We start from the raw sequence: 288,358 nt of genomic DNA, 5'->3' as shown, positions 1-288,358 counted from the left end.
AAGTCAAGTGCGTTAGCGATATACCAAAACATTTCCCATAGCGATTACACGTAAACGAAAATGGAATTCTAAAATCCCACTTTGCAAGTAAAATATGAGCATGATCCCGGCATCTGATCGAAAAATGAAGTACACATTGGAGATAGCTCATTGTCTCAGCTACAACATATCCGAAGCTCACGAAAAACAAAGTTAAAAAAAGGAGATGTTGCTCGCGAAAGACGGAAATGTAGAATGCAGTTTTGAGAAATAGTCATGTCCCATAGACAATACACGCAAAATGTGAAAAATTGACATGCCTCCTTTAATCGCAAAAATACGCCATGATACCTTTGTCAAACTGGACAATTATGTACACTACATTTGTAGAAAATTGTCTCAGCTAGAACATATCAAAATTTGGAAGAAAAAAAAATCAATATTTACAGAGATACAATCAATTTTCCAAAAATATGCATCCGTCATAATATGCAAATTTAAATTTCGAGTTTGGAGGCCATTATGATGACATTATGAGTTAATTGAGAGTCAAATGAGACATGAAATCATATTTCCATTTCATAATCTATCCACATATGAAAGAATATTGGGAGTTTCTATCTATTCTGAAGAGTTACAATGAATTTTGTATAGGCATTTTTTGGCCCATGTATTGTGGATAAAGATCACGCAAATCCGCGCGTGCTGTCAACTTTGACGGACGCTCATTGCGTTATTAAAAGGTGAACAAATTATCAAAATGCTTGGAAAAATGTACAAAATACGATGACGGAGAAAATACGGCGATTCTATGTTGCAAAATGCTGGTACGCGCAAAAAACGCGCGCGCATGCGCGTGAGCGCGATTTTTGGTCAAATGCTCTATATGGCCTGAAACGTAAGCAAAAAAAATTTGGGATGATTTGGAGCATTTTAATTTTTTTAGCGCGCGTTAACGCGCGCACCTACGCGTACGTGCATTTTTACGCGCATATATTGACCTCAAATTGACCGGACGGATATTGACCTTGATCATGACAAATATGAATGAGAAATGGCTTTCCGTTATGAAGATATGATCATAAGTTGATTTTAACAAAATGGCGTCTAGATGACGTCACGATAATTTTGAGTCTTTGAAAAGTCACGCAGTTCTAAGTTAGACTAAGATCTATCATCATTGAAAGTTTCATGACAATGGCTTTATTCAGTCTTGAGATATCCTGCGAACAAAATCGAGGAAGAATAATAATAAATAAATAAATAAATAAATAAATAATAAAAATCTTGACGAAATCAAAAGGTGATACGTCTACGTACGTATCACCTAAATATAATCATATCTTCATACTAAGGCACCTTTCTTTATCATATTTTAACACAGTAAACTGCAAATGGCTTTGTGGTGACACATCACGTTGAGTTCATTCATACATAGTTTATGGAAAGCTTTATCCATAATCCACAGTTTAACTTATAATTCATATCATATCTGTTCTCCCTACAGATTCATCCATTCATTGAGCTATCAAAGAAAGATCTGATCTAGTATTCCTGAGTGTTAACGAGTTGACTCTCTTGAGCTTTGGGTTACGCAGGGTATCCTCATCAGGGCTATTGGTAAGTGTTTGTAAGCTACTTTTTCTTTAATGTGCTCCTTGATGTAATGATGATGATTATGATGACAAGACTGGTAGTGAAATACATAATGGTTTGTCTGTATACCATAATAAGGTACTGGTGTATGTCAGACACTAGTATACTACACTCATCCATTCCGTGTCACTTTTTGTAAACAAAAAGTTCCAAGAATAGATGTAAGCTGCTGAAATCATCAAATTGGATTGGTTATGAGAAGTTCTTATATTTTCAGAGCAAGTAATAGGAAACGTAGCCATATAGATACACAGGTTATGACAGGTGAGGTAGGGATGAACAAAGGAGTGTTATTAAGGAGAGAGAGAGAGAGAGAGAGAGAGAGAGAGAGAGAGAGAGAGAGAGAGAGAGAGAGGAGAGAGAGAGAAGGGGCGATAGAGAAGGGGGAAAATATTCATATAAATTGAATAAACTGTATCCTCATTTGTTCGTCTGTTTTAAAATATTTGTAGCTTAGTGTGTTTAATAAAGTGAGTGATAAAAAAGAGAGAAACTTGAGGGGAAAGGTGGATGGAAGCAAAGATGTGAAAAGAAAGGAGAAAAAAGGATCATGATTCAGGATGCTACATATATAGGCCAATCTATAGGCTGACACCAATAAAGAATTCCAGATAATCATCTCCTAGGTCTATCTATTTCTCTTTCTCCTACTCCATCCGTAGTCTGTTTTCTTTCCTCCTAATGGGTGGTCATTCATAACAATGTGTCACCTACATATTATGACCAAGCTCTCCTAGTATCTCCTCTGGGTATGGCACACACATTATAACTGTCCAGATAATGAGCCTGTTATGATACCATTGACTGTTAATCATCAGTGTTTTCAATCATACACTGGTCAACCACTGGATAAGGAGATAAGAAGTGATATAGGAGATTAAGTATAGGCAATGTGTTGTCAATCTGTCAATTCTCATACTCATATTGTGTCAGAGTATTAAATGCAGTCTTATTTAGAACACATACAACAGTCAGCTGCTTGGTAAGTTGTGTAGGTAAATCTGTAATGATAAAAGAAATAGGGAACAAAAATGGATGTGGTTTTCATGTTCTTATTTTTACAAGTTGATTTTGAAATCAAGTTCTTTTTAAGCCATATCATCTGTTCAGGGCCAAAACGGCGTTAACTCTGTGTCAGAGCATATGAGTTAATGCCCCTCTTTCTCTAAACAGAAGATCTTGTTATTACTAAATAAACCATTGTAATTGTGTAATGAGTAATACATTAAGAAAAACAATGTGCCCCATACCAGTAGGGTTGCCGTATTAAAAAATTGTGACCCTTACGATGCCACCAAATTTCTGAACATGGGTTACAGTTCATATTTTACTACATCACAAGTGTCCCTTTTTAAAATTCACTTTATAAAAATAGTATATCATGATATCAACATTACACATTTCATGAATTTATTTTAGATTATAGGAAGAAACTAATGTAGGATGACAACCTTTTCTTGGGTCAAAAAGTATTATATCCTTAACTTCTTTGGTAATAAAAGGACAAGTCAAGAAATTCAGGGTCAGGTGTAATTGAATATTTTCAATATTTTAAAGCAAATTTGAAAGAACTGCAAAGTGCATTCGACCTAATTTCATAATCTTAGAGTTCAATGATTCCATTTTTTTTTTTTGGGGGGGGGGGGGTGGGAGGAACACACCCAGAATATCAAATTCTTCCAAAATGGCAACAGGTTTTGGTCATGAGATTTCAGCAGCAGTCTATTTATCAGTAATTATCTCCTCTTTTCTCATTTAGCCCCATATTCTGTCCAGTTCAATTGTGACAAATTGGCTCTGATGGTCCAAATTTCATCAGGAGCCTAATTAGTCCCATGGGGACCACTCCCGATTAATAATGGTCAGTATTCGGAACAAATGCTGCCTCGCTATTGGCTAATTGTCCTTGGTGTCCAATCACACGTGGCGTAGATACGTGATTACTGTTAAATAGCCAGTTGTTAATGGACTGCGCAGGCGCAGAATGGTCAGTTGCCCATGATGTAATGATGGGAAAAGAATGAAATTGTTGTTGAATGACCGGTCAAATGCGAAAGGACAATTAAACAATTTGCGCTAATTGAATCCAGATCATTTTTAGCTAATAGGCAAAGGGGTGTCGCAGTAGGCTAAATTCTTTGATGTTGCTAAAGAAGTGTCAATAACTGGAAATATATATTTTGTAGAGAGTTAGCAATTCAAGTGAGAAATATACCAAAATTCCTGGAAGAGATGGATACTATTCAATTAGAGCATGAGTAATATGATGTGCAGAAGAGCATAGGATTGATCATACAATGGAACTTAATGTATCTGGTGAGGGGAAAGATTGGGGTGAGGCACAGGAGAGGGTTCAGGTTTAAAGGGACTAATTACCCAAAAGAGGTAGATTTTATGTAGTTAGAAGGCATATTAGATCGATCGAAAAATCTTAAAGGGATATTGAAATGAATTTAAGATAAAATAGCAATGTAGGGATAAAACATTCTTTTCAATCAAGGCCTGATAATTGTTAGTTTGTAGCTGTTACCAAAAAAAAATGCAGCTTTTTAAATTTATCACTGTTGAAAGAATAGTTTTTTTTTTAATTCCAAATTCCTTTCTTTTAAATTGAGTCTGTAAAATGTTGTATGACTGGTATGTATTGATATAATCAGGATATTAGTTGTGAATTTTTTTCCGGCTCATCTTGCTGTAATATTGCAAAGAGAAAGGGAAATGTTGAGAAGAACCAAAAATGCTTGTAGGGAGAAGTTAAAGATAAACTCCAGTTCTTTAAAAAAAAAGAAAATTAATTCTCACAGAATCAAACGAAACTTACACTGAATGTTCAAGATTACAAATAAATGACATGTGCTAAACAATTTTGGAAGAAAATGTATACTGGCTGAGTAATGAGCATAGAAAGACAAGGAAATCAAGGTAGTACTAGCCCCGACACCATGTGTGTTGTCCCATATATAGCTTTTTGTGTACAGTGCTTGTTACTTTACCAAGACTCGGTCAAATTTATTATGATTTTGATGACTCCAGAACCTTGCAGTGCACACCAATACTTACATGCTACATGATCAACTGTTTCTGAACCTTTCCACACCTTTTCTTTCACAATGCAATCGCATTACCAGTACTAAAGTTTATCTTTTAGGTAATGGGAGGAGAAAAAAAACAAGACACAGGAATGAGAAAGAGGTGTAGGATAACCCTGGAAATAAAACACATTTATCACTCCTGAAATCCAGAGTACTGCTGCAATCTGTTAATCAGTGCATTTACCCACAGTGTGTATGCAGGATGCGGCGTTGCGTAAAGTTCAATTCCATTCCCCCTGCACTATGTTTGCTGTGGCGTAAATTAGCTTTGACTTTGCTAATGCCTTTAATCTCTCCCTTGGAATTGCTAACAGTCGCAGCTAAATGGGATGCAGGCAATAAGGAACTCACCTCCAGGGGATACTAGAAGGGGCAGATCCAGGACTTTTTTTTTCATAACAGGGGGAGGGGCACATTATTCCTGAAATTTCTGACGAGCAATAAGGAAAAGAAAGAAAAGAAATTGGTCATCGGATTTACTTTGTTTAGAATCATTTTACTAAAAAAATCTCTGTCAAGGAGAAGGAAAGACATCTCAAAACGGAAAAAAGAACAGAATCTTGGAGTTGCCATTGGTTTTAGGGGAAGCGCAGGGGCATAGTTCAGATGTGTGGCTACAAGTTACTAGAATAGTGAAATGAAAAGGATGGGATGGAGCAGAGGGGAGAGGAGGAAGGGGGAGGAGGAGGGGAGGAGGAGGGGGAGGAGGAGGGGGAGGAGGTGGCGAGGAGGGGTGGTAATGTTTTCAGTTTCTCTCCCTTGTCCATAGCTTCCCTGACAATACAGGTATTATGACGAAGGAACATGGTTTCCCCTCTAGGGGTACGTAGGGATTTATACCCCCATCTCACTAGAAGATGATTCCGCTGCGACCCTCCAATAACCTTTCCCACTGTATCTGGAGCCTTTCTGAAGCATCAATAGGATCCCCACCATCTGCCTGGTAGCCACAAAATTTTGAATATGTTCAAAACTTCTGTAGCAAGAGCACAGAGGTACCAAAACGCATTGAGCCAAAAGTGTATTTCAAGCACAATGAAAGCAGCTGTGATCGGCCATGTTTTCAATCATGTTCCTGAAACAATATTACCACCCTGACGCTACCATTTCTATAGTTCGTGCTGTGCTGCCGCTGATTTGGCAGTGATTGTGCAACAACCATCCCGTTGCTGTAAAAGGCTGCATCGATCACACATTCAATAGACTACAAGAAGACAACATGGTGTTTCTCACACATCACCATGCCTTCTAAGAGGAAGAAGACCAAAAGGGGTAAAGCTGCCCAAGCTGCCCCCGTTGAGGCTGAAGTTTGCACAAATTGCATTAGTCGCTATGATCACCTTTCTAGTGAGATGGTGGTATAAGTTACTACAGCAGTGAAATGAAGAGCATGGGGATACGATGGTGAAGGATTGAAGGGGGGGGGGGGTGATGCCTCCAATATCTTGAGGGTTCATACTAAATGAAGAGCATTTGGATACGATAGGGAAGGATTGAGGGGGGTGTAATCATGTAATGCCTCCAATATCTTCAGGATTCATATTCCTATTAGAGTGTGGAGGATAGGGTCTTTACTAGAAGAAGATAGAGAAGGGGCGAGTTGGGGTCAGCTTGGCGAAGTTGATGTAATGCCTCATATTCTGCCTGGTGCATAGATCATCTAACAATCGGTGATAAGTTAATGGCAGATAATAAGGTAAGAACCCTGGTTTCCCTGGTGGATTTATAGAACTGGAGCTGTGACTTGAAGGACATCTGGGGAGGGTATGGGAAAGGGGTAAGCCCTCAAATCTTTCCCTGACATGTGGAAATCTCTGCTTAATGAGAGGGTTCATGTAGGTAACAAGCTGAAGGACCCATAAAGAGGATGTAAAGAGAACTGCCACTTGGTCTACTGAAAGCCCAAAAGATTCAATGACCTTTAGCTCTCACTAGATATGTGTTTCTTTCAAACTCATAGTAACCCCCTATCTGTACACCCTATTATATTACTCATCACTATGTGCTAGTTATGTTTATGTCCTGTCGCAAATGATTCTCATGAGAAATGAAGCTTATCAACACTCAAGTTTTTGTTATTGGATCGGAGCTGACATTCTGTGTGAAAAAGGTCAGCCACGTTTGTTCTTGGCAATGCCGTTTATACATGTAGCGAAGGAGAAAGAAGTCAACGTATTTCAATGAGCTCTCATATTTCATTGAAAGTGGCCACCTCCTAGACTGCCATTAGCAATATTATTGTGAAAGGCACTACATAGCCACTTGCCTGATTGGCCTTGGGCAAGTGGTTTAGTCATTCGGCCAAGAGTTATTTCTCAATAAAGAAAATACTTTAAAGAGCAGGTCGAGTTCTGGGAAGAGATGAAAAATAATTTGTGCGCGTTATCATTGTTGAAAGTGTGAAAGAACATCAGATAAAAAATGTTCCTCGAAAAGCATGGCTCTTCGAAATGCCTTAATATTCTAAATATGGCATGTAACATCATGAAAATCAGGACAGATTTTTATGCCACATGTTTGTGTAGTCCCATACACTTATTTCTGTGTTCCAAGCTTGTAACTTTACCAAGACTGGGCCAAATTTCTTATCATTTTCATGATTCCAGGACATGGCAGTACACACCAATACTTATATGCTAGATGATCAACCTTTTCTGATCGATTCCACTCATTTTCAATACTTATATGCTAGATGATCAACCTTTTCTGATCGATTCCACTCATTTTCAATACTTATATGCTAGATGATCAACCTTTTCTGATCGATTCCACTCATTTTCTTTCACAATGCAATTGCATGACCAGAACTCAATCAATTTTATCTTTTTTCCTGCTGTTTTGTACAGTGCCAGTGCAATGTGCATGGAGTAATTTGTCAGCCGTGTATTTACCTTTGGCTTTCTTCTTCTTTTTGTTACTTTTCATTTTGATTCTTGACATGAATGTGCAAATATATCTACAGGACTATCCTCTTTTCAGATAATACATTAAAAAGTACAATTGATGAAAGCATGACATTAACAATACGATAACCCTTTTCACAAAATCATTTTACTGATTTTATTATTGCAGATGATATGAATACTTGTATAACTGTTAGAAACTGTAAGAATTGCAATAGCTGTGGATCTTAGGATCTATACCTCCCTTCCAAGACCCAAGGTAAACTATGTAAATTGTAAAATGTTGCTTTATTAACTCAAGCCTTCCTACTTCTAAGACCGCTCCTTAACCAATTGTGTCAGTGTGCCTCCATCATTGCTCAAAAGGTGACCTCTAGAAATGTAGGGTTTTGGGAAGTATCACCAAAACGGCTAGCCACCAGTACATCTTTAGTAGATGTGAAAGAAGTAAATTAAAAGGTGATTTTCTTTCTTTCTTTCCTACTTGCGATACCTAATTGCCACCTAGCCACAATAATCCCCATACAAATACTTAGCTCTTTAATATACAACTGCCGGAGGGAGAGGGTTCAAATCCCGACACGGCACTAATATCCTTTGGCAAGATATTAACCTGCACTTCTACTCCCCATCCAGGTGTTCAATGGGTACCCGGTAGGATGCGACCGTCATTGTTTGTCAAACAGTTTTTGAGCGTCAAGTAATGCCTGGCTGGAATGCTCCCCAGGGAGTGGAAATGGTGCACACAGTGTGTGCGTGCAAGCACTGAATCCAATGACCGAGGTAATAGTATATCTGTAAAGCGCTTAGAGACATTTGTATTAAGCGCTATATAAGCGGAATATTATTATTAATTGCCAGAAGGGTACTTGCACTATGAGGTATATGTAGTTGTTTATGGGCCCCTCTCAGAGGCAAACGTCTGTGGAGGGGGGGGGGGGGGGGGGGGGGAGTAAAAACCTATTTTGATTAAATCATTTGTCAAATTATATTATTGTGATTGTTAATTAAGTGAGACAAGTTTATTTTTTCATTTGAAAATTTAGCTTCTAATGTCAAGTTTGTTTGAGTGATATTTGAGCCATCAAAAGAATAGCTACTGATTATCATACAGATATTTGTTAGGTTTAGAAGGTGCATTTTATCCCTCAAAATCAGTTGAATCTGCATCTGCAAAACTAGAATGAATGACAAGAACATAATTTCAATTTTAGGCAACAAGATTTCTGTGAAATAATCAGCTGAAGAGGCTATTTGGCAAATTTTGTTACTTTTGTTTGTTTGTATGAATATTAGCTGGTACTTTTAAATGTCATGTTGTTTTTTCTTTTGTTGTACTAACAGCGGCAGTCGTGTTTGTGCCTTTGCAAACTCTGTAGTGAGTATTACAGCCCAAGGTATTTTCATGCATTAGTTAATCACAGGCTAAAGATAACAAATCTGATCTGTTTGTTGTATTTGTTTATAAAGCCTTTTCATCAGTAAAAGTCTTTAAAATGCCCTCCATATTGCCTTCATGCCAACTTTCCTAAAGATTTTATATTATATCTCTTTTGTGTTTTTTTAAGAACTCAAGCTCAAAATATAACTTTTACAGAGGTTATTCTTGTGATAACATTTTAAGAAAGAATATTTTTGTCCTTACGTTCACAGATAAGCCTTCATTATTTAAATCTCGCTAATATGAGCGGATATCATCTATGGACAGCCAGAAGTCAGTATCTCATATCACATTGTAGAGAATTAACAATAATCTGCCTCTTAGCTGTTCATATATTATTGTAATATTCCCTATATAAGGGTTGCTTTTATTAACCAAATAGAAAGTGATTTATGCAAGTCAAGTTCAAATCAAGTTCAAGTGTTAATTGAAAGAGAATCTAGCGCATTAACCCCGACTTCTGCAGTGTACGACCTCGGCGAAGGTGATTGATTCCGTGAACATTCCCGGAAACTCCTCCATCTCCGGCCAAACAATGAATTGATATGCATTGATATGTATGTAGGTCACAAAGTGAAGAGCCCTCTCTCTCACCTTGCCTCATTTTCTCCCCTGAATGCAAATACATGGAATGGCTGGAGGGGGTATTGGCATTAAAACAATGCATTGGCATCCATAATGACTACTTGTGCGGTTTAGTCGTCCAAGATTCCACTTTCTAGGTTATTTACATGTCTAGAGTGAATGCAAAGGAGATGTATTTGTGGTCTTGTTTAGATGGGCCGTATTTCGCCTTGATTGATCTTAATTAATTCTTTGAAAACAAGATCTCAAAGCGTAAGTCGTATAAAGTTTCTATTACCAGTAGATCGCAAGGGTCTACATGCGTCAGTCCCCAAAAGCGCACTTCACCAGGAAGTAAAGGATCTCTACATTGGTACTGGAGTGGTTAATGTTCCATTACGATGAGGTCGCTTTCCCGGCGCGCAGCCCTGACACGCATGCTATTCAACCCCTTCAAACGGCACTCCAAGTTCATTAATCTCTGGCTGGCGCTTTTAATATATTTTGCGCGATCCACGATCGCTCATCAAACCTCCTGACACGGCATAATTATAGTGTCAGAAAAACACTCCAAGTCTTTTTCTTTTTCACTTTGCAGCCTTCCTGCCTGCTTTCTCGGCTGGTGAGACATGTTAGAACAGAAAGCCAACGTCTCCCGTTACTCTAGGCTACCCATTGGTTGAAGTACTTCCAGTGTTAGTGGCTAAAAGGGCATGTTTCCATGGCCAGTATGGCTGATGTTGCGCAATGCATCTCAAGTTTGGACAACCCCATTTGTATGCCTTCTCATGATATGTACTTGCCTGAACCTGTCATCATGCAGGCTATGGCTTTGAAACCACTGGATATTATTTCCTTGTGGCATAACACACATCATGCATAGAGTTCATTCCACACTTTCTTAGGCTTTGTACTTGGCAGTGTAACACACATCACACAGTTCACCAGGTGTTTTTTAAAGGAACGAACTCTCAATGTGAACTTGCCCTGAACATTAGCCAATATTGCTCTAGCCACTCTCCCTCACAGCGGCTGATTCAGCCCGTGTTGTGCCATCGGCAAGTTCATTTCCACCTTCCCGTAGGTCGAGTCAACGTGTCGGCATATCACACAGAACCTTGTCCTAACCTTCCCCATGATTCTCCTCTCTCTCTCTCTCGCCTGTCTCCCCCACCTCCCCCACTCTGCAATCTCTTAATAAATGAGACCCCATCAACATTATGATTTGCATGCTGATTTGAAACCAATTCATTACTCCAGCTCTCATGCCTTTTCAATTTCCTACATTAGTTTTGTCCTTATCAAGGATATAGCGTCAATTTGTCCTGATTTCATGCTCCATATACATCTTTACCATAGTTTGATACAAGGGAATACCACTCTCATCTTTTAAGTTAATTGGAAAACTGACCCAAATCTATTCGTGTATCATGAAACAAGGTTTTTGCCTTTGTGGATTTTTATTCATGCTTTACAATAGTATGTAATATATCTCATGAAGGGGTAATATTTGAAAGCAAGGTTGATAGATGAGTAATCATATATTGAACATCTCAGACATTCTTTTAAATGTTTTTGTTTGAGGGTGAAACAAATCATTTATTCTGAGCTCAAATATTGTAGCCATTGAAGTAACTCAGAGAGGTTGTTAATCAGTAAATAGAAATGGTTGAACAATGGTGATTTCTTATACAAAATAATTTGTCATGCTCTAAAGTAGATACAATGTAATAGTAGTAGTAGTAGACTTTATTGGATAACTTGTTGAGATGTTGAGATGATTAGCTCATATACTACAATTTGATACTGTCAAACCTGTTTATTAAGAAATTTCAATAGAGACCAAAATTGTTTGCCTTTATAGGCATGTGGTCTTTATGTTCAGGTTTAAGGATTCAATGAGAAACATTGCTCACGGAAGGACAAGATGTGGTCTTTATGTTCAGGTTTCAGGATTCAATGAGAAACATTGCTCACGGAAGGAAAAGATGTGGTCTGTATAGAGAGCTGGGCCCTGTCTTACAAAGACTTACAATTGATCCAAATCAATCGCAAGTCCTCTAATCAATCGCAAGTTTGCAATCTCCTATCTCTTATGTACATAGTTGCGATTGATATCAATTGCAAGTAAGTTGCAATTAATATCAACTCTTTGTAAGATGGGTCCTGGTCTTTCTATACAGGTAGACACCAGAGCAGGGCCCTGGTGCATAAAACTTACCACCGATAGTAACCTTGCTATCAATATGAACTACCGGTACCATGACAACATTACTCAACAGTCAATCAAATCAAGGTTTCTATGGAAGTTACTATTAATGGCAAAGTTACTATCAATGCTAGGTTCTATGCAATGTCGCCCAGACTCCATTATCCTTTTTTGAGCATATGGTATGATATTCCATACAATTTTTTGTTTGTCTTTGTTCCATAAAATGTGTTGCACCTCTATGATGACACATCTAGTAACTGTTGTTGATAGGAATCAGAAATCACTTTTCGAAGGAAAACCTAACTTGACACTGAATATCCTTTGGAAGACAAAAGTCTAAACTCCCTTGTATAAAGATTAAATTGCCTGGAAATTTGTGGAAAAGTAAATCAGAATTTGGTTTCAGAAATCCTTCCCTGGAGAGCATTTATACATAAGTCTAGTGGGTTCCAACTTTTTGAGTCCACTGGATGTTGGGACTGTTTCCATAATTTCAAAATGGAATTTATAACAACTTTTTTGCTTAGCAGGAAATCCAGGAATGCAACCCTAAATGTATTGTCACTATGATTATATACTTGAAGAAGTATTGAAGGGTTGTACACCACATAAGATGCATGATTATCGTATTTAATCTCTTGTTCAGACTATCATAATTCATCACATTTCTATACAATTAGAAGCTATATGATAAGAAATTACTTTTTTCCTATTCTAAATGTTTTACACAGAACTGTTGCATAGCAAGATGCATGTTTGAGCATCGTGTTGAATGAAAAGTTAATAAAAGAATCAGGGTCCCTGCTCTAATCTACTCTAATCGTTTTGAATATGAAAGTCTTGTAACCGGGCAGGCTTATCGCGAGCATGCATTGATGTTTGGCCATCCGCAATATCAACTGATCTCTTCAAACCTTTTCTTTATATGAGTTTTGTATAAATGTCCTCTAGTCTAAACAGACTCATAGTTTATGCAGCAGTGTGAACAATGCTCATGCTATCACGTATCGTTACCACAACTTATCCTCAGATGGAGGGGTAGATTTGCGATCTATATCTGACATAATTCAGTGATATATTGCTCAAGAAAGGAAAACCGGAGTCAACTTGTAGACGCTAGAGAACCGTACAAATCTCCCATGATATATGATGGCGATGTTTCCGCATTTCTCCCTCTTCCTCATGGATTCATTCCATTTTAGCCCAAACCAGTGATTTATTCTGCCAAGATAGCTGTATTGAGCTGATCTGTCATGCCTTTTGATAAAGCAACTCGGGAGAATGGGAGCCGTGCCTTTGCCTGTTTGTTCGATGCCTTCCCCGAGTCTAGTCGGACTTGACGGTTTTTTAACTCGAGTCATTTATCAAATAATATTTCAGAGCTTGGGGCCAGACATTTGGAGAGAGGAAATTGGATTTCCCTCCAAATATATGACCATTAAGAAACCTTACATGTAGAGTAAATATACAAGAAGGGAATTTCTGAAACTGTTCAAATGGACATAATTCTGCTGAAATCTATTTTGTAATTCGAAGTGAATGTTTAAAACATGATCTCCATTCACAAGCTCTAGCTTTCTCTCATGCCAGCAGACAATATTGATTTATTTTACTTCAGGCATAGATTTTGACTTAATTTGCTTTAAAATTATCAAAGTAAAAAAGTAAATACATTAAACAATATCATAAGTTTATGTTTATTCTTAGGAGGATTTACACATTCATTCTGTCCTTCTGTATGTGCATATGTCTGTGTGACAGTGCACTGAACTTTCAATTACTTTTGCAAGTTTGAGGTACAATTACAAAAATGGATACAATAGGAGGAGCATCCCTTGAAGACATAGGTCAAGGTCAAACTGGATTAAATATGTTCAAAGTCAAATGTTATAGGTAATCTAACTCAACATGAAAACAATATTTTTGTATTTAATACATGTGGGTGTCATCCTAGCATTTCTCAAATTCATTAATATCAATTATTAAACAAACATTTTGAATGTTGACTATTGTACCGAGGAATTGATGTAAAATCAAAGCATTCAATTATATAAACTCCAACAATGATAAGTTTGGGTACTCTATGCTTCCTAGTGAAAGTGAAGATTGAATCCACTATAAATCGTAGCCTATAGCATGACTTTTCAAATGTAACTTTACAGTCAAACCTTTACAAATTTCAATGACCACCTGCCTGTGAAGAACCTGTTTTTGTTTCCCTTGAAAAATGTGAAAAAACATGAAAAAATGGTTTCTCATGAAAACATGTACTATAGGAACCTGTACATAAGTCAGCCTGCCTTTATTTTATTCTTGAAATGTTAACTAGTGCAGCTGAATCATTATATTTCATTTTCTTGAAGATTGCTGTCCTGTACATTAAGTATTTGTTATAGAAGGATAGAGAGCCTGAGGTTTCATCTAATGTTACTGAATATATGCAATATTTAAGGTCATAAAGTTTTGATCAAATTTTTCAATAAAAAGGAGTGAGAATTTTTTCAACAAAAAAGAGATGTCTGGGTATAAAATATAAAAGAAAAAGATAGTTTGCAATATGTCGGTTACAATTTCAAAATGTGGTAGAATTTCCATAAATTTTTATCATACGATTCTTGAAAGGTTCTGCATCTGGCTTCATGGTGGGTTCTCCCATCAAAGGCAGTACGCATCGGTTCCGTTCCACCTGCCCAGGTTTCAATACATTTCTCTGATATTAGTTACATGCTGTGTCAGAAAATGTTAAAACTACTGGCACGTGCTCAACATGAAAGGTAATCCCGGGGATGAGGCGGGGAGAAATATTGTCGTACTTTAGCGACGTGATGTTGTTTGCGGCACGGGTCGGATGTCACCGAGTTTCGGGTTCCTTACGTAATTCATCCTTCTTGCTTCTTCTAGGGAAGTGTTTTTCAGAGGATTAGAGATTTAATATTGGTGTGCGAAATGTGGGCGGACTTCCCGTGTGCTGAGATGGATTAAATTTTGGGGCCGTGAACCTAATATGCTGGTATTTTCAGAAAGAAGGAAGTAGTGTGGTGGTGGCGAGTGTTAAAAGGCAAAACAAAAAAAGTTTCTATATTGATTTTAAAGCATGGCATTTTTTTTCTTTCTGTTTTTCATTTTTGTTTGGTCTTGAAATTTTTGGTATCCACATTGACACAAGATGATAGATAGAGTAACTCTTTGCAATTTTTTTATATGAAGCAAAATATTCAACAATTTATACAAAATAAAAACAGGAAAGTTTCAACACAAATTGGTTCATTATTGTGAAAGAGAAATTGCCCTTTTACTTCTTTATTCTCCATCCAGTTTGCGAAATCAAGCAACCAGAAATGGGAGGTATGATTTATAGCTCTGTTTTTTTCGGAGCAGTATTTCACAAGATATTTGTTCTGGTGATCTTGCTAATTTCAGTGCCACTTTGGATTTATTTTGCCATTTCATTTTTCATCCTACCATTTAACTCTCCCAAGGTTGCTGTAATTTAAAGGCCCGTTAATCAAGTTCGTCCTTGTTTTCACGAAGTGACGGTAGTGAGGAAAATCGTAACGCAAAGTGAATGCAATTTTTTTTCACTACCGTCACTTCGTGAAAACAGCGACGAGTTGATGCAGAGTTTGAAGAAAAAAAAAGAATATCAGAGGAAAGATACTGAACAATTTTAGTGATGTGAATTTTATTGGGTCTTTACAGAGTATTTTAGTAGATATAATGAATATAATTGATATGTTTTGTTCACACAAAAGAAAAAGAAAGTCAATCAATTTAAAGCATAATATGAATTAAAATTACCTTTTATGAAGATTACTCTAATTACCAACTTAGAACACCAGAAATTGCTTCTGCTCTGACATGGGCAAGATGCAGAGCATAATTAAATATATAAATTCAACTTCCATTGATTGCTTTTTTGTGATTTGGAAATAGCTGGGTCACCAGCATGAACTAATGCTAAGACTTTCTAGAATCTGTATGTGTAGTATTCAGTATTTCAACTGCTGTTCTATGAAATGCACAAAGAACTAGAACTCTGTGAAACCTTCAACCATTTTCTCTTCTCCTCCATCCTCTATCTTTCTCCAAACTTGATCAACTTGCATCTAATTGAAAAGTGATTCCTGAAGTACCTGCGCTGGTTGGCATCCAGCAAGACCCCCAGACCACTTGATGGTCCTTGCTGTCCGTAGCTACACAATTAGCGTCCTCCAGTGGCCTTACACATGGGAGATGCACTCCTTCATCATTCAAAGCACTCTGGTGGCAGACATACAATATCCCATTCAATTAGTGCTCAATCACCGTCTCACTTTCCAAGATTCACAGGTCCCATTCAGTCCACTCTTTTTTTTCTTTTTGAAGGGTGTTTTACATTTTGACTTTGTCCAATCTTTTTTTTCAAGATTGCAATTGTGTATTCCTATAATTAAAGGTACAGTTCAATATTTTTTTTGAAATTTTGACTCGATCTTCATTTGTGCATAAGTGTGTTTATCTTATGAGGGCAAAATTAGGTAGTTTCATGTTTTTAAGAAAGTTTTACTCTTTTCTCTGATTTCTTTAAATCTTTGATAAAATGGCAACAAAATGATAATTTCTACATTTGCTGAACAATTACTGTACAGACAGGTTTTGAAGAGCTTTTATTTTAAAATCACCAAAACCTATGTCTTAACCTATGATAGATCTCAATTACTGTTTTATTAAGAAATATGTGAATTGTGTGATCTAATAAAGATATGGACGTAGAACAAGATAATGAACCTTACACCATTATGATGTGAATCAACTGCATTGATTTTGTGATCACTTTTAAATCATTTTATCAGAAAGCTTAGGATTCTATCATCCATTGATAGTATTGAGTTCATTCATAACCATGTCTACCTTCTTAATGTGCCTTTAAAGGTAAAGACCAGTTATGGTCATGCGATTGCATTGTGAAAGAAACGTTGTGGAATCGATCAGAAAAGGTTGATCATCTAGCATCTAGCATCTGCAAGGTTCTGGAATCATCAAAATGATAAGAAATTTGGCCCAGTCTTCGTAAAGTTACAAGCACTATACACAGAAAGATGTATATGGGACTACCCTATATCTCTCACAGACCATGAGAGAAACAAATTTACCAAATATATGAATTAGTAGGCAGTTTCCCGGCAAATTTTTTATCATCATGTATTAGTCAAAACATATTCTTTCACATGATTGGTAATGAGAGCTTCAATTTCATTTTTTGAAATTGGGGCATTTCCAATACTGGTCTTTACCTTTAACTTTCTGTTCATCATTTATTTTCTCTTTTTCTATCTCTTTTCCATCAATTAATCTTTACTTTATCTTTCCCTATCACTTCATCGCTCTTTCTCTGTTCCTTTTCTCTTTTTTTTTGTTTTCTCTATCTTTTGATCTCTCTCTTTTTCCTGTTTTTTAAAAATCTATTACATGTTCTTTTTATTTCTCCAGCACTGTTTCTCTTTCTTTCTCTGCCCTTTTTCTCTTTCACTGCTGTTTTCTTATTTCATGATTCTCTCTTTTCCTTTTTTACCTGTCTCATGCCAAACTACCTTGTACTACGATGTCATACCGTAGCCACTCTGGGCTTCTCTACCACGCATGCACTCTCGCTACACTCATTCCATCTTGTAACAGAAGGAATAAGTATCCCCTCTGCCCTCTTTTCTGTACACCTATAGCACGATGCAATGAAACTAATTTCAAGTTCATTTCCTGCTTGTAAAGAGTTGAATCAAGTGCTTTACAGCTCTGTAACATGAACTTTTCTTTTTCTATTTTCTACTTAACATCCTCATTTCCGTTTCTACCTCAAGAATGGCAATGCCCTGTCTGAGAAACGGCGGGGAATCGAGGGTTACCATCACCAGCTGTGGCTTCTCTCTCTCTCTCTCTCTCTCTCCCTTCCCCTCTCCCTCTCTTTCTCACCCACCCTCTATCTCTCTCCCTCTCTCTCCCTCCCTCCCTCCCTCCCTCTCTCCCTCCCTCTCTCCCTCCCTCCCTCTCTCCCTCTGTCTCCCTCCCTCCCTCTCTCCCTCCCTCTCTCCCTCTCTCCCTCCCTCCCTCCCTCTCTCCCTCCCTCTCTCCCATCTCCTCTCTTTATGTATGTTTTTTTCAACCCTTCTTCCCAATCCTGATTATTTTTTTTCTCATCTCATCCCAAAGTTTTCTCTCTTTTTACGTATTCATATGATTTATATTAAAGTGATGTTTGTTGGTAGAATACAACATTTGGAGAAACAGATTAACATATTTCTTGACTGTTACAGAATTTTTCTTTTATAGAGGATTTTAGGAAACGCTTGATACATTTCTTTCCATATCTTTTTCAAGATGAACATTATCATTCTTATGATGGGATGAGAATACTTACTCATTGACAGGCCTCTCAACCTCCTCCCCCTTCATAAAAAGGCATTGTAAAAATGAGACTTAATCTTGTATGAAGCCATACAGGAATGATGACGGTGATATACTCTCCTTATTACAATCTGCATCACGGCAGCATGGAGATGAAATTCCTCTATTGACGTGGTTCGGTGACCATTCTCAATTCACATTATTTAATCATTCTTCATTTGACATGCTTCAGATAAAAATCAGCTATGTTGTCATAGCGACCAAGGTTATGTCATTAAACATGACATATAGCTACCCTAGATAATGGAAGAAGCAATGCTCCATGTCCAATGTGATGTATTCTATTTTAAAGATACTATGTCCCTTTTGCAGCCAACCTCAAATGCTGTAGAACTTTGCAGGAATTATGAATATGTCATGTATGTCCTATCTGTGAAATTTAAATGTTAGCAGTTTCCTCATATTCAAATTATGCAAGGAAACCCATTTACTTGCTAGACTTCACTGTCAGACACTATTGAGTGAGTGACTGACTTTTTTTCTTCTTTGGTAATAACATACATGAAAAGAGTTGTAAAGGGTACATGAGCATTTGTCTACATCGATAACCCTCTTCTTGTGATGGCCAAGATTAAACCGATTGAATCTTTGTGCAGCATAAAATGTATGACCATTCGGTACAATTGTCTGAAAATCAAGACTATTACTTTTGGGCTCTATAGCCCTAAAGTCGATTTGACAACTAATAATCGTTATTTTCCCACTTGAAGACATTTTCAAGCCCCACCTTTTTTAGGGAAGTTCTAAATTAGTATTATCTTTCAAATGCAGTTGGAATTTAACTTTTAATTTTTTTGGCCTGCAAATGGGACATAGTACCTTTAACATTTGTGACCCTCTCACTTTGAACGATGCTGAAGTTCCTTAAAGTATACGTCAGACATCTTGAAGTGTTTGTTTATTTATGCCACCTCAAAAAAAAAATGAGAGGAGCATTTTGTAACATTTTGATCAAATTTAAGCAATATTCATAATGTTGTGAAATGAGGGTTTTCTTCTAATCATTGTAATTAGAAATTGTTTTCACTCTTATAGAATTTTCTTCTCTCTCTCTCTCTCTCTCTCTCTCTCTCTCTTCTCCCCCTTGTCTCCTCTCTCTCTCCCTCTATCTCTCTATCTCCCTCTGTCTCATCTCTCTCTCTCTCTCTCTCTCTTCTCCCCCTTGTCTTCTCTCTCTCTCTCTCTCTCTCTCTCTCTCTCTCTCTCTCTCTGATGGTGATTACAAATAAGATATTGATATGTGATTAGTATTGCATCAAGACATTGTAATGAAAGATCAAATGCAATCTGTAACTGAAGCATGTAGATTACTGCTATAGATATAAGTCAAGGTATAATGATACATACATGATATGGTCTATTGAAAGACAGAATGGTGTTAACTCTTCATAAAAGTATACAAGTTAACATCCTTCTGGGTCTATAAAAAGGATATTATCGTGCTTTGCTGTAATAAGCTGGATTGAAGTCACCTTTAACAAAGCAGGTTAGAATATTGACATCCGGATTTACTTCAAGTTGGCAACCAGTCCTACTGTTGGGTCTATACATGTACTTCATAATAACTGCTTCAATCATTATCCCCACTGCTGTTTCTGCCGCAGTTACTATCCATATTTGCTGCTTCCAGTGTAACTTGCAATAAGTGTTATATTTTACTTTTCCTTGTATTTCTTCTTCTGAGAGTCATAAGGACATTGCGTCAACATCACATGCATTATATAATGCCCTTCTACTTCTAAGCTGACCATTTCATCCTAATAACTTTGCACATTTTAGATTAAATTGAATTTGCCCTTTGTCTTTTATTTTTTTACATAATTTGTGTTTTAATTTACTGGGAGAAACCAATGTTATTCAATCAAATTTAGTTAGCAAATACCATGGTCTCATTAACCTAACATGTTTTCTTCTCCTGCAATTGACATGCAATCTCATGCCAGTAGACACCAGTGCAGTGTTGAGGCTCTAATTAGCGACCCTAGCATCTCCAGTCAAGTGTTCAAAACACTGTACTTAGACCCTTATCCCCTAAAGAGAGGAACTGTAATTCCTCCAATAGCTATCTAGTTATGTCCTTAACCGAATTCCTTCCAAACATGAAGATCTTGAAACCTTATAAGTCAAGGAGATCATGATGATGCAGATGATGATGATGATGGTGATGATGATGATGATGATGATGATGATGATGATGATGATGATATAGTTAGCATCACCTGTGCCTGGATGCATGTGCCCTCTTCAGCCCCCTCCTCTTCCAGTCAAGTCCAAGTCAACAGCTAATTTCTCCCTTTTCCCTGGGGCATTCCTCTTATAACTCCCTGGGACTCGTCATTGGTCTTTTTTCAAGAACTTTGCAATCCGAAGAAGAAAGTATCTGCTGAGAGCCAGAAGGGTGTTAACTCCTTTGTTTGAACACAGAATGAATGCCTTTCTGTCTCTCAACAGTCCAAGGGTTTAGTTTCTCTGAGTAGAGAGCGAGCCTGGAGGTCTATTTCCATTAGCAGAATTCAAACTTCTTGCATGGTGCCCTCTTGTACTTCTCAAGTACATATAGCTCTAAGGATTAGTGTTTTAATCAGCCATCCAGTCGGCTGAAGGTAGCCGCTATTTTGTGTTGTTTTCTGTATTTGAGATGAATGATTCAGTAGGGACTTTTTTTTTCTTTGTGTTTTTGGAATAGGTAAGCAGTAAATGGCATAGAGATTTCAGGTGGAGTACTCTTAATCCCTGGTGTGCCACAAAGTTTATATGTTAAACTTTAAAGAATAATACTTTGTGTTTCATTTCAATTCATTTGCCATGATCAGATTGAGCTTAAGTTGAAATCTCCAGGGATTCACAATTCACAATTTCATGATGAATTATTGTTCATCTAAACATACAATATATCACTTACATTCTAAGGTAGGATAATGCTGCCCATAACAAGACAAGGGTTAAGGAATAAAGCTACTTTTGAACATCGGGAGAGCTGTTTTTTCCCCTCTTTTCCTTTCTATACAGAACACGGAATATTCTTCAATTATTCAATGTTTTACTAAAATATTTACCTGTTGACTACTGAATTCTCTACAACCCAGTTCCAGCAGGCAGTAGATAAAGATCTTAGTTTGTTACATTACAAAAGTTTAAAGACTTCAAAAATATGGGCTGTCATAACAAAAATAAGCTGGTGATATTCTGCAAATATTCAGTGTCTAACAAAATAAGTTCAATCTTTATTGCAAAGAGTGGTCAGTATGAAAGGCCTGCCAAATCAAAAATTGTGCATTTAATAAAGGTACACCAGCAATATGAATACATGAATAAATGCATGAAGTTTTTTATTTGAAAGTCGGGCAGGTCAGAATAAAGCAGTATGAATGGGATGACCAGATCATATTTTATTCATATCACAGCTTGTAGTTTCATATCTTAATTTGATTGAGAATCAATGTTTTATACCTTACTTTACAAAACATGGTGAGTACCTAGACCACGGGCTTGACCATTGATTTACTATGGGTCAAAAGGATCAACATTGCATTAACAAAAACTGTCTCAATGCAGGCTAAAACAAAGTACATATTTTGTTTTTTACCATTATTTTCAGAAAACAGAACATGTCATTTTGTTCATCTTTGGTTGCCCATTGTAAATAGCTGATGTAGAATTTGGTGCCGCTTTTTAAAGCAGCTTCATGAATTCAGGCCTTATTTCTTTTGTTGTGTGTGTTCAAGTATGTAAAGTATTGATCAAACTCGTCTTGTGTGGTAATAACGAAAGTAAAAATAAAAGTTTATCAGGGATGCTGAAAAAGATCTGGATTGTGGAAATTAATTCAATTTAAAATCCATTTCAGCTAAGCATAAGAATTATTGATTGTATATATAAACCCAGTTCTTGTCACTGAGCTGACACATGACCATGTAGTTGATTTTATATGTGCCTCCTGAGTAATTTCATGAATTATTTGCTGGTAAGATATTCAAATTACACGTAGTTTATGGAAATCGAGGGCACATGCAATTCATCATCTATTTTTCTCTCTCTCCCTCTCTCTCTCTTTCTCTCTGACTTTCTCTCAAGTCTAACCGAGTTGTTCTGTCTCACTTTATCTCTTTGTATAATCCATCTGTTTATCGTTCTTTATTCCTCTATTTCATGTCTGGCGTTGTATTTCTTTCTTCTTTTCTCACCCTGTCACTCCATCTTCTGTGTCTCTCCGTCTGTTTCTGGTTCTGTTTCCCTATCTCACTCTCTCTCTATTTCTCTCTCTCTCTCTCTCTCTCTCTCTCTCTCTCTCTCTCTCTCTCTCTCTCTCTCTCTCTCTCTCTCTCTCTCTCTCTCTCTCTCTCTTTATATATATATATATATATATATATATATATTGGATAAGGCAGACTAATGTCTTTTGTTTTTGTCCATCTGTCTCTCCCATGCTATCATTATTTTATCTTCTGTCTTCTTTTCTCTCTAGCTGTTATTTGTTATGGGAAGATATAACCATGAATTTGACATTTGGGAAGATGTTCTCACTTGTATTTTCATTCTGTCAGACAAAATAATGAAGTAATGGAAATGATATACACTTGTTTATCTTATTAATGTATTTCTATCTCGCTTCCTGGAAATAATAAGCATGCCCCATGGTTCTGAAAAGATTACCTTTTTCAATTCAGGCTTAATAAAATTAAGAATTTAATAATGACTGTATTGTTCTTTTTTGTACTGTCTGTCATTATCCCTCTCCACCCCCCCCCCTCTCTCTCTCTCTCTCTCTCTCTCTCTCTCTCTCTCTCTCTCTCACCCCTCTCTCTCTCTCACCCTCTCTCTCTCTTTCTCTCTCTCTGTGTCATATTCATTGTCAAGAAGAAAATGTATTTTGATAACAAGTATTGATGTTATCACCATTGTTGCAAATATTGTTATTGCACTCCAATCTGCTTTGCTTATTCTATAAACAAGTCATGATAGTGAATTATTGATTAACTCATTTCTGCGCAGAGTATATGATACAATCTCCCCACTGGATATGAGTGTCCAAACTACTGCACTGCAAAAACCAGGGTGTTAAATATTCAACACCAGCATGGAATAGAAAAATATCAACACCCTTGGTGTTCATTTCATGTCCGATTGGCGAAAAATAACACCAACGGTGTGAAAATATTCAATTACAGGCTGATGGTGTCATATTTGGTGTTATAAAATCGCACATGCGCATAAGCTAGAGAATTCGACGAAAATCATTGGACGAAAGTTGTCATATGATCCGATATGCGCCTCTGCAGCTGCGCGCGCACAGCTAGACGAGAGCATGTGGCTAGAGAATTTCACTGGCACTGACTTGAAGTCTTGATTCTGGAGTAGTAATTCTTCAAATTAGGCCTAGATTCTAGATGTGAAGTGATCGAAGTGCATATGCAACCATGCCATTAAGCGTCAGGGTCTGTTCAGCGGATCGAAGTATTAGAAAATACCTGCCTATAGATCCAGAAGACACAGTAGGATTCTTTGAACTCAGTAAGTGTACATGGTTCTTGTTTGTTATAAACTTTTATAGATCTAGCCTATAGTATTACGTGTTCGTCAGCTGGCGCTAGCCGCGCCTGTCGTTGGGTAGCCCAGGCCTAGAGGTCTAGGCCTACTATGCCTTGGCTGTCCGGCCGGGTTGGGTATCCGGTCAGCATGATGCCATTTAATATTTTATGGATTTCTGAAAAATTATCATTGATAAATACTCCAAAGGGCAAACATTCATGATAGATCTAGGTCTATATATTGTTATTTAATACATATTTGTTTCAAAATGTAAAGGAAAAATCAGTAGATCTAGACCTAGTCTAGGGCCTAATCCTGGGTTTTTGCAAAAATATCAGGTCTAGGCTAGATCTAGATCTAGATCTAGAAGTCTAGACTAGATCTAGATTTCTAGGCCTAACAGTTAGATCTAGAGTTCTAACGTTAGATCTGCATTGACATTAGGCCTAGATATCTAGATCTAGATCTAATGTTAGATCTAGACTCTAGACTAGATCTACCCCATTCATGTAGACCTCTAATAAAAAAAATGCAAAAATAATAAACATGGAAATTCAATCTCTAGATCTAGATCTAGATCTAGACTATTTGTAGCGCACACAACAGTCCAAACTCCACCCCCGGTTGAGCTTGATGTCCCATTTAACAGTTTTAGGGTGTATTATAAAATGGCTCTAGATCTAGCCTAGTATTTTAAGCATCGTGATTGGTCAATACGCGTCACATGGCATTGACAAATTTTTGATGCAAGCACGATTTTGCAGAAATGAGTGCAGAAAAAGCGCAGTAAAAAGTTATATTGCACGGTGCGTACGCGTGACCATGGGGATCCAGTGCGCGCGCGTACGCGTAGTACTAGTACGCTCCCTCGAGTGCATTGTAGGCTATAGGCTACGCGTAGCTAATATTGTACGCTCCAAGATCCACCATGATCCCCAGCGCAGCGTACGCGTTAGCTCTAGCTAGAGCGGGGTATTATTAGAAAGCAAATTTTTGTTTTACTTTTGCCTTGGATTTAGACCCGTTTTGACTTTTGGATTTTATAATGAAGCCAGGAATTTCAGCTGTCTGATGTAGACTCGTCTCTAGACACCCTATGCATTTTATTTTTAATCAAACAATGAATCCTGTAGACTTTTTGGTAAGCCTGCAAGGTCTTAGACCCTCATTTTATTTCTAGAACCAACATAACTCTAGATCTAGATCGAACTCTCGTATACTTAAGATCTAAACTTTTGTTTGTTGCTGTTTGTGTCGCTATTTTATAAAACAAATAACGCACTTGACCCTGTTGTGCGAAACGTAAATGCAGTGTTCGCTCGGTTTCTTCAGATGGTTCGCACTGTCAACTCGCCGCAAGCGGCTTGTTGCACAGAGCGGCACCAATATAAAGAAACCTCGCGCGTACTGCATTCACCGCTATTGCACTCTGGGACGTGCGTTATTTGTATACTATAGCACAGTTGGGCTTGTAGCAGCAGTTTTTGCAGCATTCGTTTATTATGACTGAGCCATCAATCTGTAAGAAACTGAAAAGTGCACTGTGATATTTATTCTCATTTATTTAATCTCTCCTACAGTCAGAAGAAAATTCCACATAAGGGATGGGGAAGATCTCGTACTTGTGGATGAACAAGAAGGGTTTGGTATAGACGATGACGTACTAGGAGATGTGGTGACCAGCAATCCCACAGTCAGCCTCATGGTGCTAAAAGAAGATGAAGAATGGTCTGGTAAGTTTTGGATAAAGTGCATTATAATACAAAATTGCAAATCCCTGCTAAATGTGATATCATCAGTAGCGGATTCAGGATTTTAAAATAGAGTTAGAGGGGTGCAAAGAGCATATTAAAAATAAAGAGGGGGCGCAGATCACAATTTAACCTTAGTAATGTGTATGTTCACGAGGTAATTCTCAAAATATAGAGGGGGCACATGCCGGGTGCGCCCCCTGCTGGATCCGCCACTGATCATTGTATGTGCATGCATGTTAAAATGAGTCAGCGTTCGTCTGGTAGCAGGTACAGTGTAGGCTTGTATGCTGTATAGAGTCTAGGGAATTAACATTTTGCTTTTCATAAGCAATAAATGAATGTGCAGTTCAAATTACAGGCACAGGTCTCAAAACTTGGTGGAGGAAAAAAAAACCTACCCTTTTTTGATGACGTAACCTTGCCACAAGAGCCGTGATTTGTGGGCGGTCAATGATCTAAATTCGAAGTCTAAAGATTATAAAAATTACAGATTCTTACAAATTGAATTTTTTAACAATGCAAACTTGCATTTAAAAAAAAAATGTCTTTAATTTAAATTGTGACCCCACCGAACAAATTTGAGGAGGGGACTGTGAAACGGGCGCCATACTTGTGTGTTTCTGTGCGTGTCTGTGTATGATCTTTGACCTTTTGCTTCAAAATCCTACAAAAGGCCACTCCTATGCCATTTCTCATCTGATTTTGATTCTGTTTGCTTTGTGTGATAGCACGAGGTGAGGGCTATTGGACCCATAGAAACCAATAAGTTTAATGGTTTCAATAGGGAAAGGGAAATAAAGGACCCATAGAAACCAGCAGAAAGGTTATATTGCTCCAATAGAAATCCAACACATACTTCTGTTGGTCCATTAGAAATCCATCAGAAAATTTTTGCTGATCCAATAATAGGAATCCAACAATTTCTTTCTGTTAGTCTTATACTTATAGAAAACCATCATGAAAGAATTCTGTTGGATTATATTGGACAGACCTATTGGTTTCATTGGGAACAGTCCAATGGAAAAGTAATTGAACATTTCTAAATGCTAGTATTATAATTCACTTAGACATGAATGAATGCATCAATTAACAAATTGTCCATTAAAAAATGCTCAAGTATTATAAAATTAACAAATGTGTCAGACCAATATAACTTAGCTGGTTTCTGATGGTTTTAGACTAATAGAAATTTATATGCAGTTGGACCTCCCTTATCCAGTCTCCTTTATCCAGATCACTTGAGAATTTGCCTATTTTACTCAAATAATTAGCGGAACCAACAAAGATTTCAAGCATACTCGTAATATCGCAAACTATTTGGGTTACTTATATACATTATTCCCAACATTGTTATTACACATTCAATTCAATTTTTCATGATCAGAAACATGCATTCATTCAAACTCGGCAACTGCATGTTTTGAATATAGGATTCCCTTATGCATGTTAGTGCTGATCCCAAGTGTGGGGATAAAGGAGGCCCAACTGTATTCAATTCTACCAAAGTTTAAGATGCCAGTATTCATTGTTTTTTAACAGTGCTCATGGCTTTATATCTTTTTTTCTTTATTAAAGGTTCAGATGTACATAGCATCACAAGTGCAGACACTATCAAGGTGGATACCAGCTCCTCTTCCCTGAGTAGCTCAGAATCTGATTCAAGTTTTTGCTCCAGTAGAAAGAGGCCACGATTAAATGCCCTCAGTGAATCAGGTGCAATCACTGACAACTCTTGTGAGGTAAGGTTAAGAAAAAATTGTTTGCTTCATTTCAATCTCAGCTATCATAATCAACATAATATAAGGGACTCATCACCTATACGGATTTCATATTATTTAAAATTGAAAATGATATTGGGAGAAAAAAAATACATCTAGTGTAGTTAGAACTAACATTGTAAATTAATATTTCCTGTAGTAAGGTTTTTGTAATGGTATAGGTTAACATTAGGCAACTAATTTGATTTCTTTTTTGGTACATCTAAGCTGACGACTCCTGTAAGATATTGGCCATCTTTTTTGCTTCGTCATCTGTCATAAGTTTTCCATAAACTTTTACAGTTTCATTTTCTTCCAATGGGTGGTATGATTTCAAACAAATGATATTATGTCTAGAGGTTTAAATTGAATTGCCAAATTTTATGAAATGTTTTAGAAATGGGAAAGAGAAATGAGGTAAATAATCATCGAATAATACATCTCATGATCTGGTTCCATATAGACCTCTGAGGGTATCAAGGAAAAGGACTAATATCAAAATTAAAAAGTTGAAGATGAGATGCATCGATTGTTACATAACCTTTATTGTAGTGTTCATGATGATCCCAAACATAGAATAGTTTCCTGCTGTATTGTTTGTGGATATGAAAGTAATGAACACTGTTCAGGGCACTTTAGACGGTCTCCCCATGGCATTGGGCTTGCATGTCTATATTAAGTAGAAGGAACTCGCATTACAATAAACACAAATTTACCTGTAGCCTCATGTGTCCCCTCGTGTGTGTGTATGTGCGTGTGTGCATATGTGTGTTTGGGGTGTTTGTGGGAGTGTGTATTTAACAATATTTAAACTATTTCAAGCTCTATAAATAAATATATTATTATTTAGAATTTATGATTATTGGCCATATATCAATTTTAATATCATAATGTACCTATATAAATTCATAGTCATTCATAAAATTTCGTGCCCTTAGAAAGGTCAGTATGAATTAAAGTGCCTGAAAGTGCATTATAAACTCAATATGTTTATTTATGACTTAATGGGATGATTTACCTGTTTGCAGTTTGTACAAGAAATTTTGCGGCACAGAGGTGATGCCATTCTCCGAGAGTATGAATTGACTGGAGCACTTCAAGATAAAACTAGACGGCAGATGATTAACCTTTTGGTAGCCCACATGCAAGAACACTATGGGTAAGTGCCAGCAAATTTTCTTTTATGATTGTGTAAATGCACATAATAATTATCAGGTACTACCAATTATGTGAAAAGAAACTGAGGTAACATGGTCAACTTTAAAGGAATTTGTTGTCTCTTCAAAATCATTTTTCAAAATATTCATTTTTTATGCCTCCGCCACCGTCAGGTGGTGCCGGAGGCATTATGTTTTCGGGGTTGTCCGTCCGTCCTTCCGTCCGTGCGTCCGTGTGTCCGTCCGTGCGTCCGTCCGTCGGAAACTTGTTACCACGATAACTTCAGAACTACTGGACGGATTTTTACCAAACTTGACACAAGTATTTATATACATGTGAGGATGAACCATAGAGATATATACTTAATAAGGCTAGAGTGCGGACTCGTCATACGCGCCCGTTCAAAGCTCTGTGCGCGCATGGAGCGCGGTCCGCCATTACTAAGGAGGGCACAACTTCGAGAAATACCCGGATGTTCCCTTCGAAACTGTGCTACTGATAAGCAATGTGAAGCTTCATTTTTCGAGTTGATTTATCGGTTTTCGAGTATGAAACGTTATAATTGTGGTATTTTGCATAATGCATGAACCCTACTCATGCCTCAGTCATGGTATCTGGTGTAGGTCAAGATTAATTACGGGTGTTATGGTGAGGTAAAAGGGACACAAAAAGCTATTTATATTTCAGTATATCTTCAATTTTTCTTCCTCTTTGTCAATATAAAACTGCGATATTATGACATCAAATATTACTTGGCTTTCAACCAATCAGAATCAAGCATTTGGGACTTGTATTTGATATTTATGTCATGATATTAACCAAAGTTTTATGCTACAGGGCCAATGCTGGGGGTCAATGTCTTTCTAATTCAGTTATTATGAGAGCCAGGGTTTATTGATTTAAAACGCTTTAAAGGTTATATATTCATTTTATGTTTATGGCTATTATAAACAGATTGATACTTATAGATTTGGGATAGAGATGGGTATAGCTAGACACATAAATAGATGGATAGATAGATATAACATAGAAGGATAGGTAGATAATGGAAATGCAGATATAGGACGATACTGAAGATAGGAAGAGGGGAAAGGAAAGAATTATACACATTTATTTAAAAAAAATTATGTTATTTACTCATCCAATCATTCATCCATCCATCCAAACATTCTTTTTCTTCTTCTCTCACTCATTTTATATCAAATTCACACCTTATGTCTTTCACCTAATCTCTATAAAATTTCTATATGTCTGAAAGAATAATTCAATTTTTTACAGTTCACTATAAATACATATGAATATTCTTTAAAAACAGCTGATCATTGATGTAATAATTATTTATTCACATCACCTTTTTTCTCCATAAATAATATTCTCCTTGATACAGTGTATTTCTTATTTTCTTCATCAACCAGTTTTAGAGAATAAACTTATAATTCAATTTGAAGGAAAAAAATGAATAAATGAACCTTTTATTACCACACGGCACACGTGTGTTGATATTCTACAGCATAGGCATTTAAGTTTTGACATTTTATTATACTGCAATAATACAACACAATTGAAAGGACAGACATTGCAAAAACAACACCTCAGATTTTAGCCCCAAATTTACTCTCACGGATCATAGGCAACACAACCACGACAAATTGATTCGCCACCAAAGACAAGCATTACACATCCCAAAACCGCCACAATAACTCCCAAAACATAAATGTCAGGAGGCCAATGTCTATGTGTCAAGATGTCAGCGATAACGAACACTTTATTAACTAGTCTTGGCTCCAAGCGCACGCAGGCGCGTTACATTTACTAATAATACAAAGACATTTCATCGAGTAATAAATGCAAACCAGAAAAAGTAATTGAGCATATAAGTCACCTGTATTGCTATGAAGAACTATAATTGAAGAGACTTACATCTCAGGATACTGCACTACACTATTCAGTGAAACCTCATAGTAACATGGTCTTTTGACATCATTATTCATCAGGTATAATAATAAATTTGAAACTGATTACCCTCAAATGTACACAGTAGATACAACAAGCCAAAGAGTGCACAATCTTATGGGTTTACATCTAGTGACATTATTCCATATAATTGTTCTGTTATCAAATCTCTTCAAAAGCAGTTTTCCATTTTGGAACAAAATTCAAACCTATGTACAAAACGATCTATGGGTGTGTATATGGTGTGCAACTGTGCATTACACAAGCTTTTCAATTGCAACACATCTGTGAATTCTTCTCGTTTATTGAAAATGGGCTCACTTGATGTGAATTTCTTGCTTTTCATCTTTAATGATGTAAATCACTTGGTTGAGAGCAATCCAGACAATGTTATAAAAAAGGTCTACATGTTTATCTCAGGTTATCCATACTGTACCTGCAGAATCAAAGCACATGTAGAGTGCAAATAATTTGCAAAAATTATAGCAACTGAATCAGATACAGCAGGTACAATTATGAAGCTTATAGAGTAAATATTCAAATACAGTGTACCTCACAACAACTCAAAATTCAAGTACATTTTGTTTAACCCCTAATTTAATCAACTCTTCTAAGTTCCACTTTAGTTTGCCTTCGTGTAAAGTTAACAAACAGAAAATTATGGTTAGGTTGTGCAACTGTCACAATGTGTCCCAAGAATTTTATTTCATTACACAGAACAAAAGTCTCAGATTGTTCTGTTTTTTTAAAAGATTATTGAAAGCTCTCTCCAGTTTTAAACGGCTTCACAGTCAATCATCCAGTGGATAAGCTATGCAGACAAGAGGCAAAATATAAAAGACTGATCTGTCTTTGTAGTTTGTACGAATGAAGTTCTATGTTTTGGTTTTTTTTCCTGAAAATGCGTTCTCTCCAAAGTTGTGTTGAAGTAGGTCAAGCTGATCCTGGCTAATGAGCTTGCTTTCGTGGACTTCCTGCAAGAGAGTCCTGGTTTTTCCATCTCTCCTGTTTACCTTGTTTCACCACTTGAAGCTGTTTCTTGGCATCCTGCACTTGCTGTCTGGTTATATTCAGTTTCTAATCAAAATCAACTCAGACAGAAAAAGAATAGTCATGTTCTTTTGTAATGTCATAGGGTTTCTTTGGAGGCACGGTAACACTTTCGGATGTTGTACATGGTTTTGCTGGGAGTCTTGAGCCATGGGTCTGTTTATAGGGAGGATGTCCAGGAAAGACAGTAGGCACAGCTCTAGGAATGAGATGTGGTGTGTAACATCCTTTCCTCTCTTGAGTGTATTCCTGCATTACAATAAAAGCAAATGGAAACAATAATGAGTTTTTTCTCATAACATGACAATTGTTCTACTATTCATGCTATTTCATGTGATTTTTAAGACTGAAACTGAAAGCAGCTTCCAGCCAAATAAATAAAATAATAATAATGTCAGCAAGTCATAAGCAAATTTATTAGAAATAGTGTAGTGTGCGGTGGGATTTTTAGGCTTGCCTAGCCTAGTTGGATAACTCCTGTGATGTGAAATATGGCAGGCTAGCCTGGCTTAGACCAAAAGCTTCAGTCTCTCTATATCGTCGGTTGTTCTACTGAGACTGCGTCTGGCTCCACTAGACCTCTGATTATATTATGGGGAATGTCAACAAATGTCAGTTTTATTAAAGAAATGACCCATATCAGACGGTTATTTCTGTCTAACCTGGCTTTGCTGTTCAGGCTTTAGAAATTAGAGACTAGAGTTTAGATCTAGAGTCTAGAGTCTAGATTTATCATCTAGCTCTAGTCTAGTCTAGTTAAAATATAAAGAAGCTGACATTTGATTTTTAATTTATCTTGAAATTAGATAAGATCAAATTAATTATATCATTTTATTCTAGACTTTTCTTTAATAGAATCAAGCTCATGGAGTTATATTTCCGAGTTGGACTCTCTGACTCTTGGAGTTGCGAGCGACTCCAGCGCAGCAGAATTTTCCCATCACCATCCCCAGAACCTTAACCCATGCCTGCCCCAGCCCGGCGGGCGTGGACTGGCGCGCTCCGCTGCTGCAGGAGCTGCCGTGGCTTGTCATGAGACAACCCGGGTACAGACTACAGTCACTGCATTATCTGCATAAACTACATTTTTAGCTCTAAAATCTCCTTATTAATCAACATAACATTAAGAAGAACTTACTTGTGAAATATTATGCAGTTCCCTTTCTTTCTTCGGTTCGAACATCCAAATGCAACGCACGAACCTGGCTTCATCAATTTTTCCACGTATGTTGTGCACAGTATCTAGTTGGGTCGTCCGTTTTTCTGCCCTCCTTAGTAATGGCGGCCACCGCTCCAGCTCGGAGCAGCAATTTGAGCGAGTACGCCCTCTAGTGTTTAGTAGTATATATCTCTATGGGATGAACTGATTAGATTTGGGGTTTAGGGGGTCAAAGGGCAAAGGTCACAGGGCCAAACAAAAATTGTAAAAAATTACCCGAAAAAAGCTCGATATTGCTATAACTTCAGACAAATTGAACTAATTTCTTTCAAACCTAGCTCAATTATGTATTAGCATGGGAGGAAGAAGATTTTGGGTTCACGGGGTCAAAGTTCATAGTGCCCAAAATTTGTAAAATCACCCAAAATGTTTCGGATTTCCAATGGCATGGAACAAGCAATAATATCTTTCTGATCGCATGATGGCAGAGGCTTAAATTTTGACCGTGCGTGGTCGAAGATTCATCTAGTTTTAAATGTGATTTGCACATGATGGTTATCAGGTATTACCAGTCTTGTGAGTGACATTTTTGGGTCATTACGTTAAAATAGATTAATGCCGTAGATGTTAGCGGCCTCATCGTCATGAGGCCTCACTTTATAAATGTATTATGAACTAACCATGTGATATTTTGAGATTTTAAAGTAATAAAAAAATACTAAACTATAGCAAATTATATGATGCAGACGAGACCACTAGGGGTATGCTACTTGTTATCAACATACTAAGTTCTGTTTTAATAGAGCCAGTCATGAGTCCATATGACTGTAATTCTCATACAGGAGATGTGCTTTCTTATTTCACAGCAAACATCCAAAAGCAGCTATGAAAACCAAATATGCCATGGGGATAGTGAATCTGTTTCCAAGACTCAAGGATCCGTTTACTAGCACAGGTCATGTAAGTATTATAATCTGGGCCCATATTCAAATAAATACTTTGACTAAGTAAGTTTTTTTACTAAGTATTTTGGCTAAGGTATTTACTTATTTTGTATTCAATTCAGTTCTTAGCATTTTACTTTAGTAAGTCAAAATTTAAGTAAAATACTTATTGAGAGGCATTGTGACATCACGATTTTGTGACCAAATGATGCGCAATCAACACATTGCACCAAAAATGCGCTACTTCATAATTCTCCGCAGCTGAGAGTGACTGCGCACATACATGTAAGCCTTCATCTACCAGTTAAATTTGTAAATGCTTTGGCTTAAGTCTCCTCTAGAGGTGTCTTAAATTTAAAGTAAAATACTTAGCCAAATTTATGAATTGAATACCAAAATCTGCAAAGTATTTTATCCGAGCAAAAATCTAAGAAAAAATATTTATTTTTCTGACTGAAGTATTTAATTGAATATGGGCCCTGCATGGTCCTCTCTGATAAGAAGGTATTGCATTCCATTAATCAAAAGAAAACTTATGATACTCTGATAAGATAAAAATACCCTCAAAATCTCTCTAAATTATATTCTGAGAAGAATTTTTTTTTTTAAATATTATCTTGTGTAGGTCACACTCCACCATCTTTGGCACAATATCCAATAAGAAATGTATGATACCATTCTACTCTCCTTCACAACCACTCAAAACTCTTTTTTTCTTGAAGTGGGGCAGAGTGATGGCTGCTTCCTTGTATCAAAGTCAAGATGCTTGCATTATATGACACTAATGCTACTTTGCTAAAATTTCTTTGAAAACTACAATTTCTCATCACATCATTTTGTGCATCATTTCAAGGTTAATATTATCAACAAAAAGCTTATACATACATTTTCAACCACGCGGTCAAAGATTCATCTCGTTCTTTCACTTTAGGAAGCTTATTTTGATGCAAGAAGTAACACGGGATTCCTGGCTGCTAGAATAAAAAATGTTAACCGCACAACAGAGGAGAAGACATCCAACCCATTACCCAAGCCATCAAGCAGAGATGGTGGTCCTGGGAAGGTCCGAGAAGGTGACCAAGAATCTGCTCCAGGCTGCACCTATGATGAAGACCTCAACTGGTTACGACACTGTCCAACATTAGAACGTGATTCTACCCTGGTTGTTGAAAAGATGAAATCCACTTTTCCTGTTAGACAGCATATGGTCAGGGACGGACGCTCCGCATCGGATATTTTGGAACAGTTTCCTTTTGAAACTGTTCCAGGTTTGGTAAGTGTTACAAAAAAATTTACTCCTAATTCTTGATTTAGCCTCTCAGGCCTAAGGCAACAAAATTATGTGTATGGGAATTAAAGCATCAGAATTATTACTTGGCACTGAGGCATCAAATTCATATTTCTCTGTTTTATTATATATGTTTGAGATTTTGAAAATATCAGTCCGAAGATTCTGCCAGTTTTATCCTTCAATCTGTATCTGTATTTACCGCATGTGACTGTCTGTTGGTGAACAATCACCATTACTGGTTGTCATGTACCTTTGGACAGTGAGCATCAACATGAGTGATATCTAGCAAATCTAATCTATTTCAAAGGTCCAGCAAGTTTCATTCATGTATGGATTTTGTGTAGAGAGACCTTCAAAAGTACTTCTTAGTGGTTGCTATTCAGATAAATATTTGAAGAATCCCCTTTTCCTGGATCTGGGGTGTGTATATATGGGGGTCTGAGCTTTGACGGTACCTTATTATATTGCTGATTTAGTCTAACTGGGGTATCTGTACTGTAAAATTATGCATAGTTTATTTTTTCTCTCTTTTCCCCGTTTTCCTTTTACATGTATTCTTGCAGATTGAGGTAGATTTTCGGAAACTTTTTCCTGAAAATCACTCGCGTTTCCTGACCAAATGGCCCGAGTTGAAGCCCAAGGTTGTTACACTTGCAAGACAACTTCTGAAGCAGAAAGGAAACTTGACAGTGATGGAGCTTCTGTCATCTTATGACAGTTCTGATCAAAATAAAGAAGGTATTTTTGCACATTCCCTTGAATGCACCCTCCGATGTCATAAAGGGTGGAATTCTTGATGGTGGTTTATTTGAGACCATGGATAAACCATTGATAGGTTAGTTTAAATTTGAGCATATATGTGCTTCACACAAGCATGTTCATTGGACAAGTTTTAGAATACATGCAAATCTAATCCAATCCATGGTTTTGAACCAAGTTTAGACCTTGGTCTTAAACCACCATTGAGAATTCCACCAAAGAGCTTGCAGTCTCATTAAAAATGTATATTAAGGGACAAGTATGCTGAAATCACAAAAAATGACCCATCCCAATTAAAACAATTCCCCCCCCCCCCCCTTTTTTTTGTCAACTCCTCCAACAAATTATATTTATCTGGAAGGCTGGGATACAGTAGGGTTATTGGGCATCTCAAATAATGTGGACTCTTGTTGCAATGAGAATTACAAAAAATTACATTACATGCCCACTTGGCAAAGTTATTTGTAGTTGGAACATGCTCTCCATAATTCTTTTATTATATTAATTATATAATTATGAAGAAGAAATTTATATAATTATGAAGAAAAAAGTTTGTTGCATGGCCCATTGTGGAATCTTTATAAGGATTATCACATTGCCAATCATTACTTTTGAAATAGAATGAGCTTCTGTTTTGAAACAAAGCATCATGTTTATATGTTCACTTTGTTATTTTTCTTCCTCAGATATGATATGCATGGCTTATTATCTTATAATATGAACTTGAATCGACCCCACAGGACCCTGCATTTACATATTAGCAGCTTGCTTGTGTTTACTCTGTCTTTATTTGAAGATAAATGCTTTAGAATTCAGAAAATCATGATATTTTTGTTTTTCTTCATTAGTTAACTTTGAAAAATATGGTGGCCCATAGGGGACATATTTGATAAATTGTTAATTGCAACATTTGATTCCAGTATTGATGCAATTTTTGTGATTTAATCATGAAAAGGATGTCAAATTGGGTAGAAGCATGTTAAATTCAGTAGAACAAGAAAAAAATTGTAAAAAAAAAAACATGAACTTATGCTACTAAAGAGTTTGTTATATATGTGTCAACAGAGAACAATCTAGGTTAGGTGCTTTGCCATGAATGTTGCCTTCTCCCATGCATAAATATCCCGTTTATTATTTTCCTATTGATTTCTTTTTTCCCATCCCCCTTTGTATAAATTCTCATAAGAAAGAAGAAGAAGGCGTTGCTATAAGTGTCAGTAAAATTTCTCCAAGGGTGCCAAGCTGGCATCAATTGGATTTTTGGTTTAGTACCCCTAAACTGCATTAACAGCCACTTGCATGCTTTGGCTATAATATTGATAAGTCCTCGACTATATACTTATTTCTTATAATAGTTTCTTGTTACAGGCTATTTTGATTCAAATTTTAGCAGGTCAGTTTGTAATTATTTTGGTACATTTAACTTCTATTTTTCACCTTGATCAACATGTAAGCCTGTTTAATAATAACCATTTTCATTTTGTAATGCACAGGATGGAATTCCAGCACATCTGCTATCCTCCTCCTCTTGTGCCTATTGCCTCCTGCAAGCCAAGGGAAGTCCAAAGCTGCGTCAGCAAAAGTGTCCATTTCTTCAGCTCTCTCGAGGGTTATTCAATTTCAGAAGGTATTTAGCTTTTCATTACGAAAGAGAACTGTAAATATTAAGTACCGGTAATACCCTGTCACATAAAACACATTCTTGCTGCATTAAAAAAAAAGTTTCAGAAAGCATCGTGATGTGTGTTCAAAGAGAACAATTATATTGGTTTATGATCTCTTACATGAAGAGGCTTAGACTGATTTGGACAGAGAAGGTGCTCGAGAAATTTAGGCCTATTCAAAAACTTCACCCGCCTTGAAATTGGTCGGAGTAAAATAAACTAGAACAGTAGACATCAAGATTTGCAAACAAATACTAGGAACATGTTGTGTATGAAAACATAGTAACAACTTGTGTGATATATCAGGCATGTTGCCTTTGATTTTCACAGCCCTACATGGAGAATCAATAAATGAAAAGGAATATTTCATGCCACAAATTTGCTGCAAGTTAATAATAGTGCAGAAATTGCAGTATCTTTATTTTTCGTACTCCTTTTGTGGAAGTTGAAATGTCTTGACCACATTAGAAAGACCCTTTTTAATCATATACATAAAACAAGCTTTGAAAGTACTTGCATTTTTACCCCTCTACAGGGTAAGAAAAATTGTATTTCATTACAAAAAATATCATCTGATATTTTGATGTTATATCATTTGATGGACCAATTCCAATTCTTTTCTTTGATGTAAATTTGATTTGGTTTTATGTCCTACATTATTGTCCAATAACCCTTTTGTAAAAACACAATTTCCCCCAGTACTACATGTAAGGCTGTCTTTTAAAAATGTTGATCGAAATATGTTGTTCATTGAAATGCGTTGAGTATTGAAATGCGTTGAGTGCTAGTTACATTCTATACAAATAATTTGTTTTCAACACAGACAGGAGGGAGTATTCAAGCATTCCTCGACAACACAAAAGAGACCAAGAGTCAACCGTTCCTTCTGGCAATTGGCAATTCCAAGGCCCGAATCACCAACTACATGATCATTGTGGATCACAAGGCCATTCCATGTTCGGCACGCACGGTCGAAGCAGCAGTAGATTTACTCTTCAAGACCCACTTTGTCTTTGGCCTGCAGTACTGCTTGTCTCTGCGGCAGTTCTGGACTTTTGTCCAGACTGCCATTTTTGAAATCGATATCGGAGTGTCCCGGGAAACACCAAGAGTACGTGAAATTAGATCGAAATTGTTAGCACCATGATTTGCTTCAAATGCCACAAACAGTTTGCAATACCCAAATTGGTTCAACATTTGAGATTGAAACATGGAGTTATTGAAGATGGTAAAGAAGTATTGACCTGTGGGCAGGGAGCTTGTGCGAGAACATTTCATACTTTTCGAGGATTTCGGGGACATTTTCAGACTCACCTTAAAACCGATTTTCCAGATAATAAAGAGCAGTCTAATGAAAATGATAAAGTGAGTGACTTTCCTGAAGAAAGTCTTGAAAGTCTTCAAGAATACAATATTAATAATGATGAGATTGTTGAAGATCAGGATGTATATGAAGATGACATTTTATCTGTAGATACCTTGAACAGGCAGTGTGTAAATGTAATTTCAAAATTTTCAGCAAATAGTGCAAACTCTGGAAAAGTTGTAAATGATGTAGTAGAAACAACCAGTGCGATTGTAGGTGATGTAGTAAAAAGTGCATCGGCAGCCGTTACAGCTGCTTTCTTAAAACATAAGCTGCCTATAGAATCCGAGGCTTATAAGGAGATTCAAACACATTTTGCTATGCTTGAAAAGCCCTTTGAAAATTTGAATTCAGAATATAAGCGGACAAAGTATTGTGAATCAATTGGACTTGTTGAACCACAAGAAATCAAGTTAGGCATCCGATATGATAGTCGTCTCAATAAAAGAACTAAGCAGTATGAACAGATTGCTATTGAAGATACATTTGTTTACGTTCCCATTTTAGATTCTTTGAAGCAGCTTTTAAGCAATAAAGATATATTGCATTTTGCTACTCATGACCATAAGAGCACAGATGGTGTAATGAGAGATTATTGTGATGGTTCACAATTTGAGAAAACCCCTCTTTTCCATGAAGATGAGAATGCCCTCCAAATTCACTGTTTTTATGATGATTTCGAGACTGTGAACCCCATTGGTTCAAAAACAAAAATTCACAAGATAGGTGCTTTATATTTCATTTTGAAAAATCTGCCACCAAAGTATAATTCCAATCTTTCCAATATCAATCTTATAGCTCTATGGTATGCTGAAGATGCCAAGAAATATGGATTTAATGCTATTCTCAAGCACATTGTAAAAGACATTAATATCCTGTCAACAGTTGGCATTGCTCTCCCTAATGGAATTGTGAAGAAGGGGACCATTACTCAAATAAGTGCTGATAATCTTGGTGCTAATTCCCTACTGGGATTTGTAGAGAGCTTTTCTGCTCATTATTACTGTCGATTATGTGTTACAAGTAAGGAAGAGGCACAGAACAAATTCAAAGAGGTTTCAATGGATATGCGCACCAGGCAGACTTATGAGCAACATTTAGAAGAAGCTGAAGCTCAAACTACCCAGTCACATGTGTTTGGAGTGAAACAAAAGACTGTATTGAATGATTGTATTTACTTTCATGTCTTGGCAAACTTTTCACTAGATATAATGCATGATCTTTTGGAAGGCATAGTTCAGTATGAGCTGAAACTTGTTCTAGAGTATTTCATATATGAAAGGCAACCGCCCCTCTTGTCCCAAGATGAACTGAATCAGAGAGTCGCCAGCCATTGCTTAAACCGTACAGATAACAAGAACAAACCATCCTTTATTAAACTTAGGTCAGCTAGGAATGATGTTGGACAGAAGGCTATGCAAGCATGGTGCTTGATTCGAAATCTGCCATTCATAATTGCTCAAGACATTGAAGAAGGAAATGTCTACTGGGAATTGCTACTTAGATTACTAGATTGTATGGACATTATTTTTGCTCCTCAATTGACAGCAGGCTTGATAGCCCAATTGTCTATTCTTACTGAAGAACATCACACACATTTCCAGAAAACCTTTCCTGACAGAAGGTTGTTGCCAAAACACCACTTTATGGTGCATTATCCAACGTGTTTGAGAGAAGTTGGGCCACTCATACATGTATGGTGTATGAGGTACGAAGCGAAACATCACTATTTTGGCCGTGTTGCAGAATCTGTGCGTAATTACAAAAACATTTGTAAATCACTTGCCAAAAAACATCAGACAGCACTAACGTTCCATCTTCAGTCAAACCATCCTTTGGAATATCTGGAGGTTGGGCCAGGTAGTTCACTACTTTTGTCAGATTTAGATGAAAATATTGGACAGATTGTGCAAGAGCAAATCCAAGTAGAGGATCTTTCTACTGAATTATTTGATGCCAACTGGGTTAAAGTACATGGAACACATTATCAGTTGTCACTTCTGGTCTGCCATGATGTTAGCGAGCTTCCTCTGTTTGGTCAAATAGAGCATATCATTGTACACAATAGCACTGTATTTTTTGTACTTGTCCAATTAGATACAGTGTATTACAATTCACACTATCATGCCTATGCAGTAGAATTTAGTTTTCCACGTTGTCATGTAGTGAAGAATCAAAAGGAACTTGTTGACTACAAACCACTAGATTTGATGACAACTTTGTCGAAGACAGACTCGAGGAAGTATGTAGCACCAAGGCATGTACTTTTTAAGTAATTTAAAGCTTTCAAGCTAATGTCTGGTTTTGCTTAGTGGTATCAATTGGTTTTAAAAATAATTTTGATCAATAATATTTTGGACTCTTAATTGTTAACATCTTTAAATTGGTTAATTCGAAACCAAATTGAAGTCAAATAGCTGTTGTATATTTTCTTTTTTTTTCTTACAAGAAAAACAATTCTATGATGTTTGTGCATGAAAGCCAGTGAACTAGAAGTGCATGGACTGATTTTTGTTGTTGTTGTTTATATCCTGTTGGAAAAACGAGCAGCGAATTAGTTGATATAGAAATGCATAATTTTACTTTTTGATTTTTTCTCCCAGGAGTAAAATGGGAAATACATGTTTGTAAACAGAAAGCTGTAAAAGAATGTTCACCTATATTAGAATGAATGTGGAATTTATAGTGTTTTTTTAATGTTTTTGAAACATTTGTTTAACCCTTTACAAGCAGTGAAGGAGATAAAAATCCCCTGAAATAATTAAATCATCCTGAATCTCAATGGTTGCAGGCCTGTGGTAAAAAAAAATCTTGTTAAACAAAACTGCTGGATAAGATTTGTTAGTTTTGCTATTGTTCTTGAAGGCTGCTTCCTAGCATAAGACATTAAAAAGCCTTACTATAATTAGTCTGCGAGCACAGACCATTGGCTTCGGTTTTGCAATTTGCATAGTGCACGATGTAAAATGGAATATGTTTGTAAACAGAAAGCTGTAAAAGAATGTTCACCTATATTAGAATGAATGTAGAATTTATAGTGTTTTTTCAATGTTTTTGAAACATTTGTTTAACCCTTTACAAGCAGTGAAGCTAGGAGATAAAAATCCCCTGAAATAATTAAATCATCCTGAATCTCAATGGTTGCAGGCCTGTGGTAAAAAAATCTTGTTCAACAAAACTGCTGGATGAGATTTGTTAGTGTTGCTATTGTTCTAGCATAAGAAATTAAAGTCATACTATAATTAGTCTGCGGGCACAGACCATTGGCTTCGGTTTTGCAATTTGCATAGTGCACGATGTAGAGTCTGCATTTAGAGACTACATATACACATACAGTTATGCTCCCTTTAAGGGATCATGATATGAGTGAAAGTAGTCTCTGACTGCAGACTCTGAAATATGCACTACGAAACTTGCGAAAAACCGAAGCCGAGAGTCTGCCTGCAGATTATACTAGCAGTTTCCAAGGTTTTTTTTTTGGGGGGGGGGGCACTCTGTATATTTCATATGAAAAAGATTCTGTGATATTTTCCTTCAGCATGCATGTACTAGGATTCAAGGTGAAATGTGTCAAAATTCTTATTAGCTACATAATTCACTCTGATGTAGAAGCATAATGTTTGTTGTTTTTTTTGTTTTGTCTTCATTTATACATGCATTTTGCATCCTGTTTAGTTTCTATTTATTAGAAACGACTTTGATTTTTCATTCCTTGAAAGGAATTATGACATTGTTTAAAGTTTTTATATTGGAAAATTTTTAGTTACTTGTTTCATCCTTTTTTTTTTTTACTTATAAGGGTGGATTCATAATAACAGATTTTGAATGATTTTTAGTTACTTGTTTCATCCTTTTTTTTTTACTTATAAGGGTGGATTCATAATAACAGATTTTGAATGATTTAAAAAAGTGTGTTTTGTTGTATTCAGACAAATGAGTCACAGATTTTGAATACATGACAAAAGGATTTAATGTTGAACCATACAAGATAAAAACGCTAAGCATCATTGATTTCAACATGAATGAAAACAAGTTGTTTAATTTATTGATTAAACAAGCACCATGTGTTTTTGTTTACGAAAAAAAATTGTTTCTTTTCACTTCTTGTGTGTATTTGAATATTTTCTGTGCATGTGTTAAGATGGAGTGAGCTGGAATGAATTGTTGGTGTTGAAAGAATGGTGTGTTGAGTTTTTTAAACACTGAGACTAGCATTGAATTGCAATACCAAGAGTAGAAAAGTAGTAGACCTTTAGTGTTATATAACACCAAAAATAGGATTTATTGCAACACCGAAGAATGGTGCTGGATTTTATATTAACACCATAAATAGAATTGGATTGCAACACCAAGAGCAGAATTATACTATTTAATTCTAGAATTGGTGTAAAATAACACCAACAATAGAATTGAAGTGCAACACCAAGAGTAGAATTAAAATTATTTCATTCCAGGCGGTGGTGTTAAATAACACCAGAAATCAGATTCATTGTTACACCAGAAAATGGTGTAGGATTTTATATTAACACCAAAAATAGAATTGAATTGCAACACCAAGAGTAGAATTGAATCATTCAAATCCAGACCTTGGTGTTAAATAACACCAACTGGTGTTTTCCGATATAGATACCGGAATGGTGTTAATATTAACACCTATGGTGTTGAATTTAACACCACTGTTTTTGCAGTGTGATGACTAGATTTGTTATCTTTTATTTATTTAATGTAAATGTGTTAGTTTAACATTTTGGTGCTGTGAAGCAAATCCATGTAAACTGTTTTGAGACAAGCTAACCAAGAAAAGCATATAAATATATTTGTCCCAGATATTATCTATGCAGTCAATCCTCTTCTTTTCTTGGGGTGGGGGGGGGGGGGGTGTAATTCTGTTTGTTTACAACCTTGTTGAAATCATCAGTCATCAAAAAGCAGGATATTGTTTTACCATTATGAATAAATCAACTGGATATTCAACCCTTGGGAAATCTGACATGGCCATTTTAAAAACAATCTAAATGCATTTCTATTTTTGATGATTATCTGTTCGTTGCCATGACAATCGTATACTTGACATGATTGATTTTTATCAAACTTTGTTTTGTTTTATTATTTAACCTATTGACTACCGAATTCTCTAATTCCCATATGCTTGATACAGAAGCCATCAGGCTCCAGGGTTAAATGGGTTAATGATGCAGTCAATGAATTGATCCCTGGCCCTGTTCATATCTTGCAAATATACCACAAATATTGCTGATGTGCATCCGTTAGTGATTTTCTCTGTCCACCCTTCATATTAGGGTAATATCGCGGTGTGCGTCCAATCATATAGGCATCCGCAATCAGCTCGATTGGCAAGTCCAGCCTTGCATTGTGGTTTCCCCTCTGGGTATTCCGTAAATGTTACAGTTATTTTTTAGATACCGTTCACATCTGCCAGCTATCTGTAAATATTACTGTATTTTTTACTAAGTCCTGAAACAGAAAACAGAAATGGAACAGGAAGCAAAATACCGCACTATTTGTTGGGCCCCGTGCATTTCTGCCACTATTGGTATAGAATATTTGCAAATTTCTGGATACATATCAGATATGAATGGGGTTAATGATATAAAAATATAAAAAATCATTTGCTCATGCACATGCATTTTTCACCCCCATGAAACTAGTGATTGTATTCCTAATGTGCCCTGCAGTACAAGATGACAAATAGATTTCTTGTCTTATTGCCTGGCACAATTTTTCAAAATGAAAATTGAAACTCTCGAAATATGTATAATTTATGACGATGAATAGGAGGGCAAATGTGTTTTCAGGCTATCTGTTGAGAGTTTGCTTTTCCTGATGAAGTAAAGCAGTGAACAAATATGTGCATTAGAAATGAGAATGGATTTGCCAGTTGGATGGAAATCTTTTCATTTTACATTATAGAATTTTGAGTTGACTCTAACTAAAACATGTGTACTTGTATATATCCTAGCACTGGGATTAGTTACACATCTTTAATAGTGCAAATTTCAAATGAAAATGTTCCAGTTCATTAAATTTATTTCCATATTCTACAAAAAGCATGGCACGAAAGTTTAACATCCACAATGAAAAAGGTGCTCAAAATTTTGCAACAACCGTGTATATTTCAATACAAAGAAATTTGCAGCAAATAAATGAACATGCATAACAATAGAATACATGAAATACAATCTTTTCAAATGTTTTCTTTCTTTTAATGTTAATGAGATATAAGAGTGTTCAATTCATGGTAAAAACTCTTTTATACTCAAAATATTATTGTGATAATTGACTGTTGTCAAGTTATCCTCGCTCGATGTTATCATTTCTTGTGCCCATGAGCTGAGGGCAAATTGGCAACTCCTAATCTAGTTATAGTACAATCCCATCTTAAAGCAAGACAAAGAAGCAGGCACCATCCTTCCACTGAGAGCCAGAAGAGCGTTAACTGTGAATAGAAGGATATGAGTGAATGCCCTTCTTGCGCTCAACAGACTTTCTGCTGACGTCGTGCTCTTACCAGGGCAGTGTCTCCTCCCTTTAGGCATCCTTTTCTTCTCTTCGGTAGAAAGTATTGTGTCAAGGATGCTAGAGTCATACTTTTCATAAAAAAGCGTACTGTTTTGTCTGTTCGGAGCCAGAAGGGCATTAACTCTGTATTAAAAGGTAATGATCACATATTGCTACCTTTTAAGGGTATTGTATATCCCTTTTTATTTTTAAGCAAAATATGGGATTATAATTTCTGGAATTTTAAGCTTTCTATTGCATCAGTGAAAGAGAGACAAAAGGAGTAGTTATCTGACATATTCTACATACAATGTAGAGCTTTCAGCAGACAAAATTGTATATTATCTTTTTAGTTTGTGTATTACAATAATTCCATATTCATCTTGTTTTCCTTGTTCAAAAAGTCTACAACTCCTAGAACTATTCATGTGCAAGGTTTGTTTGTCATTCACAGTCAATAGCCAATTTCCATACTTCATATATGTCTATTGCATCCTGCTTTTAAAAGCTGCTTGTAATGAGCAATATTCTGTTTTGAGAAGAGACAACGCTTCTTTTTCATCAAAGCATTTCATCTAGTAATAAGAGAGGACTCTGAGATATTTATAGATCTTTTCACTAATGTTGTAATTGCTGTGGTAAAAGGAAACTTGAATGAAACTTGAATGTCAAGAGTGATTAAAAACTAGCAGCTTTATTCTATCAAACTAAACTGTCACATATTTTCCTCTGGAAAGACATAAAAAAAGTTTGCCAATCCATCAGCTAGTAGTTAAAATTTGAAATGTGGTCATTTCAGTAAAGACACAAGGCATATAAAATGATGGACATAAAAATCTTTAAATTTCCAAAATTCTAAAGACTACTCTTTGCTTTTCCAGCATATCCTGAATGCTTTATAGAGCCAAAAAGGCATTATATCATAGTACTTTATTTACTCTCAGTTGAAAATAAAGGACAATAAACTTCTTAATCAAAATATCTCTTTTCCTTCCAAGTTTTTAATACAAAGATACCCCCCTCCCACAAACACAGAAAGACATGAAGACAAAATCAAAATATGCACCACTTCTGCAGTACACATGAGATAAGAGACAATGCCACACTAGAGGTCTCTGCATTTTAACAAATATCTCATTCTGATTTCAAAACCCCCAAATAAACAGATATATCCTGAAGATAATTTTTTTATGAGGACTCACGAGTCTTGACGTCACACATGCATAATAAAAGTCGGTTGGTTAGTTTATCTTGACCCCCAAAGGAGGAATTTAATTTCATCAGGAATGGGAAAATGTTGACTGTGAAAATTTATCAGGTATTACTCTAGAGGGCTGGGCAGTGGATACAGAGAGCGCTGTTCACATGAGGCTGATGATACATTAAGTTATTAGGGTAGAAGTGATGGAGAATACATGATTCAGTACATTTTTAGGAAGGCTAGCTATAGCTTCTTGCATGATCAAAGTTGATGTAGTAATGGAATGATATAATTAACACTTTCCCGTACGAAGATGCTCTTTTTAGATTTTATTTAAAATATATAAGTGCCATTTTCTGACAGTGTTTTACGACAGTTCTTATTTCTTCTTCTTCAGTTTACTGAGATTTTTTAAAGCTTTCCCAAGCTAAAGTGTCCTTGCTCCAATGTATTTTTTCATTCCATTCTTCCAAATCTATTACACCTGTTGAATACTATTTAAGCTTGGAGGAGGGGGGGGGGCAGGTCTGTGGAAATGCACAATCTAAAAAAAATTGAACTGGTTGTGTAATATTCATTCGATCCTACTTTGAAAGCATATGAAATATGATAACATCATTCTTCATTGATGCATTGAAGTCCCAGGAAATGGACATTATTTTGTCCACACTCTCATTTAGGCACTTTCACAATGATTCTTCCTTTTCTCTGTGGGTTTCTACTAACATGTTCACTTCAAACAAGTGAAGGACCGTGCTAGTAGCCATCTTCAATTACACACCAATGTACAATGCAGAACAAACAAGGTGAATTTCCAAACAAGATCCCACATTAACATCTTGCATTCCTGTTTTTATCTGATAATGATGTCTCAAGTGGCTGTAGAATAAGAAGTTAAAACATAAATGATTTTGTCTTTTGAGTGCCATAATGATGTTCATTATAAGTGAAGAAAGATTTGACCCCCTTCTCCCTACAACCAGACAGTTTATTTAGAACATGGTTGAATGGTTAAAGGCTCATGTATATATAATTACTGAGAAGCTACAAGTTAGGTTAAATAACACAGTTTATTGTTTGAAAGCATAACAAAAGTTGCAATTTTGTTTAGTGCACCATGGATGTTGGATACTCAAATCCAACATAACAAGAACCTAGTAAAATCTGTATTGACAAGGATCTTTAGACCGCCTAAGTTTAGAACAATTTTTATTTTTAATAAATTTAATCAATCTCCTGAAGATATGAACTCATTTTCAAAATTGAATGTATTTTCATTAAAATGAAATACATAAACGAGAGATAGATAGATTGTTTGATTTATTGAATGATTTTAGCTCTCACGACACAATAAGTGAGAGCTAAATCATTCAATAAATCAATCAATCTATCTATCTCTTGTTTATGTAAAATAGTGAAAATACAATCAAAGCAGATTAACATGTATTCATACAGCAACATGTTGAAAATACGGAGTAATCAATATCATCAGCAATGTGTAAACAGTTTTACTTTTCAGCTTATATAAAATGTATGTTCATTAGATTAGCAGAGGTATGCAAACATGTGTTGATTTATTTGATTGCTAGAATATGCCACTTTCTAAAGGGCTTATTTAAAAGGGCATTTAAATACAGGTATTTTGCTACAAACAAAGGGGTTAAATTTCCATAATTTTACCTTTTTTCAAGAGAACAACTCAAATGTTATTACACTTAAAAATATGTCATATTCCAATACTTTTATATTTTACTTTAGAAAAGAAAAACTGTATTGCAATACAATGAGGTAATATTCTTTTTTTATAGTGCAATTGTAATTTTTATGATTCATGTAATAGCAATATTTTTTTCCAAAGGGCTTTGGAATCGTGCCTTAGTTACTGTGCATGTCAAATACTTATTGAGTTAGAAAGAGATGGAACTGTTACTTTGATGTAAGCACATTCAACATATGAAATCAAGACAGTCTCTATAGAATTAGCTATCGTTCAAAGCTGTTAGTTTAATTTGTCCATACCATTCATGCCACATTGAAGCAACTCATTTATTGTTAGTCTGTCTGAAACCCAATATTGCGCCAAAACCTGCTCCTTATCTGAACGGCCCCTGTAGAACAACATACGAGGAGGAGTGTGTTGGTTTTGCTAATGCAATAAAGTGAAAAACAAGAACTTGTTCTGAACTTGAGGTGTAGTCTTTCCCCTTCTTCATGTAAACTGAACTCGCCTTTGCCCTGCAGGAGTTGCAATGGCAAACGATATTTAAGAGTCGGACGGGATGTTTTGTTCAGTTTTAAAGTACGGTACTTGCATTGATGTGTGCAAGCTTCTCCAATTGCCTTTGAATGTGAAGCACGTATCAAAGTGTTGTATGCAGTCGTGAACCTGAACTGTTTCGGCTCTTATACGTACCAGCTTTTCAAGATTTAATTGAAATTAAAATGACAGATTTGACTCATGAGAATTGAATTCATTTGATGCAGCATTATTTACGTTTTTGTTATAGTTTTGCCCAAATACTTGATTTCTCAAACCATGATTTCACAGGATAAGAGTAATTCTTGTTCCTTTAGATATGTTTAGGTGGGTTATTTCTCACTTACTATCTTTTGCTTTAGAATGTTGATACTGCTTTAAATCCTTTCCATACAGTTAACAACAGATCTGTTTAGATAAGGAAGAATTTTGTTTTCTCCAATAAAGTTAAAATAGGATCAGGATTGGCATAACAGTGCACTGTATGTATACAGATTGATATTAAAAATGTGAAGTTTGGAACTAATTAAAAACCTATGTCATAGAATCAAATTTGGGTTACACATGAAATAGTTTTTCCAAATTTCAGTGGTACACTAAGTAATGAAGTTGTGCAGGAAAAATGATCAAGAAATTAATTGGATAATTTTTTTTGCACAGCTGATTTTTCTTTCCTTTCCAAAGAGAAAGACATATCGCAACACAATCTCCCTCTAATTTCTGAAACAACAAAAACAAATTTTCAATACTAATTTTGATTATCTAGATTATGTACTATACATGTACACTGTAGTAGAGCAGATAATTGCATTGCAAGTTTACTAATGATTGATAAAGTCTAGAGTGTGTTATGGATCACATGTGTGCTTCTAGAAAATGAGAATCCTTACTTAGGTTAAATAATAATGTCATACGTGGATATCTAAAAAGTGATGAGGAAAAGGCTTCCATCTTGCTCAAGAAGATGTACCCATTTTCTTTGCTAATTCTTCCACGAGCGATGCAATTAACCACCCTTCAAAAAACTACAAAATGCAAATGGTTCTTGGAATCATTTCATGGTTGGAAAAATGCATTTTCATAAATGAGATATCAATTCTAAATTGCTTTTACCCGAAGCGACCAATTTATAGATTTATTGAATACGACTTTGGGAGCGAACACGTTTTGATTGAAAAGCAGCTCGATGGAGCCTGGTATTAATGGCTAATGACCCAATTATTGAGGAAATTTACTCGCTGAGATAATTAGTCTGCGTCTGCCGTTGCAGTACGGAGATGTAATGAATTACAGATAGTGATCAAAGCGAAGTGATTAGAGATTAGTATGTTGCTGCAAGGATACGAGTAGGGGGCAGTGTCCAGCGAGAATGAGAAGAAGGAGATGTCTCGCTAGATTGCTCTGTTCTAGTCTACTTTTACCTCATTTCTGCCTTAGGTTTACTTCATTTGCTCATGGAAAATTCATTACTCCATGAACAAGTTTTGTTGATGAAAGAGGTAAGTAGGAGATTGAGTGTGACGTATGGTGGTATTGAAGGAGAAAAGAGAAACTGCTTTTGTTCTAAGCCATGATGTATACATGCTTGTAACTTTGGAACGACAGGCATGGCTGTGGTTGTCTTCTTGAAGAAGTTGTTTGCTTGTTTTCAAAAGTGAATGGGAATTAGTACACAGATGTATAATGATGCATGAAAGCCCTGTAAAGAAATACAGGTGAATGCTCTAAGAAAAATGCATTGAATAACACTTTTAAAAGTTTTATATGTATACACTTCTTGTGTAACTACAAATTTACAGTACTTCTGTTATAATTTTATTAACGTGCCCTTTTCATTTTCAAAGAAATGTTTAGTTGATGCTCCTATGGGTATGAGTGCATCCACTGCATTGTATATGGAGTTAAACAAACTGGTAAGGAAGGCTCACTGGTTAGATCAGTGGTCTCAGGACTACCAGGTCTTGGGTTCCAACCCAAGTCAGTCCACCTGTGACCTTTTTTTTTCTTGGTCCTTCGTTTCTTAATCTTCAAAGGCATACTTCCTTAAACCTTATTGTCCCATCAATACCGCAAATTCCTCTCAATATTAATGTGTTTTAAGCAAATATTCTGTTGTATGGTCTTTCTTGGTTCATGTTACTGCTTATAATTTGAATTTGCAGGAACAAGGACATGATTTCCTTTGTCTCATCACATGGCTACAGTTATTTTTTCAGTTTTTCAGCATCTATGTCACTGACAGTGTTAATAGTTAAGAATCTGCATGTTCTTGCCTCCCGAGTGAAATAAATCAAATTCATTTTTAATTCCTACAAGGCCCTTCCCATCCCCAACCCTCTTAGTTAGAGCTACTTATCACCTTGCTATGCCCTTCATGTGGGATCAATTAAAGAACAGACGATGATGATTGTTACAATAGCTTGATTAATACTCTACATGTCCTGTCTAATGGGGCATGATGCACAGACTTCCGGGCAAAAGGATCGGCCCCGCCCGCCCGACATTCATCCGTCCTGTTGGTCGGTGCCACGATAGAATCATCAATCATTGTACCGCGCAGCTAGATGTGTGATGCGTAAGGGGTGACTGCCCTGCATGTTAAGCTTGCCCCGCAGGTTTATCTGAACTTCAACGTTTCACTGCTGACTTTTGAATTCTCCTCGTTGTCATGATTGATGGAGTGTCTTCATGATGTGCAAGGCTGTATGATTTTGTTTTCCAATTCAAGGTAGATCCAAGGATGTGTGACTTGAGGGTATGTGTGTTACATTTTGTCCAATGTTTGTTTTTCTTTCAATCTTTCTCATAATAGTTTGAAGAGTCAGGGTACCATCTGCTCAGATTGCAGAGTATTTTTGGACTCTTGCCCTTTTGGCTTTCAAAAGATGACATTTCCTCATTTTGTAATTTTTATTTCTTAGCTTAGAATGTCATAATTCCAAGATTGCCACCTATCAAACTGATTTAATTTACCTTTTGGAGGAAGATGGAATTAGACCATCTCTAAATTCATTGACAACAATTGTTGTTGACAGAGCTGTAGCTGTTGGGTTTACTTTCCAAGGCCCTTTAAAGAAGAAATATTATGAATACAATATTGTAAAGTGTAACTAATTATAAACATATGGTATGATCAAAATGATAATATGCTGTCGTGTTTATCTGTATTTATCTGACCTTCCCGCATTTATTTGACCTTCTTTTATATCCAAGCATCTATTGCCTGTCATATAGATAAAAACGACCTTGGTTTGTGTCACAGTAGCGAAGATAGATTTACTATGGACTGTTCAGATTGTAGGATATTTATATGAAGCGCATGCACCAAAAAAAATCATTGTGTTGTGAATGGGGCATACACGCACTCGATAACAACATTATGTAAAGAAACGTTTTGAAAAGTTTTAAGGAGGTCAGTTGACCTGACAGCAGGCCAGTCATATCAGTGTTCCCTCACGATAAGCTCCGCCCAGCTACCGTAAATCTCCGTGTATAAGGCGCATACAGGTCAAAGGTCATACAGAAATAGATTTGTTTTCTTTCGGCCAAATAACATGTCACATTTGATGTCATTGGTTATACCTTCAACGTGATTTATAAGAAAAAAATATAATTACTTTGGGGGGGGGGGTTGATCAAAATGAAGTAGCTGTATGGGATTACATAGAGCATATTCCTGTTAGAGATAGAAGAGAAACAAATTATGGGGATGTCGATGAGGATATTTTTCTTCTGAAAAGCATTAAGATATTGAACATGTTAATAAAAACCCACAGCTGAAAACATTATTCGTCCTCTTCTTATATTGCGTAAAATATCTAGACGCAATATTTTTACCCGAAAGTAGCTTTTTGAATTATTATTTTTTTACCTAGAACGGTTGGCAAAATCTGGATAACATTCTATATCATTTCCATCTACATCTACAGCTACTCTATACCAGAACTAAAGTGGAGCAGGAACACTATCATGTGGAGATTGGCGATAGAATCCTATGAACAGGGCAATAATAATTACAATATAAAGCACTAGAAACGTAGTATTAAGCTATACAAATGTGATTAGTATTACTGATATCTATGCTTTCTTATGCTCGAGGAACATGCAAGGGCTTTTTAATACTACCCTGTGGATTAATGTCAATTCTGTACATTACATTGTGTGCAAAACAAGAGCATTTTATACTTCCAATGAGAGCATTTTATACTATGGCTTCACCAAAAGCTAGGGTCACAAAGGTTTGTACGAACGATGCGTTCGTACACGAATCTCCCTGTTTTTCCATTGTCTTCCTGAATTCCCATTGTCTGGAAATCATTTGTATAGCGTTCGTAGCAGTTCGTAATGGCATTTGTGACAGAGGCTTTACACAAGCATGTCTGCAGCGCAAGGATATACAGGGTGTATCATAATAAAGGATATTGAAGTTTAATGACGATTTATATGGAAACTACTGATTTCATAATCAAGCACTTATGTCTGTTGTAAAGGACAGAATGTCCTCTTTTTAATGACACCCCAATCATACTTCTACTGTCACAGTTGACTGAATAACAAAGCATTGCTGTCCACCATGTGAAAGGTGCACTGTGACAAGTTAGCATTCAAAGATTAGTGCTTGTGTCAGCCCAGACATATTGAAATGCTGAACAATGAGTGGATTATGTGTCTAAGAAGGAAATGTTATCAAACTTGGCACAGTGCACCTTTCACATGGTGGACAGCAATGCTTTGTTATTCAGTCAACTGTGACAGTAGAAGTATGATTGGGGTGTCATTAAAAAGAGGACATTCTGTCCTTTACAACAGACATAAGTGCTTGATTATGAAATCAGTAGTTTTCATATAAATCGTCATTAAACTTCAATATCCTTTATTATGATACACCCTGTATACCGGTATCAACCAAATTTTATTTTTTATTCCATGTTCCCACTTTCATTATAGTTAAAACACCTGTCATGATAGAGGATGGTGATACTTGCCTGTTAAAGTAATTAAGATGAAAAGGTTGTTTCATAAATTCAATGAAATGTAACAGAAGGAAATACTTCCCAACTATAAATTGGATCTATTTTGACATTTGATCTGAGAAACCAATTCTATTGACAAATCTGACAAATGGTAGCAATCCAAAGTCATGTCCTTTTCCATTCATCTCAATACTTGTTCTACTTATATGATTCAGACAGGTAGATTGCCGGATTTGATCCCTTCTTCAGCCTGAATGGTAGAAATGTTTGCCGGAAGTCTTCATTCACTTCCCTTAAGGCGTGTCTTCATCATCTCGAGATTGCCAAATAGCCTGCTATTTCTGATTTGGGAAATAATCCCGAAGTAACAAATCGCGTCTTCACTATCTCGAGATTCAACCGCGAAACTTGAAACTCGACCTTGAGAAATTAGCTTGAGATATTTTGCTCAGCGTTAGCGCGTATTGCAAATCTTCGGTCTAGTGAAGACGCACAGGACAAATAGCTGGATATTTTGCCAAATAGTGGGATATTTTGAAAACTATCCCAAGATATCTTGGGATCACAATCTCGACCAAATATCCTTCTAATTGCTACTTCGGTCTGATGAAGACGCAAATTAGCTGGATAGTTTGCGATCGGGATAGTTCAAATAGCTGGATATTTGGCAATCTCGAGATAGTGAAGACAGGCCTTTAGAGTCAGAAGGAGGATAACCAGCCCTGTAAAGATGATTTCATCAAGTGCTCAACTGCTCATAGAGGTGCTGAATTTTTGTTTAAATAAAATGTGCATTTTAAACTGGTTTGAGCCCCAATCATTTTCAGACCGATTTATCATTATGGGATCAGAGTAGAGTATCACATTTCATTTCTGTTTCCTTTTTAGTATCTAGTCAATCTAGTCATGAAGTCTACAATGTTTAGTCTAGTCTCGTAAAACAATAAATCTTTCACTGGAATTATCTAATGTGTCAACTGAATGGCTCTGTATCATGAATAATGTTCAAGAGCCCCCAAGTATAATTTTGAGTGCCTGACAGAACAGCACTAACATTAAGTTTACATTTTTACCCCCCAAATATTTTCTTAATTTGGATAATGAAAGTAGGGGCAGATTTATTTGGGACCCCCCAACCATTTGAAACCCAAGTGACACAGCAACTGAAATTTGCCCCCCTCCCCCTCCTTTCAAGTGATAACCTCTTATTGTGCCCCTCCCCCTTTCAAAGCCTGGATTTGCCCCAGAATGAAAGGATATAGTGAATTGCCTTATAAGTTGTAAGTTTGTAACCTAGCTACTACTAAAACAGATTAGGCAAATTTACAGACTGATATATATATATATATATATATATATATATATAAAAGTGCTCGTAATAAACTTGTAAAGTACAGCTACGTCTCACGTTCCTAGACCATTTTCTTCACGCCTATATATGGTAGAAGTGTATTTCAAGGGTGAAATCTCGATGAGTTGAAGTTGAACTTGTTATCTTTTTGACATGAAGAAAATAACATAGTTTAAGTTTTATACAGCTCAAATTATGGACATTTCAGGAGAAAAAAAACATTCAGACAATTTGTCATCATTCTAATAGCTGTTTTAATGGCTGTTTTAATGTTTGCCTCGTACACCCGTCATTATGAAATATTTTGGTATTCATTTCAATCAGTGCACTTGTAAGTAAGCTTCACTTTCCTGTAAACAACATTGCAGGTCAACGAGCTTTTTTCTTCTCACAAACAACTCCTGCTGGGATTTCAATGTGCAGTTCCCACTTTGGGGAATGCACTGCCGCATATCACTTACCATGCCGTTCTATGTTGAGAGACGCCGATTACACTCTCTTTCACCCAAATTTCATAACAACAATGAATTTCATATCACACATCCCATTCCTAATGATTCCAGATGCATCAATTGTCATCTCGGGGCTTTCGTAGTGATGCGGCTGGCCCGACCAGTTCCAAAATGAACTGCGCTATTGATTTTTGATTCTTCACAAATATGCCTTCTTTTTTTGGTTTTTCCGGCACCAATTTAAAAGCAGCTGCTGAACAAATTGAAAATGTAGGGTTTGAGCATGCCCGGAGTGAGTTCTCATACAAAAGCTAGCACAAAGCTGGAGTTCTATGACTTGATGTTCATGCAAGACATTGGGATTTGGCAGTTAGGAGAGTTGTGAGCTTGACTTGAATGTGTTATTGATGATGGGACATGGTTAGTGACGGACAAAACATGAGATAGTCAGCACTGCTTTGGGGTTAAAGTATAGTCTGTTTTTTGTTACAAATATTTCATGCTGAATGTTGCAAAATACTTTCTCTATGTTATGATAACCTCTCTCTCTCTCTCTTCTTCTTCTTTTTCTTCTTCTTATTCTTCTTCTTCTTTTTTCTCCTTCCAATAACCTACTATGTTCAATGAAAAAAATCATGTTAAAAATCTTTTTTTTCTTCTTAATATTTGACCTGTAATGGATTAGAGAATATATGCATAAAATGGAAACATACTAATTGTATTTCCTGCCAATATAGTTTGAATTTCAAACTTGTACATGGCTAAAGTAAAAAAAAACACTATTCTCTCAAATCGTCAATAAATTCAGAATGCTGGTTTTCATAATATACTTAATTATCACACATGCGCCAAAACTTATAACAAATATTTAAGCTAAAACATTTGAAGCATTATGTAATATTCTTTTATTTCATAATGCATGTAATGTGGATGTAATGTGGATCCGATGTTAGCTTTTCAAGAACCTTTTCTATGTCTTTCAAGTTCATTTTGAGTTGAAGGCTGAATGAGATATTGCAAACTTCAATCTCCTCTTCTAGCTGGAAGGGTTAATCATTTTGGATAAAGTCATCCTCCTACATCATTTTGACATGGGCGATGTAATAACGACCTCAACATTTCTTCTACAGCAACAAAAAAATTGTTGAAATGTATTACTTTTATCCCCCCCCCCCAAAAAAAAAGACTAAAATGAATATAAGCTCTCATCCCCCTTTCAACTCGATGCTCTGGCTACGTGTCTGGTTGTCATAACAACCGAATCTGGAGAGATGTTTATTTCTAGTGAGGCAGTTGCACAGTTGTGTCATTGGTGCTCTGTGGAGCAGGACGTGCTCTCTCTGTGCTCTGCGTCGTCTGCGTCTCCCACTCTCCATCTCTCTCTCTCTCTCTCCCCACTCCATAACGCTCTCTGAGTGTCCAGGCTCCCTCCGTTCAATCTGCAGTTTGGACTTCACCCTGCACAGATGTAATAAGATCATTGTCGGGAATGCGAGGGAACTCTACACCGGAGGCCGATTTGTGATTATAACTCCGCCGCCGAAGACAACGGATCGTAATCCTCGTGGTACAGCCTACTCGTGCCCTCGGGGCAAGTCTCTTTTATTTGTCTCCTTCTTTTCATATTTTTTTTATTTGGTGAAATTACAGAAGGAGAGGAGTATCAGAAACATTGGAGGTTCATACCCTACATTTCTTCAAACTCCTGCCTGCCAAAGTGGAAGTGTACGTTTTTGACGTCTTCATAGACTGTCTTACCAATTTCGGTGAGTAGAGACTTATTTTTTGTAATCGTTCTGTCTCAGTTTACTCCTTAAGGCCTATTGTATCAAGCGGTTTTGTTTCAGGATATGTTATATGATGTGTTTATCTGTAAAAAAAAAACAGTGTATCTTTAATATGTACAGTTTATGAAGACTTTGGCTGAAATTCCTCAGTGGAGAGAGAATTTGGAAATGCAATCCATCCATTTTTCAGCTTGATTTGTTTTCTTTTGTGTCTTCCTTACGATGCACCTCATTTGCTTTGGAATGTAATAACAAGGAATTGTAGAAGGTTCAATATGAAGATGAGAGTTTATTCAATGTGTGTTTATTTTTTACTCTTGATTAATATTTGGCTTTGCTTATAAGATCATTAGATATTTTGAGATATATGGGCTTCCTTTTTGTGAGTTAGCAAATCAACTATCCTATCAAATCAATATTGGACAAATGAACGGAGAGCAAAAAGTTGGAGAGAATCTGATCTTACCTAAAAGTGAAATATGTTATCAAAGTTTTACATACTATAGAAGTGCAATTTATAATCCAAATGCTGTTACAGTCTGAATATCAGATTTTTAGGGGGGAAATAACCATATTGATGAAAAAGCTGTTGTTTAGACATAAATAATTCATTAGGTATTCGAATATCAGCTACTAGCTATTCTTTTTTGTATTTTTTTTAATTCATTTTTTTATTCACATGACATTTAAAAAAAAAAGATTTATAAGCAATTCAATTTATGCATGGATTTTCAGTCTCCTGCATATGCTCTGAATCTGTAAGTGAAGCTCCTATGATTGTGAGCTTACAGGGATCGATCAAAACATACTGGCTCATCATTTTATTCAATTTAAGAACTTTTACAATAGCTGCATTTAACAAATATCATCAATTTTTCTCACATTCCGGTATTTTATCGGAAGTTGCATAGCAACAACGGGTAAACATAACCAAAAGACCTACCTCTGGAGTGTGGTTTTTTTAAACACCGGCAGAAATTTCACTGATTTTTGCTCACTTTCTAAACATCAGTGAAATATTCTGGTTTTCGGTCACTTGACTCCCCTTGCTTCTCTGCAATCGCATGCAGAGCAGTGACAGGTCATTCACATGTACTACTCGACCCCAAAAAACAGAATGAGCAAACACACACCAACGTTGTTTATGGGTTTTTCTAATCGTCTAACTGGAAGGTTTTTTAAAAGGTGTTTTTATAAAATGATATTTGGGCTGTGTAAATGGGCCTTATCAGGTCATCTACAAGAATGGAGATTATTGTAGTGATAAGGGTATGTTGTGTGGAATTCATCTTTTGATTTTAGAAATTTTCTAAAAATGTCCATGTAATTGAAATCTAGTAAGCTATGATTTGACATGAAATACAGAAGAAAGAAATAGAAAACAGAAACTAATCTTTAAATGACAACCTTTAAATTGCTGAGTACACATTTCAAGAAAAAAGAATACCTTGTGGCAGTTGAAGTGTCTTGAAGGTTATGTAATAAACATCTAGAAATTTGACAGGTGTTTTCTTTATTCCGCACACAGCTGGTCTAACACTCACTTTTCTGACATATATTATGATTTTTCTTTTGTACTTGGTCTTTTATGTAAATAATAGGTATGCTACATGTATGTATCACTACAAATTTTCAAAATAACAACTCTGCTTTTGGTCAGTCAAGAATCAAAATCATTTCCAAATATCATAGATTTCACACCTAAAGCATTTTGTGAAATCGGACACTGAAAAAGAATAGATTGTAAGTATGATGAATCAATTTTGTATTTATTTGCCTTAAGTCATGTTTAATGAAAACCCAATAACGTTTACAGCAGTATAAAAATGATGTAGATTGCCAGCATCGTAATAAAGTCATTGACCAGATCAGTTGGGTATATATGCTGTAGCGGTATCTAAGTTGATTTTGTTAATGTTTTGTATTGTCTCAGTAGAGATGGTTTTGATCACAGTTTGACTGATGATAAGTGATAAAAAACAGAAAAGACATGGGTGATCGGATTGCATCTGGATGGAAACCCCCTAAAGAGTTATGTGCACAAATCCACCCTAGGGCCATTTCACTGTCTTATTGTATTGCCTACAGGAAGTATGTCATAATCTCACATTTTAATAGACGATGCATGAGGCTCTCAAAATTACCCTAGAGTGGATTTCTTGAACGTCTTCGCGATCATATGTCTGTTAAAAGAACAATATATTATATAGATTGTCCTCGAGGCAGTCTCATTTTGAAAATAAAAATAATAGTTGAAAAATATGGAGCATTATGAGGATATACAAGGCCCTGAATGATACAGAGAACTTTCTTCGGTTGGGGATAATCATAAAATGTAGTTTTTAAAGCTTCTACCCACCTTGAATTTTGTGGGAGAGCTTTCGTCCACTCCTGTGGACTTTCTCAAGCTAATTGATCAGTCACACGTTTTCTTTGCCCTGAATACTATATCTCTGATTAACCTAGCTTAAAATGAACTATCATGATAAGGCGCTCAAGTACAAAAAGAATTTGGTACTATCTTGGTTTTGACTGGCAAATGAAGAATAATGTTTTATAGAAGTACATTCGTGCTGTGGCATTGAATTGAAAATTGTGCCTTGGTGTTATTAGGGGATTTTTTAACTGGAATACAACACCTTTACAATGACCAATCACATAAGAGACGCTGTGAATTAAAAGTAATTTTTACACATGCTTTTATTCGACAGCAAGCTTTGTGCATTATCCTGGCAAGCGGAAGCCGGACTTGACCTCAAATTACCTTGTTGTGTTATAGACAATAGACTCCTTAAAGGGAAACTTTAAGAATGTCCACTCTGGTATCAACTTCATTTTAATAACAGCTAGAAAATGAGAGAAACAGATCTCATAAAGAACAAAATAGATATGAACTTGAAGGTGTAATCAATCAAAGACAGATTAGCAACTCTTTTAATCTCTCTTGTAAGCACTATCCTTTTTTCTTATAGAATTACATCAAATATTACTCTTTATATTTATTGATGGAGGAATTAATTTGTTTCATAGAGGGATATTTAGAAACATGTCCAAGAATAAATCTCTGGCAAAGGTATGATTAAAATGAAAATTGAGAAAAATCGACATTAATGCTTTTTTTATACAAAATAAATGGTGGGCTATTCGCGAGGGAAATCAAAGTGTTCCCAATATGTATTTGATCTATCATCACTTCTAGATTTTAAATGAATTTAATTCAAATGAATAATAAAGTTTTCTTTAGTACCTGAATGACCCACCTAATAGAGAGAATTTTCTGTCCAGAATGATTCAAGTTTCAGGTATTGCACGTGACAGGAAGTTCTCAAGTAAATAGAGCTCCTTACTTGACGGGAAGAAAGGCTATATGTTGGAAGAAGGAAAAACAAAGATTTTCTTTTGGACCCACTCGTGTTACGAGAACACAATCTGATTGGAGGGCAGGTGGACGTGTAGAATAATCCTGGGCCGGTTGACGAGCCTGCTCATCTATCCCGTTCCACGAATGTTCAAGGGCATCGCTCGCTTCATCCAACCCTCGCCAGAAAACAATTGGAGGGGTAGATAGATTAATAAGGATGGCAGCATCGATTCTCTATTCACCTGAGATGGGCTGATCCGTGCTGTCGTATCGATGCGTGAAGAAATGTCACTCCTGGTGAAGAGGGTAGTGGTTTGAATGTACCGTATGCACATTGCACACCTCGGAGGGAACATGAGATATAAAGTATCGGCAGTTGTGACTTTGTACCAGTCAGAATGTTTAGACAGTTTACAGCTTTTGAGCCCACAAAAGTAGACATTCAAAATTTTATCTCTTTAATTTACCTTACCTTACCTTACTTTTCCTCTTCCACCATAATATTAATGTTATAACTTGCCTATTCTTGGGACCATCAACCTGCTAAGCATTAATAGGCTTTTAATGGTGGCCCCTTTTAATTTTTTATTTTATATGAACTCATATTATGTACATTGTATTTTACCTTTACCTTTACTTTGTATTTTGTATTTTGAAATTTGCTTGATTTTTAGTTTTTTTAATGAAATATGAGTAAAGACTGAATAATTAATTATTAAGCTGCAGCAACTTTATACAGAGTTTGAAAGCAAACAGTTAATATTTTGGTAGTCATTAATTAGGAAGTATTTCTTATTGCACTTTTACACATTTATTATGTGATAATATAGAAAAAGTAACCTGTGGCATTGACAGAAATCCACCTTTAAAAAAATAAGCAGATATCAGAATAACTTAAGACGACCTACCTCAAAATGTATTTGAAACTCTGCCTGTGATATCTTTCTGATAATATAGTAGGACATGGCTTAAAACTTATTGAATTATATGTTCCTTGTCACTGTTATGTATCCTAGATGTATTGTATTTAAGATGGGGAAAGTAGAAGAGGAATTCGAAATAAACTGCTCCCCCGCAGCTGTTTAAAACTGTCATAACAGATGGACTTCACTATCAGATAAGGATTGTAATTGCTGTAAGCTACATCTACCTTTTATCAGTGGCGGTTTCAGGATTTGTTTGCGAAGAAAAAGGGGCACAATATTCTGAAATTCTCAAAACAATCAAAGAAAAAGGGTCATCAGATTTTGTGGATGTCTATTGGACTCAAAATTCTCTAATGACCCCACCCCAAAAAAAAGAAAAATCAAAAGTGGGGTGTCACTTTGGTTTTAAAAAAAGGGGGGCACAGGTTAGGTGTGCTCCACCTCCCCCCCCCCCCCCCCACCCCCATCCACCTTTACCTCACATGGGATGCCTTCAACATATATTTTATTGAATTTGTTCAGTCAAAAGATCTTTGATTCTAGCCATAATAAAAAAAATGTTGATAAAATCTATATAATTGTTTATATATTGTCTGTTTGGAGATAGAAGGGCATTAACTCATATACTGTAATACAGAGTTATCATCCTCGTAGCTCCAAGAGATGATATGAGCAGTTGAGTCAGGATAGGGGTATCTCCAGGAAATAGATGGATGTGATATAGATAACCTCTGAATGTAACATGTATGAAGAATAGAGAGAATGAAATGATGTATTACTATTGGTGCCTGTGCTGACTTGTAGGAAGCAATAACTTTTCATTGCGATGCTTTTCTGAGAATGAATGAGGCACAAAGTACCTGGAGAATGCAAATATACAATAACATTCTGTGTTGACTGTGTCAACTCATATCATTTTACTTATAGTTAAGAACCTTTTGGCTCTTAACAGAGACAGATGATATCATTTGCTAACAGCCAAAAGAGCATTCAGTTTTGTCTATTCAGACAGAGTTAATGCCCTTCTGGCGCTCTGCTGAGAGTCAGAGAGCTGTAACTCATGCCATTGCACATGATATTGACCTTTATTGATTTACACATAGTTTATCGCCCTTCTTGCTCTCTGTAGAGGGTCAGAGAGCATTAACTCGTCGCTGTTTTCACGAAGTGACGGTAGTGAGAAAAAAATTGCAAAAAATGCAAAATGCAAATGCAAAAATTGCATTCACTTTGCGTTACGATTTTCCTCACTACCGTCACTTCGTGAAAACAAGGACGAACTGATGTAGTTTAACACAGGGTTAACACCCTTCTGGCTCTCAGCAGGCAATATATGAAAGCCTTTATGACCAAACACATTTTCTTTCATCCTTCACCCTAGTTCATACCAAGGGCAATAGTCGTGTGTGCCTTTGAGAATGCAGGCAATATCTCTCTTTGTTACCATGTTTCAATATCATCATATCGTTTGCTGGTTTTATGGGGATCCATTCATGCAGGGAAGGGCAGTGGTAGTCTCAATGTTTGTCTAACACGTGAAATGCCAAGTGTGTAAATGTGTGTAGTATGGTCAATGAGAAACTAAACAGGTTACTTCATTTATGGCATTTGAGGGGTTAAAGAGGGGAATAAGAGCAGTGTTGATGTTACACAAAGCTTGATGTGTTTTGATCAGTAAACCCTGCTTAGAAACTAGGTTTGGACTGAAGATCTGAAAAATCAATATTTTATTTACTTTTTTGACAAAGACTACCCTGTTTTTCTTTGCTCATAGAAACAAGTACAATTCAATGGATTTTAACATTTCTACCCCGGAATATGTTTCAAACCCAATGAAACTAAGAATTCAAGATTAAATAAAATGGCTTATTAGAGATCACTCAATAGTGTAAGTCTTTGTGAAATCAAATAAGCATACATTTCAATTTGAAGAAGTGATGTTGCTTCTTTGGGGGAAATGTTTTTAAAAACTAATCGCTTGGAAATGTTTGGGTTAGAACAGTGCGCTGTGATCGTATGCGGGATGGGAAGGACCGTGCTCTTCAGAAGTCTTTGTCTTCCATTTTTTCAAAGGGTGGTGCACTGGTCTGCTTTAACATAAGAATCTATAGAGATTGTTTCTATGTAAGTCCCGTGCCATATCTCCTACTATTATCTCTGCCTGATATTGGCCAGACCAAACCGTTTCCTGATAAGCATCTCATTGTCAAGGTCATTCAATTTTCCCCTGAGGGAGCCGAAAGAATAATCAATTTTAGGCAGGATAATTGAATTGATCGTTAATAAAGATTAGCGAGGGTGTCAAAGCCGTTCACCCAATCCATGAGTTACATTGATCTTGGTTAGATGTGAAGGTACTATGTAAGACACAGTTTAGGATGTACACTGCCTGTATTTCACAAAAAGAGACAAAATTGCTGTTTTCTACAGTATGTATTAGTATTTCATCGATGCTGCTTTATTAAAAAAAAAGATATATCCTTTTGAATTTCAACTTGATTTCAAATATTTCAAATTTGTCATTATGGCCACCCAAGGAAACAAAGAAAGTGGCCACTGTAGACAGGTGGTCTTTCTAGACAGGTTCTAGAACACACATTTATTTCTTGAGGGAGATGAAATATGTAGCCACGACATACATGTTGCGTTCATAGAGCGGTGGCTATAACAGTTTGACTGTTTATTACACACACAGTTCAAGGTATGCTAAACTTGTCCTTGCTTTTTTGTATGATGTGTGTGTAGATCGAAATTCTGCTTATGATTTGGCAAATAATATCTTGAGTAAACTTCTCATTAAATCGTCTTTGATTTTGGTACAAAAGGTAATACTTTTATTTCTGGTAATGGTAAGAAAATGTAATTTTTATAAAACAGAAAACAAATTACAATAATGTTACAAATTCCCTTACAAATTTTATCAGCCATTGAAATTTGATTCAAAATGTATTATAGCTGAAGAATAGACAAATTAATATGAGAAAGTCATAGTTGCTTTGTCAAAACATGTCCTACATGTTTATAACATGATTTGTAGATTAAGTGTGAGCGATTTTTAGCAGTATCTTGTAAATTAGTCATATTTGAAAAGTCCCACCACTCATTTACTGCTTGATAAACAAATAATGATTACTAATCATTTCTCTATATATATAACTATACAATATACTAAACACAACATAACCTTTAAAGTATCCTCTCTGGAAGAAAAAAAAAATTATATATATATATATATATGAAAATATTAAGGCTGCTTAGTAACAATAATTCCTGCCTACAGCATGTAAAGGATTTATTATTCATAAGAGACTCTAAGTCTCCTAGATACGAGTGAATTCAAAGCTTCGATGATCATAGTCTGAGATATAGAAGGCACTGTACGTAGGCGCTCTAGCCTTTCAATTTTACAAGACCTCCAAGAGAGATATAGACAAAAGACAATGGTCTTGAATAGAATTGTAATTTGTCAGGGTTTTGATGGCGACTGGTTGTATCAGTTTTGGACATGTCTACACGATAGGTGGAATACATGCATGTATTTACATGCATTTACATGAAAAGTCTATGAAGTGTCATAAAATGAGTCTCATAAACTTTTCTTGATTGCAATTATGAAACAAATTTACTCTCTGTATTCACTAAGATGATGTAAAAAATGACTTGCTCAATATCTTGAGTTAAACCCAAAATGGTAGATGGAAAAGGATGTATACAGTGAGAAAAGTATTGAGTTGCAGAAAGTGATCTAGCTTAGGAAAGCTCTGAACAACCTTTACAACTAAATGAACAGCAAGTGAATACCTGGAACAGACTAAAACAGCAAATTTATGTTGTATTGTTAGACTAGGTTAGGGATTAAATTAAACAGCATCCTTTATTTTTAGATAAGGTGTAGTTTAACTCAAGATTGTTTGAAAGATTCTTGACATCCACTTTTCCTTGTTGTAAGAAAGTTTGTATGTCATCATTTTACTCATTCATAAGCCAGAGTTATATAATTTCATTTAATGCAATTTTAAAGTGCCTTGTAGAGCTCTAGACCCATTTTTGTTTGAGAAGCAAGCGTTGTTAGTTCACACAATGGACTTACATATTGACTGGTTGCAGAAAGGTCAAACTGACTTTTAATCAAATTATAATCAGGTCACTGGTCACCAAATATAATTTCATACAAAATTCATATTTCTAAGCAGAAAAAAAGGCGTATTTTTTATGAATTTTGCATGCTTCATTGTGATTGAAAGGTAGTAAAGAAGAAAAAACACCTGCAGATATTTTTGCGAAAGCCAGGGTCGCAGACATTTTAGCAAGCTGTTGTTTTGGCAATCATTCACAAAAGGTACTTACAATGCATCTCTGCACATTGTTCTGCATTTCCATGTGTTACAAGTTCACAAACCTACAACAATTTCATAGAATTTGGAATATCCTCCTGGAAATATAACCACATATATATTCTATATTTCTTATTCTCTAGGATTGTTAAATCCATAAGCAGTTCATTCTGTAAGAAGATCCGTCACTTTGAGTGGGAATAATTAAAAGTAAGTCTAAAATACATGAACATCATTGGTTTATCAGCAAATAGAATATCATTCAAGATGAGTAGATGAAAAATATCTTTTTAATGAATCAGGCAAAGTTTTATTGCAAACATATTGAAATGATTAGATACCGGTAGTCGATTTTTTAGCAGAAGAATATTAGTTTACAAGAAAATCTTACGGAGTATGCTTCTTTCATTATCAGTGATGAAAATGTAGAATAATGCAGAAAATGCTCTAAAGATTCACCCAATTTAATTTGATTTATATATTGAATTGTAATATCACAGTAATATCATGGGTACGATTGTGCGACTGCAAGTTACATTTTATAGTAATTTTCTCTTAAGCAATCATCATTTCACTTCGCTTGGCTTTGTTCAAAATATGTGCTTGGATCAGTGTGCAATAAATTCTCTATTAAATTTGCCTACCATTTCTTTATAGGGGGTAAAGGAATTAATTGACACATACTATTCTGTTCTTCTTTTCACGCTTCGAAAAAGCCTTTTTACCTGGCCGAACATGGGAAGCACTCACTCGTTATTAATTGGATTAGAAATGAATAGTTTTGTGTGGATCGTTGGTGAAGGGGGAAAGGGGGGTCTGATTACGACAAGCTGTATATGTGGACTCTCGAGTTGCTTTTTATTGCATGCCGGCAATAAGGCTCTTACAGGCGTGTATTTTGATGGCAGTAAAGTCCTTATAGCGTGCAACAGATGTTATTTGTATGCTGAATGGAGGATAGAGTTTCAGAGGGAATTAAAGGCTGCACTATTTCTCTTTCATGTTTTAAGGCATTTCTTTGAATCACTTGCTTCATGAGAGTAATTCAATTAGTACTTTATTTTCCAAGGTGAGCATGGTTACATGGAGAAGAAAATAATTCAGAGAAATGAATTACCAAATGCAGATCTCACATATTTTTAGAAATGTAAACTTGTAGTAGCAAAGTGGGGATTCTTTTAAGGAAATCTATGCACCTACTTACCTCCTAAACTTGAGACGAAAGTACATGTACTTGGAAACTGGAAATCTGTTTAATCTGAAATTTTGAATTTAATCACATCATTTTACTTCAAGGAATTTTGTAAATTGCATAAATTCAATGTTGTACATCAGTTATTTTGTGGCATGAAACTGTTATAAATCTAGACCCCTTACAACATTTTTGATTTTTTTTTTTTTTTTTTTACTTCTACTGTTTTACAGTTTTGCCTATTAATACAGTCAAACCTGCTTTAGTGACCACCTGTATAGAAAAATCACCTGTCTACAAAGACCACACTTTTTGGTACCCTTGAAAATGGTTTCGAAACATGTACTGAAGCAACCTGTACATAAAGTTCACCTGCCTATAAAGACCACGTTTCTTGTCACCCTTGAGGAGTCATTATAGACAGGTTTCACTGTAGAAGGGAATCCCTTGCAGAATATAGTTAATACTTGTACAAGAGTCTTATCTTTCATGACATTAGAGGTACTGCAACCTTTATAAAGGATAAAAACTGCATGCACCTCCAAAGTACATTGATAATCTACCAGAGGTGGCCAGTACTGAAAACTAAAGAAAAGGAAAAAGTTGCAAGCTTCAACAAAAAATTGGAAAGAAACAAAATGTGGGTGAAGTTTATATCACATATTACATATTACTCAACAGTACAATTAACCCCACTTTCCTGAAGAGAGAAAAGGGACCCAGCACTGATGCCCTCTTTTTTAAATTGAAATATGGTTCGTTGACCCTAAATTTCCTATTCCAACCCAATAATAAAATTCTCATGATTCAACTGATTGTGTTTTTGTTTCCCAAATTCTAGCCGCCATATTTTCCTTTTCAATAAATGCCTTTGAAAGTGGTTATTGCTTTTCTAACTCATCCAAATTTATGAGTTATATATTTCTATCCGTTTGCAACTCATGAATTTGCAGTATTTTTCCACCCATGGGTAAAGGCCTTTGGCAGTGCAATGTTAATTTGAAAGATGTGAGAAGTGAGACCTTTGTATCGTTATTTAGTCGTCTGAGAGGTAGGGTTGATAATAAGTGTTTTTTCTTCTCTTCCAACCCTTTCCATGATTTTGAGATTTTTAACTAATATTTAAAAAAAGCTTGTTTGTCTTTTCAGATTTATCAATCAAATAAATTTGTTAAGTCACATATTGTGAAAGATTATTTGTATTAGAATAACAGGGGGAAAAGCAATGTCAATCAAAATTTCCATCATAAAATTTGATTTGTCATTTAGATGTCTGCAAATTTGATAGCACCTTAAGGATAAACAAATCATAAAAATAATATTTTTCCTATCTAAACAATTGTAGTTTGTAGATTTCATGATTGATTTTGTTTGTTTTGTTTTGTTTTGTTTTTGTTTCATGAAAGCTCCTTGGCCAATTTTGCATTATTAATTACATCACATGCTATAGAGCTCTAGTCTGCTTCCAGATTGAGTGAATCTCAAAATTTTGTTCCAGTATTATGACTTGTACTCAGCTATAAGGTAACATGCCAGACTGTAGCACCATTCTCAATGTGGTATTTTATCTGTGGCAAGAGCTTTATAGTAAATTGCACAACGGATCAGATAAAATTAAGACATGTCAAATGTGATATTTCATCTGTATTAACAAGGGTGCGAATTTCACAGCAGACTTTAAAATGTTGATATTCTCATCTGTGGCAACAAGAAGTACCAATGTCTGTGTTTATACAATGCCTACTAAGATTCTTGCAACCTCATTGGTCGATTCTTGATCACATGACATGCGCTTAAAGTACCATTGAACAGCATCATTCTCCAGCCATGCAATTTCGTTTGATCCTTTCGCACCATTGCACTCTGACGTCACTAACGATGTACAAAGTACATTGTGAGCTAAGTGACGTCAGAGTGCAATGGTGCGAAAGGATCAAACGAAATTGCACTCCGCGTCAAAATAAACATAAATCTTTGTACGCGCGGCGCATGGTATGCGCATGGTTTGCTGCCTGCTTAATAGTGCACCCTCACTATCGGCAATTTCATGAATTAAAAACAAACAAAAATTCGCTGAGATTTAGGCCCAGAAAAACTGTTTTAAGCCCATTAACGTCCGAGGTGTTGTATAAAACAAATAGTGAATGGCCTTTATTCGTGCAATTGAACAAGATTTCGCATTCGGTGAAAGATGAGACGCTCTATTCAACTCGGCTGCGCCTTGTTGAATGTAGCGTCTCTTATCTTTCACCTCGTGCAAAATCTTGTACCATTGCACTCATGGCCATTCACTATTTGTCTAACATGTATGTTTGGAGCCAGAAGGGCATTAACTCACATAATTTACCACAAGGTTAACGCCCTTCTGGCTCTTAACAGAACATATAATAAGAGTCCTGTATGTATTACTTAACTCTTTTCAAAGTGAAGCTACCTTTTGCATTAATGTGGAGGAGATAGATATGAGACTGATGATAACGTTATTTCAACAGATCTGACAGGCTATTTTTTTCCTTTGTATGTTATTTTTTAAATATACTTCAAGAGAAATCCCATATCCATCAACTGAAGTAATCTTTGAATTGAAATTTGCAAGTGGCATTTCAATTTCCTATTAATGCATTTTTTTTCCTGTTCAACATATGCACCAAACCTGTATTTTGATTGTGGAAAGATTTATTTTGCCATTTCAGGGAGGATTATGGTAAAAAATGATGACAAGTTGATATTGGTCTGTACTTTACCTGCAAATCAGTATTATCAGAAAAGGATAGCTCTTTTCACATGATGTAGGATGAAAAGATTTTGTGTGGTTTTGAAATGAGTCACATTTCCATAAACATTTTATTTTCATAACATTCTTCTTTTCCCCACAACACCTCCTTTCTGCTTATACATTCATAAAGTATACACATTCTATGGAAATGAATGCAATCTATCTTATGCTTTGGAAATGTTGCCTAATTGTTATTTTTCATCATTTCGTAAGTACAGTGGGGTACTTTGTTCTCTTAAAATATTATTGTGGTCAATATAATAATAATAATAATAATAATAATAATAATAGTACATTTATAAAGCGCAGGAACTATCCAACATTAGGGATATATTCTACTGCGCTACAATATAGTAGTAAACAAATATAATCAATTTAATTCCTTGTGATTTGGAGCCGGGCAGATGACTTTCTACATTTTTAGAGGACCAAACATTTTAGTAATTGTACTATTAAGAGATATGGCAGACGCCCAAATGATGGGTATTATTCTTCAAATAGCCCCCCCCCCCCTTATTCTGTCCTTAGAAGTCAAAGTAGAGCCATTCACATCGGTCTGATAAACCTGAAGGAACCATTTATATTGGAAATCATACACTATGATGGGATTGAAGTATAAAGCCTATAGAGTAACGTATATTTTTTTTAAATCATTTTTTATGACATTGCACTATTTATGACCCCCAAATTGTGAAGATTGATACTTTGAGGAATTGAAAAGAAAATGAGCCTTCATTGCTTCATGTTTCATGTCGCAATCACAGCGAAGTACTTCCAACTGTTTATCTCAAATTTTTGAGGGTTTATTCGGTCATGAAATGCAGATTTGTTTGTTACTAAAACGCAAGAATGCTGCCCAATAATGACAAAGAGCATTAAACCATCAAATTCAGAAACACTAATGTAGCATGAAGAAAAAAATGGATACGGCCGGTGAACTTTGATATTCTTGTATATGGCTAGTCAGGTTTGTGTAGTGCTTCAAACATGGAAGCCGCTGTAATAGGAAGCTTGTATTAGCAAGAAAGATGCACGGAGGAAAATCCATTTTGTTTGAGATTCAAATCCTGTTAAAGGCCACACTATTTGTCATCACATCAATTTATGCATTTCTGTCCTAGACTTTGTTTGACTCAATCCATGCGATTTATTGTATTTTCATCCACTCATCTACAATGTTCAAATCTTGTTGGCTGTCCCAACGCAAAAGGCTGTAAATGCAGTGTTTTGTAAGTGGCAGCAACAGCCTTTTGGCAGGCAGGAAAAACTCTATGGTTTCATGAAAGTAGCTTCTCACAAGATGACTTTGTCAATATTTTCCAGTTTTCCGGTATCTTGCGTTTTTATTTCCCACCCCCTCCCCCTTGTCCGTTTTGTCAAAATATGACTTTCTTAAAATATTGTATTGTTTCAGATTCTCTCATTTTTCTCTGTCGCTCATATGTCTTTGCTCATGTTTCTCTTCTCTTCTTTCTCTTCTTTCTCTTCTCTTCTTTCCTCCCTCTTTCAATTATTCCTCCCTGCATCTGATATGCGGATATTCTTTTACTGTTTGATTTTCACCTATTTCTCTTTCTCTCTTTTACTCTGTCTAAAAACTTTCTCTCTCTCTCTCTCTCTCTCTCTCTCTCTCTCTCTCTTTCCCTCTCTCTTTCTCTCTGCTTCTATCCTTCTCCTTATTTCTGTCATTCTCCATCTTGTTTTCTCTCTTATTCCTGTACCCATCTCCTGCAGATTATGATGTTGATCCATAAAAAGCTTTGAGTAATCCCCATAAAGGATACAGTATAATATTTTCCATTAATATAATTAATATTGCTTACTGATGGAGGTTGCCATATCCTCAGATTTAGAAGCAATCCATGAAAGTAATATTTAAATCAGAACAAATTTTATTACAAGTTACTCAGAAAAGGGAGGTTCGAGACTCAAGAATATTGATATTGATATTGATAAAAGATACTAGTAAAAATACTAGGGGGGATCGCAGGCCAGTCCTGATTTCAAGCCAGAAAATCTGACATCACAGACCGCAAAACCCTTGCATAGAAGACCTCTTGAGCAATTTATCAGAAAAGAATTCAATTTGAGGGAAATGGGATCGTGTCATGTATGCAGTCATGAGGCTAGACCATGTTCTAGTTGTGTGTTAATGAATATTGATGATGGCTCGGTCAGTACAGAGCGGGTCAGGGATGATCTTTTGTACTTTCAGGAGAAAGACACAGAGCCTAAGAGGAGGTTCAGGTGATTGCAATGTGAGCCCCAATCTGGCAAAGAATGACAGAAATGTATTTAACATGAAAAATGATAACAATTGCAGGGATGGGGATTTTTCTCCAAAGCTCTGTCAAAACTCCAAATAAACCTGACTTCCAATATCATAGGTTTAGACATTCATATTTGTATGAAAAGATATACAACATAATAATCGAGTACCTTTTTAATTTTCACTTATTCATTGTTATCATTATATTATTTACAGAGAGCCGTAGGAGCAGTATACAGTGTTAAAGGACTTACCTTCATGCCCTTCTGTCTCTAGAAGCAGACAGTGTTATCTGATCTTTTGTATATATTTTACAGGAGTAATTTTATTACCAAATTCATAGAAAGTTTAAATTTCTCTGAATAATATGATTAGATATAATGGATATTCATAAATAGTACAACTTTCACACAAATTGTGATTCAGTCACAACATGTGTGACGTTCAGAAACATATATCCCCAATCCTCTAAAAGCAGAGATGCCATTTTTCTGATTTTTCTGGGATTATCTTCATAATCTTCTAAATAAAAATGGTTCCAAAAAAACAGAGAAAACTCTCTCTCTCTCTCTCTCTCTCTCTCTCTCTCTCTCTCTCTCTCTCTCTCTCTCTCTCTCTCTCTTTCTCTCTCTTTCTCTCTCTCTCCCTCCCTCTCTCCCTCCCTCTCTCCCTCCCTCCCTTTCTCTCTCTTTCTCTCACTTTCTCTACGTGTTTGGAAGGGTATGTGAAGGAGATTGAGGAGGAAATCAAAACCGAGAGGAAGATGTTGATGGCTTGAGGTGAAAGTCATGGACACATACATACTCTCAGGAAGTGATCAGGATAAACAACGATCCCATACATTGCTATCCTTGTATGTTGATCAGAAAGCAGTTCATGCAGAACATTGGTGGGCTCTTGTGCTTACAGCATGTGTAAGGCAGGTATCTGCACATGTATCCATGTGTAAATATATGAATCGATAGTTCTTAAAAAGCATATTTACATGCATTGAAACTGTTGTTTTTTGTGTAATCTGGAAACACAAAACCCTTGTGGCTTCAGGGGGCCTTTACCCCTGGACCCCACCATGGGCCCTACAGCAGGCCCCTTGACCCCGGCTGCTGTAGGCTATACTCGCTCCACTTTAACATTCGAAACATTTTTATGACTCTCGGTAGCATCTCTGTATAAGGTAATTCAATAAGTTATTGTATTACCAACGGCTATTAGAGGTAACCATATCTCTCATTAATATGACATTGACATTTATTATCATATATAATTTTCACCAAGTTCTTGATTTGATTAAAATATATTTATATATATCCTCATGAAATTGGAGTGTGCTATTGAGGTAATAGAACTAATTTTTAAAGGTTTGTGTTTAGTCTCGTAAGCATCATACCAAATTGTTTGTCAAACTATTGATATTTTGTAGAATCTACTTTAATTCTTTTCGTCACACCGCTACATCCCTGGGCCTCATTAAAAATGCAGAATCCAATTTAATTTCACCAGGATATATATATAGGGCTCTGTCTTTGATGAAATGGAGATGTTGTCATTAGGATCCCCTGAGGGAGGGGGGGGGGTGGTGAGGTTGAAGCAGAGACCAGGAACGTAAGTAGCAAAAGTGCAGACAGAGAGTACAAATACCTTAGACCCATTTGTAATGTATCATTGGCTACCTTAATGATACTTGGTAATGGGCCAATTGATTACTGAATAAAGCGCACGCAGCACCAGCACCATTTGAATGCATGTGAGACTGTAGGGTGACAAGCCATGACGTCGAGGCTTTAGTCGAGACATCACGCCAGAACTTTGCTTGATTGAAATTGGTCGGGAGACGTGACTCCGGCATACCTTTTGCTTGCTGTTTTTAATTGAGAGGAGGGGGTGATAGCGAGAGACCCCTCTTTCCATACCAAATAAGGGCTGTGATGTAACCATGATGTAACAAAGGGAAGGTAGGATAGGAGGATTAAGTGAGGGGTTCTTATGCACATACACAATTATCATTACAAGGAGTTGACATTTGACGTACATCTCAAATCTACTGACCCTTGCTCTTAGGGTATAACTGCATCATATGTTCCCCTCTTTGAGCTGTATACCTGAAGATTTATTTTGCAGCATGATATATTGGCACGCATTGTCAGTGCTTTAAGGAGATGTATCTGTCAAATTACTTAGGGACTGATGTTTATGGTACAAATTAAATTAGTGGTCAAAGATCAAGAAAACACGCGGACAGGTATAAGATTAATAGTAATTCATTTTTATATCCGGCTGTGTCTGGCTGTGTCCTTTTTCTCATTGTATGTCTGTTTTATCTTTATCTTCTGTTTACTCCTCTTTCTCTCATTCCCTCTCTCTTTCTCTCTTCTCTCTCTCTCTCACACACACACACACTCTCTCTCTCTCTCTCTCTCTCTCTCTCTCTCTCCCTCTCACTCTCTGCTTGTCACTTTTTCCCTCCCTTTCTCTTCAACTGTTTATGTACCTCTCTGTCTGTCTCTGTCTATCTCTCTCTCTCTCTCTGTCTATCTCTCTCTCTCTCTCTCTCTCTCCCTCTCTATTTCTTTTTCTTTTTCTTTCTATTCCTTCCTCCCTCCCTTCTTTCCCTCCATTATTTATGTTGTCTCTCCTTGTCAGTCTTCTCTTCCCTTTAGCTAATAGTTAAAGAGTAACACATTGAAAGCACAAGTTTCTGTATGCCAATGTATAAAATATTACCTGTTTTAAAAGTCACCCCTGCAGTTGTCAGTTTGGGTATCGTTTCACCGTTAACGACGTAGACGAAATGAGCTGTCAGTAGCAAATGTGATTTAAGGTAGCAAATTTCAAAATTTATCGTAATAAATATTTGTAATTATCTTGCTTTGGATCCGAGACCTTCTGTTTCTCACTGATTTATTTCAATTCCAAATCAATGCAGCAATTATCAACGCCTTATCTTTTCCTACTCCTCCTTTTCATCTTTCTTTTTCTCTTCTTCTTCATCCTCCTCCTCCTCAAAATCAACCCCCCCCCCCTTCTTTCTCTGCGTTAAATCGGTGCATATGTCTCTTCGTGTGTGGGTTTTTTTGGGGGAGGGGGTCTCTATCAACTTTTCTTGGATATTATTTTCATTTACCAAGCGGTATAATCAGGTTTTTTGTTGTTGGTGCATATTTGAGGAATGTTTTCACTAAACACTTGATTCTAAAAGTTTAAACCAAATTAATGAAAAAGAAATTCAACTACTCATCATACCAGCACATCACAATGTGACTTAACCCCCTCAAGAACTATTGTATTGTAGCCCTGACGACACCGTGGATACAACATTCTTTTTCTTGACCTGTAGCCAAAACCAAGTGACATTAATGGATCAAGAAGAAGATAATTCTGACGGAACTGCAATAAATATTTATCAGGGTATAAGTCCGCAGAGAGCAAACTGTCAAGCCGTGTTCCAATTAGGCCTTCCCTCATGCAGGACCAGAATGCTAATGAGAAGAAATTCTGCATTTTAATGAATATGTGTAGTACAGCCTTCACCTAAGTGCTTCTGAAAGATTTTAATATATTATAAATTGTAATAAGGAATAATTATTTTTCTACTGAAATTGCACATCCATCTATTTAGAGTACTAGATAAGAAGTTCATATTGATATTATCAATAATTTTAAAAAATAGTGATGGTAGATTAGAGCAAAGTCTTTTCCTTTATATCTGGGGATCGTACAACTGTCACTACAGGGTTGTTAGCAGTGATTGTTACACGGTTGATAATAGATTGGTAAATAGTCTTCATCTGAAAATCGTGAATATTATCAGAATTTATAAATTTGAATTAATACAGACACATTTTTATTCCAACTTTCTTTTATATAAAGTTTTTATGACTTTACTTGCTTTTCATTATATGAAGATAAAACTTGTTTTTTGCATTAAGTAGTTCAAATCACTCTTGCCTTTTATTTGGTATACTGTTAGAAACAGAGTACTGTATATTCCAAATTAAAGTACACACGTACATGAAGATAATGGGGTCTGATGTTGAAGCGAAACTTTTGCCTTCTAGTTACGATGACTGAGCTCCGTAAAAGGTTAAATTCTTAGATTTCTTTGTCAAAGCGACCCCGCGAAGACCCTTGTGCAGAGTATGAACATTCCCTTGGGTGAATTACGTAAGTAAGGCTGAAGAGTTACGAGCAAATTATGAATCCCAGCATTGCTATTTCAGGGATGGCGCACCGTGGAGGCTAATTACAGGTATGTTACTGTTAGCAGCAGCCCAGCCCCGTAGGGAAATCGGTCCAATGTTTTATTGAGTTTTCTGCCTCACCGATAAACTTATTAGTGAACAGAGTTAATCACATAGGTTAAATATTAACAGTTAAGATAGAAATGACCTGCCTTATGTAACAAATTTAGTTAATGGATTATTTTAATCTCATCAGTGTCCTTTTATCTGTTACTAGCGATGTACCCAAAACAGTGCAATTCCAGGGCTGTTTAGACATTAAAGGGCCAAATTCAATGAAATGGGGGGAGGGCAGGAGAATGAATCGCTATGAATTTGCCCTTGTGCATTCAAGTCTTGTTTATGCATAAAACATACAGTATACATCAGTTTTAGCAGTTGATTCTTTCTTTTTTCAAATTAAAAAAAGTTGATTTGTGTGCCATCCACAAGCAGGTGAATTTCATAAGGCATAATTTTTATTACATGACTACTATTACAACAACAAAAATTGTGGCAGTTCGCCATGTCCTATAGAAATAAACTTGAATTTGGATGCATTTTTTAAATAGTTTTAGTAGAAAATATAGATTAACAACGTAGTTGAAATGAATATGGTATCCAAATTTATGGATTTGTGTACCAAATGTAAAAACAGGACGTGATCTGTTGTGTGGATTTGGATCATATAAAAGATGGTGGAAAGATTTTTAATCTCACAAAACACTTTATATCAGTTTTCACTATTTCTATGTATTGAAAGAGTATTCATGAATCAACACATTTTGGAAGAAGTAAGTTTACGAGGAAAAAATGAATCATATATGCGTGACTGCTGGCAAGAAGGCAGAATGTACGTTGTATCGTCACATATTAATTATGTAAACATGCCTAGGGTTAAGTACTTAATTAGAATGCTGCTCTGTATGCTGCCAGAACACACAGGGCGCTAATTGGACCTTGTATGTTAGGGCAAATGTGATTCCAAAAACATGGGGTATTTTTCTTGCCCTTGTTTAATAAGTGCTTCGCCTTGAAGGGGTGTGGAGTAGGGAGCAGTAGGGGGGAGAAGAAAAGGAGGGGTAGGGAAAGGAAGAGAGAGGGGGAAGGAGGGACGGAGTGAGGGAAAACATGAAACACTCATACCTCATATCGTCGCTGGTTTCACGAAGTGACGGTAGTGAAAAAAATTGCATTCACTTTGCGTGATGATTTTCCTCACTACCGTCACTTCGTGAAAACAAGGACGATATGTTACTTTTTGCGAGTGAATATGAGAACAGTATCGTTTGTGTTACCAGTAAATACATTTAGTATAATGCATCCAATGAGAGCAAAAGAGTGTGATATATATATTTGAACTCCTGTCCCACATGTTACAGTATATACAGTTGATGGATATTATTTTCCAATCCTTTACAAGAAAAGCAGTGTAAACAAACAGGCAGCATAATTCATGTGCACTTTAATAAATATGAAATAGTAAACAATTTCTGAAATATTTCTGGATGAGTTTAGCCTCCTGACCTTTAGCCCCAAAAAGCTCTCTATTTTGCATTCCGTGTAAAGTCATTAATGAAACTGTACACATATCGCTAGCGGTGGAGAGTAGAGTCATAAGCCTGAAATGTGACAAATTGCACTTCGAGAATTCCAGCGACTCTGGGTCAATCTGACCACACCGTGTTAGAGTGTGAAATTGTATTAATGCGGCCCAGGAGTCTTTTTATACTGTTTAATGGCTAGCAGCGATTGATAATGAGGTCGATAGCAACGTTGTATGACCCACCTGTTTCTCTTATCTATTTTTTGTTTGGGGGGGGGGTGGGGTGTAAGAAGTAGAAATGATAAGATATCTGATTAAAATCATGATTATATTTCCTCATATTATTTTCCTTGTATAATTTTAGTCTTTTGATTGTTTTTTCTAGCTGTTTATCTCTATATTTTTCCCACGCTTTCTATTTCTTTCAATTTGTCCTCTCGCACTTTATCTCTTAGAATTAGTCCTTTCCTTCCTCTCATCTCTCTCTCTCCTCTTTTTCTCCTCTTCTCTCTCTCTCTCTCGCTCTCTCTCTCTCTCTCTCTCTCTCTCTTTCAGACTCCTCTTTTACCCTTCTCAAGCTTCTTATAAAATGTAAAAAACCTAGCTACCCATCTATCCATCTATGTGCATCTGTTTGATCATCTGATCAATCTCTGAAGTTTATAAATTAGCTACCCTTCTCTGGTGTCTCCATATTCCTTAGAAAACAATTAATTGCTTAAAATTCTTGTCAAATTTCATAGGTTCTCTGTTTGGATTAGTCCCTGTATATTGTCTCTAAATATGTACCATACACAGACTTATTCTAGTTAGATCTTTTCTTGTATTCACATTTTGCAAATTCTAATGAGTCCATTGGGACTAATTATATATTGGTCATACCATTTGATAGTTGATGTGTAATAAGTATGATTCTATTCATGATGTTTCAAAAAATAAAACTGAGGGATCATTAGGAGAGATTTAACCTTTAATGATCAACATCATACATGCAATAAATAAAGGAGAGAGAGAGAGAGAGAGAGAGAGAGAGAGAGAGAGAGAGAGAGAGAGAGAGAGAGAGAGATGGGAGAAACTACTAAGCCTGCAGTATATGATGTAATAAGTGTTTTCATAAAGCGATCGTTGGATGTATACTTGGCTGTAATGTATGTATGATCACAGACACAATTTCGAGCTCATTAAGGAAGGATGCTGCATTGCACATTCTTTTGTGAGCTGCTTATGATATGTAATGAGAAGATATTAAATATAGAGATGAGTAGGAGTGGGGTTGAATAGTGTGTAGTCACATAGGATCAGCTCTTGCATGGAAATTTCATACGTTTAATCAGACAATTAATAATCTTTTGTATTCTTTGATAGCTGATAAAAGATCATATAATGGTGCACACAAATTAATATTATCAGACAATTAATTATATTTTGTATTCTTTGATAGGTAATAAAAGATGATATAATGGTGTACAAAATTTCATATTATCAGCTTTATTTTAGAAGAGTCTTACATGATATTGAAGAGCCCTTATAATGCACAATATGGATACATCATCATAGAAATTTACATTATACAATCTTTATGATGCATAATGAAAATAAATCATACACAATTTATCAAGGATTTCTTGTTTATAAATATGCTCAGTCTACGTAATAGGCAAAAGTATACTCAAGAAATATTAGAGACATGTTTGAAAGGTCATTAAGGCTTGTCAGGACATTGAAGTATATCTGTTAGTGTGGAGTATTGTTAAATTAACTTTGAGAGATGTATTATTGAAGAAATTATAATTATAGCTACCAGTAGTTGTTGATGAGGTGTTGAGTTGTTGGAGCACGTGCCTCGCTGGGTGTCCAGCAGAAATGCATCAAGTGACGAGTGACACTAATTGCTTCTTTTTGTGTGTGTGTGTGTGTGTGTGTGTGTGTTGGTTTTTGCTGTTAGCGTTAAAGTTTTAAAGTGTTCGTAGGCTTAAAATTTAAAACCCATCATGGTCTTTATAGAGCGAGAATGGCATTTTTCATATTCTTTAACGCAGAGGTAATGCCCTTTAGGTAAAAAAAAGTAAATGTCAGTTATTACTGACGAACTCAAACAATTTAGGAACTCACCAGATAATACTTTACTTCCTGCCACTAGCCATGGAGAGAAACTCAATATTTGCTCAAGCAAAATTTTCTGCAGGGATTATAAAGCTTATAAAATATGATTGGGTTAGGGATCTGGGCGCAACTCAGGTCGGTATTAGTGTCAGGTTTAGGGTTAGGTGTAGTGTAAGGTGTAATGTTTTGTCCACAGTTGACTGTTAGGACTTTGGTAGGTGTATGATACACTGATCCCAGAGCCATTGCCACTAGACCGTGTGACAGGTGTTATGCATGATTTATTGCAGATACAATGGAGAGGTTATTAAGGTCGTTTATGACATTAATTACTCTCCGTTGACGTATCATGTGATTATTGTTAATAGATATGAGAAAGGAGATATATATTGCTGACTAAGAACTGCTGAATTGACTCGATTAAGCTTGCCGCAGAGAACCTTACTATATGCATGAGGCCAAGGTTATCCAATAACAGAATATTTTTACAGTTTATTATAACAGTGAAATTGTGTCAGTTGAGAGCTTAAAGGACAACGACTCTTATCATTTAAACAGAGATAATATCTTTCTGGATCTCAAGTGACAGTTAAAGAATGACCTTTTTTTGTATGGTAGGTTGTCTTTAGTAGATGTGAATATATCAGGACAAATTAGAGGTACAATTTAACATTTGGACATAATCATGAAAGTACTAAAAATGTCTTCAGTTCATTTTGCAACAAGGTATTAAAAAAAGCAATATAGAAGTGACTGATGATAAGTAAGAGGGAAAAAGAATAATAGGGATTCTGCTTAATGTATAATACAAATAACTCTAAAACTAGGCTTATCTAAAACTGTAGATATCAAAACTTGAGGTATTTTGATAGAATTCCTTTCCTCATGTGTGATTTACAAATATCTCATTTAGAAACTATATATCTCTACGAGAATTTCCTACTCAATCTTTCTGCCCAAATAAATTTGGACTGACTTTGAGTCATCATTGTGAATGTCAAATCTTGCCTTTAAGATTGTAAAGGAGGAATAGGATACATAAATTGTGCTCTCTGTTACAGTTTCAGAAGCCACATTTTAATCAATAATTCACCCTAAGAAAAAGGCTGTCAAGGAATTCCTGCACAAAAACCGGAAAATTATAGCCATAGTGCCAGTGAAAATAATTTCAAAGCGGATGCTTAGAAACCGAGCAATGATTGAAAAGGGTGCAAAAAGAATGCATGAGACAGACAGAGAGAGCGAGAGGAGAATGAGGAGGAAGATGAGAAGAGGGAGAAGGGGAACGGGGTAGGATGACATGGAGATTGAATGGGGAACAAGGAGGAAGACAAAAAGAGCGAGTAGAGGAATGAGGAGGAAGACAAATAGATTGAAAGGAGACTGAGAAAGACAAAGAGCGAAAAGGCAAAGAGGGGGAAGAGAGAGAGAGAGAGTAAAAGGGGAATGAGGAGAAAGATGAAGAGAAAGATGAGAAGAGCGAGAGGGGGAACGGGGTAGGATGACAGGGAGATCAAATGGGGAACGAGGAGGAAGACCAAAAAAAACGTGAGTAGAGGAATGAGGAGGAAGACAAATAGATTGAAAGGAGACTGAGAAAGACAAAGAGCGAAAAGGCAAAGAGGGGGAAGAGAGAGAGAGAGAGTAAAAGGGGAATGAGGAGAAAGATGGGGAGAGAGAGAAAGGGGAATGAGGAGAAAGATGAAGAGAAAGAATGGGAGAGAGAGAGAGAGAGAGAGAGAAAGGGGAAAAAGGACAAAAACTTAGAGAACAAAAGGGACGAAGAAGACATAGAAGAGCAAATGGGGATGAGGAAAAAGGTCAGGGAGATAACAAGAAAAAGGAAGAGAGTAAAAGGGAACGAGGAAGAAAAAGGAGAGAGCGAAAGGAAAGCAAGGAGAAAGACGATAAGAGCGAAAAGGAAATGAGAGGTGGGTCAGGATGAGAATGATGGTTTGTAACGGAAGGGGGATGTGCATGGGTTCATGTTTATTATTGAAGTCACTGTATCAGGAACCTTTATGATTGCAATGAGGATTTCATTTCACTCTCCTGCTCTCATCTTATCCTCATGTCATATAGTCTTGTTTCAGACTTGGATGGGTTTTAATTGTGGAGATAGTTTTCAATATTATTTTTCTGCTTGCATTTAATGATGCATGAACAAAGAAATGTAATTGTTAAACTTGCCCTCTTGATTTACCAACATTACAGGAGACTTCTGCAAATAATTTCCATATTGCCCTTCCACTAAATGAGATGCAGTCTAGTAATGAGGTATGATGATATAATAGATAAAATGCTATCTAGTCTTTTTTAAAGTCTAGTCATTGGTAATAGACCTCTCAGTTTTATTGCATCCAGACATTGCCACAGACCCTGAACTAAAGAAAGTCTCTTTTCTCTAACTTACATCAGCTCTTTCAGCATTTTAAATACTTACGAAATCATGAAGCGGATGTTTCTTATAAACTGTTATAAAATGCCTGTTAAGTTATACCTTTTTTTTTAACAACGATTGATAAGAGGATATGAGTAATACAAAGTATTAAAGTTATTTTTTATCCTCTCAGAATTTCATTTCATTTTTAATCCTGACCGACTTTTGTTTTAATTTTCTGAGAAAACCGTACTTTTTGCTCACTGGCATGAAAATTATAATTTGCTTTCTTCCATGAAACTTGAGTCTAATATCCTCGAAGCAAATCATTTTCATTGGAAATGTTTCATAGTATTCTTAAAGTGATGATATGTGCATGATAATTTTCTAGTTGTAGGTAAGTACGAGATGAGCATGAATAGCATAAATATGAAGCTTAAAAGCAATGTCACATACTATCATGCCTCCATGGTACATGTATAATCACAGATATTGCATCACTGGGATATGGTGTCTCTAAATTGATAAGAGACCTGGGAAAAAGGAAATTGCTTTGCTGACCTAAGATAGATAATTTCATTAATGATTCAAGGACAGTTATTCCAAAATTATAAATTATAAAAAAGGGTTTTAGAGTGTAGGTAATCTAATTGGTGAGATTACAAGATGTGACCGTGCATCGTTCTTTCTTTCCTACCATACCTACCATGCAAAACAGTTCCTCTCAAAAAGTGATAATGCACAGGTAAGATGCATGTAACCATTTCTATGGCACGTACAAAGTTAAGATGCGATAAGTTCACATGCACATAGTTCAATAGGGCAAGGTCATAGATGCATGAGAAGGGTTATTATACCGTGTGACTGCTTACTTATGTGATGTCATTAAATACGGCAAATGGCTCTCAATTGAGACTCGGAGCATTTTCTTGGGTATGTTGCTAATTCCTTGACTCTATATTTATATTGCAGACTCATTTTATAAAAATCTAATTTTTAATGTTTTGAAGATTGTGCATTAGTAATGCAATAATAATAATAATATACTGTGTTGGTATAGAGCATATCACGTTATGATATAACAACTCTTTGGGCTTCCAAAGGACTTTGGATATTATTACCCAGGTTTAGCTCCAGCAACTGATTATCAACGATGATCACTTATGTTTGTGAATTGTGATAACATACTTTTATGAAACTGTATTTTCTCTTCTTTTAACTACCATTTCATCTTTATCTCACAATGTATTATAATTGTGCACACTCTCATTTGCCATGAGCCTGAGAAGTACATTAACTTTCATGTTATTTACACAAAGTTAATAACAGCTTTCTCAATGGATGTACTCCGCATCTGCATGCTATGACAACGGCGTTAAACATTCCTGTGTGCTTCTAAAGGCCATCTTAATCCAACCCAGAAAACATCCTGCATCTCTTTACGAGCGCTTTCACCTGGTATCATTTCTAGAAGAAACTCGATGAAAGAGCCGCTGACCCATATCGGGGGGGGGGGGGGGGGGGGGGGGGCAGCAAACACCAATCCCATGGCAATAACCAAAAAAATTTGAAGACGAGAATAAATGTCGTTGCTGGCTGCCCTTTATTTTCCACTAATGCATACTCCAGAGAAATAGGTTTTCATAACATACGTTTCTTTGAGACTGCGCAATACAAAGAAATGGGTCTTTTCCTAACGTACCCTCCTTGAAAGTGATGAATGAAAAATTGTGAATTCTTAAGGATAAGGAGCAGTCATGATTGTATGAATGGGGGATGCAAGGTCTTTCAATTCAGAGAGTACTAGTATAGTAGTACTAATATTTGATAGCAGGAATATATGAGATATGAGTATACGATAGCAGTTGAAGCCTTGAAGGAGTGGGGCATGATAATATGTTGGGCATTTTTAGCGATGAGACGAGCATAAAAGGGTTGTTTTGGCTGTGGCGTGCCTCATTATTCTAAGAAAAGCATTTACATTCTGCTTTTAAATGTATGTGACATTTGATCTGTGACCATAACATTACAGTCTGCTACGTGATAAGAAATGTCTAGTGGCATGACAGACAGAAATGATACCTTGTAGCATTTTCAATATTCTATGCAGTTTATCTGTTTATCCATTTTCACCATTGTTCATCCCCCTTCTCAATATTTCTCTCTCTCTCTCTCTCTCTCTCTCCCTTTCCTTATTTTTTCCTCTCTTTATCTCTTTTCCTTCTCTTCTTTTTTCTCTCTTTCTCTCTTCCTCTCTCTATCTCCTCTCTTTTCACTGTTATGAAGAAAAAAATGGATTACATTGATTTTGTATGTAATGTTTGTTTTCAAATCTATAGAGATCTGTCACAAAGGTGAAACCATAATCAAAGGGTTAATTGAGATCTAGATTTTTAAGAAATGTTGTATTTGCTTGAGGTATATAAAGATCAGGTAAAAGCGAGTGAGGTGTAATCGAGCTAAGAAAGAAAATAATGTGCAATTGAGATTTAAAATCAAAAATAGCTTTCTGCAACAGCTTTATTTTATATTAATGCCATGAAGAAGAATTATTAAAAATAAGTACTCCAACTTCCCATTTATGTTCCTAGATAATGTAATTGTTGTAATCCAATTTTGAAATAAATTTGCGTGTTTGAGATGTACATAAGTCTACATATGTGAAAACCAATAATGCAATCACACTGATGAATTGATGAGGGTAATTATGAGGAGAGAGATAGTAGGAGGTAATGGATTTGACCTGACAAAACCATCAGCATTAATATACTTTTTGTATATATGTGACCAGGGAGTGAAGAATATTTTTGGGCCTGGTGTTTTTGAATGAATGACTTTTTGCTATTGAGAAGCATAGGGAAATGTGGCGTTGTGTTAAGATGTGCCCAAAATGCCAAAGGTAGAAATATAATAAGGCAGAACAAAAATATTGTCAGCTGAGAGATAGAAAGTGTTAAGTTGTATACTGAGTAAATCAATAATCAATAGTAAATCAATAATGATAAATAAAAAAATATAAAAAAAAAAAAAATCGATTTTTAGCAACTGTCCACCAAAAAGGTGTATTCTAATCTCAATTGCATTAACTCCATCACAAAGATCACTTGAAGTGAGTTTACATGGAGTTAATAGCTTTCTCAGCAGATTATTCAAGTATTCAAGTATTCAATTTTATTTCACATCTCTTTAAAAAAAACACATTAAAAGATATACAAACAAATCATTATTTAAAACAATATAAATACATACAAAAAACATTCATTTACATTGTACTGATGAAATAAGGATGAAGGGTGGAGGATGTGGGGGATCAACAAAGGCCATTGGCCTGTCAAGGTTGATCCCCTATATTTCCACCCTTCAAGAGAAATACATTATACAAAACATAAAAAATAAAAACAATCAAACAAACAGATAATATAACATAGCATAATCACATAAAAAACACAACATAATTATTTACATAAATCACATAAAAGGCAATTAGATCAAATAAAACTACTCACAATTAAGAAGATAACATTTATATTTTTTCCTGAATGTAAAAACAGTGGATATTTCTTTTAATACGTTTGGCAACTCATTCATTATATTAGGATAGGGGTAGTATATCATCTGTTTAGAGCCAGAATGCTGTTAACTATATTTGTTAAAGAATATATTAGTTAATGCCATTTGAGCTCCAAACAGATAACATATACCTACCATGATTTGGTGAAATAGTACGGCAAATGGTCATACAGATACATCATAAGACATTTGTAGAAGCACCAAGTTTACCCGTTTTGCTTTTTAGGCATGTCATATTTATGTCTACATTTCACATTAGCTAATGTGTTCACCCGAGAGAAAAAGCTCATCTTTTCCTAGGTCATGTTCAAATGAGAAGAATTCCTTCCCTGGAAACCTGTCAAGTCTGATTGAATAGCTGTCAATAAGCGAGAATGAGCGATCACTCCATGTAAGAGTGTGATGAAACAGAGCAGGCTTTGCCTGTAAGCTGCGGGAGCTGGGAAAGACAGTTGAATGTTGAACCATGTAGTTGAAACAAATCAATTAACTCGGATATAAAGTGAGGCAGAACTGACGATAAATGTAAAAGATAGCGAAGAAGGGGTAGAAGAAGTAAAAACTAAAGAAAAAAGGAGGAAGGCAGGGCATGAGGGAGAACGGAAGAAGAGATGGAGGTGAAGGAAAGGGAAGTGAATGAGAGTGTATAATTAATAGAAGTAGCAGAAGAAGTAGACATAGACGTATAGGGTAGAGGTAGTAGGAGGAAGAGGAGAACGAGATGACAAATGACAAAGAAGGAGTAGAAGAAGAAGGAGGAGGAGGAGGAGGGAGGGGGAGAGGAGGAGGAGGAGGAGGAGGAGGAGGAGGATATAAGAATTAAACAATTTTATGGCTCAAAATAAGAAGAACGATATGATGGAAAGCAAGGAGATGAAAAAGAAAGAGAGAAAATGTTTAAAAAAATGAAGGATTAAATATGAGGATAGGTGTAATTAATTGGAAAATGAAAACCTGAGAATGATAATGCTTCTCCTTTCCACAGTTCACTTGTGCTGTATTGACGATTCACATGAACACAAACTTAACAAAATAATGGTTCCACCGTTTTCTGACCACTATATGACTTCCTCACTGCTATTCCCCAGTCTTTCTTCAATCACCTAGTGTAAATATCTCTGACCCATATCTCTAATAAACCGCAAATATTATCACCCTGCACAGAGATATCGGAGGATACGCTAAGTATGCGTAATACGGGCCGATTCGTACAATCATACGGTGCCCCCACGAGACAAGCAGACAGAATGAGGGTTGCGTGGTATGATATGCACGGATCAATACCACAAGGGAAATATAGGTTGCTAACTGAATCCGAAACTGTGTCAACCCCCCAGCTATAAAACACTTGCGTTGCTGAGTATGTTTTCGTAGTGAGAATGAGGCTGTCGGTCTTTCTTGAATGAATTAGAAGGAGATCAAAATAAGAGCTATTCGCAGAAGATGGTGTTTCACTGGTTATTGAACATTTCTTGGGGATGGATTTAACACTGATATGTCACCATCCTGGATTTTGCCAATGGTGTTTTTTCTGTCAAGTATCAACCAGTGACATGTTTTAGGATTTCCAAAGTAGGGCATTGCAGAAAATCACCAAAGTTAGGACAGATTATGCTATCCGAGAGTGCATCATTTATCCAGCTTGCTCAAATAGGCAAAACAATGGAGGTAGTTTTAAATCTCAGATCACTTCATTGAGTGGCTCCCTCACTTGACTTTCAGCCGACTTTTTTTTTTTACAAATTTCAACCCTTTTATATTGAAGAATAAAATGGACTTCATTGCTTTCTACCCCCTTTGATCATTTTCTCTGAAATAGGTGTATTCCAGGAGGTCCTTTCTTTTGAAGTTTTAGGTCATCTGTGCAAACCCAGAAGGAAGTTTATTCTGTGTATAAGTATATGAGTTAATGCCCTTGTGGATTCAAACAGACAACCTCTTCTCATAAAGAAGTGACATTATGCCTGTTACTTTTCTGCAATGAAAAAGGGTTCAGATATATGCTCCAGTGTCAATTGCTCCAGGCTTTTGTTGTTGTCATGGATACAGGATTAGGATTACAGTTGGGTGTTATATTAGGCTTGAGGTAAGGGTTAGCATTATGTACAAATGTGTAGTGTTTGGTTCAGGGACTTAGTTTAGTTATTTGGCCAGTGCAAGTTATTGCCCATGAAGCGATTGGCTATAGAAAATGTGTCATGCAGACAAAAAAGCGGTATAATAGAACTTCAGGTTTCCTCTAGAGATAGAGATATCCAGTTAACAACTAAATCATCATGAGTATATGAAAAATTGATTTGTCCTGATGTATATTTCTTGAGAATGTGACGTGTTAAAGTTTACATCTATAAATATTCAGCAAAGGCCCTAATTTAACCAGTCCACCTTTCATTCTTGAGTTAAGAAACTCACAACAAACATCAAACTGAAAAGGGGTACAAATAACTTAGTTCTTAACTGTAAATATCCAGTGGATACATACATAGAGCTAGTTACCACATCATCTTTTGCTCTCATATCCGCTCATGCCAGCTGTGTTTGCCTAATAAAAAAGGAGCGTGAGGATAAAAAGGACATAAAGTTTTTTAAACACTGATTACAGAAAGAAGCGTTATGTACATTGCCCTTTGGTGACAAGAAGATGTAAGTTACTCATTGAACAAATGGCACCTTGCTTGATGATGAAGAGACAGCAAAACAACAACAAACATGTGCATTTTTGTATTCTTTTTATTTGTTATAGTCATGCCCTTTACAACAAGTTCACGACAGACTCTACTGGTCCACGAGTTTCATCCTCTGCTATGCTATGACCCCCCCCCCCCCCTTTTTTTTGTTGGGGGGGGGGGTGGAGTAAAATTTAGAAATATATGAGACGTAATTGCTTCCCTTTGGTTTATTTAGGGTAACAAACAGGAGGCATGTTAGTACTCAGGCGGGTTAAGGACTTTTTAAAATCCATTAATCTTCATAATATGGGCAATTTGTCTGCACTTGTGGTTTTATTGTCTGCCTGCAAGAGACAAAGTGTTAACTTAATATTTGCCCCCATACTTAGCAGAGACACTTATGATAAACCTACACTCCTGAGTTTGTACTGATGGAGTGCAATAAAGAAGAGATGGTCAAGCCTGCTTTAGTGACCACCTGTCTATAAAGACCACTTCTTTTTGGTGTGAAATAGGGCATCCATTATATGTAAAGCACCTGTTATGTATCGAGTCAGGCAAGCTTTATTGTTGGGGTTACATTATCTGTACATCTTTTAAGCATGCTGCAGTGGTGACCTGTAAAGAAAGACCACCTCTCTGGAATGACCACATCTTTGTATCATAGTACTGAAGTAAAACTCTGAGTAAAGTTGCCATTCTTTAAATTTCAAGAGCATTACTTACATACAAGTTGTTACCTTACCTGATAATCAATTTCAATGATTTAGAAGTGACTCCAAAGTGTTATCACCAGCAAAAGTAGTATTGAAAGCATAAAGCAAAATGATATTGATTAATTAATGATAAATAAATTAGAAAATCACACCAGAAAATTAATTGCATTATTTTGCACACAGATGTTAAATTATCTGTCTGACTTAATATAGTAGGTTACTATCTACCTTAGATCTTGAAATGAAGTGTATAGGCTTTGGGATCTTGTCTTATTCTTTCAAGCTCTCAATATTATTGAGTCAAGGTCAGTTGATCTACTCTAGATTTTGTTTGTATGCACCCACATACTACCAGGGTGTTCTATTTTCTTCTCTCATCGTTAGACTCATTTTCTTGGAGAGCAATGAGACATAAAAATCTTGCACTGAGGTCTGATATGATTCTAAACATGTTGTTACATTAAAAAATTTGTGTTTCTGTGAGGGGGGGGGTGTATTTTTGTACATATGGCTTCAATTTACAACTCATTACTCTATTAAGGCTCCTTAATGCAGAGCTGAGAGATGATTGATATCTTATTGGTAATTTTCAGCAACATTTGCTTCTGGCTTTATTTCATCAAGACAAATTATTTGATTAAGACTCTATTTAGGTGTAGAGTTAGGTTAATGGTTCAGAGTAGTGTTTGGTCTAGGGTTGGAGTTAAGAATTTGATTAGTTTAAAAAATCGGCTAGGATGCAACTCTCCATGGACTTTGTGACTACGAAACCTATAATCATCAAGAATGAAATATCATGCTTTAGTCTCTCACATGCAGTCATAGTTCTTTTTTCTTTTAATCATCCTGAGTTAAACAACATATATTTACTTCTCACACTCTCTAACATGTGCATTAAAACCCATATCAAGCTGGCATCCCGCCAACAGGGGGCTAAAGCTTTTGATGGATGCAGTTCTATTTTTCTTACATCCCTCCTAATTACAATGGAAGAGAGAAACTCATCAATGCTCTGTCTCTCTCCTGCTCTGCTGTGTTGCTCCTCCTCTCTTCATGTTGATGTTGCCTGGGAGCTATCATTTGGATAAATTGTATTCTTTGTGTCCCCATTAACGAGTGATTAAAGATGTGATCGTCTCGTAAGACTGGAGACTGATGATGTCTGGGGTGTCTCTTAATGTATCCTTGCTTTCCTTTTAAAGCTTAAAGCCCATTTACAATTTCAGTATGAACCCCCCCCCTTTCTTTATAAATATATATATATATATATATATATATATTTTCACCAGATTCCTTTTATTTTAGTTGATAAAGGGTGAGATCATAGGGATTTTAATACAGTGAAGTCTATTTTCTCTTCTCAAGTGGAATTTGAAAGAAACAAGTATTGGACCATTATTTATAAATCCTGCCTGGGGCATAACTCCAACTTACAACTGACCCATGTATGGAAGCCTGTATGGAGAGCTGTATGTCTACAATTTTTGTTATGACTCTATATGCCTGTCTTCATCAGACCGAAGTTACAAAATAACCCACTTTTTTCAGCGTATAGGAAATGCTTTGTGAGGAGCCAAGAGCGGGGTCAGATCTTTGTGATTGGCTTAGTAGCCTTAGTTTGATATTATTTTCAGAGAAGTACACTGAAATTTATTGGAAGTCACGGACAGAACATAAAGAATTATTGCTCAGATATCTATTTATACAAGGAGGATTATATGAGGCTATGGTTAGGTTATGATATTGACTCTGGAGTCTGGAGCATGTGGCGTAGAACCCTTAAAATTTAAAGTCCAATATTTTTGTCTTGGAAAAATTCTGAAATAAAAGTGTCTTCTTATAGTGTGTATTAATGTTGTGTCAGGAAAGCAGTAACTTGATATATAATGTTTTTACCCTTCAAGTTAGAGAATAATAAATTATAATACCTTTTCCCTGGTTTATTAGGCAAAATTAATCCAAATGATCATGGACAGCAAGGAAACCAAGAAAAGCAAGTGCAAGAGAAATATCGAAACTGAAATTGTACTGTTGTTTTTTAGAATTACAACTGTTTTTGCCTTCATGCATTTTGAAAGGCACTTACAAGATAAAGGGGAAAAGAGAAACTGATTTTCTCCTTTAAATTTATGGAAATCAATAAACACATATTGTCTGATTGTTCCATTTTTTTCTCCTTCAAACACCTTTTGGATTCATGTGAGCACCATTCATTTGTTTTCATTTTAAGTTGTTCGAACAAATCAAATATCATCTGTTGAGAGCCAGATGGGTTTTAACTCATGAAGTTTAACACAGAGCTAATGCCCTTCTGGCTCTCAACAGAATGAAGTGTGTCAAGTATGCATTGGTTGTAGGGATTCTTGATGTCATATCCTGTTGTTCCATTCCATGAAAACCTACAATTTTGCTTGATGTAAGAAATATCTGCTATTCTTGGGGTTGTTTTCAATTTTCGGACTCGTTTTATAATTTTACCATTCTTAGCTCATTGCAAGTGTACAATACTTCAAGGTGGAGTCAGTTATGTAGCTACAGTGGGACATGGTGGGGTATATAATGCCCTCCCCAATCAAAGTGCCAAAAGTAAAGGGAAAACAACAAGGAAAGAGAGAGAGAAAGGAAGAAGGGAAGGTCGATGTGAACCCCCTCCCACACCTTCCCCCCACTCTATGTCGTTTTTTTTTCTTCTATTTAATTTAACCTAATATTTCCCTTGCATCCCCCATTTTGTGATATTTTACAAGTATTCCTCCTCTTCCAAACCCCCCCCCCCCCTGTACTATTTTGTCTGCCGTGGATTACAATTATTTTCTTGCGTATTGCTCTTTCTCTGTTTCCATCTCTGATTCTTCATTCATTAGTGAAACAGCCTTTAGCTCTTCTTGATCCCTAGGTTTGATTTTGTGAGATCTGTAGTCATACTAACTTGTAGAGGATAGTCAGAGTGAGCTAGTGAAACTCACAAACACAAATCCAGAGCTGTGACAAAATTGGTAGACTTTTGGTATCAGCTTCTTGTGCCAGATTCTCACCGGGTGTGGAACTGTAAATCTTTTTCTTTTTCTCTTTATTTTCTCTCTCTTCGTCTCCTTATTTCTCTTGCTTGCTTTCTCCCTCTCACTTTCTCTCATCTCTCTCCTCCTTTTCTCCTCTTTTCACCTATAAACACTTCTTTGTTTTTACCAGCTTCTTGCATACACAACCCTTCTCTCAGGGAATCTTTTTGTGTGCCATCTATCAAGGTTCCCTGCCTCCTGTTTTACCCTCTGACAACCGTACACTTCAAGGCTTGTCTGAAATCTGCTATCTTCATTGAAACATTAATCCTCCCAGCTCCCAGTTAGTAAACTATTCCCTCTTGATTTTCCATGCAACTTTTTGACAATGTGTCACTCCAAGCCGCATTGCTTCCACACTCTCTCTAATGACTGGCTTTCCACTGTTTATTCTCCCCCTCAGATATAAAACTCATCTCTGCCTCATCCCGAGCCCATCCAGAGGGAAGAAAGTACAAAGAGCTTGTGTTTCCCACCCATGGCAGAGATTACAACCTACATCTCAATCTCGTAAACTGATGGCATTCCAGGCCGCTCGGTGATCATACTACGACGGACGATGAGGAGAGAGAGGAGCGTATAACACCTCTGCTTGGCAGCGAGTGGTGGCGTGCTGTAACCTGACTCTTCACGCCGCAGAAACAAGATAAAATCCTCATCAGCAGCAGTTGTCTCGTGTCATCGGCTCTTCCCTCCCTCGCAGATTGTGCCTCCACTATTCCTGCTCCGCAGGTGATGGTGGGGAAGCGAGACGTGTGCCTGCTGCCATTTAGAAATCATAGACCCCTGTAAGTGTGGGTTAATTTATTGGATGTAGCAGTAGGATACAGAGAAAGGATTGAAACATTCATGTGATGTGACAAGAACATGGTGTTGGTCATCTAGATACACGATCTGTGATCAGCTGCTGAGTCGTGTGGCATACACTATAGCTTCTGACTTTCACTGCATGTTTATGGGAGGCTCGAGGAGGAAATATCCAGCATTCTCTAAATGTTGTGTCTTTGGATGTGCCAGATTTGATGACAGATTGAGACAGCGCGAAACCAAACAACATTGAATCATTCCACACCTCAACGTGAGAATGAGAGAACGGGGGTGAAAGTAAAACAAGAAACTCTGCAAACAAAGCCTGTTTTCTCTCCATCCCTCGCTGGTCTGAGAATCTCCGCGAGACGTTCAGCAAAGCGTTCCATTCTCCTCTCTCGTTCAGATGCAAGCGATGAAACGCTCTGTCAACGCTGGCTGCTGAGTTGTGTGCACTGGACTGACCACCGCGCCAAAATTCAGCATGGAATTACCACAATCTCCAGTCCGGCCATTTCTTTAGAGATCAGAGTTTGCTGATAATACGATTGACCAACGGCAAACATGGAGGCGATGGAAATGATGGAGATGATGATGATGGTAGGATCGGGAAGAAAGAGGTGGAAAAGATGGAAGAGATCTTGGTTTGTTCTTCGAGTCGTAGCCATCTGTTTGATGTTGCTTGTGGGTGATGTCGTAGCGACCATTGTCAACACACCTGAGCCTATAGAAGGTAGGCACTTCTCATTATTACTTTCTTCAATAAGCCGTTTTTTTTATTCTGTCATGTTTTCTTCTTATTGTATACTAAGCCCTAGAAAACCCTGGAGTAATTCAAAAGTGTATTTTGTAAAAAAATCAAATCATATTCAACAGGTAACGGAATGGTTCTTTTTTTCAGGAATGTTTTTCACAGACTCTACTGTTTTTTAATTTCTTCTTATATATTTGTCTTTGTGTCTTCCTCAAGTTTTGCATACAATAAGTGGGCAGAGAGATATCACATTTATTTCCTAGATTACGCACATCATCAAACTCTACTAAAGATACTGCACATTTGAAGCATAAATATTTTCCTCTTCTTTCATTGATTTCTGTCTGATACATGCTTATTTTATAACAGCTTTCAACATTCAGTTTATCTCAAACCATTTTTTTTCTGATTTGAGAAGAAATGTATAAATTATTTTGTTTGAAATTGAAAAGACTGTTATCCTTATGTTGACAGAAAAGTGATGTCATATGAAACATGCTCCCTATAAATAATTCCATGGCCAAATGGGGAGGGGGACTGGCCCTATTCTCCAACTTTGCTTCTTTTGTTTATGTATTGTCAAATGAGCAATTTGTAGAAGTATAAATCTGCAATTCATAGATACTCGACTTTTAACATGCACATAGAACACAAACATATCTAGCTCCCCTTTAGCCTAGATTCGCATTTGTCCATCAATAAAGACAGCAATATTTGCGATGAATTTGAAGGGAATGTTGAGTGGGCGTTTGAGAAAAAACAACTTTTGATATTGAGAGATGGAGAATCAGACTTTAAAATGTGCTTAGTTCTTGTGTGGCTTTCTCCTTAATATTTAGATACCGGTACTTGTGGCATTAGTGGTGTATGCATACCAAATGTGAACAGAAAAAGAGCTGTGGTACTTCACATTTTTGTTTACGTTTCTGATTTCATGGTTTTGCATTTCTGTTGATTGTATCAGATTATTCTTCTTGGTTTTAATGTGTTTTCTTAGAAAATAGCAGTTTTTGTTTAGAAAGTATGCAAAGTGTATCATTTTAAGAGAAAAGGGCATCTTTTTCTGTAAATCTGTTTAAAGCATCTGAGACAGCAAAAGGGTTAAATTAGCAAAGAAGACAGCATGCATTGTACATTATATTTAAACTCTTATAGATCTTCTTTCTGTAAATCCCTCGAGGAAAAGATAATCCTTCATGTTATTAAATTGGTCTAACATATGACTGACATTATACATGATATATCTGCCTAAGGTTGTGACTTGCAACCAGAGATTAACTGTCTTTACTTTTCGACATAATAGTAGCATGTAATCACCCTGGTGTGTTTCTTTGTCATTTCAAGTTAGATATTCTCATGGGTTTCCCCCAAGGGTGATGGATCAGGTGATTGATTTTCTGATGCATCAGCGCAATGTAGAATTTATCCTAACATAGAACTAGAACACGAGGCAATTGAGAACCGAAAACAAGTATAAGCAAAGATGTCTTGGGCAATGTTACCCCATATGTGTTTTTAGTCAGGGTATTGCATCGATTGCAAATGGATTAAAGACCATTCATTCATTCTTGTAAGGTCCGTCTTACTCATTCCGGAACAGAAATTTAATTTGCCTGAATGGCTAGGCTCTGTATACTCCTCAAAATGGCAAATGCAGTATTTTTTTTAACCCTTTGCAGACATTGGAGGAAGTATTATTTGTACATGAAACTGTATGGAAACGAAGCTTATAATGAATCAAAATAATAAGCATTTATATCATTAAATGAATTTACTCTTTTGACCATGTGCTGCCAATTTGATACCTATTTCTCTCCAACTAATTGTATGATATAACATTGTATACTGAAATTATAAATATTTTTGATTGACTTCTAAAAGAAATGGATAGCAGTTCAGCTTGCCTTTAATGTTGAAAAGACGCCCCATGCAGGCCCCAGAGATATGGTTATGTCACCATGCGTAGTGATTTTTTCTTCTTTTTAATTCATTTAAATCTGAAAAATATAACAATTATTTTTAATCGCTAGTTTTAGCATAATCAGCATTGTTTTTTATTGCCAACCATCACAATCCATGACCAAGTCGCAATCCCCTGACTAAAATATTAATTTCAGATACGCTTAGACTAAGTAATCTCATATTTCAAACATTCATAGCTTTGGTCTGATTTATTTTAAACTTTCGCCTTTCTGTTTCTCTAATTTTTCTGCCTTCATACAAGTGACCTTACTACAAGGGTTGGATTGCCCTTTAACAGTCACTACCTGAACACGATCAAACAATGAGCTCATAAATCATGGCTGCGCGTTGCAGAACAAAAATGCGGGTTAAAACGAGAAGAATCGATTTAGACAAACAAGGTTACTTCGCTCGTGCTTCCTCTTTAAAATATAAAGTAAATTTATCTTGTCTCTCCATTCTTGTATGTCTTCCTGTGTCTCCTTGGATCACTCGGGGCGAGAAGAAGAAGCATGTATCTCCACTTGTTCATGCAAAGAGTATTATTTGTAACAGGCTTCATCAACTTTTTACCTACTGTTTGATTATTTTCGTTTCTGAAATATAAAGTTCAATGAATGAACACCCCAAGTTCACGACATATAATATTTTGCTTACGAACGTCATGATATGAGGGTTATCCATTTCATTGATTCAAATCACTGATATAAATCAAAGGTAGTTTTGGCATTTTTATCAGTACTTGGAAGTTGAAAGTAGTTGTTTATGAATTCTATTGTAAAAAAATACCCTTGAATGTTTATGAAAGGTAATCCATATTTAGTTAGGGGAATAAGGAATGTTCATTTTCAATGAAAATGACAAGGATTCTGTATAGTGCATTACAAGCAACTCTGAAATTATAGACATCACCATAATGAAAGTGATTTGTGAAGGGAACTTCATGAAGGTATTACCACCGATCTATTACATTGCATTTTATCATGGTTGGGGCCGATAAATCATTTTTCAAAACTTAAAGGGATCCGGTAACTTTGTCTCAGATTCTGAAACAAAATCCTGGATTTAGCTCATGCTGCAATGATAATTATAACCCTTTAGGTCAGTCAGGAACCCAATGACTTTTACAGGCCGATCGTCTGTCTGATTATCAAGATAATTATGTTTGGAATTACAAATTTTGAGAACCGTTTGCAAAAACGGTTTTCATAACACTACAGTCTATTGGGGAAAACGAGTATGGTAAAACCAGTCACTAAAAGATTTTTACTTTTTTGAGGCACTTCTTGATCATTTTGAAGCGCATTTTTTTAGGGCTTCAATATTACACCATATCACAGACACTGATAACACGTAGGGCCGTGCATCTCAGATTTAATATTGATAAAGGATGCCTTTAAATGGTACCGTGTAGGTTTCTCAGACAAAAAAAAAATCATCAGGGATTTCAATAAATTAAACAGTGACTTTCTTTTTTAAAGATATATAGTTAACCAAGAAAAAATGAATTGAATTGAACTGAATAGAATTCTATTTGTACCTGATGAAATGGAGATCAAGTTATAGATCATAAACAGCCTTTATAGGGACAAATGACCTTTCTAAAGAGACACCCTGCTTTACTTGGGTGAGGCATTTATTTCAGCTGCAGTGCTAAGCAAACAAATATGACATGATCACAGACATTTTTACAAATTTCCCTGTAGGCAATTTCTTTATTATAGGATTATCTATAGAATTATGGACAATTCTCAGAGGCCAATGTAGGCTCGATGTAAACACATTTCAATAAAAGAGAGGCTTGGTGACCAAAGTCAACCATTTGCAGTTTTTGTGAGGGGGGGGGGGGGTGGGGGTGATTAAAATGTGACCAAGACTAATGTAACATATATAGCTTTAAACAGCTTGTCCTGTTTGACCTAAATGTATTTCAAAATGATTGATATATTGATCTTCTAAGTTTATTTGGAAAATACATTAGATAGGCTATTGGTATTGTGATACCTGATATCTTAGAAGAAAAAAAAGATTGGTGCTGTTTTGATAAAAAGTATGATAAGCATAAATAAGTAAGGGAACCTGCAACATCCAAAACATTTTCCATATAACTTTAGGAGACTGATTTAGAAACTATATATTGTTAGTTATGGTTATGGTATATAGTAATATATATTGGTATAGTTATAGTTATGATTGTTATGATTATGGTTATGGAAAGGGTTATACTTATACTTATAGTTATACTTATATCTATACATGAGTCATGGTTATGATTATAATTATAGCTATCATTATCTTTATTGTACACGTACATGATGAAAGCAGCCTTTAACCCTGTCTGAAAACTATGTGAACTGAATATTGATGGCACACCCAACGGCAATAAAGCGTGTACATTGTTGTCAACTGGTGATCTTAGAGATCTAAGACTTCATAAATGTATTTTTATATGATTTAGAACATTTTTATATGATTTAGAACATTTTTATATGATTTAGAACATTTTATATGATTTAGAACATCATTATTTTGTCTTACCATCCTTAGTAACCCACTGTAAATAAGGATACAGCTCTATAAATAATAATAAAAGTCATACATATATACATAGCACCTTTTCCATTAGATTTAAAGCACTTGAGATGTCAACCTTTGAATAACAACTTAGTGAATTGTCAAGGACAGCCATTTCACAGGAGGAAACAAAACTTTAATGTTGGTCGAGTGTGATTTCAGGTATTTTGCGGGATAAACTTCAGAAATATAAATAAAAATCAGGAATACTTCATGCATGCAAAAGTTTCTGGTTTTCAAATAGTATGCTTATTAGATTTTGCATGAATGACTCCTCTGATGGTGATAATGTAAGATGAGATGGGGGGCATGTATCTACTTTAAACAATATTTCTCTCTTTAAAATATGTTATATTGTTATATGGTATATGATAAGTGTCTCTGCTATTATGGGGGCGAATGTTAAAGTCTGTGTTAAGATATATGAGTTAATATCCTTCTGGCTCCAAACAGACAATTCAAAAGTGAACCATTATTCACCTGTTTTAAATAACAGAAATCTTTTTCATTTTTCTAGAATAAGTTTATAGAATGCCTGCTTTTAAAAGCTTCTTTTTTATATTCCCTCAATCAGTTATCATATGCAGGTTTTGCTCTAATTGTCTTAAAAATGCACTTATTTTTGAGAAATTTGTGAAATGGAATAGTAGCATTTCCTCTGAATAAGGAGATAAGCCCTTATGGAACTCAAAATACAAATCAAGAAATCATAACTGAATGTCAGAGATTTCTGTTGATGGAGTTCCACTGATTTTTCAAACAAAAGACCAGTTATACAAAACATTGGCTGAAGGTTACCTTTAATGCAATTGCAAGAAAATCTTCCTGCTATTCTCAGCGAAAAGAAAATGAAACGCTTTAATGTGATATCGAGCTCGTCCAATGTATGTATCATATAGCTCTTTTGATGAATAGAAGATTTTATTTTTGTGCCGGGCTGGGGGTTGCACTGATAAAAGATTAAAAAACGTGACTTCATACTAAATTTACAGATGAACATCCGAGGTAAAAGGGTCTCATTTCAAATGGATGATTTTTGTAAAGAAAATCGATACAATTTTGTCCTTGATGTTGTTCTCATGTTCAGTCTGAAGCGTTGTTGCAAATAAGGAACAATAACATTTGCTACGAGTCAAAATAGGTTATTTTTAACGAGAAGTTTGATTGTTATATATATTATTTGTTTAACAACTTACTTTTGCAAACAAATAGCTGATAGATGTTCAGTTTTGTAATCATGTTTAAAACGTATTGTGTGTATGAATTGCCTGATTTTGTCTTGTCTTGTACGCTGTCAGGATTATAAGTAAACTTATGGAGAAAAAACGAAATCAGGAATTATCGATGTTTTGTCATAACATAGTCACATTTATAATTAATAAATGAAACAAATTTGGAAAGCTTAGATCCTCCTCTTTCATTTGATGCAACTCATATGATGCATATTTCAAGCATAAGTGATTAAAATCAATTTTAACAGAGGAAACCCAAAAGTCATTTGGCTGACAGTATCTGAATTTCAAAAAGAAAATCACATTTCTAGAAAGTTGAGTTTCTGCCTTTTCATATGACACCTCAATCAGGAAAAATGAGCAAGGAATGAAAAAGTAGTGCTTGCATTTCCATAATTTTGGGTTATTTGGTTTCCTCTTTTCAAATTCATTTTAATCACTCATCCGTGAAATATGCATTATATGAGTTGTATCAAGTGAAAGAGGAGGATCTAAGCTTTCCAAATATGTTTCATTTATCAATTATTATTGTGATTAAGTTATGATAAAACATCAATAATTCTCGGTTTTGTTTTTTGTATTGTATACTTTTTTCAAGGGTGTGAGTCTGTTCTCTCTCTCTCTCTCTCTCTCTCTCTCTCTCTCTCTCTCTCTCTCTCTCTCTTCCCTCTCTCTTCTCTTTCTCTCCTCTCTCCACTCTCTCTCCTCTCTCTCTCTTTCTCTCCCCCTGGGGTACCTTTAGCCTGTCTGTATCTTTATCCCAGTTCTTTCTCCATCATTTCATAGATTAACCTATCTTCCTTCCTAGCACTCTCTTTCCTATTATGTTCTGAGGGATAATGGTCCTGATGCAACTTTCTCCATCAACTTCTTTGACGGGAAAGCACCCAGAAAGGTCTTTTAGAGTAGATGCAATCTCCGGTTTCCCTCCTTGCCATTCTCCTCACAGCTCTTTTTGAAAAACAATTTCCACAGGAAATTGGGAACTAGGACAGGGAACGATCATCATAGTTTACTTTGCATGTCATGTTTCTTGAAATATGACATTACTCTAAAAATGTATTGATCTGATTTTTTTTAAATTCATTTTATCAACTGTACATGTGTCCTAGGAGGTCACTCCTTGAAGTTGAGAAGTGATTTGAATAGTGATGGTGATGAATATTTCAGGGTTTTTGCTTCCCAGTGGTACATTGTGTACCATTCTCAAACATTTGCTGTCAAAGATGGCATGATATCAAAATCCCAGTTGCACAATAAATTTGCCTTTTTAAAAAGTTTTCCTATTGTGATGCCAAAGCTTTCACATGCAAGAAGCCAGAAAAAGTTTCATGCAACAAAATCAGTGAATCACAACAAACTATTTTTTTCAATATATGCTTTGAGTGTTTTGGCTATGTTAAATTTCCACAATTTGCAATAGGACAGTATCATTTCAGGAAAGTTTCTTGCTTCAAAACAGTTTCAGGAAAGTTTTAAAGTAGCCCTTTCTCCATCTCACTCTGCATGTCAGTGTGGGTTTCAACCACAAAGTCAGGGTGACCTGTGCCTCTGGCCTCTCCTACACATTTCTTTTCTTAAGAGTTTGATCAAGAAGCTCCTTGGCTTGACAGATTACTCACTTCATGCCAGAACTCTGCCCAACTCTGGTCTCCCTCCCGGAGAATGTTTTCTGATGTGGGTGTTTTGTCCATGTGCCCTCAAACTGTCAACATTCAAAGGAAAGAGAATGTCTTGTGATATATTGATTCTGAGTCTTGCAAACAGTTTTGAGCACCAGTGCTCTCAGGTTTGCAAGTGTGGCCACCGCTGCCACCGAGGACTTGTATTTCCCGATCGGCAGCGGTAAACTTTCTCTCTTTTCGTCGGGATCGATCGCGGAGACGGTGTGCATCGTCTGCCGAGGTGTGAGCCGAGGTAAATCAGAATTGCGCCCGTCGATTTCGCTTCTATTGATTTTGTACCGAATGTCCCATTATGGAAGCCAACCCGGTTCGACAAGCCAGTGTCGGGTTCGGACAAGGCCATTACCCGGTCAAGTATATTACCCTCGTCGGCACGTGGTGTGCATTTTGATGAGACGTTGGGCGTCCTACCCTAGATTGAGCTCGGCAGTCGGCATGCATAGCGGATGTACCATTTTGGGATCATGTATCAAATTTGGAGTTTGATGTCTAACTTTTTATCACTTTGTACTTCAATCATCCTGTACATGGTGGGTCTACTGAACCAGGGTGAATTGATCATGTGTCAAAGTTTGGTTTGGATCTTCAACTTTTAATCACTTTTTTCGACAATCTTTCAGAGATTCCTTTATTCTGCTTTAGACAGGATTATATTCTTTATTATTATTTTCTTCTCACCTTGTCATCTTCTGATTAGGTACTATTTGACTAGCTTTAGGCTTTGACAGAAAATCTATCTGAGCTGTTCCTGACAGCAGTATAATCAAGAAAACAACTGCATAGATAAGGGGTTAATGCCCTTCTGGCGCTAAAGAGACAACTTTCTTTTCTTTTAAAGAAGGAGATCAGTGGCTGATTTTACATAGTATACTGAAAAGGCTTCCGATATGATAAAAATCATCACTCAGCTTATAAGGGGATGGGGTGGGTTTTTTTCTTCTTCAAAATGCTTATGCTCCAATTGTCCATTATATTCCTATATGTTAAGATTCATAATACATAAATTGCTATGCTGTCAGCTTTGTTGATCTGAGCATTAAATGATGTTCATCATTTTGATAGTTGTAGGCATCAGTCATTACATTATATTATTAGTATAAGACCAAGTTACAGTTTGGTCAAAACATCTCAATTTTACCTCTGCAGCTGCTCAGCAGCTATACCGAAAAAACAAAACAAAATTCAGTCCAACATACGAATACACCAGGACAATAACTTTTGGTTTTATCCCTTCAAATTGTGAAATAAAAATCTATTTCTTTTTCTATTTACCCCCAAATGATGATTTAGTTTTGGGAGGAAGCTAATGGGCTCTCTTGTTGGCTACATATCTAAAAATCATGAGCAAAATGTAATATTTATTTTAAAATGCATTTTTGTTTTTTTTACAGTGAAATTATTATTATTATTGTTATTATTTATTTGGCAATTTCATACAAGTCATGAATGCAATATGTATTCATAAAGCGAAAGATAAACAGTATAAACATTAGGCCTATTATTAAGGTTCATTTATCTTAAAACTCCAGTGGACCAATGATTGGTACCCCTGTGAGAGAGAACAATGTAACTAGGTAAAATTGGGATGCAATTTTCCTATCATTATTTTTAGTCTCACCTACAATGTGTCTTTGAATGTGATGGCAACGTTGATCTTTTAGGCCATGTTCTGATGAAGAAAATGTGAATGTGGATGCAATCAGTCACACATATAGAGTGGAAAACATTGATATTGATTTCCCCAGAGTGCAATACCCAATACCTTTAGTTGCAAGCAATTTCAAGATGTTGCCTCCCATCAACTTCCTTATGCTGTTTATCCCTTTGTCTGTCTTGTATTTATTTCCATAGTGTTGAAAACTGGAGTTCAAAATTTAAAGTTGTTTGTTCAAAATTTTGAATTAGGAGAAAAGGTGTATGTGTGGAATAAGGAGCAAAGCTATACAGGGCGTATCATAATAAAGGATATTGAAGTTTAATGACGATTTATATGAAAACTACTGATTTCATAATCAAGCATTTTATGTCTGTTGTAAAGGACAGAATGTCCTCTTGTTAATGACACCCCGATCATACTACACCTGTCACAGTTGACTGAATAACAAAGCATTGCTGTCCACCATGTGAAAGGTGCACTGTGACAAGTTAGCATTCACAGATAAATTCTAAAGATTAGTGCTTGTGTCAGCCCAGACATATTGAAATGCTGAACAATGAGTGGATTATGTGTCTAAGAAGGAAATGTTATCAAACTTGGCACAGTGCACCTTTCACATGGTGGACAGCAATGCTTTGTTATTCAGTCAACTGTGACAGTAGTAGTATGATCGGGGTGTCATTAACAAGAGGACATTCTGTCCTTTACAACAGACATAAAATGCTTGATTATGAAATCAGTAGTTTTCATATAAATCGTCATTAAACTTCAATATCCTTTATTATGATACGCCCTGTATAACTGACTTAAAAGTTGATGAATGATATATGAAGAAAAAAGTTTGCATGAATTTGGTCTTAGAGAATCAAAGTACCAACATGTTAGGAGTGATAATCCTAGAAGGAATATAACATTTTAGAATATGTAATTAAATATTATTGGGAAAGTTATATAGTTTATGTATCTTGAAAATGTCATGGGGAAAATGCATATATGAAATCCTGCTTGGAAATAACATTTCTAAATGTATATCCAATATAAAGAGTCACTACATCTCGGTGTTAATTAAGAGAGATGGAGAGATAGAGAGAGAATGGAGGAGAGAGTGAGAAAGAGAGAGAGAGGGGGTTTGGAGAATAAAATATTTAGCATTTCGGAATAGGTGGTTAGCCAGAGAGACGGAGAGAGAAACAGAGACGGGGAGGGCAAAGGGCAGAGTATAAAGCAAGTAAAGTGATGACATGAAAACTGAGGTTTTATAATTAATTTCAATAAAGTGACATAGGAGGCATGCAGGAAAGAGGGAAATGAAATAGAAAGATACAAATAGATCAAGAGAAAAGGATGAGAACTGAAGAGCAAGAGAGAGGGTGAGAGAAAGAGGAGGGCAGAGAAAAGAGTAATGGTTTGATGAGAGCGGTGAATGTCCATCATTCAATTAAATGTGTCCTGTAAGAATAGGAGCAAGAATCCACACCATCCTGCCTCTAGAGAGTCAAAGGCCATCAAATTGAAATTGTTTGTTCACTGACTTTTCTCCCCATTGTGAGCGACCCATATATACTGAAAGGGCATTCTCACTAGTGTCAAACTACAAGAACTTGTCATGACTACGATCAATTTCACGTAATTCATTTCAGTTCAATTTGTCCATTACTTTTAAATTCAATTTCATTCACTTCAATTCACTTTGATTTGATTCTAGTCTAATTGAAGTTAAGTCAACGTGATTGAATTCAATCTAAGTTATGCTGACATATTTAAGAGAGAACGCTAAAAGAAATATCATGTTGGAACTTAAAGTTTATCAGCAGTTTGTGGCATATGTTTATTTTAACTGAGTCTGTTAGTTGGATGCTGATGTTTAACTTTATATGGATATATTCTAATCCCCCCCCCCCCATGTATGATGTATAAAAGATTGAAATGCTCTCTATTTGAGTTGCAAATGAAAATGAAAATTTCATTGCACTTCATCTGTTTATCACCTGAATGGTGTTCACTCTGTGTTAAAGTATGTTTTAAAACATCCCTCTTGCGCAAAAAACAGACACATTTCTGTGTTCTTTGGGACAATGTTTCTACTCTATTCTTGAGCCATACATTAGTGTAAATACATTTTGAGTGAAGTTCCCCATTTCATTTTAGGAGATTGTCCTCCATGTTAGATGCTGACTATAGGAGAACCTTTATATGGGTCTATCCAATCTCTTGGTCTATCACCCTTTTCTGATGCTGCTACTGGTTTTGCATAGAAGTGCATCAGTAATTGTGTTGTACACATGGACTAATAACATAAAGCCGAAGTTTTCACAGTGTAATTTGATGCTCTTTTAGAATTTGCCCAGCCAACGGAATGAGGGAATTGTTATAATTTGATTTTTGTTGGCTCCCTGATGTAATTAGACTATTTTGAGGAAATAATTATTGATAGAGGAAAAGAGAGATAAGGATACAAAAATATAGAGTGAGGTTGAGAAAGAGAGTCAGAGATAAAGAGAGAATAAGAGACGGGGAGGGGGGGGGGGAGAGAGAGGTGGGAAATGCATGGATCAAATGAGGAGGGGTTGCAGAGGACAGAGAAAGTTGAACAAGTTTTAAAAACGCTCTTTAAATGAAATATGAATAAGAAAGATGAAAGAGAGGGCAGGACAGGGCAATTTTGATGAAAGCATAAATAAGAAATGATAAAAGGGAAAGTGCCGGTGAACTGCTAAGACAAAATATGAATAAGAAATGATGGGGGAAAGAGAGGGAGAGAGAGGAAGAGAGAGAGAGGGGCATGAGAAGGAGAAAGAGAGAGAGAGAGAATGAGGAAAGCTAGAGAGAAACCCCCTTGATAACATTACTTATGTAATCAAGAGAGGGGGATTTGTGAAGAACAATGGATGAGTGCAATGGATAAGATCTAAATCTTAAAATAGGTATTAGAAAGGAAAAACACTTCTGACAGGGAAAGATTATCTATGAGAAGGATTTAGAATGATAAGTGGGAAATATTGACACTTATGAAACTATTGATTTGAAATGAAAGACAAGATTAATAGATCAAAAGGATTCTAGAGAAATATAGGATAATATGAGACATGGATAGAAAAAACTGTACTTTAAAAAGATATATTTATAAAAACTGATTGAGGAAAGAGAAAAAGAATTTTGGAGAAGATTTTATGGAAGAATCAAACTAATCTTAAAGAAAATATATGTGGTATGAAGTGGTACAAAATCACAATGGAAATAATTCATACCGTCTTATATAAATGAGAGGGAAGCCAAGTGACAACAAATGTTTAAAAGAAAATTTGTGAGAGGATCAATTGAACTGCCAAATTTGGTCCAAGTACATTTTCATTTAACAATAAGTTTTGATTCTTCACTGCTGTCTGCTAAGAAATAAGAACGTGGAAACAACTGCTGTTTCTGTTTAGTAAAAAATAGTTAACTGATAGGTTAATAAGTTTCAATTTTCATTAGATGCAGGTTTATCCCCAAACATGGGAGAAAATGCAAAAATGTCCAGAATACCTTCGTGAAAAGGTGACAATTATCAGAAATTGAGCATGTGAGAGTAGCTATCTCAGTTAGATGTTGACATAGGTGACTGTACAGTTGTCATTACACACTGAGTGCATGCAACTTGAGTGATGAGTGGATAATAGTGGGTGAAAGTGGCCTGTGTCATGCTTTTACGGGAAGAGCTTAAGTTCATATTGTTTGCATAATAGATCAAATATTCATTGACTACTTGAAGGGCAGACATATCAGTAGATGAACTGTCTGGATGACTTGTCAATGTATTCATAATTTGATTGATTTGTAAACGGCTTTTATCATAAGCATGTTTAGCAAAATAAAAAGCAGTGAACTTTAATGTTTTTGTGTATTTTAATACAATACACACGAAAAACTGTAATCTCACTTCACACTGTAAGATGATAATCTTTAACCTCATCCGCTGCATAAAACATGAATCACAATCATGATATTACCACTCCAGAGTCCAAGGTCACTTAAAACCACTCTCACATTGCACTACAGAACGTCAAAGGAAACTGCAGATGACACATTTTAATGCTAGCACATTGAAAATCCAGCCTGGTCTTAAGAATGAAATAATAATAATAATAACATTGGATTCTTATATAGCGCTCGTATCGACCCTGCAAGGTCCTCAAGGCGCTCAAACATTACCCGGCTATGCTAGGCTGCGGATTTCGACGCTCACAGCATTTCAAGGAATTCCTTCCTACTGGTACCTATTTAACACCTGGGTGGAGAGTGGCAAATGTAGATCAACATAATCTCACAATATTTCCATATCAATGTGGCTCTCTCCTTAATACTTTCATGACCTTGATTAGCACTTGGGACTGGGGGGGGGGGGGACATCAGGGGAGTTACCTCCAAATTGATTGACGAAGTTTCAGACGTGACTTTGCTTTCCTGCCGACGGAAGGCGACCACGTTCGTGTCATTTGAGTTGTTGCATTCCAAGATTGTCTGTTGGGAAATAAAAAGTGTCATCTCAAGTTTCCTCTGACATTCTGTAGTACAATGTCAGAGTGGTTTTTGCATGACCTTGGGAGAGTCAATATTGGGATCGATGTTTTATTCAGCAGATGAGGTTAGGGATGATCATTTTTACATTGGCAAGTGAGATTACAGTTTGTGGTGTGCCTCAAAATGTTTTAGGAAACAAATGTGAGAGGATCAAGCAAATGCTCATCATTAAGTGAGAAATTATCTGATCCTTTTGATAATTTTGATGATGCATGTATGAAGTAATGAACACAACCATGGCCATTAATATCTGCAAGTACATTTCACATGGTGTTTGCTATTCCTATCCTAGCTCTATTCATATCACACAGGATTGATATTGCATCACAACCAGGTATGCTGTAGCTTTGTTATCATTTGATTTAAAATTGAAACTGGCAATCTTCCTTGGTCCCCTGTATTTGTCCCTATCGATATCCATGTTTCTTTCTCTCTTTGTCCAACCCTCTCTCTCTATTCTTTATCTTTTTCTCTTTTTTTATTTATTTTCTTTGTTCCTTAAATTTATGTAGTAATATCTTCTTTTTTTCTCATTCACTTGTAAAACCTTTCAACTTGAAGCTTTACTTGTATGATTTGAATCTTTTATGACTCTTTGTATATTCTCTTCAATTTCTCTACACTTCATCTTTGATCATTTATTTTATTGTACAGTGCATATTTGTTTGTGATATTGAACCATTCTTTCATCTTCTCTCTTTCAGATTTCTCAGCGAAACTCATCAACGGCCATGTTGCTAATGCTGGTCTCCTGGTCATCTTCTATCAAGGTTCCTGGGGTACAGTCTGCAACAACACCTGGACGATCACCGAAGCTCACATCGTCTGCAGGCAAATGGGCTACCCAGGTGCAGCACTGGCTTCACATTCAGAACTTGTGACTCCGCTGGACAAGGATACCTATCCAATCCTTTATGAGAACTTTAATTGTAGAGACAATAGCACCCACCTCTCCAACTGCCAATTTGAAGAGTACTCCATTGAACGTGGTTGTCAGAGCGTGCAGTTACTGTGTCAGCTTCCGCAGCCGACAGGTAAGAAAGAAAAATGCAGTATGTATGTTGAGAGTTGAGAAGGGTATTAAAGCTTATCTGCCGTAGTTTACAGGAGGGATTAGACCGCTCTGCAAGGTCACTGGACATGTGGTTATCTCATCAACTCAGCTCTCAGTTAACATAAGAAAAAGAGGATCATGGGGGACCAATGGTCACCGATTAGGCATTGTTTGTTATATAGAGGGCGCAAGTAGCTACCAGTAGTGCAGTGGGCTTTTAAATCATATACTTTCATACAAAGTTAGTACCTCTCTAGCTCTAGCTCTAAACAAGCAATTTTGTTACTGGAGGTGCCTTTCTTACTACCCATATCGTAAGTACAAATTACTGTGTAGAATTTTTCTAAATTAAACTGGACAATCAGCCGATGCAGTGAGCTAAAGAGTATAAAAAGCTAAAATGCATCTTGCTGATGAAAAATATTTTGATGTAATTAATTATGCTTCAGCGATGAAATGAGTATAGATATTGAAAATACGCCTGGCTCGTATGGATGCCTAAACAACCAAAGAGTGTACAAATATTTGAGATAAAAACTCATCGTTCTTCCCACTTGATAAGATAATCTCATGATGCATTCATGCATGAGGAAATTTGTCTTGGGCAATATCCTCTAATGCCTCGTTGATGTCACATTTTCAGAGCCTGTGATGCGTGGCATATCTCGATGCAAGCATTTCCAGAAATGGGGCTATGCAAGAAATTATACTTGGCTAAACCTGAGAGCGCTAGAAATAGGGGCATCTTGAAAGCGAGTCAGTCAGTCATGCAAGACATGAGGTACACGCATGGTATAAAAATCTACCAAAAGCTGCAAGTGAAGGGGGTGGGGTCAATATTCTTTGTGAAAAACAGAAGTTTGGCCATTGGTTGCTTTCTCTCCTTGAAGTGGATAGGAGGAAAAAATCCTAAAAGAAAAATTAGATGGTTCATCAGTTTTCCTTCTCTTTCTGATAGAGTATAGAGGTGGCAAAACACTTTTAAAAAATTAGAACTTGAAAAATAGATAGGCCATTGGATGCCTTTCTTGGACACCTTTCTCCCTGAAAGTGGAGGGGGGGCAACACGCTAATGGCTGGATGAATATCACACTGTAAAGCAAATCACTTTGATCAGTTATTTGAAAATTGAAAAGTACGGTAAAAGAATCAGGTATTGATACAGGAATGCTTTGCTCAAGGGAATTGTTATTTTATACTTACATTTTAATCCAAGTATCTGATTACTTTTAGTTAATATTCTAGAAAGCAATTAGGGAGTGATTCTGAAATTGATACTCATTCAGAAATTAATATGTGCTTCATCATGATTACTTGTACAAGTGAGAACAGCCCTGTAACAACACAATACTACTCCCTAGGAGCATCATTTTTGTGCGACCCAGATAAGGGAGACCAAAATAGATCTTGGTTTTTTGTGGGTTGAATGACCGAGAGGCAGCCCATGGAGAATGCATGAAAAATTAACAGGCATCTTTTATTTACGCTCCATGGCACAAGCCCCATACCCTCACTGTTCAGGCCCTGTTCAGACTGAGGTAATTTTAACAAAACTTGCATAAAGAAGGAGTGTTCACACTGGTTAACAACATCATATAAAGAAACGTTGTATGAGGTAGCCTAGGGAAATATAATGGCCCAAAAAGACGCCTCTAGAATACAAAATACATAATACATGTAGTTTGTGTTGTTTGTTATTTAAAAGGTTGTTTTTTTACATACAGGTTAAGCTATTAAACATTAAGCCTCATCGAGATGGTACATGTATGTACCAGCTCCATATCTTGACAATTTTGTGCTACCTTTTTGTGATAAAATGATGATCTCAATAGTTATGCTTTTTTGCATTCCAGACGCCTCTTGTTCCAAGTAAATTTCGCTATTGTGCCTGAAGAAACTAGTTTTGGAGAGGCTAATCATCAATGCCAACTCTTGATAAGGCCTGCCCAGTTTGACGTTTTTTGTGACATACGACGACGTTTAGACTAGAACAGGTTCCTGATTCTTTATCGAGATTCAATTTGAAACAATGCTCAACAATGCTCAAACATTCGTTTTGCAAAACCATGTTTCATTATACATTCAGGCTAGAATATATCGTCGCCCAATTGGGAGAAGGGCATTAGCGCACAAATGACTCAAAAAAACTACTTTTTGAATTATTCGCATTTAAAGATTTGTTTTATATTTAAAGTGCTTTCTGTCCTGAAAATGGGTTTAAAACTTAAAAGACTAATAGAAATGTTATAGTAGAACACGGCCACAATTTTTTTCTCGGAAATAAGTCAGTTTTATAAAAGTTTGAGGCGATTTGGTACTGACACCCCTCTGCTTAGCACTTCATTTTTGACCTAAAATTCATGCTAGACAACGGTTTAGTTATGTGAGTGATTAATTTAGGATGTCTGAACAGGAGGGGATTTGATGGAGTTGTGGCTTCATGATGAGGGGGTGAAGCTGAGTGCAGTGATGAGCACTGATGATTTACCCAAAGATCACTCAAGAATGGTCCTTATTTGTAGCTGGAGGTGTTTCTAAAGCGGTTTCAGTTGCTTGTGGTTTACATCTCTTTTCCATCTCGACTTGTCTCAAGAATATTGAAATTGAAACCAAACTGCTCACAGGTAACTCCTTGAATGCAGAGTTAACACTGAGTTTACTTATCTATGTGCTTACTCACTTTTACATCAGTGCCTTGACTAGTCTACATGCTAGTTGCATTTACATGTTTTAATGCAGTTTCAATGTATAAACTTGTGATATCCTTCGAATGACATAATATTCAAAACTAACTGGTTCAAGAATGATATTAAGTTGGGTCATTTTAGAAGAGAGATAATGCCTTCTTGGCAGTTCATCCTTTGCATGTGTAACTCATTTCTGGGAATCTTGCTTCCATCATTCACATCTTTCCCCCTATTAAAGTTTCTGTGGTAATGAGAAGCGATATGTAAGATATCTGCGGGGTTATTGTGTGGTCAGAATGTCCCCACGATTGGCTCACATGAGTTAACTTTGAATGACTGACGTTGTTGCGGTTTTCATTCCACAAAGGTATTTCACAATTAAAGGCACCCATGCTGCAGTGTTCATTCTGAATATTGTTGTAAGGGCAGTAACGCCTAAAGGCCATGCATGTGACCATGCAATAATCCATGGGCTGTCATCCATGTCGGACATCTCAGAATCAGTATCTATCGCAAAACGGATCAGAAAAGCTTGAATAAAGCGTAATAATCCCCATTAGCCTGCAGAGACAGCCGGCCGGGCAGTCACTGTTGACATTACACTTGTTGCCCAGCCAAGCTGTAACCAACATTGCAATCATGTGACGGAAAGCCGCTAGCTAGACGTCCGGCAGGGTCCAGAGGGTCCGTTGGTCATTACGATTCGAAGACGAGAAGGTATAACCTCCCAGTTATTTGCAGAACCCAGTAATCAGAGGGAATCCTACAAGAATTCATTTCCATCTTGGAGTTTGTAGCACAGAAAGAAAGGTGTCTGCACTTTGATGGCTCGTTGCATTACTTCAAAATTAAGGGTGAAAAGGGCAGGGGGCTAAAGTGTCGTGAGATCTTGTGGATAACAGCTCTGCAAACCATCCCTTGACTTTTTCAACCTTCTCTTCCATGATGAAACTCTTGAAAAGCTTTTCTCTAGTATGCCGGTTGTTTCCTTTTTAATAAAGCTGGAGAGGAGTTTGAAGAGTTTTAGCAATCAAACTCAAAAGTGTAATGCTGTCATTGGATGAGTTCTTCTTTTTTTGGGGGGGGGGGATGTAGTGTACTCTGAGATAAGATCATCAAGATTGAGATGGAATAGAATACCTAAATGCTGGTATAACTTTTTCGTGACCAAACGCAATGAGGTAGAGAATGAAGTCAACTTGCAAAGTGATCAGGAGTTCTTTGGCAACAGTTAAGATTGGCTATAGAAAGTGACTTCCCTCATCAAGATGATGATCTCTTTTTACACAATTCAGAATACACATTTTTGTTAAACTGTTATATATCTAGGTTTCAATGAGGAATGATTGAATTGTGAGGGTTGTTTAGGCTCTCATGGAGACGGAGCAGGAACATATTCTCAGTTGCTATATGTTTAGACACCCTGCATAGAAGTTTTTCGATAAAACAGTTGATAGTAACATACATGTGCTGAAGTTAAAGCTTTGCTCTAGGGGTGTGAATCCTCATCATGACAGCAATCACCATGGTAATGATATATTATGCTGGCATTCAGCGGAAATTGGTCACACTTCAAGATGAGCATCAGAAAACAATTGAGAAAAGGGGAGATGGAAAGAGAAAAAGGGAGACAGAGAGAGAAAAGCGGAGAGGATAAGAGAAAGGGTGTCTGGTGAGAAATGCTGTCGAGACAGAAATGATGGATGAGAAAGAAAGGGGGATCTGTAATAATGAGAAAAGGAGGGTGGAAAGAAGATAATTAGACCATTGGACAAGAAGACAAGAGGGAAACACAGGTATATTGAAAGAGAAGGAGAAATACATGAAACTAAAAGATAAATCAAAGTGAGGAGATGTGAAGAGGACTCCAATTTAGAAGGAGAGAAGCAGAGGGGAAGAAGAGAGAAAGGGGGAAGATGATAGAGAGGGAGAGAAAGAGTGAGGTGCAGAGAGAGAGGGGGAGAGAGATGCAGAGAGAGAGAGGGGGAGAGAGATACAGAGAAAGAGAGAGAGAGATACAGAGAGAGGCAGAGAGAGGCAGAGAGATTCAAATGAGATAGAAGAGATCAAAACAGCAAATGAAAGACATGAGAATAGATTTCAATTCACATTAAAGAGAACAACTGAGAAAGGAGAGAGAGAACACAGGGTGAAAAAAATAGGTCTATTAAAGAAAGCCTACAATGAAATGAAAAGACTAAAATGTAATTTTAGATTAAAGAGAAAAACAGAGGAATGAACGGTACACTTTTTTTTAAACCTGTGCAATTAAAGTGATTGGAAAATACAAAAAAATGATATGAAGGAAATTAGAGAGAATGCATTTGAAGTAGGGTAAAGATACATGTGATAATAGAAAACAAGAGACTTGAAAAGAGTGATGTAAGAATGGGAGAGAGGAGAAGAAAATAGAAATGTGAAGAGAAGAAATAAAGGAAAAGGGTGGTAAGCAATGCAAATGTGAAAAGAAACATTTTTAAAGGTGGATCATGAGAGATTGAGACTGATACAGACAGACAGATAGATAGAGAAAAGGGAGGAGAGAGTGAGGGGGAGGAGAGAGAGAGAGAGAGAGGGAAAGGGTGGGAGAGAGAGGGGTGGGAGGGAGAGATAGAGAACAAGAGAGAGAGAGAGAACGAGCAAACGAGTAATGTGTGAGGTAATCGTGTTAATTTTGACCTCACTGTCTGTTAGTTAGGAGACAAAGTTAGAAATGTCAAGCATTCATCTTCATCAACACTTCCCGCAGGATCTATATGATGTATCACTCTCACATTCAACGACAACTCTGTGCCCTAATGTGTGTGTGCCATCGCATGCTTCAGAGACCGATCTTTGATGAGAGAAAATACATGAAAGTCATTAAAATGCACAAATGCCACCTTGTGAATATCACGTAAATTGTACCATGGGGGATCGGAGCAGGAGGCACATTCAGTATCTTGTCAATTGTATCTGGGACACACCGTCCTTGCGGTATCTTAACTTTGATTGATACACTACTTAACCATTTCATATTGATTTGGGGCACTTCAAGACATTCATTCTACAAGTAGTTGGAAATCCTTGTAATTCTTATTACGTGTGAAAAGTAAAGCGTGAGTGAAATAATGTGTAAGTATTTGTGTAAATCTTAGTGTATATTGGTAATAAAATTTGTTATGTCTTTAGATTCACAATGATTTCTCTTCACAAGGAATTCCATACAATTCTAAATATACATTCCATTTGCAAGATATATATATATAACTTTGCTCATTCAATTTGTTATGGAATATAAGATCCTAGTTTGTATGCATTTTAAGTAGCGTTGAAATACATCGCATGTATTGTGACATATCAGGGAACCACAATTTCATTAGCTATTTGGGCTGTCTTGTGGTCTTCCATTGCCATTTAGTTTTGTTATACCCTGTGAATACGTTTTATATTTTGTTTCACAAATGGTCAAAAATACATTTCATTTATTCATTTGTTAAAATCAAGCAAGGTTTATGCTATAATGTAAAAGATCAAGTCACAGACAGAACGTGTTTCATTGAGGGAAAAGGCATGTACAAAGGAAATTGATAAAAACCATTTGAATACTAGCATGTAATCCATTTAATTTCCTGTTTCTGATCTCAATAGAACATTCACTATGGAGGTGTCAATTTTTGTGCCATATGACTGATATGAAATGGTCTGTGATAGCCTCGAAAGTATTAATTGAATTTGGTTGGAAAGTGTGGATGTGAAAATCTATTCTCTGATAACACCATCAAAAATATTCAATGTTGCATTCAGTTAAGTGTGCTGTCCTGAAATTGCACCAATAAGCCCTAAACCAACAGTAAACAAAGATCTTATTTGCTTAGAAAATTATTATTAAGCGCTTAACATATATTACATATGATCATTATTATTAATATTATCATTATTATTATTGTTATTATCATTATTATTATCTAATGAAGATGTAGATGTAATTGTTATGTTCTCCTTCTTCTGTTGTTAGTCTTCAAAGGGCTATGCAGCCTATGATGAACGGAGTGTTATCCCCTGAACCTAAGCCTGCATCAAGAACAGACGGGAGGAGTGCGCTTAGAAGGAGAGGAGCAGAGGGGAAGAAGAGAAAAAGGGGAAAGAGGATAGAGAGGGAGAGAAAGAGTGAGATGCAGAGAGAAAGAGAGAGATGCGGCGACAATTGCTTTTTGCATTTTTGGTCTGCTCAGCGCAGTACTCGAACCCACGCACGTGCGTATTAAAGTCATGAGAATGAGACAACGATCCGATTGCTTCACATCACCCCCTCAAATGTTTGTAACTGTAGTTTGTTTGTTTGTTTATTATTTCCTTTTTTAATAGAATTCTGGATCTGCCACTGAGCTTTATTGGATGATGGATTACATGTCAGTATTAATGATAATAATAACTTTCAAATTATTTGGCGCCTAAGAATTAACACCTAATTATCTATGCACTTTGCATTAAAAGAGAACGTTTTACAATCTACATTAACATATATACAAGAGGACAAATAACACCACTGATGAAGCGATGTCTGCAAGCTCTTGCAGTAAGATACAGTTTTCTCCATGTTCAGGCCTAGGAAAATGCGATAACCCTAGTTCTACAAAGCTTAAGAGGTTTTCAGTGTAAGAATCAGAAGCTTTGTGATATTACCTTTGAAACTTATGAAGTAGCAATGTCCTAACTGTAAACACTGCCCACATGGCTATCCTGCGGACATAGCTGACACAGAAACAGGTATTAAACTGAACTGGATGATGGATAACATGACAGTATTGGGTCATCAACCGATCATGACAATGTCTCCAAGCAAATGTACTAGGATACAGTTTATCCCCTGTTCATACTTTAAAAACTACATGACTTTTTGGTCAATAACTCGGTTGCTATGGACGCTTATCCACTTCACCGGACATAACATTGTTTAGAAAAATGTTTGGACACCTTTGTATATCAAAATAAAGGTTCAGGTATTATGTTAACAAAACTGAAGTAAATGGTCATGATTGACTGACCCTGTGAATGTTGTATTCTGTATAACAAGAAATTGTTATTATTTCCGCAAGTTGTCCAGATTTTCGAAAGTTTCATACATTGAAATAATAATATGGGAGTGTGATGTCTGATTTTATATAGATCAGAAGTTTTCTTTTACACCTATTAATTTAGAGGTACCATACTAAGAAGTAGGTCAGTGTTAAGGGAGAAAGTCATAAATTGCGCTAAGATACAAAGTAACACCGTATTACCTTGAATTATTGTGGATATTGAAGTACATGACTTGTGCAAGTAATAAAGTAGTTTGTTTGTTTTTGTTAATTGTTTATCAATTTCATGTTGTAATACTGAACATAGGCAAAGATATAATAGAAATTACCTGTTTAAACTATTTGATAGGCGAGTTAATGGTATATTGTTGAGTTGAGTTGAGTTTGAAGTTTATTATCCAAAACAAAAAGTACATCAATATAACAATCAAATGTGAATGATCAATTAACATTGAAATGATAAATGGGACCAGAAAATAGCATTTAATGCTAATCGTGTCTAGTACCACTAACACACAAAAAGTATCACAGCAATAAATGAGAATGTAATGAATAAATATGAATAACTATTGAATACATACTTAAGCTACAAACTATTCTACATCTAGGGTAAATGTGTTCTGTGCTTATATACAAAGCTTTGGTATTTTACACTAAATAAAAGATGAAGAATTATATAACATAATATTTACAAAAAGGAAAGGAGAAGATAAAGATCGAGAAGTGAAATGGTTTCTGGCGACCACTAGCCGACAAAAATCGGCTGAGAATTCATGTTTACATTAGGTGTTTGATTACTTGAGCAATGTGGGTAGAGTGAGGTGCCGAAGTGGACATTACCATTCAAGGCCAAGGTGATGTTGGGTCGAGTGGACAGGAGAGAGAGCCTTGGTCAAGTGAAATGAAGATGACATTCTACTAGAGTACATGCTATTATCATTGTTTGGGAAAGTTCCAGTGAAGCTGATGTTTGTTTGGTTGGAGGTTTTCGTTTCCTCGGTTTGGATCTTGTTGGTTACACAATTTCTAATAAACCCCACACAAACCTATGTTACATCGGGAGTGCTCTTTCTTCTGTCAGTGTGACGCGTACTACCCCCCCCCCCCCCCCCCCCCCTTGGTGTTACTAGCCCTTTAAACAGCTGTCATCAACAATTTGCAAAAGTTTGATTTCATTTGACTTCACAAGTGTAAGAACTTTGCCCACCATCAAAACTAGGTTTTAATACAGAAGGAGTAAATATGCACAAATTATTATGATATGCATGCCACATTTACACAACAACATTTTTGTAATACACTCATTGAATGGGTTTCTACTCAAAAATAGTTTCTTGATATACCGTTTTTCTCTCGTGTGAAAAGGCCCATTGTTGCATGTAGGAACCTGGCATCTATGTCTCTCGCAACTCAAAAACAGCCAGAAATTGGTCAGATTGTGTTTACATTCATGCTCTGCGGATAGGAATATGAGAGCTCTAATAGAATAAAAAGCAAGAAAAATGCTAGAATCAGGGTTATTGAGGGCATTTTTACACCTTTTGTAAGTTTGATAGTGTGGATTACTACAATGATTTCCCAAGACAGACATGGCAGTGATATTGATGGTTACTGATTAGTGATACATTAGTTTTGCATGCATGCTGCTGAGAGCTATCTTCCAGCAAGGCCAACATTGTGACTCCATGTAGCTGCTAACCTGCCTTTGCCAAAGAGTTACACAGAATGGTAATTGACTCTGAATTGAACTGAAGGTAAAAAATTCCCCAAACATAGGTTTAAGGCTATAGTAATAGATTGTTCACATTGAAAAGTATAATTGAAGAAAGAATCTGCTTTTCCTGATGTGTTTGATAGTTATTATGAAAGTACTTAAATTGTAAACAAATCTCTTGTCTCAAACTGCTAAAAGGCACATTGGAGAGTTCATGATTGCATTTCTAGTGTTCATCTGCACTGCTTCCAAATTCAAAAACAGGTTTGCCACTAGTGTGAGCTTGAAGGGTCAAAAGTAGGCCGACTGTCTATTCATACATTGCACCTAGGACTACCAAATTGCTTTAGGAAACTGCTCTTTGAAGTTCATAGAAAAGTGGAAAGTCGCATACCTTCTGGAGAAAATGAATAATGTAATTCTTGCAGATAGATCTCCAAAGGTCTATTTAGGATTGAGGGGAAAAAAATCAATTGGATGGATATGAGTTTCTAGGAAATTTGCCTCACAATACCACATCCAATGCCTGATGTTGTTTTGTGATATGGAAGAGTTCTGTAGTTCTGCAGTGTGCTACCCTTGACTACATTAGAATATAATTTTAATTTTGATTTTAATTTGAAAGTGGTATTTATGGACAATATGGAACTCATGCTTTTCAGACTTTGTGATATGTATCTAGTGGTGCTGCAATATCCAACAATGGTTGTTCTGGGCTTTTTTCTGTCAAAGATTATAGGGTTAGTGTTAGGGTTGCTTCATGGGTTTACGGTTACTGTTAGGTATAATGTTTAGTCTGCTTGAAGCTAGGAATTCAGCTGTAGGACAGTGACCAAAAATGTATACATAGGAAGGGGGAATGTTAAAAACTAGCACATAATATTAAAGGAAGATTTATGTGTCTGAACAATTGTATGGCCATGAATTTATGTTACTGCTTGTAATTTCATGTCATTGCATCAAACTAGAATGGATTCATGCTTGTCTGAGCCTCATAAGGAGATCAAATGGAGATTAATGTTTCATGTGTGTAAGTCTACAAGTAAATAGAAATATGGGGTTGATGACCTCCCAACATCATTCCATCAAGTTCATTATCTTGGAATCCTCCAGCAAGCTTGATTTCTAAAATGGCCGCCTGGTCGTTGTCCCATTGCCAAATGGCATGACATTACCAGTGCCAGTTTCTGCTGTCGTTTAGTTTGAGACATGGGGAGAGCTGACTTTTGTTTTTCATCACTAGGGCATTTTTAAAGGTACTCATGAGAAACGCCAATAAAATACAGTTTATTTAAGGAATACCTGGGGTAATGTGATAACCATTGATTGATCCAAAGGCTTAGGGGGCATGTAATCCATACTCCCTCCTCAAAAATAAGTAAATATTTACAATAATTCAACATACTTGCAGTTAAGTGCCCTCCTGCTGTTTGTATTATTGAATAATCCTTTTCTTTTTCTTACTATTTTTGCCTTTTTTTAAAACATGGCTCCTGAATATTGAATACTTTTTAGTCTCTGAAAATATGGTATGGATATACCTTCATGCCCCCCCCCCCCTTCCCCTAAAAAATTGGGTCTGTGGGTACAAGGCACTATTCGAGAAGAAGGCAAACAGAGGCTCATATAAATCTGTAGAATGCCTTAGATCATCCCAATTACAAGAAGGCAATCAAAATTACCAAATACTTTATCTTTTATGTGCGATTTTGATGTGTTGTGTATTCCTGAAGATCGAATGCAAAAATGATAGATTTCAGGAGAAATCAAAGTCGGCAGCTTATTTCCTGGTCATTTTGCAACTTTTATGATCTCATCAATTGTGTCATTATGAAAGAGAAAAAGGGGCTGAATAACTCATATACTGCGGTTGTACCTGGGCCGACAGCAAAAATGAACTCTGAAGTAAAAAAAATTGTATTTTCTTCTATTTTTGTTTAATGGAATGTCCAAATTAGGAGTGATGTATTCAGTTTGGTTCAACTACTTAAGCTTAAGATTAAGATACCCTGAAGTACATGTAGATTGAGAGAAATCCTCTTGTACTTTATTTCTTACTGTCAAGATCAGTGATGTTTTTTTTTGTGGTGGTAGTTAATGTCAGAGAGCATGACAAGATGTATCAATCAAAGAATTAGATTGCCTTCTTGAACCCTAGTACACCATGTGTCAGTAAAATAAAATGAATCAACTGTGTATGCAATTGTTCATCACCTTTATGATGTAATGCCCCCCCCCCTTTTGTCTTCAAGTTTATATGTATTGATTACATAAGTTTATGATTATCATTATTTGAGGGATCCAAAATCTACAAGCCCTGCCTATCATATGAAGTGGATCCCTCCATTTCTACACTTTTTACTTTCAAAAAGAAGAAGCATAACCTACAGTAGAAATGTACATTCTCTTTTGTAATTCAATTAATCAATTTGCAAAATGCATTGCATTAATGTCTGTTGATTTTTTTTTATTGATCATTTCTTGTCATAATTGTTTATATTGATTCTCCTGTTGAAAATGGAAACAAAATGAATCTGAAACTGAAGCTTTGTGGCCAATTTGAGGAGCATGCAGGCAAAGTTTGAGATCTATTGACAATACTTTGAATAGAATGATTGAATCCTACCTTAGCAACCACTTGTATGACCCATTTCCCTAGAAATACCACTTTTTTCTGTTTGTTTGTTTCTCTTGATCATTCTCCTTCATCGAAACACAAACAACCGTACTCTGCACCTAGAGACCACCTTCTTGTAAAGAATGCTTTCAAGATGTTTATAAAGTCTTTATATACAGGTTTCATAATGTATAATCATTTTTTTGTAAACTCAGTAATTTTATGATAAAACTAAATTCACCTATTGCTCTGTTCAATTATTAAGATATAGAATCATTTTCTTGGGACAGTCTGTACAAGACAGTTACTGTGTGGCCTTAGGGTTAGTTGGGCGGCCATGCTGCTGCCGATGTTCACCCAGATACTCATGATGAAGATGAGTACTCGTATTTTAGACATCTTTCATCAATTCTCATTAAATATGGGAGGAAATGGACACGTTCCATCTGACAGGACATTCATAATGGAGAAAAGGGACGAGGGTTGTCGTTTGGTGTCAGAGGCACTGATGATCAAATGCGCCAGCCTCCAATGGCCATACCAACCACATTGAATTGAAATGATTTGTACAATACTAGTCTAAATTGAATTTCAAGTTTATATTTGATATCATGCAAGACAGTGTCTTGGAGTTCATGACCTGTCTTTTCCAGGAAAGAGGAAAGGTTAACAAGTCTAAATGAAAACAAGAAAGAGGGAATTGAAAAAACTCTACATGATTCTAATCACATGCCAGAAACAAGGAGGTGGTTGTAAAGATACTGAATTGAATGAAAATAAGTGGATAGCTTGTAGTTACAATATTCAATATATACCCACTTAAATCTTTGTTGATCTAAGTGAAAAAAGCATGTACCATATATAGGATACAAACTTTTGATAATAAAGAATGAAAGTATGAAAAGGGAAGTAGGAAAGAGAACATGATTGACATGTAAGCAAGTGTTGTCGTTGTGATAATCTAATATTCTATTACATAAAATAATGTCTATTGAATGGGGGATATGTTGCATATTGTATAATTAAGCAACAGTTTGTGTGTTCCATTAATTACGACAATACATAATTCATTGAATCATCTATTGTTTTTGCATTGATTAGAGGCAGTCACTGCAGAAGTGGATCAAACTACAGAGTTGTCTCATGAATTCTGTCATTCCCTTAGGAACCACCTAGTTACTCTATGCATTGGGTTAATATCTCTGTTTGGTTCTCGTTACAGACCCTCCTCTTTACTCATTACGGCTGCTCGGGGGTGAGAGACCAAGCGAGGGCAGACTTGAGGTCTTCGTCCATGGCATCTGGGGCACGGTTTGTGAGGATCGCTTCTCCAAGACGGCCGCCTACGTGGCCTGCCGCCAGCTGGGCTACCCCTTCGCGCTGACCTTCGTGCCCTCATCGTCGTTTGGCTCGGGATCAGGTCCAATAGTTCTTGATGATGTTCGTTGCACTGGGGATGAGAGGAGGTTGTGGGATTGCTACCACCGCAGTGCCTGGACCCATAACTGCAATAAGAAGACAGAGGTCATTGGTGTCCGCTGCAGCCAAGAGCCCTCCATGCGAGCGGGTGAGTAGCTGGAGGAAGGGGTCGGGGGTCAAAGGAAACTACTGTATCATCTTTTGAGAGACAGAAGGGTGTCATGATATCAGTTAGTGCTCTTTTGGATCCCAACAGTAACTATGCTGGGTTTTAAGGTTCACAGCTCTTGAGTAGTATTCATTTCATTCAGGTTGTCCTATTTTTTATTTTAATGTAGGAAATCTTAAAACATTCCTTGTCCAAGAAGGATGTACTCTTTGGAGACTGAGACTAAATATTGGTCTCTATCGTGGAAAATTTAATTCTTTGAATTTTAAAGCAGTATCATGCAATGTATGGGTTTCACTATTTCTAATCAAATTCTTGGAAGTTTTGCACCAGCATAAAAACGTTATATTTCAGTGACACAACTTGTATCTCATCTTACATCTTATTTTGTGCTAGGTCAAGGCGTGAGATTGGTACCGACCAAAGTAGGTCTAGTGGAAATATTCTACGAGGGCATCTGGTGGAACATTTGTGCTGATCTGCAGTGGGACAAACGAGATGCCCTGGTGGCCTGTAGGCAACGTGGCTTCCAGTCTGGGTTGCCACGACGACAGCCGTTCTGCCCGTGGAGCAAGATGAACTGTCATTCCAAATTTGGTGAATTCAAGTGCAAAGGAACTGAGACCTCACTGGAAGAGTGTGATTTCTCAACGGAAGATTTCAATAGTCCATGGACGTGCCAGTATGGATTTGCGGCTGCAGAATGCTCTAACGATGAACCGGACGAGGATTGGTTTGCTGATCGTAGCAATTTAACAGACATACATTTGGCAAACTCAACACTCATACCAATTATTAAGAAGAAAAAATTTGCAGGTAGGTTAAATATTTTTGGATATGAATTGGAAATCTGTGTTCGGCTTAACTTTAAATTTCCCCTCCATGCATCAGCACAATAGATTAGAGTACGGGAAGGAATAGGGTCAGGGTTTGGGTTACTTGTGTGGTGGGATATTCGTCAGTTGATCATTATGCTCCATTCTGATGGTTCCAACAGGGTCCCAAATACTGTTGGTTTTTTTTGTCAGCTTTTTTGTCTTAAAGGGATCGTTTAACAATATTAAATCTGAGATGCACGGCCCTACGTGTTATCAGTGTCTGTGATATGGTGTTATATTGAAGCCCTAAAAAAATTGCGCTTCAAAATGATCAAGAAGTATCTCAAAAAAGTTAAAACCTTTGAGTGACCGGTTCTCCCAATAGACTGTAGTGTTATGAAAATCGTTTGGCAAACGCAAAATTTAATTTTGATTTTCAATCATAAATATCTTGATAATCAGATCGGCTTGTAAAAGTCATGGGGTTCCTGACTGACCTAAAGGTTTATAATTATCATTGCAGCATGAGCTAAATCAAAGATTTGTTTAAAGGATCTATTAAGACAAAGTTACCGGATCCCTTTAAGATCAAAGTGAAAATTGGCTTTTGTAATTTCAATGATAAAATGATATGACTATCCTCACAATGAATATATCTTAACCCATGGAATATGATATGATTAAGTGTAACATGTAGTGTTATATACGGCTGCTGGGCAAGAGAGCAAAAAATATTGTCCTACCTGTAGCTAACAATGGATATGCGAAAGTGAGACAGTGAACCGTGCCCCTTAAAGCTTTTGTTGTTGTTGGGTTGTCCTATCTGAAAAGATTATTTCCGCCAGTCAATATTTGTATATTTATACCATAGTCCCCAATCACTAATATACCATTCTTCCCAATCCAGTGCAGTATATACGGCATCTCGGGCACTAATTTATTTATTTATTTTAGTTTTCTTTAAACAGGGTACCTCCTTCAATAACAAATATTGCTCCTCCAAGGGGCCCTGTCTGTTCAATTAAAAAGACATAAAAAACATTGCATAAAACATAAAAATATAAAAATATAAGAATTCAAAATATACAATTGTCAACTGGTTAACAGACAAAGATCCAAAGACCCAATGATTAAAGCTCGTTGGAAGTGTGTAGATACATTACTAAAGATGTGAAATTCCCTATATAAGAAAGGAATGTTACCATTACCTGTTGTTTAATTGTATTTGCCTATAATGAAGCTTGATTGTTTTCTGTGATGATGATGTTAACATATATGTTTGATCTTGATACCATTCATACAGAGGCTGATGTAAGGTTAGCAGGGTCGGAGGACGATCATCAAGGTCGGGTTGAGATCTACCATGATAACGACTGGTATACTATCTGTGACGATCTGTGGGATATTAAAGATGCTAGGGTAAGTTGGTTCACCCTTCTAAACCTAGGACATCCCAGTATCAAGACAAATTACTAATGAGACCAACACCCAAAGATAGTAACAGAGGTATAATGACAAGGACCCTCAAAAAAATTGTCTGAAGGCAATGCGAGACCAACATTTCGGTCGATCAGTTTTATGGGCTACGTACGGGTCTTATGAACCCGCATTCATTTTCAGAAGGCCTGCAGGAATGATATTGTTGGTGTGCCAGGCCTGTATCAATCCGGCTTCTTGACTCTTGCAGGCAATCGGTCTTGTATGCCAATGTTGGTTTGTTGGTCTAGTTGGCTGTAACCTTCTACCGGTAAACCAATATTCTGGTAATTTTCATCGAAGCATCCATTGAGCATTGTATTTGATAACTTTGTCATCATCTTAATTTTTGTAATCTTCTTCTCCTTCTCCTTTTCTTTCTCCTTCCCATTTTCCTTTTTCTCTTCCTCTTCCTCTTTCTCTCTCTCTTTCTCCTTCTTCTTCTTCTTTTTTTTTTACTCCCTCTCATTCTCCTTCTTCTCTTCCTCTTTCTCCTTATTCTCCTTCTTCTTTTCCTTCCTCTTCTTTTTCTGCTCCATCTTCTTCTTCTTCTTCTTCTTCTCCTTTTCTTACTCCTTCTAATTCTCCGTCTCTTCCTCCTTCTTCTTCGTCTTCTCCTTCTTCTTCTTCTTCTTCTTCGTCTTCTTCTTCTTCTTCTTCTTCGTCTTCTCCTTCTTCTTCTTCTTCTTCTTCTCCATCTTCTTCTCCACCTCCTTCTCCTCTTCCTCCTTCTCCTCCTCCTCTTCCTCTGTTGCCCTATCACATTTTCAGGTGGTATGTCGTCAGCTAGGATTTCCCGATGCCCTGCGAGCCCTGACCCAAGCAACCACCTTCGGCCCTGGTCTGGTCAACATCCTCCTTGACAACGTGGACTGCAAGGGAGATGAGGCCAACCTCCTGGAGTGTGATCACAATGAACTCCACATCCATGACTGCATCCATAACGAGGATGCAGCAGTCATCTGCAAGTCTGAGGGTACCGGTCTCATCACAGCCGCATCTGGATCCGCAAGTCGTAAGTTGGTTGCTCACCCATTCCCGCACATGGTAATGTCATTATCTCACTTTTCCGACACCCAAAGACTCTCGATAGACGAGGGGGTATTTCTTGATTGGCCAACGGGTTCGCTGTGTGCAGGCCTAATACCTGTACACACTAAGGATTTTTATTATCCACCAAGTCTGGTGTCAGCGAATTATGGCCTTCTGCACATGGAAACTGACGAGTGACTCAATTTAAATGTTGAAATGTTAAGATGTTAAAAGACCAAGAAATACCATGATAATTGGTCATCCTTTCACAATGTTTACTAATATGTAAATGCATATTTACCAGTTTGAAGAAAATAAGGTACTTTTGGTAAATGATTACCTGTTGGTCCTTGATGTTCGTTTATCATAATCCGATAGACATACTTTTCATTCTTGATTATTTCAATTGTGTCTTTGATCATCAGTAGTACCCTTTGACTGTAAGTGTCAAACTGAATTGTTATTATAAAAGTCTCATTTGCAGACATTCATTTTGTACAGTTTCATGTAAATATTACTATTCTATTACATTTCTTTTCATATTTTACCACATTATGCAGATCTGCCACCTGGTGCAATCATCGCAATATCCATGATCTCAGCATTTTCTTTCATCATCATTGGTGGCGCCCTACTCCACTATGCCTGTAAATCCTGCGACCGCCGCATCGAGGAAACCTCTTCCCCTCGAGCGCGTCCCACCCCGATGGTCGTCATGATGGTGCACTCAGCCTCGCGCTCTGGCCGATCCAGCAACGGCTTCCCGCACAACACCCGGCGTTACGACGCCCTCCCTTTTACCATCTGCTCCAGGACTTCTATAGGGAGCAGCACCACAAGTCCGGTCTCGAGCCCTGTCTCGCAGAATGGAACTATTTGTGAAGAGCTTGAGGCTCTGAGCGGGGGACCGCCCTCTTACGAAATTGTCTTGCGACACCCAGATGCCTTTGCCCAGATGCTCCAAAGCGCGGAAAATATAGTGCCCCCGCCCCCCTCATATAACAGGTGCATCTCGCAACAATGACGTAAGGTACTCATCTGGTCAATCATTATCATCGTTCTCGCTTTAGTCACCTTGCCTTGGATACCACTTGTAGGCGGATGATGACAAGCTTTTTTCATTCCTTTTTCTTATGTATCTTTATAGATTGACATATTTTGATCCAGTTGTTATATTTGTGCTGCAAGGAGATGGAGAACTGTATCTTCTTTTTTTTTAAAGCTGGTATGGTAAATGAAAATTTAAGCTGAAACTCATTCTATCACCATCCAAACCTCATCCCAGTAATGAATGATATGTCAAAATGCATAGTTTCATATGGGTGAGGGTTTTAAGGAGAACACTAATGAAGCATCTATTGCACTTTGTCAAACAGCTGCAAAGGTTGAAAAAGTTGTCTTCGTAAGGAATCACTCAGACATAGAATGCCAATGCCAATGTTAGACAAGAGTCAATAAAAACCAGACAGCTTTTACAACCTTTGGTTGCTGCAGTTCTTGTTGGCTGTTAGGTGCTGCAAGTTTGCTTTCACCTGAAGACTTGTGCACTGCTTACGATGTAAGACTTCTTGACTAGTTCAGACATTAATTACATGACCACAGGACCTGGAGCTTGACCTCCAGTTTGGGGACTGCACAATCAAAGATCTGCAGCATTTTTTAATTTAACTGGAGTGAGATTTTTGTAAATCAAATTGTTAAAATACAAACATGAAATAAATAGAATAAATAAAACAATATTTTATGGCAATTTAGCTATTTACTAAGGTTTCACAAACACTGCCATGATTTGAAATTTGTATAGCTTTAATGTACAAGACAAGGATCTTGGATGTTAGAATATACTGGTAATTATGCATCAAAGCTCTTAATGCTCTCACTAATCTACCTTGACATGAAATGATAAACTACGGTATCATAAGTATTATTTGTACTTAAGACTATTTCTATTTTGTATGTACTTTCTACATTTCTCCCTATTGAATCTACTTTTATCATGGAATTTGTCTTTAGTAAGGAATTTTTTTCTTTCACTTTTTATCTCCTATTTTTATTGACCAGATGAGTGGAAAGAGAATATACTACTATACAAAATTATTAACATTTTCAAAACTGTTTTATAGAAATGTGATGATGTATTCTCATACATTTGCAATTATCATGTGTACAAACTTTTTACAGTCTACAGACAGAATAAGACAATGTATATACTCTTTATGCAAGACTTCTTGTTTGTCACTATAATGATGTTTAGTTCTGTGTTGAAGTAAAGTTAGTAGATATTAATTGGTTAAAGGCACAGAGTAACGTTTGCATAAAATGATGAAATTGATGATTAACAAGTTTTATTTTAAGCAATGCTTAATTTATCACCAAACTCAAGAAGAAAAGCATAAGTAGAAAATCTGAATTCAGGAGTATTATGATATGGGTTTCACAACAACAGCAACTGTCTTAATGCATTAAGGATCACTGATATTGATGTTCGATCACAAAAAGTTCAGTATTTTCATAAGTATTTTCACTGTGTTTCTCTTTATTTCAAGCTTCTAAGATAAAATTCAAAATATCGCCTAATACCTCAGGCTGATGTTACTCTGTACCTGTAAATTTATATTCATTTAGCAACATTTGGTATTCATGTTTTCACTGTGGACAAAAAAATACTGATTACATATGCATTTTTTTAATATGTTAGACTTCTGCACATTTTTGGCAGTGTAGTCAAACTTGACCTGGTATTGAGATATGTGTACCATTATGTGTGCTAGTCTTAATTTTAGACCTAATTGACTTGAGATAGACCTGGACTCTTTTCTTGGACTAACAAGTTTTCACCAAAGCCTTTAATCTTTCCTAAAAGTTTGCCATTGATATTCTTATCTGTTGATACTAGTAAACTTTTGCAAGATAAAAGGCATCATATTATGTTGTTATTTATTCAGTTTTTTGAATAAATTAAGCCAGCTCACAGCAGATAGATTAAAAAGATAATTGTTCCTATGATTTAAACTCCTTTAAAACTTTGCATACCACCCTTGCATTTTAATTCCACAAGAAGCACCAGCATTGAAGAAATCAACTACGAAGCCCTCTATTGTTTGAAAGCTTTAAAGCTGCAGGCTGGCGAAAATCATCCAATGACGATGGAAACGCCATTAATCTCAACAACAACAAAAAGCTGCCAAATATTGCTTCAGTGTAAATATAAAACTCAATTGACTCTTATGGTTTTGAAGTTTTAAATTGATGCAACATAAATGTGTTTGTTTTTTGGTTTTTCAAGTGTCCAGCATAAAATAACCTGGTACATGAGTTTAAGTTGCTAATTTTGTTCATCATACAAATGAGGAGAAAGCTTAGGAGGACAAGTATGCTACAACACTGACCAAGACGTACGTCCAACTTTAACATTTTCACAAGAAAATGAGATGAAAGTAATAAGAGAATTTGTCTGCTGAGAGCAGGAAGGGTTTTAACTCTAAAGAAAATTTTGAGTTAGCATTCTTCTTGCTCACAGGAGGCAAGGTTTGGTGCTATGTGAATATTTTTCTATGTATGTTGATCCCAATGTTGTCATTGTTCAGAGCTTATCCTTTGTGAACTGTTATTTAGATTATAACAAAGATGACAGACATATATTGTTTAAATATAACCCATACTTTTGTCGTTACTTTTATACTATTTACTTGCAGTTTTCAAGATCAGTGAGAAAGATTAATTTTGTAATACCAAACTTGCTTGTGAGAAACTGGCATGTATCATAATATTTAACAGACAGATTCTTGGAAATATTGACATTTTATATCCACCTAATTACTACCGTTTTGTTGTTAAAGATTTGATCCTAAATAAAGGGATACATTCAGCTTGGAACCCTTGTGTGTTTATAGATCTAATATTGAAGTAGCAAAAACATTTTTAGTCCAAGTTCTTCATATTCCATTGATTTGTGTGTTCTTTCACAACAGATTCAAGTAGAAGTTAATTGAAAATAGTGTGTGTGGACTTCTATGAAGCAAAAACACATCCATCAGTCATCAGTGAAGACTAAGAATGATTTATTAAAATGAAGAAAAACACAATTTTACACAGGATTAACTGACAACTTCCTAATAATTTGTTTTAATATTTTACTTTAAATTTCTTTCAAGTTATTCAATGATGATTAATAATGTTTGTGTTTTTTATTTAATGCACTTTACATGCAAGTATAAGCATTTGTATAATGCTAGAATGCAGAAGATGAGTTTCTTTGATACCATTTGATATTAATGACATATGGGTGATTATCTAAAAATTGATTATTTCTTTTTTTATTCAAATTGCCTAATTTTGTTCCAGGTTCACTGTTCTGTAATTGTTTCTGTGCATTAACTTATTTGTGGTGTAAAATTTTGTGCTATAGTACATATTTGTTTATAAATTGTTTTTAGGAACATGGAAAAGATTGCTCTCAAAATAGTCAAAGATTTGCACATATCATCTAATCGGAGCCCGAATGGTATTAATTCTGTTTAAAATGAAATGAGATGATGCCCTTCTGGTTCAAATAGATGATATTATGTGTTATAACAAAAGTATAAGTGCACATTATTCAACATTTTATTGTTATTTATATTCAGTGACCAAATGTCTTAGATACCACATTGGTTTAATCAATGAATTAGGATGTGGATTATAATTTTATGGACTAGAAATCTATATCAAGAGTACAAATTACAGATATATCTTTTCAAAAGTTGTTATATCATGCCATGAATTTACTGATACTCTACAACTCTGTGCATCTAAATGCTATAAACTTCGTTAAGAATCTGTGGCATGAGCAGAATTAAAATTTCAATTTTTAAGATATGTATCTCTGTGAAATTGAAAACACATAAATGATGTTAAGTCAACATCCAATGGTCAAATTGATTTTTCCTTTCATAAAGACATCCTCAGGACAAAATAAAGGGAATTATTTTTTAAGGAACGGGTCTAAAAGGTTGGCTTTTATTCCCTTTCCTCTGTGTGTTTTTGCTGCATCCCTTTTACATATAGTCCCTATGGGAGGAAGGAGACGTAATATTCATGGTCAGAATATGTTGTGGTTCCCATTTTAAATCAATTAATATCTATCGAATCTATTGAAAGTAACTCATTGCATCTGAACAGTGTTGCCAATTTGCTCATTGCTCAACAAGATATCCAATATTGTCTACTACAAAAATAGATTATTAATCATCAAAGCATTCACAATTATCAATACTTACCCCTAAAGCAAGCCCAACCTAAATTCAAAATGTGATATTGTATACAGAAAATGTTTGAAAACATGTGAGCAAGATAGAAATCACTTTGTTCTGGCACATACTATAAACTTGTACTTATATTTCTGAAATACTGAAGTTCTTGTACTAGTTTTGTGACCTTGATTGTTGTACATACCATGTGACACATCCACTCATCTCTTTTTTGCTGTACCACCGTGTTATCTTTATGAATAAATGCAATATGGAATCATTGTTCTTCTTTGTGAATGTCTAATTTATGGTGTGCTTCATTCTTAGAAAATTGGAATAGATTGATACAGGGTGTCCGAAAAATGCCAACCAAATTTTGAATGACAATATCTTAAAAAGAACTTGATCATCCTCAAAAATAGTATCTCCTAAACTTTGTCTCACAAAAAGCAAGCATAACTTTAGTAGCTGTACCTTAATTTACACAAACTTTAGGATATAATACTATATATGATATGACCTATGAAATTTAATTGAGGATAATCAAGAACTTTTAAAGATATTGCCAATCAAAATCTCAGAGCATGTCAGACACCTGTGTACTTCATATTTTGTTATAACGATATTATGACCCGACAGAATGGTGACATTGGAAGAAAGGAATTATACAACTTACACAGCATCATTCTTGTTTTCTGAAAAATGTATGGTAATCTTTTTTTTTTTTGGGGGGGGGGGGGGCTCGGGAATAATTGTCTTGGACTAGTGCCTCCCCTTTGAGGAAAGATATTAATCTGCATTTGCCATTCTCCACCCAGGTGAAATAAATGGGAACCCGGTAGGCAGATATTTCTTGAATATAAAAATACATATTTATTATTAAAGTATGCATCTCAATTTATTCAAAAGCTATTCCTTGCAAGGCGGTTGACAAAACTATAAATGTAGATCGATTATATATTTCAGTCTCGTGTTAGCACTCTCTGAAATAAGCAATACTATTTAGGCTTTAGAATATCTATAATACGAATTTGAATGTTGAAGAAAGTAGGAATATTAAGATGAGAACAAACATGTAAGATATAAAAACAAGTTATTTGTGGACAGGCTTGAGAAATATATTTAACAATATAAAGGGTGTTCATACATCCACTCTCTTACTGATAAAGCTATGAAGGGGGCATGGATGAACGTGCCCCTTCCCCCTGACCACAGCCTCCTCCCCAGTCAAAGATAAAGAGGGAAGATGGGTAGAATGTGCCCCTAGTCAAATCGTTAAAAAATGAAGGAAATGGAAGGATAGCTCAGCCTGTGGCCATATTCTCTCACATTATTTTGGTTTACCTGATATTCCATCCCCCCCCCCCCCACAAACACACACACACACACACACACACACACACACACACACTCACACACACACACACCACAGCACTCCCTCAAGTGCTTATACATTTCAAATTTATTTATTGAAATGGAATCGAGATTTTTGATTACTTTCAATACATAACTAAATACAAAAACAGGTATAAATTCATAAATCGAACTAGGTTACAAAAAGTCATTGAAAATGCATCAAATTCTTAATAAAAAATCAAATACAAATGAATTATTGACATATCCTCAAATATACAAGTAATCAATATACAATAACAAAAGGAGAAGCAAATACACAGTTTGAGATTAGATTGTACTTACTGGTAATCACAAAAGAAACCCAAAATATATGCCACTATTCCAAAATCATTTAAAATAAATTAAATACGCCCTATCCTAATTAGGACAACAACAAAATAGAAATATAAGTTGGTATAGTATCCAGGTACAAGTGATTATTGAACATAAAAATTGATTTTGACACAGTGCCTTATAGCAAGTTTTAAAAAGGGCACCGACACGATTAATATGGGCAAAGGTAACCAGGTGATGAAATATGAATTTACAAGGCCACTGATAAAATATGAATTGTGTGAGCGGGTTCATCCCGGTTTATTTTAGTATCCCCTTTGCCCTCTCTCTTCCCTTTATTCTTTAACGTCATTTAATGTGGCGCGTGTCCAATTAAAGGGGTCTTACCAGGTGATGAAATATGAATTAACAAGGCCAAAATGGGGAGGGGTTAAAGGGGTCTCTCAGTTTCATTTAGTATCCCCTTTCCTTCGCTTTTTCTCTTGTTTTTGGACTTACAACAAAATCATTCGGTGTGCTCAATATAGGTAGGCCTACACTGTTTTGGCAAGTGTGTTTCTTTTTTCCATCACATCTAAAAACCCAAAGTGGAAGGCGCATCAGTCTTGTCACCATTCAACAAGATGAGAGACAAAAACGACAGGCGGGGAGGGGGAGGGGAACAGTGTCTCAAAGAGAACGTCAGGCGGGGAGGAGAGAGGAACAATGTCTCAAAGAGAACGTCAGGCGGGGAGGGGGAGGGGAACAATGTCTAAAAGAGAATGACAGGCGGGGAGGGGGAGGGGAACAATGTCTAAAAGAGAGTCACTTCACATAAATCTTCTCTGGCGGTGAAGATTTTTGTCAGGATAAAACCATTACACCTTTCATTCTACAAATTGTCTTTCTTGTGTGTTTTTTCGTCTTGCAACATCCGTTCCGCTGTATAAAAAGTGGTGTATTATTTTTTAGTTGCTCATGCAAACTGTTCCATGTCTTGCTTTATTGGTTGTGTTGTTGTTGTTGTTATTGTTTTGTTTCTTATTGTGTTTTGTTTAATGTTCTCATTATTTAAATACATGGATCGAATAAAAATGCAGCCAAAAATCAATATTCATATACGAGTTTTTTTCTGTCCCTCTCTATATAGCTGGTTACTCACTCCTCCAGCCAGAACATTTAAATATTAATATCTTTCTCATTGTTTTAGTCAAATCGAGTTTGTTTCATGAATTCAGATTATGATCAATTTGATCATTATATTTGAAATATAATTATTCGGGTGGACTCGATGACACCTTACAACCCTACATTTGTATAGTAATTCAGCGTTAGCGAATACAGACATTGCTAACAAATCCTTCTTTATATAACTTATTTCGTATACATTTTTGGAAAAGCGTATCTCGGTTTTTACCGGGGAATTTTAAACAATAATTTAAAAGTGTTGTATTGTTCACATCCGTTGTCAGGGGCGGATCCAGAGGGCGTGGGTGCACGCCCCTCCTCGTTTCCTTCCGGATAAAAATGTTCAGTTTACACATTTCGAAATGCCTCAGAATTTCCCGGACCCATGCAGGACCTCACGCCGTAAAGTCGATCTTCACGCTCACAATTTGGTAAATTTCACGTCCCCCCCCCCCCCCCCCCCCCTTAGAAAATCCTGGAACCGCTCCTGGTTGTGATATTGTTGGGTTGTGTTTGGCAATCACACAATTCTGACTTTTAAATAAACGGTTTTTGTTGTTGTTTTGTCTTGGTTGGTTGCAATCTTTTCTCATTCTTATGTGATCGAAGAAAATCAAATAAAACCATTGCAGACCATAATACCCCCCCCCCCCCCAGGAGTGCCAGCTGTAAAAGCGATGCCAATCACTATTTCAGAATATGCAATTTCTCTCCTGTTAGCATATGTTGTTTTTATCATTGTCACTATTTTCATCACCAATAATTCAGTTTTTATCATAAATTTTTCATTATTTCGTATCACTATACAACCGGAAGTGCATATTTGGTGAATTTGTCATTGCCGACGTAGTACACACCCACGTACCGGCTTATGAATTATTCAATAGATGTTCCGCGCGTATTTTATAACGTTAACAGTCTACTATCCAGACTAGATTTTAGAGAATCTCTATTGTTAGAAAAAAATAAGTGCTTCCAATCTTTTTCATACTATATAATGATTTATATATAATTTCTTACTTGTTACTTCATATTGTAGACTTATTTCTGGGAAATTATTCACTGATCTAAATTATTTTAATTATTTATAGGAGGAAATATTATTATCGCGTCTGAATAATTAGACTAACTATGTCTTTCTCGCTGTCATTCAGACAAGTGAGGTCACAATTGAAATTGCGTACTTCCAATGTGGCTTGGATACGTACTATACTGAACGTATATATATGCGTAGCATGCACGTTATTACGTTATTGCATAATTTCTCGTGCAATTTCTTGCGACGATTCGCTGTTTTCCTGAGCGTATTAAGAGGTATTATTTTCGGAAATCATGAAGATTTGGAGTTCTGAACACGTTTTCCAGTAAGTATAACAATTTCCCTCTATTTTGTAATGATATTGCAAGGTTTACATGCACAGTATGCGTAAAAAAGGCATTTCAAAGCCGTTGTAAAAACGCCGGCATTTGTGACTCACGTGCATGACTGTGTGGAGCCACACCGGACGGCCAGGCCAGACAGCCAGGGGATACCGCCCGATAGTCCTGCTAATGCACCGACGGACAGCAATGCCAATGCAATGCCTCCCTCGGCCCTTGCTTTGCCTTGCCTTGACTGCCCTGGCTGGCCTCTGGCTTAGCCTTCTTCTTCGCTATAAGTTCCCCAGGCCTTAACTTAAGGGCTAGCTGATGATATAAAATATTGATACTGAATAATCAATATCACCAAGCCTTAATTGGGACTAGGCCTAGATCTACCCCTGCACCTGCGTAAAAAGAGAGAGGCAGGTTTTAAAAAAAAAGTAAAATGCGTTCGTATTCGCCCCTTTGGAATTTTCGTCACCTGATTACCATTGCATGCTGGCTTTGGAGTTCGCTGGTGGACTCTTCTTTCTTCTCCTAAGATCTAAGATCTGCACTCTGAAATCGGTCAAGAATTTACCCCAAAATGCGAGATTTTGATACCATTCATTACCAGATAGCGATTTTGCTCACCTTCCTTCCAACTCGAACTCCCAAGTGTTTTTGTTGATAACTACATATAGACTAGTTGGTGCTAGACCGAAAGCTTCAGTCTCTATAAATCGTCGGTTGTTCCACTGAGACTACGTCTGGCTCCACTAGACCTCCGGTTATAGAGACTGAACGATCGCCTATACCATCGTATGTTGAAGATATCATGGCTAGATTTTACCCGTTAGGCCCCTCCCACAAACATGACAAACTTGCCACAGCCGTATTGTTATGTCCCCAAAATCCCCCAAAATGTCATGTTACCTCATGTATATCCAATTTTAAATTAGGCCTAGGCTATAATACATTGGTTCCACTTACTAACTTGATTGAAATAATCCGTTTAATGGTCCCTTTTAAGGAAATTATGGGTCAAAATCGACATCCATGTTAAAAATCTTGCAAGCCGTGTTAAACTCTCGCTGCCGTCAATCTCATCCCTTCTAGTCTACGCCGAAGGCAAAATGATTATGAAGGAAAAACTGTGATAACGCCATTACGAACGTGTAGATGGCGCACAGTTTTTCCTTCAGTGGAACAACCGACGATTTATAGAGACTGAAGCTTTCGGTCTAAGTTGGTGCTAGTTCAGAATCATATTTCGACGCTAGTGTACTTTCGTATCCATTTTTGACCCGTAACTCCGGCGTGGAGATACCCTTCTAAAACATACCAAAAATCAACTAAATCATCAAGTTGTTCAAATAATGGTCATGATTTAATAGTCATTGTTTCTTATCATTTTTGGAGTATTGTTCAAATCGAAGACATTCACAAAAAACTTTTTTACATGTTTTACGGCAAACCACTGGACATTTACAATACAATTGCATACCGTACCGACGAGGGGATGCAAGCGCGCCAGTGTGTGTGAAGTTAGCGACGTAATAATTACAGATTACAGTTGATAACTTCACGCACGTTGGCGCCCCCGCATCCCCTCGTCTGTACCGTATGCAATTCTATTGTAATTGTGCGGTTTGCTGTGAAACCTGTGAGAAAGTGTATATTATAATGTCTTTGTTTTTAGGAACAATACTCCAAAGAAGATTAAAAAATTGACACGAAAGGGGTATGAAATATAATGACTTTAAATCATGACCACTATTTGACCACACCCGAGTTACAGGTCAAAAATGGATATGAAAGTATGCTAGCGCCCAGACTTTGACCCCTAACTTCGGCATGGAGATACCCTACTAAAACATACCAAAAATCAACTAAATCTTCATCAATTGTTCAAATAATGGTCGTTATTTAAAAGTCGTTTATGTTCCTTGCCTGTTTCGTCTAAATTTTCTCATCTTTTTCTGAGTTTTTTCCTAAAAACAAAGATATTATAATAAACACTTTCTCATGTAATAAATTCACATTAAGACCATGATGATCATCATTGTGGTTGCTAACTTCATGCACGCCCGCACCCCGATGCATACTATGAATGCCCTGATGCCCTCTGTGTGCATTCTAGGCCTTCTTATGATGGAGGAAAATAAAGTTGCCAGTGAATCCTCTCAAAAGTTTGCGAACATTCAATCAATTCAATGTAATCTCCCCTCAAAACTGTTCACTGATCCAAGATAGGAATAGGGATGATGTACGATGTACCTTGCTTGTTCATCTACACGAGGGATGTGTTACTTGTAAGCCTATACACCAAAGATTCACACTTTTCACAGCCATAAATCTGAACACCAATAAGAAATTCTAAATCTCTCACATGGAGGGCAGAAACATTTTGAGTTTATCTAGCAGTCGAAACTCATGCAGCACCTAGTGGTCTTTGTCCATCAATTAACTAAATCCCCCCCTCTCTCCCTCTGTCTCTCTCCGTCTCTCTCCCCCTCTCTCTCTATCCCTCTCTCTCTATCCCTCTCTTTCTATCCCTCTCTCTCTATCTACAGCCATCCGTGGGAGACAGTCACCCAAGCTGCCTGGAGGAAGTACCCCAATCCCATGAACCCCAGCGTCATCGGGATTGACGTCCTTGACAGGAAGGTAGACGAGAGGGGTCGTCTTCACAGCAGGAGGTTGCTCACTACTGAGTGGGGTTTTCCAGGCTGGGTCAGATCGGTAGGTACCAGTCAAAGCTATGTACTTAGAGCAGGGCTCAACTTTAACAGGCATCCCAAGACACTAGACCGAAAGCTTCAGTCTCTATACCGTCGGTTGTTCCACTGAGACTACGTCTGGCTCCACTAGACCTCCGGTTATAGAGACAGAACGATCGCCTATGCCAGCCTATGTTGAAGATATCACGGCTAGATTTTAGCCGTTAGGCCCCTCCCACAAACATGAACAAACTTGCCACGGCCGTATTGTTATGCCCCCAAAATCCCCCAAAATGTCATTTTACCTCGTGCATATCCAATTTTACATTAGGCCTAGGCTATAATACATCGGTTCCACTTACTAACTTGATTGAAATAATCCGTTTAATGGTCCCTTTTAAGGAAATTATGGGTCAAAATCGACATCCATGTTGAAAATCTTGCAAGCCGTGTTAAACTCTCGCTGCCGTCAATCTCATCCCTTCTAGTCTACGCCGAAGGCAAAAATGATTATGAAGGAAAAACTGTTACGAACGTGTAGATGGCGCACAGTTTTTCCTTCATAATCATTTTGCCTTCGGCGTAGACTAGAAGGGATGAGATTGACGGCAGCGAGAGTTTAACACGGCTTGCAAGATTTTCAACATGGATGTCGATTTTGACCCATAATTTCCTTAAAAGGGACCATTAAACGGATTATTTCAATCAAGTAAGTAAGTGGAACCGATGTATTATAGCCTAGGCCTTAATGTTAAATTGGATATGCACGAGGTAAAATGACATTTTGGGGGATGTTGGGGGCATAACAATACGGCCGTGGCAAGTTTGTTCATGTTTGTGGGAGGGGCCTAACGGCTAAAATCTAGCGGTGATATCTTCAACATAGGCTGGCATAGGCGATCGTTCAGTCTCTATAACCGGAGGTCTAGTGGAGCCAGACGAAGTCTCAGTGGAACAACCGACGGTATAGAGACTGAAGCTTTCGGTCTACCCAAGACACTTGCCCCCATCCCTCCCCTCCCCCAACATGGGTTTTAAAAATACAAAATAATGACAAAATATATAAAATTGCTCTAGGCTCTCAAAATTTCAAGATTTAATCCCGGGGGCTCATGTATAAACCTTTTTAATATACTGGCCAATTGTGGTGCCCACTTTAATGGACCACGGTGCCATAAAATGTAGTCACTTTTTGCCTGTGATCCGACATTTGCTCTATTCCTCTAGGCTTCATTTTTATCTTAGTTAAGGGTTGGAGTTGGTGTTAAGATTTTGGTTTAGTTTGAGGTAAGAGATAAGTTTAGGGTAAGCAAAAAGCTTCAATACACCCAAAGCTATACTAGAACTTTTTTGTACAATTATAATGATCAGTCCTGTACTTATATTTTAACTCAAACTTTCTTATTTCATGTGTAAACCAATCTGAGTATGAAATTCAGTTGTGAAGTTGTGAAAAGGTGGATAAAATTCCACAAATGGCAAATGTTTGGAGAGTAAGCTTTAGTAAGAATTTATGTTTTTCTTTATGTGTTTTTTTTTACAGCTGAGCCCTGAATGTAATTGTAATTAGTGTACATGCATGTTTCTTATAATCTAGATACTGTATAGTACTGTGAATAATTTACCTCCAACTCTGCTTAAGAAATAATTGGAATTGTAGTTACCCGGTATGTAAAAGAGCTGTTTTGAGTGCCACCTATGAATAGCAAATTGTATTACTCTTTACATTTGTTGGTGAATTACATATCATGTTTTTACATTATTTTCCCTGAATAAAGATTTTATGATCACGTGACTAGGATGTTAACCCCGTCTTTTCAACTTTTGATTGCAGTTGGTTGGTCTACAGCCTACATGCTACGGGTCAGAATACTCGATAGTAGACCCTAAGGAGAAGACATTCACTGCTAAATCTGCTAATGTAAGTACATGTATACATATTAATCTAGGCCTTGTTTTATGAAACGTTTGCCACAGGTCTACGATAAATTTACTCACAACCATTCCAACTCATTGATTTTGGTAGCTTATATTAATTTTTATGGGTTATCATTGTTGATAAGTTGTATTAAATAACCCTCGATAGTTAACCAGCATTGAATAAATCAAACCAAGTTTACCATCAACAGTTTTTGTCTTAAGATAAATCAATGAAAGTGAATAGTTTTTAACTGAATTTAACACTTCCTGATACAAAATTCTCTACTCATGTAAAACACATGATGCATTTGGAGAGTAGTAGAAGTTAGGTGAAAACTAGGGGGAAATAGTACCAGCAAAAGATTTATACTGGCCAAGAAACAGATTCTAAATTCCTTTTGAGGCATGGGACCTTGAATATAGATCATGTTGTGTTTCATTTTTGTAGGCAAGCATACCGGTACATAGATGTATGTACACGAAAGTTTTTGGTGGATCAAGGCAGAAAAATGTGTGGAAACTGTTGCCATAATTAATTAGACAAAGTGAGAAATTAATTAATGCCAAAACCCAACCCCCCCCCCCCCCCCAAAAAAAATGATGCTAGGCCTATATACCGTAAATCTCTGTGTATAAGACGCACATTTTTTCCACCGGAAAAAAATCAAAAGTCGGGGGTGCGTCTTATACACAGGTACAGGATATTTTGAGTCCACAAAATGCTATTTTTTACTGGTTTTTGAAAATCTCTGTGTCTCAACATGAATTACATAATGCGAATAAAGAATAGGATCTACTATTTGAAGTTAAACTACATTCCTAATTGAAGGGAAGAGAATTTTTTTTCCCTTTTTTTTCGGTCTCGATAAATTATACCCCTTCACATGCAGCTCACTCGCATTGAGGATATCGACTCACCACTCAAAATCTAGCCTGTCCAAATTTCTGTTTGGACTAGGGGAAAATTTCTCTGTAATCTTTAGTTTAAAAAAAAAATATTGTTACTATTATTTGTGACAAGTTCACAAGCACTTCAACTGCGCCTCGTGATAAATTAAAGTCCTTCCTGGCCCTGCATGGCTTGATCTTGGTCGTAAAAATAGGGTGCATCTTACACACAGAAATTTACGGTATTAAGTTATTTTGGTAGAGCTTTGATCATGATCAGAAGTGTGTGGAAGGGTAAATGGAATTCATAAACTACTTTTAGATTAAATTATTTATTTAACTTTTATCGTCGGAACTTCATCATAAATGTACATGTACTTTGAGCTGCATGTACATGTAGGAACAGAATGCCTTAGACCATTCACATCTGTTCCGCAATAACACACATCATGTACCAGCTTTTATTATGTCTTGAGTCTGTCTGTCTGTCTGTCTGTCTGTATGATTCCTATACATTACCAAGTAGTGTGGAGTTTTTAACCCATTTTATGCCAAGTTGTCATTATATTTCATGTTTGATTTGAATCCAGCTCAAGTACATTTAGGGCTATTAAATTCACACATAAATATAAATTATATAAGATATAAATTATTGGATGTAGTTAGTAGTGTATGGAACAGAATAGCTTGGTATTCCCCTTTACACAGTTGAGACACATAATTTGCATATTTTGTACACTTGTTGTTGTCATTGCTGGTGACTAAAATCAATCGATCATATCAGTTAGTTAATCTGTTCATTTTTTCTTCTTCAGATTTCACTTCATAGTTATGTTTCTATCGATGAGAAATTAGTATACAAGCCACATCCCACCATTGAGAATGCGTAAGTATACTTAGGAAATGTAGCTCCCTCAAAACATATTATTGTCCTGAAAGACTTGTTTTCGTGTTGACCTGCATGGTCCTTTGCAAGTGAATTCAAATAGAAAGAATATACGTTCCAATAGAAAAGACTAAAAAGTTGCTGTAGAGGCAGATTTTGTATCCATTGTGCATTGAGAGATGCTTTTGGCTCATCCAGTTTCGCATCAGTGGGTTCACATAAAAGGGGATTGGATTTATTGACCTGTAAAAAATTATACAAACTATGAAATCATGATTCCATACATAATATCCGTAGGAAGCTGTAGTTATCCATAAAGTTAAGAAAATCATGTAAATTTGCACCCATCTTAACTAACAAGAACATGTACAGTAATTGCCAAAATATGAAATACCGCTTTCTGATTTTGTTACAGGGATTATAACTGCATTGGATGTTGTCATTTAAGCAACTGTAGTATTCCTTATTGAGGTTTTAAGTATTCATTAGAACACTAAAATTGTAATTTTGGTCCGATGTATTAAGCCCTATAGTTAGCGTATAGGCCCCATCTGCTTTAAATTGTAGACAACTGTATGAATGGTCTGAAGTCAGTTTGATTCAGAACCAACTCGGCCTTTGTTCTTTATAGGAGGCTTGCGATAGTCTGGAATTTTATTTATTTATTGTTCACTATTCAGAACCTTGATTTTGAATATGTTAATTACTGCTTGTAAGTGTCGGCTTGCATGGTGATGTAGCTATACAGTAGGCTTGCGGGTGACTTAAGAGAGGTAACTTAAGCTCATGCACGCCAGCTATTCTCCACTCCTGACGATGGATAGTCAACCTGTTCGAAACGTCGAGCCATTCCCGCCACTCATCCTCTCCAAGCGCTATAGTTCTCCTTAGAACTATAAGCTAAGAAAGATAACCAACAGTCTTTTTCAAGACTATACCAACAGTCCTTTTCAGGACTAACAAACCCTCAAAAAAGATTACTGAGAGTCCGTTTCAGGACTCCTCAATCCTCCCTCTCTCTCACATGGTGCACCCGCAAGCCTACTGTATATGTTAAGTACTGTTGCAAATTCTTCGAAAATCAGATTTCAGTTGGATGGTACACTGTGCATTGGGTCAAACAGAACTAGCCACTTGTGGCAATCTAACTCACTGGTTCGTAACCCAAATACAATGAATGTCCTTTATGATATCTTTGTACAGGACACTGTTGACACAGGAGGCTACAGTTACAGTGAAAGGATTAGGTTTGGCTGGCCAGTTAGAGAAGATGGTCACAAGTACTATCTCATCCAATGCAAACAAGGTATGTGGCATTTCTATATTCGGGGGGGGGGGGGGGGGGGGGGGGGGGGCAATTACTGTGATTTTACCGATATTTTAAGAGATAAAATGTGTAAAATACATGTTATCACTTTGATCATGAGTGAAAGTTTTCTTTTGTACAGCAAAAAACCAAGAAAGAGCTGAAATTGATTAGAATAAGAAATGGAATAAAAGGCATGAACATATGAAACGTGGTATTATGTTTCAGTTAGTACAAATACAGCTTTCCTCATGTAATTTACTTACTATTCAGACGGTATTTGTAAGGCAGATATTTTGTTGTTGAACATTTTGTAATATTTGAAATAAAATTTTCTGTTATCTTTATGATTATCAAAAATATTAAAATTCAATTGAAAATTTATGTTTAAATTTACTTCGTATTTGGCATATTTTGGTGGATAACAATTAACAATTGAATTATCTTTATCTCTCTCTCCTTTTCCTTTGCTGTGTGTCTTCATTTAATCTTCTGCAGGGCCGTGAAGCAATGGAATGGGTCATTGACACCATCAACAGGGAGATGACAGATTTGGCGTCCACGGCCAAGAAAGGTATCGAAGATCTTACCAGTGGTATAGAAAACATAGAGTTTGATTGACAAAGGCTTTGACCAGTGTAGTAGCTAGAGTTATTCATGTTGTCAGCCGTTATTGACGGAATATCACAAGTCCACCACTAGAAAGAGAGGTAGAGAGAATGGCAGGGGCAAGTCCATGCTATACATTAATAAGCCGTGTAAAACAACAAAATAACTTTTCTGTTAAAAGGAGTTCTTTTGAGATTTGTTGATAAAAAAGCGTAATTTTAACATATAGCACAAAATAGCTTGAACTTGCCCTGTTATGTTTGTTAAACTGTCTTCCAGTGCATAAAGTTACAGAGACTAGACTATCGAGATACTATGTATGACAGTATTAACTTTTATTGTGTCAGTACTATAAGTTAGGGGAAGTATGAATTGAGATGGACTTCATTTTATAGCTCAAATGATCACACATCAGTGGCAACAAATGAATGTACCATTGAGCCAGAAGAAAGCTGACATAGAAGAAAGCAAGAGACATCAGAAAGTAATGTATGCTCTTAGCCTCTGGTCATGAATTTCATTACCAGCTCAATGCTTAGTCCTTAGACGAAGCATTTAATCAACTTCTCTCTCTCTCTCTCTCTCTCTCTCTCTCTCTCCCTCCCTCCCTCCCTCTCTCTCTACTTACATGTAAATACCTCGGTGTAGTACCTATGGGTATGTGGCTATTCGTATGTATGACGAGGAAAAAGCCACAGTAATGATGACAAGCTATTTATTTCTCTCTTGGCACAAAGGTGCTGTGTAGATTTAGTTATTGTTGCTGGTGGCAATTTCAGTCGCTAGTGGTGTTTTCCAACAATGTGAGATGCTGTTGTATGATACAGTACACATTTCTGGCATTTAGATGATCTCAAATCTGTATGATCTGAGTGGTAAGCTGATAATCTACCACTGTAATACAGGTTAGAGGATGAAATAAGGATGCCAAAGACAGATGTTCTGTTGGTGGAAGATTACAGTACAAAGTACTTGGGGACAATATCTATGACCATTTAAAAATATATTATTGGTCAAATCTTGAAAAGTGTGTGAATTTTTAGATTGATATCAAGAAGGATATTGTCCACTATTTTGTATTTGATATACTTTGTGAAAGAGACAGATAAACTTATCAGTTATCAGTGGCTTGCGTATTTGGTGGACTTGTGATAGCTATTTCATAATATACATGTATATATAGAAAGAGAATATTTATTTGTGATAACAAAAAAAATGAAAAGGACCAAAAAAACACGAAAAACTAGTCAAATGAAAACCAGGAGATAGGTGATTGTTTACGCATGGATAATTCTTACTAGAATAGTTTGTAGCTTCTTTGAAAGTTTTTGATGTGTAAAATTGAGGGCAGTTTGCGTTTGAGTCACTCCAGGGTATTTGGAGAATTTCGTTTGACCTTTTGATGTCCAGCCACTCAATATATTGTAATGAAGAACATGTAAATGGTTTTTAATTAGATAGAAAAAAAATAGGTAATTTCAGAGGGTCTATCATCTTGTTATATTGTATAATATGATATAATACAGGTATCTATTACAATCTTCTGGAAACAGTGATATCTTTCTTCATGTCACATCAACAGTCACATATTTGAGCAACAACAAAAAGTAAGGAATTCTTGATTTTAATGTGCCTTTATTTATTTATAAAGTGGGATGTGACATAAAAGAGATATTGCTGTAGTGATTAACAGTCTGACTATTTTTTTCCACAACTTATGAAGGTGCTAAGATATTGACAGATAGCAAATTGATATTGACTTCTTTAATGTGATTTGTATCAAATATGAATCAGAAATTCAAAACATGTTTTAAGCACTTGCTAGTTTTGTGACATAATCTGTAGAGGCTGTGTTTTCTATGAACATCCTATCATTTTAGTGATGGCAATCTAGGATTGCGTTTACAAGGATTAACAAACCTTTACATGTATTTGAAGTATCTTCATTTTAGTTTTTTTCACCAATTTGTCATAATTATAGTTATATTCAGAAATTTATTTTCTAAAGGTTACATTCCAGCAAAGCTGTAAGATGTGTATATTTAGAATGGTGATATATTTGATGCTGTGATTGTTATCGTATTTAAATGCTTGTGTAAATGTGTAAAGGTGGAGGGAAGTTTTAAGCAATTCTTTTATGAGACATACACCTGTAACTGCAAATAGTAATTCATCATTTTAATCTTCGACCATTGAAATAATAAATAGGGCCATCCCAAATATGAATATCACTTTTTTTAGTAAATCAAATCTATCCATGATTGTGTGAAAATTTAATGAATACTCAAAAGGAATTCAAGATTTTCTGTAGTGTAATCATGGTGATATTCTTAATTGATGGGTCATTATGGTTCTTAGACTTTTTTGTGAAGAAAGTTGTTCTCACACTTGACACATTTCCATGATAATAAAGTTGGATATTGTTGTGTGGCTGACAGGAGGGCATTAGTGCCCATATCTATTCTGAAATTCACCTGCTAATACCTTATGCAAGGCCCATAACAATATTTCCAATACTTTTCATTGTGTGCCAGCACTACATTGACATTTTCATGGAATGTTGGAGCCATACCAAATACAGTAATATACCGTATGTGAATTAATAAAGTCTTCCAGTGTGAATGTTGGTGTTCTAAGTTGTAGGGATAGCCCTACCTTCGTAAAAAGATCATGTGACTGTTGAGATCAAAATATTTGCATATTTTTATTTCTCTGTTAAATTATATACATGGTGGTGTAATTTTGTTAGTGCTCCATCTGTTGTTAGCTCTTATCAGTACAGTCTCGCCAGTTTTATTTATATTTTACTGAGTTAGGTTTGAGATCAAATTTGTTAAATTTCATTGGCATGAAGTTCCTTGAACATTGTGGTGGATTGATTTGCAGTAAAAATTCAAAAACCTTTAATATAATCTAGTGCTTTGCTAAATTTGATAGATTTGAAGTTATGAAGATTGTTCCAGCTTAGATAGTTTTTACTTGATTCTCAGGGCTTGTAATATGTATATTAGATGCACTAGGCTATGAATTTGTGTGGGTTGAATGATTTCTATTTCAGTTCTATATATTCATTTGTGCTTTGTTTGAATTCAATCATGACATCATTTTTGTGTAAATCCATTGATCCAATTATGTACTATCACATTTCTCTTTTTTCATTTTAATGTATTACAAAATTATTTCTTTACCTTGCCAATAGTTTCAATCTTTACTTTCTTTGATTACTTCAAAGTGCTTTTATATTATGGAAATTCTGTCGGTGTAAAACAAGTATAGTTCTGTTATATCGAGGAAACTGATGCTTCATAATGATGTTCTTGTTTTACCCCGGTACTGCTCTAATGATAATAATTAATAATTTTGTTTAATAGTTTATTATTATACTTCTGGGAAAGTCTTAGTCATATTGTTATTACTGAGAATTAATGTGGAGTTGTATTTGTCACACACATATTGATACATGTATACTGCTACAGTATTAGAGAAATATGACTATTTCTAAGCTCCCAGTATAGAAGTTGAGTTTACAGTGGTTAAACCTGTCTATGGCCTGTATCCTACTCTTTCACGTATACCTGACATGAGAACTATTGTTAAACTCCACTTTAGTCTGAGCTTAAACCCGTTGTCTGATTTAAATTTTAGTAGAATTTAACCTATGAAGTTAAAAACTAAAGAATGACCCGTTTTTCAGTGGTCTTATTGGCTGAAAGGTTGTTGTGTGTCTGTCAAACAGATGAACTGGGCCATTGTAAACAACCAATTTTTTTTAACATTGTTTACAAAAAAAATATTAACAGGGAAAAAGGATATTGTAATATTTTATCCCAGTCTGCGACAAATTCAATTAAATACCTTTCAGATCAATATTTAGAACATGAAATGGGATATGATGTGCTCATCAAGTGTAAACATTGGATGTTAACACATATTATCATCAGTTATTGTGATGGAAAAAACACATTTAATGTCATATTCTAAAAAATGCTATACTATTTTGATGTGATGTTGTGAGAGTTATTGATGACTATGATCTTATTACATCTGGTACATGAAATCTGTAAAATTGTGCAAAAAAATGCAATTTTGTGATTGTACTGTTTTAACCTTTACTCAAAAGAAATATGGGTGTAAAATATGCAAATAAATTGGAATTGATTAACTTTTAATTTTTCTTTTAACTTTTAATATTTTGATTGCAATTTGTGTGTTTGTTTGACTGAGTAACCATTTACGGTCCCCTGTTACGTTACAGTATTCAATTATTGACTTACATGTTAGGACAGTTGCTAGTATCTAGAGCAAGTTTATGGCAAAAAATAGTTCATATAATGAGTAGTTTCCCCGTTTGTTTGTTTGTTGTTGTTTTTTTGTTTTTTGTTGTTTTTTTTTTGGGGGGGGGGGGGTCATTTTGGGGGGACTTAGTGTTTTCATTAATATATTAGAAAACTACAGATCTAGCATGTTTAAAGTCCAAGTCCACTCCAAAAATAACTTACTTTCAATATACGCAGAAAAATCAGACAAACCAATCAAAACAAGTTTGAGCAAAATTGGATAACTAATAAGAAAGTTATGAATTTTTGATCTTTGAAAATCACAAGACAAATTGGCAACTCACTCATGAGTCTGTGACGTTATGGCAAAAAAAAATTCATATAATGAGTAGTTTCCCGTTTTTTTTTTTTGGGGGGGGGAGGGGGGGTCCTTTTGGGGGGACTTAGTGTTTTCATTAATATATTAGAAAACTACAGATCTAGCATGTTTAAAGTCCAAGTCCACTCCAAAAATAACTTTCAATATAAGCAGAAAAATCAGACAAACCAATCAAAACAAGTTTGAGCAAAATTGGATAACTAATAAGAAAGTTATGATTTTTTGATCAATGAAAATCACAAGACAAATTGGCAACTCACTCATGAGTCTGTGACGTCATGTCCTCACTATGCACTAATTATTTTCTTTCTATTGAAAACATAAATTTCCTATGTTCTCTCTATGACTCTTATTTCTTTACACCAGCATCCAATTTAGATTGATAGTAATATATTTTCGTGTTGATGCACTAGTATAGGGAATTTTTTCCAGTTAAATCATGAAAAATGTGAATTTTGATAAACTATTTATATAAAAATCAATAATTATGAATATACAATAACTTCAGAAAATAGTATCAATTCTTCAAATTTCATAACAGATTTTGTGAAATATCATGCACGCAATATGATACAAGTCATATAACCTGGGCAAAGGCATAGGAAAATCAAGTTTTGGGGATAAAAAGGGAAATTAATGGGATTATTTTAAAACTATATAAAGCAAATAATAAATAGTGAGGACATAACGTCAAAAACTGACAACCCTATTGGCAATTTGTGTTGTGATTTTCATTGTTCCATAGTTTTACATACTTTTTCAAAAATTCATGACTTTCTTATTAGTTATCCGATTTTGTTTAAACTTTTTTTGATGGCTTTGTCTGATTTTTCTGCTTCTATTGAAAGTAAGGTTTTTTTGGAGTAGACTTGCCCTTTAAAGGAAAATAGCAGCTAACTCAGATAACCAATGCAAAATCAAGTGATTATTCTATTGACATTCTCCTTTAGCTTTAATACCAGCCTCTAATCGTGGTTCAATATTAATTTGACCTGTACAGTAGGTCCAATTTGCTATTAGTGTGCGAAATGGAATCAAAAGACAAGTGTGAGAGGTTTTGGAGGGTAAGCCCCGAAACATCTCAGTGTTTGGACCAGTCACAAAATTCAAACGGTCGGAATGCCTAAAAATGTTCAGTTATTTTTATAATTACTATGTTTTGGTATAATTGTGTACAGGGGTTGGTGGGTATCTTACCCCATCCAATATGAGAATAGAAGAATTCTTCCCAATCTAAAATAATGGGGGAACACATAAGAAAATGTATGTTCTGCGAAAATAGTAAAATTTAAGATGTATGTGTAAACCAGTATCAATATCATAGGGTCTTCAAGTAAACAATGATATTAATGTAATATAAGGTGCAACGTTCTTATCCACTTGCGCAAGACTAATATCCATTCCATTTTGAAGGGGTTTAGGTTTAAAGGTAATACAAAGTTTTGGGAGATTTTGAAAATTGGGTGGATAGTGAATCTTTACAATTTTGATATATTTGGATGCCCCTGTGAATGTATTATAAGCACTACAAAAATTAGCCCCTAAAACACTTCTGTTTTCGAGGAAAATTGAATATAAAAATTTACCGGTGCTCCCGGTAAATTTTGATAAATTTTAAATAGCGCCTATGGCCGTACAATGGTTGCTGCGACCATGAAAATCTCAGAATATGTAGTTGTGATATATAATTTCCATACGGGAATAGCTAATCGGTCGATTTTAGTCAAGAAATATTGTTTCATAGCTAATTTAATATCTTGACCTTGAGAGGGAGCTATACAACTTAAAGAGTTTATTATTTATAATTTCATAACTTTTGACTCGATTTCAACCGCGACAACGATCAATGAATATTGAAACGCATATACTTCCAATATGTTAATTTGAATCAAATTCATGACCCCATACCAAAACTTTGTAATACCTTTAACCCTCATAATTACCAATTTCTAGAGTATGCCATTTGGTTATACCCACGTCAATCCCCCCCCCCCCCCCCCCCCCCCCCCCTCGCCCCCAACACACATACATTTTTACACCACAATTGTCAGTCCTTCCATTAACTAAAGGCTTAGTTCTCAAAAGAGTGATTTATTTTGTCCTTTTTGTTCGAAAGGTAAGCCTCTTTTGAAATCAGTTTCTGTGCAGGCGTAATATCGGTAATTTATTGTTTCTTCTAAACAAAAAGAAGGGAAGAATGACGTTGACACAATCATACATATATCTACATCGTAGGATTAAGAGATGAAGGGTTTTAGGGTTGACAGACAGCGGTTTAGTTAGAGTCATTATTTCGTTGTTAATGGCTAGTATATTCCCAAGCTAGTGAAAATAATCCTAGGCTTATTCGTTATTGGGCTCATTCAATTGAGGAAATCCCATGGTTACATTGTATTTTGAACAAGTCCGTATTTTAATTTTCAGACTTCTTGGCACCGAACAACATTCATGTTCAGCAAGAAAATTGAAATAGCCATCAGTTTAGCGAATCACCCCTCCCCTACCTTACTGAAGTATAAACGCAAACTTTTCCTCTGGAATATCACAAACTAAAAAACCCAAAACTAAGCAATAACTGAAAATTAAAAGCTTTACATCATTTGCTGATATTTTCAAATCAATTCCGAAGGTAGCTAATGCTAGGTCAGTTGAGTGATTTTTTTATGAAACCATATTGTGTTTGTTGATAAATTTATATAGCCTAGTATAAACAATTTTTTCTAAGACTTTTGATATATTTGGAAGTAAAAAAATGGGGCGATAATTGCTAATTTCGTGGGGATCGTGTTTTTAAAAAATTGGATGACTTTAGCTGTTTTATATAAATCAGGGAATAACCTTGTGATAACGAGTGATTAAATATGTGAGTTAAAGGTACTACGTCCCATTTGCAGGCCAAAAAAAATGAAAAAGTTAAATTCCAACTGCATTTGAAAGATAATACTAATTTAGAACTTCCCTAAAAAAGGTGGGGCTTGAAAATGTCTTCAAGTGGGAAAATAACGACTATTAGTTGTCAAATCGACTTTAGGGCTATAGAGCCCAAAAGTAATAGTCTTGATTTTCAGACAATTGTACCGAATGGTCAAACGTTTTATGCTGCGCAAAGATTCAATCAGTTTAATCTTGGCCATTACAAGCAGTGAGTTATTGATGTAGACAAATGCTCATGTACCCTTTACAACTCTTTTCATGTATGTTATTACCAAAGAAGAAAAAAAGCCAGTCAGTCACTCAATAGTGTCTGACAGTGAAGTCTAGCAAGTAAACGGGTTTCCTTGCATAATTTGAATATGAGGACACTGCTAACGTTTAAATTTCACAGATAGGACATACATGACATATTCATAATTCCAGCAAAGTTCTACAGCATTTGAGGTTGGCTGCAAAAGGGACATAGTACCTTTAAAGCATAGCAAGTGGGTAGATTAGGAGAGACCATAGAGATATATACTACTATTAAGTATATATCTCTATGGGAGAGACACATTTCTTATATCGCAACCATGAGATTTTGAGTTGTTAAGAGATCGGATAACAATAAGAGGGGGTTGGAATAAAAATCTAAGCATTCATTGATGGGGAGCGCAACGGCTACCACCCGGTTTTTACATGTATGAGAGCTTTATTTGTTATTCATAGCGTCGTCAATTATATGACTAAGAATATTCAACAACGACAAAAGTTTGTATATATAAAAGAGGAACAGAATTGCACTATTCAACGGAACGGCCGAAACAGCTGTGTGAATGTATGATTTTGTGTTTCTGAACTTTTGACGAATCACAGCGATTCTTGATCAAAACACTGAAGTGGGCGGAGTTTGCTGCATATTCCAAGAGCTCGTCGTTCACGAAACGTGTGTGCAGCGCAGCGCATCGAAATCCAAGGAAGATGATTCCCGATGATATATGCAGCATGCACATGTGCATGTTGTTTGAATACATTCTAGCGCATGCATGCATTGCAGTATCCCATCTCCAAAATGGAGTCCCGTTCTAGAGTCGTGATGCCATCTCAACCAGGATTGCCACCTCGGGCTGCTATTTCTGTCACGTTTTCCCGTGACACTTCACTACGAAAAATTGAATGCATTAAACCTCAACAATTGTCACGGAAGCCCGAGCCTAAGTTTGAAAATGTTGGAAAGATAGTGGAGAAAGATGCGGATCTCGTCTTTGCAAGCTTGGTAAATTACCACAGCAAGCTAATTGCGGCATCGGGAAGGTAAAGCGGGCGAGCATGCTTGTTTGGTGTGAATGAATGTTTGGTGTTCGTGTGGCGGTTGACATACTGACATGAATATGGCCTGTGACTGTTTGACATTTTGTACACATGTTTTTGCACATCCAGTCTCAGACTATATTGACACTCGTTCTATGCCTACAATGTAGGTATCTAATGTGTTGTACAATACCGGTACTTGTATTATTAAGTTGTATGATGCGTTAACTTTTTAACAATACTAAAAATAGCTTGACACTTTAAATTGACATGCTTGACGTTATTTCTTTGTACTAGATCTATACTAGATCTACTAGTACAGTACAGTCCACAGAGAAGCTTTTCAACGAAATGTCTTGAAAAGTTGGTAATATACAAATAAAACATGCATGAATAAAGGCCACTAACTTTAAAGTGGTGAATCTGCAGCATTTATCATGTCAAAACAATGGAACTATTTTGTAGGCCTAGATCTATAGGCTAAATTAGAATGTCTAGATAGATCTAGACAGAGAGTCTAGGTCTAGGCTAGAAAAAGTGCTCTAGCATTAGTAATAATATCCAATTAACACCTAAAGTTATTTTTCAATGAACTCCAATCGAACACCGAGATAAAAAGAGTATTAAATTCCAAATGATGGACAAGATCATAAACATACAAACTTTGATAGTTTGGAAATGAAAAAAAAATCTTCAAAAATGTAGTTTTCAATGTAGAATTTCTCTGGTATTTTTCTATATTTGGGATCTCCAAATTGTCTATAGAAACGGCCTAATTGTGAACTCAATGGTGTTAGCGTAGAACTTTAAGCCCCACTGTCCTACTTGTAGCTATTTGCTCCCTCTAATATTATAGAAAACTTCCCCAATCGGTGCCTGTTGGTCCCCCATGATCATCTTTTTCTTATGTTAGTTGAGAGCTGAGTTAATGAGATAGCCACCTGTCAGTGACCTCGCTGTGTGGTCTAATCCCTTCTGACCCAGTAGTATTGACAGTCTTTAAGACAAAAGATGGATTTTCGCTTCCAAATGTTTCCAATAGTTTTCTTGTGTTTTTTTAAGTCACAAATTTGGTTGCCTCCTCTGGAGGTAATGAGATTTCTTTATTTTTTGTTATTTCAAAGTGTAAGGTAATCAATCAGTCTTGTGAATTAATAATTTCAATTTGGCAGTTGGTTGGTAGGTAGTCTAGAGTTAAATAATTGATTTTGGTAGAATATTAGTTAGCTTATCCAAATTATTAATAATGACCTACTGAAAGAGAAACCTGGATTATTTCTGTCAATTATGTATCATGCAGATATGAGATGCAGGGCATGTATCATAATTTTTTTTCTGAGTTCAAATGTTTTTTTTAAAATAACATGGAAAAAGCTGGAAAAACAGTTCAATGACATTCTCTTATCAGCACAAGTACAATAATAATGGCGTTTTTATTCAAATTTGCCATTTCTTCAAGAAGTTAAAAAAAAAAGAAATCAACATTGGTCTACATCGCTGTAACAACTTAATACTTGAGCACAAATTATTCCTTTATTTTGGTTGACCACCTTTTAGCTTTACATGTAGGTCTACATTTACTGTGTAGTGTGCTGACCCTTGCAATGTAAGCTGAAATGACCTTCAGTACATTATAGATGGGATGTAGAAGGATTTATGTGGGACCTCCTCCCCTGCTCAACACTGCACTGGTTTGCTGTGCCTGTGTGAACAATTTAGTTGTGTGGTTTTGTTGATATCAATTGCTCTATCGTGAAATGAAAGCTCAGCAATATAAAGAATGATTATGCTATCTGGTTTTACATTGCTGAGGCTTTAATTGTAGCCCTATAGATTTAAAATTTTAGTTAGAATAAAGACTTTTTCAATTAGATGAATTTTCAGCATCCAGGGCTTTTGTTCATTGTTATTTTACAAATCTCCACATAGTTTTTATTTCAGACTATTTTTCCAGAGCGCACATTAATTGAAGTTTGACAGTTTATTGTTATATCTCTGCATGTGATCTGCCCATCCTGGTGATAATATGATGTAATTGTAGATGATAATGAAAGGCATGTTTCTTATCACCAACAGGTGTTACATACCTCGGTAGTGAGAAAAGAGTCCTCTTGTTCTGCACTTCATCTTGTAATGATGAGCAATCTAATAGGCTTTTGACAAATAGAGTGCATGTGTTCATTGCACAGCTTTTTTACATACCGGTGTATCGATTTTCTTTTTGATGGACTGTAGATTTTGTATAGCATTCATAATTGTGGTAGCTTCTTCTTTGATAACAATGATGACATTTGTAGTACATGTAGTTGTATAACTACTTAAAGGTACTATGTCCCTTTTGCAGCCAACCTCAAATGCTGTAAAACTTTGCAGGAATTATGAATATGTCATGTATGTCCTATCTGTGAAATTTAAACATTAGCAGTGTCCTCATATTCAAATTATGCAAGGAAAACAGTTTACTTGCTAGACTTCACTGTCAGACACTATTGAGTGACTGACTGGCTTTTTTCTTCTTGGGTAATAACATACATGAAAAGAGTTGTAAAGGGTACATGAGCATTATTTGTCTACATCAGTAACCCACTTCTTGTGATGGCCAAGATTAAACTGATTGAATCTTTGCGCAGCATAAAACGTATGACCATTCGGTACAATTGTCTGAAAATCAAGACTATTACTTTTGGGCTCTATAGCCCTAAAGTCGATTTGACAACTAATAATCGTTATTTTCCCACTTGAAGACATTTTCAAGCCCCACCTTTTTTAGGGAAGTTCTAAATTAGTATTATCTTTCAAATGCAGTTGGAATTTAACTTTTTCATTTTTTTGGCCTGTAAATGGGACATAGTCCCTTTAAAGGTACTATGTCCCATTTGCAGGCCAAAAAAATGAAAAGGTTAAATTTCAAGAGCAGGAGAATTTCATCGCTTATTTCTCTTCTTTTCATTCGCTATTCTATCAGCTTTTTCTCCTCTGTGCTGTTCATAGAGGCAGTTTCATCGGATGCGTCCGGAAACATCTGTTGAAAATCAGCCCACTATGAAAAGGGTATAAAATGAAAGGTCTCTTCCATTTTTCTTATCCTGCAGGCGTTGGCACATGGAAGATGTACATGTAGGTACATGGAACAATAAACAGCCTGTGTTTCTTTGAGCACAGAAGATAATTACCCCAAGTTTATTTACCAGACTCCATTCACAAAGACAACCCTCATTACAACTTATAATCCTAGGTGTGAATAGCTCTGCAATTATCCCCATACAATTCCCATTGTGTTGACACTGTTTTGCTAAGCTGCTTATTTACACTCTTGACAAAGGTGTGCATTACCAAGAAGGCTTACAGGTAGCCAGCCAGCTCTTCCATTGAGTATCTCTTTGATTTCTTTAGAAAGTTGAGGAGTGATTTTCGTTTGCTCATCTTGCTTGTAGAGTCTTTAGGCTCCATTTAATATGTTTGTGATGTAAAGTTTGTGACCAAACCAAAATGACTGATCAAAAGAAGATGATGTATTTGTATGGATGTTAAGTGGGAGTTGTTATAGGGCAATCAGACACTTGTAATAAGCTTATTTGTATGAAAGCAGAGAAATAAGCGAAACAGAATTGAAAAAGTTTGAAATAAATAAGACCATGTTCAACACAATTCTGTTTTCGTTGAGTCATCGACTCATCAAATTCACAGACTACAACTACTGCAAAATTTGGGTGCAAGGCTCGTATCTTAAAAGACGAAAGTTCACATTGGTCCAATTCTACAGGATCTTCACTGGCTGCCCATCAATCAGAGGATTGATCTTCTAACTTTGAGTTTAATGTTTAAAGTACTCAGAACCCATCCTACATGTATCTCACAGCTCCTGATGTTGCATCTACCAGTGCGCAGTCTGAGATTAGTCGCCCAACTTGGGGTGACAAAGCCATCTACTTCTCTCAACTTACAAGTAGACTGTGGAATAACCTTCCTCAATCACTCAGGAGCACCATAACCAAGTCTACAATGTATGTCAACATCCTTGTCAGCCCTCAAAACTTTCCTGTTCCCAGCTCAACATCACCTCAAGTATTATACCAACAAAAACTAATTGATATAAAATAATCTGAATTTGAAATATTGACCCAGAACGTTGAATTTGTGAGAAATTGTAGAGCAAGCACCATGAGCGCCCACCAGAGGCAGACACTAGTGCTACACAAGTAGCCATCATCATCAACTCTCTCCCTCCCCTCTCTCTCCCCCTCTCTCTCTCTCCCTTCTCTTCTCTCTCTCTCCCTCCCTCCTCTCTCTCCCTCCTCCTCTCTCTCCCTCCTCCTCTCTCTCTCCCTCCTCCTCTCTCTCCCTCCTCCTCTCTCTCTCCCTCCTCTCTCTCCCTCCTCTCTCTCCCTCCTCTCTCTCCCTCCTCTCTCTCCCTCCTCTCTCTCCCTCCCACTCTCTCCACCACCCTCCCCCTCCTCCTCCACCCCTTTTTTCCTCATGTTCATCATCTCACTTCACATTTTCTCCTCTTCTTGACCATACACTATTTACAGTTTATTGACCTCTGCTCTAAGTGCATTTTACATTCCCACTATTGATTTATTGAAGCTAAATTCAGGCTACGCTTCATAATAATAAACATGGCATACCGGTATGCTTGACTCACAGTGGTTCTATTGTTTGTTACCTGTTCTGCTTCTGTCTCTTTGACATAATTATCTTGTGTTGAGAGATAACAATTATCAATAATTCTGATTACTCCAGGAAAACTCATCTGTGAAACAGACTATTAAAATTATTATGATACTTTTGTTTTGACTAGAAGAATGTAAACAATGTTTTTTAACTGCCTAGAATTGTTATGGCTCAACAAATGAAAAGGAACACCTATTCCCATTGTGGACAATGATCAAAAACAACTCCTGATATATCACAGACAAATATAAATGTACCGGTACATCTTTTTTTTCAAGCTGTCAACACATTTTCTGATAAAATCTACCGGTAATCACTTCTATATGCCTACATATATTTTCAGATTTATCGAAGAATTTGTTGCATAATTTTTTCATTGATGTATTTTTTAACTGATTTATCTTAAAATTGATATTTTCATAATTGTTAAAGCTTATCTGTACTAGTTTATAGGAGGGATTAGACCGCCCTGCAAAGTCACTGGACACGTGGTTATCTCATCAACTCAACTCTCAATTAACATGAGAAAAAGAGGATCATGGGAGACCAATGGTCACCGATTATGCATTATTTTCTATATAGAGGGAGCAAGTAGCTACAAGTAGAACAATGTGGCTTTAAGGTGGATATTGATGCCCATATTATCAGCCAAAATATTATTGAGTTGTTATGAAAGTTCTGATGGTTTCCAGCTGTTCCTTGAACGCAGACAATTTGTTTCCCTTTTTTCTCTCCAAGCAGCTTGCCAGATTGTGTTCCATGTTAGCCTATTATTTACAATGTTGACTTTCCCCATTCTTTTGAATAACAGATCCTTTGACTTAGTTGTTGGGAAGCTGTGTCATCTCCTGAAGACCAATGGGTATTACTTGGACTCCAAGTATAAAGGTGAGAGTAATTTAAATCTTATGTCAGATTTACAGAACATACTGTTTGTGAGAGCAAATCTTGTTCCTAGTCATGTAATATCTTTCAGACTCATCAAGACATCCATCAAAGTCTATATTAAAGTTGTAGAGCATTTTAAAGGGACTTAATAAAATTGTTCAGATGAGAGAAAGTGGTGCTAAGGTAGTGACTTCTGTACTAGATGTACAATTAAAGATAATCTGAAAGTTTGAGTGAAAACGGACCATTATTAATGATATAAATTGGGAAAAATGATCTGATCGATTCCATCATTCTCCCATCTATATTATTACAATTTAATTACATTTTAGGTGAATGTGAATCATCACAAAGAAATGAATTGGCTCTATATACCATTCCAGACATTTAAGTGTTGAAAGATTTTTTAAAGCCTGTCTTATGTCTTCTTTTTCATGGAAAACGGTTGGGAAAATTCAAAAATGCTTGGGAGAATGAACTGTTAATCACTGTTTTTAGGGTGTTGCACAGTGACACTTTCAAAGAAAACCATAGATATCTTTGTGGTCAGGATGTTTTGCATGTTATAGTGTTAGTACAGTAGAAGGAATATATAAAGTAACGTTTCATATAAAAATTATGCAATTTTTTCATCAACTTTCAACAATGTTACTGAGTCATTTTAAAGTAGACATTTCCTCAAAAGGGAGTAATTCTCAAACCAGCCACTACAAACCACTCTTAATAAATAAAGTTTTTATTTAAAACAAGTCAGTTGCAAGGACAGCATCACTATACTTTGTTTTAAAAAGGTGAAAGACAAAATTAGTCTGGATTCTCTGATGCAATCGATTATCAAGCATAACAGGTTTTTTTTTTTTGGGGGGGGGGGATACTTTTGGATGTCTTGGTTTCATATGGTACCAACTAAATCATCTGACATTGCAGAAAGTTTTATTTGTCACAGGAGTGAGAATTTATCTCTTGAAAGTAAAGTTGAAGCTAAAAATAATGAATATATATATATATTCTTTCTGATGATGGTAAATTGGTAATAATATTGCACTGTTATCCATCATGCAGAGTGTTCAAGGCACCCTGAATTAACAGCTCTAGCAATTACTTCCTAGCAGTACCCATTTAAAGAGAAGGTTGAGTTCTGGGAAGAGGTGAAAAATAATTTGTGAATATTACTCATTCTTATTATGCAAGTATGGAAGAACATCAGTTAAGACATGTTCCCTGAAAAGCATGGCTCTTCAAATGCCTTCATATTATAAATATGCATGTAACATCGTAAAAATCGGGGGGGGGGGGGGGGGGGCCGGCTTTTTACGGCACGTGTTCGTGTAGTCCCATATACATCTTTCTGTGCAAGTGTTTGTGATTTTACCAAGACTTGGCCAAATTTCTTATCATTTTGATGATTCCAGAACCTTGCAATACACACAAATTCTTATATGCTAGATGATCAACCTTTTCTGGTCGGTTCCACACCGTTTCTTTCACAATGCAATCGCATGACCAAAACTCAACTTAATCTCTAACACCTGGGTGGAGGGTGGCAAAGCTAAATCAATGCCTTGCCAATGGACACTATTCAGACCTGCCAACCAGTACGATTTAGTTGTATTCATACAATTTTTAGAAGCAAATATGACAGTATGATTTTCCGTGATAAAATACGATTTTACCCCCAAAAAAACTATTTTTTTTTCCCCTTTTTATGCCTACGTTACGAAGTAGCCGGAGGCATTATGTTTTCGGGTTGTCCCTCCGTCCGTACGTACATCTATACTTTCTCGTTCTCGTGATCGCGTTATCTCAAGAACCGACTGATGGATTCCTTCCAAACTTTGGTCATGTATGTAACTTGCAGAGCCAATGAATTGATTAGATTTTGGGGTCACGAGATCAAAGGTCACAGGGCTCATTATGTATGCAAAAATAGCTTATGATCGCGTTATCTCAAGAACCGACTAATGGATTCTTACCATACTTTGGTCATGTATGTAACTTGCAAAGCCAATGAATTGATTAGATTTTGGGGTCATAAGGTCAAAGGTCATAGGGCTCATTATGTATGCAAAAATAGCTTGTGATCGCGTTATCTCAAGAACCAATGAACAGATTAACATGAAACTCTGTTACTCAGGACATGTATGTATCTTGCTGAGGCAATGAACTGATTAGATTTTGGGTTCATGAGGTCAAGGTCAAAGGTCATGGGGCTCATTATGTATGCAAAAATAGCTTGAGATTGCATTATCATTAGAACTGATGGATGGATTACCATCAAACTCAAGACATGTATGTATATTTGGGGTGATGAGGTCAAAGATCAAAGGGTCATACATGTATATGAGAAATAGCTTGTAATCACGATATTCTGAGAACCTGTTAATGGATTTCAACCGAACTTGAATTTGAAAAATTTCTTCCATTTTGGTTTCTAAAATTGCTCTATGACGGAGGCTTAACTTTCGACTGCGTGCAGTCGAAGTTCCATCTAGTTTTTTAATAATTTTTAATTTTTTTTTTTATTTTGTGTGTGTGTGCCATTTTCAATGGCAAAATGCCCATTCTGTCTTGTAAAGTATTTTACACATATATCTCACATCGATAATTTGAGGATGTTCATTGGTTCATGACGAAATCATGCATATTCAACCAATGATCAAAAAAAAAAAATTCCTGTACACCCTGTATGTAGGAACTGTAAGAGGCATTGATCTGCGTAACAGTCCGTGTTTATTTTTAAGAATACAACTTTTGGGATTAAAGAATACAGTTTTTTAACTCCAAAGGTTGGCAGGTCTGACTATTGCATACTCAAATCCATAACCTTTGTATGTCCTGTTAAGTTTTTAAACCACTTGACTATTCAACCACTCAATTTTGACACCTCTACCTGTGACACCAATGCTTCCTAGCAACATAGATGTAGTTGCTATGGTAATTGCTGGAATTCTCTTTCCCCATCATGTAGATACCATGGATGCTATGTTCTGCACTATTAGGACCCTGATCATAGACCAAGAGAAAAGTGAACTCTCTAGGACTAGACTCTTGGAGATTCTGGAACTCAGGGCCAAGAAATGGGGTCATGACCCTTTAGAGCTTCCACAGGTATGTTATAGGCTGTCTGTCTTCTCTCTATACTGTGTGGAATAATGCACGGATTGTGAAGTGGTTATCCCAAAAATTGCATACTCAAAATTTCATTTTGATCCATTTTATTGTTGATTTTTTTTCCTTTTTTTAACTATGCAATACAATGTAAATATGGATGTTTTTCAAAAGGTTCCAGTAAGTTGATGTTGCATGTGTTATGTAATATAAAGACCCAACTATGACTCCAATTCAGACTTAGGGGCCTTAATTTCAAGATTGAGAACCACTTTAATGAAATCTGTTTCCCAAGTGTTTGAGATATCAAGATAATCAAAGAATATCATGACTTAATTGCCTTCAACTGTCCAATGTGCCTTCAACTCAGTATTAGATAAGGTTCTATGGAAAGTGATAAATGTAGTACCATGTGTGTGTGTTTTTTAAATATTAACTTTGAAAACAAAAAATCCTACAACTAATTTCCATGAATAAGGTGATGCTATACTTTTTTCTTCTCATTAAAGGCTCAACCACGAGACTTGCCTTCTCCCTTAAAGTCTCCTGAAGTTACTCATCCTCATGACAGGATAGTCATCCAGAGCCAAAGGCCACTCCAACAAGGTGAGGTTTTTTTTAATGCTGTTGGTTCTTGATAACCAGGGCGTTATTTTATTTTATAAGATGATGAAGCAGATCCTAATCAAATGATTGGTTGAAAGCATACACGTAACCAGGCATTTATTTTTGCTTAACACGTAATTCTACTAATGACCGTTCATTAGTAACATCATGTTATAAAACAAATAAAACATCATCTTATAAAAAAAATAATACACCTCATTTTGTTCGGGCATTAATACCTTGTGTGGGTAATTCTTACTAATGCCCTCACTGCTGTGTATTATTTGTATAAAACCATCACAAGTAAAAATTTGCCAGCATCCCATTGAAATGCCGGCTAATCTGTACTAATGCATTTCGATGGGATGTCGGTGCACTTGTACATATATATGGCGTTGTGTAATTGTTTTGCACTTTTTCCATATGAACCATAGAAAATCTGAAACAAGACCAATCAAGATATTATGTAATGAGTCGTATCATTCTTTTATGATTTCTTTTCCAGGAGTTGCAGGGCGCTACTCCCCCATCCCCCTACCTCCTCTCCAAGTCGCCCCGCCCAGCCCAGACATGGAGGCAATGACTCATGTGGCAAAGTCCATCCCGTTTCCCGACGACACTGACGATGAACAGGAAGACGATGACCAGTGGCTGACGACGTCGGAAATGACCTACGAGTCTGATAGCTCGGAGGAGTTCATCATGCCAGAGCATGACATGGATGAGTGGATGACATTGGAATCTACCTCAGAATTAGATGCTGAGCTGTCCAGGCTGCTGTCGGCCAAGCTACCTGATAGCTATAGGAGGAGAGGTAGGTGAACGCTTTTCATAATATGGGCAGAAAAGGAGTGTTGAACATACTGTTTGCACTCAAATGGGCTACACATCTCTTCCCGAAACAGAAACTGGTTCCTCCATTGTACAGGGTATTCTCATGCACTACTGCGACAATCCGCTCAAGTGCATATCCAACCTTTGAAAGTACATTTTTTCAATTACTCAAAAACCTAGTGGCACAAAAGAAGTTTCTTATGTGCCGTTAGGAAAAGGTTACTTAGATTTATCTAAAATTGTCATGGTTTTTTTCTCATGTTGTGAGAAATATGCCTCTTTAAAGCATATATGGTTTAATGACATCAGTGTAACATGTGAAATTGTACTATTTCTACTGTAAATAATACTCTGATTCAATCCTAATTTTGTCAGTTGAAATGTGTTAGTTGAAAACTGGCACAAATGGATTTGTATACCCATTTTCTTAACATTATTGCATCCATTGCAGTGAAAGCATGTTTCTGTGAACAACAAATGTTTTTAACAGTAGCATATGTTTAAAACTATAACAATAACAAACGAATGATAACTTTTTTTAAATCACAACCTGAATGTACAGTACATGTTAAACAAATATTGCCTAAAAGGATTCAGACATGTTTCTTTTGGACATCCTAACAGTGAATGATGGCAAACCAGTGCGCTATACCCGGTCTTTCCTGCTTAACCTGTGGGAGTCACCTTTCTCTAAAGAAATGCCTTCAGTCCTGAAGCATACCATCTCACACAGCGACGTGGCCTTTATCATCCAGGTAAGTGCTTCTTAGTCAATCTTGTGTACAGGGGATGTTGCAATGGATGATTTGACCAGTGCTTCTTGGTCAATCTTGTGTACAGGGGATGTTGCAATGGATGATTTGACCAGTCAATCTTGTGTACAGGTATGTTGCAATGGACGATTTAACCAGTGCTTCTTGGTCAATCTCGTGTACAGTGGATGTTGCAATGGCTGATTTAACCAGTGCTTCTTGGTCAATCTCGTGTACAGGGGATGTAGCAATGGCTGATTTGACAAGTGCTTCTTGGTCAATCTTCAGTACAGGGGATGTTGCAATGGACGATTTGACCAGTGCTTCTTGGTCAATCTTGTGTACAGGGGATGTTGCAATGGATGATCTGACCAGTGCTTCTTGGTCAATCTTGAGTACAGGGGATGTTGCAATGGATGATCTGACCAATGCTTCTTGGTCAATCTTGAGTACAGGGGATGTTGCAATGGATGATCATCCAGGTAAGTGCTTCTTGGTCAATCTTGAGTACAAGGGATGTTGCAATGGATGATCATCCAGGTAAGTGCTTCTTGGTCAATCTGAGTACAGGGGATGTTGCAATGGATGATCATCCAGGTAAGTGCTTCTTGGTCAATCTTGAGTACAGGGGATGTTGCAATGGATGATCATCCAGGTAAGTGCTTCTTGGTCAATCTTGAGTACAAGGGATGTTGCAATGGATGATCATCCAGGTAAGTGCTTCTTGGTCAATCTGAGTACAGGGGATGTTGCAATGGATGATCATCCAGGTAAGTGCTTCTTGGTCAATCTTGAGTACAGGGGATGTTGCAATGGATGATCATCCAGGTAAGTGCTTCTTGGTCAATCTGAGTACAGGGGATGTTGCAATGGATGATCATCCAGGTAAGTGCTTCTTGGTCAATCTCCAGTACAGGGGATGTTGCAATGGAGGATCATCCAGGTAAGTGCTTCTTGGTCAATCTTGAGTACAGGGGATGTTGCAATGGATGATCATCCAGGTAAGTGCTTCTTGGTCAATCTTGAGTACAGGGGATGTTGCAATGGATGATCATCCAGGTAAGTGCTTCTTGGTCAATCTTGAGTACAGGGGATGTTGCAATGGATGATCATCCAGGTAAATACTTCTTGGTCAATCTTGAGTACAGGGGATGTTGCAATGGATGATCATCCAGGTAAGTGCTTCTTGGTCAATCTTGAGTACAAGGGATGTTGCAGTGGACGATTTTACCAGTGCTTCTTGGTCAATCTCCAGTACAGGGGATGTTGCAATTGAGGATTTGACACCACTTGGAATAGAATATCTAGATAGAGGGCGCTATAGAAATGCCTTTTATTATTATTTATCCACATAATCTTGAAGGTTCTGGCCTAATCAAAATCTTTTTATTTCTTCATTCAGAGACATGCCTTTTCTGATCCCAGAGTGCTATTTCAGCAAGGATCAAGGGATGATGTTCTTCTGCTGTCCAAATACCTACAGACAGACCCAAACTTGAGAGGTAGACACTCCAGCTGCAGAACTGCCCCAGACCCAGCAGCGTCTGGTGGTGGTGATACCCGACAGAGGACCTTGAGCTGGCCCCAGGGTGCAGGAGCCAGGAGCCGCCTTGATGTCCCAGGAGGAGGAGGGGAGGGATTGATGCAAGGCGCAGAAGGAGCAAGGTACAGAGCAAGAGAGGAGAAGATAGACTCTCTGAATTCTGCAAGTCTGCAAGGAGCTGGGAGGAACATCAACAAAGGAGATGCCCAAGGAGGAGGTCAGGAGGCATCCATGAGATCATCTTCTCCAGATGATTGGCGGAGGGCTGGAGCTAGAAAGAACAAAGGGGAACAAGACCCCTCATCAGGAAGAGGGGAGGAGGTATCCTTGAGACCTCAATCCCCCAAAGATTGGCGCAGACCAAGTTCACCAAGTTCACCAAGTGCCAGTAATCAAGAGGTAAACCTTGTCCTCAGAATTCTTTCAGCGATTCTTAACTTTCAGGATAAGAACGATTGAAAAACCTCAATAATTGACATCACTTTAAAGTAGCTTGTGAAAGGTTCTAGTTTGAACAACCCTATTCAGAGCCATTGTCATAGCTTTTATTAGCAGATTCTAACCCAAGCGTTGTGATCCCCTTGGAGTAATTTTGGGTTTTCACCAACTCACAAAGGGTAATAATTCAACAACAAAAAACCTATTTAAAGTCTATGCAGCTAAATCTATATGATTAAATATTGGGAAATTTTGTCTTCTGTTTTACACTGTTGAAGGGTGTTGTGCTTCCACAAAGATTAAGAACTAGTGACTCGTATCATGCTACATATTTCACCTAAACTGGTTGCTCTTTATGTTGCTGGTATGGCTTTAATGTGATGTGTCATTCAAGCTAAAATATGTACAAGGTTGTACACTATTTCACTCAATAACTTCTGCAACTCTGCAGTACATATGAATACAATTTCACTTGGCAAAATTACTTTGAAAATTAATTTAATTTTTGCAATAAAGGGCACCGTGAAGGTCAGATTTGAACTGCCAGGTGATAAGAAGGATGATGAATCCCAAACAGATCGGTCTTCATGGGAACAAGCACCTGCTTCAAGCCATGTCCTCCTCACGCCACGTCAGATTCTTGGAAAAGGGGTAAGGGGCTTTTTCTGTTTTATTTTAGATGATGTTCTTAGTTGCCTGTTGAAGCTTTAGAATTATTGTTGTTCACTACAACATATACACATAGAACATTTTAAATGTGCCATATTCAGGAGAGAACGATGACTTTAACTGGGCTATTTTAGACCGGGTTTTAAGATCTCGGCTGTTTCACAGCTGATCGCCGCGTAAATTTGCATGCATGTCAAGTGAATTGTATAGAATACTATGGTAATTTCCATTTTTTGAAAAATTCACTCATTTGCATATTTATGGTTTTGTACACAAATCACGAAAATGAAAAATTTTCGGGCTGACATGCAAAGACAAAAGGTCATGTGACTTTGTAACGGTAGGTCCAGTTTTTCGAAAAATTGATTTCAAAAGATGCGCAAGACTCAAAAGAAAAAAGCCATAAAATTTTAACGGAAGATTCTTTGGCGCTAAAAAATTATCGCGAAAAATGTAAAAGGGGGGTTCTAACCCCCCCCCCCCCGGGCTAGATAGGGTTAAGATGGAAATATTAAATTAATCAGATTATAGAATTGTCCCCTTAGTCAATTCATGCCGATGTTTAGTCTTATTGATTCAAGATTTTGTTTTCATTATTTTGCATGGTCAAAACAATGCGATTCATCAATTACTTAAGTTTTAGGGAGGCATTACAATTCCCTTTGCAATGTAGGCTGTTTTTCTTAAGCAAAACATGTTGAAGACCTCGTGAGAAAGTGGTAACTCACAGTGATTACAATAGTATCATAAAAAGATCTATAACCTGCATGGAATCTCTAGAAATTATTGTGTTCTTAATGTAATGGTCATTTTCATTGTACAGGCCCAAGAACCCAGCCCAAGGAAGCCTTCACTGACACCACCACCTGATGTCAATAACAATGGGTTTGCCCATAAGAGCCTTGAGGGTGTCTCCGACAATATGTCTTCAGCACCTGCTCAACAGCCCGAGCCCCTCACTTTCAGAGAGGTCTTCAAAGAGGTCATTGAGAAGGGCATCACCACTGGGGCACCTGGTCCGGCTGCTGATCTCCAGGCACAAGCCCCTCAAGGTTATGTCCCCCTCACTGTAACCTACAAACCTGTAGATTCCAGATTGGCCCCCCTCACCAGATTTGGTGGACGCGAAATAGGTTTAGACGAGCAGGCAAATCTCCCGAATGTGCCCTCTGGAAGGAGTTTCTCTCCTGGTTGGAGAGCGAAGCATGATTGGAGTTAAAAGGGATTGAATCCATATCCTGGGTACAAGCAAGCATGGTATTATCATGTACCATAGGTACCATCGGATAACAGTGTCTTCCAGGTATGTCTTCTATAGGTACAGTCAGATAACAGTGTCTTCCAGGGATGTCTTCTATAGGTACAGTCAGATAACAGTGTCTTCCAGGTATGTCTTCTATAGGTACCGTCAGATAACAGTGTCTTCCAGGGATGTCTTCTAGCACGTCATGCAGATGCTTGATGGGTTTGGGAGTAATTGACAGGGAGATGTAGTCTACATGGACATCTGATTCAAACTCATCATTGCAGCAATATATGTTGCAAATAAATAACCTACAGGTTACATTATATCTTCCCAACAGATTCACACAATATTTGACATATGAAGGGAAATTCTTTTGAGTCATGATCTGCAAAGCGCTTACAAACATTCGGTTGAGAAGGAAAAGTGAACAAAGCTTTTGATTACCTTAGAATTTCAGTTGCACCAACACAGAAAAATGTTCCAGTTTTGGCTTACTATTAAAATGGTGCAGACATTCACCAGCAATTTGATATCTAGTGAGGCTGTTTTGTAATTCATATATGAGTAGATCATTAGTGAAGTGGTTCTTGATCTCTTTGATCTCACAATCTTTCTGGTAGTTACTTGTGACCCTCAAAATGTAGCCATTGACCAATGCCAATGTGCATTTCATGCAGGTGTTAAATATGAGGATTATTTCAACCACGGTTGATTTCATGAATGATCCTCAGGAGGTCACTTTATGAAAGTGAATAGCCACATTGCACTAGGGTCTCGCTAAACCGCAGCGGTTTTTTTACAACCTGTGAATAAACAGCGACTGCGCACAACAAAGATCCTACATGTCTTCCCTAGGTCTGTGTGATAAGATTCAGAAATGTGAAATATAATATACTTAAACTCACGTCAGTATAGTACTCATCAAATATTTATTTTCATGTTTATTTTGTTTATGATGGCACTACAAGCACTATAATTGCCAAATAGTGTTCGCCTTTGCTGCAGTAAATTTTATTGAAGATACTTTCTTGCCTTTGTTTATTTCTTGTCATCTCAATTTCATTTCTGAAAAAGCTATACATGTATTTTGCTTTAGACTGGTCTGACAATATGCTGTTCACGTATTACTAGCCCGCTAAGTGGTATGAATTTACATGTATATCATACTTGACACCAAGAGTAGGGCCAGGGTCATTATTTACGGTTGTGTGTACATCCACAATACAATCCAGGCACTTATGCTATCTCATAAATCATTTTTGATAATATATGAATTGTAGTTTCAACATTCATGTCTTTTCTTATAATTTTTGCTTGTTACAGAACTGTTCTATATCAATTTATTTTTATTTGTTTATTTTTTTTTGTCAGTACATAAACTTAAGTGTGCCCTTGTAGTTTATTATCGGTATGAAACACAAACATTTAAATTGTATCTATTCACAACATTTTTGTTTGCAGAGGGGATGGGGGGGGGGGGGGGGGTGGGCATTGTATCTCATTTAGAGGAATGTGTTATTACAAGACTTTGTAAGATTACCCTTTCAGTTTGATACCTGCATTGAACACCAGTATTCAAAGTTATGATTTTTGTTTACATTGCCATCTCCCATTCAAAAGTGTGTGATTCCAACTGCCTGCGAGTTAATGCTTAAATATTATTTGATCATATAACCGAACAACCGTGTGTGCTATCTTACTATGCAAAAGATATTTTCTTTATGTATGTAAGACGTTTTCTTTTTCAGTTTTTCTAAGTATATATTTTTTTGTAAAATGTATTTACAGTACAGTATGTTTACAGCATGAAATGATATTGAACTATGTGTGTTTAAATGTTTCAGCTCAGAGACAACTCCTGAAAGTACTATGAGTTGATTGCACTCTGAATTTACATGTAGATGTAGATGAAAAAGTAATGAATGGTTACAGTACTTAATAAATCCATTGTATTCAGTGAAAGTTGCCACATTTTTTTCTTTTACTTATTGAAAAGGTGAATTAATGTAATTTTGAAGTTAAAAAATATCAAACTTTCTGATTCTCCCAATGAAAGACATCATGAATGTATTCTTCATTTCTTGCATTCTTTTTCTCTTGCTGTTCCTCTGCTTCTTTCTCCTTCTCTCTCTCTCTCTCTTTCTCTTTCTCTCTATCTCTTTCTCTTTCTCTCTCTCAGAATATTTATTCACCTAAGATGTGATTGCTGTATAAGTCAGCAACTAAAGTAATCTTATAAGACATGTTATTAAAATTGTATGTGTGTCTTGGCTCTCTAGTCATCTGCACGTCTGTGGTTTTCATCATTTTTTTTCATTTAGCAACATCAATATGTGCTTCAGATTAATTTAAAGTTGATTCTCAAGTTGATTATTAAGTGCCCTAATATTAACTCCTTTCATAGTGGGCATTAAAGGTAATACAAAGTTTTGGTATTGGGGTCATGAATTTGGTTCAAATGAACATATTAGAAGCATACCGGTATGCGATCCTACAATATTTGCGGTTGAAATCGAGTCTGAAGTTATGAAATTGTAAATAATAAACTCTTTATGTTGTATAGCTCTCTCTCAGGGTCAAGATATTAATTAAGCTATAAAACATTGTTTCTTGACTAAAATCGACCGATTAGCTATTCCTGTTTGGAATTGAAATTTATCAAAATTTGTAGGGAGCACCGGCAAATTTTTATATTCAATTTTTTTTGTGTTTTAGGGGCTAAATATTCTAGTGCTTATAATATATGCACAGGGGCATCCAAATATATCAAAATTGTAAAGAATCACTATCCACCCAATTTTCAAAATTTCCCAGAACTTTGTATTACCTTTAACAGAAAAAAACAAGACAATAACAGGCATTCACAAATTACTTTATATGCTCGGCAAAGAAGGAAATTGGTTTGTTTGGTATTAATTAAATTTGCTTTGGTCAATTACATGTAGTATCCAAATTAAAAAAACTGAGTTGAGCTGACCCTCGTAACTGAAGATTGAAAAATTCGTTTTTTAAGTGATCGCTTCTATGATTGCTTCTGCAATGTAGACTAATATCTAAATAATCATACTTAAAATGAAAAATAAACATGATGTTTACAATTAACATTTGAATGTCTCCTTATATTTCTTTTAAATTGTTTTCTTCAAAGGTCAATTCTGAATTCTCGCTACCCTAAATAGGTACGAAAATCTCGAAATTCGCGAGACGAGGTAATTTTCACTCTCTCGGGTCGTCACTACAACTTCCGGTATAGAGTCCCATCCCGCTGGCGCTAGCGCCTGTGTTCGCTGTGCAGAGTTTTCACGCACGCTAAAATCGATGCCAATCAGTGTAATTTGTACAGATTATAATATGCAATGGAAAGCTTCGGGCAGAATTAGTGACTTTAGCACAAAAGGCTGTTAAACTCTACCGTGAAAGAGAGGGTTGTGATCACGAACGCCTGCACAGGAAGCTGTAATGTCGAAAAGCTATCCCATAATGCAATGCGCGTTTTCAGGATTTTCCCCGGATCTCGGCAGAATCGCTATTTGGGGTAGCGAGAATTACTTGCTTGTGAAATGCTATACTGCTATATTTGTTTTTGTTTGTTTTATTTATTCACCATGTAAAATAACTTTTTACAGATAATAACATTTGGTTACAAAATATAATAATAATACATAGTAGGAACAATGCATAAACATAAAATGTTTATATATTACTTATATATAGCAGTTTCACATAACTCCACCCAACGGTAATTATAATGAATAGTGATATCAGTGATGATGGTGATGATGATTGCTTAGTTACAGAGTGATGTTGACTTTATAAGTTTTAGGCAAACAAGTCCTTGTTTATTCACAGGTTCTACCTTTATATGCAGTACATGGGTTCGACAACAGCTGATTCATACCATAGAATGAGATGAAGATAACACAGACGGTGACGTATGAACTTCGGGACAAAAAGGTCGAGTCTGACACCAAATGCAAATGGCTTTTAAAAAAGCCAGAGCATGCTGTCCAACTAACTATAAACAATATTCATCATTTAGAGGTCAAGAAAACAATTTCTTTTATAGATGTTTTATTGATTTTGAAGAAGAAGGAAAAGAACAAACACCAGAAGGAGAAGAAATAGGCCTAAGAAGAAATGGTGATGATTGATGATGATAAAAGCAATAGTAATCTGGATGTATGCAAGATTCTGTTCATGCAATAGGCTTAACAGATAAGAGTAGATCGGTGTAATTTGATTCTATCGACCCCCTTCTGGGGTATGAGAGCACAACATAACAATGCAATACAGAAAGTTATAATAATAAAATACATAGACTTGATATATACATATTTATATTTCTAAAACACAATAAACATTATCTTAAGACTATATACTATACAACTTATGGTTATAAGTCTAAAAATTTCACGTGGTTTGGTTTGTCTATACCACTAAGTACACTATCAGCCTTGGGAACCAACGAAAAGAATTGTATTATTACTGTTATGAGTCTTAGAAGTTTTCTTAATCGTTTAATACTAGATCTATTAAACAAATTTTGTCCTTGTGAAATGTACTGGGGTTACTCACAACGAACTGTCGATCTAAATCTAACTGCCTTTCTTTCCTGAAAAAAGGGCAGACAAAATATTGGGAAATTCTTCTCTAAAAACCTTTATATTACAACAAGGACATTCAATTTTACTTTCGTCGGGATAATTTTCAAACCTTCCATTATTAATTGGTAAGCGGTGTGACCTGCATCGGAATCGACACAAAGTGATTGCATCTCTCCTATTCAACTTTACCAAATACTTTTCAAATATAATTTCGTTCTTGAAAATTCGGTAGTTAAAGATACTATGTCCCTTTTGCAGCCAACCTCAAATTCTGTAGAACTTTGCAGGAATTATGAATATGTCATGTATGTCCTATCTGTGAAATTTAAACGTTAGCAGTGTCATAATATTCAAATTATGCAAGGAAACCCGTTTACTTGCTAGACTTCACTGTCAGACACTTTTGTCAGTATTGAGTGACTGACTGGCTTTTTCTTTTTTGGTAATAACATACATAAAATGAGCTGTAAAGGATTTGTCTACATCAGTAACCCACTTCTTGTAATGGCCAAAATTAAACTGATTGAATCTTTGCGCAGCATAAAACGTACGACCATGCAGTACAATGGTCTGAATATCAAGACTATTACTTATTGGCTCTATAGCTCCTAAGTCGATTCGACAACTAATAGTCGTTATTTTACCAACTTAAAGGCATTTTCAAGCTCCATTTTTGTTAAGGGGAGTTCTAAATGAGTATTATCTTTCAAATGCCATTGGAATTTAACCTTTTCATTTTTTGGCCTGTTAAAGGGACATAGTATCTTTAACACAAATGCGATTTGACCAAAGAATTGACAATATTTCTTGCTTTGACTTGTCAGTCAACCTAAGTTTAGAGCGTGAAGAATCCATGTATTACTGAATCCAGCCCCTTGCTTTTACCACACATTTCCTAGGCAAGCATTATTTAATGTATTTTCTACACATCAGAGGCTGGGTACCTCTTTCCATAAGTAGTTTCAAAAGATTATAGAATCTGAATGAAAATTTACAATGACATCCTTCAACTACTTTTAGCCCAAAACCTACCATTCTACATTTAACCTGAATGAACATCAATACGGCCTGTCTCACCATAAATCATACTGCCAGGTGTATATTTATTTACGATGAAAAACCTCAAATCCTTAAAACCCCACACCTCACAGCCATAAAAGCCCCATATTTGGTTTGGAAGAGGGTGTGCCGCTCAAGCCTCGAAACCCCTACCTATTATAAGGGGGCATTTGGGGACACTTTTCTCGAAAAAATACCCATTTTTTACAAATTTTGGAAATTTTGAAATGGTATTTTTGAAAAATAGGACCCATGTTTAGGGATTCTTTGCGAAAATGTGACCCATTAGAGCGGCACTCCCGAATGTCCTAATATGTAATACCCCCCCCCCCCCCCCCCCCCCCCCATTGACAGGATTAACAGATTATACTGATCAAATAACTCACATTTAATGTCCAATGATAATCTTAACCTTTGCACCTTTAAGGTCATTGAAAATAAGGCGTTCTTGCCTGAATACCTGTTTTGACATTACCTTTTAAACATTACCATTGTAATTAAATTTAACCCAAAGATACACAAAATTATGTAGCATATTGATAATATCGTTCCCATACTTAAAAACTGGGTACTGGCGTACCTTCCCTCTATAGAAAATATCGTTATCTTTGTTTTTTCATGATTCCCATGCAATTTCCATTCTTCACAGTAGTTAGATGGAGCATCTAAAGCTATTTGGAGTTCATCTGGATTTTCAGCCAAGATAAGAGAATCATCTGCATATAGCAATGAATGTAATTTAATAAATAAGTCTTCATCAGAAATGTTATCAAGATCATCAGAACACACCTCATCATATACCGTAACCCTTTAAATTGCGAAAAGTAAGGGGGATAAATTATCACCCTGCCTTACCTGAATATTACAAGCAAATGTTTTAGAGGTTTTACCACATGTCGTACCACACGACTTGGCAGAGGCATGCATATTCTTAATGGCTTTAAATACCTTGCCATTTACTCCCGACAATAATCATATATAGTGAAGAGATGCTCGAGCTATCATAATTTATCAAAGGCTTTCCTAAATTCCACAAAGGCGCAATAAATTCCCCTTCCCTTTGAAAAATAAATATCCAGTAAAGATTTCAACACAAATGCATGATCCATTGTGGAATAACCTTCGCGAAAATCTGCCTGTTCTTTTCCAAGTGCAGATTCATTTTCAAAATATAAAGTTATTCTATGATTCAATATCGAAGTGAATAACTTTCCTAAACAGCTTAAAAGGGTAATACCACGATAGTTGTATGGATCTTTGTCCGATCCTTTGTTTTTTAATATTGGGACAATCAACCCAACACACCAATCATGAGGCACTAATCCACTTTCTAGAACTATATTAAAGATAGTTGTTTTTACTTCCAAAACCTTAACATTTACGTTTAAAAAAAAAAAAAATTTATAATATGGTCAATAACACATGCCTTATTGTTTTTCAATTTCTTAATCATTGAAATAACCTCCTCAATAGCGATAGGAGCATTCAATTTTCATCATTTATGTCCAATTCTGACACTATTTCAATTTGCTGTAGTGCACCTGATTCATCTTGAGCAACATTCAAATTAGTACGAAAATGATGTACAAAATCATTTAGTGAGACCTTATTATTGTTTTGCTTTCCAAAGTTACCACTCAAAATTTTCCAATATACTTGTGGATTTGTCTTTTTTGTTGATCTGAGATTATCATTAATGCACAGTTCACACCGACGCCGAATGTCGCGCTTTAAATCGGCGATCAATTCGGCGTCATTTTGTTTACTTTTCAAAAAATCTCACGATCTCCTCAGATGAGACATCTTAACAAAGCGTGTCAATTGGTGACAGAGCGTACAAAGTGGGGTCACCGCTTGAACCAAGCTCTGTTAAACTCTGTTAAGCTTTCCTACGCTTTGAGCAAAACTTTGATAAGCTTTGTGACGCTTTGATAAGCTTTAATACGCTCTCCCCGCTTTACGCAATTCGTGACAGATCGCCTCAAATTTTTAAACAGTTTAAAAAAATTTGGCGCTCTTGCCGAATGTCCCGAATTGCTCAAAGCTTTATCACGCTCTATTGCGGTCTTTACGCTTTTATTAAGCTTTGTTACGCTTTGCCGCCGCTTTGCTCGCCGATTGAATTCGCCATCAATTCGGCGTCGGTGTGAACTTAGCATTAGAGATTTGCTGTATAAAATAATTTTCTACGAAGCAACCGTTTGTATTTTCCTTGCTGCTTTACAACTTTCGCCACTCATTTCTTTTATTTTATCAGTTGGCTCACCCTTCTTTTTACGCTTCAATTTATTCTTTAAATGAAAATACGAATCCTTTGCCTGTTTACATTATTATCGAACCATGGTTTATTTACTTGTACACCGATTTTTGCCTGAGATTTTTCTCCGAACTTTCTTCTAACAGACCAAAACCTCTCGGACAGCATTTACAAAAGAATCACAAAGAAGTGTACAAAACCATCCACACTCAACTGGGACGTTGATATTTCAACAGCACTCAGTTCATTTATCATTTTATCCACGTAATTATTTGATTTAATTTAAGATTTGATTTAAAGCTAGCAACTTTTTTCAGCAGACCATGCTTTATTGTGCTCCTTTTTAGCAAAACATTTTATAAACATTATCTATATAATATATATACCACCCACCCCGAACCCTCCGTTCAAGCAATCAAGCATTAGATATATGATTTGTATATTTCTCTTTGTTGATTCCTTTTGTGTGATTATATTTATCTTGTCATTCATGCTTGTACAGAGCATAGAGAAACTTTTGTTTATTATGCTCTCTATAAATATTGTATTATTATTATTTAAACTAGTAACAATGTTTTTTTTAAATATTTTTTTTTGTATAGATCTTAGACAAGTTCATCACATGGAAGCTATTGGTTTACCGTATTCAAGGGGTGGGGGGGGGGGGGGTACTGCTTACTTTGAAACAAATTATGACCCTTGAAGGAGCATCAAATCAATTATTTTTATTACTGATATAAAATAGTGTAATCAGTGCATAGAGATATGGATCTGCAGTGTGTTTCCCCAAAAAAGTTTACACCTATAAAATTGCTAATTATTTTAAAACCCATCTATGAACAGTAAATTATCATACGTCTTATGAACGAGTGTTTTATCCCAAATCATTTCGTATCATTTTTGTGTGGTATGTGTTCACGCTCGGATGAACAGGAGACTTGCGCCAAAGTAATAAATGTGATGTTTGAATAATTCGGTCTTTGCAGATCCAAATAACATCCCGAACACATATCAGAACATTTGTGCGCGTGTGTGAGTGTGACTTTGCTTCTGCAAAAAGCATATGCAATGCATCTCATTTGATACATGCAATTCATTCTCTCACCTTAACGGTCATGAATTTGGTTCAAATGAACATAATTATTGGAAGCATATGCGACCCTACAATATTCAGTGATCGTTGTCGCGGTTGAAATCGATTCTAAAGTTATGAAATTATAAATAATTAGCTCTTTATGTTGTATAGCTCCCTCTCAAGGTCAAGATATTAATTAAGCTATGAAACAATGTTTCTTAACTAAAATCGACCTATTAGCTATTAGGAAATTATATATCACAACTACATATTCTGAAATTTTTATGGTCGCAGCTACCATTGTACGGCCGTACGGCGCCATTTGAAATTTAGCAGAATTTACCGGGAGCACCGGTAAATTTGTATATTCAATTTTTCTCGAAAGCAGAAGTGTTTTAGGGGCTAAATTTTCTAGTGCTTGTATTACATCCACAGGGGCATCCAAATATATCAAAATTGAAAAGAATCACCACCATCCAATTTTCAAAATTTCAAAAAACTTTGTATTACCTTTAATACTTTGCGCAAGACAGTCGATTTTTGCATTCTCGCAAACAATGCCTCCTGTTCATCCCAGCGTGTACACTTACCACACAAAATGATACCAAACGATTCGGGATATAACACTCTTTTAAAACATGTATGATAACCTTTCGTTCATAGCTGACTTTTAAAATAAATGACAATTTTCTGAGTGTAAACTTTTTTTTGGACTCACACGGTATAGCTATGGATCATTGTCATCACCACTAACGCACCATCATGTAGAACATCCCCCTCTTGCGTTCTATTGAGCTCATTCGGGGTTATTGCATTGCACGATAGGGCTCTTTCGAAAAAAAAGTGACAATCGAAGTACAAAGTACATTAAATTTGAATAAATAAATTAACACACTAACTTTCATTAGATATTTGTCTCAATAAAGATTGAAAAATTTAAAGCATTGTCAGCATCTTAACTAAAAATAATTAAAATATTAACATGATCACAGATTATTCACCTACAGTCAAATGGACGCGTCTGACAATAAAGACGGAAGTAGTACAGCTATCAAATGATATGATAACACACTAACACAAGAATGAATGAATAGGACTGGAAGGTGTATCGGTGTCTTTGGATGTTGTCTCACATCATTTTAGGAAATAGTCACAAAGTAGTTTATCCCGATTTGTTGTAGGTCAACCGTAAGCAGCATATAAAGGTATTATTTCATGTCATTTGTGCCATATTTTATTTAAACTGTGGTTTTGGGGGTAAATTCCAGAAGACAATGAACCGATGCCAGAAGGCAGTAGATTACTCGGTAGCGGTAGTTGGCTTGAGAGTTGAGGTGTGACATTTTTTAATGTTTCTCATGCAGCAGATCTAGCGTAGCGCATGCATGCTTATTTGAAGAAGGGCATTGGCCGCAGAGCTACCTAGCTACTCGAGTCACTTGAAAGGGGATGGTACGGGGTGGCGGCAAGCTACTAAACTGGGTGAGGACAGGGCAGGGGCAGTTTCTGATTCTGTGAATGATTTAAGCATGGATAAAGGATAAAGGATTAACACATAATTTGTGTCATCTGTGTTCGGGAAGTTCAGAGTCAGACTTTATCAACTTTTACTTTAGTATGTTTTTATTATAGTTTTTGTTTATAGAGTCTAAGACTACAGTTCTACATTTCTTGTTGCACTCACTGAAACTTAGTCTACCATTTTGTTAGCAGCAAAATTAGATGGTGTTGTTCTAATGACTTCACATTTGTGTACGTGTGTGACTGGATTTTGTATGGACAGTTGTGAATGTGATGTATTGAGCTCAACTTTATGAATGTGGGCATGAGATCCACAGTTCCACATCTGTGTATTTATATTATCTTTAGCTTTCCATAGATCTATATCAATTATCATGAAGAATGGTAATTTATCATCATTTCTGTCTGTTGAACTTCAAGTCTATTGTATTTTTAGATAATACCTCCTAAACCATTTCTCTTTTTTTAGTTTTCAGGTTTGATCCCCAATCCATGAAGAGTCTAGATTCTATATTCTAATTTATGTGATATATTTTTTATTTTTTCTTATTTTTTATTTTTGCATTTATTTGGTTTTAGTTAAATCTGTAGAGAAGCTACAAATTACATGAGTGGACACCATAAAATTATTTATGAGAAATATTTTATTTCGTATATAGATCTATAGACTATATGCTGATACAAACTTTAATTCAGTATTTCTGAATTAAAGTGAGCAGAGGTCTCATGACATATTGTAGGTTTTATTTTATAGTAATTTTATAAATCTATCATTTATTGCTGCTCGTTGCTGTATAGACCTACTTCAAATTAATTTTCATTATACTGATATTTAAAGCACAGATTAAAGGGAAATCCAACCTTGATAGCAGACTACTTTAGAGGAAAGCAAAAAAATCAGAGAAGCAGTCTGGTGAAAAGTTGTAATCACTATCATGTATGTATACATGTATTATACATGATGTATAAATTGGCTGAACCAGTAATAATATGTCTCTGAAAAGTGGTGGACAAGTTCTATCCAATTTTTTTTCCAACACACAAAATGACTAAAAGTTCAATTTTTGAAAAAAAAATAATGACTTGGGAGTTGGGAGGGTCTATTCCCTTTGGAATTAAAGGACCTATGATAATATGCTATCCATTACATTTTGAGTAATGCCCCAAGGGAGAAGGTAGTAAAGAGAAATTTGCAGCCTCTCAAAATTCTCTTGAATAACCCCACTTCTAAAGGACCTACGGTACACTGGTTGCCAGTTCACCAGAGAATCACATTAAAAACATTAATGATATTTTACATAGCTCTAAATGGTCTAACTCCAGATATATTGACTGCAAAAGGAGTTGTTATTCCTGTACAGAATACAGATCAGATAGGATCCAGGTCTGTCATTTGGACAAGCTGTTAAACATCCTTTCCCTTTAATGTCTTTCCATTTCCAACTGCTCCTTTTGTTCTTTATAGATTTATTTTAAATTGACCCCCCCCCCCAACGGAAAAAGAAAAACAATCAAACTTTCTTCTCATCTCAGCAGGTCCTGTGAATTGATCTGTATGTACATGTTACATGTATAAAAATAAAACATTTCTTCATTTTAGCGAGCCATTTAACAACAATCGTCACTTGTTATTTTTAGATATTTTGTGCCGATCTGGAAGGAAGATCAGCCAACATTGTGGTAGCTCTGGTGTGCACTACTGAGGACCTTTGAGGGGTCGTTGGTGTTGACTGCTTGAAGATGGCAGTGGTACAGAACGGCACCATGGAGCTGAGCGAACAGGACATCCACAGCATGCAGCATAACATGGCCCTGGGCACGCTCCTGACCCGCTTCTACGGCCGCAAGCGACCAGAGCGCAAGTCCTTCGAGGTCAACATGGAGACTAGACAGGTCGTATGGAGGAGGCAAGGAGGACGAACTGAGGGAGCAAGTAAGTCATTGGAATCTTATTCAGTATTTGTTTGGAAGTTTAGTGCATGAACAGTCAGAACTGCAGCTTTGGCCATCTCTGTGCCAGGGCCACTTGTCGTAGGTGGTCACCTGTATTGCCTCCCTCTATGAAATGTCTAGAAAATTTGGGGAAATTTTACCTGTTAATGTATGGAACACCTCTTTTTTGTTCTTCTTTGATGGATTGGGTTTAGAGAAAAAAAATTATTACAGGAATTGTATGAAAAATGATTACATGAATAAAGATAAACGTTTTTGTCAAAATTATTAGAAACACATTAAAATTACCGGGAATATCTTGTCCATATATATTAGGTTGTGTCACACCTTTATCCTCAATACTGAACATCAGGCATCTAAAATTGGATCATGAGAATGTATTAAGACAATTCACCTTGGAGGGAGTGTGATTACATTTATTTAGAATGAATTATTTTCTTTGGTTTCAATCAACCATTTAGAGTGCTAACCTGCTATGAAAGCATTGGTTTGAATTACGATTTCTTCTTATACTAGGGCTATCCAGGACAATACACAAGGTTATTTGGATATCTCTTTTTTCTTGCCACATTCCAATCCCAGATCTATTCTATACATTTGTATGTAACCCTAGATGTTATTCCAATGCTTTTTTCTTAATTTAACTCAACCAAAATCCCAAATGAACCAAAATTTTAAAATTTGTCATAAATCCAGGGCAGATGAAACGGACTTTAAAGATAAACTTGAGTACTGGTAATGTGATTGCATTGTGAAAGAAAAGGTGTGGAATGGATCAGAAAAGTTGATCATATAGCATGTAAGTAATGATGTGTAATGCAAGGTTCTGGAGTCATCAAAATCATCATAAATTTGGCAGAGTCTTGGTAAAGTAACAATCACTTACACAGAAATATGTATATGGGACAACACACATGGTGTCGGGGCTAGTACTACCCTGATTTCCTTATCTTTCTATGCTCATTACTCGGCCAGTATACATTTTCTTCCAAAATTGTTTGGCACGTGACATTTATTTGTAATCTTGAACATTCAGTGTAAGTTTCGTTAGATTCTGTGAGAATTCATTTTCTTTTTTTTACCAGAACTCAAGTTTATCTTTAATATGAGTAAAGTTTAGAAAAGTCAAAGAAAGTTAACAAGAGAACTAGGACTTCATTTTGTGATGACAATGTACATGTGATTATTACTCATTAGTTTAGTATACCTGAATGAAGCCACATATAAATGATTAAAGCCTTCGGTGAATGAAACACACTTGTATAGTGCAGTAGGCTTCAAAGCACATTGCTAATTAGTTTCATTAGATTGCGTATCGGTATGACTCAGTTTCCCCCATTCACACCCACTCAATAATTCAGGGTTCAAAGCTTACTACTAGAGGTATTTCAAAATGTTGCATGTTGGGGAAATAGTTGGGGGAGGGGAGATGAGGTAAAAATTATTTATATACATGTGTACATGTACACTGTATGTGTACACATGTAGCTCTATATGTTTTTATCTTGAGATCCCCTTGCTTAAGAAAAGGAAATCTTGTTATAGTTGAGTTATTTTCATTAAAGTGTTGTTTTCCACCAAATCACTCTTCTTTTCCATTTTATTTTTAGAATTTTATAAATTTAATTTTTAATTTTTTTAAATTTGAAAATAAATAAAAGTAGAGTTTGGAATCTGACAGCCTATTTGCCATTTGCCTCCAGATTTGAGTACCGTATTCAAATTTTCTTTACAAATTACATTACTGGACAGTGGTTGACTTCGCTACGTTAGTTTATAGTTGTAATGAACCAATAGGATGCAAAAATTTTAATGCTACAAAATACTGAGATCGGTTGACATTCTCAAATAGAAGGACGATACCTTTTGTAGCCAGAGTTTGGATGTTGATGGCTGATCATTTTACACATACTGGTATTAAATGTGATATTATACTTGTCTGATTGTCACCTATAGAAGGGCCAAGGTATATTGTGACTTTCGATTTTGACATGATCCAGAATTTTGTCATTGCTGTTGGTTAACCACTAACCACAGTTTTCAACCATGGCTAAATGTGGATATTGAAATAACCACAGTAATATAAGCCTTTCTAATTGGGTCATTCCACGGGTTTGGGGCCAATTTTTGTGACATACCAAAAGTGAAACCCCTATCAACTGTTACAATGTTTACTCAAATTGAGTTTTGCATAACAATCAGTAGCCGACAATATATTATAGACCCAAAGTTTATGTAATGTTATATGAATATGATGCCCATGTAGCGCTGGTAAAAAGAGAAATGTGTATACTATTAAGCAAAGGTTTTGAAAAAAAAGGCAACTGAAACTTGAAGTGCAAAGTGAAAGTACAACGAGTAGAACCAGACCTGTCTACACATCATGGAAATGCAAACAACAAATTTTCCTTAGAAATGTATAATGTTCCATCTCTCCATCAGTAATGCTAATGCAACGTCGTGGGTGCCCCTGCATGTTTAGCCCATTGAAGATAAACTTGAGTTCTGGTAAAAAAAGAAAATGAATTCTCACAGAATCAAACGAAACTTACACTGAATGCTCAAGATTAGAAATAAATGTTATTTGCCAAACAATTTTGGTAGAAAATGTATACTGGCTGAGTAATGAGCAAAGAAAGATAAGGAAATCGAGGTAAGTAGGCCCGACACTATTTGTGTAGTCCCATATATACATCTTTCTGTGTACAGTGCTTATTACCAAGATTGGGCCAAATTTATTATGATTTTGATGACTCCAGAACCTTGCAGTACACACCAATACTTACATGTACATGCTACATGATCAAGTTTTTCTGATCCATTCCACACCTTTTCTTGTACAATGCAATTGCATGACCAGAACTCAACTTTATCTTTAATGAAATGCGTCAGGGTGCATCAGACCTGAAGCCCGATGCACACTTTCTCCGCTGGGTTTGTCATTCTTCGTTGGCGTCCTACTCGGCCGTAACTTGTGGCAATCACTTTGATTCTGGTTAAACCTAATCAGTGAGTGTCATACATAATTACACGCAATTATCGGGAGACAGACTAGTGTAGAGAGTCATGGTCTATGTCTCGAGGCCATCTTGGTGGAATCCCTACCTCCCTGTGATGCATGTATTGAGACACTATAGGGTGCTGCAAAAATATGATCTGCCAAAAAGCCCGAAATGATGATCCAACTTATTGCAGCCTTTATTTTGTCAAAATATGAATTTAGAGCTTTGGTTGGGATTGGGTTTGGGAATTTTTGGTTTGGATAAAGTTTATGTCCGAGTATCGTGTTAGGTACAATATTTAAGTTTGGAATTTTGAGAAAGTATTGTAATTGCTGCCAAGTATATAAGTTGTAGAATAATCAGATTGGGTGAAGTATTTGTACTTGCCCAAGCAGTTGTTTAAACCTGCCCCATTCTTTGCATGTACAGTACATGTACATATGACATGTTTCTTCTGGTGTGCATGGAAAATGTTTTTAACCTTTTAACTTAGTTCAATTGTCTGTTGAAGATAGACCATTTTCATAATTTAATCAAATTTAATGCATACAGTGTAAGTCTTTGTGAAGTGCTACAGTGTATATTACAAATTATTTCATTCACCTGTTAAAGTTACAAATAATTGTATTTCTTTCGATAGTCAGAAAACAACTCAGAATGCAAATTGCATGTAGACATTAATTGTTGTTTAATAGGTACAGTGTAGGACAATCATTATGGCTTGTCCTACCAAACAACACAGAATGTATCCAATTGCATTCAATTTGATAACATTACGATAATGGCCTATGTTGTCTAGTAGCCCTGGCAAGTGAACGGTTGAATGAGGGCATCTACAGTACTGTACATGTATGAAGTGGATAGTTCTCCTCACCTTGGAAGCTTTGTGATAGAATTATCATGTACAAAAGATCTAGTTTCAGAATAGGCGCAGCTTTAAAGTTTATTGTGAGGTTGAACAGATTATTCAGAAAATTTATGGTAAACTACAATGTAACCATTGAGCATGGATAAGTTAAACTTTGTACACTCTACATGTATGTACATGTATATATGTGCATACATGAACAAACATGGATTCGAGATATCGACTATAAAATAGACATGTTTGTCTTGGTTTGATGCTTTGATCAGAGAGCTTTGAACAGAGTTCCTTATTTTTAAGCTTTTGTAACAAGTACCTGTATATATGTAACTTAACTGTATAGTCCAGAGTCTAGACTTGACTGTAAACAAATGTGTAAGCCTGCATGTACATGGTATACATGCATACACAGTTATGACAGACTGCCCCCCCCCCTACCCCTAACCAAATTTGTTTCCGATTTTGATTTGCCTCTCCTCTCACTATTAGTACAGTACAGTACATGTATTTGAAATCCAAATCAGAGCTACATGTAATTTTTGTAGTTCATCATTATAGCAATGGTATAATTGTGCAGGTACTCATAAAATCTGCTTTCTAACCTTAAAAGTGGTTCTATAGTAATAACGTAGTGAGATTCATGTAGGTTTTCCTAGAATCTCCCTCTCTCTTTTGAGTTTTGAAGAAACTAGAAGTGGGTGGGTGGGCATATTAGCCCTCCCACACTAACTCTATGATCACGGTTTCAGGTACAGATTGTCAATGTCATGTATGCACTTCATTTATATTCATAATGCATGGCATATTAATACTCATACAGCATTGGATCATAATGAACATTGTACACATAGAAAAATACTTTAAACATTTCGGGGGCTACATTTCAAGCTTGCTTGCATGAAAATAATTGAACTCTATGCAATTTTTTGGGGCTCTTTTATGACTTTCAGGGGCTCTTTTTGGCATTTCGGGGGCTAATTTGCCCGAGCCCCTGTGTATTGTTTTCCCTGAATTTTTGTAATGATAATGTTATATTCTATTGTTTGTTTTTAAGAGTGAGCTCATTTTTAAATTTAAGTATAACTGAAAAGTGATTTTTACAAAGAGTTAAGTCAACAACTGAGTTTCAAGCGCAATACAATACATACAAAGAATCATTTTATACACATTTGTAATACACAAGAACAGTTGGCCAACGAAAGATTTAGGCCCGAATTCACAAAGCAAGGTTTGAGCTCAGACCAAGGTTTGACCTCAAACCTCCTTTTGTTTCGCCAAACCTCCTTTTGTTATTTACAAACCTGGTTTGTAAATAACAAAGGGAGGTTTGGCGAAACAAAAGGAGGTTTGAGCTCAAACCTTGCTTTGTGAATTCGGGCCTTTAAGTTTGATAAAAATTTGAAGGTACTTTTATGAGACCACAACATACTACTTTAGGATCCCCCCCCCCCCCACTCACTCCCCAATTAAAATGATACCCAGCTGCAACAAAGTTTCCCAGCTACTAGACAACATAACAAAAGCGATCTTCATCTTGAATATTTTATTGATTGAAACTGTACAAATACCATATATGCGATTAAAGAGGAGGTTGAGTTCTGGGAAGAGGTGAAAAATAATTTGTGAGCGTCATCAATTTATTATGCAAGTGTGGAAGAACATCAGATACAAAATGTTCCCTGAAAAGCATGGCTCTTCAAATGCCTTAATATTCTAAATATGGCATGTAACATAAAAATTGGAACGGATTCTTATGCCACATCGCCCACATGTTCGTGTAGTACCATATACATTTTTTGCTTGTAACTCTACCAAGACTGGGCCAAATTTCTTATCATTTTTATGATTCCATAACCTTGCAGTACACACCAATTATGCTAGAAGATCAACCTTTTCTGATCGATTCCACAATGTTTCTTTCACAATGCAATCACATGACCATTTAACAGAGTATGAAACACAGGCTTTTGTTTGTTTTGATTGTGGTTTCACACTCACTACTTGCTCTTCCTATACAGTGGTCCATATGAAATACCTAACAATCAATAGAGTCAATGTCAATAGACCCTGTTATGTTTGTGAGAATAATAACTATAATTTCATTGCAAAATCCTGTTGTTGATGAATTAAACTGTAAGGGATTGCCCCTCCCCCACCCCCATGTAATGAAGTAATAACGAGAGGTACATGTACATGTATTGTGGCTTAGTGGTACTGGTAGAGCAGTGGTAATGTCTACAGGAGGTCCTGGAGTAAAAACAAAAAGTTGATGTACTAGTAGTACTACTACTGGTGCAATTTAATTGGGCATTGAAATTGGAAAACATATTTTTAGAAACATTACGATTGTTATTATTCTCTAAAGATAGGCAACTTAACAAAAAATACAAGGTGTACATGTAGATCAATGGATCTTTCACTAATTGGGGCCTGTCACCACGAAATGAGTCCAGTTAGTCAACATTTTTATTCCTGTTTTTAAGTATTATATGAATCTACATTAAGTAAGCTTTAAATTAAGGGGTCACACATTAAAATTGATAAATTATATCCAGAAATATGAACAAAAACCTAATTGGACTTTATAAACAATGGGATTACCCAGTTTTGAGATAATTAGGTGTAAAGTTAATGATGCGTAACATAGCCTATATTATTTGCCAAAAAATGTTAGGAGAAATTTTCGTGATCTAAGCTCTGGGGACATAAACTACAAGACATTAATAAGTCGATTTTTGGAAAAATCTTAAATGTGGTAGGTGGGTCAATTTTCAGTACATACACACTATACATCGCTATTACTACGATTGAGCCTAATGCGACACTGGACTCATTTCGTGGTGACTGGCCCCATTTCGTGGTGACTGGCCCCAATTAATATCTGTTTATTTTTTGTTCAGTTTTATTTATTTATTTATTTATTATTCATATTTATTTATCTATTCATTTTTTTTTAATTATTAAAAAATGCAAGATGCCAGCATTGCAGTTTAAGGAGGCAATATCATTATTTAATCCTTTAAAAATGATAAAAAAAGACTTTATTCATCTTGGTGTAGAAATCATTGTTCGTCCGCATTACATACCGTACTGGCATTGTACAAATCCCTATCTATCCTCCCATCAAATTGGCAATGAATAGAATGATCACAATTGAAAGGGAAGGTTGTTCTTTAAGTGGGCAGATGTACACATGGGCATGATGTCCCATGATATTTACACTGCATCCTGGACGTGCTCTTTCCTCTGAAGATGCAATTCCAAGTTTGGTTTATTGACAGTTTGTCTCTGTTGGATTTAATGTGTATGACAGGAAGAAGATTTCCTTGAATAGATATGTTTGTGGAGGTAGTCTCGGGCTATAAATGACCAAAGTTCAGATGTATTGATCTTTAAAAATAATTTGTGAGCTTTCTCATATCATGTCTGTGTCTGGAAGATCATTTCAAAAGAAATGCTCCATAAAAAAAAGATTGTCCACCAAATTCCCTCATATTTGAAATGTGGCAAGAAACAGCTAACAAGATGGACCATATACTTGAATGCCTCATGTGTGTGTGTAGTCCCATATAGTCATTTCTCTGTGTAGTGCATGTGACTTTCATCAAGACTGAGTGACTTTCTTCCTATTTTGGTAATTCCATAACCTCACGTTCTACAATGATTCATTTAATCAACTTTTCCAATTGCTTCCACTTCCAGACATTACAAGAATGTTTCTTTCGAAAAGTTAGTGCATGACAATGAATAAACTTATGCTAAACACCCTTACTGTATTTTTTATAATAAAGACCTCAAATTCAATGTTGGCTTACAATACTACAGTAGTACTTGTAGCTCCATATGTATGACCGGTATAGAAACTAAAAGTGTGCTCATATTACGATTTTAATTGATTGCATTGTCAATACGACTTTTTGCATTTATCGATGCATGACAGCACTGCACTGCACTGCATGGCAAACTGAGGCAACAATACCTATGTAACCAGGAAAGTGTTAAAAGGCGTGTGTAATCCACACCGACTAGCCTCTCTAGCTCATTCGTTGCATTGTAAATCATGGCCAAAGAGGAAACTAAGGAAGTGGACAGGTTTGAATTGGTCCTTGTGTGAGGGCTATAGATTAGTAAGAGTTCATATGCTGGTCAGACAGAGGTGTCCATGTTCAGAGGTGTCCATGTTATGGGTGAAGTCATTTTCATACACCTGCAAATATCCTGGACAAAATAAATAAAAGTTGAGGACTGGTCATGCAATTAATATTGTAAGAGGAATTGCTTGGATCATTGGGAGAAGGCTGAATTGAAGTTTACTTTGGGGTTTTAGAATGATCAAAAATTAAAAATTAAAAGAAATGGACTTAATCTTGCTGAAAAGCACATGAACTGCCGACATGATATTCTTCCAAGCTGACAGAAAAAGAATAAGAATACTGTTTTCATTAGTCTTTATCCTGCTTAGGTTGTTTCCAAAACTAGAATTTCCTCGCGCATAGCAATTCTTTCAGGTACAGATAGGTTGATTATAAAAACATAAACAAAACAGAACAGAACAATACGGGAAAGGTGATCTGTGACTCCATACACTGTATAATTTAGGTTTAGATATTTCTTGTATGGTTTTACAGTACGTGCCCTTTGAGTGTCAATGAATATTGCTTTTTTCCTCCCCCATATTTATGATTTTTCCATCCAATATTTTTGATTATTTTTTATATCTCTGGATAAATTTACATCAAGAGGATGCCTAAAACTTTTTCTTTGTAATCTTCTAATATACTGTATGTTAATATCATTGTAAACAATCTTTTTATTGCTTATTTCATTTTGATTTATTCTTTAAAAAAAAAAAAAATAATAGTTTTTTTTTTTTTTTTTTTTTTTTTTTGGGGGGGGGGGGGGGGGGTAATTCATTGGCTTTGTTGAGTACTTACAAGTGATATCAGAACATAGCATTTGGAGGAAAGAGATTTCCTTGATCTAGATCTATCAGTATAGCATGTTTACTTCATCATGATTAAGTTACCAATTAGTCTAGATTGTGTATCTTTGATGCTAAGAAACAGTTATATGATGCAACTTGACCTGGCTGGAGCCCGTAGCTTTGGAGTGGGCATGACACAGAAGGACGTGTAGATTACACAAAGATGTTAATTTCTTCTCTGGTGTAGGTGTCCTTATGCATTAATTGGGTAAAGGTGTCATTTCGCTGATGGGTGGGTTCTGTAGCCTCATGTCAAGGAAAACAATTTTTATTTTACAATACTCTAAAATAGAAATGAGTTTAAAGATAAACCAGTTATGGTCATGGGATTGCATTGTGAAAGAAACATTGTGGAATCTATCAGAAAAGGTTGATCATCTAGCATATAAGTATTGCTGTGTACTGCAAGGTTCTGGAATCATCAAAATTAGGCCTGAGTCGAAACGGGTCCCCGCCCGGGCCCCGACCGTCGAGCTGAAACCCGGTTTTTGGTTTTCGGGTTTTTCAAAATTAAATTTCACACTGATATTTTGAAATATAGAACTAAAAATATGGAATTCACAAACTTATATTTCAATATAATCAAATAAATATGCTTTAGAAATAAATGGATATTGTTTCAGTTGACGGTAGGTGTTTTTATCGCTCTAAAATTGAGGCTGCAAGAAAGGAATCACGCTTCGTGGTACCGATCGAGTGCGTTCAGAAACGAAAGTGGAAATAGATCTATGACCCACTGAAGACAGAGCAAGAACATGCCACACACAAGACTAAAATATTGATCAGACTATTGCAATTAAATCGTAATACTAAAGGCATTAATTTAATTGTCAAAATATATCCACAACATAATGGTTTATCCTTGATAGTTTGATGAAGGAAAATAAATTAAAGCTCTTGAAATAACATCGAAGTGCCTTTCGTTCGTTCTAAAAAATGCGTGTATAACGGCAAGCAGAAGTTACGAGTCAAGCTTGATATGCACGTTTACATCCCTACACCGTCATCCGACCTGATCGGAACAATAAGCATTAAACCAATAAAAACATCACGTAAGACTTTAAGGGACTCCAATTCAACAAAATTACCGTAAAATAATTATTTGCTTTGACAAATAATACTATAGATATTCATAATATCTTACAGAAATAATGATATTTCATGAGCTACGTACTCGATATCGAGTTCAGCTAGCCATCATTTTGAAATGAGACGTAGTTGTCATGCATGCAGCGCAGAATGCGGCAGCTCGCAGCTAGAGAGGGAAAAAAAAATCACGTAATAGTCACGTGAATATCACGTGATCTCAGGCCCGCGCTTTTTCCTCTCTCTTCTGCATACTGCCCTCTACAGTCTACTGCATGACAACTACGTCTCATTTCAAAATGATGGCTAGCTGAACTCGATATCGAGTACGTAGCTCATGAAATATCATTATTTCTGTAAGATATTATGAATATCTATAGTATTATTTGTCAAAGCAAATAATTATTTTACGGTAATTTTGTTGAATTGGAGTCCCTTAAAGTCTTACGTGATGTTTTTTAATTGGTTTAATGCTTATTGTTCCGATCAGGTCGGATGACGGTGTAGGGATGTAAACGTGCATATCAAGCTTGACTCGTAACTTCTGCTTGCCGTTATACACGCATTTTTAGAACGAACGAAAGGCACTTCGATGTTATTTCAAGAGCTTTAATTTATTTTCCTTCATCAAACTATCAAGGGTAAACCATTATGTTGTGGATATATTTTGACAATTAAATTAATGCCTTTAGTATTACGATTTAATTGCAATAGTCTGATCAACATTTTAGTCTTGTGTGTGGCTTTTTCTTGCTCTGTCTTCAGTGGGTCATAGAGCTATTTCCGCTTCCGTTTCTGAACGCACCCGATCGGTACCACGAAGCGTGATTCCTTTCTTGCAGCCTCAATTTTAGAGCGATAAAAACACCTACCGTCAACTGAAACGATATCCATTTATTTTTTAAAGCATCTTAATTTAATTCCATTGATTATTTTATTGTTTTGAAAGCAGTGACTGTCTTTTCCGTCGCATTATTAGAACAGCAACTTAGTCTAACTCCCGCCGCTGCATGCACACGATTTTTAGTGTCAGTGCAGTGGTGAAAATTTCGGGTACCCGGTCCCCGCCCGAAATTTTCAAGTCAAACCCGGGTTCGGCAAAACCCGTGATGACTCAGGCCTAATCAAAATGATAAGAAATTTGGCACAGTCTTGGTAAAGTTACAAGCACTGTAAACAGAAAGATGTATATGGGACTATGCGACTCGTGCGTGACACGTCCAAATAGATATAATATTTTACCAAATATATCAATTAGTAGGCAGTTTCTCAGCAAAATTTGTATCATTACGTATTAGTTGGAACATATTCTTTCACATGATTGGTAATAAGAGCTTCCATTTCATTTTTTGAGAGGGGGGCGTTTCCAAAAATGGTCTTTACCTTCACTGTGTCTTGATGTAGATGTAAAATATCCTTGCTTACTGTCAGTATATTCAACATGTAGGTCAAGCTCATCTTGGGTTCATCCATGGTATCGGACAATATTATACCAGGAAGCTGTAATGAATGGAGATCCCGTCCAAGAGGCCCCTTTGAAGTCATCCGTGGCACCGCGCGTCTTTTGTTTCCCCTACCGTAATCCCCTTAACCCCCCTCCGAAACCGTACAGCTCCCTAGTAGCACTAAGTCCTCCCTTTCCACACACAGCCCAGCCCAGCGAGCACGGCGGCTTTTGCTTTGCCGGCCCGTACTTTGGGTGAATAGTGGTGCTAACTTGACAACTTCTAGCCCTAAATCAATAAATGCGCAAACATATAACACAATTTCATTTAGTTCTTTAGGAAGATAAACCTTTGGACTACCTTCCTAGCTATGTACAAATTTCGGAAATTTTCGGAAAATGTCAATAATTAGATGAGAAAAGCATGATGATGAAAATCTTTCATTCGTTCTAACTCATGATTTCCTTGGTCGATTTCGCTGGTTAAAATGGCCATGTCTTCAGTAGAGCTATCCGAGAACGGAAAACTCATTTGATGACTAATAGAAAGTTGCATTGGTCATATGTTGTGAATTCTGCATTTTATATGTTATAGCTAAATACATCTTCCCTGAACATGACTTAATTTGTCGGTGCCACGCATGGCTTCAAAGCCCGATGCTTGCATATTTTTGCAAAAGAGTGAATAGAGAACTTAGGGAAGCAGATGGCGTTGCGTAACATTTCGTACTATTTGGAATGCCAGAGAGGGACTGTGCATTGATATGGACAGCTGTTGATGGAAATGATGGCTGGAGAGGGTTACATTTCTTTTTGTTAAGCCAGGTTAATCTTGAATAATTTTCCCTCGGTAAATTCTTTCGAGACGGTATCTCCATTCATTACAGCTTCCTGATTATACTACCAAAGTCATCCTCACTGAGAGACACAAAAAAAGAGAACAGGGGAAAAAAGTGTATGTCCATGCTGAGAGGGAAATAATTTAACTTGAAATGTGGCAAGTTTTATGTAAAAATTGGGCTAACCTAGGTAATGGATGTGCAAAGGAATATGATGGCTTTTATACATATTTTTCTGCATGACCTAACATATTCGTCATATTGTTTAGTGTGATTACTTTTTAGTGGAATGTTTGGAATATCAAATGTGAAGTCTGTTTGACAGTTGATATTGTGAATGAGGATTTTTTTTTTTTTTTTTATTTTTTTTTATTTTTTTACTTCAGAGCATGTTTTATGAAGCCATACATGTACATCCAAGCAAGGATTGTGTACATGTATCAATGGCTGAAACCTTGATCAGATAAATTTGACAACTCAAAATATTTTTGGCCATCCCTGTTTGTCTTTAGTCGCCATGGACATTAAAACAGTTTGTTGTAAGATACTATCAGTATACTATCTGTATAAGTCCCCTAGATACTATCTTAATCGAGGTCGTTAGAAAGATCCTGTTGATTTGTTATGTTCCCGTGTATTTGTTTCTATGTTGGTTTGAGGAAGTGAGAAGTACAGCACAATGTGATTTTTGGATGAGGTTCCTTTTGAAAGACAAGACATATTCAACATTGTATGTGCATACATTATTTAGCAAGGCATTTAGATAAAAATGGTAAATTCTCAGGGAAGGACAGAACATCCCACTAGAATAAGGAACTACATTTCAACCATTTGTTGAGAGCTGGAAGGGCACTAAAGGGTAAGATGGATTGAAAAAATAGGGACAAATTAAACAAACAAAAAAGTGACAGTTTCATTTAAGTTGAATGAAAAATAAGGAAGTTATGGAATTTCAAAGTTTCCCAAAATTGTATGAAACAGTGAAACATTGAAATGGTGCAAATCAGTGAGTTGATGATGTCATCCCCTCACTTATCTCTATCCGTTTTGCACATAAATTTAGCAAAATATCACTTTCCTGCTCTGAGAATGATTTAAAACATTGCTTGAATCCTCCTGGAATATGTGCAAAATCATGATTACTTTAACTTACATATGTATTGTAATGTAAAGAAAACGTTTATACAGGTGTGTCCGCCCAAAACGAAAAGAATTACGTGAACAATATAATCTAGGGTATTTATTGAATTTGAATTGCTAATGCCAAGGCCAGACTTGCCTTTTAACTCATATATTCCTGAATTTAACTCCTTTCCTACTCTCAATAGACAGCATGTTCCTGATAAAAGAGCTGTTGCAACGGTACTTTGATATAAAAAAAGCAGTGGAAAAAGAGAGAAACAAAGATATCCGGCTCAGTAACCGATATGAAGAAATAGGGCGTACAGTATATCAAGGTAGACCTACAACGTAAGTGTTCATTTACTGAATACTGTATGAGGTGAAGGAGATACATGTGTATCACATTTCAGAACATTTCCAAGAAAATTCACCTGGAAAGCTTGTTATAAAGATAATTCATTCGTGATATTTATCTACCCCCCCCCCCTATCCTGGATGATGTAGACCTATCTGATTTTGCAGCTACCCCTTGTCCTAGACATATTTACATACACATGTACTAGGCCCTTTTACACAGCCCAAAAACCATCAAAAAAATAATACTGTTTTGGGGGTTTTTACTGCGATTTGCACTAGACTGGAAAAACCCATTACGGTAAACATGTTGGTGTTTTTGCGGTAAGTAATGCACATGTGCAACTTGTCGCTGCTCTGCATGCGATTGCACAGAAGCAAGAAGAGTCACATGACCAGGAACCGTAATCATTCACCAATTAGAGCGGTCATTTTACTTAAAAAATCTGTGAAATTTCTGCCGGCGATAAAAAAACACACTCAGAGGTGGGTTTTTTCGATTTGGTTTTTTGTCATGTTTACCGGTAATTGCCTAGCAACTTCCTCAAAACAACGGAATGTGAGAAAAATCAATGATTTCTGCTTGCTGTGTAAATGCTACAGCCACTATACATAGTTTCAAAGTTCAAACAGTAGTAATACAGGCCTTTGCTGTGTATACATACTATATAATGTCTATAAAAATGATGATATGTAAATAGTTATAAGGTGCAATATTTGTCAATATTTGAGTATTTTGGTTATGTTTCTATATTCAAATGCCCAGTATTTTAGGAATTTTGAATATTTTCTGGGGGTTATGTTAGGAAGTGTACATTTCAAATTAATTTCATGAAATAAGAAATGTCATACCCTGTATTCAGATCGATATTTCAAAGAAATAATATGATGGGCAATGTACCCCCAATAATTTTGTTTAGCAATGAATCATCAGGAAAGGACTGTCTGTCTTTTTTTTCTTGGAATGTATGATGATTGTTTGTGACCTCGTGTAGACTGACTTGGAATGGCAATTTAAGCTAAATGTAAATATCTAGCATATTTTTAGTACCACAAGTAGTTCAAGAAAAAGCGCATGATCATGAACAATTTTTGTGTTAGCATGATATGATGTTGTGAGCTTTTCATGATCCAAAGTTCAAAATTCATTGTTCTGTAGATAACTCAGTTATTTTGAGACACTTCTATTTTGTGTGTGCATGTCAAACAAACTAATTTGTCTGTTTGGAGCCAAAAGGGCTCTAACTCATATGCTTTAACACAGAGTAAACACCTTTCTGTCTCTGAACAGATGATTTAAGTCTTGTAGGCCCAAATTCACAAAGGAGGTTCAAATGGTTTAAACCCTCATTTACTTAACCCATGGTTTAAAATTAGGGCAAATTAAGCGTACCTTGCCTTGCATGCGTCTGATATTGGACCTCTGACTGTGTCACGCTTATTTTGCGCTAATTTTGAATAAACCATGGGTTATGTAATTGTAAATGAAGATTTAAACTATGGGTTAAATTTAAACCTCCTTTGTGAATACGGGCCATTGGTTCCATTGTGCCAATAATAAGTGCAATATAATGTTTACCGTAAAATAAGGCGCACTCCTATTTTTCTTTTGTTGTTGTTGTTTTTTTGTTGCCGAAAACCCACGCGGGGAAGGACCTTCATTTAACATCGAGGTGCAGTTAAAAGCGCTGATTTGTGCTTGTAAACTTGTCACAAATAATAGTAACAATGTCGTTTTTAGAAGAATGTGTAAGATCATTAATGTAAATTAAAAACAATAAGAGTACCTAGGTCCTAGGATAGAACCTTGTGGTACACCATTTGTTATATAAAAAAATTGAGGAATTATTATTATAAACTTCATATTGAGATCTATTAGAAAGATTACTTTCAAACCAAGATGACAGACAAATTTTAGTGTTGTTGTAGTTTTCGAGTGGTGAGTCAACACACTGATTACTGAGCTGGGAGACATTGCCAGGAATAACGCCATAAATCAAAATTAAAATTAATTTAAAAAAAAATAAAACAAAATTTCTGTACCTGTGTATAAGGCGCACCCCCGACTTTCAATTTTTTTCGGCGGCAAAAAAGTGCACCTTATACACAAACATTTACGGTAAATATTGAGGGAAAGGGAGCTTTGATGAATGATGTAGATCAAACGAGATGGATTAAAGTATGAGACCATCCCAGAATAGAAAAGAAAAGATCAAACAGAAAATTAAAGGAAGCCTCACCCCACAAATAAGTTAAGTTATTCTGAGAAATCTATAGTATTCTTGCCCATCAATCTACAAGATTCCCCACCAAAGTGTATGAAGCAAGATATTCTTAGCATAATGAACAGTTTCTCAGCACGACATGGGCATCACCATTTTCTTGGTAACTGACGAACTATGCGAAGTCGTTTATGGATACTTTCTTCTCACTGTGTCTGGTTAATAAGAATTTCTTTCACCTGCTGTTATCTTTTGTACTACAATTGGCGGTCAAAAATTACATACATGTAAATAAGCTGTTGCTTTTCTGGAGTAAATGTTACGCATTCATGAATGAAGATTTGTCAATCGCTATCTTTATTATTGTGAGAAATATATATCTCTTGCACATTTTTTGTAAGGAACATTGTACATATTTCAGCATACCTATATTCATTCTTATGAGGTTTCCTGTAAGTGTTTTCGTAGGATACAGAATTTGGGGCTGTACGGAAGTACGGTACCTGTACATGAAAGTTTGAGATTTGTGTTTTATTAGTAATAAAGGGATTTATTTTATGTCATGACAATTTTTTTGAGGTTTTTTTTTTTATAGTTCCAAGCCAAGGTCTTAATTAAACGAGGCTTTTGTTATATTGTTGAAGACGTCATAGTGTTACATAGGGGAAATCCCCATCATACAATGTACACGTTGACTTCAGTAATCCACATTGAGTTGATAATAGATAGACTAAAGTATAAATACCCTTTGGGTAAAAATGCCCATTGATTCTTTTCTCTGTGTTGCCATTGAATTATAGATACCGAGATAAAACGGAATCCATTGCTAAGGAGTACAATTCACTGAGACTCAAGAATTGTTAGCAAACAAGGAATAGATTCACTATTTAGAATTAAGAACCCTTAGTTCTTAATAGTGAATCTATTCCTTTTGTTATATTGTTGGTAACTTATGATGGGGGTTTCCCCTTTCATGGTGGTAAATGCTTGTTTATAAAAGTCAGAGCTGTGGCCCTCTTTTACTATTAGCTTTATTTATGTGAGCTACGTGTATGAAGAAATGAATTGTTTAGTTAACCCATTGGCTACTGAGTTATCTCATTCCCATGGAGTTAATAAGTTACTTGGTTTTTGATACTCTAAAGGCAATGGGTTATTACAGTGTGTAGCTTGTTCAGACTTAAGGAAACTTGTATAAAGAAACGTCATGTATAGGATCATCATACGAAAGGAATGTACAGACTAGCTAACAACATCATAATGAAACGTTGTTTAAAAGGAACCAAATGTAGTTTTGAAGAGGTCAGTTGACATGACAGTTAGCCAATCATCAGTGCACGCTTATGATAAGCCCCGCCCAGTTGTACAATTTTCGTACAATACAAAGTTCAGACAAGAACGGTCCCCTGATTTCTCGATTGGGTTTCATTCATAATAATGCTTAAACGGGCATTTTGCTAAACGTTTCGTCATACAGTAATAATAATAATAATAATCTTTTAGTCCACTCCAAATTTTATTAAACCGAAAATGGAAATTCTTTTTACCTATTGATCGTGAGCCCGGCAGCCACTGAGCAGCGCCAGATCGACGTTGCTCTATACCCTTATTGTTGAATGCCAAACAAGGTAGCAGCAACTCCCGTCTTTTAACGTATTTTGGTATGACGCGGCCGGGGTTCAAACCCACGACCTCCCAGTTGTGAGGCGGACGCTCTACTGACTGAGCCAACACACTGTTTAGACTAGGAGAAATGAATTAATTATTGTATCAGTGATAGGTATATGATTCTTGTACAGTTAAAGGATGAATTCTGGTACATGGTTGATTGGACACAGGGTAAATGAACAAGAAAAAGAGAAATCTAATGTCCTTGGTCCCACTTGTCCATTGTCAGTGATTAGTTTAGATTTAATGATTATCGATTCAAATAGAAATGTCACGTATTCTGATTTTGTATGAAAACATCTGTACCATGCCTCATGGCTTTCAATTCCCCTTATTTTTTTCAAAATAATTGCAAAAAAAAGAAGAGGAAAGGATTGGCATATTTTTTTACCAGGCACAGGTCTTTTTTTAACACTGAATGTTTGCATACCGGTATCTACAGCTCTATGGAATTACAACTTGACAAGGAAATTGAATATTGCCAAAATGATGAGGTGTTTTTGAGGGGGTTTTGACAAAAGCCAACTTGCCAAATATACCAGTGTAATGACATCAACATGTCTTTTTTCCTGTAGGCAATCCAGGGTCCTGTCTTGAGTTGCAATTGATAGAACTTTTTATGTTACAGGGCCAGGCCTGGCCTGACTCTGTGACGTAAAAAGCTATTTTATTAATTGCATCCCCCCAGTTAATCATATCTCCTTCAAATTAATTGTATCTCCTTCAAATTAATCGTATCTCCTTCAAATTAATCGTATCTCCTTCAAGTTACTATTAATTTTTAATTATTTATTATTATTTAGATACAAAACATGGTAAGATACAATTAATTGCAACAAGATTACAGTATCGATTTTTACTATTGATTGTAAGTCAAGTTTTTATGATACAGGGCTCAGGATTAATTGCAAGTCCTTCTGTCAATTGCAAACTTAGCGATGCCCAGCTCCTATATATGTAGTACATTGTTGCAATTGATTTCAAGTTATAATTGATTAGAATCAGTTGCAACTGTTTTTAAGATGGCCCGGCTCAAGTGTGTAGTTATGTTCAAATCACAAAACAGTAAGACAAAAGTACAAAAGTACAAAACAAGTAATTATGTAATAGTTTGTTTGTTTGTTTGTTTTATTTATTCACCATGTAAAATAACTGTTTACAGATAATATAATACAGTGGGTTACATTGATATATAATACATAGTACATTGTAGGAATAATGCATAAACAAAAAATGTTTGAAGCGCAACGTCCCTAAGTAACATAGTTGATAATTATTAGGTAAAAATAGAACATGGCTTAAAATACGACATTCATTACAAAAATAAAACAAAATACAAAAATCATGCCCTTTAACGTATTTGAATAACAAGCAAAAACAAAGAAATACACATTACCTCTTCTTGACATAACTAGTACTATACAAAATGTACCTCAAAAGTTAACAATTATATTTTAAGAGAAATAATTCCTTCATTTTCTATTTAAATAACATAATGATTTTACAAGCTCGTATTAGTAGTCAGTGGCTTGAACATTTGATTGGAGGTGCCAAACCAAAGTAACAGGTTCAAGTCCTAGCACAGCATTATAAATATTATTATTGCTTATTGTTGCATCGCTACTCTCAGTTGTCTTTGTAGTTATATATGGTACATGTCCGTAATATGGCAATAGACTAGAATTCTTTCCTGTGCAGAGAATAGAGAGTTTGCACTGAGCATGTGAGTATGGAAACTCATAGGATAGTGAAAGGGCTACAGGGTGTAATGCTAAAGTGCAGGTTTTATTTCATGTGCATAAATTATTATCATTTATGTTAAATCTACCCGGTAAAAAGAAATTCCTTGACTGGTTGAGCACCTTTTTACAGTGACTCAGCTAAAGCCGGGTGCAGGACCTTCAGGGAGAATAGTATTTATACGATGAGGCTGCCCTGGGTAAAGATGACATATTATTATATTTTATTATCATTTCTTGAATTTCTCTTTCATTTTTATTATTACAGTCAACATCAGAGAAATCAAAGAGATCAGACCAGGCAAGAATTCTAAAGATTTTGAGAAGTGGCCTGAGGAACATCGCAGACATCCCAACAACATTTGCTTCGTGGTCTTCTATGGCACCGAGTTCAGGCTAAAGACACTTTCTGTAGCTGGTAAGTTTATCACATACAGTGAAATGATGGGGTGAATAGGAACATGCAGGGTGTTGAATAGGATTTGAAAATTATATCCTTGCAGAATCGTTAAATCTGTGTATTGCTGTGACTACAAAAATAAAGAGGTTCTGCATCATTGTTGGGAAGAGAAATTTAATAAAAGGAAGCCTTTTTTCAATGTTGTTACTATTCACCCTGATCCTAGTCTACTGTGTGACAGGAGAACTACTTTAAAAGTAGTCATTTTGTCCCATATTGTATTACATGTAATTTGCATTCATCTAGACTGTAAACAAACAAATAATAATAATAATACTTTGCATATTTCAAGGTGTATTACCGTAAAAGGGAAAGCCACCCTGATATTACATTGCTTTAACAGAAGCAGTGTAAATGAGAGGGACAAGTCAGTGAAAGTTTGAGCAACTTCCGCTTGAAATTAAGAAAGTTATTAAGTTCTGAAGTTGTGATTAATCAATCACAAATTAAAACCAACTTAATACCTTTAAGCATGACCGGAAAGGAGCAACCAACCAGCCTACAGGTACAGCTTTGCAAATATTGATGCTATAAGGGGAAAGACAGCCTTAACAGTAGTCATAAAATCAAAGTTTGCTAGATAGAGAATTATTGTGAACAAATGGGATTATTTTTGGCTACCTTTCCGACAGTTTATACATCTAAATCCCAGATGACAATTGTGACCTGTTGCATTATCCAAATAACCTCGACTGTATAATTCACAGTAAGAAAAAAAAGGTCAAATACATAATTGCTAGTAGTTCTGCAAGTTTCTTCTATTAAGAGCTTCGGAAAACCAACAAAGCTTTTGAAAAATGAAAAAGTATACATATTGCCCTATCACCTTTTCTATAAAGGAACCTCAAAAGTGGTTTTGAAGAAGAAAAAATGGATTTTGGGATTACTAAATATTTTTATGCTCGATTTTTTTTTCATTGCTGTTTGAAAATATCTTTATTACAGACAGATCTCACAGAATAAAATCTTTCACAAGGGCACAATTTACTTTCAAGAGGGCCAAATTATAACAGAGTTTATTGGACTCTTCCCTATCAAATGATGTTGCAAATTGAATTAAAAAAGAAAGAAAAATGTCTACATCTGTATGCATACTTTTTAAAGGACAGTCTGCTCTTTGGTATTCTCAATTTATAGTGAGAAAAATGAAATCATTTGGCACGTAGACAAGGGCTCTATATTAACAGGTGCCTCGGACAGATGGGCACCCAAAATCAAAGTCTGGAACCTTCATTTTTTTATTTTGATTTCTTTTAATTAAAAAAAAAAAATTATAACAAAATATTAAAAGATTGTTTTTATTTTTATTTTTTACATCAGGCTCCTTCATAAAGACTGTATAAAGTTCCCCTCCAGAAAAGTTAGTGGTGTAGAGCCCTGCATATATATATATATATATATGGAGTAGTCACAAACAGTTGTCATTTGCCGTACCTGTATTTGCCCTTCCTGAATAGGAAGGATAGATAAAAGACCCTATGACCCAATGCATTTTACAAGAAAGAACAGCTTCAATGATGTTTCGAATGTGTCCTGATTCCTTACAAAGGTTAAGCCTAAAGTCCTCATGTGACGGGGGGGGGGGGGGGGGGGGGGGGGCTCGCTCCGGCTCCTAGAGGGAAATATCAATCGCTTTGATAATAGAAGGGAAATAATTTGTGTTATCAATAGCCACATTTACAATGAAAAATACAGAAAAGATTGCTTTCATGCAGTCAGGCATCAGTGGGCACTTATTTCTTTGCTTAAAGCATCATTTCATGCAAGTCATCATGGCAGAAAATAGAAAGATGGAGGCCACTGACATTCTCTAGTCAGTATTGTATGGCTTTCATCAAGTGGGAAAACCACCAAACACCATCAGACTTTTAATCCACGGCCCAACATTTTTTTTGGCTGAATTGTTATTTTTCATCATGTCAATGACATTCTTTGGTTTTGTTGGAGGTTACAGTAGGCATGTCTTCACTATCTCGAGATTGCCAAATTTTCAGCTATTTGAACTATCCCGATCGCAAACTATCAAGCTATTTTGCGTCTTCATTAGACCGAAGTAGCAAATTAGCTCGGTCTAGTTTGCAAAATATCCCACTATTTCCCAACTAGCGGGATAGTTTGCGAACGTCTTCATTAGACCGAAGTACGGAGTCAAATATCCCGATCCCATCATGCACAACAACTTCTGGTTTTCTGTGTTTACTAGTTGTACTAGTGCACGCACATGCGATCTATATCGCTCAGCGCGCTAGTACAACTAGTAAACACGGAAAACCGGAAATCGTTGTGCATGATGGGATCGGGATATTTGTCTCCGTACTTCGGTCTAATGCAGACGGTCGCAAACTATCTCGCTAGTTGGTAAATAGTGGGATATTTTGCAAACTAGACCGAGATATCTTAGGATATTATCCCGACCAACTATCCAGCTAAATTGCTACTTCGGTCTAATGAAGACGCAAATTAGCTGGATAGTTTGCGATCTGGATAGTTCAAATAGCTGGATATTTGGCAATCTCGAGATAGTGAAGATGGGCCTAGTGGATGTCTGTTTATCACACTGAATTTTGAAGGAAGTCTTTATAATAAAATGTATGATTTCTTTTTACATAATGTTAAAATGAACATGAAATGAGATCTGGCAAGGGAATTTGATAGAAAGTATACATTACAGTGTATTATTATACCGGTATGTATAGATAATAATGTGACAAAGCTAACCACTTTGTATAGTAGAATATGTAAAACTTCATGGGCATCTTTGTGATTTTCAAGTAAATTTTCACCATGTTTCTTAGTTTTATTGGCATTTTACTGGTAAATATAAGTAAATACTTACTTTAAAAATAACATTTTCAGAATGACTTTGAAGCAATTTCTATCAACATTTAATTTCCTAGTTAACAATAATACCTCATGTGGGAGATGAAATAGTAGTAGAAAGCAAAGTAGCTCAGGGAAATTGACAAATGTGCCTTTTTTAAAGCAAACGAAAAAGAGAGCAATTTAAAAAAAAAGGGAATCCTGAAGAGGAAGGAAATATCAATTTTAGAGGGCATATTATCAGAAATTGTTACAGCAATATTTTTTACACCATTACCTTTAATTCTGGGCATGTGTTTTTAGTGGCTTGATTCCATATTCATGTGATTGGCATCGATTGGATTTGGTAAGAGAGCTTTGACTGTTTACCCAATATTTTGATGATCGGCTAGCTAGATTAATATCCTGCCAAATGACAGTCGGAGTGAAGCACCATGTCAAAATTGGTTACCCATTAACCAAGATTTGTTATTTTATTTGTCTGACCCTGACTGAAATGGGTAGGAAAAATATGAAGTTTGCTTGATGTAGGTGATCTAATGGTGTAGAAAAAAACAGAGAGAGAGAGAGAGAGAGAGAGAGATGGGGGAAAGGGGGGGGGGGTGGTAGTGCATTGGTAGAGGAAGTTGATGAGAGAAAGAGTGTTAGGAAGAGAGAGAAGGAAAGAGTGAAGAAAGGGGAAGAAGGATAACGAGAAGAAAGATGGGAGAGAGAAGGAAAGAGCAGGGGAGATCAATAGAAGATAGAGGGAGAGAAGGGGAAGGAAAAGAGATGGAGAGATGGTGTAGGTTGGAAATAGCGACTGAGTTACAATTTAGTCAAGAAAATGTTCCCTATAACAATATTCTACAGATCTTTTTTTTTATAGTATAAGTACAAGTTTTTACCACTGAAAATAAATTGTACTTTTCCTTTATTAACTTTACCAGTAATTGTTCTAATTTCAGTTCATTTATATAAAATCACTATCTATCCAGTCGTGTATGTCAACAAAGAATGATCTTGTTGAAACTGTTGCCGGCTGATAATGAATCTTGTGAGCTATAATGAAACATCAGATTTTTTTGTGATAAGCTTGTCAAATTTGGCATTTAGGTCAAAATTGAAATACAAGTCTCACTATAAGATGATTGTTGTGTCATTTTCTAGATTATTGACTGAATTAAAATTTGAATACAACATTTATTTATATGAGAATCCTGTCATATTTGTTAACAAATCTTTGGAGACATTAGTGATCATTTGCCCATATTTAGCGTTATTTCACCAAGTTGTATATTTTCCAACTCTGACAATGTAAACAGTTTTAAACGTGTAGTCAATGATTATAATATTGCAATATTTTGTAGACATTTAAGGGATTTTGACTGGAATCTTCGTGTGACAAATGTAAATGACATGTTTAAAGACTTTGTGGATATTTTTCTAGATATATACGACAAGTGTTTCCCTCTCAAAAAATCAAAAAATATGAACAATCGGAAGAACAAGGCTTGGTTCACAAAAGAACTAAAAAAAATGTGTAAAAAAAGACAAACTTTATACAAAAAATTTATATCACGCCGAACAGTAATTGATGAAAGAATTTACAAGTCATTCCGTAACAAATGCACAAAGGCAATACAAAAAACAAAACAACGATATTTTGAATCCAAATTTTGTACCGTTACAGGGAATTCCAAGGCTACTTGGAAAGAAATTAATACGGTTTTAAATAGAACTAAAATTAAAAAAAATATCCCTTCCAAAATTGTAAATGACAATAATGACATATCTCACCCAAGGGAAATGGCTAACGAATTTAATAAATATTTCATTTCAATAGGCCCCAATTTACAAAAGAAACTGGATGATCCCCATGATACATGTAATAAACATTTCTCCAAATATCTTTCAAATCCTTGTTCTTCTTCAATATTTTTTCAACCGATTGTTGAAAGTGAAATTATATCCATTGTTGACAAATTTAAAAATGATACTTCTTCTGGTTTCGACCACATAGATGTAAAAGTAGTTAAGAAAGTAATACCGTTTATTTGTAAACCATTGAGTCAAATTTTTAACATGTCAATGTCGACAGGTCTTGTTCCAGATAATCTCAAAGTAGCTAAAGTTATACCAGTTTTTAAATCGGGGTCAAAAGAATGTATGTCGAATTATAGACCAATTTCTGTACTTACTGTTTTCTCAAAAATAATCGAAAAATGTGTTTTCAGTAGAATTTCCAATTTTTTATCTTCCAACAACTTATTAAATAGCACTCAATATGGATTTAGAGAGGGTCTGTCAACATCATTAGCAATTACAAAATTCACTCAAGATATTACAAATTCCATTGAAATTAAAAAAACAACAGTCGGTGTATTTTTAGATATGTCAAAAGCATTTGATACAATAGACCATAATATTTTAATGCACAAATTATATCATATTGGCATACGAGGTGTTCCCCATAAATGGATTGAAAATTATCTTAGCAATAGAAAACAATATGTTACAATTAATTCTACAGACTCAAATATGCTCAATGTTGTTTGCGGGGTTCCACAGGGTTCTATCCTCGGCCCATTATTATTTCTAATTTACATAAAAGATATTCAGTGTTCATCAAATGTCCTAAGTTTTATACAGTTTGCCGACGATACAAGTATTTTTTTTACCCATAAAGATATTCCCCTTATTAATACCACGTTTAATAAAGAATTACAAAATGTATATCAGTGGTTAAAATGTAATAAGTTAGTTATAAATATGTCTAAAACTAACTATATGGTTTTTAGCAATATGAATTATAATATTGATGATATAAGAATCCATATGGACAAATCCCAACTATTACATACAAATCATACCAAATTTTTAGGTGTTCATATAGATGAATCCATGTCTTGGAAATATCATTTAGGAGATGTTTGTTCTAAAATTTCTCAAGTTGTTGGTATCCTATATCGCCTGCGCAATTTATTACCCGAAAAAATTCTTCTTACTATTTACAATACCCTTTTCCTACCCCACATATCATACTGTAATATAAATTGGGGTGGCTGTCCTAAGTCATATTCTGATAGAGTCTTTAAACTACAAAAAAAAGCCATTCGCCTGATATCAAAATCCTCGTATAACTCTCATTCTGCTCCGCTATTTCATAAGCTCAATGTATTAAGCCTATCCGATATTTGTAAGCTACAAACTGGTATGTTCATGTATAAATGTAAAAATCGCTTATTCCCTCGTTATATTACTGATCTATTTCCTATAAATGCAAGTATTCACTCTTATCAAACTCGGTCTTCTAATGATTTTCATTTCCCCAAAATACGTACATCCTATGCAAAATCTACTTTATTTTTTACCGGCCCAAAACTGTGGAGTTCTTTACCAAATGAAATAAAAAACTCAGTGTCACTCCAATCTTTCAAACGCAAACTAAAAAAACACTTGATAAATTCATACCGTAATCAACTACAACGTTAGTAGAGCTTCTTAACCCGTCCTTTCTTTCTTTATATTCAAATTTACTTTGCTTTTTTTTTTGTTTAACGCAATTATTCAATTGTTATTTAATGTATTAAGATTATATTTAATTGATCATGATGGGTGCCAACGCACTTAAGACTATTTTCCTGTCTTCCAGTTGGCTCCCTCCGCAATAATAACATGTTCTATATCATTACACTTTAATCAATCACTTATGCTCTTTATCAATGTTACTGTAAATGTTCACATTTTGTTTTGGTATTTGTTGTTGTTATTGTATATACATGTATATATCTGTTATATGTAATGTACATCTTTGTACTTTTATTATTGTGGAAAATAAATGAACTAAATGAACTAAATGAACTAAATGAACAGTGAAATTCACTCTGCTATTGAGTTTAAAAGTTGTGTAATAGGAAACTAATATTCTCATTATGTTGAAAAGTGTTCTAATTTTTTGTTATGCTTATAACGTTTTGTATTATTGCTGTTATTGTTTCAGTGAAAATGTCACTTTTTCATTTGTGATTTGTCTAGTAAGAATTTAGACGATTTTTCATGTTAAGAAGTTTTCTTATTTTCCTTTGAGAAGATCACATGTGTTTCTTTAAGGACACCTTAGAATATCTGGGACCGGTACGTGGCAAAAGTAAGTCACGGCTAAGTTCAGAGCCACATCATCAAGTCAGAGAACGGACGTGTTTGTCCACCATTTTTGATGTAACAGTTTTGTCACAAATGTCTCCGCGAGGGGTAATTTGTGTTCCACGGTTTCGAGTAGATCCTGCCAAAGATGTACGTATTAATTATCAATTGGTTCAGAGGCAATTAAGCAAATATATAATGTAGAAATGTAGAGTTAAATGAAATGTAACTAACGAGCGTGGAATGTACGCAACTTGTATGGCCAGGTTTGGCGAGAGTATTTTCGGTCAGTTAGGTTAATACCATATTTGTCTAAATATGTGTGTTGATGTGCTTGTATAAATAATGCATCAAATAATAGATTTATTTGGTGGCATTAACAGTAAGATTTGAGAAGTTTTTATTCTGGTTTTTGTTGTAAGAAACACTTCAATTTAGAAAGTGGGTAAATGAAACAGATGTTGGTTTTGTATCAATTTTACATTGATAGATGTTACAGTGTGAGAATATTTGGACTGAAGAGGTCATGATTGTATTTCTTTGATTGTAGTCGAAATATATAAGGACAGGTTTTTTTGGAACAAATTAATAAACAGGCATTACTCAAGTTGAGATTAGAATGGATATTCAATCTTTATTGCAAATATTCATTTAACATTTAAAGTGAATTATAAGAAGTACATTTACATGAGGGCTAGGTATGTTTACAATTGGTAAATACAAAAAGAGGATTTTGATGCAAAGTGGCAAACTAAGGATATACCTGTTTCACAAAGTCAATATTTAATGGTTTAACAGAACGATGTATTGGTGATTAGCAATCGCAAGGCAATGATGCTAAGGATTTCTTCATCTTTTATTTTTCATACAGATTGAATAAACACTCGATTTATCGAGGACTATCCGATTTAACAGGACAAACTCGACTGAGCATTCCTTCTTTCCGTGATCCATCAATTCAATATCTCTAAAGCTGACCAGGGAACGGGAGAAGATGTCTGAGAAAGTAAAGAGGAGGACCGCCAAGGCCAAGCTCACAAGAAAGGAAAAGGCAGTCCGCCTCCAGATAGATGAGAATCGTCCTTCATCAGAGGTGAGCGACATGTTTGTAGAGTACCAACAGGCGTACCACGAGCTTACAGGCATCCATGAAGTGTATGCAGCAACTATAGAAGACGATGCAACATTTGAGCAAGAAGAACAGTGGATGGAGAAATGTCAGAAAGATTTCTTAATGTTCCAGATGGATGTTAAGGACTATGTCCGTAAGGAGTCCCCAACTCCAGTGGTTGAAGTTCAGGACAGAAACAACCAAGCAGATCCAAACCCCCTACCTGATGACATTCATACATCCAGTGAAGTCAATCAGGCAAGCCCTCCTACGTCACATGTTAGACAGGTCAGTAGTTTCCAGCTGGAGAGACCCAAGCTACCTAAGTTCAATGGGGATGTGAGAGAGTATGGCATATTTAAATCAGATTTCAAACATCTGGTCGAGAGCAGGTACGGGAACAGGGATGCCATTTCGATTCTACGTACTTGTCTACAAGGACGTCCACTTGATCTGATTAGAGGTATTGGGGCTGATTATGAAGCAGCATGGGAGCATCTTGATTGCATATATGGAGATCCAAGGTTTGTGGCTGACGCAATAATGAACGATCTCCACAAATTCAAGCCTCTGAAAGAGAACGAAGATGGTCGTTTTTGTGATCTGGTACATATGGTGAGAAGAAGTTATAACACGTTAAAGGAAATAGGCCGAGAGAATGATATGAATAACAGTAACATGTTGGCCATGATTGAACGGAAGATGAACCCAGATGACAGAAGAGTATGGTTCCGCTATCAAGAGATAGACAAAGATGAACAGCAATCAGCTGTTTCCCTGGAGATGCTGCTAAAGTGGATGAGCGGAGAGATGAAGGCCAGAATGAGAGCAAATGCTCCCCTAAGAAGTGACAGTCGTCATGCAGTAGGGCACATGTCACAGACACCTCAGAGACAGCAATCAGAAGAAACTCTGCAACACCGTTGCTGGATATGCAAGACAGGAGACCATTGGGTGGACCAATGCAAAAAGTTCACATCAAAGACCGCACGAGAAAGGCTCCAGTTTGTTAAGGATCAACATGCATGTTTTAGCTGTTTGAAAAAAGCAGGGCGGAACCACTCAATGGCAACGTGCAGGAGGAGGCAGCAATGTCCGGAGATGAGGGATGGAAAGAGATGTACATATTTCCATCATCCATTGTTGCATTTTGATTCTGAGGGTGCGATTGGAAGAAGCACAGTTGGTGTTGCGGCAGTGGACAGTGGAGAAGCCATGCTGCCCTTGGTTACTGCAGATGTTGGGCACAGAGGGAACATTTTAAGGGGAAATGTTCTCCTGGACTCAGGTGCGCAAATAAGTTTAATAAGAGATGAGTTTGCTGCTGAGCTGGGACTGGAGGGGATCTCGGCTACCATCACGGTAACCAAGATAGGCAGAGATGAGGAAACATTGACAACGAAGAAGTATAAAGTGCCCATTAGAGAGGTAAATAAAAGCAAAACAATAATGGTTACTGCATTAGGAATAGACTGCATAAGTGATGACGTAGCTGCGGTGAACCTGCCGGAGTTGGCCCAGAAGTTTCAACTGAGAGAAGAGGACTTGCAAAGAGGTAGTGGACCAGTTGATCTTCTAGTTGGAATAGACCATGCTAGACTGCATGCCGGAGAAGTTAGAGTAGTTGGCGGCTGTGCTGCTAGGAAGTCCGCTGTTGAATGGGTTGTATTTGGCACAACTCAGAGGGAAGCAGAGAACAGAACAAGAGTTCTTCATGTTAAGTTAGCAAGCCCAGTTGACTTAACAGATTTTTGGAAGATAGAGTCAGAGGGTGTTAATCCTACCTCCTGCCAGTGCACACAGAGTGGGCTTACCAAACAGGAAGCTGAGGAAGAGAGGATTATCAGGGCGTCATCACGCAAAGTAGGAAGACAGTGGGAGATATCATATCCATGGGATAAAGATCCTGATCTCTTACCCAATAACAAGTTCTTAGCAGAGAAGATGCTCTTTGCTGCAGAAAGAAAACTCAGAAAGAATCCAGAGCATACAGAAGCCTACAAATCTAAGATACAAGAGATGACTGAGATGGGATTTGCTAAGAAGCTAGAGAAAGATGAAATGACAACGTACAAAGGACCGGTACATTACATCAGTCACCACGCAGTAATCAGGCCAGACAACAAAAGCACACCTCTGAGAATTGTATTCAATTCATCTGCAATCTACAAAGGTCACTGCTTGAATGAGTACTGGAAGAAAGGGCCTGACTTACTGAACAACCTATTTGGAGTCCTCCTCAGGTTCAGAGAACACCCAGTGGCAATATGTGCAGATATTAGCAAGATGTATCACCGTATATTGATTCCCGAAAGAGATCAGCATGTACACAGATTTCTGTGGAGAGACATGAACCAGGAGAAAGAACCAGATGTGTATATGATGAAGGTGGTGACGTTTGGAGACAAACCAGCGGCAGCAATGGCGCAGATAGGTGTAAGACTGACGGCTGAAGAAGGTGAAGCCAAGTACCCAGAAGCAGCTGCAATCCTGAAAAGAAACATCTACATGGATGACATCTGCGATTCAGTAGAGACCGAAGATACAGCAAAGAAACGTATCGCAGAGGTAGATGAACTGTTGGAGGCAGGAGGTTTCAAGGTTAAAGGTTGGCAATCAAACAAGCCACTTGATGGAGGCAACAAGCAGGAAAAGATGAAACTCTTAGAGGAGATTGCTGAAGAGAAGGTGCTTGGTGTAGTATGGGAGAGACATAATGATACCTTCTCATACAAGGTCAAGCTACAAGAAACGGATAAAGAGACAGAAAAGCTGACTAAGAGAAAGATCTTGGGAAAAGTAGCAAGAATCTATGATCCTATTGGTTTTGCGGCGCCAATTATCATCAAGGCAAAGGCTGGCTTACAGAAGCTGTGGCAGAGTGGTTATGACTGGGATGAGGAGTTACCTGACGGAGATGAATGGAGAGGATTATTCAGAGAAATGAGTAAGCTCAATGACATCAGTCTTGAGAGATGTCTGAAACCACAGAATGCCCAGGGGAGACCAGTCTTATGTATTTTCTGTGACGCTTCTGAGATTGCATATGGTGCATGCGCTTATCTGAGGTGGAAGACAGATGATGACAAGTATGAAGTGCGCTTCGTATCAGCCAAGTCGAAGGTCGCACCTCTCAAAGCGCTCACTATTCCTCGACTTGAACTGCTGGCAGGGGTACTAGCAGCTAGAATGCACGAAGCAATCAGCAATGAGATGAGGCTACAGGTGGAAAAGGTTGTTTTCTTCACTGATAGTATGATTGTGCTCCAGTGGATAAAGTCATCTGCCAGAACATACAAGGCATTTGTATCAAGCAGAGTAGGTGAAATCCAGACACTAACAAACCCAGCAGACTGGAAACACATCCCTGGTGAAGTCAATATAGCTGATAAGGTGTCACGAGGTATAGCTGTAGAGAGGCTGTCAGAAGAGTGGAAGGATGGGCCCATTTTTCTGCTCTCTGACGAGTCAGACTGGCCTACAGACAAGGCAGCAGTGAATTGCAAAGGTGACATAAGTGAGGAAAAGACAAAGTCCCAGTCAGTCTTCATAACAACAGAGACAGCAGAAGTGATAAATTGTAAGAGAACTTTGAGTTGGAGAAAGCTCCTGAGAACGACCGCATATGTATTCAGATTTATCCAAATCCTGAAGGCCAAGATACAGAAGGGACCCAAACCAGATGACAAAGTTACTCTAAGCCCAACAGAGTTAGATAGTGCAGAGAAGTACTGGGTAAAGAGAGCACAGATCAGTCTACTGCCCAGACTAGAGAAAGGAGAATTCAAGGTGCTCACTCCTTTTGTTGACGATGATGGTGTGATCAGAGTAGGTGGTAGAGTGGAAAACCTTGTGACGTCATACGAGTCGAAGCATCCAGCTCTACTTCCTGCCAGCCATCACATATCACTGATGATAATACGTAGCGCACATGAACTGGGACATCATGGTGTAGCAGCGACTACGGCCAAGACACGGAGAAAGTTTTGGATACTCCAAGGTTACCGACTAGCTAAGACGGTGAAACATCGATGCGTGACGTGCAGAGCTGCAGAGTGTAGAAGGGAAACGCAGATTATGGCGAATCTGCCTAGCTGTCGATTGGCACCATTCACCCCGCCTTTCCATTATACGTCATGCGACTACTTTGGCCCATATTTAGTCAAGGTGGGTCGAAACAAGAAGGCCAAGCATTACGGCATCATCTTCACATGTTTGAATACCAGAGCCGTACATCTGGAGATGGCAACAGACTGTTCAACGATGGAGTTTCTCCAAGCATTACGTAGATTCATTGCAGTGAGAGGGCAGCCTGCACAGTTTCTGAGCGACAACGGGACGCAGTTTGTTGGAGCGGAACGCGAGCTTCGCGAGATGGTTAGAGGATGGAGCGAGAGAGAGCTCAAAGATTTTTGTGCCGAGAAACGTGTAGTGTGGAAGTTTGTTACTCCAGGAGCGCCTCATCAGAATGGTTGTGCGGAAGCCATGGTGAAAAGTTGCAAGTTTGCTTTGAAAAGGGCAATAGGTGAGCAAGTGCTCACACCATTAGAGTTGTATACATGTTTCTTAGAGGTCGCGAATCTTGTGAATGAACGACCAATAGGACGCGTTGGTAATGATCCAGATGATGGAGGTTACCTCTGTCCGAATGATTTGTTGTTGGGGAGATCTTCGAGCAAGGTGCCTCACGGTCCATTCCGTGAGACCAGGAATCCCAGACATAGAGTAGAGTTTGTGCAGCAAATTGTGAACTCGTTTTGGAAGAGTTGGAACAGAGACGTGTTTCCATTACTTGTACCACGAAGAAAATGGAACACTGAGCGTAGAAACGTCCGTGTTGGAGACATCGCGATGTTGGCAGACGCAAATGCAGTGCGAGGGAAGTGGACTATAGCGAGGGTAGTTCAAGTGTATCCTGGGGTAGATGGTACAGTTAGGAATGTCAAAGTTAAAACTGTCTCAGGAGAGTATCGCAGGCCAGTTACAAAAATAGCGATAATATATCCAGCTGAAGGGTATGATTTCTAAAGACTAGACATTTGAACGAAATAGAGAAGCGGATAATTAGGCATTTTATGTAATGGGGTTATTGCCCCATTGGGGGGGTGAATGTTTCAGTGAAAATGTCACTTTTTCATTTGTGATTTGTCTAGTAAGAATTTAGACGATTTTTCATGTTAAGAAGTTTTCTTATTTTCCTTTGAGAAGATCACATGTGTTTCTTTAAGGACACCTTAGAATATCTGGGACCGGTACGTGGCAAAAGTAAGTCACGGCTAAGTTCAGAGCCACATCATCAAGTCAGAGAACGGACGTGTTTGTCCACCATTTTTGATGTAACAGTTTTGTCACAAATGTCTCCGCGAGGGGTAATTTGTGTTCCACGGTTTCGAGTAGATCCTGCCAAAGATGTACGTATTAATTATCAATTGGTTCAGAGGCAATTAAGCAAATATATAATGTAGAAATGTAGAGTTAAATGAAATGTAACTAACGAGCGTGGAATGTACGCAACTTGTATGGCCAGGTTTGGCGAGAGTATTTTCGGTCAGTTAGGTTAATACCATATTTGTCTAAATATGTGTGTTGATGTGCTTGTATAAATAATGCATCAAATAATAGATTTATTTGGTGGCATTAACAGTAAGATTTGAGAAGTTTTTATTCTGGTTTTTGTTGTAAGAAACACTTCAATTTAGAAAGTGGGTAAATGAAACAGATGTTGGTTTTGTATCAATTTTACATTGATAGATGTTACAGTGTGAGAATATTTGGACTGAAGAGGTCATGATTGTATTTCTTTGATTGTAGTCGAAATATATAAGGACAGGTTTTTTTGGAACAAATTAATAAACAGGCATTACTCAAGTTGAGATTAGAATGGATATTCAATCTTTATTGCAAATATTCATTTAACATTTAAAGTGAATTATAAGAAGTACATTTACATGAGGGCTAGGTATGTTTACAATTGGTAAATACAAAAAGAGGATTTTGATGCAAAGTGGCAAACTAAGGATATACCTGTTTCACAAAGTCAATATTTAATGGTTTAACAGAACGATGTATTGGTGATTAGCAATCGCAAGGCAATGATGCTAAGGATTTCTTCATCTTTTATTTTTCATACAGATTGAATAAACACTCGATTTATCGAGGACTATCCGATTTAACAGGACAAACTCGACTGAGCATTCCTTCTTTCCGTGATCCAGTTATTATAATCATCTTTATCACCATCATCATCATCATCACCATCACCACCACCACCACCACCACCACCACCACCACCACCACCACCACCACCACCACTACCACCACCATTATCACCATCATCATCAACATCATTGACATCATTGTAATAACATATCAGTAGCAAGTTTGTTGCTCAGTAACATATTTCGTGCCATTTTTGAGAAAAAATTAATTCCCTATGTTGGGGAAAAATCATCATCAACATCATCATCATCATCATCATCATCATCATCATCAACATCATCATCATCATCATCATCATCATCATCATCATCATCATCATCATCATCATCATCATCATCATCATCATCATCATCATCATCATCATCATCATCATCATCATCATCATCATCATCATCATCATCATCATCATCATCATCATCATCTATATAATCACTTATTTGACTTTCTTTCATCTTCTTTGAATTTTAGCTGTGAGGCTGATGAGTATTACAGTTGGATAAAAGAACTCAAGTGACTTTAAAGAGACACAAATATAATATTTGTTTAAATTATTATTATCATTACTACTGTTATCCTTGCCAGGAACATGATGATGACCATCATTAATTGCATTTTTTGTTGTTCAAAATGTACTGATAATCTTGATATGTAACAGGACAACAAACTTAATTCTTATTAATTCAGTTATTTGACCACTCATGTGAATGCTGAGCTAAATTGAAATGTCTTTTTTTCCTGAAATGTCTTTTATTCCTGAAATTCCTTTTTTTTCTTCATCTTCTTTGCATGTGTTTAGCTGTGAATGCTGATGAGTATCACCTGTGGATAACAGGACTCAAATGGCTTGCAGAAGACACAGAGAAAGCCAGCTATCCATTACAAGTCAAGAGGTAAAGACAAACGTGTACAGACAGACAAGGAACATGTCTTCTGTTTAGAGGAAGTAGATCACTCATTATGTCTTAAATGGTATAATATCCTTCTTGCTGTGAGGGATGAAAATGGTAAATGTAGAAGAGAAGCTTCAAGGTTAGGAAGACCAAAAGTATACAAGTTGAAGAATGATGAGACAGGCTTTTATGGAGATTGCCTTTCAAGTGTTTGATGTTTATGATCCGAACTTATGAAGTATTGAATTTATCAAGCATAAGTTTTGATTATGTGCCCCATATTGTCAGTGCAATTCTTTGTACATTTACTTTTCGATGTGTCTGCTATTCAGCAAGATTTTGTAGTGTCATGATGGTAAATACACTGCATTCAAACTCCAATTAGAGAGAACAGGCTTGAATTCTTTTTAAAGGCCTTAGGCACTTTTTTAATGGAGGTGTGATGTATTGATTGTAAGATAAGAACGTCTCTCCTTTGTGTGTACAGACTATCCTTACAAACAGAAAAACTCAGACACTATAGGCCTGTCTTCATCAGCTCGAGATTGTCAAGTAACCCGCTTTTTCAGACTCTGAACATTATCTCGAAGCTCCAAATTGCGCCTTCATCAGCCTGATATGCTCATCACAAACTAGCGCAAATTAGCCCACTATTTCCCAAATAGCGGGATATTTTGGAAACGACCAAGATTTCTTGAAATATTTTCTCGACCAAATATCCTGCTAATTGCAACTGCGGGCTGATGAATACACAAATTAGCTGGCTAATTCGAGATCGGCTTGTTAAAGAGTAGGTTGAGTTCTGGGAAGAGGTGAAAAATAATTTGTGAGCATTACTCATTCTTATTATGCAAGTGTGGAAGAACATCAGTTAAGACATGTTCCCTGAAAAGCATGGCTCTTCAAATGCCTTCATATTCTAAATATGCATGTAACATCGTAAAAATCGGGGGCCGGCTTTTTACGCCACGTGTTCGTGTAGTCCCATATACATCTTTCTGTGCAAGTGTTTGTAACTTTACCAAGACTTGGCCACATTTCTTATCATTTTGATGATTCCAGAACCTTGCAATACACACAAATTCTTATATGCTAGATGATCAACCTTTTCTGGTCGGTTCCACACCGTTTCTTTCACAATGCAATCGCATGACCAGAACTCAACTTCATCTTTAAAATAGCGAGTTATTTTGCAACTTCGGTCTGATGAAGACAGACCTAGAGGGACAATGAACCACTAATGGATTGTGGGATTGGGGGGGGGGGGGGGACGGAGGGCCTCACCCTGACCCCTTCTTCCTTTCAAAATCCAAGTGGTATACATCTACATGTAAAAAAACCCAAAGCAAATGTCCCCATTGTGTCTTTGTGCCTTCTTTCAAACTTTGGAACCAAAAGGGACCTGTGATTAACCATTTTTCTTTTTTTTTAATTGTTGCTTATCAGAGATTTTTTTCTGATTTGTGCCTCTGCCCCTTCCGTACCCCCTTTTCTGTATCCTGGGTCTGCCCCAAATACAATATCCCGTTTATGTACTCAACATATCATTTTGTTTGTTCTTGACTCTTTTTACATCCAGGTGGCTACGAAGGGAATTCTACGCCATGGGAAAGAACAAAACAGATACGTGAGTATGAGATGAATGTAAACAAATCAATACAAACCTACTAGATTCAAAGATCAAGATACATTAATCTTGATCTAAGGAGACACGAACGAACGAATACACCCGTTTGGTTTCATCGATTTTTGCACCTATTGGGAGCACCATTGATACTATATATATATATATATATATATATATATATATATATATTTGTTAATGGTCAACATGTATAATAGGAGGACTGGTAAATCAATCAGCAGCACATTTAAAGGGCAATGGCCCAGTTGTTAGTGCGGTGAATTTGGATGTGGAGGGTCCCGGATTCCGAGCCAATATGGTTTTGAAGATGCACTTGGTTGTAAAGGCAACTTTTCTCAAACATTGATTGATTGATACATTTTTTTTCAAATTCAGTTAGAAAAAAACAAAAAAACAGGTGATAAACATTTACAATGTACATATAAAAATCAACTTAAATATTTGAAACAAAGTAATAACATTTAAATACAAATAGTTGGAAAATGAAATAGGGTGTATCAGTAAAAGCCTATGTGGCTTGACAAGTTGATACACCCATTACAAAGAGTGAACAAAATTATATATAAATTTCAGACCCTGGGATAGGACTAAAGTCTGTAGGTCCCCTTGTTGCTAACCTAGTTATACCTACACTTTCTTATCATCGGAAGTGGAATTTATCTGGAACCTCTTGCTCAAAAAGTTGTGTTCAAACGCAAAAAAACAACTCAAGTTAGAAATATGAGATCCAAATTCTTTGAAAATGAAGTTGCTTTCAATACAAAAAGGCTTTCTTTGGTACATCGAAGAAGCGATCCAATGTTGCTTCATCAACATTTGCTGTGGACTTTGTTGCTTTTGCTGCAATAAGGTTTTAGGTTATGTTAGGGATTAGGGGTTCGGATTAGGGTCAATGGTTGGAGTCACTAAGCTTGCTAGTGTTAAAAAGCCATGAGAGTGATGATATGATCCAAAATTCTTATATATGAGCTTAAAGGCTAAGTCCACTCCAAGAATAATTTGGTTTTAATAGATGTAGAAAAGCAAGAGAAGCAGAGCAAAAATAAAAAGTAAAATCGGATAACTAATGGTGGTGGTGGTTGGTGGTGGTTGTTATTTTACCTGACTGCTAAGAAAGCATAAATGCTTGTAATAAGGAAGTTATGAATTTAAAAACAAAGTATAAAGACTATGGAGCTTCAAAAATCACTACGCAAATTGCCAATTTGGTTGTCAGTTTGTGACGTGATTGCCTCACCATTTATCAATTGCTTTATGTATTTTTATTCCATTAATTTCCCTTTTTATCCCCCAAAACTTGATTTCCCCATGCCTTTGATTTGTATCATATTGCGTGCATGATATTTCACAAAATCTTTTATGAACTTTGAATAATTGATACTTTTTTCTGAATATTTTACATTCATATTTATTGATTTTTATATAAATAGTTTATCAAAATTCATGTTTTTCATGATTTAACTGAATAAATTACTCTTTATTAGTGCATCCACACAAAAACATATTACTATCAATATAACTTGGATGCTGGTGTGAGGAAATAAGATGTTTAGGGGAAAAATTGGAAATTTATATTATCAATATAAAGAAAACAATAGTGGATAGTGAGGCAATGACGTTACAGACTCATGCATGAGTTGCCAACTTATCTTGTGATTTTCAGAGTTTTCCATGTCATTAAAAATTCATAACTTTCTTATTAGTCATCCGATTTTGCTCCAACTTTTTTTGATTGGTTTGTCTGATAATTCTGCTTCTATTGAAAGTAAGTTATTTTTGGAGTGGACTTGGCCTTTAAGAGGCATTTCATACAGGGTGTGAGGGAGGGATAGTGTTTATGAAACATGATAGCAGTCAAAAAGAAACAGGTGGAATTTGCAGACAGGTGTTATGAATGGGTACACAAAGATTGTTGGTATTATAAACAATAGAATGGTAAAGGAATGTAAGGAGATATAATATGTAACCTTAGACTTAGGGTCATAGGGGTTGAGTTTTATCAATATTGTTTAAAAACATGCTGTGGTTGTGATGTAAGGGAGTACATGTAGCCTTACTGTATTGAAAATATGAGCTTTAAATACAGCTACAAAGAGGCTTTGCATTTTTATACTCTCATTAAAAAATATATAAAAACAACTTGTTCAGTAGACTAGAGTCAATGTACATGTACATGTTCAAATATTATGATAGGGTGCGCATGAAGCCCAAGTCTTGGAAATATCAGGGGGGTGTTTCACAAAACTTGTCATCGTTGACAAATGACAGTCTTTGTTATAAGCTACTGAAATCCTTGCTTCTGATTGGTTATCAGCAGATTTGTCACTGATTTTTGTCATTTGTCATTGAAAAAAGGCTTTGTGAAATGGGCCCCAGGTCTTGATTAGTTCCTTGACAACCCTTGTAACACTGCTGCAGATTAATCTTGGAATGAAAACAGTCAAGTAACCCTCAAGATTTTGGTATATACATGTAGGGCCATTCCATGAGAAGAAGGACATGACATCAAAAAAAGAAATGTACCTCTTATGTTAATTCTTTGATTTATCACTAACCTTATGCCATGGATGTTCATAAAACATTAGGGCCTTTCAAATTCAATACAATTTTTTTTTCATTTTTGTTGATTTCCTAAGATCTCAAACTATCATCAAAAACGTACATGTGGGACTGTAGCTGAAAAAAACCCAATTTATTGCAGATTACACAGGATTCTTGTAATAATTTTTCCTGAAAATTTCGCCAAATGGAAAAAGATGAATATATTTCCATATTCTAAGGGGTCCTGTGATATTTAATCTATTACATAGGGGTGAAAATGGCCTCCGGACAAAATGTAACGCGAGTTACCGTAACGTGAGTTACCGACATATTTGCTTCCTGCATTTTACTAGTCCATTGTTTCTTATCTTTAATATTGTGATCTTATACTAGTAAGTCACAACCTACTATCAAATTAAAATAGGAAAGATTTTGTCAAGATTGTCTAGTATGAGGAGAAAAGAGGGTCTCGTAGAATTGACCATGTCCTTTTTTTGTAACGCGAGTTACCGAAATTCAATAATCCAAGAATCTAAAAATGTTTGTTCTTCAATTTTCTTTTTTGTTTCATTCAGTTGTTCTATATCTACCATGTCCATGTTTGAAAAAAGTATCTTGTAGATCCTAGCAGTTCTAAAGATATAGGCACATTATCGTATCAATGTACCCATTAAGTGTAACGCGAGTTACCATGGAATGGCCCTGTACATGATAAATACAATATGGCACAGGGAGATTATTTGTGTGTCATATAAAGAGTTAAGAAACTCTAAACCATGCACTCAGCAACAATCTGCAAGATGTTACCTAAACAAATATTTTCTCTGCTAAGTAGAATCCAAGTTCAAACATCACGGTTTCCCCGCAAGAAAAAAAATCAATCCTAAATGGGACGGTCATGCGGAATCAATATCAAATGGATGGGACTAAAGGAAAGAAAAATTGCCAGATTGCAGAGTAGTAATTAATTTCTGATTAATATCAGTCTGGTTCTCATTAAATTAACCCAGGAATGCAGGGAGATAGCAAAGTTTAATCTAATTGAGAGGTAGGCTGTAGGGTTTTAAGATATATTTTTCTTCAAAATTAAGGAAGAGTGGAGGGCATTTTGTGGTAAGGGTTCAACCAATATCCAAAATATTTTTTCTTAGATCAAATTATATATTCATGGTTATTTCTTTCCAACACTTACAAGTAGCATTGACCATGCATGCAGCTAAGTCATTTCCAAGGCTGGACGTGAATATTAGACTACGCACACAGTATGTACCAGGAGAAAAACTTTATTTCTGTGAATCCTACTAAAATGTAATCTTTATCTGAATTGTATTTCCTCGTAAATACGGCACTTAAATTCTGAAAGTGTGAAAGTGGTTAGGCTGTGTCAGGATAATATATTGATTGATATTTGTACCAGTAAAAATCAAATTTTTCCTTGAATCCTCTTTTGAATTGATCTTTTTTAATGGCTTGAGAATGTGATTCATCATAAACTTGGCACTTGAAACTTAGAGTCCAAAGTACATTGAATATTTATGACTCTGTCTAGAACTTTATAACCATGTGCAAGAACCATCATTTTAACTATATTTCTCTAGACTGTGTTTACATTCATTGCATTAAACTTACTATTGATCTTGTGAACATGTTTTTGACAAATCAGGTTTTACAAATTATGGGAATTAAGATGATATGGATGGCGATCATGTTACAGGATTTTGTTCATATACTGTAGCTCCTCTAGTAATAATGATGTCTTTGTACTTTATAGGGTTATTCAGTACCACACTGAAAAATATAATTTTTAATCTGATTTAAAGTGAACATTTATTTTCCTGTGTTAAAAGTTTATTATTTCTCTTAAAAACTTTTTGGGATTGTTTTTTTCTTCAACGTACATTCTTGTTCAGATTAATGAAAAATTCAAGTATTTTGACAACCATGTTGCAATGGTAGTACCTTTAACACTGATTCTTCTTATGATGGGTGACATATAGAGCATAGTGCCTAAAATGTGGCATAAAATGAAACATTAGAAGCACACAATAATGATTGGGACTATGGGTATTACAAGAATGGAACAGAAAACAAAACAAAACAAAAATACAATCTTAGTACGATTTGGATTTGGATTCTTATGTGGTGAGACTTGGTCATGGTTCAGAAGCGTTGAATTTTGAAACTAGATTTATGTTGATGGATGGCCATGAAGGACCCCATTCTCACTCATGTTCCTGGTAAGGTTTGTTTGTCTTCACACTCATCACACTTTATTCTCTACTGAGAGTCATACCAACAGGAACTTTGTATTTCCTTCTATCATCTTCTTTTATCATCTTCTCTTTCTGTCTTCCCTTATGTTATTCTTTGTTTTTCCTTTTATCAACTTTTTGTATGTTATACTTTGTTTTATCATACTATCATTTTCTCCCTATGTCTTTCCTAATGTTACCTTTGGTTTTATCCTATCTACTTCATTTTCTACCTTTCCATATGTTATGGTATTCTTCATATTTACCATTTTATCATCTTCTCTTTCTATCTTTCCTTATGTTATTCTTTGTTTTTATTCTTTAATCGTTTTTTCTTTCTGTCTTTCATTACTTTCCCTGCAAAAACATACTCACTACCGGTTGAAGTATGCTTCCTAGCACTGTTTACCATCACACTGCTTGTTAGAGCGGTCTGAAGTGGTCTAGGAAGCCAACTGGTGCAGAAGTGGTCTTCTGGATCGGTCCAGAGGTACGCTTGGTGGCTCGGTTGTGCCTCCACACTCACCGTTAGACTGCTCTAACATAGACCGGTCTGACATAGACCGTTCCGGGAAGTTAGTGAGAATGGGGTCTAGGATGACTGTAGTGGACCTGAAAGTGAAAGAATGTGAGTGTTGATGCAGTTGAGGTTTTGGTCATCAATAAATGAACTCATAACTGAAATTCCAGCTCACATGCAGATAGGATGTGAAGGAATATCCAGTCGATGATGATGATAATAACAATGAAATTAGTGATGATGATTATGATCTGTGCAGCGGAATGTTGAGATGGACCTGACAGTATATATATCATCTACTACAACTACTGCTACTACTACTCCTACTATGAATACTACTACTACTACTATGACCACTGCTTCTACTACTACCACTACTACTAATACATGTACTACTATGACTACTACTACTACTACTACTACTACTACTACTACTACGACTATTACTACTACGACCATTACTACTACTACTTCTACTGCTACTACATAAGCTGTTTTTTATTGATTCTTCTACAATACATGTACATGTACGTGCTACTGAATCAGGAAATGAAAAAATTGTTTATATTACAATTGTTTACATTAGAGTGTGGTGTGGGTTGGCCAATCTCGAAGTAACCCCTTTTCTAGTAACGCACTACATATATTTGCACATATGGTCACACGGTGGCCAAAGCTATGTACAAACAGTTGTGATAAATAGCAGGAAGTGCTAATGTCATAAGTGGTTTCATTTCCATATTGTGGTCCAGAGGTTTGACATGGATGATCAGGCATGACTAATTGATTCTCATTGTAGAGTGTGTTTACTGCATTACTTAATTGTGATGAACTGCATCGGTGACAGGTCAACATTTTAAAGTAGAAATATGGTCTGATACTACATGTATCTTTTATATTATGTTACGGGATAGTTATTAGGAAATGCAGGTGTGTCATGGTGTGTCTTTTTTCAATGAAATATGTGTTAAAATGATGGGGGGGGGGGGGGTAGTGCAAGTCTAGGGAGATGTTTCGGGCATTGGTCCCCCAAATTGTTGACAGCTGTCTTGATTACCCAAGTAATGCCTGAAAAAATTATTTCGTTGCTGTTTGTACTTGAGTCCACATGGGCATCCATCTGAACATCTGAACATACAGTAATTAGGGGTTCGGTATGCAATTTTAACCCAGACCTCCCAAGTTTATCTCTGGACCCCTTGCCATTCTAAATTTCAATAAGGTGTCTATGCATACAGACCGTAATAACACATTCTTAACACATGTGGAGCCCTTTATTCATTGTGTTCCGCCATTTTGAGATGTTTGAGAACCATGCATGCAAATTACACATTTTTTAAAAACAAAAATGTACCAACATTTCCCAATTTTGCCCCAAATCTGAGGCCGAGGCATTCTAGTCTCTACAGGCCCATTTACACAGCCAAAACTCCATTTAGAAAAATCTGGAAACACCCATCAGCCACTTCCAATGAAACACCAGAATGTGAGAAAAATATATGATTTTTGCTTTCAGTGTAAATGCAGCTTATATTTGCAGGCTGTTTGTTGTGCTGTGATGATGTAATCTTTGCACAAAAATTGGCCTTAAATTTCTGTCACTTTTACCAAATCACTACCAACCAGAAACTGTTTAAGGCTTCTAAAAGACTAGAAATGTCTGATTTAAGATTCTCATATCGATTGTCATTTTGGGGTCTTTTTTTAATTTGAAACATTAAATTGGTAATTGCAAAGTCTGTATCGAAGGAAATCTTGGGAAAGGTTAAAAATGAAAATCTGTGCTATTGATAGGCTCTCTTTAATTTGTTGAAGAGGATAGATAATAGTGACAATGCAAGAGTCTGTGTTCTGTGTCTTATCTTAAGAAACCCAGACACTTCTATGTGTATTGTCAGTGGCCTTCTTCCTCTTTCAGTTTTGAAGGCAAAGGAGCAAACTTGTTTGAAACAGAAAGGGCAATTTTATCAAGACGGAATGACCAAAGTCTGACCAATGATGTCAAATATAAATATAGATTGTACGTTAAATCAGTAAAACTGAAATCTTATAAATGAGTACATAAATATGACTCCATTGGAGGGGATGAATCACCAGAATATTTTTTCTTTATATGTTGAATTCCTTGGTGTTATCCTACATGCAGAAATCAGTTTAAAGATAAAGTTCAGTTCTGGTCATGCGATTGCATTGTGAAAGAAACGTTGTGGAATCAATCAGAAAAGGTTAATCATCTAGCTTATGTATTGGTGTGTACTGCAAGGTTCTGGAATCCATCAAAATTATAAGAAATTCGGCCCAGTCTTGGTAAAGTTACAAGCACTGTACACAGAAAGATGTATATGGCACTACACGAACATGTGGCATAACAATCCATTCCAATTTTTATGATGTTACATCAGGGAGATGACATATTTAGAGCAATGCTTTTCAGGGAACACCTCTTTCCCAAACTCAACCTTCTCTTTAAACTATGCATGCTGTGTAGGCCTATGGTTTCTAAACCTATGAGGTAATGGTTTGAAAATGAAAGTTCTCTAAGGTCTCCAAAGAATCCTAACCATTGATGACAAACAGCATGTCCACACACAAAACAATTTATCCCGAAACTCTATAACGAAACGTATAAAGAATCATCGCATAAATTCCAGGATGTCCACACACAGAAGAAAGTAATCCTGAAACTCTACAGTGAAATGCCTTAGGTGCGCAGTTTGCTACTGCGGTCATGAAATGGAAGCGGAAATGAGAGGTCTGGTCTCCTTTCGCTCGAGGTCACGTTAAGCCCCGCCCAGTTAGTTACACTAGTTACACTCCCCCTGTCCACACACAACATTTTCCGTGATTAGGCGTGTTTAGGCGTGATTAGTTATTGAGTTTCAGTTCGAAACAATGCCCAAACCTGCGTTTCGTTAGACCAGTTTCGTTATACGACGTATCGTTAGTGAGCGTCCACACAAACAATTTCATCGTAAAACTATCGCGAAACGGTATGACTATCGCGAAACGGTATAGCTAATCATGCCTAATCACGGAAAATGTTGTGTGTGGACAGGGGGAATGACATGAGAAGCGAGAGGTTCTCATCAAATGTAGGTCATCAAGTGGATGGTCGTGTAATTAGCAGTAAACCTGAAAAAGAAACTATTATACTCTGTATTGCCTTATTGGTAGATATTGAAAGTTTGTTATAGAGTATTGCTCACAAACTACTTTAAACTCATCTGATAATAAGCATAGAGTTTTGTGTGCAACCTTAAACCTTGGTTTGAGGTCTTTGAGTGAACAGTTTTTCCCATACTCGTTCCCCCCTAACAGTATGATAGGGTTTCATTTGGAAGACATGAAGTCTTTCCTACCAATGATCAATTGGTAGTGACATTTTGTTTTTATCTGTTTGTTTGTATGATGGGATTTCATTTGGAAGACATGAAGTCTTTCCTACTAATGATCAATTGGTAGTGACTTTGTTTTTATCTGTTTGTTTGTTTGTTTGTATGATAGGTTTTCATTTGGAAGACATGAAGTCTTTCTTTCCAATGTTCAATTGATAGTGACTTTGTTTTTATTTGTTTGTTTGTTTGTTTGTTTGTATGATAGGATTTCATTTGGAAGACATGAAGTCTTTCCTTCCAATATTCAATCGATAGTGACTTCGTTTTTATTTGTTTGTTTGTTTGTATGACAGGGTTTCATTGCAAGACACAAAGTCTTTCCTGCCACTGTTATTGATAGTGACTTTGTTTTTATTTGTTTGTATGATAGGATTTCATTTGGAAGACATAAAGTCTTTTTTTCCAATGTTCAATCGATAGTGACTTTGTTTTTATTTGTTTGTTTGTTTGTATGACAGGGTTTCATTGCGAGACATGAAGTCTTTCCTTCCAATGTTCAATCGATAGTGACTTTGTTTTTATTTGTTTGTTTGTTTATATGACAGGGTTTCATTGCGAGATATGAAGTCTTTCCTACCAAGGATCAACCTAAAGATGAACACAAAAGAACTCAGAGAAGTCTTCAATGTAAGTTTAACATTTCCAGGAAACTGGTAGTAAACTAGTCCAATGATGTATATGTTTATCTTCAAATCTATTGGTTTTCATTTATTTTGATATAATTTAACTATAAAGATGGTCAATTTAACATTCAAAAGTAGATTTAAATTAGAGTTACTTTTGCTTGCTTCTTTTAATTAAAAAAAAAAGTTTTTTTTGATCCAATAACATTTCTTACATTCAACATAAACATAATACAAATATACAGACATTTATATCCATGTAACAACAATAAATCAAAGAAAAAATCAAATAGATCTATAGTATAAAGAATAGAAAACATCAACGATCGTCAAAATTCCCCCTCCCTAGAACAAAAAAGGATTTCCGTCAGCGTTCTATCATCTGCTAAATTGCTTTAATAAATAGGAATATTTTCTAAAATTCTGGAAATTAAGTGCCATTTTCATTGTGCCTATCTATTTTGTAGCATCTTTTAGCAATAAACCTTTCAACCGTCTGAAAATATTTAACATAATGTACAAAATGATGAACGTTGGGCATGTTTTCTGTAAACTTACACCTAAAGATATATTGCTTCCCTAATAAAAGCAGGAAATTAATGGTAAAAAAGTTTCTTACTTTGACAAGCTTGGTCAGCCCCAAAAGGATATCTTTAGTTGACAAAATTGAGAGAAGAGAGAGTTCCGAAAAAGCTCTGCTTAGGCGTAACCAAAACTGTTCTATAACTTTACATGAAGCAAAAGGGTATCAAGATTTTCATCATCATTACAAAAGTAGCAAGCTGCATTTTTAATTCTCTTAATACGAACCAAAACTTTAGGTGTATTAGATTATGGATGATTTTCAACTGAAACATTCGTAATATTGTTTCTATCGTGAGCATAAATGGCAACTTAAAATGCTCAACACAGTGGAACCATGAAGACTGTACAGATCATTGAGGCGAGCGAAAGTAGACAAAATAGATGGATTGTTAATTTGCATACACATAGAATACATTTGTCCTTTGGAGTACCGTAAATCTCCGTGTATAAGGTGCACTTTTTTGCCGCCGAAAAAAATTGAAAGTCAGGGGTGCGTCTTATACACAGGTACACATAAAAACACACAAAAATATTTGAAATTTAGATTTATGCCCCTCCACCCGGCGCTATGCCTGGCAATTTCTCCCGGCTCAGTAATCAGTGTGTTAACTCGCCACTCAGAAACTAGAACAACACTCAAATTTGTCTGTCATCTTTGTTTGAAAGTAATCTTTCTAATAGATCTCAATATGTAGCTTATAATAATAATTCCTCAAAATTTTCTTCTATTACACATGGTGTACCACAAGGTTCTATCCTAGGTACTCTACTGTTTTTAATTTACATTAATGATCTCATACATTCTTCCAAAAATGACATTGTTACTATTATTTGTGGCAAGTTCACAAGCACACATCAGCGCCTTTAAAGGTAAAGACCAGTTATGGTCATGCGATTGCATTGTGAAAGAAACGTTGTGGAATCGATCAGAAAAGGTTGATCATCTAGCATCTAGCATCTGCAAGGTTCTGGAATCATCAAAATGATAAGAAATTTGGCCCATTCTTCGTAAAGTTACAAGCACTATACACAGAAAGATGTATATGGGACTACCCTATATCTCTCAAAGACCATGAGAGAAACAAATTTACCAAATATATGAATTAGCAGGCGGTTTCTCAGCAAATTTTTTATCATCATGTATCAGTCAAAACATATTCTTTCACATGATTGGTAATGAGAGCTTCCATTTCATTTTTTGAAATTGGGGCATTTCCAATACTGGTCTTTACCTTTAACAGCACCTCGATGTTAAATGAAAGTCCTTCCCATATGGGTTTTCGGCAACAAAATAACAACAAACAAAAAACAAAAAATAAAAAACAAAACAATTAAAAAAATTTAAAAAATTATTATATTTTTTAAATTATTTTTCTGCCCCCAAAATAGGGGTGCGCCTTATACACAGGTGCGTCTTATACACAGAGATTTACGGTAGTATATGATTTCCTTATTCCACTTACTTATATCCAGCTTTAACCATTATATTACTGATGGAGACTTCTTGGATGCACTCTACAGTTTTTTCAACCTTAATCGAAATATAGATATGGAAAAACTTCATTATTTGAAATTCCACCCATTCCAAATAAATATAAACAGTGAACTATATCAGAATCTCTCTCTAAACGTAGAAACTCATGATGGTATCCAGTCCAGTATGGACAACAGAAATTGGGAATATTTGTTTTCTGACAATTTTGTGGCAAAATATTCAAAGCAAAACAAAGGACTCTCCCTACTACATCTTAATGCAAGAAGTCTCCTGCGTAACTTTGATGAATTGCTTATTTTATTAAAGTCTCTCTCCGTTATCACAATATCTGAAACATCGTTTAAAACAAATACAGTTATAAATGTGTTTCTTATTGATGTTTACAATCTTGGTCATCTCTGATAGTGATATAATATGTGAATCTTTGTTTATTGAAATTTTACAGGATAAAAGAAAGTCCATAATTGTTTATACAGGGCTCCAGATACTGATATTAAAATTTGTTAATGCTAGAGTAGTAGAGATGACAAATACCTCAATGATATCCTCTGTGAGAAAAAAGAAATTTACTTTCTTGGTGACTTTAATATAGGCTTGCTCAATTATGACTGATAACAAAACCAGTGACTTTTTATACATGATATTTCACATGACTTACTTCCATTAATAACAAAGCCTACTCGTGTAATGAATAGCACAGCGACATTAATTGAATGCTAAATCATAAATGCTATCCCAGTTAATGTCAAACGTGGCCTGATCTATTCAGACATATCCGATCATTTTCCAATTTTTTGTATCAACACTGGTATACCTAAAGAATTTTCAAATAAAGATGATATTGCTTTAAAAAGAAGGTTTATTAATCACAAGAGAATATCTCAATTTAAAGATTAACACCAAAGACAAAGATTGGAGTGAAGTATATGAGACAGAAGATGTTAACCTTTCCTATGATATTTTTATTATTCAATTTCAAAGTTGTATAATACATGTTTCCCACTAGAAAATCCTTCTTCAAAACAGAGACGGAAAAAAACTTGGATTACTAAAGGTATTCTTAAATCTATTAAAAGTAAACATACATTGTACTGTAAGTATTTAAAATGTTCTAGTCTAAGGAACAAAGTGAAGTATTCCAATTACAAAAACAAACTTACCAATGTGATACGTAGCTCAAAGCGAAAGTATTATTCTGAAATTGTCCAAAATGTAAAAGGTGATATGAAGAAGACTTGGAATCATATTAATTCTCTTTTATGTAAAGCAAAGAACCCACGATACCTTCTCATATGCACTATGACAACTTAAACCTTAATATATTTTGTAGATTTCTGCAAGGAAAACATGGTATTACTTCACTCTTCCTTAGACCCACATCTACTTCTGAAATTATCAAATTCACCAGCATGTTAAAACCATCAAAATCCAGTGGGAGAATGCAGCAAGAAGATCGAGGATCTACTCTTGTGGGCTACCTTGTCCATATAAGACTCATATAAGACTCATATTCATACTTGACACGCTCATATTCTTCAATGTGTGCATCACCGTCTTCAAGTAAACCTTGTAAATATTGTAATTTTTTCTCTAATTCAACTCGTCTAATTCTTCCTGCTTTTGTCTTTTCAATGCTGTATTGTCTCGAAAATTAACGCATCTGATATTTTAAAAATTCCCCCCTCATGCGAACATATTCAAATGGAACTGTTTTGTTAATCCATTTATCTATGTTTTCTGACATTTTAGAGCAAAACGAATCATCATTGCATAAATCATTATTGAATTTCCAATTAAAAGCATTCACTTTTTTCCTGTTTTGAACTTTTAATTCTAAAACAATAGCAGAATAGTCAGAGCTTACTCCCGGACCTTCAATACATAGCCTTGTAAGATCTCAGAAATGAACCAAATATCTAAGCGGCTCTGAATGAAAGGCCGTAACCGTTTCCATGTATACTTTTTAGCTGTAGAATGTCTAATTCTCCAGATGTCGATGAGATCAAGTTCCCTTTGCATCTCATTAAGTACATTGACAACCTGTTGGGAAAACTGGGGGTGCCCAGCTTGTCTGTCAAGATTTATACCCTTAAGTACATTAAAGTCACCTGCCATTATAATTGGAATTGTATCTATATCTTCAATTGAGTGTAGTCGCGTAACAAAATGTTCGAAAAAGAATCTTTGCTCTGTTCTTTTGTCCACAGTTGGTGCATAAACATTGCTTATTATAAACTCATTTCCATCAATAACTAGTTTTAATATCAAATACCTTCCGCTATCGGAAATTATTTTAGATACGACACTGTATTCAACAGTCTTTTTCATCATGACCAAAACCCCTCTACTATGTACAGAACCATGCGTTAAAAAAAAAATTGCCATTCCACTCATATGCCCAAGTACTAACAGTGTCTGGAGAACTGTAAGTTTCTTGGAGCAAAATAATATCTGCTTGTTTTTCTTGGAGCCAAGAAAAAACCTTCATTCATTTAAAGCTCGGCCTCAGATCTCTTTCATTCAATGAAAAACACTTTATAGGCGTGTCTTTAAAGGTCATTAAAAAAAATCACTTTGCGGCAGAGGATTCCCGGAATTACAGGTGTACAGAAAACAGCCACCAGTCTTGGCTTTTGTACCATGCATAAAAATTGTACCAATTTTTATAATATAAAAAACAAAATTGGTTACAGCTGAAAGTGGTCTGTACCTGTGTATAGGAGAGTCGCCCACCTTCCATGCACGTTAATAGAGATGCCAACCAGTACGATTAAATCATATTTAGTACCGTAATAAGAGTGAAATACGATAATACGATATCACCTCTTAAAATACAATTTTGTTTTTTTTATTTAAAAAAAAAAAAATAGATAAATAAACAAATAAACAAATAAATAGAAAAATAAATAAGTAATAATTAAAAAAAAAAACATAAAAACTGTGGAATCGCATAGAAACATGTACAAGTGAACACCGGCAACCCCAACAAAAACTTTTGCTTTTAAATTTTCTCTTTAAATTTTAATGAAAGAGCAAACATTTTACTTGACCGTACTTACCAGTAAAACATTTTTCTGAAATTTTACTGGCCCGGGGCCAACGGACCATTGGTAGTGTCGAGTTTTCGTGAAAATCTGATTTTTATCTCGAAAATCTGATTTTTTTTTTAGGATACTCAGTCTGTTTTTTTTGTGTCAGGAGGTTGGCATCTCTGCGTTAAGATCACACTGCACTCTTTGTAAAAGAAAAGTGGAACATGAACTTCACACAGCTCATTCAGTTATACCGGGAGAAGAGACTTATGTTTTTTTTGTTAATAGTGATTTAGTTTGTTTTCCCCTCCCAAGCACAAGTAATGTCAACTAAGTAACACTAATTATTTTAATGATGATGATAATAATTTGATTTTTTTTTCTGACAACAGGAGGCAGACCGATGGGGTCGGCAGGAAATACCGTTTGATGGTCTCCTTCAACTCTACAACAACCTAGTATTCCAACAAGAGGTGAGATATCCAATTTGTTTTCCCCTTTACAACGGGTTTTTATGCCTCCGCCACCGAAGGTGGTGCCGGAGGCATCATGTTTTCGGGTTGTCCGTCCGTACGTCTGTCCCGTTTGACCGTTATCACAATATCTCAAGAACCATTTAAGATTTAAACTTAAGACTCGGGAATAGTATTTATCACCATAGGAAGACGATCTGATTAGATTTTGGAGTACGTAGGTCATGGGTCACAGGTCACAGAGGTCAACTTATGAAATTCCTTGTATTGAGGTTGTTAGCGCGATATCTCAAGAACCATTTGAGATTTAAACTTCAAACTTAAGGATAGTATGTATCACCATAGGAAGACGATCTGATTAGACTTTGGAGCACGTATGTCAAAGGTCAAGGGTCACAGAGGTCAACTTATGAAATTCCATACATTGAGATTGTTATCATGATATCTCAAGAACCACTGGAGATTTAAACTTCAAACTTAGTGATAGTGTGTATCACTATAGGAAAACAATCTGATTACATTTTGGAGCACGTAGGTCAAAGGTCAAGGGTCATAGAGGTCAACTTATGAAATTCCATACATTGAGATTGTTATCATGATATCTCAAGAACCATTGGAGATGTAAAAACTTCAAACTTAAAGATAGTATGTATCACCATAGGAAGACGATCTGATCAGATTTTGGAGCACGTAGGTCAAAGGTCAAGGGTCACAGAGGTCAACTTATGAAATTCCATACATTGAGATTGTTATCATGATATCTCAAGAACCACTGGAGATTTAAACTCCAAACTTGTTTAAATTGCTCTATGGCGGAGGCATCATTTTCGACTGCGCGCAGTCAAAATTCCATCTAGTTTTTAATTTAAAACAAATAAAAAGGGCCCCTTGTTTAAAGTTTTAAATTTGACATTGAGAACTCATCTCACAAAATGAATTATTCTTTTTAATGTTAGTAATAGGACCATCAACATAAATTTGGTTAAAAAAAAAAAAAACTTCTTCAAATTGTCTTTGGTGTATAAATCCTGAAAAGTAAAATGGGATGAAATCAGCCTCAGTGAATTTCACACTTTACAATTATAATTAAGAAAGATTATGTGCCCAAGAATGACGTACCCATTTGGCAGGTTGTATACATAGACATGTGTAGTTTGTGTTGTAGTCTTTTTAGAGGTAGGCCATTAACTACATCATGCAGCCATTCAAACCACTTGAGACAAAACTGTATCCATACAGTGAATTATAAAGCCTGGCACACACTTAATGGTCTGACTGCGATCCGATTCTTGAAGAAATTGCAGTTATATTAGTTAAATGATAATGTAAACAAACAAAGTTTTGCTGATTTAGGTTGAAGCTAATGATAAGAATACTAACGGCCAGAATTTAAGTGCCTGTAAGCTTTCTAGTCAGAATAAAGGCTGAATCGGCTTTAAGTCGTAGATAATTGTACTTATAGTCTGACCTCACTACGATTCTGTGCCGATTTTATAGCTTATCCTACTTCAAAGCAGCTTGAAATCCCCTGAAATTTAGATTTGATTAATCACATGACTGATCAGATCCTTGATCATTAAAATGTTATACATGGTATGTTTGAATGTTCATGTAAAGTGCTGTTGGTTGTAAATTCTTCCAAATCAAATCCTGTAGTGTGTGCTGGGCCTTGCTTTGAAGTCATCATTTGACTACTGTATTCTAATTATATATGTTTACATGATTATTTAATACATATATCCTGCATATATCCTGCATTGAAAAACTTGCCAGGGTACTTATTTTTGAAGTGCTGATCCATTATGGAATCAAAGGAATGTTTATTTATGATGCCTCTTGAATCCTTACAATGATTAATGAACTAGAGATGTGAAGAAGTTAATGGGGAAGTGATCAAAGTCCGTAAATTTCATCCACCCATTGTAATATGCCAATGAAGCCATGTTGATTATATTTGTTGTGTGGAATCAGAAAACCTACTTTGATTTTACTACCTTTTTTCAATCTCTGTTATTTGTTCTAGGTAGCAGACAGGTTACGTGAATACTACAATGATATGTAAGTACAGATCTACACATGTATGTTTCTTTACCATCAAACTGGGTTATTGTATACTTCATGAGTAATACATGTATGTTAGGAATGGTATTAACCACTGAGGTCAAAGGTCACAGATGTTTTGTACTTTATTCCCAATCATTATTGAATAGAACTTAGTCATAAAGACCATTACGATGACTCTCTCTCATTCTCTATAAAAAAAACGAATACAAAAATAAATTTTTTAAAACCTGAGATGTCATTGCAGTTTGATACAACCAGAATGAGTGCAAAGTACATACAATTACCGTAAATAAGAGTTATAACTGCCAATATGTAGCAATTACGTGTAATAACATTTTATGTGTATGGTGAATGAAAACTGAATAAACTCGAGAAAACTATATGATACCTATGCCCTTGAGCTCCAATGTAACATAGTACCACATTGTACAATACTGTAGTGGCAGATATATAGATTATTTTGCCATTCCTATAGATACGAATTAAGGGATAATGTTTTGCAGCACCTTCTATTTACTGGCTGTCATGCTTTACAGGGGCCCCCTTTATTTCAAAATCGTAGAAACATGACTATTGCTGTTTGAAAAACTAATACCTGCTGTGCATTAAACTGCTGTAAAGCAAATACAGGTGTCTATGGACATCCTATGTTGCAATAATTTGAAAAGTTTGATTTTTATTCATTTTAAAAGTAGAAGCTTTATCTACAGTTAGTGTCTTTGTTGAAAACCTCTCTGTAAGATGTCAATTTCTTGTTTATTTTCTTTGTACAGGAATAGAGTCACTCTCAATGACTACATCAGGTTTTTAGCACAAGAACAGAAGGTAGGTGTTGATAAGTGAAACTTGAACACAAAATAACTATTTATTTGCCCTTTCAATTTTTGGAAAAAAAAGGGGTATAAGAGAGAATGTAGGGACAAGAAGAACAGAGCAATATTTCCTGTCCACCATAAATTATTTCATATTTGTGTATAATAATAATGTGCCAACTCCACATGAATAATGTGTTCGAGGCGCATGGAGAAGAAAAACTATAAGTACACAAAAATACACTCAGAAATGAACAACAAAAGTAAAGTAAATCTAAATCTACTGGAAAGCCACTTTGAACAAATGAGTTTTGAGGGCATGTTTAAAGCAGTCTACACTTGAAATATAACAAATATGTTGTGGCAATTGATTCCATAGGTGAGGTCCAGCGTGTGCAAATGACCGATCCCCCCATGATTTCTTAGTTTTCGGAACAACAAGCAATTGAGAATCGGATGATCTTAAGCGTATGGGAGGATTATAAGGCATCAACAGATTAATATTGTACTCTGGGGCAGATCCATGTATACAGTGAAAAACAAGCAATAATAATTTAAATACAATACAGTATGATCTTTATATTACCCTGACAGCTTATAAATCAAACAATGATGGATAATAAATAAATGAATAATGGAACAAATGAATAAATGAAATAAACCAATGAATAAAAAAATGGATAGTTTTAAAGATAAATAAAATTATCTCATTTTTGTTGACATGTAATGAACACTTTCTTTTTATAGAAAAGGAAGAAGATTAAAAGAAGTCAATGAAATTTCTTTATTCATTTCTTAACAAAAGTTATATTGTTTTTATTCAAGTCTGATTTTCATTCCTGGAAATGTTGTTCTAATGAATCGCTTTGCAGGACCCAGTAGCCAACAATCCACATGAAGTAAAACAGTACATCCGGAAGTATTTTGCTGATTCTGGCAAAGCTGCAATGGAAAGCGATAGTGACCTCTCTTTCACGGTGCAAGAGGTAAGCTTTTGTTTAATACTTGTCACTTTTTTCAAGCCCACTCCAAGTAGAATATGATGTATGTATTCTATATCTTTTCTCAAGTGTGATTTTTATGCCTCCGCCCACCAAAGGTGATGCAGGAGGCATTATGTTTTCAGGTTGTCTGTCCATCCATCCAGCTTTCTCGTTATCACGCTATCTTAAGAACTACTTTAGAAACAAACTTCAAACTTGATGATAGTATGTATCGGCATAGGAAGATAATTTGATTAGATTGCGGAATAACTAGGTCAAAGGTCACAGGTCAAAGGTATGTCATTCTTATACAGAATATGGCATACCTTGTACCACTTTGAGGTCTGAAACCAAACTCTTCCTTATCATATTCTTTGTCAATTTGATCTTTTATTCTGTTAAGTGTGATCTTCAAGAGCACTTTGGTTACTTGACTGATAAGACTAAAAATCCTAAAATCTTAGCATGCACTTGCCTTGGGTTTTGTGGGGATTCGGGATTGGGGACATGATGATACAGTAAACCTGTTTGTAGCGACCACCCGAGGGAAACACAAAAAGTTGCCTTTGTAGACAGGTTCCTTTAGTACCTGATTCAATGAGAAACCATTTTCAAGGGAAACAACAAATGTGGCCTTTGTAAACAGGTGGTCACTAAAGCAGGTTTGACTGTAGTTGCAAGGTTATTTATCAATTCAAATTATGTTTCTTATTGATTCTCTTCTCTATCTCTCTCTCTTAATAGTTTGTAGATTACCTTTACTCCAAGGACAATGAGATTTGGAATCGTTTCTATGACAACATAACAGATGACATGGAGAGACCTCTCTGTGACTATTGGATCGCATCGTCTCACAATACGTAAGTACTTTATCCCCAAAATGGAAGTAGTGGAGTAAATAAGGCTTCATCAATTTCCAAAAATTGAATGTCTCCCAGATCACTTACCCTTCAGACCTCTGCACTTTTTTGTGATGACGTAACGTGTTATATGTTTCACATTTCGGAATCTTAAAACACAGAGCTCAGTGAATACATAATAATAATAATATTTTTATTTTTTTTATTTAAGTAGTTCCCCTTTTCATTTTCAAATTTTGTGTATGATTTATTTGTATTTATATATATATTATTTTAATGGAGAATGAAATATAACGAAAAAAGAAATTATAATATTTGAATATTCAGGTATTTGACTGGAGACCAGGTATCCAGTGAATCATCAGTGGAAGCCTATGCAAGGTGCCTCAGAATGGGATGCAGATGTCTAGAATGTAAGTCAAACACCATGTGCAGTCAAAGTAACAAGGGGGAAATAGAAAGGGGCTTGCCTCTACAACTAGTACGATTTAATCGTATTTAGTATGATAATAAGAGTGGAATACGATAATACAATATCACCTCTTAAAGTACGATTTTTCAACAAACAAAAACAAAACTAATTTTTTTTTTTCATTTTTTTTGTCCATTTATTTTTTAAGAATATTATTATTATTATTATTATTATTTGTTTTTTTAATATATTTTTTTTATACCCATAAAAAACCACGAAATCGGTAGTGTCGAGTTTTCATGAAAATCTGAGTTTTCTCTCCAAAGTCTGATTTTTTAGGATACTCGGTCTGTTTTTTGTGTCAAGAGGTTGGCATCACTGGGCTTGGGCCATGTGCCCCTCAAGGCTTTGCCTCTGAGGGCCACTATATGAATTTTTTTCTTCTCAGTGTGTTGTAATGTCTCTAAATTTAGGCCATGAAGTAGCCTTCAATAAAGACTATTATGTAGTGTGATTATTGTTACCCAATAGAATAAGAACAAAAAAAACCCTGCTGTTGTGAATGTTGCGGCATGAAAGATTGGCAGGGAATACAAATTACAAAAGGAGGTAAAAACTATAGAGAAATGGAGAGTATCTTGCTATTTTTGCAAGCACAGAATATGACAACATGCCTTGTTTGACAGTTAAATCTGTATATATGCCATAACATATTAATGATGTAAAAGGGGCTGTAGATGATGTCTGTCATTAGCTGAGAAATTGAAAGTGCAACAGGATTGTCAAAGAGTAATGTTGAAGATAGATGAAAGTTTGCTTTATAATATGTACTGTCTTGGAGAGTTGCATCGCATCATTTACTCAACTGGTTAAAGATAAAGTTGAGTTCTGGTAATGTGATTGCATTGTGAAAGAAAAGGTGTGGAATGGATCAGAAAAAGTTGATCATTTAGCATATAAGTATTGGTGTGTACTGCAAGGTTCTGGAGTCATCAAAATCACAATAAATTTGGCTCAGTCTTGGTAAAGTAACAAGCACTGTACACCGAAAGATGTATATGGGCCTACACAAATGGTGTCTGGCACTTGTGTCTGGGCTACTAACCTTGATTTTCTTATCTATTTTTTTGCTCATTACTCAGCCAGTATACATTTTCTACCAAAATTGTTTGGCAAATGACATTTATTTGTAATCTTGAACATTCAGTGTAAGTTTCATTTGATTCTGTTAGAATTCATTTAAAAAAAAACAGAACTCAAGTTTATTTTTAAATACTGTCATTCCTTACGTTTGTTTATCATTGTGTTTGCAGTGGACTGTTGGGATGGACCAGACGGTCTACCAATCATCTACCATGGTCACACCTTGACCACCAAGATCAGGTTCTATGATGTACTCAAGACAATCAAAGAACATGCTTGGATCACCACAGAGTAAGGCTTTCATAAGTTTATGGTAACGTTGTTGATGATGACAGTGGTGATGTGACATCACATCGTAGGTGATGATGGCAGTGGTGATGGTGATGAGGTGGTAGAGTGATGATGATGATGATGGTTGTGGTGGTGGTGGTGGTGGTGGTGGTGGTGGTGGTGGTGGTGGTGGTGTGATGGTGGTGTAGACGATGATGATGATGATGATGACGGTTGTGGTGATGGTGGTGGTGGTGGTGGTGGTGGTGGTGGTGGTGGTGTGATGGTGGTGATGATGATGGTTGTGGTGGTGGTGGTGGTGGTGGTGGTGGTGGTGGTGGTGGTGGTGGTGGTGGTGGTGGTGGTGGTGGTGGTGGTGGTGGTGGTGGTGGTGGTGGTGGTGGTGGTGGTGGTGGTGGTGGTGGTGGTGGTGGTGGTGGTGGTGGTGGTGGTGGTGGTGGTGGTGGTGGTGGTGGTGGTGGTGGTGGTGGTGGTGGTGGTGGTGGTGGTGGTGGTGGTGGTGGTGGTGGTGGTGGTGGTGGTGGTGGTGGTGGTGGTGGTGGTGGTGGTGGTGGTGGTGGTGGTGGTGGTGGTGGTGGTGGTGGTGGTGGTGGTGGTGGTGGTGGTGGTGGTGGTGGTGGTGGTGGTGGTGGTGGTGGTGGTGGTGGTGGTGGTGGTGGTGGTGGTGGTGGTGGTGGTGGTGGTGGTGGTGGTGGTGGTGGTGGTGGTGGTGGTGGTGTGATGGTGATGTAGGCGATGATGATGATGATGATGATGGTTGTGGTGATGGTGATGGTGATGGTGGTGGTGGTGATGGCAGTGCTGATGGTGATGAGGAGGTAGAGTGATTGTGATTTAGCGGTGATGATGATGATGGTGATGGTGGTGATGATGATGGTGGTGATGGCGATGGTGGTGATGATGATGGTGGTGATGATGGTGATGGTGGTGATGATGATGATGGTGGTGATGGTGATGGTGGTGTGGTAGTGATGGTGGTGGTGTTGATAGAGGATGATGATGATACTACTATACATTTTCATTTTGTTGATAAATGCTTGTAAATTGATTAATAATAATGGTCATTTAATGGAATAGTAATATTATTACCCTTTTTTTTTCCCCCAGCTTTCCCATTATCTTATCCATTGAGAATCATTGCTCACTACTACAGCAGAGAAACATGGCCTGCCTCTTCCAAGAAGTCTTTGGTGGTGAGTTTCCCCCCAACCACATTTATATTTATATTTTGTTGCTTTCTTAAGTCTTTGCCTTTGTTGTTGTGTAGTTGCCAGATTGTACTTTTATCAAAATTTCTGTAACTAACCGATTGATAACACAATTAACATCTGTGAATTGACCGTACAGTCCCATCTATCAATAAATGCGTCGCTTTTTTTCCTACTTGCTACAGACACCTTACTCACACAGCCCATTGACAGGGATGCAGCCAGCCTTCCTGCTGTCAGCAAGCTCAAGAGGAAGATCATCTTGAAACACAAGAAGCTTCCTGATAATGGAAACGAGACATTCACAGTTCCCACAGAAGACAGTAAGGACATAGATTGGTTTCATTCTCATTCTCTCTTTTTTTTTCCTGGTCCTGCAGAGATAATGTCCATGATTGATTCCTTGATGTGATCTAGTGATCAACTCTGTTCCATGATTGATTCCTTGATGTGATCTAGTGATCAACTCTGTTCATGATTGATTCCTTGATGTGATCTAGTGATCAACTCTGTTTCATGATTGATTCCTTGATGTGATCTAGTGATCAACTCTGTTCATAATTGATTCCTTGATGTGATCTAGTGATTAACTCAGTTTCATGATTGATTCCTTGATGTGATCTAGTGATCAACTCTGTTTCATGATTGATTCCTTGCTGTGATCTAGTGATCAACTCTGTTTTCGTGATTGATTCCTTGATGTGATCTAGTGATCAACTCTGTTTTCGTGATTGATTCCTTGATGTGATCTAGTGATCAACTCTGTTCATGACTGATTCCTTGATGTGATCTAGTGATCAACTCTGTTCCGTCATGATTGATTCCTTGATGTGATCTAGTGATCAACTCTGTTCATGATTGATTCCTTGATGTGATCTAGTGATCAACTCTGTTTCATGATTGATTCCTTGATGTGATCTAGTGATCAACTCTGTTTCATGATTGATTCCTTGATGTGATCTAGTGATCAACTCTGTTCCATGATTGATTCCTTGATGTTATCTAGTGATCAACTCTGTTTCATGATTGATTCCTAGAATTAATTCAAACCCACAATCATTGTAATAATTGAATCATGTTGAGTTTAGAAAGCCCGTCTGATAAAAGAACTGACCAGCTTGAAAGGATGTCATTTTCCTTTATTCCTTCTTCAAGAAGTTTTGTAATAAAAATTGTTATGGTGAATCCATCACAAGCCTTATGCTTTTAAACAATTGCTCTTCCTTCCTTCCTCCATTGATTTTATATTCATTTGATACATGAAGGAAATATGCATGAAGAGTCTGAATCTGTTCTGATTTCATACTAGGAAATTTATTTGTTTTAAAAGATACAGTCTACTTTTTTCGCATGAACAAGTTCATTTATAGCAATGTTTTGACTTTTATTTCATTGTAGGTCTAGACTTTGACTTGAGAAATTCAACCAAAAATGGCATTCTCCTTCTTGAAGATCCACTAGATGTAAGTATTTAAGTCTGTTCCAGTAGAAAGTCAAGAGTAAATTTTACATTTTGCTCTACACTGCAGTCATGATTTGAACTATTATCTTTCTCAAATTGGTGTTTTCATTGCTGCAGTCATCTCAAACAATTTTCCACCTCTCTCCTTTAGTATTTCATTATTTAACCAACTGCAAATCTTTGATGCAGTATATGAGAATACATATATAATAAATGGCCTGATTGGTTATCAGGTTGTGTATGCTTTGCATACATGCAGCTATAGCAAATTTCTAGATTTTAAAACCTTTGTTGTCCACTGTAGTCAACAGTCAGGAGGTGTGACATTTTTACACACATGAACATAGCTGCCAGCTATTCCTATTGTGGAGGAATGATTTCTATTTTTGGGCCTTCAGGCTATTGTTTTGAACCCTAGATTCTTCTCTTTTTCTGAAATATTCTGTGAGAAAAGTATACAAAATAGACTGTTCCTATTTTTGCCTTTGAGAGATTCCTAATGTTTGCTGCGGAAGGTTGGTCGGTATGCATGTATCATTTACATATGAGACATATAATAAGCCAGTTCATAGTTGCAGTCTGAGCATGAGCAGATAAAAGTCATTGCAGACCAAATTGTGAAATACACGGAGATAAAATACTGGATGATGAAAGTTATGTAATCATTATTCATTTATACACAGTGCACTCCATGATACACAGGTGGAAGTATTCTTTGAAAAGGGGAAATATAGGCTATTTATGTAGTACCTCCATTGCTGTAGGAGTGATTATTTCAAAATGTACAAAGTGGGACCTCTTCATGGTTTGAAGATCTGTGGATATTGGGGGTCATTTGGGACATGTGCTACTAAACCGTGAACTGATCTATTCTCCTCCTTCTCCTTTTTCTATTGCAGCAAGAATGGGCTCCTCATTACTTTGTGCTGACTGACACCAAGCTGTACTACTCTGAGGAGACTAACACGCAGGCTAACCAAGACGATGATGATGATGCTAGCTCCATAGAACCGGTATGTATTCATTGTAGATGATGGTGGCATCACAGAGTTCATTGTGAAGAAGAAGATGTAGGACATTGGGGAGGATGTACAGGATATATGAAGGAAATGGAATTGAAAAGAATGCACCAATAGTAGTACGAATCAAACTATTTAAAAACAGGATGAAGGTTTTGCAAACGGCTCTAAATGTTGCTGTTTTGCCAAGTTTTTATTTCAAAAGAACTCATCATACATATATATTTTAGGACCATGGTCCCATTCTGGACTCATGGCATGTCATACAATATTTACAGCACTATACAACGGAAAAGAAAAAATGTCACAACAATCAACAACACACATGTATATAATATATCTTGCGTTGGGTTGTGTTACAAATTATATGGACTACACATACTATAATACAAACAATTATTTGGGTTTAGAATTGATCGTCCATTACTACATTTGAGAAGAAATATGTACTCTTAAACTATTACTATTTGCATGATATGATGTGAATGGTGGGGACAGGGAAGAAAAAGAAAGTGTATTCTAGTCATGATAGTTCATCTCTAGTTTGAATACTCTTTACTGTATTCTAGTCATGATAGTTCATCTCTAGTTTGAATACTCTTTACTGTATTCTAGTCATGATAGTTCATCTCTAGTTTAAATACCTTACATCCTTAGAAGTTCAGGTATATCACCTGTAAATTCAAATGATAATCATAACCAACGACAATCGAACCAATAAGAACCAATATCAATTCATAATGTATGTTATGGTGATTTCAAATCGACCTATCAAGAAGGATAAACACTAGCTGAGAAATTCATTTGGTATAAAAAGCAAAGATGTAACAAATCTGCCAGGATTAACGTGGCAGGAATAAGAATTGTACATTTTTTACCACAAATTACCCATTCTTAGCCATCCAAAGCCGAATGTGAACTGCACTACAATGAAAATTGGTTTTTCGGAGATCTCAGTACTCCAGAACGAAGTGGCACGTCCATTGCTGAAGAGCTCCTAAAGCAGTACAACGGGGAAGACGGCACTTTTATTGTGCGGGAGAGCGACCGCTTGCCAACAAGTTTTAGCATTTCATTCTGGTACATCACGCACAGTCTGTGGGAAATGTTAACTCCCGGCACTGTTTAAACAAAAAGCTTCTGCTCTTGTTAAATAAGATTGCGTGATGCTTTCAATGATTTATAGATTATGCATGCTTATTCATAATTCAAGTGCATTTGACCTTTTAAAAAAATAGTTTGCATTCCATGTGTGTGAGTGATGGTGGAGTGGGGAATCTAAGGGGAATCTCAGTAGGTATATTCAATCTTTCAGGTGGGGAGTCAAGGGCAGCTTGATATCCAGTAACAAGATAGAAGCTCATAAGAGAACTTGCAATCAATCCGAAAATCGATCGCAACTCTTTGTACGACAGTGCCCAGGTCTACAACTGATTTGTGTTATGTATACAGTGTGAGGACTTTCAAGAAATTTTCAAAAACAATTACTATGAATATCTTTGGAACAACCTAAGGCAGGAGGGGGGGGGCAGAGAAATGGCACAATAGAGTTTTTTTATGTACGTGTACATCTCTATAAACTTAAATAGATAAATACATATATGTAGGAATAGTCCATTGTGAGCAAGCTGTGATGAATTGCCCATAGATTCTGTTGCTCCATTGTCATTCAAGTTTAAGAAAGCATCTAGAGTTTCATACGTTCAACACTATTTACTTTATATCTAACATTATTCAACAGATCACCATTGCATAATTGACCAGATTTAACCTGTTTGATTTATTTTTGATCAGCACCTTTAATGATTGCTTTCATATGTTTTCATTGGGACTATAGGTATTTAACCCACTGACATCTGAATTCATTCATTACCATAGGCTTGATATAGTAGCCACCCGGCTCCCGTAGGCTACACAGACTGACTATAGATGATTGAGAAGCTGTGCAAAAAACCATGCTATAAGGGAAAAAGACAAACAATCCGATTACTTTTAGTAAAGCTTTCAAACCACAGCATTGCGCTTACTGTTGATTTCAATTATCATATTTTTCCTGTGCACTTTTTCTTTTAACCTTTGCTTACAAATCATCAACAACAATCGCACACTAAAGGTCACGCCCAACGAAGAGCTTCATTACTCGGAGCCCTGGTTTCACGGAAAACTGAACACGAACGCCGACCAGCTACCTCGCATGGTCGCGGAAGAACTCCTCACACGTTATCAGCAAGGCGATGGCACTTTCCTCGTTCGTGAAAGCGAGACGTTCAAAGGAGACTACTCCCTCTCTTTCTGGTACAGCTTCAAATTCTTATGATTTTTTTCTCCTTTTTGGGGTTGGTTCAGGAATAATTTGCAGGGTCCCCCCAAAATTAATATAAACATGTTGCAAGATTTATTGCTCTTCAGCTTTTTGGAAATGATGGAATCTTTTTAAGATCCAGGAATAACTTTATTTATGTTTTGAGAAACAGGATCATTTGCATTGATTTATTTGTAGAGGGAAAATAAATTGTTTCTCTGATATACTGATTTCATAAGAGTCATATAAAAATCAATGGGCACTGTGATAGTATTTCAAAAGCTGTTTTTGAACGGGGGGGGGGGGGGGGGGGGGGGGGGGAATTATTGTCTATACCTGCCAAAATGCTTTCAAAAACACAAAATAGGATCATGTCCTGCAGTCAATGGAGAGTAAATTTGGGCAGTTTGTTGACTTACTTTTTGCACAGTTGTTACATAGCAACTTGATTTATAATTTTTATGTTGTGCAAGTAAATATGGGGATGTTGACCACTCCTTTGGTCAAACATTGCTATGGGGGAGGGGGGGGGGGGTTGTAATATGGATGCTCTGTGCAGGGTGGAAGTATATTTTCATATCATTTACATGTAGTGCTTGTAACACAGTTCAGCTTGCAATTATTCAGCTCTGCACATGAGGATTTAACTATTACAAGAACAATTGCGTACATCCATGGAAAGTTCTGATTGGAGTGGATTATTTGAATGAATTCCTTCTTTTTTAAAATATCATTACAGAAAGAATTTGCAAGTTAAAATATGCAGTGTATCCTATGATGATTTCAATTATTATTCAGTTTACATGGTCTAATTTTCTTGCTCAAAAGTTCCCCCACTATCATTAAGTCATTATTTCTGAAGTACATGTAGTGGTGGTGGGTTTATTTGCTTTCAGATGCATACTCTCTACAATCCCCTGACCCCTCTCCCCGATTTTAAATTTTAGCAAAGATATCAGCAACTCTTTTTCATCAAATTTAAAAACGCTCTTTGCTGCATTATCTCGTCATAATTTCTTTATCTAAAAATATTTTGTACAAAATAGATGCTATTTTGTGATTTTAGAATAGAAGAGTGAGCTCAAAATGAATAAATCATAACATTGCATTTCCAACAAAGTTAGAATTGTAGTTGCTATTTCATTTTATTTTTTTGATGCAATGATGCATTTTTAAAAACGATTTCTCCTTCAGACTCACTAGAATTGTATTTTTATGCCTCCGTTACGAAGTAGCCGGAGGCATTATGTTTTCGGGTTGTCCGTCCGTCCGTACGTCCATACGTCCGTACGTCCGTACGTCCGTCCGTCCGTACGTCCGTCCGTCCGTACGTCCCGTTCTCGTGATCGCGTTATCTGAAGAACCAATTGATGGATTCCTGCCAAACTTTGGTCATGTATGTATCTTGCAGAGCCGATGAACTGATTAGATTTTGGGGTCACGAGGTCAAAGGTCAAAGGTCACAGGGCTCATTATGTATGCAAAAACAGCTCGTGATCGCGTTATCTGAAGAACCCATTGATGGATTCCTGCCAAACTTTGGTCATGTATGTATCTTGCAGAGCCGATGAACTGATTAGATTTTGGGGTCACGAGGTTAAAGGGATCGTTTAACAATGTTAAATCTGAGATACACGGCCCTACGTGATATCAGTGTATGTGATATGGTGTAATATTGAAGCCCTAAACAAATTGCGCTTCAAAATGATCAAGAAGTGCCTCAAAAAAGTAAAAATCTTTGAGTGACCGGTTTTACCATACTCGTTTTCCCCAATAGACTGTAATGTTATGGAAACCGTCAGGCGAACGGTTTTCAAAATTTGTAATTTCAATCATAAATATCTTGATAATCAGACAGGTGATCGGCTTGTAAAAGTCACGGGGTTCCTGACTGGCCTAAAGGTTTGTAATTATCATTGCACCATGAGCTAAATCCAGAATTTTGTTTCAGAATCTGAGACAAAGTTACCGGATCCCTTTAAAGGTCAAAGGTCACAGGGCTCATTATGTATGCAAAAACAGCTAGTGATGGCGTTATCTCAAGAACCGATTGATGGATTCCTGCCAAACTTTGGTCATGTATGTATCTTGCAGAGCCGATGAACTGATTAGATTTTGGGGTCACGAGGTCAAAGGTCACAGGGCTCATTATGTATGCAAAAACAGCTTGTGATCGCGTTATCTCAAGATACGATTGATGGATTCCTGCCAAACTTAGATCATGTATGTTACTTGCAAAGCCGATGAACTGATTAGATTTTGGGGTCATGAGGTCAAGGTCAAAGGTCATACGGCTCATTATGTATGCAAAACTAGCTTTTGATCGCATTATCATTAGAACAGATTGATGGATTTCTGCCAAACTTAGATCATGTATGTATCTTGCAGAGCCAATGAACTGAGTAGATTCTTGGGTCATGAGGTCAAAGATCAAAGGGTCATATATGTATATGAGAAATTGCTTGTAATCACGATATTCTGAGAACCTGTTAATGGATTACAATTGAACTTGAATTTGAAAAATTTCTTCTGTTTTGGTTTGTAAAATTGCTCTATGACGGAGGCATCATTTCGACTGCGCGCAGTCGAATTCCATCTAGTTTTTTTTTTTGGGGGGGGAGGGGGGGGGGGGCAAATGATGCTCACAATAAGGTACAATTTACATGCAAAAACAACGATCTGACAATATTATAATATAGTAATATATGGTTTAGAAATGCATAAGTTACTAGTTTTCAGTTTGGTCATTTCAAATATGACACACCGATGTAAAAGAAATTAATTATGAGCTGAGAAATAATTGTTGCTGTTATCTGCTAAAATGATTTGCAATCCTGAACAAATAAGGATAATGCATGCAACTACATTGCTAATAACACACACTATTGCATCAATGCATGTCTCATTGTATTCTTGCACATTCATACATTCATACATTCATACATTCATATACAAATAATGCAGTTTAATCTAATATGGACATCCATTGGTAAGTTTTATGTGACACTACAGTATGTTTCATGAGATTTTAGAAATGCTGTGAATATTCTGTATGCAGGTACAGTATCAGTGTAATTTCATCAGCCTGGCAAAATTCTATTTTGGGCTAACTTTTATTTCATCTGAATCAAGTACCAGCATGTACATTTTTTTAATTTTAAAGATATCCAAAAAGTCGTCTTTCTGTCGAGCCACTCAGAATATACTTGTTGGGGAAAAGAAAGCATTGTAACTTAGACTGATAAAATAGCCCGATATGAATATCATGTGTTAAACAAAAGAATGTTTCACTGGTAAATTAACCTTCACTAGCGCATCAGAAAAGATATAGATGTAACATGTTTCCTATAGTAACAGAATGCTAGATTTATGAAGGTAGATGTAAGCCTCTATTTCATTCTTGTTGAAACAAAGTGATAATGTTCATGGGAGGATAATATATGTTTCATTGTAGCTATACATGTAGCTTTGAAGTTGATACCTCTTTCCATATCTTCATTCAGTATTTTCATGTTTTCTTTTTTGTTTCCTTTCCATTTCATTACTTTTATCCAATTCATTTCCAATTCCTTCTGCCCACTATCAAATTGTCTAAATCAAATCTTTTTGCATACCGATCTTAAAACATCCATTTCATGGTAATCAATGAACATTTGAAAACCAACATTTTGGCACTCCTGAATCCCATTCCAATTCCCATGCTGATCAATGCATAATTCATTGGCCAAACAAACAATGCATCACTAAAACATTGACAATGTTGAATGTGAACAAACATAAAACCAACTGCTACTGAATATTCATGTGCCCTCACTCCAATGTTTCATCCAATCCCATCACATGTTTTTTCAATGACCTCTTCATTTTATGTTGAAATGATTATTTTGAACACAATATGAAAAATATTGATTCAACAACTGATGCAATTGTAAAAAATCATTGAATACAAAACGACTTCCCCCAAATTACGTATAAATGTACGTAAAACTCTACTGACCTTGAAATTACTTTAAAAAAAAATGATATGCCCCCTTCTCTGCAATCTATGGTGGTGGATATTTGGTTACTTTTTTGGGGGAAAAAAATTGGCAATCAATTCTTCCTTTTAAATTCTTACCCCAATATTCAACCCTGACCCAAATGCAACCTTTCAAAAACACGCCTTGACCTTTGGTAGGGCCATGGGAAAGGTCAACCACTGTCGCATCAAGTCCAAGCTTGACCGAGGTCAATCCAAGTACTTCCTGGTGGAGAACATGCCGTTTGACAGTCTCTACACTCTCATCAACCACTACCGGGCGGTGCCCCTACGCAGCCGTGACCTGGAGGTCAGGCTAACAGAACCGGTTCCTCAACCCCCAAGCCACGAGAACAAAGAGTAAGTCAGAATGAGGTCGTTGTCCAATGACCTCGCAGTGACCCCCCCCCCCCCCCTTCACTTCCCTCGAAGAGACGGTCACCAAGGTTATCAGAGGTAGTGATTGGAAGCACTGCATGATATTATATATGCTTGCTCTACTGAGCCCGTTGAGTGTGGCTCATTGGGGGTATTGTGTTTTGTGTTTGTCTGTTATGTCCCTCTTAGTGTTTTCTCCTCTGCTTAGTATTGTAGATGCATGATACATGTAGAGCTTTACATTCTGCATTCGCTTACTTACTAATGTACATGTAGTACCAACTCTACTTCTTTTGTTTCATGCATCCCTTTTTATCAGCTACATTATAACATCAATGCTTTCCTCTCATATTTGCTGTTCATTGATATATCTAATACACATGCACTAACCAAGTAGGTAGGTAGAGAGAGAGAGAGAGAGAGAGAGAGTGAGAGAGAGAGAGAGAGACAAGGTAAGATGTTTCTTGCAAACATGAATGGAGTGGAAAGTTCTAGGTCCAAACCCATCATGTCTTCAGCTAACAAGCCACTCAAACTTAACCACATCGCACCACCCTTATATAACACATATTTCTCCAGATGAATTCTCCAAGCACTTGTCTCATGAGGATTAAGCTTAACCTAATCTATTTGTTAACCCCACCCCCCCCCCCTCCCTCCCCCTCGTGTAATCTCTAATCGCACCCTATTAACCCACAGGGCTAACAATCGCGTCAATCACTGCCGTATTCGCTCCAAGTCCGTCCACGGCAAAACTTGCTATTACCTGGTCGAAAACCTTCCGTTCCCGAACCTCTATACCCTCGTAAACGTCTACCGTGAACGCTCGATCAAGGGCGGGAACGGCATCACGGTGAAGTTAAAGGAAACGGTGCCCCAGCTGTATGGCCACGAGAATGCAGAGTAAGTTTATGCCTTTGCAATGTCTTCAGAGGAATGTGCACCTTTCTGGGGTAACATGCAACCGGCGATGGTAGGGTTTCAATTAAGTGTAAATTGAACTGTTAATGGAGTATTTAGAAAATGGTTTGAGCGAAGACATTTTTGGAGATGTCAGTATTCTTTGTGCGATATCTTTGAAAGTCGGTTCTTTTATCAACACACATTGTATTAACCCAAATCTGATCTCAGATTGATGCATGTGGTTTGCATATATCATGGTGAATCCAGAGAGAAAGAGATTTTAAAAAGGAGGTTGAATATCTGGCAAGCTTAATTCACTGCTTTGATCTGTGGAGGAAGAAGGGTAAGTAAAGAAGAAAGAAAGAGATGGAGGTAGAAAGACACTACGGATAGACAGACAGGCAGAGACATACATACATACATACAAACAGTCGGGGAGGGGAGGCACATAATCTCCACAAACTGAGTAGAGCCTGTGTCATTTCTTATTTCCATATTTATGTAAGTGGGTCTGAGCTATGCTGGCTGTGATGGGATGTGATTTTACCTCTACAGATGTACTTTCTTTTATACAGTTTTGTGAATATTTCCTAAAGCTGCTTAAAGGTAATACAAAGTTTTGGTATGGGGTCATGAATTTGGTTCAAATGAATATATTGGAAGCATATGCGATCCTACAATATTCAGTGATTGTTGTTGCGGTTGAATTCGAGTCTAAAGTTATGACATTGTAAATAATAAATTTTAAATGTTGTTTGACTAAAATCGACCGATTAGCTATTCTCGTTTGGAAATTATATATCACAACTACATACTCTGAGATTTCCATGGTCGCAGCTACCACTGTACGGCCGTAGGCGCTATTTGAAATTCATCAAAATTTACCTGGAGCACCATTCAATTTTTACATTCAATTTTCCTCGAAAGCAGAAGTGTTTTAGGGGCTAAATTTTGTAGTGCTTATAATACATCCACAGGGGCATTCAAATATATCAAAATTGTAAAGAATCACTATCCACCCAATTTTCAAAAATTCCCCAAACTTTGTATTACCTTTAATTGAGGTTGTTTTAATACATGTACTTTTAAGACCAACTTCTCTTTCCTAACCATTGCCTTTTATTAATACTCACTATACTGCACTTTTATTAATACTCACTTACTTTCACTTTTCACTCTTTCTTTAGTTCTTTTGATACATCTTACAGTTCCCTTAGGGTAAAATACACAATTTGTGCCCTGGCAGGGGTGCTATTTTTCATTGATGGATTATTCATTGGATTTGAGAAAAGATGACAAAGTAATTACAGTTTCCATCGTAGTTAAAAACATTTTGAAAAGATTGCTTGTATAAAAACACTTTATCTAGTCAATTTTCTTCTTGAGATCAATTTGTCTAACATGTACCACCACATTACATTCATCTGATACTAATATGGGATGTGGGGCTCAGTTTTGTGTGAGCCCACATGGGTTCTTTTCCACAACAGAAAGGAGGAAGCGACAAGGCAATGTTTACTGTTTGGTAGCTTTGGTTCAGAATACCCTTCTGCTCAGAATCTCAAAGTTTATTCTCTGCTCTTTCCAACATGCATGCATATGTATCAACTTAACAACTAGTATATAACAATAAAATCCTCATCAGTATTCAAAAGGAAGTCCGTCATGTGACTAAATATTCAAAGAAAGTGGGCCAACCAAAAGAGAGAGTGTCATGTGAACTGTTATGGCGGAAGAGTGGTCAGGTGACAGAAGAGGAGGGGGAGGGGTTTCATGTAAAAGGATGTTAGAGTGAACACAGGAAGTAAGTGCCTGTGGCATGTGGGGCATGTGAACATGAAAAGAAGAACATACTTGGTGGTGAATATGGACACAGAGTCTAAAGAAATTAAAGAGGCTAATTAAAGTAACCATTGAACTTAAAACTTTTAGGAAATCAAAGGTTAACTTGGAGTACAATATCCAGCCCTACACTAACATTCGCTCATCTCCTAACTCTCTTATTTCGAACATTTAATCGAACATATAATCATTTTCTAATTCTTTCTAATTCTTTCCTATTTATTGACAAGTCATGAATATTTGGAAGTGCATTTGAAATTTAGTTCACTCTTGATCCTTTAAAGCACTTGTAAATGTCACAGGCAGAACCAAGGTGTATATTGTTGACAAGGTGGTGTATGAATTAATTTGCCTGCTTGTAACATTGCATGATTGTAGCATGTGCATGATAATATATGTGTGCCATGTTAGAGTACCTTAGTATCACTGTATTGCATGCTTGTGGATTTGTATATCTTGAAATGTATATTACAGTTTCTAATCAAAATTGAAAACTTATGAAAAACACTGAATACCTACTGCTAATGTATTATTTAGTTATAAGTATATGAATATTTACATGTTGGGATATGGGGTAGGAGTCTAGAAAAGCAACTGGATTTTTTTTGCAATAGAAATTTTCTATCTGCAAATAATGTTATGTTTTCAGTCATTTTACAAAAGTAAATCCATTATTTGGTAAATATATACCGGTATGTATAAAAGGATTTCACTTATCAATGGGGGAAAATCATAGCCGGGAAGGTAAAAATATAAAAATAAAAATAACGGGAACGATTGTAACTCATTTATTTGAAAATACTCAAATGTAGCAGTTGACAAATCTATTTCAATAAAGTGAAACCTTCACACCAGAAGAGCAACAACTTTGAAAATTGTAGTGCAAAAAATAATAGCAGGTGAAAGAAATACTTCATCACCACACATGTGGGAAGGAAACGTTCATAAATTTGAATACATTTACTTGATAAACAACTTTGCATAGTACGTCACATAATCCAGAAAATGGTGATGTTGTGCTGAGATACTATACATTATGCCAAGTATATATTGCTTTATACTCAGGGATGCCAGTTTTCAGGCAATAGCCTGAATTCAGGCCTTGGCGAGTTATTTTCATACCATAGTTTAGGCTTGTGTACAAACTAGCTCATTCTAGGTGATTTTCAGGCCCTCTGATCAATTCTAACTGGCATCCCTGTATACTTCTCTCATACACTTTGGTGGTAAATCTTGTAGATTAATGGACAATAATAGATTAAATCTCTCAGAATAACTAAAATTATTTCTTTGGGCTGAGATTCCCTTGCATTTTTTAACTGAACGGTGAACTAACATATGATTACATGTTTGAATGGTAACAGATGGTTCCATAGTCAACTGAGCAGACACGAGGCGGAGGACATGTTGAAGAGAGTCCGTCAGGATGGTGCTTTCCTCGTCAGGAAGAGCGAGAGAGAAAGTGATGCCTTCGCCATCTCATTCAGGTAACAATTGGGATTTCTTTTATGTGTCTGTTGCCTCTAAAAGTGTAATATTCCTCTTCGTAGAAAGATGAAAGTATGAATACCCGGTAGAAAGAGAATTGAAAATGAAGGATAAGATAGAAGAAATTTAATTTGAGAGGGTTGTATAGAAATGATACCGAAAAATTATTTGTAGCTATTCATCATAGTCTCTAAATTAGCAACACACTGTCAAATATAAAATCACTATTTTTGCATCCTAATTGGCAATTTTTTGGCTGAACTCTGCAATTTTATTTCAATCTGGTTCAGGTAATGAACACTTTTATTTTTCAAATTAAGATGGAGTGGAAAATTGCCAATTTTAGCTGGAAAAACTCATTAATTTAGAAAAATACTGTACTCTTACTTGCTGTGGGTTAAATAAAATTGTATTAAATTCCATCCTCAGTATTTGTACCCTAACCTTATCTTCTTTGACCTTTAACCCTCAGAGCTGATGGCAAGATCAAGCATTGTCGTATCAAGCAGGAAGGTCGACTCTTTACGATCGGCAGCGCCCAGTTTGAGAGCCTGGCGGAGCTCTGCAGCTATTATCACAAGTACCCCCTCTATAGGAAGATGAAGTTAAAGGCTCCCGTCAACCAAGAGGTGGTAGATAGAGTAGGAGGGGTAAGTTCAAAGTGAATCCCCCCCCCCCCCCCAAAAAAAAAAAAAAAAAAGATTAAAAAAAAATAAATAATAATAATAAATAGATATAAATAAATGAATCTAAATAAATAAATGAATAAATAAATGGAAAATGGAAAATAAATAATAATTAGAAATATTAGCTAATTATCTATTCCAAAATTGTGTGCTTGTTGAAAAATACCTTGGAATTACTCCTTATTATTTAGTAGTTAGAACAATGTATCCAAAATGTTTGGAATTTACTCAGATATCTGTCTGTGCGGTCCCCTTTATCCCCAAAGCGGTTTAATGTCACCTTCTAGTGACATTCAATTTTAAGCCATGATCTTTCTAGTATAAATTTTGTTGCTGATATGTAAAGATATAATGATTGGTGTTTGCAAGGTCATGCAAGCTTGTATGAAAACTTTTCAGACATTAAGAGCATATGTATCAAGCATATACTGGTCCAGCTATATGTTATGTTATCATTTTTATTTTATGCAAAAGAATGTAACTAAAGCTGTACCTTTGATAGCAACTTCATCTAACGTTGTATGGGACTGTCAACATAAGATTCTTCCCATTTGTCTCATATATCTCATCAAATTAATGAATTTTTGGAAGAACCATTAGTTAATGGTCACATCAAGAGATTTAATTTCTTGATGAAATATATGGATGAAATATATGGATAAATGTCATATTTCATACCAAATATATACACATCGCTTGTGCAGTATGAATGAGTGTTGTACATCCATTCTCATTAGGGACTTTTAGATTTGCGTGGACTGATACGTGTGACGTCCATTCAAGGCAGTGTATTAAAAGGACGTCGATCGTAGCAATCCACATTGTCTTCGTGCGAATCTAAAAGTCCCTATTGCAAGGATATGCCCACCTTCTTCTTTCAAGTTCTTAATGGTTGCAAATATTAATTTCTTTACTACGACGCCAGTGACCTCAAATTATACACATAATGAATTCACCGTCTGCATCATGGTCAGCGAGTTCTAATTGTCCTTTTGTTGTTGTTGTCTGCTTTGAATCTCTCCTTTCTCAGGATTTGGATCCAGAAGATGATCCTATCTACGGCAGTGGAGGAATCTACATGGATCCCAACCAGTTTGTACCAAAGGTATCTAACCACTTTCTAAATATTGTCAGATGAAGAACTGCATTATAATATTATTGTACTACAAGCCGGTTGAATTTTGTGAAAGTTGCTTTTCTTTTATGAGTTTTGATTTTTATTTGATTTTTGATTATTTTTTTTGGACTTTGGATTTTTTATTTTTATTTTTTATTTTTTTTGGGGGGGGAATGCTATGAATATATATGCAAATTTGTTGTCTGTGCAAATTTTTTCGGATTGGGTTGCGAGTGAAACGTGTAGCCATGTAGCAAATTCAACCACAGGTTTCAGTGAGGTATTAAAGAGAAGGTTGAGTTCTGGGAAGAGGTGAAAATTAATTTGTGAGCGTTATCATTCTATCATTCTTATTATGCAAGTGTGGAAGAACATCAGATAAGACATGTTTCCTGAAAAGCATGGCTCTTCAAATGCCTTCATATTCTAAATATGTCATGTAACATCGTAAAACTCGGGGGTAGGATTTTTACGGCACATGTTCGTGTTGTCCCATATACATCTTTCTGTGTACAGTGTTTGTAACTTTACTAAGACTTGGCCAAATTTCTTATCATTTTGATGATTCCAGAACCTTGCAATACACACAAATTCTTATATGCTAGATGATCAACCTTTTCTGGTCGATTCCACACCGTTTCTTTCACAATCCAATCGCATGACCAGAACTCAACTTCATCTTTAAGTCATGACCTAACTTTGCATTTATTTTTGTATTACGTGTAATTTCTTATGATTAAAGTTGTTAGTAGAGTTCTGACAATATTTTTAAACAACGTCCATTTGTCTAATTTCTTTACTATATTTAGTTTTGCCTTTCCATTTAAGGAGTGTCTTGTAGCAAGAGCAAATGATCCCTCCAACAATCCTCACAGTTCTCAAGCCTGGTAGAAGGTGCTATACATCCACAATAAACACAAATAGGTTGTGACTTTACTTTCTTAAAGCCCCACTGCACTACTTATAGCTACTTGCGCCCTCCATACAGCAAACAATGCCTAATCAGTGACCATTGGTCCCCCATGGTCCCCTTTTTCTTATGTTAATTGAGAGCTGATTTGATGAGATAACCACCTGTCAGTGACCATGCAGGGAGGTCTAATCCCTCATTGCCAAACTAATGCCGACAGGCTTTAAAGTTTCTCCTAGTGATAGATACACATCCTTCAAATTACCCTCAAAGCCTCCCCATTTCTGATCACCCCCTCTTGTTTCTTATTGTTCTTGATTTAATGAATGACCTGTCTACTGCAGGTGACTGTGAAAGCATTATACGACTACAAGGCCCAGCGAGAGGATGAACTGTCCTTCTGCAAGCATGCTATCATTACCAATGTAGATAAGCAAGACCATGGATGGTGAGACTCATATACATACTCTTCTATTATTCCATAAGAGGGAAATACAGTGGTGGTTTAATAATAATATAAAATGATAAAACAAGGGTTTCTAAAGTCTAATGTGGCAATATTGTTAATGTATCATGCAGATTTACTTTATATTTGTTTCTTTTTGGATGTATTCAAGATGTTTTTTTTTAAATCCTATTCTCCTATATACCCACTTTTGCAATGAAATAACTGGGGTAATAATATATCTGTAAAGCGCTTAGAGACATCATCGATGTATTAAGCGCTATATAAAAGCAGAATATATTATTATAAGGGAGAGTATTAAGGTACAATTTCTGGATGTAGAGTAAGGATTGTGGATTCTGTTTCTCGCAAGGAAAAGATAGATCTTTGTATTGAAAATGCAGATAATCACCTATTTTGCTGCCCATTATGACTATTTACAGGTGGAAAGGAGACTATGGGGGGAAGAAGAACATGTGGTTTCCTTCAAATTATGTTGAGGAGGTCACGACCCCTGCAAACAACGATCAGGGACAGAATGCGACCCTGCTAGGGAACCTGCAGAAAGGTGCTGTTGATATCACTGGATGCAGTGTTGGTAAGTGAAGATTGATTTAAAGGGATTAGGTAACTTTGCCTCAGATTCTGAAACAAAATCCTGGATTTAGCTTATACTGCAATGATAATTATAAACCTTTAGTAGGGTGTCTGAACGATTTTTCAATTTTCAATTTGGGATCGTTTTTCACCATTTTTGTTTGATATTTGAATAAAAAATGATATCAGAATAATACATTTCAAATTTCAAGTCTCACCGATGTTTCTATCAAAAGTAACAGCCCCTCCAAAACGCTGGTATATTCATATCATTTTGGTCAAAATCGACGAAAAAGACGTCCACGCAGAGTGATGTTGTTTTGCTAAATTTAGCCAAACAGCTGTATCGCGCGATATGCAAGTGTATGCATATCGTACGCATGCTGCTAAGCCAATCCGCGACTTGCAGCTTGAGCTACGCTGTCTCCGCGACATGTGCCATTGACTAGTATGGTTGGCGTTCGTCGCACAAAAAACCCGGAAGTGAATGCACGTTATAGTCAAAGGCAATATCGCGGAGATGTCTCCGCGATATTGCCATTGACTATAACGTGTATTCACTTCCGGGTTCTATGGCGGGAACGGCCACCCATACTTTCATTCACTATAAGCGCACATGTTACGCGATGTAACCATGGTTTGGACTGAGCGGAGCTCACGCCTCCCTAATTAGCTGATTCCAAAAATGTGGGAAGGGTATTTTCAAACTGTTATAACAAATGATCCCTTGGGGCTAGCGAAAAAAAAAAGCATCTGGATATTATCCTTACGTCTAGCCCTGCTTAAGCCGCGGGGCGGCAGCTCAGGAAAGTGGCAAATTTTGGAGCTAGGATGCAAACAACATTTCAATCGCTGTTTTGACCAAGATATTTTTAGAATTCTGGGGGTGGCCCCGATGGGGAATATGGAGAAAAACCTGCTCTTTCATATGACACCTCATTTATTGAGTTTCACCTTCAGGATCATTTGTTATAAAGGTTTGAATTTCAAATTTTTTCATAAAATCATTGACCAATTTTGGATGGTCGCGCAATGCACGTAGACCACATAGGGAAGCGTACAATCTCTATGGGAAGGGTTTTAGCACACAACATTGGGTGCGCGATCAGACACCCTACCTTTAGGTCAGTCAGGAACCCCATGACTCTTACAAGCCGTTCGCTTGTCTGATTAACAAGATACATGTATGTATGGTTGGAAATCGAAATTTAAAAATTTGTTATCCTAACGGTTTTTATAACACTACAGGTTATTGGGGAAAATGAGTATGGTGAAACTGGTCACTCAAAGATATTTACTTTTTTGAGGCACTTCATGATCATTTTGAAGTGCAATTTTTTTGAGGCTTCAATGTTACATCATATGACAGACACTGATAACATGTAGGGCCATGCATCTCAGATTTAACATTGTTTAACAATGCCTTTATAAGGATTGTTTGATACAGGACTAATAGATGAATGTGATGAAGGAGAGGCTGAAGTGGATTGTGATGATAGTGATTGTGGTTGCTCTCATGATCATCATAGTGAAGGTGATGGTTATCTTCATCATGAGAATGGTGATGATGATAGTTAGGATGAAGTTGAGGATTAAGATGATAATTATGGTGGTGGTATTCATTATTGTGGCGGTAGTGAAGATATTGTTCATCATGGTGCCGCTGATAATGGTTCAGAAGATGATGATTGTGGTGATTATGATGATAATAATAGTGACAATGGGGATGGTGGTCATTGTGCAAGTAATGATGATGATGTTTGTGGTGGTGATGATAATGGTGATGGTGCACATGATGATGATGTCAAAGGTCAAATGTCACAGGACCATAAAAGTATTTAAAATTCATAAAATGTATGAACTAGTAATGTCTCGTTACTGTGATAAGTTTAAAAGCATGGAAGCAATTTAAGCCAAACTTGGACGAAATTTGTCTGAGATTTTGAGTGTTAGAGTTCAAAGGTGAACAAAAATCAAAGATAATATCTTACTAAAAAACTAATTAATTTGACAAAAAAATTCAATCGATTTGGACCAAATTAAGATCAAGTATGTAAAAGCACTAAAATAATGAAATGAAAAGCAGTTGGGTCCTTGAAGTCTGATGTTAAAGATCACAGGGTAATTGATCAATGAATATACATTTAGGCGGAGGCATGATATTATTCATCTTGTTGTTATTGTCGTCCTGTCAGAAATGATGCTCGGAGTGAGATCAAGACAGCATTTCGTCTTTAGAATAATCTCACCGGGGCAGCGCAATGCCATGGATGTAGCAGCCAGCGATCTAGGAGAGCTAGAGAATTGGATGAAGTGCATACAGGAAGCTTCAGTCCAAGCAAAAGTTAGGGTGAGTAGGGAGGTCCAGACTGAAGGGCTGCTTCTAACATGATACAGCAACAGGTTTTGATTTTGAAGATACAATGTTTGAAATCGGAGACAATTTAAAATTCATTCTCAACCATAATCAATTATAAAATCTTAGTTATAAAATTTGTTTGAAATGATCCAAAATATGGCTCAGACCCCAGCAGCGACTGACTTTGGGCTTTGGACTTTTATAACCACAAATTCTTCTTCAAAGTTAACACTTAACATGTTTAGTTTTTGTTTGCGAACCACCTTGTGTAATCAGATCGATTTATGGAAAAAATACCCCAAACCACAAAAGGTTTTTCAAATGTTTCAGAGTAGTGTTTCACATTAGGAACAGCATACCAATCATTTAAGAAAAACGGACACCTTGAAAGTGGTGATTTTTTTTAAACAGTATTTTCAATATGTATTTCTTAATTTCTTCCCACAGAGCAAAGAAAGCGCAATTCATGAGCGTAGGCTTCGCATCGCAAGGGAATTCTCCAGGCTCATCGTCTACTGCAGATCAGTTCCTTTCTCAGAAGAGAGTAAGCAAATGTCTCTTTCTTTCTCCTCCTCTCTCTCTGTCTCTCTGTCTGTCTCCTCCTCTCCTCCTCTCTTTCTCTTTCTTGTTATGACCCCTCTCTGTCCTCTCATTTGACCACATGTCCATATTTTTAGTGATCACCTCTCTTTATCCTTTTTTGAATGCATTATTTTATTTATCTCTCTCTTTCACTTTTCCTTCTATCAATTACATAATTCCCCCATCTCTTTTTCTCTCCAGATTAATTAACAGTCTCTATTCCCTCTTTAGGTGTCTCTGCCTGTCTCTCTCTAATGCTATCTCTCTCTCTCTCTCTGTCTCTCTCACTGTCTCTGTCTTTCTCTCTCACTCTCTCTTCCTTCAATTTAATACTTAAAAAATTAAATCCCACTTTCAGAGATCTGCTAATACTCTCATTTTAGATACTACATGAGTTTATCTAAATACTTATTTTTTTATGAAATACTTGCAAAACAAAGCAGAGCAGAATGATATTATGCAAATCTTAGATGCATTTCGTAGCATTGACCCTTCTAAACTTTCTATGTTGCTCTCCTTCTTTGATACCCAGGAATTCCAGGCAAATACTTTGAGATGTCGTCCTTTCCTGAAACCAAAGTAGAGCGTTACATGTGCGCCGGCAAATCAAAGGTCCTCCTGGACTACAACAGGAAACAGGTCAGCAGGACGTACCCCAAAGGTCAACGTATTGACTCGTCCAACTATGACCCCATCCCAATCTGGTTTTGCGGCTGTCAGATGGTTTCCCTCAACTACCAGACACCAGGTATGATGGTCCTGGGACCCATTTCACAAAGCCCTTTTCCAATGAAAAATGACACCAATCAGTGACAAATCTGCTGATAACCAATCAGAAGCAAGGATTTCAGTAGCTTATAACAAAGATTGTCATTTGTCACTGATGACAAGTTTTGTGAAACGCCCCCCCCCCCCCCCCCTGGTTGTTGTTTTGTTTCTGTCTTTTCTCTTTTGCATTATTTTTCATGCTTATTTCCTCCCTCCTTGTTTTATTTTTTGTTTTTTATCAAATAATGTTTGATCACAGGATCTTGAGATCTTGAGACTCTAAATCAAATTGTAGAATGGGGTTATTATTTGTTAAATATTTTTTAAACCATATATTTTGATTGGCACATGATGTATTGATCAAGTAGTCTTTGTTACTTTGTGACTGAACATATATAAGAATACTGTTATAAACATATAAAACTTGTAATAAACAGGTAATGTTGCTGGTTTCTTGTCTTCTGTTGATGTTTTGCCCAGATAGAACAAGTTTCCTTGTATCATGGCCATATCATTAATCTGAAGGTTTATTTATAATGAGGTTCCAATATAATATCGTGACTGATGGATAATTCCATTTTGTCCAATTTTCTTTTCTTGGTAACCAGATCGTCACATGCAGGTGAATGAGGGCATGTTTCAACTCAACGGCAGGTGTGGCTATGTACTCAAACCTGAGTGCATGTTTGACAAGAACTTTGATTCCTTCGACAAACGAACGCTAGTCGATGTTGATCCCATCCATCTGACCATCACAGTAAGTGTCTTCCTTAGCTTCTCTTTTAATTTTTAAAGTAATGAGAATCTTCAAATTGGCAACATGTAGCTGAAAATGTCTCTGTGTAATGAAAGCAGTGTGCATATTTGAACTTTGATTACGTTGACAAACAAATGTATGTCAAAGTTGATCCTATGCCAGCCCGGTTAATTGTCTTGCATCTAAAATTACCTGGCATATGGACTTAAAATCACCTACAGTCCATTTCATTTGTCTCAGATTCTGAAACAAAATCCTGGATTTAGCTCATGCTGCAATGATAATTATAAACCTTAAGGACAGTCGGGAACCCCATGACTTTGACAAGCCGATCGCCTATATGATTATCAACTTGAAGATATTTATGATTGAAAATCGAAATTTAAAAATTTGTTTTCCTAACGTTTTTTATAACACTACAGGTTATTGGGGAAAATGAGTATGGTAAAACCGGTCACTCATAGATTTTTACTTTTTTGAGGCACTTCATGATCGCTTTGAAGCGCATTTTTTTTAGGGTTTCAATATTACACCATATCACAGACACTGATAACACATAGGACCATGCATCTCAGAATTAACATTGTTAAACGATGCCTTTAAGAATGGGGTTGGTCAAATACAATGTTCATTTTTGTTAAAGTCTTTAAATTGGCAACACAAAGATCCAGCTAGTATACCTTGAAGTATAATCATAATTAGACTGAAAAATATTGTTTGTTTTGTGGATCAGAGAAGCTCGACATCGACGTTGAAGAGAAGACAGACTATTTACCATAATCAAATGTCTTTTTCATATGAAATAAGCCTCAAAACACAATTTTTGTTCCCCCCCCCCCAATTTTTGTAAAGATCATAGCAGCTCGTCATCTACAGAAGACAGGACGTGGTATAGCCAGTCCATTTGTTGAGGTGGAGATTCTTGGATCAGACTACGACAGTGGGAACAAATACAAGACCAGCACCAAAGGTAATGTCATATCCCTTTTAGACTTATGTCTATGGCCAAACATTCATGATTTCTCCAAATTTTCTGAAATTTGCCCAAATGCCCCTTTAGGGTACATATAGGGTTGGTTCACAATGAACCGTATGGCATGTGGGCACATTCATAGTGAGTAAATGGACACATATGACAATTTTCAGTTTTTTTGCAAAATAATGAAATAACCCCTTCCATCTGGGCAAAAAATATGGTCATGTTTATTACAAACGGATTAGTTATGATGGGGGTATTTGAATTTGACTGTTTGTTCTTTTCCAGCGGATAATGGTTTCAACCCAGTCTTCAATGAGGTGTGTGAGTTTGATGTGACCAACCCAGATCTGGCTATGCTAAGGTTTGTCATCCAGGATGAAGATGTCTTTGGTGAACCAAACTTTCTGGGCCAGGCAACCTACCCTCTCAAAGCTATCAGAACAGGTAAGCTACTAGGATGCTACTTGCAAAATATCAACAACTGGAAACTTGTTGATATGACAACTTTAAAAAGAGATCACTTCTTCTTTACGTATATCTTGAATGCCTCTAGGTACAATACGTTTAGGCAAATGTTGTATTTCTAAACGTCTTAAATAGTTATCCACATACCCTTTACAAAAAAAATGAAAATGTGGCTCTATAATACTTGAGACCTACATGAACATCCAAGGGATGATGTTTTATGGAACTCTTAAAAACCCTGTTTAGGTGTGAGGAAATACTGTTTATAATGTTTATCATGATGTGGTTGGGTGTAGAGCTTGTTGTCACATTTGCTGACACCATAAATCAGTTTATAATGCATTTTTTCTCTCTCTATGGATTCAGCAGCATACCCTTTTCCCCCCGTAGCAACCAGAGCACTTTAACCTTTATTCCATCTATTTGACATGCATGTAACAAAGTGAGAACATTTTCACAAGAAATGGAACAAAGATAGCAAGATGGAAGATTCATTTGGTGGTGTTTTTTGTTGTTGCTTAGGATATCGCTCTGTTCAGCTGAAGAATGGTAACTCTGAAGAGCTGGAGCTAGCCACTCTCTTGGTTCATGTGGAGAGGAGAGTCATTGGGGTAGGTACTCACACCGAGACTCACACCGAGACTCCCACCCAGACTCACACCAGACTCACACCGAGACTCACACCAGACTTACATTAAGATTCCCACCCAGACTCACACCAGACTTACACCGAGACTCACACTGACACTCACACCAGACTCACAACAAACCAAACTAGAAATTACCAGTTTGTAGTCGGTGTGGAGTTTGTTGGGGGGGGGGGGGGTGACCGAGGTATCACACTAGTGAATCGCCATATACGTCTTTAAATCTGTTTAGTTATAGATATTATATTTACATTGAATTTTAAAAATTCCTCAATCTTGAGTTTCGATACATAACTGAGGTTGAATTTTTTTTTTTAAATGAATATGCTTTTTTTATGTACAACAATCTTATCAACTTTTACGTATTACTGATGTGATGATGAAATTTTGTTGTTCATACTGTTGCATTTTCATGAGCGAAAAAAACATTCATAAGAAATGCATGGACATCCCTTGTGCAAAAAGTCTTTATTAGGATAATAAATTGGTTCTTAGTGACAAAATGTTAAAAATTACCTTTTTGTATGAGTGCTAAAAATGATAGATCACAGAGATGGGACCAGCATATTACCCTATTGTGTTGAGAGGTATTAAACCTAATGAGACCCATTGACCCTTGACCTCTCACCCACAGGAGTGCGATGACAGCGACCTCTACGCATCCATCCAGATGTTGAGGGAGCGCACACAGGAGCTGACAGCAGTGGTTAACACCATGGACAGACCTGAGATTGACGTCAGTGCAGCAGCAGGGGGCGGATCTGATTCAGATGCTTGCCGCCTGAAGACGGCAGAGCTCAACAAATGTCAAGAAGCCCTCTTCCATCTCCAGGAGCAGAGGAAGTAAGAACAATGCTGGCTCCATTCAGTCTGGATACTAGTAGTCCAGGGGGGTGTTTCACAAAGATTTGAAGTCAAACTGAACTCTAAGTTGGACTTAAATATTCTATCTATCTAAGTATCTTCTCCCGGTTTGGAGGTTGATTGCAACATCTCTCTATTTCACTCTATCTTCTGCCATTCTGGTGCACTCTTGCAGTTTTAGTCCACTCCAGTTCTTGACATTCTCTTCCCAGTTGATTCTGGGTCTCCCTCTAGGTCTACTTCCTTCCACTCTTCCTTCCAATACATCCTTTAAGAGGCTTTGGTGCCTTTTAACATGACCAAAGTATTTGATTTTTTTCTCTCCTTAACTAATCCTACTAGTGCAATTTGTTTATGCCCTGCCATGTGCAATATCTCTTTGTTGGTTTTCATTTATTATGGAGAGCCATTTGTAGCCTTATTTTGAAATATATTCAAAAGTAAAAATTCAAGTACTTTAGACTTTTCATAAATTCCACATCAAGAACATGAAATCTCCCGTGATAATAGAAAATATGAATGATTTGAATCAATATTTTATGCCTTTTAAAATAACGTTTACAAAATCTTTTCAAGGATGCTAATGGCTTTCCATACTTAGAGATAAGTTCAACTTAGGATCTTTGTGAAACACCCCCCTGACCTAGTACACACAAAAAAACAATTGCCCCAGTAAATACTTGAATGACTAGTTGCCCCCTTTCTTGACATACCCCTATATATTTGTTAGTAATGGGAATATTACCTCTTTTGTACAAAATGCTGGATGAACCCCTGAGTATGGATACCCCTTCTTATTCATGATCTTAACAGTCATTGCTATGTTTCCTTCTATTTTCAGAATATCAAATATCCATTTTCTTAGCTACAAAAGTGTGCACATTTTCAAAATTTGACTCCTGCACGTTTTAGGATTACATGTGTGTGTTGTCTTTTTTGCCACAGGCATAGAAATATCCGTCAGCATAGAAATACATCCCCTTCTCAAATGTGCCACAAAAAAATACTCCTCTTAATGCAAACAAACAAAATGATACATACATGTATATATATTCATAATTTTTATATAGTCATTTTGAATCATAAATATGGATCTTGTTGATAAAGTTATTAACATTTAGATAATTCGGCGATTTGTATACAAATAGAATCGCAAATATTTGGTTTACGGTTATCAAATGACTTTGTTTTTCTTCATTTCATTAATCATCCATATTACATCATTAGTCATTGCCTATATGAACAATAGATGATGTGTACAGTTTTCTTTGGTCCCTTGGCTATTAATTGTTTCTGTGTTCGAGACAATCAGATGTACAAGTTCAACATCTCATCATCCTTTTTTGTTTGTGTAAATCCTAGGCAACGAGTGGAGAAGAGGAGGCTAAAGAAAACGGCCAGCAACAGCCAGAGTCGACTTCCGAGACCCTAAGATGCAGTCTTCAAGCAACATCATCATCATCATCATCACAAACTGTTGAGCATGAACCCTTGAACTTAAACTCTCCAGAGTGCTCATCTAATTTGGAAAGCGATGAAGTGATGGCAGATTTCTGTATTGGCACTGTACTTAAATTACCATCTTGGAGCTCTCGGCCTTCCGGCAGATCGTAATCGGGCCAGACGAGATGCGATCAGTGGAAAAATGCAAATCTTGATTGAATCCACCTTTTCATGTGGATAGGTTGCAGAGCATCAAGGGACTGTAATCTACACATACATGTAGTTATCATCACATATATCAATGATATTTGGAGTGGGGGAGATGAAGTGAAGAAATGTGATCACAAAGATGCAACGTTTAAGCTCTAACATGCATTGAAACCATTGAAGATTTGTTTTATTTTCCTATTATATGCGCCATCTTCAATGGGATTGACTCTAGAGTATATTTGGACTTGGTCATTCACCAAGTAATAGCCTCATGTTGCGTGCAGAGGAAATGATATTACATGTGGGCCTGACTGTGTGGTGTTTGGTCTCAACTACGAGCGCCCAGCAGAGGCGGATGGATACCTACGCTGTACAAGAAGCCATCATCATGTGGAGTGGATTGTACGGCTATGGACCATGCCTCTCTATTAATTGCGTTCTCATGTAAACAGTCCTTGGTCACCACCCATCTATCTGCTGATACACTGTAGCCGAGGCTGTGGCTTGAAAGACTCTTTATTGTGTATGGTGAGCTGAAGACACGTATTGACACCGAGCAGTCCGATGTCTCACCTGCATCTCAAAGACAACATCTCATCTCCACAGCAACATAACACAAGAAGAAGAAAGCAGGCATTATATTACATGTGTCTTTTGAAGAGATTCCTGTAAGCCAAGGCAAGAGGAATCTTGATTATTTTCCAGCTGTCTGATCATGTTGAGAGCCGATTGTGCAGGACCGACTTTGATAGGGGGAACAGGCGTATATTGCTGTTGGGGGGGGGGGGGGTAGGTGGTCCTCTTGTATATGTGTAAACCCAAAATAGTTCAAGTTCGAGTTTCAGTATCTTTTGTTTTGTTTATACTTACAATGATGCCCCATTTGTAAAAATTATATGATCATGAAATATGTAGTACAGTGTATATCTTAATATTGGACCTAGTGAAATGTTGCAAAATGCATTGAATTCCCCATGTGTTTTAAATTATGTTGACTTTGGCAGTGCTTACTTTCACTTATTTGCCAAAAATGATTTATTGTAATGGGAAGCTATAGCTGTATAAAACTATAACACAATTGATTTTTCAAACAAGTTGAAAACGGCACAAATGGAATTCACGCTTCACAATCATGAAGACATAATCCATCCTTCAAAAGTGATTTTAAATTCATTGTTAAATAACAACACATTTTACATTTCACTTGGCTCTATATTCAGGTGTACTGCACATTTCATGAATAAATAATTGCAAATGCAGCATCATTGTAATGTTGATTAAACAGGCCTTTTTTTATACCTAATTTAATCATGATAATTCATCATTCAGCAGTGTAGTTACAAATCCCCAGCAAGTTTTCAAAACATTAAAATTCTATGTTCATTGGAAGAAAGTTTAGGAACTACAATTGTTATAACCCTACTTATTTCTTGGACCTGTGAGAATAAGGAAAGACTTATTCATGTCTTCTGTGTCATCAACATTATGTATGCTTTAGTAGAAAGAAGATTCCAGATTTCATTATGCTTCCTGATTTGAATGTACAGCTCTGAAATCTGTATCAGATTTTCTAAGGCTCTAATGACAGTAAAAAAGAGACAGTAAACTGCATGAATATTGCAGATAAATTCAGTAATCTGGGGCTTATTCATAAAAGCTTACTAAGTCTACTTGTTTAACTATGTTATTAGTTGACAACTAGCTAGCTTAGTAGGGTTTTGTGAATATGTCAGGTATAAGCCAGAGAGGAAAACAAACTATTTAAACTGGATCATGTTCGCACTAGCTAGATAGGGGTTGGATGTACAGTATTCATATATTTTGTATCATGTTAATTAATCTCATGTTCGTATCATTGTGTGTAATTACAATATTTAAACAAAATGACTACTGTGCTAGGCACTCAATTCCTATAAATATCAAGACAAATTTTATTACCATGACAGCATTTCGTTGCAAGTCCAAGACATTTAAAGTACATTGACATAAACCCAAATTTTGTGACCAAAGTCATCACTAACCAAATATGTATATGTCTACATGTATCTACTTACTACCTTTATGTTATTACTGTATTTGTTTAATATACACAAAAACTATGTGTATAACTTTCATTTTGAAAATTACTTTGTAAAATAGACCTCTTTAAAATCAATTTACAAAATATTTTTTTATTACGAGAATAATTCCCCTTTTTTATTTCTGATTTTCTTACATGGTATTTGTGTTGCGATTGAGAAATAATAAATATATGCCGCTGAAAATATGATTCTGTATCTTCTTATTAACTAATATGTTTTACAACTTCTTGCTTATGGATCAGGATCTCCCCCCCCCCCCCCCCCCCAAAAAAAAAAACCCCAAAAAATGAATAAAAAAATTAATAATCTTATACAGTAGTTACAGTACTTTAAAAGAAAAATACTGGGGGGGGGGGGGGAAGAATTCATACACCTTACATTGCATTCGAAATATCACCCCATATATCATATTTGAATTCATTCTTTCACTTATTTGTTTCTCACATGTTCTGCTTTCATTATAACCAACTTACTATCGGTCAGTACCCTTTAATACAACAGAGTAAATATTTTGCAATTACCCACAATATTCAATCTAATCCCCAACAATTGCAGATACAAAACAAAGATAATCTCTTGCTATAATCCTGAAAAAAATATATTCAAACATTGAATTTTACATATGCAGAGAATGCTTCTTTTATTAAATGTAATAATAGTTGTGGAAAATAAATAAATCCCAATTCAACTACCCATGAAACCAGCTTTCAAACCACATACAGTATTGTGTCACATAAAAACATGTTTATTGTGAACAACCATAACATCAAATATATAACATCCTGTCAAATGATAATATCATTTCTTGCTATACTACTGAAAAAAAACTAATCAAGTATTACATAATAAGATCCTTTTCTATAATAGTCATGGAAAAAAAAAAACATCCCAATTCAACTGCTCATGAAACCAGCTATCAAAATGCACGTATTACATACAATACTGTGTCAATAAAAACATGCTTTCTATGAACACACATGTAATATCCTGTCAAATGATAATATAATTTCTTGCTATACTACTGAAAAAAAAACCAATCAAGTATTACATAATAAGATCCTTTTTATAATAATTTCATGGAAAACACATACATCCCAATTCAACTGCTCATGAAACCAGCTTTCAAACCACATACAGTATTGTGTCACATAAAAACATGTTTATTGTGAACAACCATAACATCAAATATATAACATCCTGTCAAATGATAATATCATTTCTTGCTATACTACTGAAAAAAAACTAATCAAGTATTACATAATAAGATCCTTTTCTATAATAATTTCATGGAAAACACACACATCCCAATTCAACTGCTCATGAAACCAGCTTTCAAACTGGACGTACTACATAGAGTATTGTGTCAAGAAAAAACATGCCTACTGTGAACACACATGTAACATCCTGTCAAATGATAATATAATTTCTTGCTATACTACTGAAAAAAAAACCAATCAAGTATTACATAATAAGATCCTTTTTATAATAATTTCATGGAAAACACACACATCCCAATTCAACTGCTCATGAAACCAGCTTTCAAACTGGACGTACTACATAGAGTATTGTGTCAAGAAAAAACATGCCTACTGTGAACACACATGTAACATCCTGTCAAATGATAATATAATTTCTTGCTATACTACTGAAAAAAAACCTAATCTATATAGTATTACATATGCATAATAAGATCCTTTTTCTCATTAAATATAATAATAGCCATGGACAAAAAAAACACATCATGAAACCAGCTATCAACTGCACGTACTACGTACAGTATTTTGTCAATAAAAAACATGCTTTCTGTGAACACATATAACATGTAATTTCGATTACATGCTTCATCAGGTTTTGAAAATAGCGTATTAAATTTCATTTCTGCCAGACTTTGGTGTAACAATGAAAACATTAGTATCACTTGTACTATAGGAAAAGCAAGATTTGATTTTACACAGCTCATAGTTTCTTCAAATTAACCTTTTGTTTGTACATTTCTTTGGTACTTCTTCTGGAACCCCCTGTATAACACCAATGTCCATGTCATCGGAGTTTGTGCTGCCATTGAGCAACTAGACTCTTCTATGCATGTATGGGTATTCTGTAAAAAGTCACAACTCTGATTTGACAACAGAGCCGTTACAGAATGGCAAGATAGAGGCAACTCCAATCCTTTTAATAGAATCTATGCTGCCATTGGTGTTTCAACTGCTCGAGTGGTGCCCTTCTGTTGTAGAGGGCGCTGTTGACCATTGATCGCAGGGGGGCTTTCTCTGCCCTAAGGAAGAAAGGCACATATAGACAATACCACGATCAAATCACTGAACTTTAACATTCTTTGCCACATGTGCGATGGAACAGTAGGAGGGGGAGGGGGATAATAGGGAAGACGGTGGTAGTGATGAAGGATGGTGATTATGGGTGATGGTGATGGACCTATACAATGATGGTAGTGGTGATTACAGGTTGTTTGTTATCAGAACTTAAGTTTTTATCTTAAATGATAACAATATTTGAATATTGTGGATATCGATGATGGCTTCAATTAACTTGGAGACTCTTAAATTGAATATATGTTAGGTTTATATTTGACAATCTCCCTCAATCTCTTAAAGGTAAAGACCAGTTATGGTCATGCGATTGCATTGTGAAAGAAACATTGTGGAATCGATCAGAAAAGGTTGATCATCTAGCATCTAGCATCTGCAAGGTTCTGGAATCATCAAATTGATAAGAAATTTGGCCCATTCTTCGTAAAGTTACAAGCACTATACACAGAAAGATGTATATGGGACTACCCTATATCTCTCACAGACCATGAGAGAAACAAATTTACCAAATATATGAATTAGTAGGCGGTTTCCCGGCAATTTTTTTATTATCATGTATTAGTCAAAACATATTCTTTCACATGATTGGTGATAAGAGCTTCCATTTCATTTTTTGAAATTGGGGCTTTTCCAATACTGGTCTTTACCTTTAAAAAAAACTATTTATTTATAATCATCAGGGCATCAGCAAACTTCCCTTCTTGACAGATCTTATGAAATCTACAGAAAAAACTGCAACCTTCTTATGGTGGACTGAACTTCAGCAATTTTTTACTGCACAGTTTATAAATTGTACAGACATCAGCAGATACATTTTAAATCTTTGCTCATAATTTACACAAAATCAAATTCAAGCACCCATACTTAGAGATTTGTAATTCAATTCACTAAATTATCTCTGTAAAATCATAATAAAACTAATTGTCAGTTTTATTTGTCCTCCATGTCCTTTAAGGCTGGGGGGAGGGGGGTGTGATCCTTTTACTGACCTTCTGAGAACTTCACTCAGCAATGGTCCATAGCGGCCATGGGGGTCTTCAGGTACCATGAAGTTATCTCCAACAAATGTAAACATGATCAACCTGAAAGAACAGAATATGATATAATGAATGAAATGTATAACGAAATGCATGAAAATTATCTTTTAATTTTCACAATACACATACTATTTACATCTAAATGAAAAATAGTACTTATCAAAGCTAAAATAAACAAAAAAACACAAGATGAACGCAACTGCATCACTTATATTCCTTCCTATTTATGTATGTCCATTGACTAATGATCCTGTGACTTTAAGCATCTAACTTAAAAGAAACTTTTTTTTTGAGGCCTACCAGACAACACAAAAGTTCAAATGCAAGTTCTTTCACATGAAACTAAAATTTGAAGGAATGCTCACAACCAATTTATTATCACCATTATCAGAACCAAATCTTCTCATAGAGGGTTTATGATGGTAGACTAGAATTGGACCTAAATTACCCAAATTCATCTATACACAAAGTTTGGCCACCTAGGTTTTACTTGGTCACAACATGCCACATATTCTTCCATTTTGTGCTTGCCCCACATAGCAGTATTTGCCACATTGTGCCCAACTAGAGCCGGTTTGACCAAACTCTCCTAATCAATGGCTGTGACATTACCATACCTGCCAACATTTGAAAATGAGAATTAGGAATTTTTAGCACGGTATGCCTTCGAAAATAAGAAATCTGTACCCTTAACAGGCGTTCGCACATGCAGCGGCAGTGTTAACTGGCAATACGCGTTAAATCTGTACAAAAAAGCTAATACAAATTTGCTGCTCAATCATGCAGCCCTTCAACGCACGTAATACGAAACTCTCACATCGCGGCACCTGATAAAACAAGGAAGGGGGGGGGGGGGAATCGAAATTTTGAAAAAAACAGAATATTACAGATTTTGGGACCCTAAAAATCTAGAAAAACAGAATATTCTGGATTATTCGTAAGGGTTGGCAGGTATGCATTACCTGTTTTCGATGACACACTTGAATTGTGCAGACTCTCCCATGAGATCCCGGTAGTTATCGTTACTCACAATCACTCCACCATTCCTGCACGCTAACTGGAGCATCATCCTGTTGGATATCATATAGCAACAAAAAAAGCGAACAAAGGTAAAAATCCAAAGGCATCGTAATATTTAAGATAAAGGGGAAATCCACCCTTCAAATATTTGGAAGGCACTCATTTTTCCAAAGATTTGTAATACTGAAAGACAAAGGCCAATTTTCCATACCATGGGGTTCTTTATTCTGAACATTTGTTGCCTTATGCAGAAGGTGTGTTTAGCTGAAGGTTCATAATTCTGAGAAGAAAAATGAAGTATGGTTCATAATTCCACATATGAAATATGGTTCGCTATTCTACAGGGTCACTAATCCGAAAAAGTAATACAGGGTTTTGTATCAATTTCAAAATAACACCTGTACACAAACCTTTGGATTTATGAACCATATTTCATTTTCAGAACTACAAAACATTTAGAGTGATAAGCCTTTGGTATAACAATCCTTCGGAATTATGAACTTTCGATAAAAAGAACTCCTCTCTTCAAATATACATGACCGCTTCGCTTGGTGATGGTTGTTTGAGATCACTTTCATTAAAGGTATATGTGTAGAATAAGAAGCATATTTCCATTAAAGGGATGGTTTAACAAGGTTAAATCTGAGATGCATGGCCCTACATGTTATCGGTGTCTGTGATATGGTGTAATATTGAAGCCCTAAAAAAATTGCGCTTTAAAACGATCATGAAGTGCCTCAAAAAAGTAAAAAATTTTGAGTGACAGGTTTTACCATGTTCCTTTTCCCCCATAGACTGTACTGTAATGAAAACCATTAGGAAAGCGCAAAATTTGATTTCAATTTCTAATCATAAATTTCTTGATAATCAGATAGGCGATCGGCTTGTAAAAGTCATGGGATTCCTGACTGACCTAAAGGTTTATAATTATGATTGCAGCATGAGCTAAATCCAGAATTATATTTCAGAATCTGAGGCAATGTTACCAAGTCACTTTAAGATAAGATATTTTGAGTGAAACAATGATGAAAACGTTTTCTTTGTACAAAAACAGAAAAGTGAAATGGAAGGCTGCTTGCGATAATTGAATTAGTGATCTGACATTTTACCCATGCTTTATGTTGTTAGAGAATGGGGTTAGGTGAGTTTTGGTCTAGAGTTGAAGTTTGTATTTCACTAGGGTTGAAAATGGACCACGCTGCAAATAAATGACGGGGTGTCCAAACTTGGCATACATTTTGAGACAAGGATTAAAGTGATGAGTCTGACTATGGTTAAAGTTATATCCAAACTTAAACAAATACTCTATTAAAACAAAGGAGAAAAAATTTGAGAAGCAGTCTCGTGAAAGTATGAACAAAAACAGACAAAACTAAGAAATACAGTAGGCTTACGCAGCATCTAAAACTAAGAAAGTTATGAATTTCTTAAAGGTGTAATCATTATACTATGGGCACTTCAAATTGGCTAAATCTTTAATGTCACTGTGACGTAATGCCAAACAACTTTTCCATTTGTTTCAACAAACAAAATGACTAGAATGTCAATTTTTTAAAGTGTAGAACTCTGGAGGATGTTTCTGAGGACCTATTACAATATGCTATCCATAATATATTATCAGTAGTGCTCCAAGGGAAGAGGTACTTGGGAGGAAAAAAGACAGTAATCATATTCTTGTACATGACATACACATACGTTTTCTATGACTACAATCTACTAACCAATTTGCCATTTATAACAGAAAGGTTTGATTGCCCTTAACACATTGACCTCTGAGCAAAGGTCATATTATCCTTGCCTGGGCAAGTCCAAAGTATTTGGTCATTTGCAGACTCATTTGTGACTAAGATTAAGAAAATTTAACAGAAATGTATATCAGAGTTTTATTTCCTCTGTTCTTAAGTCTAATCCAAACTCTAGAAGGCTGTCAACTTGAGGATAGAATCATTGAGTTTCCTAAGAACTTTGATGGCATTGGTAACCTACTCCACAAATTAACTAGCTCTCAGTAATGAAAGTTAGAGCATGTCATCTGTTTGGATCCAAAAGGGCGTTCACTCTGTGTTATAGTATACGAGTGAAACGCCCTTCTGGCTCCAAGCAGATAATGTGTGACTGTTATTTTAGCACGGTGGCATACTTCAGCAAATGGCTGTTCTTCAGCATGGCCGTGCTGCCCGTGCATATAAAAAGCAATCACAATTTTACAAAGAAACATACATTTTAGATTAACATGATTTACATACTAAGTTCAATAAAACATACACATATATATATATATATATATATATATATATATATATATATATATATATACACAAATAGGTTAGAAGGATAAAACATACACACACACATATGTATATATATATATATATATATATATATACAAATAGGTTAAAAGGCAAGAAATCCAAACAAGCCCTAATTGTTTTTGTTTGCTATTAAAAGTCAAACATGATATTACAAATATTATAAACTGCTTTTGAAAGTATAGTAAGTTGGTTTATATTTAGTTTCTACCGGCAATTCGTTCCATAGTTTTGCACCATAATAACTTAAACTTTTCTTTTTGAAGCACGTTTTAATTCTTGGTAAATGATATATACGAGGAGCATTTCTTAAGGTATAGGAAGTATATTTAAAATGTAGCCTACCTGTCATCATAGGGTGTGAGCCTTCGTCCATTCAGAGTCCTGGATGGGGTGTATGAGAGGAGACCTTTGGACTCCAGTTCATCCAGGATGTGGGCATCCTTGATGGGGCAGGACCGGGCTGCATCGGCAGTCTTCCGGTGCAGGGGAACCAGGGCAGAGATGTTGGTGTGACCTCTCTGCTGGAAGAACTGGATGCAGAGCGCGATACCCTTGCAGGAGAAGATCTTCTGGTTACCATGGCTGCATGACAGACAAGGAGACAGAGAGACAGACAAACAAACAGACAGGGAGAAAGAGAAAATTGTACCCTTATCATTTCCTATTGTTAGACAAGTCCTGGTAGCAAGAACCCTGGATACACTTTTTCCTCCGTGGAAATACTACAGTAAAATAGGAGACAGTTCCAAACAGAGTGATTGGAGAGAGGGAGGGGGAGAGAGAGGGAGAGAGAGAGAGGAGGGGGAGAGAGAGGGAGATAGAGAGAGGGGGGGGGAGAGAAAGTAAAGACCAGAGATATATTATACAAATATTGACTGCTTTGAGGGGTACAGTTAAAACTATTGCCCAATGTGATCTTGAAACTGTACTGGAAGTTCTGGAACCCGAGACAAAGTCAAAGGGCCAAGTGCAGTCTTGAGATCACAAGTAGAACTATGCCCAGTCAATATTTTTTCACTATACTGCCAAGCAGCCAGCAGTGAATGTCATGCCTACAGTTTTGACGAATCTGAGGCCAAGAAACTTGGCATGTGTTATATTATGTATTATACGGCATTATGGCCCAAAAGTATGATCTTCATTAGTGCTACATTGAATCCAATTTGAGGAATAACCCATACCTCATTGCTACATTGCTGCCATCGATGACTACAGGTCTTAGCATGCTATCACACTGGTCTGTCTTCACATTAACAGGGACAGATGCTGCTTTCTTTTCTTCCTCTTCCTCTCTCTTCCTCTTGTTTGTCATCTCTTCCCGAAACCTTTGCATCTCCTCTTGCAGCTCCTGTAAATGTCAATGTATCACATCATAGATGAACCACAATGAACAATATGACAACCTGCCTTTAAAATTGCTCCTATAATAAATTTTTGTACCAGAATTAAAATCTGAAATTATAGTTTTCAAAGGGAAATGAACCCCAACAAACATTAGCCGATAATTGTATGTGAAACTGTTAAGAACAGGGATGCCAGTTAGAATTGATCACAGGGCCTGAACATCATCTAGAAAGAGCTATTTTGTACACAAAAAAGCCTTAAACTATAGTCTGAAATTAACTCATTGCCTGAAAACTGACATTCCTGTAAGAAAATCTTGAAGTATTATAGCATCTACCAACCAATGTTTTAATTCAGGCTTCAAGCTTTGATTACATATATGGAGAGCATTCTCTCAAAATGTTGTATTCTCCTTCCTAGACATCATTTCATGGGAGTCGCCATTTTGATGAAAATAGTAACGTAACTTGGGAGATACCCCATGACCTGTACAATGGCTACAATGTGAACCTAGGACACTAGAAAGTTGAATGCACAACACTGGAATTTAGCAGATATTCTCCTATAGTGACTCTAGTTCAGCTATTTCAAACATTTTCTTGATCATGTGCATACCAGGCAAACTTGTACATTTGTCATGCATCAAGCTTTAGTTGGAGAGACTTTTTCATTCAATAACAAAACCTTTACTTTTCAGAGTTGGAAACTCATAGCAGAGAAGGTAAATATTATATCTGTTGACAAATATATAACAGGAGGACGATTGAAACTCATTTATTTATAAATACTCAAATATAGCATTTCATTCATGCGAAACCTTTCACTCCAGAATAGCACCAACTTATATATGCAATTTGCTTTCTTGCAACTGTAGTACAAAGGATAATAGCAGGTGAATGAAATGCTTCATCACCACACGCATCTGGGAAAAAAGCGTCCATAAATTAGAATACATTTACTTGGTACATGACTTCGCATGTAACGTCACACAATCAAGATAATCACTATGCTCATGTCGTGCTGAGATACTGTACATTATTCTTGCTTTACACCTGTCTCATACACTTGAGTGGGGAATCCTGTACATTAATGGGCTAGAATACAAAAATCTATCAGAATAACTAGAGTGGGGTGAGATTTCCTTTTATAATGTTCTGGGGAGTGTTTCACAAAGACTAAGATTGACTTCAAGTTGGACTTAACTATGGCAAGGCCGTTCATGCCATTGGTTGCTCTCACCATTGGTCTCTCAATTATGATCTTTAGATATAAAAAAATCCTTCAATAATGAACTATCAAAAAATGTAAATTCTGTAGATTTGTGACCACGGTTGGTATGTCCCTTGAGAAACCAATGCCAGTAAATGATGAGAGAAAAAAGTGGCATGAACGGCCAGCCATAGTTAAGTCCAACTTAAGGACTAAGTCCACTCCAAAAATAATTTGCATTTTAATAATAGACGCAGAAAGAAAAGAGAAACAGAGCAAAACAAATTTGAGCAAAGTCAGAAAACTAATATGGAAGTTATGAATTTTTGAAAAAGTTATGAAAAAGTATGGAACAATGGAAATCACTACACGAATTGCCAATTTGGTTATCAGTTTGTGACGTCATGTCCTCACTATTTATCAATTGCTTAATATATTTTAATCCTATTAATTTCCCTTTTTTTACCCCCCAAAAACTTGATTTCCCCATGCCTTTGCCCAGGTTAAATGATTTGTATGATATTGTGTGCATGACATTTCACAAAATATTTTATGAATTTTGAAGAACTTATAGTATTTTCTGGATATTGTATGATACCTTATTCATAATCATTGATATATATATATATATATATAGTTTATCAAAAGTCACATTTTTCTTCATTTAACAGAGAAAAAAAACAACTCTATATTTGTGCACCCACACAACATATTACTATCAATATAAATTGGATACTGGTGTGAAGAAATAAGGTTCATAGGGGGAAAATGGGAAATTCATATTATCAATATAAAGAAAACAATTAGTGGATAGTGAGGCAATGTCACAGACTCATGAGTGAGTTGCCATGGCTTTGTGATTTTCAAAGTTTTTCATGTCATTAAAAATTTGTAACTTTCTTATTAGTTATCCGATTTTGCTCAAACTTTTTTTGATTGGTTTGTCTGATTTTTCTGCTTCTATTAAAAGTAAGTTATTCTTGGAGTGGACTTCCCCTTTAAAGTCGATCTTAGTCTTTGTGAAACACTCCCCTGGCATGCTAAATGTTGAAGAAAGATTGAACATACATACCTCTTGTCCTGTAATGAGTTTCTTTGTTTCTTTCTTAGTTGCACTGAGCTCAGCCCTTATCCTTTCATACCTTACAGTGATAGGTGTCACTATAGGCTCACTAGGCTTCTTAGGTGCTATGGCAGAACCTGCCAGAGGAGTGCTGGTGAGTTGCTCATCACCTGCACACAATCCATTGAAATACATGTCACGTTATGTATGGAATGAGATTTCATTGCCCTTTTACACCATCAAAAGAAGAGTGGAATAGCTATTTTTTGTAATGTAACCAATTTATGTGGAGATACAAATTATTTCATTCATTTCATTTTATTGTTTGAAACAATGTATCTCAATAGTTAGAATTCAAATAACATACATAAGTTGTTGCTAGGTAGGACAAATATTTTGGCTCAAGGTTTTTAGGTGGTAATTAACCTAATAAAGCTAATTTTGTAATAGTGCATAACTGCATGTGGTATAATTATCTGGGGTGCAGGAGGAAAGGGGCCAAGGGGGAAATATTTGGTTCTGAAACTCACATGGACATGGACAGTCATCAGGTTGATAACTACCGATTCTCCTCCGCTTACTGATGCGTTCTGAGGGTGTACAGGGTAGCGTCACCTCTCCTTCTAGGCTCAGTTCTTTAAGCTCAGCATCACAGTCTGATTTACAGGCATCCTGATTTGATGCCGTGGTCACAACACTAGTTGATCCCTCCTTCTTCTGCTCATGAATACTAGTACTGACAATCTGAATTATATCATCCTCTGACTCCTCTGAATCAGGAATGATGATGCAAGATGTTGGAGACCTTTGTTCAATTAAACACTTGGCGGGAGATTTGGACTTCTGGTCAAAGCTTGTGTCTATACATACTACAGATGAATCTGAAGCACTGCATGTTGTCCAGTCCAATAGGATGTATGATGAAGAAAGATGAGATTGATCCTCGTCAGACATGTTGACCTGTAGATGTCACAGAAATGCATTTGAGAGATTCTGGGTTAAAGATTTGAACAAAAAGTTTTGAAGGCTCGACATGTGCCTAGGCATCGTTTCAGGAAACCACTAGAAGTGCAGGTTAGCTGAAATCCATTTGGAAATTCATTCTTTATCACCTTCAAAGTCTAGTCCGGCTAAAACTATCAAATATCCAGGGTTTTTTCCCTTGAAAGTTTTGTTTTATTTTCAAATCTTGCCATATTTTAAATTCTTATACAATTAGTTTCACATAGAGTCTATGGCTCTATGCAGTACAGCTGCCTTAGTTATAGACTACTCTAGGCTAAGATTTTTTTTTTTTTTTTTTAAACAATGAATTGGTGAACATAATAAATCAATGATTCAGAAAGACAAGTTAGGCCTAAAGGCTAAAGCCAAGTAAACAAGTAAAAGCTAAAGCCACAGAGCCCCTTCTGTTGTCCTCCTGGCACACTTAATATTTTTTTCAGGAATCATTCTCGATCTGACAGTTAACTCCGGGGAGCTCCGACGCCAGCATCGGAGTCGAAGCTCGATCCTAGATCTAGAGTTATTTGACGGTAAGAGTATAAGACCACATTCCCACAATGATTCAAAATAATCAGACTAGAATCTAGTCTAGATTAGAAATCTAATTCTTAGTCAACTTGAAAATCATTTGAAGCACCATCCATATCCGTTGAAGCCTGAAATACCCATAGGCCTAGAGTCTACCAACGTGAATCCAATAAAGAGGCCGAGGGGCACATAAGCTGAAGCTTCAAGCTAGGCAAATTCATGCAAAAAAATATATTAAAAAAATTGACTTGAAAACACATCACACAATTAGTCTGAACCGAGTCAGGAGCAAATATGAAGAAATTATATTTTTAAATGTTGTAAAACCAAAGATATAAGAAGAAAACTGACCAAGTATCTGTACTAAAAATCGTACATGTAAAATTGGTTGTATACATTCGACAGCTGAAAATGACGCGCACGGTTACATTACGTGCGTTCTCGAATCCAAAATCATACCTCACACACACACTCTCGCCATACCGCGAATGGTCCGTCGTGGGGAGCTGGCCGGCTGAGAGTTTGCAGCGATACCAACGCAGCTTCGGAGCTCCGCAGAGCGCCATTTTAGCGGGACTCGGAAAGGTTCGAGGTGGGAAGGCAGCGGCCTAGCTTTTTGCCCAAACAACGCTAGATCGGCTGCTGGCAAAATGAAAATAACTACGATCGAGAACATCGTCGGTTTCTTAACTTTTCAGTGAGATAATTCTGAATTCTAATTGAGACTATATAATAAATTAAATCGACAAAGAAACCTCGGTAGAACTCTTATAACTATACAAAAGCTTGTTTATTTCTTCATTTGACATTTCGTTTTCGACCATTTTTTCGTGCGCGAGTCAATGCAAACTATGTATTACCAAACTTTCAACACGCAAGGAACGGGGAACACTCGCGGACCTCGTAACAAATTCGTTGCAAAAAAAAAATTTCAAGGGTGATTTTGAAGCAGTGAAGAACACTGGCGCTGCAATGCGCAGAAATATACTTGAAAGAAACTTAAAAAATAATACCTGAATTTTCAGAAAATCGTATTTGTATTAGTGTACCTAGATGTGACTTGTTTATAAATCAGATTTTATGAAGATTTGTCTGGAAAAAATGTCAATTTTTTCCGTTTGGTGGTCATTTCTAGGCTAATATTTTAAAAGTTGCATCAGTAATGGGCCCGATGTTTCTCTTATCGTACTCGCATGTTATTTCTACATAGATTAAACATAGGATGGTTAAGGGTAAGACCAGATAACATTATAAAAAAGATATATCCTTCCACCCTCCCATATCCAAGTTTTGGGCTGATTATTGCCGACCCACCGCAGCAACAAGCGCGTAGCCAGGATTTCATTTTAGGGGGGGCGGTAGTGAGCACGCGAAGCGTGCGAATCACTTAAAGAGCGCGCGAAGTGCGCTCCCTAGGGGGGTGGGTGCAGGGAGGGGGGAGTTTCCTTTGAAAGAAGATTCATTGTACCTTTCTCGACTCATAATCCTTGTCTGAATTCAGTCCCTCCCCTCTCTCGCGCGAAGCTTTGACGTTTCATTAAATTATAGAGAAAGAAGACTATTCGTTGTACCTCTCTCGACTCTTAATCCTTATCTGTATTCAGTCCCTCCCCTCTCTCACGCGAAGCTTTGACGTTTTATTAAATTATTCGAGAAAGAAGACGATTCGTTGTACCTTTCTCGACTCTTAATCCTTGTCTGAATTCTGTTCCCCCCCCCCCCCCTCTCGCGTGAAGCTTTGACGTTTCATTAAATTATTAGAGAAAGAAGACGATTCGTTGTATACCTTTCCCGACTCATATTTCTTAATTTGAACTCAGTTTCCCCCTTCCCGCGCGAAGCGCGGAAGCTTTGACGATTCATTGTACCGTTCTCGACTCCTTTTCCCTTTTTCTTCCTAGACCTACGTCCTCTTTCTTTTTTTTTTCTTCTCTTTCTCTCTCTTTTTTTTTTTGGCCGACGTTTTGGGGGGGGCGACCGCCCCCACCGCCCCCCCCTGGCTACGCGCCTGCGCAGCAAGGCCATTCAGATTTTCGTATGCGCGCAAAGCGCCCTCTAGTGCCCCATGAATGTGCCTATTCAAGCCTCGACACCAAACTCCAAAGTAAGTAAACACATGGCACGTATGGCTGCCCGACTTAATCCATCTCGGAACCCCGCGGACATGCGTCCAGAGTTCCTGGCCTTACCCGGCCCTGAGGCTCAAGACCAGGCATGCATGCATCTGCGGCCATGATCTGCTACCATGCTATGCAGTGCTTTTAGATCAGGGCACCGCTCGGGCAGGGTGTGGGCCGAGCTATGGCCCAACTCAAAACAAAAACAAACAATCACTCGAACTCACTAGCTAAGCTAACCTTATTAAATGTCACTAAATATTCTAACCTTCAAGAAAATGTGATAAGTATTAGGACATACTTACGCTATAAAACGTTGCCGTTACGTAATTAGCGTTGTTCTGCGTTGTCACCGAAAAACTACCTCTTAATTCGACATTAAAGTGCAAAATCCTTCGTACTTACGTTCACGTCGCACGTGATTGTACTGAGATTTTAAAATTCACCGCTTAGTGATGACGTCACCAAAATAGCCCGTACGCGTACGTATGTGCGTTTTCTCATCTCGAAGAACTCGTCTTTGAATTTTGATTGACAATGGATGCATGATTAAAAAACGCAATAGTCTTCCAAGTTTCATGCCCAGAAATTAAATTTGAGCTGACGTCGTCAATAAACTGGTGCATCTTTGAAAAGGGGATCAGGAAAATTTTAAAGATAACAATTTAATTAGGAGCCTATTTCGTTCTCTATCTGCTCTCTACTCGATTGATAAAATATTAAAAAGTATCATAGCGTCATCAATATTTTCCTTCAAATTGTTCATTCCAGTTTTCCCTCTATCTATTTCAAAGTGAAAGAACAGTCGATAGTCAGCAACAATGTCGCATTACATAATTCGGTAATTTCATTTAAAGCTAACTTGAAATTAGCTAGGGCCTATCCTCTCCCAATCAGTGGCGTAATGAGCAAAAGAAGTTTTTTTTTTTTTTTTTTTTTTTTTTTTGGGGGGGGGGGGGGGGGGGGGGGAGGGCAGAACGAATCTGCATCACAACCAGGTGGCATAATGGGCATCTTTTTTTAAGGGGGGGGGGGCAGTGGTGAGGATATTGACGATAACGGTCAAGATGTGGGCCTACAAATTACGTGTTATGTATGGCGTACTGTTTTTTGGTATTATTATTCATGAGGCTATTGCATCGATCTACACCCACTATAACAATACTTGAAACTTTGAGTAATGATCGAGATGATAAGTTATAATACAACCCATCCATTATCCAGCTAGGGGCAGTGCCACGGATCGTCTTACAAAGTGGGGGTGCATGGGGGAGGGGCGCCAGTAAAAAGGTGGACTTTCTGAGAAAAGGGGCACCTACAAATTAGGGAAAACTCAAACATGGAAAATATGTAATTGTTAGACATATTTGATACCCCTACCAGGCGCGTACGCAGGGGGGGGGGGGGGGTTTAATTCCCCCCTCAAATTTTGTTTATGTGTGTGTTTTGGAGGAAACCCCCCCCCCCTCAAATTTCTTTAATTAAAAAAAATATTTAAAAAAAATATTTTAAATTTTTGTTTGGTGTGCAAAAGGGTGACAAAAAAGTGCTCGTATCCCCGCCCCCCCCCCCTCCGCTTATTCACCTGCTGCCTGAGTAGTTGTGAAATTTTCGGCGCGATTTTCACATTTTAACCCCCCCCCCCCCTCGAAAATATCCTGCGTACGCAATGACATTGTGATTACATTTATTAGGGATGATGGTCTAATTAGGTACTGCCTAAGCATCGTACTTTGCAGTTTGGTGTCATGGTCTGAATATATTTATTTGCGAGCGAGCGAGCGAAGTCGCTGTGCGAAAAACTACATCTTATATAAAAGGAGAAGAAAACAAAACAATTCTGATGGGGATTTAAGCACAATCTAATCATGAAAGACTGAAAAGATATTTAATAAGAAACAAAATTATATCAATTTAAAATGCAAGCAAGCTTTGGCCGAAATTAATGAAAAAATTGCTTTTAGTTAATTGCCGTATGAGCACATTTTATGGTGAAAGGAAACAGGGGCACATATCCAAAGGGAGCTGACGCTTACTACCGGTATTAGAAAAGAAAAGGAGCATGTGCCAAAGTTAAATGGGGAAATATCAAAAAGGAAGATGGGACACTTCTCACACCTGATAAGGGGCATTCACTAAAGGAAAATGGCACTAATTAGGTAGAATAAGGGGTCACGTGTCAAAAGAACAGGGGCAGATATCAGAGATGAAAAGGGGCATTTATTACAGAGTCAAAGGCCGGCACTCTCAAATTTGAATAAGGGCACTCACCGGAAATGAAAAAAGGAAATTATAAGAGTTGAATGGGTACTTATCAGAGGTGGTAATTAAGGGTACTTCTTGTACCTGAAAAGAGGCACTCACCGGAAATGAAAAAAGGAAATTATAAGAGTTGAATGGGTACTTATCAGAGGTGGTAAGGGGTACTTCTTGTACCTGAAAAGAGGCACTCACCGGAAATGAAAAAAGGAAATTATAAGAGTTGAATGGGTACTTATCAGAGGTGGTAAGGGGTACTTCTTAATTGTACCTGAAAAGAGGCACTCATCTGAGATGAATAGGGGGATTAGTGGAAAAGGGGCTCTTATTACAAAGGAAAAACATTGACACTTGTCGTATAGGAAAAGGGATATGAGATTTCAATAGAGGTGTTTATCGGAGGTGTGAGTAGGGGCATTCATGAAAAGGGGAGGTGGCTCTATCTATAAAAATAAGGAAAAGGGTGCATTTATCAGAAGGAAAAAGGGCCCTTATTAGAAAGAAAGAAGTGGGGCATGTGTCAAAATAAAAGGGAGCAATTATTAGAGGTGAGAAGCGGCACTCATCAAAGATTAAAAAGGGGCTCTCAGATTTGAATAGTGCAATTATCAGATGTAAAGGGGCACTTATCAGAGTTGGTAAAAGACAGTCTTATAAGAATGTGGAATGGGCACCTATTCGAAATTAAAAGGGTCGCTTATTTGAAGTTAGAGGGAGCACTTGAGCATTTTTTTTTGCCCGACTATAAATTTGGAAATTTCGTCATTTTCCAACAAACGCATAAAAAAGTATTATTTATAAAATGTGAGAAAAAACCTGGAAAATCATGTCATTGCATCAACATTTGTAAATGACTTGTATCGAATTAGAAATAATCCATGTTTGAATTTCATTTGGGGGCAGCTGCCCCCAAGTACCCCCCCCCCCTCCCCCTAATCAGTACACCAGTGTCAAAAATACATATTAATTCATTATAATATCACTATATAAAGCTTATTTTGGATTATAACAAACCCCTTTTAAAATAACAAAAGAAAAAGAAAATGAAATTAACAACCAAAACAAAAAGATTAAAAATCTATTATCATGGCATAATCATCGCTTTGATTATTATCATTAGAAAATGTGTTTTTTCCTCTTTGAAATAATATCACATTTGTTATGATATTGCAGCCATGGAGTGAGCAGTACGTCAGAAGGGCAAGGTCAAAAGTGAAAAGTTACAAAATGAACTGTATGGTTGTGCAAAACGCACTCTTTTTCGATATACGAGAGAGAGTGTGATTTTGTAAATGACTTGATTGTTCCCAACTGGTTATCATCGAATGTAAAGTTCTAAAGAATAATTGAAATTGATGCACTATGGTGACATGTCAGGCAAGATTAAGGGAGTTAGAGAGGAGAAAAGGAAGGAAGAGGGTTATGGGATAGATCGTTTTTTAATAAAAGAAAAATTTCTATTACGTATAATACTATGTTGAAAAATATAAAAATAATTTTTTTGTCTATTTTTGAAGAAAAAAAGCAATGTTTGTTCTAGTTTTGGAGATGAAATAACTGTAGTGCGGTAATATCTTCCTATTATGTGATTGTGATATATTTTAGTTTTATGCATTGTGAATCAGGTGATACTATCTGCACCTCCTTGGTTGTATATTCATGGTGTTCGTTTATCAAATGATTAAAAAAAGCTTTGTTATAATTATGTTGCAGTGTTGTATAAACTATGTTATGTACGAAAAAGAATTTTATTTATTTATTTTATTTATTTATTGCTATTCTTTTGACAGGGTAGCCCATTAACCAACAAGTAGTGGTCTTCCATGGGGCCCTGAATGAACATATTTACATCGTTTATAACATTTATACAGAACAGCTACAAAAATAATACTCGTTTTCAAATTAAACATATATCATTAACCTAGTAAACAGTAATGTCGGGGGGGGGGGGGGTAGTGAGCACATTTTTTTTTTTTGATCCTCAAAAAAAATTCAATTTGCACCCCCCCCCCCCCTTGAGCGCCAGGGGGGGGGGGGCCCAACCCCCAAAAAAGGTAAAAATCACGTGATTTTACATAATTTTTTCTCAAGGGGGGGGGGGGGGGGCTCCCCCCCTGGATCCGCCACTGGTGAGGCGGACGCTCTACTGACTGAACATGCACGTAGTGTATGTTCGGCTGAGCCATTCACAAATTACAACTTTGTTTAAACAATCTCTTAAATGAATTGACAGAGGAAGCCGTTCTCAACGAATTATCTAGCTTATTTCATTCAAATATGGAAGAAACAATTGGGCTACACTTATAACAATCAGTGTGAAATCTAGGCACACTCCATCCACTGTCTATTTGCCTTGTATGATGCTCATGCACATCATTAGGATTGATTAAGCCTACCTGAAGGTAAGAAGGTGCTAAGTTATGAACGCATTTATATATCATCATAACGCGACTTAACTCAAACCGCTTGTCTAGTGTCATCCATTTCAGACTTGTGAACAAATCAGCCGACGGTGTGTCATATGTCTTGTTCAATATTATTCTTGCGGCCCTCTTTTGAATTTTTTGCAGCTTAGTTGTATGAGATTGAAATCTGTTCGACCATACAATTGGAGTTTTGTGAAATAAAATCAATATACAATGACAAAAACAGCGGCTGGCTGAGGCGTTGCGAAATTTTCGGCTCGATTTAAAAATGTTAACCCCCCCCCCCCTTGAAAAAATCCTGCGTACGCCACTGATTACGACTGAATTAACTAATTGCATTACAATTAGGTTCTACGACTACGAGAAGGCTGTAATAGAGGGAAAGTCTCCATGTTGTCTATTGCTTTTACCATTCAACTGAACAAATATTATTTTATTAATAGAATGTTACAAAACTATCGAATTAAGAGACAAAAGTTTATGAATACAAAACAAATAAAGTGTGATCAAAGAAAAGTAACACAGCATTGAGGGAGACTACTCTAGATCTGTCATGAGCATAAAAGATACACCTCCGAGTCATTTTGACCAGCAGAAAAATATATTTTGTCACTATTTTTCATATATTTTATTGCTATTTCTTAATTTCTTGATGTAGTTTTTGGCTATTTTTTTTTTAAATAGTAAAAAACTACACTATTTTTTGTATATTTTTTTTCATTTTCCCCAACGAGGTGGCTATTTTTTAGCTATTTTTATTTTTTCACTATTTTCCCCAATTGTGTCTCTTTTTTATGCACTATTTTTAAAACTATTTTTTTCTTCTTTTAGATGTCTTGACTATGTTCTTGCTATTTTTTGCACTTGTCATAGCGTGTTATTTATCTTTGTACAATTTGTTTGTCTTCTAAAAGTATTTCACTATTTTCCTGATATTTTTAGGTAGAAGAAATAGTGAGAAAATATATTTTCTTGGTCTATTTTCCATATATTATTTTATATAGTTTTAGACTATTTTATTTCGACCGGGGCAACAGTCATATAAACAAAGCTGATTATATAATATATCAATTGTAGCATTCTCACTCATGCGACAACATTCAAGCCACACTTGTTGAGAGAGATGTGAAAGCCGAAAGGTATGCCTCTACTTTATTGGGGTTCAATCTAGACAGCCTTACAAACAGACTTGTCTCTGTATATAACATTGAGAGTGATATTATATATACGACATGTGTAGACACATGTAAAAAAAATGTCCAGGGTTATTATGACACTTATTGACCATTAGCGGATTAGGGTTGGTGCCAGCATGGACCTACCTACCTGCAGGCTGCCGCCAATAACCTTTTTAGAGTTGGTCAAGTGCAAGACACCACACATCGTTAACATGTCATTTACTACCGTTATTCCTGGCTCATTTTTCTCGATTGAGGTGTCGTATGAACGGGCAGAAAATGAACTTTCTAGAAATGTGATTTTCTTTTTGAAATTCAAATACCACCGTAAAATTTACTTTTTGGTACCCTCTCTTCAAATTGTTTTTAATCACTTATGCGTGAAATATGCATCATAATGAGTTGCATCAGCTGAAAGAGAAGGATCTAAGCTTTACAAATATGTCATTTATTAATTATAATTGTGATTAAGTTATCATAAAACCTCGATGATTTTCGGTTTCGTTTTTTCTGGGACGCACTGTAAATGTATTTCTGAAAAACGTAATTTATCACTTTAGATGTATTATGTACATAATATAGTTACACAATTTTGTTGATTAATGTATTATTTTTTAAACCGTTGACAATTAGCACTTATATCAATGAAATTGGATATGAAATAAAATTTTATTCCTGTCATTTCAAAACTGACTACAGAATCCAACAGAAAGTTTTAGTTATGTGTAACATACGGTACATTCCTTCCAAGCATGTATAAGCCTAAAATTAAAGGGAAATCCCATCTTGATGAATTTTTGAAAGTTGTAATCACTATAGGAAGGCCCATCAGCTTTTCAAATTGGCTGAATCAGTGATGTCTCAATGATGTAGTGGTGGACATTTGTTCCAACACACAAAATGAATAGATTTTCAACTCATCAAAAATGTATGACTCAGTAGGGTCTTTTCTCTTTGGAGGACCTATAATATTATGAGATCTATATCTTTTGCGTAGTGCCACAAGTCAGGTCAGAAAACAGAAATTAATGATACATGTATTTTTGTAAGTGACAAAGTGAAGAGTTATATGTAACTATGTCACAATCCACTTATCAAACTGCCAATTTGAGATTTGTATAGACTTAACTTCCTTATTATTGGTCTGATTTATTTCAAATTTTTGCAATTCTGTTTATTGTATTTTTCTGCGTTCATACAAATGAACTTCTTACCCCCCCCCCCCATGTACCCTGCAATATGTTTGAAAATTATCATCTTTCTTTTTGCATAGCGAGGTGTTACAGCTTGGCATATCAATCAGCATCAACAAACACAGATCGCTTAACGCTTCAACAAAATTACATACACAATGAAGAAATGTTAATATATGTAAATAATTTGATTTGATTTTCTTTATTTATTTCTGTTTGATTTTCTTTTTCTTTTGCAGTTTTACATATATAAAAAACAAAACAAA

The 288,358-nt window shown here is 36.3% G+C and overlaps 6 protein-coding genes and 2 long non-coding RNA genes across 12 annotated transcripts; 6 read left to right on the top strand and 2 right to left on the bottom strand.

Moving 5' to 3' along the window:
• The first annotated feature begins 23,702 nt into the window (after nucleotides 1-23,702).
• Nucleotides 23,703-42,756, top strand: LOC115920358. The gene is made up of 9 exons (XM_030976010.1): nucleotides 23,703-23,796; nucleotides 25,395-25,547; nucleotides 27,144-27,307; nucleotides 28,354-28,484; nucleotides 33,512-33,605; nucleotides 34,521-34,862; nucleotides 35,444-35,618; nucleotides 37,133-37,266; nucleotides 38,127-42,756. The coding sequence occupies exons 1-9, from the start codon at nucleotides 23,703-23,705 to the stop codon at nucleotides 38,448-38,450; spliced, it is 1,611 nt and encodes a 536-aa protein (XP_030831870.1). The 3' UTR covers nucleotides 38,451-42,756.
• Nucleotides 31,602-32,744, bottom strand: LOC115920359. The gene is made up of 2 exons (XR_004062363.1): nucleotides 32,625-32,744; nucleotides 31,602-31,735 (listed from the first exon to the last, which is right to left on the bottom strand). It is a non-coding gene; the product is annotated as an uncharacterized LOC115920359 (long non-coding RNA).
• Nucleotides 42,757-56,772: 14,016 nt separating the features above from the next.
• On the top strand, nucleotides 56,773-73,238 carry LOC115920136. The gene is made up of 4 exons (XR_004062193.1): nucleotides 56,773-57,188; nucleotides 60,930-60,936; nucleotides 68,559-68,561; nucleotides 73,228-73,238. It is a non-coding gene; the product is annotated as an uncharacterized LOC115920136 (long non-coding RNA).
• A 19,753-nt stretch (nucleotides 73,239-92,991) lies between these two features.
• On the top strand, nucleotides 92,992-126,827 carry LOC115918373 (scavenger receptor cysteine-rich domain superfamily protein-like). The gene is made up of 7 exons (XM_030975558.1): nucleotides 92,992-93,867; nucleotides 108,263-108,592; nucleotides 121,913-122,257; nucleotides 122,675-123,094; nucleotides 124,400-124,515; nucleotides 125,344-125,587; nucleotides 126,165-126,827. Exons 1-7 carry the CDS (start codon nucleotides 93,699-93,701, stop codon nucleotides 126,626-126,628), a joined length of 2,088 nt encoding a protein of 695 aa, XP_030831418.1. The 5' UTR covers nucleotides 92,992-93,698; the 3' UTR covers nucleotides 126,629-126,827.
• Nucleotides 126,828-134,927: 8,100 nt separating this feature from the next.
• On the top strand, nucleotides 134,928-147,530 carry LOC115920206 (PRELI domain containing protein 3B-like). Its single transcript, XM_030975424.1, has 6 exons — nucleotides 134,928-135,052; nucleotides 137,606-137,774; nucleotides 139,587-139,673; nucleotides 141,376-141,446; nucleotides 142,650-142,752; nucleotides 143,251-147,530. Exons 1-6 carry the CDS (start codon nucleotides 135,021-135,023, stop codon nucleotides 143,371-143,373), a joined length of 585 nt encoding a protein of 194 aa, XP_030831284.1. The 5' UTR covers nucleotides 134,928-135,020; the 3' UTR covers nucleotides 143,374-147,530.
• Nucleotides 147,531-156,087: 8,557 nt separating this feature from the next.
• LOC115917972 lies at nucleotides 156,088-168,460 on the top strand. The gene is made up of 9 exons (XM_030976105.1): nucleotides 156,088-156,245; nucleotides 157,727-157,803; nucleotides 160,772-160,911; nucleotides 161,421-161,517; nucleotides 162,023-162,331; nucleotides 162,976-163,106; nucleotides 164,506-165,045; nucleotides 165,601-165,735; nucleotides 166,577-168,460. Exons 1-9 carry the CDS (start codon nucleotides 156,088-156,090, stop codon nucleotides 166,970-166,972), a joined length of 1,983 nt encoding a protein of 660 aa, XP_030831965.1. The 3' UTR covers nucleotides 166,973-168,460.
• Nucleotides 168,461-177,090: 8,630 nt separating this feature from the next.
• On the top strand, nucleotides 177,091-267,262 carry LOC583807 (1-phosphatidylinositol 4,5-bisphosphate phosphodiesterase gamma-1). Of its 4 annotated transcripts, none has more exons than XM_030975417.1 (33): nucleotides 177,091-177,199; nucleotides 179,154-179,448; nucleotides 199,062-199,211; nucleotides 214,325-214,418; nucleotides 215,998-216,045; nucleotides 225,317-225,398; nucleotides 230,899-230,979; nucleotides 233,003-233,037; nucleotides 233,817-233,868; nucleotides 234,728-234,841; nucleotides 235,583-235,698; nucleotides 236,026-236,111; nucleotides 237,424-237,544; nucleotides 238,652-238,737; nucleotides 238,938-239,075; nucleotides 240,151-240,215; nucleotides 241,114-241,227; nucleotides 243,347-243,528; nucleotides 248,631-248,834; nucleotides 252,041-252,163; nucleotides 252,637-252,814; nucleotides 253,881-253,955; nucleotides 255,222-255,325; nucleotides 255,766-255,920; nucleotides 258,115-258,269; nucleotides 258,726-258,822; nucleotides 259,393-259,608; nucleotides 260,237-260,385; nucleotides 261,238-261,355; nucleotides 261,650-261,808; nucleotides 262,352-262,440; nucleotides 263,111-263,319; nucleotides 264,703-267,262. In XM_030975417.1, exons 2-33 carry the CDS (start codon nucleotides 179,256-179,258, stop codon nucleotides 264,770-264,772), a joined length of 3,858 nt encoding a protein of 1,285 aa, XP_030831277.1. In that variant the 5' UTR covers nucleotides 177,091-177,199; nucleotides 179,154-179,255; the 3' UTR covers nucleotides 264,773-267,262. The 4 variants fall into 4 exon arrangements, with proteins under 4 accessions (XP_030831277.1, XP_030831280.1, XP_030831278.1 ...); XM_030975420.1 differs by lacking the exon at nucleotides 248,631-248,834 and adding an exon at nucleotides 247,713-247,913; XM_030975418.1 differs by lacking the exon at nucleotides 177,091-177,199 and adding an exon at nucleotides 177,329-177,476.
• Nucleotides 267,263-267,683: 421 nt separating this feature from the next.
• On the bottom strand, nucleotides 267,684-281,447 carry LOC579031 (probable ribonuclease ZC3H12C). Of its 2 annotated transcripts, none has more exons than XM_030975415.1 (9): nucleotides 281,342-281,447; nucleotides 277,917-278,346; nucleotides 277,396-277,556; nucleotides 274,952-275,118; nucleotides 274,113-274,352; nucleotides 271,401-271,508; nucleotides 270,391-270,483; nucleotides 268,813-269,349; nucleotides 267,684-267,974 (listed from the first exon to the last, which is right to left on the bottom strand). In XM_030975415.1, exons 2-8 carry the CDS (start codon nucleotides 278,338-278,340, stop codon nucleotides 269,247-269,249), a joined length of 1,296 nt encoding a protein of 431 aa, XP_030831275.1. In that variant the 5' UTR covers nucleotides 278,341-278,346; nucleotides 281,342-281,447; the 3' UTR covers nucleotides 267,684-267,974; nucleotides 268,813-269,246. The 2 variants fall into 2 exon arrangements, with proteins under 2 accessions (XP_030831275.1, XP_030831274.1); XM_030975414.1 differs by having other exon boundaries at nucleotides 267,689-268,597.
• Between the last annotated feature and the right edge of the window lie 6,911 nt (nucleotides 281,448-288,358).

The sequence above is a fragment of the Strongylocentrotus purpuratus genome, unplaced genomic scaffold (assembly GCF_000002235.5).
Source record: "Strongylocentrotus purpuratus isolate Spur 01 unplaced genomic scaffold, Spur_5.0 spur5_scaffold_8, whole genome shotgun sequence".
Lineage (NCBI taxonomy): Eukaryota > Metazoa > Echinodermata > Echinoidea > Camarodonta > Strongylocentrotidae > Strongylocentrotus > Strongylocentrotus purpuratus.
Note: the sequence above shows the minus strand (reverse complement) of the source record. Positions and strands in the feature narration are given on the sequence as shown.

Excerpts from the sequence above, each read along its gene's own strand:
- LOC115920206 (XM_030975424.1), top strand. The coding sequence starts at position 135,021 with ATGAAGATTTGGAGTTCTGAACACGTTTTCCA. Across the intron at positions 135,053-137,605 it reads AGTTCTGAACACGTTTTCCA|CCATCCGTGGGAGACAGTCA; the intron begins GTAAGTATAACA and ends CTCTATCTACAG. Across the intron at positions 137,775-139,586 it reads TTCCAGGCTGGGTCAGATCG|TTGGTTGGTCTACAGCCTAC; the intron begins GTAGGTACCAGT and ends TTTTGATTGCAG.
- LOC115920358 (XM_030976010.1), top strand. The coding sequence starts at position 23,703 with ATGCCATTAAGCGTCAGGGTCTGTTCAGCGGATCGAAGTATTAGAAAA. Across the intron at positions 25,548-27,143 it reads AGAAGATGAAGAATGGTCTG|GTTCAGATGTACATAGCATC; the intron begins GTAAGTTTTGGA and ends TCTTTATTAAAG. Across the intron at positions 27,308-28,353 it reads TCACTGACAACTCTTGTGAG|TTTGTACAAGAAATTTTGCG; the intron begins GTAAGGTTAAGA and ends ACCTGTTTGCAG.
- LOC115918373 (XM_030975558.1), top strand. The coding sequence starts at position 93,699 with ATGGAGGCGATGGAAATGATGGAGATGATGATGATGGTAGGATCGGGA. Across the intron at positions 122,258-122,674 it reads AGAGCCCTCCATGCGAGCGG|GTCAAGGCGTGAGATTGGTA; the intron begins GTGAGTAGCTGG and ends ATTTTGTGCTAG. Across the intron at positions 124,516-125,343 it reads GGGATATTAAAGATGCTAGG|GTGGTATGTCGTCAGCTAGG; the intron begins GTAAGTTGGTTC and ends TCACATTTTCAG.
- LOC115917972 (XM_030976105.1), top strand. The coding sequence starts at position 156,088 with ATGTATCTCACAGCTCCTGATGTTGCATCTACCAGTGCGCAGTCTGAG. Across the intron at positions 165,046-165,600 it reads CAAGTGCCAGTAATCAAGAG|GGCACCGTGAAGGTCAGATT; the intron begins GTAAACCTTGTC and ends TTTGCAATAAAG. Across the intron at positions 165,736-166,576 it reads GTCAGATTCTTGGAAAAGGG|GCCCAAGAACCCAGCCCAAG; the intron begins GTAAGGGGCTTT and ends TTCATTGTACAG.
- LOC583807 (XM_030975417.1), top strand. The coding sequence starts at position 179,256 with ATGGCAGTGGTACAGAACGGCACCATGGAGCTGAGCGAACAGGACATC. Across the intron at positions 233,038-233,816 it reads CGTGAATACTACAATGATAT|GAATAGAGTCACTCTCAATG; the intron begins GTAAGTACAGAT and ends TTCTTTGTACAG. Across the intron at positions 263,320-264,702 it reads CATCTCCAGGAGCAGAGGAA|GCAACGAGTGGAGAAGAGGA; the intron begins GTAAGAACAATG and ends TGTAAATCCTAG.
- LOC579031 (XM_030975415.1), bottom strand. The coding sequence starts at position 278,340 with ATGTCTGACGAGGATCAATCTCATCTTTCTTCATCATACATCCTATTG. Across the intron at positions 274,353-274,951 it reads GGCAGCAATGTAGCAATGAG|CCATGGTAACCAGAAGATCT; the intron begins GTATGGGTTATT and ends TCTGTCATGCAG. Across the intron at positions 271,509-274,112 it reads CTCACACCCTATGATGACAG|GATGATGCTCCAGTTAGCGT; the intron begins GTAGGCTACATT and ends GATATCCAACAG.